We start from the raw sequence: 288,358 nt of genomic DNA on the forward strand, positions 1-288,358 counted from the left end.
CTACTTTATATTGGTGAAAACTGAGGTTTGGGGCAATCTCTTTCCCAAAGTCACAAACTAGTAAATGTCTGAAACTAAATATCATCTTAGGTCTTCCTGATTACAGACTTAGTGTGCTATCAGTACCTACTAGCTGTCTTCTAGTAGTAGTTGCATATGATGTAGAATCCATGAAAAATATGATTAGAAAGAGAGGTAGGTCAGTCATTCAGTAAGAGTCAAGGATAAAAAAAAAACAAAACACTACTTATATTTTGTATCAGTAACTGCAAAATGCTAAAACAAACAAACAAAGAAATCCTTGATTTCTGTATTTAGAAGAACTCCAGAATGGTAGATAGATCTTTGTAAAAGAGCATAGAGGAAAATGTGAACTAAAATAAATACCCACATCAATGAGATTATTAATCTGTTAAGATATCAAAGAGATGGTAATAAATACAGTCAATATAAGTATAAGACATGAGAGCTGGGCCATGTTTTTCTTTGTATACATGTCTTTTTGCTATGATTCCAATTTACCCTCTTATGTACAGGCTCCAAGTCCAAACTTCTCCACCCTTTGTCCTTGTAACACTCTGTGAAACAGCAGGCCATCTTTATTACTAGAAAAATAGCAGTTTCTTCCCCCAATGCCTTTTCTCTATGCTGCAAGGCTTTTTTTTTTAATCTTGATCCAAGTTTCTGTGAAAACTCCTAAATTATAAATACTAGCAGAAGTTTCATTTACTCATTCTTGATCATTGAATCTTTCCTCAATACAACATTAAATTAACCATCATTTGGAATATAAATCTAGAGTTCATTTGAAGAATCTCAGAACTCTGTCTGCTTTCCATCCAAAAAAGTCTAATCATATACTTTTTAAAACATAATTGCTGCCTTACTTGTATACTGCTTTTTGTTTCCTCTTTGATTTTTTTTTTTTTTTGCTTCTAAATATTCTCCTAACTAACTGAATCATGGCTGGATTTCCCCCAGCATGCCACTTTTCAGATTACCTTAGTGCCCCAGAGAATATATAAGATGTGATATTAAAACTGCAAAGTAATGCTTTCCTATTGATGTTTTGAAGTATGGCCACCACACATCATAAATGGTGAATGAATGCTCACAAGAGTCTCCTGAAATATTTATAAATTGCTGTTATTTCTGTGGTTTACCACTTGGCCCAGGCATGATTTATCCTTGCGCAACTATTCAATGGTGCAATATAAATCATGGGAATGGAAGAGAAAGCCAACACACCCATGTTCATTGAATCACCCATAATGAAATGTGAAGCCGGAACATAAATCTTTCCAATGCACTTGTCACATGCTATAAGTTACATGATGGCTTTTTCAGAAACGTGCTCCTTCAAGTGCATACCACAAACCATAATTGCTAATTAATAACTTGTTCTTTCTTCAGAGCTCTGAGATTGCTGTGTTCTGTCCACACTTGTTTTTGTGATGACTTCATGCAAGTCTATGATCACACTAGAATATTTGATGACACCTCTCCATTTAGTGATGATTATTCTCCTCACTGCCAGTTATTTAGGGCTAGAGATAAAGATTGAACTTGGTTTGTTTTTTTTTATAAGAACCTCCTAAATAAGAAATTTCTATCTAAAAGTGCAGGTTGACCTCTTCTCTACAACTAAGCATCTTAGAGAGCTGCATAAAGCACTGAGAGATTTTAAATGATTTACCCAGGATAATATAGATAATATGTATCAGCGGTAGGATAGGAACCCAGATATTCCTGACTCTTAGAACAGTTCTCTAACTATTAAGAAATAAAGTGTTTCTTCCCACTTACATTTTTAAAACGTTTATAAATCAATAAGCATTTTTAAATGTCTAATAGATGCCATACACTGCATTAAACAGTAGACTTCCAAAGGCAGAAGTGAAATTATTTTTGCATTTAGTGAAAGGGTTTTCATTCTATCAGTGGAGACAAACATCTATCTAACTAACAATCTACCTATCTACATATCTCTCATTCTGTCAGTCTGTCTCTGTCTTTCTGTCTGTCTCTCTGTCTGTCACTCTCTCTACTCTCCCTTCTGTCTTTCTTTGTATCTCTGTCTCTTTCTGTTCCTCTCTTTCTTACAATTTATTCATTTGTTTCTAGCTAATTAGTTAATTTCCTATGTAGTAAAAATATGTAGATTTTCACAATTTGATTAGTAAGATCCCTCACATATAAAGTATATACTATACTTTAATAGATAATACATAGATAGGAAAGTAAATACAGGGCAGATTGGATTAGGAAAAAGATGAGGCTGAGAGTCAGAGTGCAGTTCAATAGTTCAAGTAAAAATAGGACCTAAACTAGGGTGATAGGTACATATGCAATTTTGGGACATAACTTAGATCAAAGAAATAAGGAGACAGATATAAGAGATGTGAAATAAAAAAACAATAGGCTTTGGCAACTCTTTGAATATAAATGGTGAGTCTGAGGATAACAAGAAGATTGAAAACCTGATATAACTTCTTTAGGAGTGGAGGGAGCTGGCAGTTCTAAACCACATTCTCATCTGAAGTGGTCAAAGGAGTCAATAACATATATACATACATTCAGAAATATATTTCACAATGGGGACAGTACTGAAAGAAAAGGAAAATGGAGATAAAATGGGGTAAATTGCAACTCATGAAGAGGCAAAAATGGCCTATTACAATTGAGGGAAAGAAAAGAGGTGAATGAACATTGTGTAAACCTTACTCTCAACGGATTTAGCTAAGAGAATATCAGACATATTCTGATGAAAGAGTTTTCATTCTATCAGTGGAAATAAACACTGATAGAGAAACTAATCTCACCCTATAGGGAAGTAGGAAAGGAAAGGGGAAGGCTAATAGAAGGGAGAATAGAAGTAGAAGGGGAAAAGGATAAGAAAGGGGAAGGGGCTGTAAAATAGGAGAGCTGTTTGAGAGAGGTGGTAGTCAGAAACAAAACACTGTGGAGGAAGGAAAGGGGGAAAGGAAAGGAAAGATGGTGGAAAAATATAGAGTTAGTAATTTTATTTTTTTTAATTAAAATAGATTTATTCAAAAGTGAAAAAGAAGCTTCAATATTATTCAACAATGTTTTATACAATTTAAAATACCTAATTAGTATAAAATTCTTGAGTGTATACCTGCTAAAATAGACAAACTATATGAATATAAACATAAAACTTCTTTTAGACAAATAAATTCAGATCAAAATAATAACAGTAAGATTTATTGTTTATGGATAAAGTCAATATAACTTTCTTTTTATATATATTGATTATTCCATTTTCATTTTTTATTGAAGCTTTTTATTTTCAAAATATATGCAAGAATGATTTTTCAACACTGATTCTTCTCAAACCTTGTATTCCAATCTACCCTTTACACCCGTCCTCTCCCCCAGATGGCAAGTAAACCAATATATGTTAAACATGGTAAAAAAATATGTAAATCCAATATAGGCATACATCTTTATAAAATTACTTTGCTGCACAAGAAAAATAAGATCAAAAAGGAAAAACACTAATAAAGAAAATAAAATTCAAGCAAACAACATTTGCATTGTTTTGTTAGTTTCCGTGAAATTCTTCAGTTTTTATTTTTGCAGATAAACTTTGTTATTTTTTCTAGCTCTGCCAAGTAATTTCTGGAAAATTTGTTGGTATGGCATCAAATAAATTAATTTTAATTTAATATTTAATAATTTAAATTTAATATTGTTACCCATCAGCACTTGATATTTTTCCACTTGATTAGATCTGGCTTTATTAGTGTGGAAAGTGTTTTGTAATTCTGTTCATTCATGTGTTTCCCTTGGCATATAGATTGCCAAATATTTTATATTATTTACAATTATTTTAAATGGAATTTCTCTTGCTGCTTGACTTTTTTGGTAATGTAGAAATGCTCATGATTTCTGTGCATTTATTTTGTATCCTGCAACTTTGCTAAAGTTGTGAATTGTTTTTAGTAGTTTTTCTAGTTGATTCTCTAGTATTATCCAAGTATACCATCATATCATCTGCAAAGAGATATAATTTGTTTCCTCAAAATCGACTCTAATTCCTTTAATTTCTTTTTCTTGTCTTATTGATAAAGCTTACATTTCTCATACAATATGGAACAGTAATGATGATAGTGAGCAACCTTGTTGCACTCCTGATTTTATTGGGCATGGTTCTAGTTTATCCCAATTACATATGATGCTTGCTGATTTTAAATAGATGCTACTGATGATTTTAAGGAAAACTCATTTATTCCTATATAAATTCCTATAGGAATTTCCCCTGGCTTTATATTGCATGGAATTTTTATTGCACCCTGATCTAAAAAAATGTAATTACTATTTCTAGCTTTCTATACTTGATTTTGATCAGTGGAATAGGTTAGTTTCAAAAGCCACAAGAGTCAATGACTATAATAATCTAGTGTTTAATAAACCCAAAGATCCCAGGTTCCTAGGATAAGAATTCACTATTTGACAAATTTTTTTAAAAAATAAAAAAATAAAATTTAACAAAAAATGTTGGAAAAATTGGAAATTAGTATGGCAGAAACTAGGCATTGACCTATATCTAACACCTCTACTAAGAAAAGGTTGAAATGGCTTCATATTTTAGACATAAAGAGTGATATTATAAGTAAATCAGGAGAACAAAGAATAATCTACTTCTCATATCTGTGCAGAAGGAAGGAATTTTTGGCCAAAGAAGAACAATTGTACATTATGGAATGCAAATTTGACAATTTTGATTATATTAAGTTAAAAAGTTTTTGTACAAACAAAATCAATGCAGACAAGTTTAGAAGAGAAGCAATAAACTGGGAAAAAAATTTACATTCAAGAGTTCTAATAAAGACCTCATTTCTAAAATATACAGAGAACTGACTCAAATTTATAAGAATTCAAGCCATTTTTCAATTGATAAATTGCCAGAAGATATAAACAGTCAATTTTCAGATGAAGAAATTAAAACCATTTATACTCTTATGAAAAAGTGCTCTAAATCATTATTTCAGAGAAATGGAAATTAAAACAAGTCTGAGATACTCCTATATACTTCTCAGATCAGCTAAGATGACAAGAAAAGATAATGTGAATGTTGCAGGAAAGGTAGAAAAGGTGGGACACTAATACATTGTTGGTGGAATTGTGAACTGATCCAAACATTCTGGAGAGCAATTTGGAACTATGACCAAAAGGCTATTAAATTGTGCATTCCCTTTGATCCAGCAGTGTTTCTCCTGGGCCTGTATCCCAATGAGATCATAAAAAGAGGAAAAGGACCCACATGTACAAGAATATTTAAAGCAGCCCTTTTAATAGGGGGAAAAATGTGGAAAATGAATGGATGACCATCAGAGAATGACTGAATAAGTGATGGTATATGAATGTTATGGAATATTATTGTTTTATAAGAAATGATCAGCAGAATGATTTCAGAGAGACCTGGAGAGAATTCCATGAACTGAAGCTAAGTGAAATGAGTAGAACCTGGAGAATATCATACACAGCAATAGCAAAATTATACAATAAACAATTCTGATAGATGTGGCTCTTTTCAACTTCAAGGTCATTGAGGTTAATTCCAATGGTCTTGGGATGAAAAGAGTTATCTGAACTCAAAGAGAAGACTATGGTGATTAAGTGTGGATAACAACATAGTATTTTCTTTTTGTTGTTGTTGTTGTTGCTTTCATTTTATTTTCTTTCTCATTTTTTTCCCTTTTTGATCTGATATTTCTTGTGCACCATGTTAATTGTGGAAATATGTATAGAAGAATTGCACATTTTTGTCATATATTGCATTGCTTACCATTTAGGGGAAGAGATAGGAGGAAGGGAGGGAAAAAATTTGGAACGCAAGGTTTTTTAAGGGTGAATATTGAAAATTATATCTGTATATATTTTTTTAACAAAGCTTTTTAATTTCAAAATATATGCAACAAGAGACTGTACGATCTGCACAAATATATTGTGTCTAGGATATACTTTAACATATTTGTATGTTAAATATGTTAAGACTGCCTGCCATCTAGGGGAGGGGATGCAGGGAGGGAAGGGAAAAGTTGGAACAGAAGTGAGTGCAAGGGACAATGTTGTAAAAAAAAAAAAATTACCTATGCATATGGTCTGTCAATAAAAAGCTATAATTTAAAAAAAAGAACGTCACATCAATTTATAGTCCTATCATCAAAAAAAAAATATGCACACATAATTTGACAACATTGACTCTTTCATAGCCTTGTGTTTCAGATTTTCTCCTTCTATCCCCACCCCTTCCCCTAGATGGCAAGCAATTCAATACGTGTTAAACGTGTTTAAATATATTTTAAATCCAACATGTATAAACATACTTATACAATTCTCTTGCTGCACAAGAGAAATCAGATTTAAAAAAAGTAAATGAGTAAGAAAACAAAATGCAAGAGAACAACAACATAAAGAGTGAGAATGTTATATTGTGATCCACATTCAGTTCCTCCAGTCCTCTCTCTGGGTGTAGATATAGCTCTTCATCACAAGATCATTGGAACTGGCATCAATCATCTCATTGTTGTAAAGAGTCATGTTTGTCAGAATTGATCATATTATAATATTGATGTTGTTGTGTACAATAATCTCCTAGTTCTGCTCATTTCACTTAGCATCAGTTCATGTAAGCCTCTCCAGGTCTCTCTAAAATCATCCTCCCATAACATTCATAAACCATAACTTATTCAGTCATTCTCCATGTGATGGACTTCTACTTAGTTTCCAGTTTTTTACCACTACAAAAAGGGCTGCCATAAACATTTTTGCACATATGTGGCCCATTCTTTCCTTTAAGATTTCTTTAGGATATAGGCCCAATAGAAACACTGCTGGGTCAAAGAGTATGCACAGTTTGATAACTTTTTGAACATAGTTCCCAACTGCTCTCCAGAATGGTTGGATTCATTCACATCAACCACCAACAATTTATTAGTGTCCCAGTTTTCCCATATCTGCGCTAACATTTGTCCTTATCTTTTCCTGTCATCTTAGTTAACCTGAGAGATGTGTAGTGGTATCTCAGAGTTGTCTTAATTTGCAATTCTCTGATTAATAGTGATTTAAAGCACCTTCTCATGTGATTAGAAATTGTTTTAATTTCTCCATCTGAAAATTGTCTGTTCATATCCTTTGGCCATTTATCAATTGGAGAATGATATGAATTCTTATACATTTGAGAAAATTCTCTATACATTTTAGAAGTGAATCCTGTATCAGAACCCTTAAATATAAAAATGATTTCCCAATTTATAGCTTCTTTACTGATCTTGTATGCATTAGTTTTGTTTGTACAAAAAAATTTTAACTTCATATAATCAAAATTATCTATCTGGTGTTCAATTATGAGTTCCACTTCTTTAAACACAAATTCCTTCCCTCTCCACAGATCTGAGAGGCAAACTATCCTATGTTCTTCTAATGTGTTTATGATATTACTCTTTATGTTTAAATCATGAACCCATTTAGATTTCATCTTGGTATGTGGTATTAGGTGTGGGTCAAGTCCTAATTTCTTCCATACTAGTTTCCAATTTTCCCATCAGTTTTTGTCAAATAGTGAGTTCTTTTCCCAAAAGCTGGAGTCTTAAGATTTGTCAAACACGAGATTACTAGAGTTATTAACTATTTTGTCCTGTGATTCTAATTTGTTCCACTGATTGACTACTCTATTTCTTAGCCAGTATGAAATGGTTTTGATGACCTCTGCTTTATAATATAGTTTTAGGACTGGAATAGCTAAGCCACAATCATTAGCATTTGTTTTTCATTAATTCCATTGAAAATCTTGATCTTTTGTCAGAAGAATTCCAGATGAACTTTGTTACAATTTTTTTCTAGATTTGTAAAATACTTTCTTGGGAGTTTGATTGGTATGGCACTAAATAAATAGATTAATTTAGGCAATATTGTCATTTTTATTGTATTTTTTCAGTCTACCCATAAACACTTGATATTTTTCTAACTGATTAGATCTGACTTTATTTGCATGAAAAGTGTGTTGTAGTTGTGTTTGTATGGTTCCTGACTTTCTCGTGGCAGATAGATTCACAAATATTTTATACTATTGACAGTTAAAATAACTGGAATTTCTCTTTGTATCTCTTGCTGCTTTACTTTGCTGGTAATATATAAAAATGCTGATGATTTATGTTGATTTATTTTGTATTCTGCAATTTTGCTAAAGTTGTGAATTGTTTCTAGTAGATTTTTAGTTGATTCTCTAGGGTTCTCTTAGTATACCATCATATCATCTGCAAAAAGTGATGATTTGGTTTCCCCATGACCTACTCTAATTTCTTTAATTTTATTTTCTTCTCTTATAGCGAAAGATAATATTTCTAATACAATATTGAATAGTAATGATGAGAGTGGGCAAGCCTTGTTTCACTCCTGATCTTACTGGGAATGGTTCTAGTTTGTCCCCATTAGATATGATGCTTGCTGATGGTTTTAAATAGATGCTACTGATCATTTTAAGGAAATGTCCATTTATTCCTATACTCTCTAGTGTTTTTAACAGGAATGGGGTGTTAGGTTTTATCAAAAGCTTTTTTTGCATCTATTGAGACAATTATATGACTTTTGTTAGTTGGTTATTGATATAGTTGATTATGCTGATAGTTTTCCTAATATTGAACCAGCCCTGCATTCCTGGTATAAATCCTATTTGGTTATAGTATATTATCCTGGGGATGACTTTCTGTAATCTCGTTGCTAATATTTTATTTAAGATTTTTGCATCAATATTCATTAGGGAAATTGTTATATAATTTTCTTTCTCTGTTTTCACCCTACTTAGTTTAGGTATCAGCATCATATCTGTCATAAAAGGAATTTGTAGGAGTCCTTCTTTCCCTGTTTTTTCAAATAGTTTACATTGTATTGAAATGAATTGTTCTTTAAATGTTTGGTAAAATTCACATGTAAATCCATCTGGCATTGGAGATTTTTTTCTTAGGGAGTTGATTAATAGCTTTTTTATTTCTATTTTCTAAAATGGGACTATTTAAAAGATTTATTTCCTCTTCTGTTAACCTGGGCAATCTATATTTTTATAGATATGCCTCCATTTCATTTAGATTATCAAATTTATTGGCATAAAGTTGGACAAAATAACTCCTAATTATTGCTCTAATTTCCTCTTCATTGGTGGAAAATCTTCTTTTCTTTTTTGAGACTAACAATTTTATTTTCTTCAGTTAAAATAATTCTGTATTTCCTGTCATCTTATTTACCCTAAATTATGCTTTTTTCTTTCCTTTCCCCTTTCCCTCCTCTCCAGTATTTTGCTTTTGATGACCACCTCCCTCAAACAGTGTTTTCCCTTTAGAGCTCCTCCCCCTTTTTTACACCTTTCCCCTAACTTGTGTTTTCCCTTCTATTAGTCATTCCCTTTCTAATCCCCCCCTTCCCTCCCATTTCCCTATAAGGTGAGACAAATTTCTCTAAGAACCAAATATGTCTGATATTCTCTCTTAGAGCCAAATCTGATGAGAATAAGATTCACACAATGCTCATCCCCCTCCCTCCTTTCCCTCAATTATAATAGGGTTTTTTTGCCTCTTCATGAAATCTGATTTCCCTTATTTAGCTCTTCTTTCCTCTTTTTCCAATATCTAACTCAAAATACGCTCTAATCAGGGCCCTACGAGCAATTGCCCAAATAATCTCATATGAAGTATCACTAGCTATTATTCTCCTCTCAATCATACTAATCAATGGCTCATTTACCTTAAAAACACTTTCAATCACTCAAGAGAACTGATGACTTATAATTACAGCATGACCACTTGCCATAATATGATATATTTCCCCTTTCCACCTCTAATTTCTTTTTCATATTATCATAATAAAATCAAATTATACCTGCATTCTCTAAGTATGCATAACACAGAAATATAGTTCTCAAGAATTCTTTCCTTTTTGCCTTTTTATGCTTCTCATGAGTTCTGTGTTTGGAGATCAAATTTTTTGTTCAGTTCTGGTCTTTTCATTAGAAATAGGTGAAATTCACCTATATCATTAAATGTACATCTTCTTTCCTGAAAAATAATGCTCATTTTAACTGGATAGCTTATTCTTAGCTGTAATGCAAGTTCCTTTGTTTTTTCAGAATAACGGATTCTGGGTCCTTCTATCCTTTAAGGTGGAAGCTGCTAGTTCTTAGGTAATCCTCAATGTGGTTCCTCAGTATTTTTTTTTCTTTCTGGATGTTTGCAATATCTTTTCCTTGGTGTGATAGCTCTAAAATTTAGCCAAGATATTTCTTGGGGATTTAATTTTCGGGTCTCTTTCAAGAGGTGATCTGTGAATTCTTTTGATGGCTATTTTACCTTGTGCTTCTAAACTATAGGGCAGTTTTCTTTTATGATTTTCTGTAAGATAATGTCTAGGTTCTTTTTTTCATCATGGCTTTCAGGAAGTCCAATAAACCTTAGACTGGCTCTCCTAGATTGATTTCCTCGGTTGTTTTTCCTATGAGACATTTCATATTTTCTTCTATTTTTTTGTTTTTGTTTAATTGATTTTTGAAGTCTTATTGAGTCACTCTCTTCCATTTGTTCAATTCTAATTTTTAGTATGTTATTTTCCTTAGTTATCTTTTTTAGTTCTTTTTGTAATTGGCCAATTGAATTTTTTGTTCATTGCATTCATTTTCCATTTCACAAATTTTATTTTTCAGTGAATTGGTGTCTTTTTCATATCTCTTTTATAGGGCATTATATGCTTTTCCCATTCCTTCTTGCAATAATCTCATTTCATTTCCCCACTTTTCTTCTAACTCTCTTTTAAGATTGTTTATGCAATCTTCCAAATAAGCCCTGTGAAATGGGAACCAGTTTATGTCTCCCTTTGGGGCTTCATCTGGAGTTGCTTTGCCTTTAGCAACCTCAGAATTTGAGGTCTCTTTTTCTCTCTCTCCATGCTGGCTATGGTGAGTGTTCTTTTTAATTTTTTATTCATTTTTTTTAAAGCTTAAGATATATTCAAGGCAAAGGAGTGACAGTTGCTCTATTTTGCCCTGGGGCAGTTCTACTTCCAGTGCTGGGTAATGGCGGCTAGGTCTAAAGTTCTTCTAGGGGACTCAGTAGTTTACAATTTGCTTTATATAGCAAATCTGCTAACACCTGCTGGCAACCAGGACAGAGTAGCCTGAGAGGCTCACAGAAGATTCTTAGCTACATATGCTCTGAGTCCTACCCCAGCTCTTTGTCCTGGGCTTTCCATACTCTGGGATCCCCATCTGGGCTCAGCAGACTATCCTCATGCCTGTTTGAAACAGACCTCTTCTGAAATTCTTACAAGGTATCTTCTTCTGGGAATGTGTTGCACTCCAAATATTTATGGATTCTTTGACTCCAAAATCAATTTAGAGGTTTAATCTGCTGTTGGTTTGAGAGAAGGTCAGAGGAGATCACAGAGAGTCATGTCTGCTCTCCACAATCTTGGCTCTGCCTCTCCTCTGCGTATGTTTTGAAAATAAATAAATAAATAAACTTAAGTAAAAAATAATAAAGAAAAAAGAAATTTCAAAAAAATAAATATATTTCACTCAATAGCAAAGTTGGAAGAAAAGAGGATAATGGGAATGAGGAAATGAACGGGAGAAGAGATTAAAGGAGGGAAGCAAAACAATATTCAACTAAAAAGAATGGATCACATGGATGGTTTTAAAAGAGAAGAAAAAATATGAAATTGTGTTGGGTGTTATGTGAGAGAAAGAGGAAAGCAGAAGCAAGTTGCACCAGACCTAGAGCACTATTGCTTAAAAAAAAAAAAAAAGAACTCCTCTCTCACTACCTTCTTCTTTACAATGAAGGAATGGAAAACAAAGAGGAGGACAAGCATAAGAAAATAAGAGAGAAGGAAATACACAATATTCATAATTGTGAATATGAATAAAATGTATGAAAATAGTAAAATACAATAAAATTCAGTATAAAATATATTATTGATAAGAAATAAACATGGAAAATAAAGATTCTCACAATTAACATAAATAAAAAAAATTTCAGTTGAAGGTAAAAAGGAGACAGAAATCCAAATTAAATGAACTCAAATAAATTTAATTAAAAGAGATAAACAAGAAAACTACATTTTATCATATGTTCCCTAAACAAAGAATTAATATCCATACTTAACATGCACCAAATGTTATGGCATCTAAATACTTAGAGAAAAAGTTAAATGAGTTATAGCAAAATATATACTAAAACTATAACAGTTATAGTGGAGGATTTCACTTATTCCTCAGAGTTCAATAAATCTAACCATCTCCCAAAAAAATAACTTGAAAAAGAAGTTTAAATTGAATAGAGTTTTAGAAATATTAAGATATTATAAATCTTTGAAAATTATTGAATGAAAAATTTAAAAATCATATGTATTTCTCAGCTATGCATTGCACATTTATGAAAATTGCTCCTAATGGTCATAAAAACCTTACAAATAAATGTAGGAATAAATAGCATGTCAACAAATCGGGCATATAATAGCACTAACAAAAATAAATTCAAAAAAAATTAAACACCAGAATAAGAAACTTGAAAATCAAAAAAGAAATAAACAAAATTGAACCCCCCCCAACAAAATTTTAAAAATGAAACAAGAAGCTGTAAAAAAAAAAAAAAAAAAAAAAAAAAAAAAAAAACTAACAAAATACAATAGAAATACATTTGTGAACTTGGAAAAGAAAAAAAAAAGAACAATAAGTCTAAAAAGTTAAAACAATAACTTTGCAATCAATGAAAAAGTAAAAGAAATTTTAGAAACTATTTTACTCAATTACATTTCACTAAAACTGATAATCTAAACAAAATGAATAAATGATTTAAAAAATTTGTCAGATGAACAAAGCTAGGAATAGAAGATTTTAACAACCCAGTTTGAAAAACAAATATTAAGCAAAACATAAATAAGTACCCATTTAAAAAAAAAAGTACCAGATGGAGTTACAAAAAAATCTACCCAATACTTAAAGAACAATTAATGCCAATATTACATAAAATAATTTTTAAAATAAGAAAAAAATCCAAGTATATTTCTAATATTATAAAAATATAGTGTTATATCTAATTCAGCTGTGAATTAGCTAATTATACCTGTGGAAAGAAAACAAACAATACTAATAAAATATCAGAGCAAAACTTTTAAAATAAAATATTAGTAAAAAGATTTATTTTGGCAAAGTTAAATTTATGTCAGGAATTCATGGGCGATTCAATAACAGGAAATTATAAACATCATTAATTATATTTTTAATATTTTATTTTACATTTTTATTATATCTTTTTATATACAAAACATATACATGGGTAATTTTTCAACACTGACCTTTGTAAAAACTTATGTTTCAACTTTTCCCTTCCTTCCCTCCATTCTATACCCTGGAGGACAGGTAATCCCATATATGGTAAATAAAACATCATTAATTATATTTAAAATAACAACACAAATCATATTATTTTCATAGGTATGGAAAAGACCTCTTAACAAGATACAATATCCAGTTCTATACAAAATAAAATATAATATTTTAAATCATAGGAATAAGCAAATTTTTGCTCAATATGATAAGTAGGATCTATCTAAAACCAAGAGTCATGTTTTTAATAGAGATAAACTAGAGGACTTTCCATTAAGATTTACAGTAAAAGGATGAGGGTGGAGATGTTCATTATCATTATTTCTATCTAATATAGTACTATAAATGATAGGTAATAGCAAAAAATACACACCAAAAAAGGAAAAAAAGGAAAGAAAAAAATATGTATAAGCAAATGCATAGACAAAAAGAAGAAAAAAAGTTTTTTGTTTTTTTTTTTTTTTTTTGCTGATGACTTGATTAATTGAAATAATTCACATCAGCAAAGTTTCATAAAATTAAATAAATCCATATAACTCATCAGTATTTTGACATATTACCAATAACATCCTTTAGGTAGAGAAAAAAAGAGAACTTTAACTTTATTAAGTATAAAATAATCGAAGTCTACTTAACAAGACATGAATGGGAACTATGTGAAAACACTCTTTACATAAATAAAACATGTAAATAGTTGCAGAAATAGCAATTGTTCATGGGTAGGTTGTCAATATAACAAAAATGACAATGTAAATTAATTATCTTACTCAATGTCCTACAAATCACATTACCAACAAATTATTTTATTAAGCTGGCACAATAGTAACAAAATCAATCTGGCTAAATCTCAAGGTGAAAGATGAAAAAAAGTAGGAAAGTAAGAGACCTAGTAGTATTAGATCTCAAAATACACAACAAAGCTGTTATCACCAAAACAATATGGTACTGGTTGCAAAATAAAGAAATTGCTCAGTGAAACGGTGTAGGTATGCAATATAAAAACGAAAACAAGTAGTTTAGCTTAGTGTTTAATAATCCCAAAGAACCTACCTATTAGTAGAAACGTATAATAAGTATATATTCTACTTATAATAAGTAGAAACTTGTTGTTTTCAAAAACTGTTGGGAAAGCTTGAAAGTAATTCAGCAGAAGCTAGCTGACCAATCTCACATCGTGAACTATGATAAACTCCAAATGGGAACATGACTTAGACATAAAGGTTAACATAATATTGTTCAATAAGAAAAGATAAGCAAGATGATTTCAAAAAGTCGTGGAGAGATTTACATGAACTTATGCTAAATGAAGTGAATAGAGCCAAAAGAACATTGTATACAGCAACAAGAAAATTATGTGATGATCAACGCTAATGGATGTGACACTTCAACAATGAAGTGATTCAGGTGATTATAATACATTTGTGATAAAAAGAACCATATGCATCCAGAAATAGGACTGTGCATACTGAATGTGGATCACAATGTAGTGTTTTATATTGTTGTTATTGTTTTCTCATTTTTTTTTTGTTTTTTGATCTGATTTTTCTTGTGTAGCATGATAAATATGGCAATTTGTATAGAAGAACCACACATGTTTAACATACATTGAATTACTTGCTGTCTAGAGGACAGGGGCAGGCAAGGGGGGAAGAAAACTTTGGAATGTAAGGTTTTGCAAAGATGAATGCTGAAAACTATCTTTGCATGTATTTGAAAATAAAAATCTATTATTGTAAAAAAAAGTCAATATAATATGAAAAATAGAAGAGAAAGGAAGAAATTATGCATCACATCTATGGATAAGAGGAAAGTTTATAGTCAAATAAGAAAAGAGAATATAAGTTAAAATAGACAATTTTGATTACCTAAAACTTATATGTTTGTGCAAATGAAATTAATGCAGCTAAATTTAGATGAGAATAGGTAATGGAGGAAAAGATATTTACAATGTTTCTTTGATAAAAATAAGATTTTAAGGTATATAAGCAAAGGATACAAAGTTATAAAACTAAAGCCATTCTTCAGTTGATGGGTGGTCAATTTATATAAATAGGTACTTTTCAGAGGAAGGAGTCTAAACTATCAATAGCTATATAAAAATGTTTTCAATTGTTTTCAAGTAGAGAAATAACTTTGATGTCCACCCTGTACCCTTAAGGTTGGCAAAGTTGAAAAAAAAAAAAAAAAGGAAAATGAAAAATGCTGGAGGGTTTGAGGAAAATTGGGTATATTAATGCATTACTAGTAGGTTAGTAAACTGATCTACTCTTTCTGAAAAGCAATTTGGAATTATGCCAAAAAATCTTTTACCCTTTGAACAGCAATACCACTGTTAGACCTGTATCCCCAAAAAGAATAAAGAGGATAGGGACCTATACATACATAAATATTTATAATGGAGTTTTTTATAATAGCAAAGATTGGAAATGAGAGTCATGAGTGGGGAGTAGTCTCATCAATAAGGCAATAGTTTAACAAGTTAGAACATATGAATATGATGGAATACTATTACATCATAAGAAATGATGAAGAGGACAGTTTACTTCTCATCTGAGAAGACTTGTATGATTGATACAGAGTGAAATAAACAAAACCAGGGGGACAGTTTACTTTTATTTCAGTCACGTCCAACTCTTTGTTACCGCAATTGAGGTTTTCTTCGTAAATTCTGGATCAGTTTATCCTTTTCCCTCTCTAGTTCATTTTACAGATTGAAGAACTAAGGGAAACAAGATTAACTGATCTGTCCAAGGTTATCCAACTAAAAATTGTCTGAGGCCAAATTTGAACTCAGGAAGACCAGGAAGACTCCTCTTCCTAACTCCAGGCCCTGAATTCTTAGCTGCCTCTATTTATATGGAGATGGAGTAGACATGGATAATAAAAGAATTGTTTTGCTGTATTACATATATGTATACACATATATATGCTTATGTATATGTGTACATCAGTTTTGTTTTTCTTTATTTCTCAATGGAGGGTGTGCGATAAAAGAGAGATAAGATGTTATTTAAAAGTCTCTAATTTAATTTTTTAAATGAATAAATCCTTATTTTAAAATTGTTAGATCTTTGATCCCTAACTACATATATGTGTGTATGTGTGTATGTACTTATATGTATATATGTATGTATGTATACACTCAGTCCAATGGTGCAAATTTAGGTCTATTCACACCTTATCCTGTCTAATATTTATTCACAAATCCTCCACAGATAATATGTACAATATTCTGGAGACTTTCTGCTAGCTGTTTTGAAATTATATATGTACCACTATACCTTCTTACTCTAGTCCATCATATATACTTTACTCTCATATGAGCAGCCAACCTTCTTTTCAAACTATATATCATCTCTCCAATAATGTCCTCTACATCACTTCTCCTAAATTATTGTTTATTGATAAATGTACAAGAACCTCTTCATTCCTACCACTGGTCTCTTTGTTGTTCTATGACTGACCTGAAATTTTAGTTCTTCAAAGACCATGACATTCTACAGTATCTCAGGAATATAACATCACCAGGAGTTGTTTAAAATGTGCATCTTTGGGATCATTAAAAGGATCATGCAATTTTCTAAATTTAAATTTAATTTCCTACTCCTACTAATTCTGGGCCCAATATGCTATCTATCTTTCAGGAGAAAGAGACACAGAGAGAGATGTATGTGTGTGTGTATACACATACACAGACATACATATATGCACACATATATAGATATACATATACATATATATTTATATATGTATATGCATTTATATACATATATGTATGCATGTATTTAAGTATATAATCAGACAGACCATTCTTAGGAATTATTAATCCAACTATCTGTCATAATTTGGAGAATAGCCACTGTTCATTCATTTTTTCCCCTACATGGATAGTTAGACTAAAATTCTTGAATGATTGTGGATTGCATTTATAAGTTTCTATAATGTTCTTGGACTTGATTAAAAAAATGCAATGTCATCTGCAACTTGGATCATCTAGAATAAACAAGCTACAAGCTACAAGGAATTTCTTTTTAAATTTTGATTCAGTGCTAAATATACAAATAGCAGTTGAAAACAACATGGTGAACATATATTTCCTTGGTTTGTTTTTTTCCCCTTATATTAAAAATGAAAAAGTTTATCAAGATTATTTTTGTCATTCCTTTTCCCACAGAATCATGTGTTATGTTAATATGTGCATGAAAGATAATATGTTGGAGAACAGTCTTTAAGGGTTTGTGTTTTGTTCTTAGTTCACAAATTTGTGTTCAGTAGCCTTCTCACTTTCATATACAGTAATAATTGTCTGCGTTGGTGGTATAGTGGTGAGCATAGCTGCCTTCCATATACAGTAATAATTGATCTTTCAAGGATCTCAAACTTTTATCACACCTGCATAGTCAGACCTCCACATGTATATACTTATTCTAGTCCAGATAACATTCTCATCTTCATTTTCTTTAGTGCTGTATTTACTTTCTTATAAAGCTATGAATTAAGTGTAAAAGTTGGTGTATCATTGTCATTAACAGAGAAAGGAATTTTTTATATAAATCTTGACATATCTTTTTTACTTCTCATTTATGCATTGTCCTGTTCCTAGTTACATCCTTAAATAAACAGATGTAAAAACATAAAAACATAGTGTCTAAGTATTTTTCCCTATAACGCATAAAAGAGAGCTTTAAAAGAAGTGGGGGCACTGTGATTATAATAATATTATATATATAAAAGACATGATGGCAAAATACAGGAATTGAAGTCTGGCTGATCTGGATCCTTCCTCAAAATAAAGGAACTCACCAATGGAGAGAAAAGGGGCAAAGAGTGAAGGAAGGCAATTGAAGCAAAGTGGTAAAATATGGAGAGTAAAGGATGGCTGACCTGAGGATGATCTAACTTAATTGGATCTCTAAACAAAATTGTAGCAAACTTGATTTTTCTCCTTCTGTTCCTCATTATTATATGGGACAATAGGGTTCCTAATTTTAAAGCATCTTCCTACATAAATTTTTACAAATGAATGTATATCCTAGAAGGGCATTTCCCCTGGCTGCCATAATTCTCTGCTTAATAAGATCAATCCTGGATATTTCCTAGTTACTTTTGGTTTCTTCATTACCTACCAATTAATAAAGTTGAAAACTCCTTAGGACTTATGATAGTTAGGTGGGCCAAGATGGTGGAGAAGGCACATATGACTTTCTAAGCTCCGCTCATCCCCTCACAACCAACTATTAAATTCAGCCTCAAAAATAGTGCTTGACTGGTAAAACCCATGAAGATTAGAAGCACAACAACTCACCAGCTGAAGATAATCTGGAAGATCCCCAAGAAAGGTTTGTCCTGAGGGGCCAGGAACAGACTAGCACAGGCAGGGAGATACTAACCTCCTAAGCAGACCAGGGGTGGGGGTGATCTCTGTGGCTAGAGAAGTAATAAAGACAACTCTGCTATGGGCTAACTGCTCTGCCTTGATTACAAAGCAGTAAACCAGCAGAGAAATTAAAGCCTAAAACAGAAGGTACTCTAAAAAATGCCAGAATCTAACAAGATCTGGCTGTAGCCACTCAAAACTGAAAGTGACTCAGGCAGACCCATAACATAGCCCTGCAGCCACATGCTGCAGTACAGGGCTTTTGCAGGGGAAGTTACATATCTGCACAGCAGGAGGGCATAGCCCAAGGCAGCCTCTGATCTGCACAGTGGGGGGCTCAGCCTGGGGCAATAGAACTTTTACAGCACAATTGTGCTTCCTGGGGCAGAGACACTCCTGGTCCCTGTAGAGCTATTCACTGCTCAGCAACTAACACCCACAGCCCCAGGACAGGATTTGACTTGGGGTAGTCAAACTTTCACTGCTCAGCATCTAGCACCAGGGCAGTCATTAACCCTCACAGCAGAGTTCTTTACAAGGCACTTCCACAGCTCGGTCCTGTAGGCCTGAGTTACTTCCTGGTGGGGAACTCTTTCCCAGAGCAATCCTGTACCTCGCTGCTCTTTGTAGCTGGTTGGCAGGACAGCTACCCCTATAGACCTATCCTTGTTCTGCAGAGGAACTCTCTGGCAAACTCCTGGCCCTGAAGGCAGACCCTACAGGCTTTAACAAAATGAGTAAAAACATCAAAAGGACAATCAATAACTTCTATACAGAAAGAGAGCAGCTTTTCAACCCCAAGAAAACTAATAGCAGACAGTCTCCAGATAATTGTTGGTCCCCAATACAAAAATCTCTCCTAGAAGACACTATAAAAAACCTAAAAAGAGAACTAGAAGAAAAATGGGGAGAGGAAAGAGAAACTATGCAAGAGAGCAACAACTTCCGGAAATGTGAATTGGAAAAGGTAAAAAACTCCCAAGAAGTGCAGGGAAACAGAATTTGTGAATTAGAAAAAGAAAATAACTCACTAAAAAAAAAAAATCAGTGAAATGGAAAAAAATTCATAGAGCAAAACAATTCATTTAAAACCTCAATTGGACATATACAAAAAGAAGTTAAAAAAAAAAAAGCTATTGAAGAAAATAACTCACTAAAAATTAGAACTGAACAAATAGAAATGACTGATTCATTGAAACATCAAGAATCAGTCAAGCAAAACCAAAAAATTGATAGATTGGAAAAAAATGTTAAATATTTACTTGGAAAAACAACAGACCTGGAAAATAGATCTAGGAGAGATAACCTGAGGATCCACTGGTCTACCCAAAAATTTTGATGAAAAAAAGAGTCTAAATACTATTTTACAGGAAATCATAAAAGAGAACTGCTCAGAAGTAATAGAACCAGAAGGTAAATAGGTGTTGAAAAAATTCATTGAATAACTTCTGAAAAAGACCCTAAAACAAAAACTCCAAGGAATATTGTGGTCAAATTTCAGAATTTTCAGACTAAAGTAAAAATATTACAAGCAGCCAGGAAAAAAAACCACTTCAAATACCGAGATGCTACAATAAGGGTCACTCAAGATCTGGCTGCCTCAATATTAAAGGACCAAAAGGCTTGAAATCTGATATTCCAAAAGGCAAAAGAACTTGGATTGCAGCCAAGAATAAACTACCCAGCTAAGCTGAGCTTTTTTTTCCATGGAAGAAGATGGACATTTAATGAAACAGAGGAATTCCATTTGTTTCTAAGGAAAAAAAAAAACAGATTTAAACAAACAAACAAAAAAAAAATTGATCTCCAACCATAGGGATTAAGAGAAGTAGAAAAAGGTAAAAGGAACTCTTGAGAACTGTATTTCTGTTGTGGATATACATAAAAACCGCATATATAATTTGATTTTACTGATATAACATAAAAAAGGAAGTAGAAATGGAAAGGGGATAGTATCAGAAAAAGGGAAAAGGGGAGATAAAAAAAGGAAAATACATCCCATGATGAGGCAAAGGAAACCTATCATATCTGAAGGAACTTAGAAAGGGGGAGGAGCATTGTGTGAATCTTACTCTCATCTGAGTTGGCTCAAAGAGGAAATAATTGACATATTTGTTTTACAGAGAATCTTCTCTCACCTCTTAAAAAGTGGGAGAGGAAAAGGGGGGAAAAAAGTTATAAGGGAAGGGTACAAGAAAGGGGAATGGATTCAAAGGGAGGAGGAAGGGATCCTAAAGAGGGAGAGTTGTATGAAGCAAATGGGACCCATAAGTTTAATACTACAGAAGGGATTAAGGGGAGCAAGAAAAAGAAAAGCATAATCTGGGGATATTAGAATGGCAGAAATACAGAATTAGTCATTTTAACCATAAATGTGAATGGGATGAACTCTCCCATAAAGCGGAGGCAGATAGCAGACTGGATCAAAAGTCAGAACCCTATAATATGTTGTTTACAGGAACACATTTAAAGCAGGAAGATACATACAGAGTAAAGGTAAAAGGCTGGAGCAGTATCTATTATGCTTCAGATGATGTAAAAACAACAGGGGTAGCCATCCTTATCTCAGATCAAGCAAAAGCAAAAATTGATCTAATCAAAAGAGATAAGGAAGGAAACTATATCTTGATAAAGGGTACTATAGACAATGAAGCCATATCAATATTAAACATATATGCACCAAGTGGTATAGCATCGAACTTCCTAAAAAGTTAAAAGAGTTGCAAGAAGAAATAGATTGAAAAACTGTAACAGTAGGAGATCTCAATCTTGCACTCTCAGAATTAGATAAATCAAACCACAAAACAAATAAGAAAGAAATTAAAGAGATAAATAGAATATTAGAAAAAATAGTTATGATACGGGACTTCCGGGGATGGAGTCAAGATAGTGGAGAAAGCACACACGACTCTCTAAGCTCCTCTCATTCCCCTCATAACCAACTATTTAATCCAGCCTCAAAAATAGCTCTTCACTGCTTAAATTTATGAAGATTAGCAGCACTACAATTTACCAGCCAAAGTCAATCCAGAAGATCGCCAGGAAAGATTTGTCCTGAGGGGCCAGGAACAGACTAGCACAGGCACTGAGAGGCTAAGGTCCTGAGCAGACTGGAGGAGGGTGGGGGGAAGGGGGGAGGTGATCTCTGTGGCTAGAGAAGTTATAGAGACGATTCTGCGATACACTAACTGCTCTGCCTTGACTACAAAGCAGTAAACTGCCTGAGAAATTAAAGCCTAAAACTGAGGGTATTCTGAAAAAATGCCAGAACCTAATGAGATCTGACTGTGACCACTCAAACCCGGAAGTGACTCAGGCAGACTTTAACGCAGCTCTGAAGCCACATCCTGCAATTCGGGGCTTTTTTGGGGGCAGTTACTAATCTGCACGGCAGAGGAGCACAACCTGGGCAGCCTCTAATCGGCACAGTGGCATACTCGGCCCGGGGCAATAGAACTTCGCCAGCAGATTGTGCTTCCCAAGCAGACACTTCCAATCCCTGCAAATCCATTCACTGCTCAACTGTTAATACCCACAGCCCCAAGGAGGGAGTTGGCTTGGGAAGTGAAACTCTCACTACTCAGCATCTAGCCCCAGGGCAGTCGTTATTTCACACAGCAGGGGTTCTTTGCTCACACTTAACACCAAACACCAAGATAAGGTCAAAATGGGTTCATGACCTAGGCATAAAGAATGAGATTATAAATAAATTGGAAAAGCATAGGATAGTTTACCTCTCAGACCTGTGGAAGAGGGAGGAATTTATGACCAAAGAAGAATTAGAGATCACTATTGACCAAAAAATAGAAAATTTTGATTATATGAAATTGAAAAGTTTTTGTACAAACAAAATAAATGCAGACAAGATTAGAAGGGAAAGAATAAACTGGGAAAACATTTTTACACTTAAAGGTTCTGATAAAGGCCTCATTTCCAAAATATATAGAGAGAATTGACTCTAATTTATAAAAAATCAAACCATTCTCCAATTGATAAATAGTCAAAGGATATGAACAGATAATTCTCAGATGAAGAAATTGAAACTATTTATAGATATATGAAAATATGCTCCAAATCATTATTAATCAGAGAAATGCAAATTAAGACAACTCTGAGATATCACTACACACCTGTCAGATTGGCTAGAGTGACAGGGAAAGATAATGCGAATGTTGGAGGGGATGTGGGAAAACAGGGACACTGATACATTGTTGGTGGCATTGTGAACACATCCAGCCAGTCTGGAGAGCAATTTGGAACTATACTCAAAAAGTTATCAAACTGTGCATACCCTTTGATCCAGCAGTGTTTCTACTGGGCTTATACCCCAAAGAGATACTAAAGAAGGGAAAGGGGCCTGTATGTGCCAAAATGTTTGTGGCAGCCCTGTGTGTAGTGGCTAGAAGCTGGAAAATGAATGAATGCCCATCAATTGGAGAATGGTTGAGTAAATTGTGGTATATGAATGTTATGGAATATTATTGTTCTGTAAAGAATGACCAGCAGGATGAATATAGAGAGGACTGGCGAGACTTACATGAACTGAGGCTAAGTGAAATAAGCAGAACCAGGAGATCATTATATAGCTCAACAACGATACTGTTTGAGGATGTATTCTGATGGAAGTGAATCTCTTCAATAAAGAGAGCTAATTCAGTTTCAATTGATCAAGGATGGACAGAAGCAGCTACACCCAAAGAAAGAACACTGGGAAAAGAATATAAACTGCTTGCATTTTTGTTTTTCTTCCCAGGTTATTTATACCTTCTGAATCCAATTCTCCCTGTGCAACAAGAAAACTGTTCAGTTCTGCACACGTATAATGTATCTAGGATATACTGTAACCTATTCAACATGTAAAGGACTGCTTGCCATCTGGGGGAGGGGTTGGAGGGAGGGAGGGTAAAAATCGGAACAGAAATGAGTGCAAGGGATAATGCTGTAAAAAATTACCCTGGCATGGGTTCTGTCAATAAAAAGTTATTTAAAAAAAATGTTTTGTATTCAGATAGCAATACAAAATACATGATTATTATTATTAATAAATATGCAAATAAGTTTTAAAAAAAAGTTATGGTAGATCTTTGGAGAAAACTGAATGGTGACAGAAAGGAGTATACTTTCTTCTCAGCAGGTCATGGAACCTATACAAAAATTGACCATATATTAGAACATAAAGACCTGAAAATTAAATGCAGGAAAGAATAGTAAATGCTTTCTTTTCAGATCATGATGCAATAAAAAACTACACTCAACAAAAAGTTTGAGGTAAATACAGCAAAAAGTAATTGGAAACTAAATAATCTCATCTTAAAGAATGATTGGGTGAAACAGCAAATTATAGACACAATTAATAATTTCACTCAAGGTAATGACAAAGATGAGACATCATACCAAAATTTGTGGGATGCAGCCAAAGCAGTAATAAGGGGAAATTTTATATCTTTAGAGGCTTACTTGAATAAAATAGAGAAAGAGACGGTCAATGAACTGTGCTTGCAACTTAAAAAGCTAGAAAAAGACCAAATTAAAAATCCCCAATCAAATACTAAGCTTGAAATTCTAAAATTAAAAGGAGAAATTGATAATATTGAAAGTAAAAAAAAAACTATTGATTAATAAATAAAACTAGGAGTTGGCTTTATGAAAAAAAAAAAAAGCCCAACAAAATAGATAAACCTTTGATAAATCTGATTAGAAAAAGGAAAGTGGAAAATCAAATTCTTAGTCTTAAAAATGAAAAGGGGGAACTTTCCACCAATGAAGAGGAAATTAGAGCAATAATGAGTTACTTTGCCCAACTTTATGCCAATAAATTTGATAACCTAAGTGAAATGGATGACTACCTCCAAAAATATAAGCTTCCCAGATTAACAGAGGAGGAAGTAAATTGCTTAAATAGTCCCATTTCAGAAAAAGAAATAGAACAAGCTAGTAATCAACTCCTTAAGAAAAAATATCCAGGGCCAGATGGATTTACATGTGAATTCTACCAAACATTTAAAGAACAATTAACTCCAATGCTATATAAACTATTTGAAAAAATATGGAATGAAGGAGTCCTACGAAATTCCTTTTATGACACAGATATGGTACTGATACCTAAACTAGATGCGTTGAAAACAGAGAAAGAAAATTATAAACCAATATCCCTAATGAATATTGATGCTAAAATCTTAAATAAAATATTAGCAAAAAGATTACAAAAAATCATCCCCAGGATAATACACTATGATCAAGCAGGATTTATACCAAGAATGCAGGGCTGGTTCAATATTAGGAAAATTATTAGCATAATTGATTATATCAATAACCAACCAAACAAAAACCATATGATCATCTCAATAGATGCAGAAAAAGCATTTGATAAAATCCAACATCCATTCCTAATAAAAACACTTGAGAAGATAGGAATAAATGGACTTTTCTTTAAAATAGTCAGGAGCATATATTTAAAACTGTCAGTAAGCATCATATGCAATGGGGGAAAACTGGAACCTTTCCAAGTAAGATCAGGAGTGAAGCAAGGTTGCCCAATATTACCATTATTATTCAATATTGTATTAGAAACGCTAGCTTTGGCAATAAGAGTCGAGAAAGAGATTGAAGGAATTAGATTAGGTAATGAGAAAATCAAATTATCACTCTTTGCAGATGATATGATGATATACTTAGAAAACCCCAGAAATTGTACTAAAATGCTATTAGAAATAATTCATAACTTTAGCAAAATTGCAGGATACAAAATAAATCCCCATAAATCCTAAGCATTGTTATATATCACCAAGAAAATCCAACAGCAAGAGATACAAAGATAAATTCCATTCAAAATAACTGTCAATGGTATAAAATATTTTGGAATATATCTGCCAAAGGAAAGTCAGGAATTATATGAGCAAACTTATGAAAAAAAAAAACTTTCCACACAAATGAAGTCAGATTTAAATAATTGGAAAAATAGTAAGTACTCTTGGCCAGGCCGAGCAGATATATTAAAGATGATAATACTCCCTAAACTAATCTATTTATTTAGTGCTATACCAATCAGACTCCCAAAAAAATATTTTAATGACAGAAAAATAACAAAAAAATTCATATGGAAGAACAAAATGTCAAGAATTTCAAGAGAATTAATGAAAAAAAAATCAAATGAAGGCAGCCTGGCTGTACCTGATCTAAAATTACATTATAAAGCAGCGACCATCAAAACCATTTGATATTGGCTAAGAAATAGATAAGTTGATCAGTGGAATAGGTTAGATTCACAGGACAAAATAGTCAATAACTATAGCAATCTAGTGTTTGACAAACCCAAAGATCCCAACTTTTGTGATAAGAATTCACTATTTGATAAAAACTGCTGGGAAAACACTTGGATCCACACTTAATACCATACACCAAGATCAGATCAAAATGGGTCCGTGATTTAGGCATAAAGAACATGATTATAAATAAATTAGAGCAAAATAGGATAGTTTACTTCTGAGACTTATGGAGGAGGAAGGAATTTGTGACCCAAAACGAATTACAGATCATTATTGATCACAAAATAGAAAATTTTGATTATATCAAATTAAAAAGCCTTTGTACAAACAAAACTAATGTGAACAAGATTAGAAGGGAAGCAACAAACTGGAAAAACATTTTTACAATTAAAGGTTCTTATAAAAGCCTCATTTCCAAAATATATAAAGAATTGGCTCTAATTTATAAGAAATCAAGCCATTCTCCAATTGATAAATGGTCAAGGGATATGAACAGACAATTTTGAGATGAAGAAATTGAAACGATTTCTACTCATATGAAAGTGTGTTTCAAATCACTATTGATCAGAGAAATGCAAATTAAGACAACGCTGAGATACCACTATACACCTGTCAGATTGGCTAAGACGACAGGAAAAAATAATGATGAATGTTGGAGGGGATGTGGGAAAACTGGGACATTGGTGCATTGTTGGTGGAGTTGTGAACGAATCCAACCATTCTGGAGAACAATCTGGAATTATGCCCAAAACATCAAACTGTGCATACCCTTTGATCCAGCATTGCTACTACTGGATTTATACCCCAAAGAGATACTACAGAAGGGAAAGGAACTTATATGTGCCAAAATGTTTGTGGCAGCCCTGTTTATAGTGGCTAGAAACTGGAAAATGAATGGATGCCCATCAATTGGAGAATGGTTGGGTAAATCGTGGTATATGAATGTTATGGAATATTATTGTTCTATAAGAAATGACCAGCAGGATGAATACAGAGAGACTTGGAATGACTTACATGAACTGATGCTGAGTGAAATGAGCAGAACCAGGAGACCACTATAGACTTCAACAATATTGTATGAGGATGTATTCTGAGGAAGTGGATATCTTTTTTTTTAAATAAATTTTTATTGATAGAACCCATGCCAGGGTAGTTTTTTACAACATTATCCCTTGTACTCACTTCTGTTCCAATTTTTTCCCCGCCCTCTCTCCATTCCCTCCCCCAGATGGCAAGCAGTCCTATACATGTTAAATATGTCACAGTATATCCTACTACAGAAGGTAGAAATAACTCGGGAAGAAAAACAAAAATGCAAACAGTTTATATTCATTTCCCAGTGTTCTTTTTCGGTGTAGCTGCTTCTGTCCATCATTTATCAATTAAAACTGAGTTAGATCTCTTTGTCAAAGAAATCCACTTCTATCAGAATACATGCTCATACAGTATTGTTGTTGAAGTATATAATGATCTCCTGGTTCTGCTCATTTCACTCAGCATCAGTTCATGTAAGTCATTCCAAGCCTCTCTGTATTCATCCTGCTGGTCATTTCTTACAGAACAATAATATTCTATAACATTCATATACCACAATTTACCCAACCATTTTCCAATTGATGGGCATCCATTCATTTTCCAGTTTCTAGCCACGACAAACAGAGCTGTCACAAACATTTTGGCACATACAGGTTCCTTTCCCTTCTTTAGTATCTCTTTGGGGTATAAGCCCAGTAATAGCACTGCTGGATCAAAGGGTATGCACAGTTTGATAACGTTTTCGACATAATTCCAGATTGCTCTCCAGAATGGTTGGATTCATTCACAACTCCATCAATAATGCAGCAGTATCCCAGTTTTCCCACATATCCTCCAACATTCATCATTATTTTTCCTGTCGTCTTAGCCAATCTGACAGGTGTGTAGTGGTATCTCAGCGTTGTCTTAATTTGCATTTCTCTGATCAATAGTGATTTGAAACACACTTTCATATGAGTAGAAATAGTTTCAATTTCATCATCTAAAAAATTGTCTGTTCATATCCCTTGACCATTTATCAGTTGGAGAATGGCTTGATTTCTTATAAATTAGAGCCAATTCTCTATATATTTTGGAAATGAGGCTTTTATAAGAACCTTTAATTGTAAAAATGTTTTTCCAGTTTGTTGCTTCCCTTCTAATCTTGTTCACATTAGTTTTGTTTGTACAAAGGCTTTTTAATTTGATATAATCAAAATTTTCTATTTTGTGATCAATAATGATCTGTAATTCGTTTTGGGTCACAAATTCCTTCCTCCTCCATAAGTCTGAGAAGTAAACTATCCTACGTTGCTCTAATTTATTTATAATCTTGTTCTTTATGTCTAAATCAAGGACCCATTTTGAGCTTATCTTGTTATATGGTGTTAAGTGTGGGTCCATGCCTAATTTTTGCCATACTAATTTCCAGGTATCCCAGCAGTTTTTGTCAAATAATGAATTCTTATCCCCAAAGTTAGAATCTTTGGGTTTGTCAAACCCTAGATTGCTATAGTTGACTATTTTATCTTGTGAACCTAAAATATTCCACTAATCAACTAATCTATTTCATAGCCAATACCAAATGGTTTTGGTGACTGCTGATTTATATATAGTTTTAGATCAGGTACAGCTAGGCCACCTTCATTTGATTTTTTTTTCATTAATTCCCTTGAGATTCTCAAACTTTTGTTCTTCTATATGAATTTTATTGTTATTTTTTCTAGATCATTAAAATATTTTCTTGGAAGACTGATTGGTATAGCACTAAATAAATAGATTAGTTTAGGGAGTACTGTCGTCTTTATTATATTTGCTTGGCCTATCCAAGAGCACTTAATATTTTTCCAATTATTTAAGTCTGACTCTATTTGTGTGGAAATTTTTTTGTAATTTTGCTCATATAATTCCTGACTTTCCTTTGGCAGATAGATTCCCAAATATTTTATGCTGTCGACAGTTATTATGAATGGAATTTCTCTTTTCTCTTTTTCTGTTAGATTTTATTGATGATGTATAACAATGCTGAGGATTTATGGGGATTTATTTTATATCTTGCAATTTTGCTAAAGTTATGAATTATTTCTAATAGCTTTTTAGTAGAATCTCTGGGGTTCTCTAAGTATACCATCATATCATCTGCAAAGAGTGATAATTTGGTCTCCTCATTGCCCATTCTAACTCCATTAATCTCTTTCTCGACTCCTATTGCTGAGGCTAGCATTTCTAATACAATATTGAATAATAATGATGATAGTGGCAACCTTGCTTCACTCCAGATCTTCCTGGGAAAGGTTCCAATTTTTCCCTATTGCATCTGATGCTTACTGAAGGTTTTAAATATATTCTCCTGACTATTTTAAAGGAAAAGTCCATTTATTCCTATACTCTCAAGTGTTTTTATTAAGAATGGATGTTGGATTTTATCAAATGCTTTTTCTGCATCTATTGAGATGATTATATGGCTTTTGTTAATTTGGTTATTGATATAGTCGATTATGCTAACAGTTTTCCTAATGTTGAACCCAGCCCTGCATTCCTGGTATAAATCCTACTTGGTCACAGTGTATTATCCTGAGAATTATTTTCTGTAATCTTTTTGCTAATATTTTATTTAAGATTTTAGCATCAATATTCATTTAGGGAGATTGGTCTATAATTTTCTTTCTGTGTTTTCAACCTATCTGGTTTAGATAATACCCTGTCTGTGTCATAAAAGGAATTTGGTAGGACTCCTTCAATCCCTATTTCAAATAGTTTATATAGCACTGGAGTTAATTGTTCTTTAAATGTTTGGTAGAATTCACATGCAAATCCACCTGGTCCTAGGGATTTTTTCTTATGGAGTTGATTAATAGCTTGTTCTATTTCTTTTTCTAAAATGGGACTATTTGGGATATTTACTTCTTCCTCTGTTAATCTGGGAAAGCTATATTTTTGAAGCTATTCTTCCATTTCATTTCAGTTATTGAATTTATTGCCATAAAGCTGGGCAAAGTAATTCCTAATTATTGCTCTAATTTCTTCTTTGTTAGTGGCAAGTTCTTTCTTTTCATTTTTAAGACTAACTCTTTGATTTTCCTCTTTTTTAAAAAATCAGATTTACTAAAGATTTATCTATTTTGTTTGTTTTTCATAGAATCAACTCTTAGTTTTATTAATTAATTCAATAGTTTTTTTTGTTCCTTTCAATTTTATTAATCTCTCCTTTTATATTTAGAATTTCAAACTTAGTATTTGACTGGGGGTTTTTAATTTGTTCCTTTACTAGCATTTTTATTTACAAGCACAATTCATTGACCTTTTGTTTTTCTATTTTATGCAAGTAGGCCTGTAGAGATATAAAATTTCCAGCTTTGGCTACATCCCACACATTTTGGTATGACATCTCATTATTGTCATTTTCTTGGGTGAAGTTATTAATTATGTCTATGATTTGCTGTTTCACCCAAATATTCTTTAGTATGAGATTATTTAGTTTCCAATTATTTTTTGGTCTATTTTCTGCTGGCTTTTTGTTGAATATAATTTTCATTGCATTGATCTGAAAGTGATGTATTTACCATTTCTGCCTTACTGCATTTGAGTTTGAGGATTTTATGTCCTAATATGTGGTCAATTTTTGTATAGTTCCATGAACTGCTGAAAAGCAAGTGCATGCCTTTCTCTCTCCATTTAGTTTTCTCCAGAGATTTATCATATCTAACTTTTCTAGTATTCTATTTACCTCTTTGACGTCTTATTTATTTTGTGGTTTGATTTATCTAATTCTGAGAGTGCAAGGTTGAGATCTCCCACTATTATAGTTTTGTTCTCTATTTCTTCTTGCAGCTCTCTTAATTTCTCTTTTAAGAATTTAGATGCTACACCACTTGGTGCATATATGTTTAATATATGCTTCATATTCTTCATTATATTATTATTATATTCATTCATTATATTATTCATTCATTATATTATTAATATTAATTGTTTAATTGCAATTAATATATTGCATTTATTAATTGCATTAATATATTGCTTCATTACCTATGCTACCCTTTAGTAAGATATAGTGCCCTTCCTTCTCTCTTTTAATTAGATCAATTTTTGCTTTTGCTTGATCTGAGATTAGGATGGCTACTCCTGCTTTTTTGACTTCACCTGAAGCACAGTAGATTCTGCTCCAACCTTTTACTTTTACTCTGTATGTGTCTCCCTGCTTAGGTGTGTTTCCTGTAAACAACATATTGTAGGTTTCTAGTTTTTAATCCATTCTGCTAACTGCTTCCTCTTTATGGGGGAGTTTACCCCATTCACATTTATGGTTAAAATTACCAAGTCTTTATTACTTGCCATCTTGTTAGCCCCTGCTTATGCTTTTCTCTTTTCCTTCTCCCTTACCCCCCATTCCCAGTATTAAACTTGTGAGCACCACATGCTTCTCACAGTCCTCCCTTTTTAGTATCCTTCCCTCCACCTTTGAGTTCCTTCCCCCTATCTTACCCCTTTTCCTCACCATTTCTGTATTCCCTTCAGCTTAGCTTACTCCTTCTCTTTTCACTTTTCCCCTCCCACTTTTCAATGAGGTGGGAGAAATTTCACCATAAATCGAATATGCCTAATATTTTTCTCTTGAAACCAATTCTGATGGCAGTAAGATACACACTATGTTAATCCCCCTCCATTCTTTCTCTCAGATATAATAGGTTTCCTTTGCCTCTCCATGTGATGTAGTACTCCCACTTTACCCTTTTTCTGGTACAATGTCCTTTCTACCTCTAGTTTCTAAAACAAGGTATACATGTATTCTTATACATCTTTATAGCAGAAATATAGTTCCCAAGATTTCTTTTTACCTTTTTAGATTTCTCTTGAGTTCTATATTTGTAAATCAAACTTTTTGTTAAGTTCTGTTTTTTTTCACCAAAAATAGGAAAATTCGCTTATTTCATTAAATGTCCATCTTCTTTCCTGGAAAAAGATGCTCATTCTGGTCGGGTAAGTTATTTTTGGTTGCATACCGAGTTCCTTAGCCTTTCAGAATATCATATTCCAGACCCTTCGATCTTTTAATGTGGATGCTGCTAGATTCTGGGTAATCCTTATTGTGGCTCCTCTATATTTGAATTGGGTTTTTCTAGCTGCTTGCAGTAATTTTTCCTTTGCCTGAGGGTCTGACATTTGGCCACTATATTTCTTGGTGTTTTGATTTTAGAATCCCTTTCAGTAGGTGATCAATGAATTCTTTCAATGTCTATTTTGCCTTCTGTTTCTATGACTTCTGGGCTGTTCTCTTTGATAATTTCCTGGAAAATAGTGTCCAGGCTCTTTTTTTCATCATATTTTTCTGGGACTCCAATAATTCTCAGATTATCTCTCCTAGATCTATTTTCCAGGTCTGTTGTTTTCCCAAGAAGGTATTTCACATTTTTTTCTATTGTTTGATTTTTTTTTGGTTTTGCTTCACTGATTCTTGTTGTCTCCTAGAGTCATTCAATTCCATTTGTTCGATTCTGATTTTCAATGAAGTATTTTCTTCACTCACTTTTTAAATATCTTTTTCTAATTGTCCAATTGAATTTTTAAGTGAGTTGTTTTGTTCTATAGAATTTTTTTCCATTTTGCCAATTTTATTTTTTAAAGAGCTATTTTCTGTTTCCAACTCACTAATTCTATTCTTCAATGATTTGATTTCTTTGTCCACTCTGTCTTTAAATGTGTGGGATGACTTCTCCAGACTCTCTTGGCAAGCCTCCCTCTCCTTTTCCCACTTTTCTTCTAGCTCTCTTGTGAGAGCCTTTCTTCTATGAGATTCATTTGTGCTGAGGACCAGATGTTATCCTCCCTTGGGGATTCAGCTGGAGACAGTCTGTTTTTAGTCTCCTTTGGGTTTAGAGTCTGCTCTCTATCTGTATAGAAGTTGTCAATGATTAAGGTCCATTTCAATTTTTTGCTCATTTTGTCAGAGAAGAATCAAAGACAAACTAGCAAAGAAAAAAAGAAAAAAAACCCAAATGGAATCTGCTTTTTTGGGGGGAGGAGCTGGGTGGTGTTACCAAGCTTCCTCTACAGACTACCTGGGGGGGGAGGGGGTGGAGAGGGGAAGCAGTGAGGCACTAACAGGACAGTGATAGCTGTGCTGTGCCTGAGCTCTCCAGCTGTTTGGGGTCCTATTCTGTACCCCTGGTGTTTTTAGCTTCTCTGCTTGTCTGCTGGTTTGCTGCCAGGGCAAAGTATCCAATCCTGTAGCAAAGCTCTCCCCGCAGAGATGGCTGAGATCCCCACCCCACTCCGGTCTGCTTGACTGTGAGCTGCCTGCTGTGCTCTCGCTGCCGCTGCCTGCCCTCAACCTGTGCCAGATCAAAAACCTTCCCCACCCTCGAGCAAAAACAGACCTTTCCTGGCAAATTTCAAGGATGTCTTCTCTTTGTAACTATTTGTGGGGGGGAGGGGGTGGGGTTTCAGTCAAGCATTAATTCAGAAGCTTATAATGAAATTAATTCTGAGAGAAAACGTGGAGCTTACACAGCTGTGTGCCTCCTCTCCACCATCTTGGCCGGAAGGCCGGAAGTGGATATCTTTGACAAAGAGAGATCTAATTCAGCTCCAATTGAACAATGATAGACACAATCAGCTATGCTCAGAGAAGGAACACTGAGAAATGAATGTGGACTACTTGCAGTTTTTCCCCAGGTTATTTTTACCCTCTAAATCCAATTCTTCTTGTGCAATAAGAGAACTGTATGGTTCTGCACACATATATTGTATCTAGGATATACTATAACATATTTAACATGTATAACACTGCCTGCCATCTAAGAAAGGGAGTGGAGGGAGGGAAGGGAAAAGTTGGTACAGAAGTGAGTGCAAAGGACGATGTTGTAAACAATTACCCATGCATATGTTTTGTCAATAAAAAGTTATAATAAACAAATAAAGTTATCATTTTTCCCATTAAGGAATGTAAACACTTGAACTTTTAAATAATATATATATTTCTCCCTATTTACCTTTTTTTTTTTTTTACTTCTCTTGTGTCCTGTGTTTGTAGATTAATTTTTCTGTTTAGTTCTGTTTTTTTTTTTCCAATAGAAATGATTCAAAGTTTCTTACTTCATTGAAGATCTATCACCTCCCCTGAAAGATGATGCTCAGTCTCACTGAATTAATTCTTGGTTGTAACTCCAAGTCCTTTGCCTTCTGGAATATGGTATTCTAGGTCCTCTGATCCCATATTACCCAAATCCTGGGTAATCCTGACTGTTGTTCCTTAATATCTGAATTGTTTTTGTCTGGCAGCTTGCAGTGTTTTTCCTTGAGATTGTATTTCTGGAATTTTACCACAATACCTGTCTATTATGTTTGAAAGTTCATAAATTTTCATGTTTTGACTACTGGACAATTAGATGGATGGATATTTTCCACATTGTTTTTTTCATGGTTAAAATAATTTATTTTAGCTGTATGGGATATCTGTTATCCACAGTTAGCTTGAAGTTTTAACTTAGCAATTAAACTTCATTGGTGGTTGAAAGTAAGGACAGTGGTCAGGAACTTTACTATAAGAATTTTTAAAAGTTAAATCAGATACACAAAGCAATAATGCTATGATTTATGACTTGGATACTCAGGACATAGAGGTTTGAAATTTGGAAATTCTGTATTTTCAGATATTAAAGTCCTTATGGCATGAATTGATGATTAGAAGAATTTGTTAAAGGTCATTGCTTAGTCTCTTCATTTTTAAAGATTATAAACCAGAGCTGCAAAGACATTAAGTGACTTGCCCAGGATTATATAGGTAAGTATTTAGCAGAATCAGTATTTAAAACCCACTCTTCTCATTCCAAATTCAGAGATATTTCCATTTTTTGTTATTTCTATCTGAAGTGCCATTATTGAGGTCTAAATGTGGAACGCCTGGAGCAGCATTCCAATCTCTCACCTTAGATATGGATCTGTTTAGATATTCCTAAAGGACTAGCTAAATTTAAATTAATGAATGATTTCACTAAAATAAAAGAAAGTATTCAATTTTTGTATTTAGTGATTTTCTTGAATTTGTGTAAGAGAATGATACCAGTCAACTGTGATTGCACAAAATTTCAAATCATCAATTTTTTAAAGTCAATAGTAGGCTAAAATATTTAATTACAGTAGAGGTATGTGCAAAGTCAGGCATATTAGTTAATCTGCCTTGGCCTCAATTTTCACAAAATTGAGTTAAAAGATCTCAAAGTTATATCTTATGAATTTTATCTATCTAAGAAATTCCACACTGATATAAAATCAAGGCCAGTATGAGTCAAACATGAAACTTCAAGTTGTATCAGTTTGATATGGCTCAAGTTGTTAGAGATTATATTCATGTTTGATTTATATTTTTATAGGAAAGGGAAAAATAATCCTCCTTAATGTGACAATTAATTTTTTAAAAAATTCAAATGCATCATTTATTATCCTTTTAAAATGGCTCCCCCTCCTGATTTTGTCTGAATTCTTCTAGGCTTCTTGCAAGGAACAGGTGCTGAGGAACAGAAATGCAGCAATGATCTCCTTGAGACTTTTTCTTTTTTCTAAGGAGAGAGGAAGGGGAAAATAAAGTCTACATATAGATCTTGAAAGTAAGTAATTTCTCCTGACAGACACACCTGGTTCAGGAATGCACTGTGACAGAAGTCAGAAAAGTGCTATTATGAAGGGAAAATATTCACCTTCTAGATCTGTCTCTAAAGAGAATAGCAGTCTTCATTATCCTTGGGCAAGTTTGTGTGGGATCTCCCCCCTCCAAAAAATAGAAAAAAAGAAAAACATCCTCTTTCTGGGAGAGAAAAGGATCTAATGAGAGGAGAAGGTAGTTTGGGACATCTACAATGTAACAAAGATTTGGAAAAGAGCTTTTTTTCATAAGGTCTAAATAACAACACATTAGGAAATAATTTCTGGTTAACATTTCTGGGATTAGCAACTAACCTCAACAATTCTAGTCACCATTTATAAAATGATGCTGCAGCATTTGGCTTTAAGAATTATTTTATCAGGGATTTCCGGGGGTAGAGCCAAGATGACAGAGACAACACACATTTCTCTCTGACCTTTACAACTCTCACAACAATTATAAAATTCAGCCTCTGAAATAGCTCTGGACCAGCAGAGTATTGGAAGTGCCACAAGTTATCAGCATAAGATAATTTCAAAGATCTCCAAAAAAGGTCTGTTTCAATCTGAAATGGGAGGCAGACAGCCTAACACTAACCACTGACTACAAAGGCCAGGGCAGACAGTGCAGAGCCCTGGAACATTGGGACTCCATGGGGCAGAGAATTTCCATGTGGGGGGAGAGGGGGCAGAGGGGGGAATCTACAGGAATCTACAGCAGTGTTGGCCACTCTGCCCTGGTTACAAGTTAGTAGATCAGCAAAGAAGTTATAAAGCATCCAACACTAAAACAAAAGATCAGTGGTGAACCCCAAAACGCCAGAATCTCAGGGGACCTGGCCATAACCACCCAGCACCAGGAGTGAATTAGCACTGACCCTGCTGTAGCTGTTGTTGGTTGAAAAATCTCTCCTGCCCTAAAGGCAGACCTTAATTTAACTTTAAAAAAATGAGTAAAGAAGTAAACAATTCCAACAATTGACAGCTTTTATGGGGAAAGAGAAGAACAGATTTCAAACCCTGAGGAGACTAAAGGCAGATTGTCTCCAGAAGAAACCCCAAAAGGTGATGTAACCTGATCCCCATCACACAAGGTTCTCCTAGAAGAAATTAAAAAGGATCTTTAAAGGGAGCTAAAAGAAAAATGGGGAAAGGACTTGAAAGCTTTACAAGAGGATTTGAAAAAGGCAACACAAAATAGACTTAGTGAAATAGGAAAAGCATATAAAAGATTTGATAAAATGGAAAAAGAAAGCAACTACCAGAAAAACAGAATTTGTGAAATAGAAAAAGAAAATATCTGCTTAAAAACAGAATTTGTAAAATGGAAAAAATGCCATAGAACAAAACAACTCTCATTTAAAAATTCAATTGGACAAATACAAAAAGAAGTAAAAAATAAATAAATAAATGAAGAAAATAACATATTAAAATTCAGAATTGAACATATGGAAATGAATGACTCAATATGATGATAAGAATCAGTCAAGCAAAACCAAAAACAACTGACCTGGAAAATAGATCTAGGAGAGACAATTGAAGGAATACTGGACTCCCTGAAATACATGATGAAAAAAGAACCTATACATTATCTTCCAGGAAATCATCAAAGAGAACTGCCTAGATACCATAGAAACAAAACATAAAATGATCATTGAAAGAATTCACCTAATGCCTCCTGAAAGAGACTCCAAAATTACAATCCCAAGGAATACCGTGGCTAAAGTTGAGAACTATCAGATCAAGAAAAATATTGCAAGCAAACAGAAAGAAAAATTTCAAATACCGAGGAGCCACAAAAAGAATTACTCAGCACCTACTAGCTGATATTCTGAAAGGCGAAGGATCTTGGAATGCAGCCAAGAATAAATTACTCTGCTAAACTGAGCAGTTTCTTTCAGGGAAGAAGATGGACATTCAATAAAATAAGTGAATTCCATGTATTTTTGATGAAAAGACCAGAGCTAAACAAAAAAAAATTGACCTCCAAATATAGAAATCAAGAGAAGCATAAAAAAAGTAAAAAGAAAAAAAAAACTCTTGAGAACTGTATTTCTGTTATGGGTATATAGTTAGAATACATGTATAATCTGATTTTACTGTTATAATATAAAAAAAGAAACAAGATGGAAAGGGGATTGTAAGAGAAAAAAGGGGGGAAGTGGAGGAAATAACAGTGAAATTACATCTCAGGAAGAGGCAAAGAAAATATATTATAATTGGGAAAAGAAGAGAGAGTGATGAATACTGTGTGAATCTTACTCTCATCAGATTTGGCCCAAAGAAAGAATATTAGATATATTTGGTTTTACTGAGAAACATCTCTCATCTTATACAAAAGTGGGAGGGAAAAAGGAAAAAGGGAAGGGGTAGGCTAAATAGAAGGGAAAAGAGAAATAGCAGGGGAAAGGTATAAGAAAGGGGAAGGGTTTCTAAAGGGGGTGGACTGCTTAACGCAAGTAGTGCTCATAAGTAAAATACTGGGGAGGAGGGAAAAGGGAAAAAGAAAGAGACAAGTATAATTGGGGGTTCATAAAATGGCAGGAAATACAGAATCCATAGTTCTAACTGTAAATGTGAATGGAGTAAACTCTCTCACAAAGCAGAAGTGGATAGCAGACTAGATTAAAAGTCATAATCCTACAATATGTTGTTTACAAGAAACATTTAAAGCAGAGTGGTATATATAGAGAAAAGGTAAAAAGGCTGGAGTAGAATCTCTAATGATTCAGGTGAAGTAAAAAAAAAAAAAATCAGGGATAGGATAGCTATCCTGATCTCAGATCAAGCAAAAGCAAAAATAGATCTCATTAAGAGATAAGGAAGGAAAATATATCTTGCTAAAGGGTACCATAGATAATGAAACAATATCAATATTAAACATATATGTCCCAAGTGGTATAGCATCTAAATTCCTAAAGGAGAAATTAAGAAACTCACAAAAAGAAATAGATAGCAAAGCTATAATAGTGGGAGATCTCAACCTTGCTCTCTCAGAACTAGAAAAATCAAACCACAAAATAAATAAGAAAGAAGTTAAAGAGGTAAATAGAATACTAGAAAAACTAGATATAATAGATCTTTGGAGAAAATTGAATGGAGATAGAAAGGAGTATACTTTCTTCTTGGCAGTTCATAGAACCTATACAAAAACTGACCATATATTAGGACATAAAGACCTAAAAATCAAATGCAGAAAGGCAGAAATAGTAAATGTATTTTTTTTCAGATTGCAATGCAATAAAAATTAATTCAATAAAGGGACAGGGAAAAACAGAGCAAAAAGAAATCGGAAACTAAATAATCTCACCCTAAAGAATGAATGAGTAAAACAGCAAATCATAGACACAATTAATAATTTCATCCAAGAGAATGACAGTAATGAGACAACAAATTGTGGAATGCAGCCAAAGTGGTAACAAGGGGAAATTTTATAACTCTAGAGGCTTACTTGTATAAAATATAGAAAGAGAAGATCAATAAATTGGATTTACAATAAAAAATCTAGAAAAGAACAAATTAAAACCCCCCAATCAAATACAAAACTTAAAATTCTAAAAAGAAAAGGAGGTATCAATAAAATTGAAAGTAAAAAAAAACTATTGAATTAATAAATAAAACTAAGAGTTGGTTTTATGAAAAAAACAATAAAATAGATAAACCTTTAGTGAACTTGATTAGAAAAAGGAAAGAGAAAAATAATATTATTAGTCTCAAAAATGAAAAGGGAGAACTATCCACCAATGAAGAGAAAACTAGAGCAATTATCAGGAGTTACTTTGCCCAACTTTATGCCAATATATTTGACAACCTAAGTGAAATGGAGGAATACCTACAAAAATAAAAATTATCTAGACTAACAGAAGCAGAAATAAATTATTTATTTTTTTAAATTTTTATTTAATAATTACTTTATATTGACACTCGTTTCTGTTCCGATTTTTTTTCCCTCTCTCCCTCTACCCCCTCCCCTAGATGGCAAGCAGTCCTTTATATGTTGGATATGTTGCAGTATATCCTAGATACAATATATGCTTGCAGAACTGAACAGTTCTTTTGTTGCATAGGGAGAATTGGATTCAGAAGGTATAAATAACCCAGGAAGAAAAACAAAAATGCAGATAGTTCACATTCGTTTCCCAGTGTTCTTTCTTTGGGTGTAGCTGCTTTTGTCCATCGTTTATCAATTGAAACTCAGGTTTCTTTGTAAAGAAATCCACTTCCATCAAAATATGTCCTCATACAATATCGTTGTCGAAGTGTATAATGATCTCCTGGTTCTGCTCATTTCACTTAGCATCAGTTCATGTAAGTCTCGCCAGTCCTCTCTGTATTCATCCTGCTGGTCATTTCTTACAGAACAATAATATTCCATAACATTCATATACCACAATTTACCCAGCCATTCTCCAATTGATGGGCATCCATTCATTTTCCAGTTTCTAGCCACTACAAACAGGGCTGCTACAAACATTTTGGCACATACAGGTCCCTTTCCCTTCTTTAGTATTTCTTTGGGATATAAGCCCAATAGAAACACTGCTGGATCAAAGGGTATGCACAATTTGATAATTTTTGGGGCATAATTCCAGATTGCTCTCCAGAATGGTTGGATTCGTTCACAGCTCCACCATGCATTAGTGTCCCAGTTTTCCCGCATCCCCTCCAACATTCATCATTATTTTTTCCTGTCATCTTAGCCAATCTGACAGGTGTGTAGTGGTATCTCAGAGTTGTCTTAATTTGCATTTCTCTGATCAATAATGGTTTGGAACACTCTTTCATATGAGTGGTAATAGTTTCAATTTCATCCTCTGAAAATTGTCTGTTCATATCCTTTGACCATTCATCAATTGGAGAATGGCTTGATTTCTTATAAATTTGAGTCAGTTCTCTATATATTTTGGAAATGAGGCCTTTATCAGAACCTTTAACTGTGAAGATGTTTTCCCAGTTTGTTGCTTCCCTTCTAATCTTGTTTGCATTAGTTTTATTTGTACAAAGGCTTTTTAATTTGATGTAATCAAAATTTTCTATTTTGTGATCAGTAATGGTCTCTAGTTCATCTTTGGTCACAAATTTCTTTCTCCTCCACAAGTCTGAGAGATAAACTATTCTATGTTCCTCTAATTTATTTATAATCTCGTTCTTTATACCTAGGTCATGGACCCATTTCGATCTTATCTTGGTATATGGTGTTAAGTGTGGGTCCATGCCTAATTTCTGCCATACTAATTTCCAATTATCCCAGCAGTTTTTTATCAAATAATGAATTCTTTTCCCAGAAGTTAGGGGCTTTGGGTTTGTCAAACACTAGATTGCTATAGTTGACTATTCTGTCTTGTGAACCTAGCCTTTTCCACTGATCCACTAATCTATTTCTTAGCCAATACCAAATGGTTTTGGTGACTGCTGCTTTATAATATAATTTTAGATCAGGTACAACTAGGCCACCTTCATTTGATTTTTTTTTCATTAATTCCCTTGAGATTCTCGACTTTTTATTGTTCCATATGAATTTTGTTGTTATTTTTTCTAGATCATTAAAATATTTTCTTGGAAATCTGATTGGTATAGCACTAAATAAATAGATTAGTTTAAGGAGTATTGTCATCTTTATTATGTTCGCTCGGCCAATCCAAGAACACTTAATATTTTTCCAATTATTTAAGTCTGACTTTATTTGTGTGGAGACTTTTTTATAATTTTGCTCATATAATTCCTGACTTTCCTTTGGTAGATAGATTCCCAAATATTTTATGATATCAACAGTTATTCTGAATGGGATTTCTCTTTGTATCTCTTGCTGTTGGGTTTTGTTGGTGATGTATAAAAATGCTGAGGATTTATGGGGATTTATTTTGTAGCCAGCTACTTTGCTAAAATTATGAATTATTTCCAATAGCTTTTTAGTAGAATCTCTGGGGTTCTCTAGGTATACCATCATATCATCTGCAAAGAGTGATAGTTTGGTTTCCTCATTGCCTACTCTAATTCCTTTAATATCTTTCTCGACTCTTATTGCCGAGGCTAGTGTTTCTAATACGATATTAAATAATAATGGTGATAGTGGGCAACCTTGCTTCACTCCAGATCTTACTGGGAAAGGTTCCAGTTTTTCCCCATTGCATATGATGCTTACTGATGGTTTTAAATATATGCTCCTGACTATTTTAAGGAAAAGTCCATTTATTCCTATGCTCTCAAGTGTTTTTATTAGGAATGGATGTTGGATTTTATCAAATGCTTTTTCTGCATCTATTGAGATGATCATATGGTTTTTGTTTGTTTGGTTATTGATATAGTCAATTATGCTAATAGTTTTCCTAATATTGAACCAGCCCTGCATTCCTGGTATAAATCCTACTTGGTCATTGTGTATTATCCTGGTGACAATTTTCTGTAATCTTTTTGCTAATATTTTATTTAAGATTTTAGCATCAATATTCATTAGGGAGATTGGTCTATAATTTTCTTTCTCTGTTTTCAGCCTACCTGGTTTAGGTATCAGTACCATGTCTGTGTCATAAAAGGAGTTTGGTAGGACTCCTTCAATCCCTATTTTTTCAAATAGTTTATATAACATTGGAGTTAATTGTTCTTTAAATGTTTGGTAGAATTCACATGTAAATCCATCTGGTCCTGGGGATTTTTTCTTAGGGAGTTGATTGATAGTTTGTTCTATTTCTTTTTCTGAGATGGGACTGTTTAGGATATTTACTTCTTCCTCGGTTAGTTTGGGCAAGCTATATTTTTGGAGGTATTTTTCTATTTCTTTTAAGTTGTCGAATTTATTGGCATAAAGTTGGGCAAAGTAACTCCTAATTATTGCTCTAATTTCCTCTTCGTTAGTGGCGAGTTATCCCTTTTCATTTTTAAGACTAACAATTTGATTTTCCTCTTTCCTTTTTTTAATCAGATTTACTAAGGGTTTGTCTATTTTGTTGGTTTTTTCATAGAACCAACTCTTAGTTTTATTAATTAATTCAATAGTTTTTTTACTTTCAATTTTATTGATCTCTCCTTTTATTTTTAGAATTTCAAGTTTAGTGTTTGACTGGGGGCTTTTAATTTGTTTCTTTTCTAGCATTTTTAGTTGCAAACCCAATTCATTGACCTTCTCTTTCTCTATTTTATACAAATAGGCCTCTAGAGATATGAGATTTCCCCTTATTACCGCTTTGGCTGCATCCCATACATTTTGGTATGATGTCTCATTATTATCGTTTTCTTGGGTGAAGTTATTAATTATGTCTATGATTTGCTGTTTCACCCAATCATTTTTTAGTATGAGATTATTTAGTTTCCAATTATTTTTTGGTCTACTTCCCCCTGGTTTTTTGTTGAATGTAATTTTCATTGCATCGTGGTCTGAAAAGGATGCATTTACTATTTCTGCCTTACTGCATTTGAGTTTGAGGTTTTTATGTCCTAATATATGGTCAATTTTTGTGTAGGTTCCATGAACTGCTGAAAAGAAAGTGTATTCCTTTCTGTCTCCATTACATTTTCTCCAGAGATCTATCATATCTAACTTTTCTAATATTCTATTTACCTCTTTGACTTCTTTCTTATTTATTTTGTGGTTTGATTTATCTAATTCTGAGAGTGCAAGGTTAAGATCTCCCACTATTATAATTTTGCTGTCTATTTCTTCTTGCAGCTCTCTTAATTTCTCTTTTAAGAATTTAGATGCTACACCACTTGGTGCATATATGTTTAATATAGATAGTGCTTCATTATCCATGCTACCCTTTAGCAAGATATAGTGCCCTTCCTTATCTCTTTTAATTAGATCAATTTTTGCTTTAGCTTGATCTGAGATCAGGATGGCTACCCCTGCTTTTTTGACTTCACCTGAAGCATAGTAGATTTTGCTCCAACCTTTTACCTTTAACCTGCATGTATCTCCCCGCTTCAGGTGTGTTTCCTGTAAACAACATATTGTAGGATTCTGGCTTTTAATCCATTCTGCTAACCGCTTCCTCTTTATGGGGGAGTTTACCCCATTCACATTTATGGTTAGAATGACCAATTCTGTATTACTTGCCATCTTGTTAACCCTGGTTTACGCTTTTCTCCCTTCTTTCCCCTTTCCCCCCTTCCCAGTATTAAGCTTGTGAGCATCACTTGCTTCTCACAGCTCTCCCTTTTTAGTATCCCTCCCCCCACCTTAGAGTTCCTCCCCCTATCTTACCCCTTTCCCTCCCAGTTTCCGTATTCCCTTCCGCTTAGCTTATTCCTTCCCTTTTCACTTTTCCCTTCTCACTTTTCAATGAGGTGGGAGAAGTTTCACCATAGATTGAATATGTCTTAAGATTTTTCACTTAAAGCCAATTCTGAAGGCAGTAAGATACCCACTATATTCATCCCCCTCCATTCTTTTTCTCAGATATAATAGGTTTCCTATGCCTCTTCATGAGATGTACTACCCCCACTTTACCCTTTTTCTGGTACAGTGTCCTTTCCACATCAATTTCTAGAACAAGGTATACATGTATTCTTTATACATCTATATAGTCGAAATATAGTTCCCAAGATTAATCTTTATCTTTTTAGATTTGTCTTGAGTTCTATATTTGTAGATCAAACTTTTTGTTAAGTTCTGGCTTTTTCATCAGAAATAGATGAAATTCGCTTACTTCGTTGAATGTCCATCTTCTTCCCTGGAAAAAGATGCTCATTCTCGCTGGGTAAGTTATTTTTGGTTGCATACCAAGTTCCTTAGCCTTTCGGAATATCATATTCCAGGCCCTTCGATCTTTTAATGTGGATGCTGCCAGATCCTGGGTGATCCTTATTGTGGCTCCTTGATACTTGAATTGGGTTTTTCTAGCCGCTTGCAATATTTTTTCCTTCATCTGAAGGTTCTGGCATTTGGCCACTATATTCCTTGGTGTTTTGATTTTTAGGATCCCTTTCAGTGGGTGATCGATGAATCCTTTCAATGTTTATTTTTTCCTCTGTTCCTATGACTTCTGGGCAGTTCTCTTTGATAATTTCCTGGAAAATAGTGTCCAGGCTCTTTTTTTCATCATGTTTTTCTGGAAGTCCAATGATTCTCAGATTGTCTCTCCTGGATCTGTTTTCCAGGTCTGTTGTCTTCCCCAGAAGGTATTTCACATTCTTTTCCATTGTTTGATTTTTTTTGGATTTGCTTGACTGATTCTTCTTGTCTCCTCGAGTCATTCAATTCCATTTGTTCAATTCTGATTTTTAGTGAAGTATTTTCTTCACTCACTTTTTAAAAATCTTTTTCTAATTGTCCCATTGAGTTCTTTTGTTCTGTGGAATGTTTTTCCATTTCGCCAATTTTGTTTTCCAGTTCACCAATCCTATTTTTCAAGGATTTTACTTCTTTATCCACTCTCTCTTTAACTTTCTCCAGGCTTTTTTGCCAAGCCTCCCTCTCCTTTTCCCAAGCTTCCCTCTCCTTTTGCCAAGCCTCACTCTGCTTTCCCCATTTTTCTTCTAGCTCCCTTGTGAGAGCCTTTTTAATCACTTCTATGAGGTTCATCTGTGCTGAGGAACAGATGATCTCCTCCTTTGGGGATTCACCTGGGGACAGTCTGTTTTTAGTCTCCTCAGGATTTAGAGTCTGCTCTCTATCTGTGTAGAAGCTGTCAAGGGTTAAAGTCCTCTTCAGTTTCTTGCTCATTCTGTCTAATAATCAAAGACGAACTACCAAAGAAAAACAGAAAAAACTGGAGTCTTTCTTTGGGGGGGAGGGGGGAGAGGGGCTGGATATGTTACCGAGCTTCCTCTACAGACTGCAGGGGGCAGCAGTGAGGCACTAGCAGGACTGTGTTGCACGTGCACTCTGAGATCCCAGAGCGTGCTGAGTCACTGGGGGGGGGGGGGGGGGGGGGGGGGGAGCGGCCAGGTCCCGAGAGACTCCAGCTGTTTGGGGTTGTATTCTTCAGCCCAGGTGTTTTTAGCTTCTCTGCTGGGCTGCTGACTTGCTGCCGGAGCAAAGTATCCAAACCTGTAGCGAAGCTCTCCCCGCAGAGACGGCTGCGATCACTCCCCACCCCCTCTCCAGTCTGCTCCCGTGCTCTCACTGCCGCCGCCTGCGCCCGATCTAAAACCGTCCCAGCCCTCCAATAAAGACAGACCTTTCTTGGCGAATCTCAAGGATGGCTTCTCTTGGTAACTATTTGTGGGTTTTTTTTCAGTCAAGCATTAATTCAGAGGCTTGTAATGAAATGGATAGTGAGAGAAAGCGTGGAGCTTATGCAGCTGTGTGCCTCCTCTCCGCCATCTTAACCGGAAGTCCCAGAAATAAATTATTTAAATAGTCCTATTTTAGAAAAAGAAATAGAACAAGCTATTAATCAACTCCCTAAGAAAAAATCCCCAGGATCAGATGGATTTACATGTTCTACCAAACATTTAAAAAACAATTAACTCCAATAATATATGAACTATTTGAAAAAATAGGGAATGAAGAACTCCTACTAAATTCCTTTTATAACACAGACATGTTACTGATACCTAAACCTGGTAGGACAACAACAGAGAAAGAAAATTATAGACCAATTTCCCTAATGAATATTGATGCAAAAATCTTAAATAAAATATTAGCAAAGAGATTACAGATAATCATCCCCAGGATAATATACCATGACCAAGTAGGATTTATACCAGGAATGCAAGGCTGGTTCAATATAGGAAGACTATACTATTAGTATAATTCACTATATCAGTAACCAAATTACCAAAAACCATATGATTATCTCAGTAGATGCAGAAAAAAAAAATCTGATAAAATCCAACATCCATTTCTATTAAAAGCATTAACAAGTATAGAAATAAATGGGCTTTTCCTTAAAATAGTCAGTAGATTCTGATAGATTAAGATAAAATTCCGGGCACAAAAATTTTTAGCAAGTTATAGGAATAAATAAAAGACTGAAATGGAACATATTTAAGAAAAGGTTAGTTTTTGAAGAAATTTGCATAGAATAAGGCTTGGAAGATTCCAGATTTTAGGTGAGGTTAAATTCTAAGCTAAGAGAATTGTATTTTCCCAGAGGCAATGAGGAGTCACTGAAGGCTTTTTAAAGCTGGAAATGTAATGATATTCTTCAGAAAATATTATTTTGGTAGCTGCATGGAGCATGGATTTGGATAAATGAAGGGATAAATTAGGAAGCCAATTTAGGAAGTTATTACAATAGGATTAGTTAAAGGAAATAAGGGTTTGAACCAGGATAATGATTATGTGAGTGGAAAAATGAAACAGACATTAGAGGTGCTTTGTAGGTGGGATTCACAAATTTTGGCACTTTATTAAATGTTACAGAAGAAAATGAAAAAGAGTCAAGGATATCTCTGAATTCAAAAACCTAGGAAACTAAATGAATGGTGGTATTATCAAGAGAAACAGAAAAAGTTTGGAGAAGTGAATTTAGGGAGTAAAGATCATATTTCATTTTAGACACATTAAATTTGAGATAGAATATCCTCCCAAAATATTTACCATGTAATTGATATAGAATTGAAGTTCTGATGAGATATATATATGCAGCATACATAATTTGGGAGATATCTATATAGTGATTAAATTTGAACAAATGGGATTATTTGAGGCAAGAGACAAAGATAGACAGATAAGAAGAGATGATGAGAGAGATGGAAAGGGATGGAAGAGATAGAGATAGAGAGACAGAAAGACAAAGAGAGAGAAAAAAGAAAAAGAGAGACAGAGAGGAGAAAGAGAAGAGAAGAGAGGAAAAAAGAGAAGAGGATGGGAGATAGGAGAAGAGAGAAGAGGAGAAGAGAGGAAAGAAAAGAAGAGAAGAAGAGAGATCCAAGACAGAGTACTAGAGAAGGTGTTCTTTTTAAGAGCATTTTAAGAGGATAGAAATGGATAGTGTTCTAACAAAGAAAAGACAATAGCAAGATTAAAGGAGATTGATTTTACAGAAGACAACAGAGAAGAAAATATGCAGGATGGAATGATCAATAGGATCAAAAGCTGCAGAGAGGTCAAGGTGGCAGAGGAATGAGAAATCATCATTGGATTTAGCTGTGAAGGGATCAATAGTCACCTTGGTAACAATCATTTCAGTAGAATCATGGAATCTGAAGCTAGATTGCAAAAATTTGTTGAAAAGCGAGTGGGTGGTAAGTAAATGTTGAGGGTGTGGAGGCAGAAAGTGTAAATGATTATTTCTAAGGGGTTGGCAGTAAAGGGAGGAGAAATGTACAGGATAATGTTTTAATAATCTGACAAGGGCAAATGGGTTTTTTAAAAGGATGTGGTTAGCTTGAACATATTTATAGGCAGCAGGAAAGGAGCAGTGAACAAGGAGAGAGAATAGAAGATGTGAGATGTAGATGGATCAATGGGATAAGCTTCAAGAGGAAACAATAGATAATGAAATTGAGGACATCTGAATAAAGCCTGGTGAAACAAACCTCTTATTTTTAATTTTTTTTACTTAAATCTATTTTTCCTTCCCTCTTTCACTAGAAGAAAAAATAAAACAAAATTGTTATCCCAAATATGCATAGTTAAGCAAAAAAAAAAAAATCCACATTGGCCAAGTCCTAAAAACTTGTATCTTATCCTCAATGTTATGTCCATCTGTCAGGATGATAGATATCATTCTTTGTGATCAGTCTTTTGAAATGATAATTGGTCAATGTGTTTCTCAAAGTCCTTAAGTCTTTTGAAGTTGCTTGTATTTATAATGACACTATAAATGTCATTACTGTATGAACTGTTCTCTTGGTTGCATTCATCCATTCCTCATCCCTTTATATAAATCTTTTGAATGTCTGAAAACATCCCTCTAATCATTTCTAACTGCATAATAGAATTCCATTACTTCTTGATACCATAATTTGTCCATCTATCTATATTCACAAATTAGAAAAATGAAAGAAGATATAGATGAGTTTTCAGAAATGGGAAAGAGAGGTAAGAAAGCTTATGGTGGATGGTCCCAATTTTCTGAATAAAGTAAGAAGAAACATCATGTGATGAATAAGGTGGAGATGGGTGGCTTTGAGACTTTGAGAAGAGAAATTTGAAAAGCCACTGAGGTGATAGATAGTCAATACAAAAACAAAAGTTTTGCTGTGAGTAATGAGAACAAAAGTGAGATTAGAAAACATGAAGTTGTAATTGAAAACCTGGTAGAATAACTTTTTCCAGGATTATTCAGCTGCTTGGCAGCATTAACAAAGAAGAAAGATGTTTGTTTACTCCAGAGTTGACTAGTTCTAAGACATTAAGAGAAGAAAGATAACAGAAAATGCAATATATATATATATACACACACACACATATATATGGATATATGGATATATATTTGGAATAAATAACTATAGACTCAAAACTTTATCGGAAGGAAAAAAAAACTGGGATGAGAGCTATAGACTAGTAAAATAAGTAAAGATAGAGAATTTAGAGATTAAGGCCAGAAAATAGGTTAGAAAGAGTAAGGCAAAAGAAATAAAAGGACACAAATATATTCCTAAAATAATTTCAAAATTAAAAATAATGAAGGTTTCTGTCAATAAAAAGTTATTTAAAAAAATAATGAAGGTTAAATATTGCTTGGTGTCAATAAGAACAAATCTTGTCCCTGGAGCAAGGACCATAAATACCAGAGCTAGTTAATATGAAATCACTCCTCAAACTATTGTGAGGTAGAGGGCAGATTGAGAGGTAACCATTTGGAATATGCCCACCAAAGTAAAGAAATGCATTGTATGTTAGCTTCTTAGGTTTACTAATTACTCTTATCAAGGAGGTGCTGAATTCAGTTGTTTGTGTACTGCTGAAACATTGAAAGTGCTGTCAATGTCCTCCAAATTTCTGCACACTGAGACAAAGTTCCAATCAACTCAATTTAATTAAGGTTCCAGTGTTGACATCTAAAGTATGTTCATCTTTGTGTAAAGGTGGAATGAAGAGAATAATCAAGGAGTTTTAGGGATATGATCAACTGGGAGGTCAAAACGTTTAAAAAAAAAAAAAGACAAGTATATTATAGTCTCCAAATATTGTAGGAGGAGTTAGGTTGGAGATTAAAGTTATTTGTGAGCTACTAAATTATTTGTGAGAAAAGAGAGAAAATAACTTAAACACTGGTGGATTACAGTAACAAGGATCTTGACAGAGTGAAATAGAAGAATGGAGGTAACTTCAAAGGATATTTGCTGAGTGATGATTATAGAAGCTAGATCTATAAACAATAATGGATATGCCATTTTTCTCCTTTTGGGAGATAAGAAAATGAAGATAAGTTTATTAATGAAAGGAGATTTTCCAGAGGGCATAACAGGAAAGTAAAATGGAAGAAAAGGAGACTTGGAAAGGATGGGAATGCATTAAATGAGGACAAAAATTTTTGGAGAAGCAGCAGAAAAACATTTTAGATTTTAGATATGGAAACTCAAAGAATATAAAATGTGATTTTGCTAGTCATAGCACTAGGGAAGAGGATTAGTTAGGTGGTGGTTGTTCAGTAGTTTCAGTCATGTATGTTTTGATGATCACATTTGGGATTTTCTTGGCAAAGATAATAGAGTAATTTGCCTTTTCCTTATCAAGCTCGTTTTACAGGTGAACAAACTGAGGCAAACAGGTGCAAGTGATTTTCCCAGGATCACATAGCTAGGAAGTGTTTGAAGCCAGATTTAAATTCCTGAAGATGAGCCTTCCCAATTCCAAGCCCAGTGCTCTATCCCAGCTGCCCAGTGTCAAATAGTTCAACTGGTAAGAACTTTGCCCTATAGGATCTTGTGATAATGGGAAGTTACTCTGGTCCATTATGGAATATAGTTGCCCTATATGAAGTCCTGAACCTGAAGAAACTAGGGGTCATTATCTGAGGCCTCAGACTTTCTAGCATATGTGAAGTTTGGAACTTGGCCTTTATAATATGGACTCACTGGAGGGATCTGAGCATTGGCCCAGTGTATTTAAGTGATCTGTCTCACCCTCGGAGTTTCAATACTGCAATACTAGTTGTCTACTGAACATTTCAAATTGGATGTCCTGGATATGTCTCAAACTCAATGTGTCCAAAACGGAATGCATTATCTTTGCCAAAAAAAACTTTACCTCTGCCCATCTTCCCTGTTTCTGTCAAAGGTTAGCCTTCTCAGCTCTCAAGTTCCTGATGCCAGTATTTGCCTGGATTTTTTATTCTTATTAACCCTACACCTTCAAATAGCTGGCAGATTTTGCAATTTCTACCATATTTGTCACATCCACCCCTTTCTTTTCACTCACGTAGTTGCTATTTTAATTCATGCCCTCATCATCTCTTGCCTAACTTATGCTAGTGGACTCCTAATTGACCTCCATTCCTGAAGTCTCACACAGTTTCAATCCATTCATTGCATTGCTGCCAAAGTAATTTTCTTTAGGCTTATAGCTGTCCATGTGACTATCCTACTCAATCAACTACAATGACTTGCCATTGCTTCTGGCATGAGATATTAAGTCTTCTGTTTAGTTTTTACAGCCCTTCATAACCTGTCCCCAATCTATCTTTCTGGCTTCACTGGATATTAATACCCCTCTCACATGCTGCAGATTTTACTATCCTGGCCCTTTCTCTGTTTTTCATATATGAAATATCTGTCTTCTTTCTCACATCTGTAATGCTTTTCCTTTTTCTCACCAAGCAACTAAATTCCCCGCTCCCTTAAAATGCAGCTCAAGGATATTTACAATGATTGCGTACATATAACCTGTGTCCGATTGTTTGCTATCTTAGAAAAGGGGGACATAAGAGAGAAAAAATTCAAATTCAGTCTTAAAAAATTAAATGTTGAAAACTATCTTTACATATAATTGGAAAAATAAAATGCTATTCAGAAATAAAGTGAAATGCATGAAAGAGAATAAGGAAGTTCAGAAGGAAAGAGATGAATAAAACAATTTTGAAAATTAAAATAAATGGAGTTCAAGCACCATCTTCTATATGAAGCCTTTCCTGATTCCCTTTAACTTTGAGTGATCTCTCTAAATTACCATGTATTTAACTACTTTGTATGCATTTATATTTACTCACTTGATATTTCTGGTACATATATTTATATTTCATTTCAAATCTCCTGTATTAGAATATAAGCACCTTGTGATTTAATAGATTATTCAGCCTTGTTCTTTAGTAGCTAGCAGAGAACTTTGTATGCAATAAATACTTAATAAATGTTTACTGAGTGTTAGCTTGATCAGAGCTATATTTTAAGATTAATCTGTAAGTGATCTGCAATTCATTGAAGCAGGAAGAAACTGGAGACAAGGAGATTAGATAGATAGGTTTATCAAATCCTTTGCATATGAAGTATTGAGGTATAGGTAGGGTAGTGGCACTATGAATGAACTGAAAGGCAAGATTTAAGGGTAGCCTAAATGTCTCATTGAAATTTTAAGTTTTAGCTCAAAATTGAACAGAGACCTTGGGGACATCCTGTATATTTTTCATATAGAGTGGAGGTTGAACTGACAGGACATGTTAACTAACATGGGTGGGGCAAGGGAGAAGAGTCAATAATGACTCCAAGGTCATTTAGGTGAACAAATGGCATAGCCTTCTTTTGTTTCTCTGTACTCATCCTCAAATCCTAGGTCATATAAAATAAAAAGTTCAACAGAACATACTGAAATTTCAGGTTGCAGAAAAAGAGAAAATACAATGATGGTTATGATAAGAGCTTATATTTGCATATTGTTTAATAATTATAAAATAATTTACATATATCAATACAATGATGCTGAATTCTCACCTTTTTTAGCATAAGAAAATAAAGAATAAAGGAAAATTCATTCAAAAACAAATTTTCCAGTATAGGAAAGGGCAATAAATATATGAGAAAATGATTCAAATGTCCCCATCTTTACTTCTGTCATCTGCTTTATGTATTATTTTCCTTTCTAATGGTTTTAGCTCTCCAACATCCCAAGTCCGTTCATTTCACCTTGATACTTGCATCATCTATTGGGTAACCTGAAATCTGCCAGCCCATTAATGTTCCCCTAGGCTGATTTCTCTGAATCATATCCAATTGCTGATGATCTCCAGAAATAATTCTTTCCATCTTTTAAATCACAACTACTTGAAACATTTTAGATTAATGTTTAATATGCATCAATCTAGAGCAAGACCTAGATGGCTTATAACTATTTGTGACACCTTATATAACACTCCTGGATCATGCATAACACTTTTTTTGGGTCTAAACAGTTACCATTTAAAAGCAGCATATTTTCTTGTCTAATGAAAGAATGGTATTGTATAGTAGAAATAATAATAGCTTGAAGGTCTGGAGACTAAATAAAGTCCCAACTGTGGCCCTAAATAACTGAAGATGTATTTTTTTCTTTCACTTAATTTATTTGTTTTTAATACACATTGCTTTATGAATCATGTTGGGAGAGAAAAATCAAAACAAAAGGGAAAAACCATGGGAGAGGGAAAAAAAAGAAGAAAAAAAAGTGAACCTATGTGTTAATTTACATTCAATCTCCATAATTCTTTTTTTGGATGTTGATGGCATTTTCTGTCCAAAATCTATTGGAATTGCTTTGGATCCAAGCACTGAGCAGAACCAAGTCTTTTATAGATGATCATTGTGCGTTTTTGTTGTTATTGTGTACAATATATTCCTGGTTCTGCTTGTTTTGTTCAGCATCAGTTCATGTAAATCTTTCCAGGCCTTTCTAAAATCAGCTTGTTCATCATTTTTATAGAACAATAATATTCCATTATCTTCATATAAGATAACTCCCTAATTAATGAGCATCTACTCATTTTCCAGTTTTTTGCAACCAGAAAATGAGCTGATTGAAACATTTTTGGGCATGTGGGTCCTTTTCCCTTCTTTATGATTTCCTTAATATACAGAGTCTATAGTGACACTGCTGATTCAAAGGGTTATTTACAGTTTGATAGAACCTTTGGGAATAGTTCCAGATTATGTTCCAGAATGATTGGATCATTTCATAACTCCACCAACAATGTATTAGTGTCCCAGTTTTCTCACATTCCATCTAATATTTATCATTAATTTTCCTGTCATCTTAGACCATCAGAGAGGTGTGAAGTGGTACCTCAAAGTTGTTTTAATTTGCATTTCTCTAATCAATAGTGATTTAGAGCATTTTTTCATATAACTATAGTTGGTTTTAATTTCATCTGAAAATTTCATCTTTAAATTCATCTGTAAATCTGACACAATTCTTTACATATTTTAGAAATAAGTTCTTTTATCAGAAACACTGACTGTGAAGATTTTTCCCCAGCTTTGTACTTCCCTTTTAATCTTGTTTCTGTTGGTTTTGTCTGTGTAAAAACTTTATAATTTAATGTAATCAAAGTTGTTCATTTTGCCTTTCATAATATTCTCTAGTTCTTCTTTGGTCATAAATTCCTCCCTTCTTCAGAGGTCTGATAGGTAAAATATACCTTGTTCTCTTAATTTGTTTATGGTATGAATGTGTAAATTTATAAATACAAATAGTTCCCTCTATGAATGCATATTAATAACTGTTCCAACTTGTAATTTGTCCATACATTGTATACCCTTGTTGACTTTCCTGTTCTTTTAATTTTTTTTTAATAAATTGTGACTGGACTGCTGGCAAATAGAACAGGTGTCATTTGTCCAATGGAAACATCAGTCAATAGATATTTGTTAAATACCTACTATGCACTAGACCCTGTGCTAAGTAAGAGATGCAAAGGAAGGTAAAAGGCAGTCCCTATCTTCATGATCTAATAAGTGTATAACCTGCAAACAACGATCTACAAATAGGATCTCTACAGAATAAATTAGAAATTATCAGTAGAGGGAAGGCTCTAGCATTATGGGGGATTAGGAAAGATTCATGTAGAAGGTGAGATTTTAGCTGATAGTTGAAGGAAACCAAAAAAGAGAGGTAGTGGAAAAGGAGAGAAAAATATAGGCATGGGGATCAGCTTACAAAAATTCCTGGAGTATGAAGATACAGTGTCTTGTGTAAGAAAAAAAAAAAAACAGACTCTTCATGCACAGGTATCTTTGAAAAGGATTTTATGCTTTAAAAGTATTAGATTTTGAGAGTATTAATTTTTTAAAGTATTTAAAGCACTACAATTAAAATCAAGACAATCCCTGCTCTTAGGGATCTCACATTCTAATAGAAGAAAACAATACATATAGGAAATTCAGCTGCAGGGCAGATAGAAAGGTCCAATAGTCCACCAGAAATAGCAAAGTAGAGAGTAATATATCTTCTTTAGTGTCATTTTGGTATTTCAGTAAAACCATATCTGATTTGGTGTAGAACTATTTGACAGTGTCAAGGACTTTAAGAACTTGTATATTTGGGTTATCAGCAGCTGTGATACCACAAGGAAGATAAGATAAGAAATAAACAGTGGATCACACAATTATTGATTTAAAGCTGAAAGGGAATGTAGTTGTCATCTAATCCAAATCATTCATTTCAGAGATGAGAAAACTGAGTCCCACAAAATAAAATGACTTAATTAAGATTATAGAATAGCAGAGCTCTTTCCTACTGTAAGAGTCTGCCTCTCTGATCAAATAACAAAATGTTTAGTATCCATGATGAATCTCTAAATGAGGAAGGGCAGAAACTAATATGGTAAGAAAAGGAAACAACAGCCTCAAACAAACATGTTTTTATTTTTTCTCCTTTATATAAAGGAAATTCGTATATTTTGAAGATGAAAATGGAGGCAATGTAAAATGAAAGACTAGAGAAGCCAAAGATAGGACAAGGAATGATTAGTAGGTGATGGAATATAAGCACAAAATAGCTTTAATTCTCCTGAATACAGCATTATAAATGATTCAAGTATTGTCTGTGCCCTGAAGATCCTTCTCTGATTTCTAAAATCTTTGTTATCATTAGAATGGTATAACAGAAAGAGTATTGAACACTGAACTGGATGTTAAAGGTCCTAAGTGAATTCTGGCTCTGCTACTTAATACCTGTGTGGTGGTGACATTATGTAGGTCATTTCACCTCTATTGACCCTGAATTTCTCATCTGCAAAATCAAGGCATTGGATTAAAATATCTTAAGTCTTTTTCAAAACTAATTTCTATGAATCTACTGAGAAATGTTCAGCTCACATCCTTAAGAAAGTTTTGTGTTCTGGGCCAGAACTCTGAAACAAGAATTCTTACAAAATGTCAAGTCAGTGGAATTGATGAGACAATGGTTACCTAGTTTAGCATGGTGCTTAATAGTTCTCTAAGTTCAGTATGATTGATTTAATCGTACAACAAATAATGGTTTCCTAGTGATATAATGATTGGTTTATATTCAGTGTAGAGCATATAAAATGCTCAGTTAGATTCACTGAGAGTTAGGGAAGACAAGCGGACTGGAGGCTGAAGCACAAGCCCTTGAACTCAGATTCATTCATCCCATCTCACACCCTCTGATGGCAGGCTCTCCTCCTTTGCTTCTCCACTGAAACCAAGACTCTGGAAGGCCTCTAAAAAAGCTAGCTGAGCACTAGGAAAAGGAGACAATAAAGACTTTTGGACTTTAACACCTGGCTATTCTTGTGGTAATTGCTGAAAGGAAGGCTGCCCAGTTTCTGGGTCTCTCCAGAAAACCATCAAAAACATTACAGTTTTGTTGTCTAATTTCTTAGTATATTTAGTTTTTTTGTTTTGTTCAATTTAAATTTAAACCAGAATGTTCAGGCTTAGTTCCTGGAAATATGGGTGGGGGATAGTTGAAAGAACATTGGAATCATAGGTTAGCATCTCAAATGATCGGATCTTGAATGACAACTTTCAGCTGCTTGGTCATTGACAAATTGCCTTTCAAAACCTTTCGAAAGTCCCTGTTTTTTATCTGTTAAAAAGAACCAGAAACTGATTCAATGAGGGTCGAATACAAGAATTTTCAGCCCAATGACCATGAACATGTTTTCTTTTCAGTAGTGATAATGATTTTTCAAAATAATTGGGTTCCTATATAATCCTATATACATACACACACATATAAAATTATGCATGCAAAAACATGATTCTTTAAAGGTATCCTTGGGCTTTATCATATTGCCAAAGGAATGTATGACAAACAGGAATAAGAACCTCTTATCTATCAAATGAAACCCAATCGGCTACACTTGTTATCAGAAGTTATCTGATAACAATATCTCTCTGCTCCCAAATTCAAAGGATTGTGTTGCTGAAAAGAGATCATGACCGTGCTATCTCCATGCACTATTATGAACAGGAAAAATTTGGCCAGAGAAAGAGGAAAGTAATTAGAGAAAGTTACCCAGGAGTCTGATTAGACCACCACACATCTAATTTCTAATAATATATCCCACTTCATCCTCCATATGATAGCAACAATGAAGAAAGAAATGTCAAGTTTTGAATTTCCAAATGCCATCTTCTCACCTTTGCAAACATCTAAAAGTTCTCAATTGTGGCAGGTGAATTGGTTAAAGAATACTTCTACCAAAATAGATTTTTTTTTTCCTTACAGATCATTCTAATAGCAAAGAATGGCTATTCCAATCTCAGAAATCATTCATTAATTGCACCAATATATGGAGATTTGGAGAGGAATGGGGATTCTCCTCTCTAGAATTTGATCAGAGAGGAGGAAGGCCATGAGAGTGAGCACTGAATGCTTATGGGTAAGGAAAAAACATATGCAGGATAAGTAGAGAAAAGCATCAGAGAAATGGGAGGAGACACCAATGCCATATAATTTAGTTTTTAGTTTTTGTTTTTAGGAGAGGGAGTTTTAGTAATAAGTACAAGATAACTCTGCATCATTTCTTGCAATAATACCCTTTTGTCCCCAAAAGAAATACTTCTGATAACAAGTGTAGCCGATTGGGTTTCATTTGATAGATCAGAGGTTCTTATCCTTATTTGTCATACATTCCTTTGGCAATGTGATAAAGCCCAAGAACACCTTTGAAGAATCATGTTTTTCCATGCATAATTTTATATATACATATATGTGTGTGTGTATGTATACAGGATTATATAGGAACCCAATTATTTTGAAAAATCTTTATCACTACTGAAAAGAAAACATGTTAATGGTCATTGGGCTTAAAATTCTTGTATTCAACCCTCATTGAATCAATTTCTGGTCATGAGAATTTTCATAGTAACTTATAAATCTTGACTTGATTGCCTCAACCCTGATAAAAATATAGCTAGGAAGTTACTTCAGATCTGGATTTATTTAAGAAACTACTCATTGTTCTTGTTATGGTTTGACTGTTATTCTTCATGGTCATGTAACCGAGAAGAGACATACACCAAATTTCCATTGCTCCAGTATGAAAATGACTTTGACCTCATCAATTCTTGGAACATTTTAATAATTTGCTTTTATTAGTGTAGTTCATGCTATCTATTAAAATTCTACCTAGATTCATTATCCAATGGCTAATAAATATCCATCTGTTCTTTCACTAAAAATGACAGTGCTAATGAATGGCCAACTGCCAAAAAGCAAACTCCCCTCCCCAATGCTTGTTTTCTATTCATTTATTTCCATTCACCTCAACGATATCCCAATAATGTTCCACCCATGATCTCTCTAGTCCTTTCTCTATACACTTTGGAACACCTGCCATATAATTAATAACCTTTCCTTCATGTTAGAACTACTCTCTTTATGCTCTTTCCATTTTCTGGCTCTCACTAAGACCTGAATTTCACAAGGTGACATTGCATATTAAGACATCTATTACAGTACTAACTGATGCATTTTCCCTAATACTACTCCCTGACTCACTAATCTCCATTGATATTTCTAGACATTCACTCTACCTCTATCACAGCAATTTTTTTCTTCCTTTAAAGTTCACCCAATGTAAATATATCACCCAATCTAAATCCTAATACCCGTTATCTACTGACTTCCATTTCCCATCCTATCACAAAGACTTCAGTACCTATTTTATAGTATCCCTCTTTATACCATCTCCTTTCACACTAGCCCACTCCAACATATGTATTAATGTTGCTTAAAATACTCTATACCCAGTACCTCAGTCTTCTCATCTCTCATGACTCACTTCTCCATCCATCCCACTTCAGCTACATACATGAAAGGCCACATCTTGAATTTTGTGATAATCCCCCTGACCCTGTTTCTTATTCCTCCTTACTCTCTTCTTCTTTACTTCAGACTCCAATCTCTTTATCCCTAAACAGTTTCAAAAGGCTGTGTTCTGGGCTTAATTTCCTCCTATCCTCAATACTTTAGTAAAATTGATGATAGTAAAGGCAACTCTGCACTATACTCCATTATTGATAGGACTCTTGTCCTATCACCCAGTCCTATCTTCTCAAACTCCAAATGCTGAATTACTACCATAACATTTTGTTAAGTGAACTTGGAAGAAATCATATAAACATGTTAACTAGATCCATTACCATTTTATATTATTTAATATCAGCTGATCTCTCACTATAGCATGACAATCATTTTTATTTCTCCTATCTGATGTTATATCCGACTCAACAAAATGATTGTTGCATACTTTCTCTTCTCTCCCAATGTGTCTCATGACACCCTGTGAGCTAAGAATTTGTTCATGTTTTACCAAGAAAATCAAGTCCATTTGCCAAGAGTTCTTTCTTGTCCCTCTCTCCTTATTTCACAAGCTTTGACATTATTCTACCCCATTTCCTCCTTTAATCTCTGAAGAAGTGATTGCCCCTTTTCTTATCAACGCCAACCTCCCTACATATACTCTGGATCTGAATCTATAGATTGCTCCCATTATAATTCTCCCTCTCCTGTCTTAAATCTCTCCTTTCTACTAGTTCTTTCTATGCTTTCTATAAACGTGCCCAAAACTTCCTAATGTATTAAAAAAAAAATTCACTAGATTTCATATCCTTTCCTAACTATGGCTCTGTATCTCTTTTCTTATTCTCAGATAAATTTTGGAAGAACCCATATACCCACTTAGTCCACCCATTTAAACCTCTATGACATCTATGATAATCCCTTTTTCTCTACTCATACAGCCATTACTCTAGTTAAGGCTCTTATTATTATTTGTCTATCTAGTCGCCTTGCTTCCAATTTTAGCGCATTGCAGTCCAATCTCCCTACAGACAACAATGTTATTTTTCTAAAGCAGAAATCTAGCCTTGTTTCATCTTCCTACTCACTAAATACTAAAGGCTCTTAATTACCACTAATATGAAATATAAACTCCTCTTTGGGACATTTAAAGTTCTTCTCTACATGTCCCTTCTCTACCATTCCAGGCATTTTACATATTACATCTTGCTGCACTTTCTATAATATGTACGTGCTGCCCTACTTACTATTCCTCATGCATTATGTTTCATCTCCTCTTCTTGCCTTTCAAATGATTGTCCCCCAATGCCTGGAATGTTTTCCTTCTGTAGTGGGCATCTCTTGTTTCCTTCAAAACTCACTTCAAATGCCACCTTCTAAATGAAGTCTTCCCTAATGACCCTTAGCAGTTAGTGCCTATGGCTCAGAAATGACCTTGTATTGACTTATGGACTTTTACAAGTGAATGCTGTTATGTACATGTTATTTCTCCTCAAAAAAGGAGTTCTATGAAGTCAGGAGCCCTTCTACTTTTTTGTACCTCTAGAGCCTCACACAGCTCCTGTAGAATAATGGGTACTTAATAAATAATTGTTAGTTGATTGACCAATTTCACCAAAGCAGAGAATAACCTTTCTTCAGTGTCTGGGGGCGAGGAAGAGAGGAACAATTCTGCAACTTTTCATGCAAACAGAACAAGGTTGTTACTTCCCTTTGATGAAGGAGAAGAAAGAGGAGGAAGAAGCTGCACACAGATGAAACAGACCTAACAATCTGAGGAACTAGGATGAGGGGGAGGGGTTGCACAAATTATGGGAGTATTTTTTATCTCTAAATAGCTGACAAATATTTACTATTACCCTAAAGTGAAAAAAAAAAAAAGAGATCAGGGGATATCAACATTAGATGGGAATTTATCATTCTTCTGACCCCTTCCATTTTTCAGATGAAGAGACCAAGAGACAGAGTGATCCTATTCCTTGCATTAGTCCAAAATCATGCAGATTGTTCTTGAAGAGCTGACAATAAAACTCAGATCTCCTGACTTCTGACCCATTGTTTTTTCCCATTGTAGAATTTGTCTTCTTCTGCCTTTTTTCCTGAGATTTAGGTGAGGCGAAGGGGAGACTATCTCATTAATGTTTCAGACTAACCATAACAAAAGGCTATATATCAAAAGAGCATTTGAAAATATTTATGAATTATAAAAGACCTGCATATTTTATGAGGATGTAACTGACCTATCTGTAAGCAATTCCAATTTTCAAACCTATTGTTTTGATACTGTGAAATATTCCTTCAATACTGAACTTATCAACATCTAAAGGATATTTGGGAGGGGTTGAGGGAGTGACTATGTAGGGGAATGGTTGCAAATGCCAAATTCTAATCTCTATATATACTTTATTGAATGTTAGAGATCTATCATTTTGCAGATGAGGAAACTGACAAAAAGAGCAGAGAAGTCTTTTTTTTATAGCTTTTATTATTATTATAGCTTTTTATTTAAAAAACATATGCATGGGTAATTTTTCATAACCCTTGCAAAAACTTCTGTTCCAACTTTTCCTCTCCTTCCCTCCATCCTCTCCCCTAGATGGCAGGTAGTCCCATACAGGTTAAATATGTTAAAATATATGTTAAATACAATATATGTTTACATATTTATACAATTGTCTTGCTACACAAGAAAAATGGGATTTAGAAAAAAGGTAAAAATAACCTGGAAAGAAAAACAAAAATGCAAGCAAACAACAGAAAGAGTGTAAATGCTATATTGTGGTCCACACTCATTTCCTGTAGAGGGCTGAAACTCTTGAGTCCTTGCACTGAGGTAGATTCAAGCACTTAGGGCTAATTACTGATTGGACAATACTCTATGGACATATGCTTGGAAAATGGTCCTTCCCACTATCTCATGCTGGCTCAATGATTGGTGTATACAGGGGATTGTAGGAGGAACTAACGGGTGGAGTAAGAGGAGCCAGAGTCATTCTTTGCAGTAGACCAGGAAGAAGGTGGTCAGGGAGATGTTGCTTCCATCCTGTTCAATCCTGCATCTAAAGTCCAAGAATAAAGACTAAGGACTTCTACTTATCCTGACTCCAGCTGATTCTGGGGTGTCCTGGGTGCTAGTGCAGTCATCACAATTTCCCAGTGTTGTTTGCTGAGTGTAGTTGGTTCTGTTCATCACTGATCAGTTGGAAGTGATTTGAATACTCTATTGTTTTGAAGAGAGCCACTTCCATTAGAATTGATCCTCATATTGTCTTGTTGTTGAAGTGTATAATGATCTCCTGGTTCTGCTCATTTCACTCAGCATCAGTTCATGTAAGTCTCGCCAGGCCTCTCTGTATTCATCCTGCTGGTCATTCCTTACAGAGCAATAATATTCCATAACATCCATATACTACAAGTTATTCAGCCATTCTCTAACTGATGGGCATCCACTCAGTTTCCAGTTTCTGACCACTATAAACAGGGATGCCACAAACATTCTTGCACATACAGGTCCCTTTCCCTTCTTTAAGATCTGTTTGGGATATAAGCCCAGTAGAAACACTGCTGGGTCAAAGGGTATGCACAGTTTGACAACTTTTTGAATATAGTTCCAAATTACTCTCCAGAATGTTTGGATCTGTTCACAGTTCCAACAATCCATCAGTCCCAGTTTCCCCACATCCCCTCCAATATTCATCATTATCTTTTTCTGTCATCTAAGCCAATCTGAGAGATGTGTAGTGGTATCTCAGAGTTGTCTTAATTTGCATTTCTCTGATCAATAATGATTTGGAGCACCTTTTCATATGGGTAGAAATAGTTTCAATTTCATCATCTGAAAATCATCTGTTCATATCCTTTGACCATTTATCAACTGGAGAATGGCTTGATTTCTTATAAATTTGAGTCAATTCTCTAAATATTTTAGAAATGAGGCCTTTATCAGAAGCTAACAAGAGCAGAGAAGTCTTGTGGGAAAATAATGGAGTAAAAAGTAAAAGCTAAAAGCAGCAGCTCTCACCCCCAATACCACAAAAACAGAAAGAAAAAAAAATGTGCCATATAAAACAATTAAACAATAATCAAAAGAGGTGAAAAAGAAGAAATTTCCACAGGGTAGTCTCCACAAAAATTTTGAACACATACAAAGAAAAAGGCTTCTCTATTAACATCTCATTTCATTTGCTCCCTTGCCAACTTTGAGCTCTGTTCCCACTCTGGGACTTTGTGCAGCCATTCTAGTCCTTATTCTGAGGTTCTGATTTTAATTGATGGAGAATAGTTAGTTTCTTTTAATTATAATAATTACATATATTGCACATACCAACATATATGCGAGTATATAGTTTGTATACGTGGTGGGGGAAAAGAAAGAAACAGAGAGAGAGAGAAAGAAAAAGAGAGAGAGAGAGAAAATAAAAATGAAAAAATATAGCACTAGCAAGTAAGAGTAACCAGCCCAGACTTCCTATTTAGGCACTTACATTGTAAATGAGCTCTATAAGAAATTAAGGATTCTGGCAATTAGAAATGAAATGAAAAGGCATTCATTTGAGGCATGGGGAACAAAGGCATTTTGCTAGCCACTGGAGATGTAAAGTCAGTTGCTGACCCTCAGAGGGATATTGAGGAAAAACATTTTGGATAAATAGAGAAAAAACTCAGCACATACATTTTTTTTTTTTACAAAATAAATATAAAGCAAAATTTTATGTAGAGAAGGTACTAGAGCAAGACTTTCCACTGATTTGTCCTTCTTTCCTTTTCAAAGGTAAAATTATCACCGAGTCAAATCAAAACTGTCTGGTTTAGGCAATCAAACATTCAATCACCTGACATTTGTTAAGTTGTTGTTCATATTTTATAGTTGAAGAAGGCCAATGACTTCATAATGTTGGGGTCAAGGCACAATATGCTTGATTGTTGCCGATTAATCCATATGAGCTCAGAAATGTCCTACCATGGGTTGGACACACAAATAGCCTGTTTCTTGCTTTGCTCAAAAAAATACAGCACTTTCTTTGATGTAGACATTCCATTCTGGATGAACCTGTGGCAGCATCTCCCATATCTCACAATTAATACTTCATTCTTCAGAGACACTTTGACAGTGTCTTTGTACCTCTTCTTTTGATTTCTGTATGATCATTTGCCTTTTGTCAGTTCTCCATAAAATAGTCTTTTAGGTAAACATATGTTTACCTTTGAGCTGCATGGCCAGCATCTTCCTTTGGTGAGTATCCTGCTATCTGAAGATAGAAATTTTATAAAAAAAAAAAAAAAAAAAAAAAGAAAGAAAAGAAAGAAATTTTAAAAAATTAGCCTTTACTCTCAAAGGACTTATAATTTAGTCAGCAGATGCAATACACACACACACACACATATATAAGTGTATTTAAAATAAATACAATGTAGTGTTGAGCGGAAGGGGTCAATCTATAATAGATGGAGCATCAGGAAGGGATTCATATGTAAGGCAATGCCTGATTTGAAATTCAAAAGAACACATTCTAAGAGGCAGAGATGAGAAGGCAGTAAGTATATTAATGACATGGAGGACTAGGCAGTGAAAAGGAGCAGAGATTAAAGATGAAGTATCATTACAAGTAAGAGAAAGAAGATCTGTTTGGCTGGACCACAAAGGATGTGAAGAGGAGTGACATATAAAGCTAGAAATGTAGGTGCTGGTCGTAAAGGGCATTCAAAGAGAAGCAGAGTAGCTTATATTTTATCTTGCATGTAAGAGCTACTTAAACTTGAGTGAAAAAATCAGACCTGTGCTTTGAGAAGAACTATGTGGCAACTATGTACAGGATTGATAGAAATCATATATATTTATAATAATTCTTATGATCAAAATAAGAATAATTCTGTTGAAACTAAAATCCAAATCTTATAAAATAAGAATGTCACAAGAATCTCTAAAGTGATTAAGAAAACTCTAATAAAAGAGGTGAAGAAAGAGATGAGTAAAATATGATGTTTAGAATAGACACTGAAAACTAACAAATCAGCCTACATCTTGGGGAAAAAAAAAAGATTTAAAGAAATTCCATTGGAAACAGAGACAAAGAAACTTTGACCTGATATTGGAAGTCAGTGGAAAAAACAGATTTAAAGTATAAATAATGTATTTTTGTACATTTCATAAGATTGTCTATTATAACTGTGGTGTAGGGAAAGAATATTAGACCAGGAGTTATGACACCAGGATTTTAGTTTAATTCCTAATTAGCTGCTTGACCTTAAGCAAGGTACATAATCTTTTTTGCAGTTGGTTCATCTGTCTAATGAAGATGTTTATGCTGACCTCTATTATGTTGTGAATCAAATGAAATCATGCATATGAAAGAGAGTTGAGCCATATACAGGTAGATGAACATTATCATCAACATCATCTTTATTAATATGTACAAATACTATTTTTCCTAACAGCCTCCAGAAAGAAATATTTTTAACAAGACAATCTGAGTTCCTGTAAACATACCAGTTCTCATTTTAAGCCTAGAAATCACTTTATCAGATTAACCTGAAGCTGGAGGTGAGAAGATAGCTTCTAAAACTTTGGCAGCTCCGGGTGCATCCCCAACACTGTCTCCTTAAAGATAAGGGCCAGCTGCCACTTTCTGAGAGCCCCCGAAGGACTCCCAGCAAGAGAGAATTGGGCCCAAGAGAGTGTGACTTTATAATAGCTGAATTGCTTCTCCTTAATCTTCCTCAAGCCCTTACGAGGGAACAGCAGTTTTGTTCTAGGGACTGACATCCCTGTGCTGTTTCAGAAATAATTGCATTCCAGCAGAATTGACTTCAATCCATGCCCCCTGAAGATCCAGGAAAAGCTGGCCCTATCACTTATTCTAATCTATAGAACAGTTGGCAGTATGTTCAATAGAAAACAATCTATATTTATTCCCAATGCTGCTCAGATCTAAGCAGGCACTGTCTCTTGCTAGAACTCTCAGTTCCAGTTTAATCAGTAATCTGCTGCTGGGAAACAAGGCAGAAATGATTCAGGATCTGGTGGGCATGTGACAAGGGTGCTCTCATGGACGGGTAAAGGTACTCTGGACTGATCTACAAGCCAAGGAATCTCATCATTTGTCCTTTAATCTTATATCATTTTTTTAAACACCAGAATTCTCTTATAAATGGTACAGGTACTCTTTTGTTGCAAATAAGCATTTGTTCTGAAGTTTGGACTCTTACAATTGTCTAGTGGTTCTCAAAGTATGGTCTAGAGAATCCTGGGGATCTCTGAAATCCTTTTAGAGGGTCTACAAATTCAAAAATAGTTTTTATTTCCAATATGGCAAGTGTCTATAAATATAATCCAGATAAACAAAAACACTTTGGAGAGATCCTCGATAATTTTTAATACAATAAAGTTACTGAAAACAAAAGTTTGAGAATCACTGTCTAGTCACTTGAGCCCATCAGGTTGAATGAGGATGGAAGGTGTAATGCCTAGAAAGAACTTTCTGATGATCCCCTCTATTTGGATTGTCTCAAGTTTTAGACCTCAGCCTCTATTGTTTTCCTTCTTCAGAATGCCCTTGTTCTGTATTCCTTTCTCTATAAGATGTCTGAAAACATGATGGCCTAATTTGAACTAAAATTTTTGTGGCTAACAATGACTTAGAGTGTGAGATGGTCATGTAATGCAGGAAAAAAGTGCAGGAATGGGAGTTGGAAGAGATTCTATTCCCCATCTCTACAGCTAAATTGTTATGTGACTTTAAGCAAATCATTGCACTTCTGTGACCTTATATTTTGCTCATTTGCAAAATGAGGAAGAGAGAGGTAAAGGGTGCTTTAAAGAATCTTCTTCAGTGGTTGCTATGCAATATGCTTGAATTTTAATTTCACCTAACTAAAGGTACAAAGCATGGAGGTGGGGAGGTGGATACAGGTGTCCCAGGCTTAAAGAGCCCTCTTTGGAGCTAGACCCGAATAAAATGGACAAGATGAATCTCATCCAAGAAAAAAATGTCAGTCTAGTCCAAATTGACTGTTATAAAAGGCAGTCCATATTGCCAATCAAATATTCAAAATAGTACACATTGTACATCCATATACAGAGGTAATGGGATGTTTTGATTCTATTTTTTGGTATTCTATATAAATAATGAAAAATAATTTAAAAAGTGATACAAGCTGTAGGAAAAAACCTTTCTAAGGGTATTTTGGATGAACCAGGTTGCCTACACACACACCTTCCACCATCAACTTGATGATTAAACTGGTTTTACAACATGAACTGGAGGACATTCTTAAGCTTTACCTTTCTCTTGTCCACAGAAGTTACATGCTGCATATGTTTTCAAACTTTTTCAATTATCAATCAATTGTGCTGGTTTTTTCCCTGAATTAAAAATTATATATTTGTTATATGGAACAGTTCTCTGGGAGAGGGAGAATAAGGGATATCTGGGATAACTAAAATGATATCAAAAACAGAGGGCATCAATAAAAATTTGTATAGATAGATACACACATACACACACATGTGTGTGTATGTGTGTAATGTTTATAAATATAAAAATAATGCTCCAAACAACTCTCCAATACTATCAATTACAGAGAATGTGTGACCTGCTCTGGTAGTAGGAATTTCCTCAACTAGGATTCACATATATTAAAGAAATCACAGCATTAAACATTATCCTTTATATGATAAAAAAAACTCAAATAGGATGAGGCACCTGATGTGGGTGTGGGCGTATGTGTGTATAAGAAGCTAGGGATTCCATGGGACAAAGTGGAAGAGAAAGTGCTTTAAGCAAAGGAATATAAGTAGGAAGATGAAATGTTGTGTACAGGGAGCAATTAAAAAGCCTATCTGACTAGAACAGAGAATGCACAAAGAATACTAACATGACATAAAGCTAGAAATAAAGGTGGGAACCAGAATGGGTAAGGCTTCAAATGACAATCTTTATATTCTTCCATGAACACAGACTTCACTTAGTCAGCTATGTGATGTGGAGGGTATTAGTGAATATAACTTAGAGAAGATGAGTCAGGAGGCTCATTTCCATGTAGAGCTGCAGCTTTAAAACAAATCATAGCTCTAACATTGGAAAAGCTCTTTAAGATTATCTAGGCCAAATCTTTGATTTTAATGATAAAGAAACTGAAGCCTAATGAGATCAAATGACTTGTTCAAAATTGCATTATATGGCAGAGTTTGTATTCAAACTCAAGACCCCTGACTCAAAAATCAATATTGTTAAAAAAAAAAAAAAAGGGAAAGGACCTAAATGTACAAAAATATTTACAGCAGCTCTTTTCTCAGGGCAAAGAATTGGAAATTGAGAAGATAGCTATCAATGGGGGAATGGCTAAATAAAGTGTGATATGTGATTATGATTGAATGTTATTATTCCATAAAAATGATGAGCAGCAAAGGGCTATCAAACTGTGCATACCCTTTGATTCAGCAGTGTTTCTACTGTGCTTATATCCCAAAGAGGTCTTAAAGGAGGGAAAGGGATCCACATGTGCAAAAATATTTGTGGCAGCCCTTTTCGTAATGGCAAGAAACTGGAAACTGATTGATGCCCTTCAGTTGGAGAATGACTGAATAAATTATGGCACATGAGTATTATGGAATATTATTATTCTATAAGAAATGATCAGCAGGATGATTTCAGAGAAGCCTGGAAAGAATTACATGAACTGCTAACTGAAACGAGCAGAACCAAGAGATCATTGTACATGGCAACAGCAAGATTATACAATGATCAATTCTGGTGAACATGACTCTTCTCAACAATGAGATGATAGAGGCCACTTCCAATGATCTTGTGATGATGAGAGCCATCTACACCCATAACTGTGGGAATTGAATGTGGATCACCACATAGCATTTTCCCTTCTTTTTGTAGTTGTTTGCTTGAATTTTATATTCTTTCTCAATTTTTTTCCTTTTTGATCTGATTTTTCTTGTGTAGCAAGATAATTGTATAAATATGTGTGCCTATATTGGATTTACATATATTTTTACCATGTTTAACATATATTGGATTACTTGTCATCTAGGGAAGGGAGTGGGGGGAAGAGAGAAAAAATTGGAGCATAAGGTTTTGCAAGACTCAACGTTAAAAAATTATTCTTTCATATATTTTGAAAATTAAAAAAACTTCAAAAACTGCCCCTAAGGGCAGGGAAAGAGGGAAAAGAGGGGAAAATTACATAACAACTTTATCATATATTTAAGACAAATTATATGTTGTATATAATAAATTTGTAATTTCAAGAGCAATCATCTTTTTTTAATGTTTTTTATTTTATAAATTAAAAATAAAATATTGTTAAAAAGTGTTACTGAAACCAAAAACTGAGAATCATTGATATAAGGATCTTCTAGATGAGAAACTCCCTCTACTAATATAAATCTCACCTGCTCTACAATTTGACTTCTCAAGAAGTTAGAGCATTAAAAAGTTAATTAACTTCTCCAGGATCATTCATACAACCTGTGTTAGAGCCAGAACTTGAATCTTGGTTATTCTATCTCCAAAGGCCAGCTCTTTATCCCCCCTAATGTGCTGCCTCAACTTTTGAATAAACTTTAAGTAGGAGTTTTTAATTTTTTTATTTTAATCACATAGACCCCTTTGATATTTGATGAGCACTACACAGAAAGAAAAAAAAAACAAAACAAAAAAACAAAACAAAACAAAACAAAACAAAACAATGTTTCCCATTATTTCTTGAGAATCCATTCCTGGAGATTTAAGTATGTCCTCTCTCATGCAAATCCCCCAGTTCTAAATCTATGATTATATAGGACGATGTTATTTCTCCTTAGCAGGAAACCATGAGTGAAGAGTATATTCTTTCACCTCTTTCCTCCCAGTAATAGAGAGAAGTAAAGATTACTCAAAGCTCTCTTTACCCAATCAATCTGTCTAGCAACAAGTGATAACATACAGAAAGATCTGATTCTTCTTAACATAGTTGTGAAATTTGTCCTTTCACCTCTCTATTTTCTTTTTCAAATTCAGACACCTCTTTGAAAAAGAGCTCAACTTAGCTTGTGGTTAATAATCACATTCTAATTTTCTATCTATAATCAAGTAAATTGCATTTGTCCTATAATCACAGAGCAATTCAGTTCTTTGTAGTCCCCTAATGATTTACCTAAAAATTCTTCAAACCTGCTGTCTAGTCACTACAGTATTCTACTTTGTCACATTCAAATAAGCAAGTCAGACAACTTCAGTATCTGCTTCTCTTAGAATTCTGAGTAGTTTTGTGCCACAGATAATTAAACTATCAAACCTGACAACTAAGCAAGTGCTTTTCTCAGAGGCAAATTTATATCTCAGACAAGTGAACTGTCAAAGGTTATTCTCTTAAAAGTTCAATCCCTTATAGGCACACACACATTCACACAATTATGAAATAAATGTAAATTTATTTGACCACACATGGAAGAAAATATGGTTGACTTCCTTGATAAAATAAATGCAAACTTATTAAGTTCAAGGTCTCTCATTTTTATCTCTGTATTGCCAGGGCCTAGCACAATGACTGACACATATAAGATTCTTATTAAGTGCTTGTTGATTGACCCTTTATGTATGGTTCTGGACCTGGTTTATTGTCTGTTTTCAAGGGTTATCCAAAATTTATGTACATTAGGATGGGTTAATAGCATGGTTTTTTCCATTATCTACACAGAAAACAGTTTGCATCCATCTCTTTTTGTTTTTATTTTCTGTAGAGAATATACCTACTTTTATTTGGGTTTATGAATCTTATTGAAGAGGCCCTGAAATATTCTGGGGCCTCATCACAATGTCATCTTCCAAAAGGAATATTTGAAGGGCTTTATTATCTATTCAGTTCAGTTTCAAGAATTTTTCCCAGTTGTGTCCAAGTCTTTGTGATCCCTGCTTTTTTTGTTTTTGTTTTTTGGCAAAGATTGGTTTTCCATTTCTCTCTCCAGCTCATTTTACAGATGAGGAAACTGAGGAAAACAGTTAAGTGATTTTCCCAGCATCACTCAGCTAATAAGTATTTGAGGCTGAATTTTAACTCAGGTCTTCTTGTCTTCAGGACCAGCACTCACTCCACTATACCATTTATCTGCCTCATTATTATTAACTATATAAATTCTAAATAAATATTAAGTAATAATAGTTGCTATTTACATAAGCTCTTTTATTTTATTGTTCCATTTTACAGATGAGGAAACTAAAGTTGACAAATATCAAATAACTTGTTCAGTATCACACAACTAGGAGGTGAAGATAAGCTACCAAGGCTAGATTTGAGCTCAACCCATCAATTTACAAATATTTATCAAAACATACTTTATTTTGCATTGTGCTAAGTACTAAGGATACAAAGAAAACCTAAAGACAGTCCTGATTCTCAGAGATGTCAGTGTTTAATGGAAGAAACAACATAATGAGAACTTTATTCAAATAAGCTATATTCAAGATAGATCAAAAATAATCAATGAAGGGCAGGAACTAGCCTGACCCTTATCTAGTTCATTTTCTCTACTTTGCCACCCAGTGGTCCAATTCCTATTTAAGTTTTTTGTTTTATTTTTATGCCTTTGTTGGCGCTGATAATTAGAAGATTCTTGAATAGGTTGGGATGGTTGCATTTATGAAGGAATATTATGATTTTTGAGATTCTTGAAGATGATAAAGAACAGTTTGAAAGCACTGCAATAATATATCCCTAGAATTAGGAATGGCTGACTCCAGGCACAGCTAGATGGCACCATAATTCATAGAGTGCCAGGTCTGGAGTCAGAAAGATTCATTTTTTCTCAGTTCAAATCCATCCTCAGACACTTAGGGTGACCCTAGGCAAGACATTCAATCCTATTTGTTTCAGTTTCCTTATCTATAAAATAATCTGGAGAAGAAAATGGCAAATTGTTCTAGTTTGCCAAGAAAACTCCAAATGGGCTCATGATAGATGAAACATAACTGAAATAACTGAACAAAAACAACAGAGTCAGGGATAATTCTGCACCAGAATTGAGAAAAAGCTAAGTTTGTCTTTGGTGTTTTGCTCATCACCCCCCTCATTTCACCCCTACTTTCACCAAATAACAATATCTCCACTTTCTGGGGATGAAAATCTGAGAAAGCAATATACATACGAGCTTATAAAATCATGTATCCAGAGCAAAAAGACACCACAAAGGTCATCTAATCTTATCCCCTCAGGTTATATTCAGGGTGCAGCAAATGAAGAAACTGAGGTCCACTCAGAAAGATTGTTATTTGCCCAAGAACATATAGGTAAATGGTATAAGCAAGATTTTAATTTAAGCTTTCTGATTCCAAATCCTTCATTCTCTACCACACTATGATGCTAACAGTAGGGAGTCAATTTGTCCATAGTTATATGACACTATACACACACACACACACACACACACACACACACACACATATATATATATATAATATATATATATATATATATATATATATATATATATTTTTAAATTACAAATATAGAAAGAAAAAAGAAGCATAGAGATAATTTCTAAAGATTCTCTAGACAACCATTTAGGTATTTTGTCAAGATTTCTACTGAAAAAATTTAATTAAAGGTTAATTTCAACTATTTCTTTCTTCCCCTTGTGAACAAGTAACTAGACCTTTAAGATGAGTGGATCATATTTGAAGCTAAATATGGTTTCCAGGTGGCACATACATTTTAAATAGAGCTATTCTAAAAAGGACACTACTTAACCCATAAGAGAGATTCGCTCATGGTGAAATTTCAAGTTTGTAATGTGTATAATTTGTTTAGGAAACAAATGGACTTGAAGTCATATGACATGGTTTCCAAGCCCTGTCCTCACTATTTGCTATCTCCATGATATTGAACAAATCATTTTTTTTCTTTCTAAACCTCATTTTCTTCATCTGAAAAATTAGGAGGGGTAAAATGAATAAAGGGACAGCTAGATGATACAATCTTGGAATCAGTAAGATTCATCTTCCTGAATTCAAGTCTGGCCTCAGACACTTATTATCTGTGTGACCCTCGACAAATAATTTAACTCTGTTTGCCTCAGGTTTCTCATCTGTAAAATAGTCTGGAAATGGAGTGGCAAATCTTTGCCAACAAAACTTCAAATAGTGTTACAAATAATTGGACACAATTGAAACAACTGAAAAATAATAAAGAATGGATAAATGACCAAAGCTAATAAGAGGAAGAAAAATTGTATATTATTAGCAACCATATGGAAGGCTGCAAGGCTCCTGTAAATAAATAAATAAATAAAATTTGAGATTTGCCTCATGCCAACACTGCTAAAAGTGATAAAATATAGAAATAGGAAATAGGAAAAAAAAAGTGGGGGCTATATAGCCAGACAGGTATACTGATACAGTGTTGATGAAACTGAATTTATACAACCATCCTGGGATAAAATTTGGAATTATAATTCCTCTGCTAGGCATATATCCCAGAGAAATAAAATACACATGGAAATATGAATATGGACATACACAAAATTAATAGCAGTTCTTTGTAGTAATGAAACAAACTAGCTACCCGTTGTTTGGAAACATCATAGTCCATGGGTATAAGACAGAAAGTACTAAACTATAAGAAATAATGAATATGAAGAATTTAGGAAAACACAAGAAGATTTATAGCTAGCTCCATAGAGCTCAGACAGAAAACTAAAGAACAGAGGAAATTGTAGCAAAATGTAATCATATATGTGAAGAAAATGGGATGGACATACATCTGAGGATAATTCTGTTACCCCAGAAATTACTTGGGTCAGGTACTGAGTTTAGTGAAAAGTAAAATCTCATCATAGAATGTGGCTAAAATAGTTTTGAGGTAGTCACTGAAGGAGTCACCATCAAAGGAGAAGAGTCATAAAATAAGCAACAGGGGAAATAGAAAAGAAGAATGATGTTAAAAATCCCAAGAGGAAAAAAATTCAGTTAAAAACTTGGATCACAAGCTAATAAATGATGAATGTTAGAAAAAAGCAATGTATTTGCTTATTTTATTAAGCTGTTTTTATTCTCTCTTTTTAAGAATTTTCTTACATGCATAGTTGTCTATATGTGGAAGGGACAGAAGGATATATTTGGAAATTAATGCTATATAAAAATAACCAATATCAATTAAAATAAGATAAAATTTTAAAAACAAAAAGGCAAAAATGATTTGTACTAAATAATATCTAAAATTCATTCTAATTTTAAATCTTATAGTCCTATCAATGAATATTCTTATTCCATGTAAAACCAAACCTAATCTACATAACATGCCACATGCCTTATAGGCAGGCATAGAGTTAATGGCTAATGTGTAGTGTGATTTAATGTCCTAGTAGCAGGTTGACAGCCAGCTGTAGTAAAAAAAAAAAAAAAAAAGTTCCATTTGTTGTCTTGCTACAAACTGTCAGGGAATGAACATTTCTAATAAATAAACATGGCCTGGTACTTCACAATGTCAGGAGTAGGTTGAGGAAGCAGAAGAAGCAAGATATCATTCCATCATAAATAAGACTGAATAGATATTGGTTGTCGTTTGATATATTTTTAGGGTTTATGAGGTCCCCCTTCATATTCTGCAAATACAGCTGTGAATTCATGAAATCATTTAACATATTTTTTTTTTCCCTACAGAAATAGCTGAGCTGAATGCTAACCAGTCTTGAAGATTGCAGGTAATATTCTGGATCAAAGGTATAGCTATATGTGAAAAAAAAATCATATCAATTCTTTTTCTATGTCTTTTAAAACATACATGTATAATCACCTACACACACATATATACACACATCCATCTATTTATATGGATATGTGTTTTGGGGTGAGAGCTTGCATCAACTCTTTAAAACAAAAGTTAAAAAGGATTGAGAACTATCTCTGAGTATCTTAGATTAAATAATTCCATTTGAATTAAATTTTATAATATTTTGAGCTTTAAAGGCATGAAGAAAACAAGGAAATTTTGATTTAGTAAACTCAGATAACAAAGAAAGTTGTTTATTAGATAGAATCTCAAGGTTTTTCAGAGTGGAGGGCAAACAGTTTCTTGCTTGTGTGTACATAAGGAATGGAATAATAAGCTTGCCTGTGGAGCAGCTATATAGCAGAGAAAAGGAATTATTCCCATTGTAAAGAACCTACATAGAAGTAGAATTTAAAAGTGAGGTCCCACACTAAGTAGTTACAAGTAGAAAGTCAAGGGGTTTTAATGCTTAAACTGCTCTAAAGATACCTGCAACTCAGAAAGTTTTTCCAACTTTAAAAAGAAAAGCAGAGCGATTTTAATCTAGATGTACTTTACTTACTATTTACTTTTGTTTTGCATCTGCAACCCTGCCTGGATTCAACTCCACAGAACACAAGAACGCTGATAGGTTAAATTCCTCATATCTAATTTCATCACCATGCTACTTAGCCTTCTGAAACCACCTCCTCTAACTTTGATTTGAGGTTTGAAAAGACATCCTTTATACAGGACAGAAACTGGACTTTTTGTGTCACTTCATTATGCATCTGCTATTCTGCTTACTTTCAACTCCTTATATACGATGCTTCTGTGCCAGATATTCCTAATGATCCCCTTTTCCTGACTTCTGTTGCATGTTGGCTTCCCCCATTGCCTTGTAAGCTCTTTAAGGGCAGAATCTTTTTTATTTATTTTATCCTCAGTGATTAGCATAATGCCTGAAACATAGTAGGTGCTTAATAAATGTTGTTGATTGAATTGATAACACTCATACTCTCTTTTATAGATTAAAACATTGTAAAGTTCAGGAAAATTATTCTGAAATGCATCATTATGGGATGGAGGTAACCTTAGTTTTTTCCTAAAGTTAAGCCAATTGGGAGTATAATCTTTTGCTGGTTCTACCAAGCTGGAAAGAATTCAAGTACAGTTTCAGTATGTTTTCCAAGAACCAGCTTAGCTGAGTTCAGAAAGGTTCCTCATTAGTAATCTAACTACTGGCTACTAGGTCATGAATTATTTAGTCATGTAACCCATAAAACAGAGAAAAATATGTAATGAGACTCAGTTCTGTCCACTTCTCTGATAAGTTACTTGTATATAAAAGGAAAAGAGAAGAGAGGAGAGGAGATTGAAGATGAAAGAAAACAAGAGGAAAGGAAAAGTGGTTGGAGTGTGCTAAAATCATACAATTTTCAGACAAAACATAAATAAAAATCTTTTGGAAGGATAAAAAAGATGAAAAAATAGCATCAAGAAATCAAGAATTGCAAACTATTCACAACTATATGAAAGAAGAGAGAGAGAGACCCCTAATCCAACAAATTAACAAGATGACACAATAAGATTTTTATCAATGCTAGAAAGACTATAGAGAGATAGTCACAGAAATGCACTGCTGATGGAGCTTCCAATTGGAATGCAATTTTTTTTTTATTTTATAAAGAGAGTAATTCTTTTTGACTCCACAAAGTTCATTGCCTATCTCATATTGCAAGATGTTAATGGCAAAAGGCAAAGATTCACAGACAATAAAATGTTTATAGCAGAACTTGCTGAAGTAGCCAAGAATTGGAAACAAAATAAATACCTATTTCTTAGAAGAAATGACTAAACAAAATGTGATATAAATATATGATGGAATATTTTTCTACTGTAACAATGAATAAACATTGACAAATCCTTAAAAGCATGGAGAAACTTATATGAACTGATGCAACTGAAGTAAATGGAACCCAGAGAATAATATAGTTTAACTATAGCAATGGAAATGGAAATAACAAAATAAACATCAAACACTATGAAATTAGAACAACCAAGATTTATCTCAAAAATAGGATAATAATGAAATATCGCCCTCTCTTTTCTCTTCAGAGGGAGAGATTGGAGGTGTGAAATGTTGGATATAACATCAGACTACTTCAATATGTTGGTTAGATTTACTGAGCTTTTTTTCAAAAAAGTTTGTCTTTGTAAAGGATGATTTGATGAAAAAGGGAGCATAGAGATACTTTGGTAAATGTAGTTAACAATAAAAACAATGCGTAATAATATTTTTGTAACAGGAACAGGTCATTAGATGTTCAATACTTCGAACAAGTCAGCTCTATCTGGTGCCAATCCAAAGGGATGTTTGAGAAACCTAATTCTAGTCATATGTAATAAATGGCCTTTTATTACAGAATATGTACAGTTATTCTGTGACTATTTCCTGTGTGATGAGAAAGTCTTTTAAATGACCACCAAGATGTAACAGAATGTGCCTACAAAAGACTCCAAAGGAGAAATTGGTCTCTCTTTCCTACCAAGTTTGTGACTTTGGTACTGAATCTTGTGAAATCTTGAAAAATTAGCAAGTCATGTAATGCTAAAGAAACTGAGGCAAGACAGAGATTAGTTTTAAATCTTTTAATATGGAGAGTTTTAGGCTAGCCAACTGAATGGAACTCATGTTTAAAAATCATTAGGCTTTGAGAAACTGAGGCAGGGAACTTTTATAGGAATTAAGCTAAAGGGATGCATAACCTAAATATATAATTTTATAGGGGAACAAAGGCAGATAAGGGGGTGAAGACATTGGGTGGGTAGACAAGCCATAATTCCAGGAAAGAACCATAACTGATCCTAACAAGATAAGGGTCAAGATAAGAAGGTCAAGGGCAGGAGAGGACAATACTCAAAAGGAGAGGGAATTATCCCAGCTAGGATTGAGATAAGGCACCAGCAGTTTTATGACTCAGTGGTATGTCAAGGTTTTTCCTTACTCAATTCTCCCAGTCCTTAATAACAAGGAAATTGGGGGTTGGGGGGAGGGAGAGAGAGTGAGAGGAAAGGGGGAGGCAAAAGGAGGGGAGAGCATAATAATTTTATTCAGGGCATAACAATTCAGGGCATAACAATCACCCTATGTATTACAGTGAGCCAGAAAGAAAATAGCGCTGATGATGACCTACTTAGCCCAGATGAGCATTAAATCAACCCTGCATCTAAAATGTACTCACAAGCAAGAGAGTAAAAACTAACAGTATACTGAACATGAAAGTAAATTTGGTGGTAGAAATGTTGGTTCTTATTGCTTTAAGTGTCTTTTCTCAAAAACAGATGTAGTAAAAGGATGAATATGACTTGTTTTAGGAAAATATTTGTATCTATTTTCACTATGCCTTCTCAATAAATATTCTTTAGTAAAAATTGATGTTAATTTGTTAACTGATATCAAGGAGGGACCAACTGTTTAGATTAATAATAGATCACTAATTATTAATCTTGATGATACTGAAAAGATATTAATGAGATCTGACAAATATTAGGAGGACATAATGGGATAGAGGCTAAAATCAGTAGTATTTGAGGAACTCAATTGCCATTTAGAAGTTTCCCCTAGGACTCTAAGGAGGAAGATATAGCCAACACTGGGAATCAACTTGCTGATAAAGTAAAAGGAATGGAAATGGGATTTTTGGGGATTCTAAGTCCAATATATCATTATATATTTCAAAAAAATAAAAGAGAATAAAAGATGTAGAAAACATTAATATTTATCAACTCATATCTATTTTTTCATCTCTACAACATCTTTATGAAAATAATTGTAAATAACTATTGAAGGCATCCTTTTTAAAAGCAGGAGAAGGGAATAAACCTTTACAAATATTCTATAGCAGATTCCATCTTTATTGTCCCTCAATATTTACATGTGAGGAAACTAAGACAAAAAGAATTTAAGTGACTTGCCCAAGTTCCCATAGCTCCTCACGGTATGAAATCAAATTTGAATTCAGGTACTCCGGATTCCAGGTCCTGACTCTATTCACTATGATACCTAGCTGCTGTATATGAAAGGAAGTCATGCAAATGATCCTCTTCCAAATAACATTATGCTGACTATCAAATCCCTGTGGAACTGAGATCTATAATGACTCAAAAGAATTCAGCTTTACTATCTACATAAGAAAATTCAAGTAGATATAGCCTGCCTAATGACAGAGAGATTATAAATGGAATGCAGAATTGAGGAGAAAGAGAGAGAGAATAGACATACATTTGGAAAATGGCAAAGTGCTTTTAATGACCCCAAGTTTTTTTTCCAAAGAAAAGAATACATCTTCAACATTGCAATTCTTCCAGATTGGCTATGTGAATGTGACTCATGGAATATCAGTCACCATAGCTTTAAAGGTGAAGGTCACCCAGTAGAGAAACATGTAACAGACATAAACTAGCTGTAGTCTATAATCAACATAGAATTGCACAAAAGAAAAATATAAAAGACAAATACTATCAGAAAAATAGAGTAAGTGGTCATATTGTAAGGGTAAGAGATGATCACTAGTGTGATTCATTGGTTCCAATGTGATATCAAGAGATGTAGAGGAAAGCCCCTGGTTTCAGGAAATGATTAGTGAAAAGACCTGGATAAGTCTCTCAAAATAACAAGGCAAGGATAAGTTAATATTTTTATGTTGAAAGAAGTACCACAATTGAGGAGAGTAGAGGTTCATTGAATGATGAGTTAAAACTTGAAAAGATTCCCCCCCCCCCATAGTTCTTTGAGGTAGGTATTTAAAGTAATATTATCTTCCACCTAAAAGGTGAGGAAATTGAGATTTCAGGAAGTTACAGTTTGCATAACTACTAAGTGGTAGAAAGAGTTAAGAGTTGAAATCAAGATTTCAGACCCAATATCCAACCCTACTATGCCACCAATACCTCTCTGCCCTGTTATATGAAGCTAATTGTAGTGTTCTCTTCTTTTTTCTAAAATATATGATCATTCTCTCTGTGAGCAGGTTTCTTGGGGAGGTTTTCTGGAGGCAGCCTTAGTTTCAGTTCCAAGTAATAATCATCCCAAATGCAGCCAGCTGTTAAAATCCAAACATTTATTTTCTCCTTCCAAATCTTGTCTCTTTCCTTGGGCCCGGGTAGCTTTCTTAGAGACCTATCTCCCTTCTTGGTTCCAAGAGCTCTTGCAGCTTGTCTTTTAGCTCTTCCAGCTTCTGCCTCTAGCTCAACTCCGACTCGTAGCTTCTCAATCTCCAACTGACGCTCCCCTCTCAATCTTTTCAACTGAACTCTCCTGACTGAACTCAGCTGTTTTTATGCTCTTTTAGAGGTGAGAACTCAAAGGTTGACTCCTCCTCTGAGAGTGGGATTATGGGAGGGGGGGAGGGGAGTGAATTTGGATATCTCATACTGAACCCTGAAATCTCCCAAACGTGTGAACTAATATGTTAGCTAATGTGTGAATTCTCAAAGTTGTAAGCAGTGTTTCTAGCAATTCTAGTGACTTATCACCTTGTAAGGATTCGCTCTAATGTGTGAACCAATAAGCATTGTTTCAACTCCATTGAGTCAACACTAGAATTCTAACAGCTAATCACTCACACCCCTGCTATTTTCCAAACTTGCATTGAGTTGATCCATATAGTCATGTGTAGTGTTCTGGTTAATTTCCTGGAGGTCTTGGAACCAGTCTTCTTTTCAGGTGAGTAATCACTACAAGAATAGCCGGGGATAAAGTCCAAATTCTTTATTGTGTCCTTAAGTTTTGTCTCCTTGCCTGGGGCCCAGGCTAGCTTTCTGGAGGTTCTCTGGAATGTGTCTTGGTTTCTGTGGGGGAAGCAGGATCACCACAATGGTCTCTGTCTTGAAGTCTGTCTCAGTACAAGAGCTTGTGCTCCAGCTTCCAGTCCTCTGTCTTCCACAAGTCTGACTTAATCCCCCACAATGGTGGGAGATGGAATGAACATGAGTCTGAGGGTTTGTGCTCTCGCCTCCAGCCACCACAAAGATGGAAGATGGAATGAATGTCTCTGGCTGAGTTTTTCCCAATTTATATACTCTATTACAATTACATCATCATAAGTGTGAATCTTGTAGAACTATATTAAGTACTAAGCACATGTACTGAATTAGAGAATTATTAACCACTACGCTAAACTAGATAACTATTGTATTATCAAGTCTACTGAGTTAACACCTGGTAAGAATCCTTGTTTCAGAGTTCTGGTCCATTACAGTCATGAAAGAGGCAGTGTGTTATAAAAGGGAGTGAGCACTGTGATTTGGTTCAGAAGAGATTTGAGTTTTAATCTTATCTCATAAATTTAGTATCTGTATATCATGAGTCAATCACCCCACTTCTCTGAGACTCAATCTCCTCAACTGTAAAATGGGATTAATAATACCTTCAGTAAGATTGTTATGAGGATCAAATGAGAAGATTTGTAGAAAAGTGCTTTGTAAACCATGAGATACTCAGTAAATGATAGGTATCCAGATGTGTGAGTACAAATTCTGATGTATATGCCTAGACATACTCTAATTTCTCAAAAAAAAAAAGGGGGGGGGGAGGAGGGGATATTCCTAAAACATGATGAGAGGTGGATTGCAAGTAAATGGGAGCTTCCTACACTTTTCTACATTGTATTCAATTCTGTGGTGTTCTTTTTCTTCTTTAAAATGATATAAGATGATGGTTTTCTCTGGGAGAAGGTAGGTTTCTTGGGGGAGGTTTTCTGGAGGCAGCCTTAGTATCAGTTCAGATCAATAATTACCCAAAATACAGCCAGCTGGTAAAAATGCAAATGTTTATTTCTCCTTCCAAGTCTTGTCTCTTTCCTTGGGCCCAGATAGCTAGATTCTTAGAGGCTTATCTTTCTGCTCAGTTCTGAGAGCTCCTGTAGCTTGTCCTTTGCCTCTGCTCCCTTCAGCCTCCAGCCAGCACAAAGATGAATCTGTCTCTCTTGCCTTCCGAAGTAATTCTCTCCTGGCTCTAGCTCAACTCCGACTCGTGGCTTCTTCTGACTTGATGCTCCCTCCCCATGTAATTTGGCTGAATGAATTCTCTCCACTGGGCCTCTGCTTTCTTCTTCTATACCAGAGAGAGGGATTATGGGTTTTCTCCCATAGTGCTCTCTGGCCCTAAGAGCTTCAAGGGAGGTGTGAATTCACAAAGTTACAAAGTTTACTTTGTGAATTTCCCATACTTGTGAATTCCAATGAGTAAAAGTGTAAATACAAGCATTGTATTAATTAGTTCTACTTAGTATCTTGTTTCAGGCTCTGGCCCAAAACATATTCTTGTAGGATCAGATGAATAATCTATCAACTCTAATGAATTACCAGTTGGTAAAAATTCCAACACAATTCAGTGTTTTAAAAAAATCCAAGTTGCACTTTTCCCTAAGGGGCAGGGATGATCAGTAATAAAGCAATATTTTAGTTTTTTCAGGAGAACATTTGAATATCCACACACATATTCAGCATACCCTATCATTCACTTGTTAATATATACCCTTCCAAGAGAATAAGTTTTATGAGGGGAAGAACTGTTTCTTATTTCTTTGTATTTCTTGTTTTCTCCCTCCCATAGTACCTTTCACATAATAGGCAATAAATGTTGTTTGCATAAATGAACTCTAGGCAGGAGGAAATAAACAGCCTCTAAAATGCTAACTTTATAAGCCTCAACTTATAAAGTGAAGGCAAACAACTTACCTTGTACTGATTTGTTATGAGAATCTCTGCCCAAATGTAGTCTTCAAGTTTGTTACCTGAATTCTGGATCTTTCCATTGGGGGATTTTCCAGTTCTAGCCCAGTACATTTTGCTGAATTAGTTCAAAGCAACCTTGTTTATTCTGGTCCCTATAGGGCTCTGAATAGAATTACTGAGATTGTCAGAAGTCTTTGAAGTCCTATATGACAATTTATTTGCTTTTTTTTTTTTTTTAAGTTTATAATTGCCTGAGAAAAAATGCCAGGGATCATAAAATCGTAAAATTTGGAGTTGAGAGAGATTTTAGAGATCATCCTAATTAAAGTCCCTCAAATTTTATAAATCACAATTTTACCAAAAAAAACTACAATTTTACATTTGAATAAACTGAGGGCCAGAAATCATAAGGAGACACAAGTAGAATTAACATATCCAGAAGTCAATTCATGTCCAACAGCTTTTGTAGGATGACTTCCTTTATAATGGAGAGAATCCTGAAAGGAGTTTGACCAGTGGTGTACTGGTAAATATTTACCAGAAAATGTACCAATGGCATATTTTTAAAAGCTTAATTACTATTGTTAACATTTTATCCATCACCTTAAAACTATATACTCAATGAAACAAAACAAGAAATGATTTTTTTTTTCATTTTCAAATGCACACATTGAAAATATAACAAAAAGCCAACACAACACTGGGCTTCTCCTGTTACTACTTATTATGGGCCAGAACTTGAAACAAGGTGCTAAGTGGAATTGACAGAGACAATGGTTGTTTAGCATAGTGCTTAACAATTCTCTAGTTCAGTACATGTACTTAGTATTCCACAAGATTCACACCTGTGATAAGAGAGCATATAAGCTCAGACAAACTCAGCCAGAGGCAGAGCTAGGGAAGACAAAGACTGTGGTGGTGGTCCTCCTGCCTCTCCCACTGAAACCAATTTACATTCAGGAGGATCTCAAGAAAACTGGGCTGGGCCCCAGGCAAGGAGATAATAAAGTATTTGGACTTTAACCCCTGGCTACTTGTGTGATGATTACTGAACTGAAATGAAGGCTGCTTCCCGAGACCCCCAAGAAAACCAAAACAAGAGTACTGACATGAAAATATGCCACATTTCTATTTCACTCTCCAAATGTTATAATAAGTGACAGAAAAATATTTGTTATGCCTGAGATACCTGTGAATGGACATTCTGAACATCCTTCTATAATAGTTTTGAGTGTAAGAAACTTCTTTTCCAAAGAAGTATAGATTATTTGAGTCCCTCTGTCACTTAATTCTTACTGTATTTTCACCTTCACTCATCAGCCATTCCAATGGGAACGCAAAAGGCAGGATGGCAGCAGTGTCCTTGTACATTAGAACAATTTTTAGAGTTAGCTCTCTTAATGTTGTTGTGCTATAGTTTCCCTAAATTGTCCTGCCTCATTTTCCTTAGATTGTTCTGCCTCAGTTTCCCTAAAGTGTTATGTCTAAATTCTTGAATTGTTCTGCCTCAATCTCCCTGGTTGCAAACCCCTCCTTCCTGACTATTAGGACTGATATAACTTAGGGCTGGCTACTCTAAGATTATAAACTGTAAATGTTTACTCTCAGAGAAGGAGGAGATCTTCTATTTCAGACATCCTGGCTCCTGGCCTTCTCAACTTATCAGAATGTCCAGTGCTCACTCTACCCCCTCTCCTTCTGACTTCTTCTCCTTTTTCACTAAAGTCCTATAAAGAATCTCTGGAATCTCACATTCAATACTAGATTGAGACATGAGTCTGATCCAATCAATTAATTAAGCTCTCCAATAAACAAAATATTAAAAACTCTCTAAACTCTATCTTGCTTCAATTTCTCCAGCATTACATTTTGGAGACTCCCCAGTGAGATATGAGACTGATAGTTCATTTTGGAGGCTTCCCAGTAAGATATGAGAGCAGAATTAGAGACTGGAGACCTTCAGGTCTCTGCCCTGGGCCTTGGGGCAGCTGAGCTCTGGGCTCTTTGTTTGGAAAAGCTGGCCCTCTAGATTGCTCCAGAGTTTCCGGGAAGAGAGCAGTTTTTAGCCATGGCAAGACTCATTGTGGACACCTCCACCTAGCCAAAGGAGAGTCTGTTTTAAAATCCCTGCAGGGTAAGTGATTTTCTTTCTGTTCTGTTCTGTTGCTAGTATTTAGGCCCCAGAGAAAATAAGATGCTGGTAGGTATTAATATCTGGGAGGCATTCAATGGGACACCATTAGGATGCCATCTGTTCTGAGTATCTTTTAAGACACATCTTGTCTGAATAGTCTTCAGAAAATAAATCAGGTGTTTTTAAGCACCACCTGGTTCTGGATGCCAGTGGCACAACTCTGGGTGTTCTAGAACACAACTCTGTATATTCTGAAACACAATTTTGGGTTCTGAGTCTGGTTCTGGGTGTGGCCAGACACAATCCTGGGTTCTGGGTATTTTTTATATCTGGGCATTCTCCGAGCTGAAAACCTCCCTCAGGGGCATTCCTGAAATTTCGAGAGCATCCTTAGTTTGTATGTGCTGAATGTCTTGTTAAATGTTGTAATTGTTCAGTCTGTGTTTGTGGCTGTCTGTCTATTTTGTTTATTAAACAGCTCTGTTAAGTTTGAAAAACAATAGGAGGGCAGAGCCAAGATGGCGGAGAGGACACATGTTGCTTTCTGACCTTTTCCTACTATCCTCACATTAATTATGAAATCCAGCCTGTGAATTAGCTCTGGACTGGGAGAATCCATGAATATTGGGAATGCGGCAAATTACCAGCAGAAGATAATTTCGAAGATCACAAGAAAAGATCTGTTTCATTTTGGTCAGGCACAGGAGGAGGTAGCCAGACGCTGGATGCCAATGGTCTCTGTGGGGCATCCACACAGTGAAGAATCTACGGGGAGGAATCTATACCAGTGTTGGCTACTCTGCCCTGACTGCAAGCCAGTAGATTAGCACTAAAGGTAAATAGAGAGACCCCAAATGGCCATGCCCACCAAGCACCAGGAATAAGCCAGCACTGAACCAGTGCAGCTGCTGCCGCTCTACTACCTGTAGAGGAAGTTTGAAAAGTCTCCCTTGACCTAAAGGTAGATCCTAACTTAAAAAAAAAAAAAAAAAGTAAAAAGGCAAAGAGAATTCTAATTATAAATAGTTTCTATGGTGAAAGAGAACAGATTTCAAACCCTGAGGAGACTACAAGTACATTGTCTCCAGATGAAGCCCCAAAGGGTGATATAACCTGATCCCCATCATATAAGGCTCTCATAGAAGAAATTAAAAAGGATCTCAAAAAATAGCTAAAAGAAAAATGGGGAAAGAAAAGGAAAACTTTGTGAGAGGATTTGGAAAAGGCATATAACTCATTAAAAGATAGATTTGGCAAAATGGAAGAAGAAAACAACTCCCTGAAAAACAGAATTTGTGAAGTGGAAAAAGTAAATAACTCCCAGGAAAACAAGATTTGTGAAATAGAAAAAGAAAATAACTCCTTAAAAAACAAAATTTGTGAAATGGAAAAAAATTTCCATAGAACAACACAACTCATTTAAAAACTCAATTGAACAAATACAAAAAGAAGTAAAAAAATAAATAAATGAAGAAAATAATTCACTAAAAATCAAAACTGAACGAATGGAAATGAATGATTGAATGAGACATCAAGAATCAGTCAAGCAAAACCAAAAAAAAAATTTTTTTAAATAGAAAAAAATGTAAAATACCTAGTTGGGAAGACAACTTATCTGGAATATGGATCTAGAAGAGACAATCTAAGGATTATTGGATTCCCTAAAAACCATGATGAAAAAAAGAGCCTAGACGGTATTTTTCAGGAAATCATCACAGAACTACCCTGATGTCAATAATCAGAAGGCTAAATAGCCATTGAAAGAATTTATCAAAGACCACCTGAAAGAGACCCCCCAAATTAAAGCTCCAAGTAATATTGTGGCTAAATTTCAGAACTATCGCACCAAGGAAAAAATATTACAAGCAGCCAGAATAAAACAATTCCAATACCAAACAGCCACAATAAGGATTACTCAGGATCTAGCAGCTTCTACCTTAAAGGATTAAAGGGCCTGGAATCTGATATTCTGAAAGGCAAAGGAACTTAGTATGCAGTCAAGAATAAACTACCCTACTATAAACTGAGCATTTTCATCCAGGTAACAAGATGGCATTCAATGAAATGGGCAAATTTCATTTATTTCTGATGAAAAGACTAGAGCTAAACAAAAAAACTTGACCTCCAAATATAGGACTCAAGAGAAGCATAAAAGGTAAAAAGAACTCTTGAGAACTATATTTCTGTTATGAGTATACATAGAGAGTGCATGTACAATTTGATTTTACTATTATAATATAAAAAAAGGAACTAGAGGTGGAAAGGGGATTATACCAGAAAAAGGGAAAGTAGAAGTAAAATGAAGGAAATTATATCTCAGGAAGAGGTAGAGGAAACCTATTATATTTGAGGGAAAGAAGGGAGGGAGAGGAACATTGTGTGAATCTTATTCTCATCAGATTTGGCTCAAAGAAAAGCTATTAGACATATTTGGTATACAGAGAAACGTCTCTCACCTTATGGAAAAGTGGGAGGGAAAAGGAGAAAAGGGAAAGGAGTAGGCTAAATAGAAGGGGATACAAAAATAGTAGGGGAAAGTATTATGGGCCAGAACTCTGAATTTAAAACAAGATTCTTACAAGGTGCTAACTCAGTAGAATTGATAAAGATAATGGTTGTTTAGCATGGTGCTTAATAAGTTCTCTAGTTCAATACATGTATTTAGTACTTAATATAGTTCACAAGATTCACACCTATGATGAGAGAGCATAAAGCTCTGACAAACTCAGCTAGATTCATTCAGAAACAAATGGACAGAAGGCTAGAGGCTGAATGCTGGAGCACAAGCCCTTGGACTCAGACAGATTCATCCCATCTCAGACCAACTTGGTGGCAGGCTCTCCTCCTTCACTTCCCCAATGAAATCAAGACTCTAGAAGGCCTCCAGAAAACTAGCTGAGTCCCAAGTGAAGGAGATAGGACTTTGAAAGAGATAATAAAGAATTTGGACTTTAATGTCTGGCTACTCTTGTGATGATTACTAAACTAAAGCAAAGGCTGCTGCCAGAGACCCTAAAAAACCAAACCAAAGAGAACATTACAGGAAAGTATTAGAAAGGGGGAGGGAGTTTAAAGGGGGAGGGATTGTAAAGGGGGAGGGCTGTTTGAGGTAAGGGGTGCTCATAAGTTAAATACTGAGGAGGGGGAAAGGGGAAAAGGAAAAAGAAAACTATAAACTGGGGATAAGAGGGTAAGAAATAAAGAATTAATAGTTTTAACCGTAAATGTGAATGGAGTGAACTCTCCCATAAAGCCGAAGTGGCTAGCAGACCATATTAAAAGCCAGAATCCTACAATATGTTGTTTACAAGAAACACATTTAAAGTAGAGTGATATATACAGAATAAAGGTAAAAGGCTGGAGTAGAATCTGTTATGCTTCGGGTAAAGTATTAAAAAAAAAAAAAAAAAAAACAACAACAACAACAACAACAAAAAAAAAAAAAAACAAAAAAACAGATCATCCTGATCTCAGATCAAGCAAAAGCAAAAATTGATCTAATTAAAAGAGATAAGAAAGAAAACTAAATCTTGCTAAAGGATACCATAGATAATGAAGCAATATCAATACTAAATATATATGCACCAAGTGGTGTAGCATCTAAATTCCTAAAGGAGAAGTTGAGAGCTGCAAGAAGAAATAGAGAGCAAAACTATAATAGTGGAAGATCTCTGTATTGCTCTCTCAAAACTAGATAAATCAAACCACAAAATAAATAAGAAAAGTTAAAGAGTTAAATAGAATACTAGAAAAGTTAGTTATGATAGAGCTTTGGAGAAAACTGAATGAAGACAGAAAGGAGTACACTTTCTTCTCAGCAGTTCATGGAACCTATACAAAAATTGACCATATATTAGGACATAAAGACCTTAAAATCAAATGCAGAAAGGCAGAAATAGTAAAGGCATTTTTTTTCAAATTACAATGCAATAGAAATTACATTCAATAAAAAGTCAGGAGAAAATAGACCAAAAAGTAATTGGAAACTAAATAATCTTATCCTAAAGAATGAATGGGTGAAACATCAAATCATAGACACAGTTAATAATTTCATCCAAGAGAAAGGCAATAATGAGATAACATATTAAAATTTGTGGGATGCAGCAAAATCAGTTATAAGGGGAAATTTTATATCTCTAGAGGCTAACTTAAATAAAATAGAGAAAGACAAGATCAATAAATTGGGCTTGCAACAACAACAACAACAACAACAACAACAACAACAACAACAACAAAAAACAGAAAAATAGCAGATTAAAAACCCCCAATCAAATACCAAACTTGAAATTCTAAAACTAAAAGGAGAACCACTGACAAGTGGTAGGTGAATGACTGTTAAATCCTGAAGGAGTAACTTTTTACTGTGTATTTAAGATTTGGGATGAAAAATGTTAAAATTGGGTAACTTGCTGTGAAGGATATCTGCATTATTTACTGGTCCTAATGTTCCCTTCAAAATATGTAATTGTTTGAGGGATCTTTAGAAAACCCCTACTGTACTAGTCTGTTATGTATAGGAACTTTAATTCACTCTCAGGACTTACATATGGGATGGTTATTTGACCATTTATTTACTCCTATTTGGATTATCCCTTTGGTAAAAACAAAAAGGGAGAAAAGGAACAAGAAAAGCTGGTGGATTTTTCTCAAAATACCTGAATGAATGGGAATCCCTAGTTTCCTATTCACTTTGCCTCAAGCATTTGTGCCCCACCTCACTATCCCACCAGTTCAGATTGAATTGACAGCCCTTCCAGCAGTCCTTTTTTGTCTTTACTGCCTATTGGTGTATTATTTAAACCCCAACTGGACTGTGATTGCTGGTTATGTTCTAACTTTGAATCCCCTTACTCTATTGGAATTGCCTTGGCAGACTCAATTTCTGGAATCATTTTCTAATTGCCTGCTTTTAGGAACAACCAGAAATCATCCTTGTAAGTCTCCAAGGTATAGGCATCTGGCTTGTGGCTGGCAGTCTCTCTAATCTGTTTCTCTAGCCCTGTAACCCCAGTTCTTTAATTAGTATTTCAGCATTCTCAAAGGACATTGCGGTTTTGTTATAAGGCCTCTAAAAGTTCAGGGTTTGCCTGCCTTAATGGTTTAACTGTGCATACTCTGACACTCTTCAGAAATCTGGACCCTTCTGTAGCAGTATTTCCTAGCCTGTCTGTTCTTCTGGGCGGGGACAAGTGGAGCAATTCCAGGCTTCCCCCTTCCCTCTTGAAGCCTCTGACAGTCATGTAGTACTCCTGACAGCCATATGGTGCCCCTCCTAGGGCAGCACAACTGTCTTGAGTACCACTACTGCTACTCTATAAGCAGATGCTGAGCTTAGTGCACACTGCAGATCTAATTCACAGTGAATTGTCCATCTTAAACTGGATTCTCTGGCTGAGATGGTACTCCAACTGCAGAGGACCTGACATACTGCAACAGGGTGCCTTTGTACTGCTGTTAACTCTGGGGTTTTCAGGGAGAGACTTGTCCTTGTCATAAGTCCTTGCATTTGTCTTATTTTGGTTTATCTACTCCAGATAGGGTTGGTCAAAATTACGGTGCTAAGACCTAGCAGGTATCTGGGGGAAGGTAATTCAATGATTTGAATATTCAAAAAAAGAATGTGGAATGTTGTGCCACAGTTTTCCTAAATTGTCCTACTTCAATTCCTTGAATTGTTCTGCTTCAATCCCTCTAGTGGCAACACCCCACTATTAGGACTGATATACCTTAGGGCTGGCTACTCTAGGGTCATAAACTGTAAATGTTTAATCTCAGATAAAGGAGAGATCTTCTATTTCAAACATCCTGATTCTTGGCCTTCCCAACTTATCAGAATATCCCGTGCTCACTCTACCCCTTCTCCACTTCTGCCTTTGTTCTCCCTTTTCACTAAAATCCTATAATCTCTGGAATCTCACATTCAATGCTAGATACTTTATGATGAATCTGATCCAATGAATTAATTAAGCTCTCCAATAAATAAAATATTAAACTCTATCTTGCCTCAGTTTCTTCAGCATTACAATGTGAGTAGCTGTAGTTCTTCAACATTAACCTAAACTTGCAAATATTGATAGGAAGAAGTTGGCTTGAGCTCCTCAGGTTGCCTTACCTTTTGCCCCAGTGAAGAAGGGACTATCTTCTCTGAAAATGGGAAACAAAAACAAGAAAATATTTGAAATATGGATTGTGCATTCATTATGTTTCATCTCCCAGACTTCCTTTTGTATGGCAATATTTTCTTGTAAAGTGCCAAATGAATAAAAAAAAGCAACCCAAGCCCATTTACATTTGTCTTTCAAATGTGCATCTAGTAAGAATATGTTAACATAAAACATTAATAATATGACAGTGTTATCAACAAATACCTTAGTCATTGTAAATATAAATATTTAACAGCTGTTGTAAGGGATTGAAACAATAGCATCTATTTAGAGGATTTAAAATATAGTTTCCATTTTACATCAGATTTTCCAAAATGGAGTCAGCTAATTAAGAGGATGATTAAATCTATTGATTGACCCACAAAATAAACCCTTCCCATGGTCAATTCATGATTGTTACCAAGAGAAACACTTGATGAAGGCTGCAACAGAACTATTCTTTATACCATAAGTTGAATACTATCAACAAAGCACAAAGTATGGAGTGGGTTGGATGATAATTGGATAGTCAGTCAAAGTGATGAAAAAAGTCAACATCATGAATAAATTCAACCAAATGACACTTTAAAAAACTACACAATTTCATGTTTATTTTAATTATGATATTTTAAGTAATTTTTGGGGATCCTAAAGATTCAGAACACATTTAAGTAAGTGAATTCTGCAGGGCTAAAAGGTCAAACTCTCTTGAGGATAGAGGGAAGACTACTATGCTCCCAGCTGTTGTCTGAGTACATCATCTCAAAAAGTAATGAGTAGAACAATGATTTCCTTCCCTTCTTTTCTCCTTCCTTCCTGCCTTCTTAGCTTCCTTCCTTTTTTTCCCCTACTTTCTTTCCTTCCTTCTATCCTTTTGTTTCTCCTTTCTCTTTCCCTCAAATCCTCTCACTCATTTCTGATGTCACAGAAGAAAGGATTTTTGAAAAAAGATTTTTTAATTGGCTTTCCATGTGAAAATCAGGATCTGAGGCCCCCTATGGAGATCTCCCAATCACCATGGGGTATTGATCTTTTTGTGAGATATCTGACCCCGGTCTCCTTTGGGGGGGGGGGGTCTCTCATCATCTTAATTCAGTGTCTTTCCCCTTGATTTTCAAGGAGGGGCTTCTGATCCTGATCTACATGGGTGGTCTCTTTGATCTCTTTTTTGGGGCCTGTGCTACAATAACCCTGCCACCTTTAAATCCTTACATGTTTCTCTTCCCTTCTTCATGACCTGACCTTTCCCCACCTAATTTCCCAGTGAACTTTTTCCCCTCATCTCTACACACTCTGCTGCTCCCTTCCATCATCTCTTCTTTTTCATTCATTTTCAACTTTGTATCCATCATCTCTTAGTGAATCCCATAACATGATCTCCATGAGGGGTCTTTGTTCTTGATGTCTGTGGAGATTCTCTGGCCCCAGGGTTTATGTAATCCAGATCACTGTAGAAGGTCTCTGCTACTGATTTCCATGAGGGGTGTCTTTGAAAAAAAAAAACACATTGGCTTTCAGTAACCCTTCCCCAAACATCAATTCTATATAAAAGGGGAAAAAATTCTAGTTTACATTTAAATGCAAATAATTAAAATTAAGAGAATAATTAACTTACATTTGAAAAATCTAGCTATTTTCCAAATATCCCCCACATTTCCTTGACAAGCTCCTTATACTTTCTGAAGGTATATCTATACCATGACAGGAAAGTCAGCTATAGAAGCAAGCTTTCCAAATCACTCACCACATGATTAATGTGTTTTATGATTTATTCAGGTACTTTAATGGAGCCATGATTTCTTCAGATAACAACCCTTTCATGATTTCTCATCTAATGAGATTCTTATCCATGTTTATTCATAGATTTACCACAGGGGAGCCACACAACATGCTGGAGACTAAATCTTTTTTATGTGTGTCAGTGTTGCATTCATATATCCTATGTGTTATCATTTACTCCTACCAAATAGCTGACCCACCTCCTTTTCTGATCATGCATTCCTCTGTTAGGGTCTCTTATGTTAATTCTTATATATATATATATAGGACATCATTGGGAAAATGCTAGCATTTTCTTGTGTTTTTCATTAGAATCTATTATTCTTTGAATAATCTCTTATTTTGATTTTTTGGAGACTTTGTGTTCTATGATATCAAGCCGTATAATATCAATGTAGAAGAACATTTGTTTTAAAATATGAGTCCTCATATGCAACCACTTATATTCTTTTTTCTTCCAGTCACTGTCGGATATAATGTGTCCAGCTATATTGACTATTCCAGACATAGATGCATGTATGTATCTATACATCTATATGTATATATGTATACATGCACACATTCTTGCATTGTGTGAAACTCCAGAATATTGTAAGGCCTCTTTAATAGAAACTATGATTAATTAGAAGCACATACACACACATACACATATGCACACATATGCATGCATGCACATGCATACAAAAACACAATGTACTGACCATCTCAATACATATTATAGTTCAGATAACAAACATTTTTTTGTTTAGCTAGCTTTTCCTTTATAAATTTTCAGGCCAATACCTTATAAAGAATCAATAAACAAATCCATATAAATCAATAAACAAAACCATATAAAGTTCTAGGGTTAGCTATAATCATCATAATGTCATGCATAAACTAGAAAAATGTTTGTTGTTGTTGCTGATGATTTTTGGTAATTGATAAGCCATAATTGTAGTAAGCTCTTATGTTCTCTCAATTTTTCAGTTTATCATGTGACTATAAAGATACCTTACAGAGAATTTCTTGAGAAAGTTCACCTCTTTACTTCTTCTATGTAGACTACCCTCATAAAGTTTATATAAAAATAACAAAGCAGGAATATGGGTGGTAGGTATTGTTCTTTCAATTACTTTTGGTAATCTTCATTCTTCATTCTTCAGTATCTTCATCTCCTTGAGATATTTTGCAAAATGATGTTTTGATGGTTTCAAGAATGTATAATCTCCAACACTAATTCTCTTGATTGGAACTTGTTCTACTCTGACTGTACTTTCTGTTTTAGTCTTTTAAAATGTCATTTCAACTTTCACAGATAACACATTGGAGAATAAGGAGTTAAAGTTCAAGTATGATGCTTTCTTTTTCATTGATTATAAAAATAGATAATTATAGAAAAATTGACCAATAAGTTCTACATTCCTCCTATTTTTTATTTCCCTACAAGTTTTATGTATGGAGGCCTGTGGATTGATGAGGATCAGCTTTTTATAGACCTGCCACTTCCTGTATTTTTTTTTTTGCTGTCTCATTAGGTAATATCACTGGCAATTTATCACACTTGTCTTCAGTGTGATGAAAATGAATAATTAATTAACAAATAAATGTATTAATAAATGAATATGCATTCTTATTTTGTGTAATGCTTTTCTGCTCTAGGGAATACAAGAGAAATATGTAGGAAGAGCAGAAATTTTGTTGATGCCTGGAATACAGGAAAAGACTCCATCCCCCTTGTCTATTCTTTTTTTAATGAAGCTTTAGGGAAATTTGCATAGGTCTAGTTTAAGTGGCCAAGTGGATGATGAAAGTTGAAAAGGATTTCTTACCCTAATCCAAATAGTAGGCAAGCCATTTACCTAGAAACAAAACAATTCAAAAGGCAGATTAAATTTGAGAATATTGGAGGATAGCTAGGTGGGTTAGTGCTTTATGAATCTGTGTTGGAGTGAATAAGATTTGAGTTCAACTTATTTAATATGTATGGGATTACCTACCATGTAGGGGAGGGGGGAGAAGGGAAGAAGGGGGAAAGTTGGAAAGTTTTTGCAAGGGTCAATGCTGAAAAATTACTCATGCATATGTTTTGTATATAAAAAAGCTATAATAAAAAATAAAATTTAAAAAAGATTTGAGTTCAAATCTAGTCTTAGATATTTGACGCTTACTAGCTGTGTGACCCTGGGGAAGTCACTTAATCCTGATTGCCTCACCACCACTACCACCACTCCAAAATGTCTATTAGATGCCTTACTTCAATGAGCTACTGTTGTCTCTAGGGGGTGAGATGCTTGTCCACCCTGATGATTCTCTGATACTAATTCTCTGCTGAATCATTACCATCTGATAGTTGTTCATTGAGCTATTCACATTTGCTGGTTCTTTGCTAACATGAAGATGCTAAAAAATTATTTCCATACAGAAGTGGTTGCAGATTTATTTTGTGAAATTAATCTAAAGTTTCAGTGCTATTCCAATAATTGTGATTATCAGAGCCACAATTTTATGCACAAGGTCAACAAAAAACCTTAGTTTTTTGTTGTTGTTGTTGTTGTTGTTGTTGTTTTTAATTGCTTTGTTCCCATATCAGTGATTACTTCCTCAGGTCTTCCTATTCTTTTGGTTGGAGTGAGGAAATTCTTTTCAACTCCTATTATGCCTTTGTCCTCCAACACTGAATCTATGCAAAGCATCCAAACAATCAATTAATCAATATATCAATTTTCATTTCTTCTGTCCTTCCCTTATGATGCAAAATGAAAAATAAAAAAGAAAACCTAATGCATTTTTTAATATGAAGATGGGTTGTTTGATTTGTTAACCTTGCCTAGGGTAGTGATATGAAAAGCAGTATAACTGTCTTGAAAGAACAAACTCAGAGATAGTACATTAGAATAGGCAAGAGAAATGCATAATACTTACTTCATGTACTTAATTTGACAGAGGCTTAGAAACAAAATAATAAGAAAATAACATATGAATTCTTGTCCTACTCCTAATTCAGTTGTGAACATTCTCTATCCAGTTGCCTATAATCCACTGAAGAGTTTGAACTAGTGGGAAAGAATTAATTTTCCAGGTTATCTTAAGTGGAGGACAGAGGGAAACAACTGGTTTGATGCACCAAAAGGGAGAATTCTGTCTATGCAAGGCCATCAGAAGGAATTAAAGAATTGTGAGAAGAATAAACCACTAATGAAGGTTCTACTTAGAAAGTTGTTGTAGAAGTAGCCTGTATGTATTATTAGAGTAGATTCTAAGGATATGGTCAGATTTGAAGGATATTGAAAATCTCGGGACAAGATGGTGGAGAGGACACAAACATCTACTTAAGCTCCATCTTTTCTCTCAGAATAATTTATTTCTTGACAAGCCCTGAAATTAGTGCTAGACTAAACACACACACACACACACACACAAATAATTATCAAGAGAAGATATCCTCGAAATTTGCCAGAAAAGATCTGTTTTTACTTGTTCATGGGGATGGATAGATTGGGCACAAACTGAAGCCAGGCAGCAGCAGCATAGCAGAGTAAGGCAGGCAGCTCACAGCTGAGCAGACTGGAGCAGAGTGGAGTGTGATCTCAGCCATTTCTGTGGGGAGATCTTTAACACAATGTTGGCTACTTTGCCCTGGCAGCAAGCCAGTAGACAAGTAGAGAAGCTAAAAACACAGGGGGTAAAGACTATAACCCCAAAAAGCTAGGGTCTCTTAGGACTGGGCCACACCCACCCAGAGTGTCTCAGCACACTCTCAGAGTCTCAGAGTTTCAGAGCGCAGACACAGTGCAGTTATTGCTGTCCTGCTAGTGCCTCGCTGCTGCCCTTTGCAGTCTATAGAGGAAGCTCAGTAATACCATCCATATGATGAAAAAAAGAGCCTGGACACTATGTTCCAGGCAATTATCAAAAAGAACTTCCCAGATATTATAGAAACAGAGAGTAAAATAGACATTGAAAGAATTCATCGTTCCCCTACCGAAAGGGACCCTAAAATCAAAACTCGAAGAAATAGAGTGGCCAAATTCCAGAATGATCAGACAAAAGAAAAAATACTGCAAGCTGCTAGAAAAAAAATCAATTCAAATATAGATGAGTCATAATAATAATTACTCAGGATCTAGCAGCGTCCACATTAAAGGAGCGAAGGGCCTGGAATTTGATATTCTGAAAGGCTAAGGAACTCGGTATGCAGCCAAAAATAACTTACTCAGCCAAAATGAGCATCTTTTTCCAGGGAAGAAGATGGATATTCAACAAAATAAGTCAATTTTATCTATTTTTGATGAAAAAAACAGAACTATACAACAAGTTTGATCTATAAATATAGAACTCAAGAGAAACCTAAAAAGGCAAAAAGAAATCTTGGGAATTATATTTCTGCTAGAAAGATAGATAAAAAACACATGTATACTTTGTTCTAGAAACTAGAGGTGGAAAGGAAATTGTACCCAAAAAAGGGTAAAGTGGGAGTACTACATCTCACAAAGAGGCAAAGGAAATTTATTATATCTGAGAGAAAGAATGGAGGGGGATGAACATAGTAAGATGTCTTACTGTCATCAGAATTGGCTTAAAGAAAAAAATATTAGACATATCCGATTTATGGTGAAATTTCTCCCACCTCATTGAAAAGTGGGAGGGGAAAAGTGAAAAGAGAAGGAGTAAGCTAAGCTGAAGGGAATACAGAAATGGTGAGGAAAAGGGGTAGCAAGTGGTGCTCACAAGTTTAATACAGGGGAGTAGGGTAAGGGGAAAGGAACAGAGAAATCATAAGCAGGGGCTAACAAGATGGCAAGTAATACAGATTTGGTAATTTTAACCATAAATGTGAATGGAGTAAACTTCTCTATAAAGAGAAAGTGGGTTAGCAGACTGGATTAAAAGGCAGAATCCTACAATATGTTGTTTACAGGAAACACACTTGAAGCAGGGCAATACATACTGAGTAAAAGTAAAAAGTTGGAGCAGAATCTACTATGCTTCAGGTGAAGTCAAAAAAGCAGGGGTAGCCATCCTGATCTCAGATCAAGCAAAAGCAAAAATTGATCTAATTAAAAGAGAGAAGGAAGGGCACTATATCTTGCTAAAGGGTAGCATAGATAATGAAGCAATATCAATATTAAACATATATGCATCAAGTGGTGTAGCATCTAAATTCTTAAAAGAGAAATTAAGAGAGCTGCAAGAAGAAATAGAGACCAAAACTATAATAGTGGGAAATCTTAACCTTGCACTCTCAGAATTAGATAAATCAAACCACAAAATAAATAAGGGAGAAGTCAAAGAGGTAAATAGAATACTAGAAAAGTTAGATATGATAGATCTGTGGACAAAACTAAATGGAAACAGAAAGGAGTACACTTTCTTCTCAGCAATTCATGGAATCTATACAAAAATTGACCATATATTAGAACATAAAAATCTCAAACTCAAATGCAGTAAGGCAGAAATGGTACATACATCACTTTCAGATCAATGCAATAAAAATTACATTCAATAAAAAGCCAGGGGGAAAAAGACCAAAAAATAATTGGAAACTAAATAATTGCATACTAAAGAATGATTGGGTGAAACAGCAAATCATAGAAATAATTAAAACTTCCCCCCAAAAAAATGACAATAATGAGATGTCATACCAAAATGTGTAGGATGCAGCCAAAGTTGGAAATTTTATATCTCTACAGGCCAACTTTCATAAAATAGAAAAACAGAAGGTCAATGAATTGGGCTTGTAAATAAAAATTCTAGAAAAGGAACAAATTAAAAACCTCCAGTCAAATACTAAATTTGAAATTCTAAATATAAAAGGAAAGATCAATAAAATTGAAAGGAACAAAAAAAAAAAAACTATTGAATTAATTAATAAAACTAAGAGTTGGTTCTATGAAAAACAAACAAAATATATAAATCCTTAGTAAATCTGATTTAAAAAAAGAAAAAGGAAAATTAAAGTGTTAGTCTTAAAAATGAAAAGGAAGAACTCGCCACTAACAAAGAGGAAATTAGAGCAATAATTAGGAATTACTTTGCCCAGCTTTATGGCAATAAATTCAATAACTTAAATGAAATGGAAGAATAGCTTCAAAAATATAGCTTTCCCAGATTAACAGAGGAAGAAGTAAATAGCCTAAAAAGTCCAATCTTAGAGAAAGAAATACAACAAGCCATTAACCAACTCCCTAAGAAAAAATCCCCAGGACCAGATGGATTTACATGTGAATTCTACCAAACATTTAAAGAACAATTAACTCTAATGCTATATAAACTATTTGAAAAAATAGGGATTGAAGGAGTCCTACCAAATTCCTTTTGTAATACCTAAACCAGATAGGTTGAATACACAGAAAGAAAATTATGGACCAATCTCCCTAATGAATATTGATGCTAAAATCTTAAATAAAATATTAGCAAAAAGATTACAGAAAATAATTCCCAGGATAATACACTATGACTAAGTAGGATTTATACCAGGAATGCAAGGCTGGTTCAAAATTAGGAAAACTGTTAGCATAATCAACTATGTCAATAACCAAATTAGCAAAAACCATATGATCATCTCAATAGATGCAGAAAAAGCATTTGATAAAATTCAACATCCATTCCTAATAAAAACACTTGAGAGTATAGGAAAAAATGGACTTTTCCTTAAAATAGTCAGGAGCATATATTTAACACCATCAGTAAGCATCATGTGTAATGGGGATAAACTGGAACCATTCCCAGTAAGATCAGGACTGAAACAAGGTTGCCCACTATCACCATTATTATTCAGTATTGTAGTAGAAATGCTAGCTTTGGCAATAAGAATTGAGAAAGAGATTAAAGGAATTAGAGTAGGTAATGAGGGATAAGAATTCATTATTTGACAAAAACTGGAAATTAGTATGCCAGAAATTAGGCATGGACCCACACTTAACACCATATACCAAGATAAGATCAAAATGGGTTCATGATTTAGGCATAAAGAATGAGATTATAAATAAATTAGAGCAACATAGGATAGTTTACCTCTCAGACTTATGGAGGAGGAAGGAATGTGTGACCAAAGATGAACTAGAGACCATTATTGATCACAAAATAGAAATTTTTGATTGTATCAAATTAAAAAGCCTTTGTTCAAACAAAACTAATGCAAACAAGATTAGAAGGGAAGGAACAAACTGGGGAAACATTTTTACATTCAAAGGTTCTAATAAAAGCCTCATTTCCAAAATATATAGAGAATTGACTCTAACTTATAAGAAATCAAGCTATTCTTCAATTTATAAATGGTCAGAGAATATGAACAAACAATTTTCAGAGGATGAAATTGAAACTATTTCCACTCATATGAAAGTGTTCCAAATCACTATTGATCAGAGAAATGCAAATTAAGACAACTCTGAGATACCACTACATACCTGCTAGATAGGATAAGATGACAGGAAAAAATAATGATGAATGTTGGAGAGGATGCAGGAAAAATGGAATATTGATGCATTATTGGTGGAGTTGTGAATGAATCCAACCATTCTGGAGAGCAATCTGGAATTATGCCCAAAAAGCTATCAATCTGTGCATACCCTTTGATACAGCAGTGTTACTATTGGGCTTATATCCCAAAGAGATACTAAAGAAGGGAAAGGGACCTATATGTGCCAAAATGTTTGTTGTAGCCCTGTTTGTAGTGGCTAGAAATTGGAAAATGAATGGATGCCCATCAATTGGAGAATGGTTGGGTAAATTGTGGTATATGAATGTTATGGAATTTTATTGTTCTATAAGAAATGACCAGCAGGATGAATACAGAAAGGTTTGGAATGACTTACATGAACTGATCCTGAGTGAAATGAGCAGAACCAAGAGATCATTATACATCTCAGCAACAATACTGTATGAGGATGTATTCTGATAGAAGTGGATATCTTCGACAAAGAGAAGATTTAATTCAGTTCCAATAATCAATAATGGACAGAATCAGATACAACCAGAGAAGGAACACTGGAAAATGAGTGTGAACTGTTTGCATTTTTGTTTTTCTTCTCAGGTTATTTTTACCTTCTGAATCCAATTCTTCCTATGTAACAAGAGAACTGTCAGATTCTGCACACATATACTATATCTAGGATTTACTAAAACATATTTAACATGTATAAGACTGTCTGCCATCTAGGGGAGGGAGTGGAAGGAGGGAAGGGAAAAGTCAGAGCAGAAATGAGTTCAAGAGACAATGTTGTAAAAAAAAATTACCCATGCATAAGGTCTGTCAATAAAAAGTTATTTAAAAAAAGAAAAGAAAATCTCTGCCTGTCCTAAGCCTCTCTTCCTAGCCTGAAACAGAGCTTAGAATTCTATTATGGAAGTAATCCCAGTAGTTTACGAACTTGTCTCCAGAAAGAATTAATGAAAGTGTTAACTAAGATATAGTTTGTACATTAAAACACAATAATAGTCTGATAGACTTCAAATTCTATCACCTAACAAAGAGCAATACTCTGAAGTTCTAAAATGTACCCCCAAAACAGAGTTATGAATACCCAAAATGCCTCCAGCTCTTACTCTAACCTGAAATGTAGAAACAAGATGATATGTATTATGTACATATGAATATATGCATATGTAGGTATATACATAGTTCTATAATAGATCTATATGGAGCATGTATGTATATATATATGTAGTTTTCTTTTCTTTCTTCCTCCCTCCTTCTCAAGATCTCCCCCTTTCCCTTTCCTCCTCTTTCTTTCTTTCTTTCTCTCTCTCTCCCCCATATTTCCTCTCTTCTCTCTCTTTCCCTTTCTTCTTGCTCTCCTCTCTCTCTTTTTCTCTCCCTACCTTCTTTTTTTTCCTCCCTCCCCATTTCTCTCTCTGTCTTGCTCTCTCTCTCTGTTTCTCCCTCCTTCCCTCTCTCCTCCCCTCTGTCTGTCTGTCTTATCTCTCCCCATCTCTCTCATTATCTCTGTCTTCCTATCTCTCTGTCACTATCTATTTCCCTGTCTCTGTCTCTCTCTGTCTCAGTCTGTCTTTGTATCTCTTTGTCTTTCTCTGTGTGTCTGTCTCTCTGTTTTTGACTTTCTGTCTCTTGTCTCTATCTCTCCCTATCTCTCTATCTCTATCATGCATTCAATAAACATTCCCTATGTGCCATGCAGCTAGGTGGCTCAATGGATAGAAAACTGAAGCTGAAGTTAGGATATGAGTACAAATCCAGCCTTAGACACCTGTGTGACTGGACAAGTTTATTTAACCTTGTTTGCCTTAATCCAATGGAAAAGGAAATTGTGAACCACTCCAGTGTCCTTGCCAAGAAAAACTTATGAAAACTGTGATCCAAAGAGTCACCAAGAATCAGACACAATTGAACAACAGCTTGTGCCAGGTATTAAATGAGGAAGATCCAAAGATAGGCAAAATTATTGTCATCATTCTCTTAAGGTCATAGTCTAATGGGGACACTATAGTCAAACAACTATATGTGCAACATAAGTCCATTCTTTAATACAGAATAGAAGTAAACATGCATTGTCCAACATACATATTTTCAAAGATCTTTATAACAATAGATGTCAAAGAATTAAATGTTAATGTGTCCTGCAAAGTCAATAAACTATTTAGAAAAATTATTATCTTTATCTATCGAATTTCAGCCTTCAAGAATCCCTTTCAATTTGTGTCAACCCTTGAGTTTCTATAATTCCAAGTCTTAGAAAAACTGTATGGCAGGGAATAGGGCATATTCAGCCATGCTAAATCTTGGATGGCAAGGACTCTTCACAACTAGGGAGGGACCAGTTACTTTCCCCAGAGAGATCCTAGCTACTCAAAAGCTGTTGGCAAAGCAACTACTGAATCTAGCTCCATGTTCAACCAGCCACTTCATGATTGACATCACTTTTTGATGTTGCTGAGGGAGACAAACAAGAAAATCCAGCTGATGTTAGGATTCTTACAAGGTACTAAGTCAATGGAATTGATAGAGACAATAATTATCTAATTTAGCATGGTTCAGTATGATTGCTCTGATCCTACAAGGAGACATTATGGGCCAGAACTTGAAACAAGCTACTAAGTGGAATTGAAGAGATAATGGTTAAATCTAGTTTAGCATTGATTTAATCCTACAACAAATAATGGTTTCCTAGTGATATAATGATTGGTGTATACTCAATGTGGAATATATAAGGAGAAGGTCTTAGGGCCAGGAAGAACAAGCCCACTAAAGGACAAGCCCACTAGAAGACAAGCCCACTAGAAGCTCATTCAGAGGAAGCTAGAGGATGAAGCTGACAGAGGCAAAGGACTAACAACAGGAGCTCTTAGAACCAAGGAGAGAGATAGGCCTCTAAGAAAGCAAACTGGGACCAAGAAAGGAGACAAGACTTGGAAAGAGACAATGAAGGATTTGGACTTTAACTCCTGGATGCATTTGCGGTTATTATATTAAAATGAAATTAAGGCTGCCTTCAGAAGCCCCCCAAGAAACCTGCTCCCAGAGAACAATATATTTTAGAGAAGAACATTACAAGCTACCTTTTGAAATTTCAAGATAACATTGTTTTATAGCTAATAACTACTAAATCCAAATGAACTGAGAGTGAAATACATGTGTATTTCTGATTAACTAAATAGTTCTGATTAAATAAAATTTATTGAATGCCACCAGAAAAAAATGTATTGATCATATCATCTTGTTTTTCTGTTTCAAGACTTCTTAATCTTTTTCTGTCATGGATTCCTTTGGCAATCTGGTGAAATCTAGGAACCCCTTCTTGGAAATATTTTTTTTCTTTAATGTAATAAAACACATAGGATTACAAAGAAAGATAAAGATTAGTGAAAATAAAGAGAGAATTTCCCCGTTCAAGTTCAAAGCCTCCTGAAATCTACACAAAGGTAACTTAGGGGTCCATGAACCCCAAACTTAAAATCCTTCTCTATTCTAGGTTTTTTTTCTAATTATTAAAATTTAATTCTCTTTCCTTCTGTCTCTCTGTCTTTGTCTCTGGCTCTCTTTGTCTCTCTCTGTCACTGTGTGAGTATATCTCTCTCCTACACCTTTTTCTTTCAGTCATATTTTCCTTCTTCCTCCCTCCCTTCCTTTTTCCTGTGATATCTTTGTATCTCTTCTCATCTATACCTCTGACTCTCTGGTTCTCTCTCTCCTTACATCCTTCCAGTTATCTGATCATTATTCTACATTTTACTTTAAGATATTCCCTAAACACTTTGGCATTTCACTGAGCAAGAACTATTTTAATATCTGCATCATTTGTATGTATATGGGAGATGTGAAAAATCATAAGAATTGGGAGTTTATATTATTGGTTTGTGTGCATGCATGTGTGCATTTGTGTATATTTTTCTGTACAATAAGAAGAGCCATTTCAAGCAAAGTGAGAATATTTTTTTAATTTCTGTCAACAAAGATATAAAAATTGATTCAGTGTCCAATTAAAAAACCATATGTTCTAGGTCTTAGCAGTTATATAGAAGTTTTGTAGATGTGAAGTTAATGCATAATTCATAGAAATGTGGTATGATTTACTTAAATATATGTGAAAAAAATAGGCTAAGCAGTGCAAGTTTAAATGTATATTTTATAGCCTTCAAAAATAAAACAGCTAGATTTATATATCCATAATTGAGAGAAGAATCAATGGGAGTGAATACTATGTGGTCTGCCATATTCATCAGTATAATTTATGAAAAATATGTCAATTAGGGTTCATACAGAGCCTTACAGACAATGAATCCTTAATCTTCAGACTTTCAAAGAGAATAAGTGTACTGGGAAGAAAGATGAGAGAGGGAGGATATGTGGGGGAAGGAGGACATGGAAAGAAGAATAAATTAAAACTTTTGCTAAATAATGGACTTCTTAATGAAACTGACATTTTTGTAGAGCAATAGATTTTTTTTTTATTTCTGCTGCTGCTACTACTACTATTATTATTAACACTAATAATAATAATAATAATAATAATAACAAGTGACAATAATCAATAGCTAGCATTTATTTGATCCATTGAAGTTTGCAAAAATACTTTTCAAGAACCTCAGATGCACACTTCTGAGTATGGCTCTCATAGATTAGCTAATAAAAAGTTCCAGGCCAAGGATGAAGATAATAAGGATTGTTTTGGACCCACTGAATTTAAGATGCGTATGGAGAAACCAGGTAATGTACAATTTCTCTCTTTTCTTGGAAGTTGGAAGTTGTTTTCAAAAAAGGCCATAGAAGGGAGGGGAAAACAGAGCCAAGATGGCAGAGAGGATATACATTTCTTTCTGATCTTCTCCCACGAACTTCAGCTAACTACCAAATCCAGCCTCTAAATTAGTTCTGGACTGGCAGAATCCACAAATATTGGGAGTGCAACAAAACAGCAGAAGATAATTTCAAAGATTGCCAGAAAATGTCTGTTTCGGTCGGTCAGGCAAAAAGGGAGGTGGCTAGGCACAAGTAGGCCTAGCACAGACACCAGTGCATGCTATGCAGACCCAGGATGGGGTGTGGACTCTATTGGTGGTACAGACTCTACACAGCCAGAGAATATAGAGGGAGGATTCTACAGCAGTGTTGGCTACTCTGCCCTGGTTGCAAGCTAGTAGATTAGCAGAGAAGTTATAAAACATTCAACACAAACACAAAAGGCAAATAGTGAACCCCTAAACAGCAGAGTTTCACAGAACCTGCCTACACCCACCCAGCACCAGAAGTGAGTCAGCATGAACCCAGCACAGCTGCTGCCACTTGTAGAGGAAGATTGGAAAACCTCTCTTGCCCTAAAAGCAGATTCCAACTTAAAAACAAACAAATGGGGGGCAGCTAGGTGGTGCAGTGGATAGAGCACTAGTCCTGAAGTCAGGAGGACCAGAGCTCAAATCCAGCCTCAGACACTTAATACTTCCTAGCTGTGTGACCCTAGGCAAGTCACTTAATCCCAACTGCCTCAGCAAAAAAAAAAAAAAAAAAAAAAAAAAAATGAATGAATAAAAAGGAAAAGAAAACTCTGAGTATCAATACTTTTTATGGTGAAAGAGAACAGATTTCAAACCCTGAGGAGACTAAAAGCAGTTCATCTCCAGATGAAGCCCCAAAGATTGATATAACCTAGTTCTCATCACACAAGGCTCTCCTAGAAGAAATTAAAAAGAATCTTAAAAGAGAGCTAGAAAAAAAATGGGAAAAGGAAAGGAAAACTTTACAACAAAGTTTGGAAAAAGCAACAGAAAATAGATTTAGTAATATAGAAAAAGCATTAAAAGACAGATTTGACCAAATAAAACAACTCCATGAAAAGCAGAATTTGTGAAATGGAAAAGAAAATCCATAAAACAAAACTACTCATTTAAAAGTTCAATTGGTAAAAGAGCATAGGATAGTTTACCTCTCAGACCTGTGGAAGAGGAAGGAATTTATAACCAAAGAAGAACTAGAGATCACTATGGACTACAAAATGGAAAATTTTGATTATATCAAATTGAAAAGTTTTTGTACAAACAAAACTAATGCAGGCAAGTGTTCCCTTCTAATAAGGGAAACAATAAACTAGAAAAACATTTTTACAGTCAAAGGTTCTGATAAAGGCCTTATTTCCAAAATATATAGAGAATTGACTCTAATTTATAAGAAATCAAACCATTCTCCAATTGACAAATGGTCAAAGGATATGAACAGATAGTTCTCAGATAAAGAAATTAAAACTAGTTCTAGCCATATGAAAATATGCTCCAAATCATTGTTATTCAAAGAAATGCAAATTAAGACAACTCTGAGATACCACTACACACCTGTAAGATTGGCTAGAATGACAGGGAAAGATATGCAGAATGTTGGAGGGGATGTGAGAAAACAGGGACACTGATATATTGTTGGTGGAATTGTGAACACATCAGCCATTCTGGAGAGCAATTTGGAACTATGCTCAAAAAGTTATCAAACTGTGCATACCCTTTGATCCAGCAGTGTTTCTACTGGGCTTATCTCCCAAAGAGATACTAAAGAAGGGAAAGGGACCTGTATGTGCCAAAATGTCTGTGGCAGCCCTGTTTGTAGTGGCTAGAAGCTGGAAAATGAATGAATGCTCATCAATTGGAGAATGGTTGAGTAAATTGTGGTATATGAACATTATGGAATATTATTGTTCTGTAAGAAATGACCAGCAGGATGAATACAGAGAGGACTGGCAAGACTTACACAAACTGATGCTAAGTGAAATGAGCAGAACCAGGAAATCATTATATACCTCAACAATGATACTGTACGAGGATGTATTCTGATGGAAGTGGATCTCTTCGAGAAAGAGATCTAATTCAGTTTTAATTGATCAAGGATGGACAGAAGCAGCTACACCCAAAGAAAGAACACTGGGAAATGAATATAAACTGTTTACATTTTTGTTTTTCTTCCAGGGTTATTTATACCTTCTGAATCCAACTCTTCCTGTGCAACAAGAGAACTGTTAGGTTCTGCACACATATATTGTATCTAGGATATACTGTAACCTACTTAGCATGTATAGGACTACTTGCCATCTTGGGGATGGGGTGGAGGGAAGGAGGGGAAAAATCAGAACAGAAGTGAGTGCAAGGGATAATGTTGTAAAAAATTACCCTGGCATGGGTTTTGTCAATAAAAAGTTATTTAAAAAATAAGTAAATAAATAAATAAAATAAAAGCTCAATTGGACAAATACAAAAAGAAGTTTAAAAAAAGAAATGAAGAAAATAATTCATTAAAAATCAGAATTGAACTTAAAATGAAATATCAAGAATCAGCTAAGCAAAATTAAAAAAAAAAAAAAAAGAAAAAAAAATAGAAAACGATGTAAAATACCTACTTGGGAAAACAACTGACCTGGAAAATAGATCTAGGAGAGAAAATCTAAGGATTATTGGACTGCCTGAAAATCATGATTAAAAAAAAGAGCCTAGACACTATTTTTCAGAAACTCATCAAAGAGAACTGCCCTGATATCATAGAATCAGAATATAAAATAGCCATTGAAGGAATTCACCAAATACCTCCTGAAAGAGGCCCCAAAATTAAAACTCCAAGGAAAAACATGGCTAAATTTCAACTATTGGGGCAAGGAAAAAAATATTACAAGCAGCCAGAAAAAAAAAAAAAAAGCAATTCAAATACTGAGAAGCCACAATAAGGATTACCCAGGATCTAGCAGCTTCTATCTTAAAGGTAGAAGCCAGGAATCCGATATTCCAAAAGGCAAAGAAGCTTGGAATGGAGCCAAGAATAAACTACCTCACTAAACTGAACATTTTCTTCCAGGTCAGAAAATGAGCTAAAAAAAAAAAATTTGATCCAAATATATGACTCAAGAAAATCATAAAAAGGTAAAAAAAAAAAAAAAAAAGAAAAAGGTAAACTCTTGAGAATTGTATTTCTCTTATGGGTATACATAGAGAGTGCATGTATAATTTGATTTTACTATTATAATATTTTTAAAAAGGAACTAGACATGGAAAGGGGATTGTACCCGAATAAAGGAAAAATTGAGGTAAAATGAGGGAAATTACATTTCAGGAAGAGGCAAAGAAAACAAATTATATTTGAAGGAAAGAAAGGAATGTGATGAATAATGTGTGAATCTTACTCTCATCAGCTTTGGGCCAAAGAAAGAATATTCGATATATTTAGTTTCACTGAGAAACATCTCTCATCTTATACAAAAGTGGAAGGGGAAAAGGAAAAACGGAAGGGGTAGTCTAAATAGAAGGGAAAAAAGAAAAAGTAGGGGGAAAAATATAAGAAAGGGGGAATGACTCTGAAGGATGAAGAATTCTAAAGGGAGAGGACTGCTTGAGACAAGTGGTGCTCATAAGTAAAATACTGGGGAGGAGGGGAAGGGGAAAAGGAAAAAAAAACCGTATAATAATATAATAATATAATAATAATAATAAGGATAATAAAATGGCAGGAAATACAGAGTTAATAGTTTTAACCATAAATGTGATTAGGGTAAACTCTCCCATAAAGCGGAAGTGGATAGTATTAAAAGCCAGAATCCTACAATACATTGTTTACAAGAAACACATTTAAAGCAGAGCAATACATACAGAGTAAAGGTAAAAGCTGAAGCAGAATCTGTTATGCTTCAGGTGAAGTAAAAAGAGCAGGAGTAGCCATCCTGATCTCAGATCAAGCAAAATAAAAAATTGATGTGATTAAAAGAGATAAGGAAGGAAACTATATCTTGCTAAAGGGTACCATAGATAATGAAGCAATATCAATATTAAGCATATATGCACCAAGTGGTGTAGTATCTAAATTCCTAAAGGAGAAGTTAAGAAAGTTGCAAGAATAAATGAAAAGCAAAACCATAATAGTGGGAGATCTCAATCTTTCTCTCTTAGAATTAGATAAATCAAGCCACAAAATAAATAACAAAGAAGTTAAAAAGGCAAATAGAATCCTAGAAAAGTTAGCTATGATAGATCTTTGGAGCAAGTTGAATGACAGAAAGAATTACACTCTTTTCTTGGCAGTTCACAGAACATATACAAAAATTGACCATATATTAGGATATAAAGACCTCAAAATCAAATTCAGAAAGGTAGAAATAGTAAATGCATTTTTTCAGATCACAATGCAATAAAAATTACATTCAATCAAAAGCCAGGGGAAAATAGACCAAAAAGTAAATGGAAACTAAATAATCTCATCCTAAAGAATGAATGGATGAAACAGCAAATCAAAGACATAATTAATAATTTCATCCAAGAGAATGACAATAATGAGACAGCATACCAAAATTTGTGGGATGCAGTCAAAGAGGTAATAAAGGGAAATTTTATATCTCTAAATATCTAGCAATTGTACAGAAACTTTTCAATTTGATATAATCAAATATAATTTTGATTACATTAAGTTAAAAAGTTTTTGTACAAACAAAACTAATGCAGACAAGATTAGAAGGAAAGCAATAAACTAGGGGGAAAAAATTTACTTCCAAAGGTTCTGATAAAGGCCTCATTTCTAAAATATAAAGATAATTTATTCAAATTTATAAGAAATCAAGCCATTCTTCAACTAATAAAAGGTCAAAGGATATGAACAGAGAATTTTCAGATGAAGAAATTGAAACCATATGAAAAGGTGCTCTAAATCATAATTGATTAGAGAAATGCAAAGTAAGACAACTCTGAGATACCACTACACACCTCTCACATTCCCTAAGATGACAGGACAAAATAATGATGAATGTTGGAGGGGATGTGGGAAAACTGGGACACTGATACATTGTTGGTGGAATTGTGAACAGATCCAAGCATTCTGGAGAGCAATTTGGAACTATGCTCAAAAAATTATCAAACTGTGTATACCCTTTGACCTAACAGTGTTATTACTGGACTTATATCCCAAAGAGATCTTAAACAAGGGGAAGGGACCCACATGTGCAAAAAATGTTTGTGGTAGCCCATTTTGTAGTGGCTAGAAACTTGAAACTGAATATATCCCCATCAATGGGAAAATGGCTGAATGAATTATGATATATGAATGTTATGGAATATTATTGTTCTGTAAGGAATGACCAACAGGATGATTTCAGGAAGGCCTGGAGAGACTTATATGAATTTATGCTAAGTGAAATGAGCAGAACCAGGAAATCATTGCACATAGTAATAACAAGACTACACAACAGTGGATGTGGCTCTTTTCAACAATGAGATGATTCAAACCAATTCCAAATGTTCAGTGATGAAGAGAGCCATCTAAACCTAAAGAGAGGACCATGGGAGCTGAGTGTGGACTACAACATAGCAGTCTCACTCTTTCTGTTACTGTTTGCTTGTATTTTTGTTTTCCATCTCAGGTTTTTTTTTTCTTTCTAGATCCAATTTTTCTTGTGCAGCAAGATAACTGTATAAATATGTATGTATGTATGTATGTATGTATTGGATTTAACATATATTGGAGTACCTACCATCAAGGGAAGCATGGGGGGAAGAAGAGGAAAAATTGGAACAGTAGTTTTTGCAAGGGTCATTGTTGAAAAATTAATCATCCATATGTTTTGTAAATAAAAAAGCTATAATAAAATTAATAAATAAAAAATGAAAGAAAAGCATGGTTCAAATAAAAAAACAAAAACAAACAAACAAAAGACCATGACATCAGGTAGGTGATCTCATAACATGCAAGTGAATTGGATTTAAGTGAGGGAGAGCTGGGCAAGTTCACCTTCCTCACTTTCCCCTCTAGAGCCATCTGGTACCAGTCATGATGACTGGAAATGGCCCTGGAAGCAGTGGGAAACCTTGGCCTTTTTAAACTAAGACCTTTAATAGGTCTTAGATTGAAGCAATGCCCAATTAATGATAAAGGATAGGTAAGAAATGAGGCAGAGAATGACCATATATTTGTGTGTGCATTCATATATATACACACATACACAATATCCACAAATATGGATACATATGTGCATATGTATATATACATATGTATTTATATATCTGTATGTGTGTATATATGTACCTATACATATACTTACATATATATATATATATATATATATATATATATATATATATATATATACAAACAACCAATATGGGAGAGAAAAGACCTAATTTTTGACCTAAACAAAAACAATTGCTATTTATTTTCACTCTGAGACAACCAGAGCCTAAAACCAAGTATGGTTTTTACCTGGGTACTATTGTTGGCCAGTCAATGAGAACAGTGCTCAAAAGTCTCCATCTGAGGTTCTTGCCTTGAAGGAGAGAAGCCTTATGACTGAGGATCTGCAGCCAATGTGACTCCTGGGTGCAAGACAATTCAAAGACTAAGGGAGTGAATAATTTAGAGCTAGAAAGGAACTTAGAACTGAATCCAAATTCTTCATTTCACAAATAGGAAAGTCAAAACTTAACAGAAAGAAAACAGAAAGAAAAGAAAAGAAAACTTAGTGATTTGCCAAGAGATATAAGTTATAATAATAATAACTGTTAGCATTGATAAAATACTATAAGATTTCTAAAGCACTTTGCATGAATTATCTTACTTAATAATTTTTCAAAGACCCTGTAAGTTAGATGATATTATTACCTCCAATTACAAATGAAAAACCTGAGGCAAAGAGATGAAGTTACCAGGGTCACACTACCAATTAGTGTCTGAAGCGGGATTTACATCCAGATCTTCCTTGAATACAAATCCTGAGCTCTATTCACTTATTGGTTGTTCTGTCATTTTTTTCAGTCATGTCAACTCTTCATGACCGCATTTGGAGTTTTTTGCTTGTGTGGGGAGTGGGGAGTGGCAAAGATACTGGGAGTGACTTGCCATTTCTTCCTATACCTCATTTTTTTTAACAGAAGAGGAAATGAGGCAATTTGGTTTAAGTGATTTCCCAGGGTCACACAACAGCTAATAAGTGTGTGAGGTTAAATTTGAACTGAGGAAGATGAATCTTTCTAATTCTCAACCCAGTGTTTTATCCTCACTGCACTATCTAGCTGTCCCTTCTCTCTACTATATGCATTTAAAAAAATTATCTTACCCTTGCCAGCTCCAATTTGGTGGGTATAAAGGAGTATATCAGTGTTAATTGCTCACCCATTTCAGAAGACAGTTCCCAATTTGTGATGAACATAATAAAAGGCTTTAATATGACTGTTTTGCCTTCCTGGTATTCAGCTGCAATTTTCCCTGAAGGAGGTGGTATGGCTATCTCAGTGGAGACATATGTGGTTGAGGAATCAGAGAATGTAGATTAAAATCCTGCCTCTAGTATTCTCCACCTGTATGACTTTGGGCTCTAGTTACCTGGATTGTAAAATGACTGGGGTATGTGGTCTTGGAAGGCCCTTATGACTTTAATACAATAATATCAGTTTTCTGATTTTCTCACCAATGCTGATATCTAATGTTTAATTCTAGTGCCTTCCCTTTTTAGTCATCATCTTCACTTTATCCCATGTAAGTCTATTTGTACATAACTATTTGCATATTGCATCCCCACCATATATTCTGTATATGCATAGTATACTATTACTTCCTTGAAAGCAGGTCTTGTCTTTTACCTTCCTTTATACCCAGTGTAGGCAGTGACATTTAGTAGGTGCTTGATAAATATTTTGACTAAGTAGGGTACTGGAGATAAAAGCTGTGGCAGCTGAGAGGTTCTTGACCAACTGAGGTTCCAGATGGTGAGATACCTCCCAACTGTCCTGAGATTAATATCCAAGAATTCTTATTCTTCTTTTATAGATGAGGTAAATGAGTTCATAAAAGTTAAATAACTTACCTTGAGCCATACATCTGATCAGTGGTAGAAACTTGGGCTTGAATACACAAGTCTAATGTTCATTCCAGTACACCCTATTTTCTCTACCTATCACGAATGTTCCCTCAGAAAGAAAGATAATGGCACCCAGGTTCTTTAAGAATCTAAAAGAATTTTTGAAGGTAAATGTATGCTGGTGGAGAGTTTTAAGATAGAGTGTGAACACATCTACTACACTTTTCCTGGTTAGAAAGTAACAATGATCAGTCAATAAACTTTAATTAAGTATCTTTGTGCCAGGCATTGTGGTTAATCCTAGGGATGCAAAGAAAGATAAAAGCCACTTCCTGTTTTCAAGGAGCCTGCAATTTAATGGAGGAGACTGAATGCAAGCAACTATGTACATAAAAGATAAAGGGAAAGGAACAAGCATTTAAGTGCTTCCTATTTACCTGGCACAGTGTTAAACACTTTACAAATATTATCTCATTGATCCTGTACAAACAATCTATATACAGTAAATACTAGAAATGATCAACAGAGGGAAAGTGTAAGCATTTAAGGGGATTAGAAGGGCTTTTTGTAGAAGGTGGAACTTTAGCTGGAGATTGAAGGAAGCTAAGGAAGATAAGAGGGACAAAGGAGAAAAAAAATCATTCCAGGTACAGTCAGTGAAAATGACCATAATGGGGAGAGAAAAGAACAACATGAAAATAAGTGTTACTGGAGCACAGCACTAAGGTATAAGAAGGTGGAAATTCGGAGTGGGAGGTAGGGCCAGGTGATGAAAGGTTTTGAAGGGCAAACAGCCAATGAGGTTTGGTATCCAAATTCTTTTTTTTTAAATTTTTTTAATTTAATTTTATTTTTTGGTATCCAAATTCTTAAGCTCCAGGAGGTTTATCTGGGTAACTCCAAATTGTCTGTATCTATTTTGACTCCTATGGGTATAAACTTTTCTTCTCCATGGGAAACCATCTCATAGCATTACTTACTCTCTCTTCTAGCTTGGAAAATTTATATGTTGTTGTAAAAAGAATAACAAATTTGTAGTCAAGAGTGAATCTTATTTCCAATACTTACTAATTGTCTGATTAGATGGTGTGTGGACTAGGAAGGACTGGTCTATAATAGAAGAGCTTGCCAAGTCTTTCTCAAGGTTACTTATCCACCTTTTGTGTTTACCTATCACCCAGTTTTCATCAATGACTACAAGTCATCACACCCTAGTAAACCATCTCAGCAGGCATGGACTAAACCAGGTTGAGGGTAACTAAGAGACTGCAAACCCACTGGTGAGTTAAGGGAGACAGCTACCCTAAGCATATGAAGATTTCTCCTGGAAGAATGGATAGATGAAAACAATTTGTTCCAATGGCCATGAAGGTATCTGAAGCAGGCACTATGGAGAACTTAGAGCCTGGTCAGACGTTAAAGATGCCAAAGTCATTCACTGCACCCTGGGCTATTGCCAGTTGTCCTGACCTTTGTCTTGTCTCTGGATTTTGATGACTCTGAAAGAGAGTGAGACTATTTTGTGTGACCCTGCCTCACTTAAATTCATTTCATCCCATGATGTCATTGATCTTCTTAGAAAACAAACAACATGCTATGTGACCATGGGCAAGCTGCTTTATCTTATATGAGATATTATTTTCTTTATAAAATTGGGGCAATAGTAGCAGTAGTATACATCCTCAAAGGGTTGTTGTGAAAATATAAGAACTCATTAGTAATGTGCTAGGAAACTATAAAGTTCTATATAAAAACAAGTTTTATTAAATCAGTCATTATCCCAATTATATTACTTCTCTGAGGCCCAAATTGCCCATTTTAAAGTGAGTTTTAGACTAAATGATCTCTAAGATTGCTTTTAAGTTCTAAGTCTAAGATTTTTGGTTAAATAATGGTCACTGGTGGAAAGCAACTGGTGAACTAAGTCTGGAAATGATAAATCAAAGTCCTATGTCTTAAGTTCTGATGGAAAATGGAAAATCCTTGGAGACTGAGACAATTTCATTTTCACCTTCATCTCTCCACCTTATAGCACAGTGCTTTGCACACAGTAGGTGTTTAATAAAGGTTCATTGACTTTAACTGAATCCCAATAAACATTTGAACTTCCCATTTATAGTGCATGTATCCAATAAGTACATTTTTTTTTGCATGACATCTCCCCCACTAAAACATAAGGCTCTTGAGGACAGGAACCTTGTTTTTGCCTTTTTAAAATTTCAAGTAGATGATGATTCTGATAGCATTTATATTGCATCTTCTGGTTTACAAAATGATTAACATTTTTTTCTTTGATTTCCTTGATATTCTTGACCTTTTGCTCTTGCTTATTAAGCCATCATAAAGATGTAACCAAGTGGGATTTATGCCAGGAATACAGGGCTAGTTTAATATTAAGACAACTATCAGACACTTGATCATATCAATAAAAATAACAACAAAAATAATATCATTTTATCAGTAGATGCAGAAAGGCTTTTGACAAAATACAATGTGTTCCTATTAAAACCTTAGAGAATCAATTAAAAACTATTTGAAATAATCAAAAACTTCAACAAAGCTTCACATGAATTATAAGCATTTTTATATACTACCATCACAACTCAGCATGAAGAGATGGAAAGAAACATTTCATTTAAAAGAATTGCAAATAATTTTAAATACTTGGGAACCTATTTATCAAGACAAATCCAGAGATTATAGGAATACAATTCACACACATATAGATCTACAAAAAGTGAAGAAATATTAATTGCTTATAGATAGGATGAATCTTTGTAATGATACTTTTACAGTTAATTTACTTATTCATTGCCATACCAAACTACCACAGAATTATTTTATAGAGCTAGAAAAAGTAATTTTTAAAACAGTATTTTACTTTTTTTCCCAAATAAATGTCAAGCCAACTTTTTAGCATTTACATTATCAGATTTTGAGTTTCAAATTCTTCTTCCTCCCTCTCTTCCCTCCTCTCTTCCAAAAAATGGTAAGCAATTTGATATAGATTATATATGTGCTATCAAGTGGAACATATTTCTATATTATTCATGGTTATGAAAGAAGAAACAGATCAAAGAGGGGGGAAAGACATACCTAGTTTGTGAACTATTGTTTTTCAGTTTTCCCAATAGTTTTTTTTTTTTTTGGGGGGGGGTAGTGGGGTCAAATAGTGAGTTCTTACCCCAAAGACTGATATCTTGAGTTTATCAAACTCTAAGTTACTTTTGTCATTGACTACTGTATCTTTGTACCTAATTTGTTCCAATGATCCACCACTCTATTTCTAAGCCAGTACCAGATAGCTTTGATGATTGCTGCTTTATAATATAATTTTAGATCTGATATTGCCAGACTACTTCCTTTGTAATTTTTTTTTCATTTATTTACTTGATATTCTTGACTTCTTATTCTTCCAGATGAATTTTGTTGTTAATTTGTTTTCTAGCTCTATGAAATAATTTGTTGGTAGACTGATTGGTATGGCACTGAAGAAGTAAATTAGTTCAGGCAGAATTATTATTTTTATTATATTGATTCAGACTAACCCATGAGTAATTGATATTTTTCCAGTTGTTTAGATCTGAATTTATTTGTATAAAAATGTTTTATAATTGTGTTCATATAGTTCCTAAGATTGCCCTAACAATCTTCCAAATATTTTGTACTGTCTACAATTATTTTGAATGGAATTTCTCTCTCTATCTCTTGCTGCTGAACTTTGATGGTAATATCTAGAAATGCTGCTGATTTATGTGGGTTTATCTTATATCCTGAAACTTTATTAAAATAATTAATTATTTCAAGTAATTTTTCAGTTGATTCTCTCAGGTTCTTCTAACTATGCCATCATATCATTTGCAAGGAGTGATAATTTTGTTTCCTTATTGCCTATTCTAATTCCTTCAATTTCTTTTTTCCCCTTTTATTGCTATAACTACCATTTCTTTTCTTATGTTGAATAATAGTGGTGATAATGGGCAAACTTGTTTCTAGCTTATCTCAATTGTATGTAATACTTGAGGATTTTATATAGATGATGCTTATCATTTTAAGGAAGATTCATTTTATTCCCTTGCTCTCTAGTATTTTTAGTAGGAATGGGAACTGTATTTTGAAATAAACATATGATTTTTGTGGATTTTGTTATTGATATAGTGAATTGTGTTAATAGTTTTCCTAATAATAAATCCTGAATTCCTGGTGTAAATCTCACCTAATTATAGTGTATAATTTTTGTGCTACATTGCTGTAATCACTTTGCTTGTATTTTATTCAAATTTTTTCATCAATAAGGATTAGGGAAATTAGTCTAAAATTTTATTCTCTGTTCTAACTCAATCTGTGTTAGGTATCAGTACCATATTTACATCATAAAAGGAATTTGTTTGGACTCCACCTATTTATTCAAATAGTTTATATCATATTAAAATTAAGTTTTCTTAAAATGTTTTCTAGAATTCATTTGTGAATCCATTAGGCACTGGATTTTTTTCTTAGGGGTTCATTAATGGCTTGTTCAATTTGTTTTTCTAAGATGGGGTTATTTATGCAATCTATTTTCTATTATGTTAATCTAGGCAATTTACATTTGTACAAATATGCATCAATTTCACCCAGATTGCTGGATTTATTGGCATATAATTGGACAATATCTCCTAAGGATTGCTTTAATTTCTTGTTCTTTGGTAATGATTTCAGTTTGTCATTTTTGATACTAAATAGTTCGTTTTCTTCTTTTGTTAAATCAAATTAATCAATGGCTTATATATCTTGTTATTGTTGTTGTTTCATAAAACTAGTTCCTAGATTTATGTATAAATTCAACAATTTTTTTAATCTTATTCTCACCTTTGATTTTCAGGATTTCTAATTTGGAACAAAACTGAGAATTTTTTGTTTGTTTGTTTGTTTTAGTTGCATGCCCAGTTCATACTTTATTTCCACCCCACCCCCACCCCCCACTTTGCTTATGTACGAATTTAGAGAAATTTTTTTTTCTTAAGTACTGCTTTGGCTGCATCCCATAAATTTTGTTGTGTTGTTTCATTGTTGTCATTCTCTTTAATAAAATTATTATTTCTTTCTATGATTTGTTCTTTGATTCATTCTTTAAGATTATATTATTTGGCTTACAAATAATTTTTAATCCATCTTTCCAATGCCTTTTGCTGAATGTAATTTTTCATTATGATCTGAAAAGAAATCATTTAATATTTCTACCTTTCAACAGTTGATTTTTGAGGTTTTTATGCTGAAATACATGATCATTTTTTGGTTTAGGTTACATGTGCTCCTGAAAAAAAGGAATCTTTCTCTTCCCATTAAGTTTTTTTTCCCCAAGGTCTGTCATATCTAACTCTTCTAATATTTCATTTACCTCATTTGTTTCTTTATTATTTATTTTTGGTTGGATTTATTGAATTCTGAGATGGACAGCTGAGTTGCTCTCTATTTTTTCTTGTAATTCATTTGATTTCTTTTTAAAAAAATGGATGCTATGCTACTTGATGCATATATGTTTAATATTGTTATTGCTTCATTACCTATGGTATCTTTTAGCAAGATATAATTTCTTTCTTCATCTCTTTTAATTAGGTCTATTTTTACTCTTACTTTGAGATCAGGGTTATTACTCATGCCTTTTTTAAAAAATAAAACTGAAGCATAATAGATTTTGTCCCAGTCTCTTATATTCTCTTTCTCTCTCTCTCTTTATGTCTTTCTGTCTCTCTTTGTCACTGTCTCTGTCTCTGTCTGTCTCTCTGCCTTTCTGTCTCTGTCTCTGTCTCTGTCTCGGTTTCTGTTTCCCTCTCTCTCTGTCTGTCTCTCTCTCTCTCTCTCTCTCTCTCTCTCTCTCTCCCCTCCTTCTCTCTCTCCTTCCCTCCCTCTCTCTCTCCTTTCACTTTTTGCCTCAAAAATATTCTGCTTCTGCATGCTACTACCTCTAATCTGCCCTCCTTTCTCTGGTTTTCCCTCCCCTTTGCTTAATGTCCTTCTCTCCCACTTCCCTGTGGGGTAAAAGAGATTTGTAGATTCAACTAATTATGTAAATCATTCCCTATTCTAATCAATGCTGATAAGAATAAGATTCAAGCAATGCCCATGGTACGCACCAATGTAATAGATTTTTCATATCTCTTCATTTAAAAGAATTTACTTTATTCTACTTCCTTCCTTCTGCACCCAATGTGCTCCTCTTTCTCATCCCTTAGTTATTTTTTTGGTCATTCCCTCTAATTCACCTTATACCTAATCCTTATCTATGTATATTCCTTCTATCTGTACTACTAGTGATACATTTTTTTTTTAAATTACATTATCATCTTTCCATATAGGAATGTAAACAGTTTAACTTTATTTAATACCTTACATTTTCTTTTCCATTTTTACCTATTTATGCTTCTCTTGGATCTTAATGTTGGAGATCAAATTTTGGGCTTAATTCTGTTTTCTCCTTATGAAAGCTTGAAATCCTTTTCTATTTCATTGAATGACCATTTTCCCCCTTGATGTATTATGCTTAATTTTAGCAGGTATGTTATTCTTGGTGATAGTTCTAACTCCTTTGCTAGATCATCTATCTGATGATGATTGTAGCCCCCTAATATGTGAATTGTTTCTTTCTAACCACTTACATTTTTTCCCCTTGATCTGATAGTTCTGAAATTTAACATAAAGTTCCATGGAAGTTTTTATTTTGATATCTTTTTATTGAGGTTGATGAGGTTTTGGTTTGTGTCCCCAAATGATGAGGTTTGGTACAGGGTCTCCTCAGTTCTCCTAGGATTTGGCACAGGGAAGAAAGTTGTGGAAACCCCTTTGGTCAATGCAGAGGTCCTTCATAAAGGAATTTATGAACCTGAAAAGCTAGACGGGCAAAAAGAAATTTATTATTGACATTAGGAAGTCAGCCTTTGCTATGCATGAATAGAAAGACTGACTTTTTTGGTGGCAAGGTCCCTACAGAGGGATAAATAGTTTCTAGCAGAAAAATCCTATTTCTTTGTAGAGAAAGTAAATAAGGTCTTGTTAGAGAAAGTACAAAACAGACAATAACTTTAATAATCTAGTATTTAACAAACCCAAAGACCACAGTTTGGGGGATAAGAACTCATTGTTTGGCAAAAATTGCTGGGAAAATTGGAAATTTAACACCGTATACCTAGATACAGTCAAAATGGGTTCATGACCTAGGCATAAAGAATGAGATTATCAATAAATTGGAAGAGCATAGGATAATTTACCTCTCAGATCTGTGGAAGAGGAAGGAATTTATGACCAAAGAAGAACTAGAGATCACTATTGATCACAAAATTGAAAATTTTGATTATATCAAATTGAAAAGTTTTTGTACAAACAAAACTAATGCAGACAAGATTAGAAGGGAAGCAATAAACTGGGAAAACCTTTTTACAGTCAAAGGTTCTGATAAAGGCCTCATTTCCAAAATATATACAGAATTGACTCTAATTTATAAGAAATTAAGCCATTCTCCAGTTGATGAATGGTCAAAGGATATGAATAGACAATTCTCAGATGAAGAAATTGAAACTATTTCTAGCCATATGAAAAGATGCGCCAAGTCATTATTAATCAGAGAAATGCAAATTAACACAGCTCTGAGATATCACTACACACCTGTCAGACTGGCTAGAATGACAGGGAAAGATAATGTGGAATGTTGGAGGGGATGTGGGAAAACAGGGACACTAATACATTGTTAGTGTAATTGTGAATACATCCAGCCATTCTGGAGAGCAATTTGGAACTATGTTCAAAAAGTTATCAAACTGTGCATACCCTTTGATCCAGCAGTGTTTCCACAGGGCTTATATCCCAAAGAAATCATAAAGAAGGGAAAGGAACCTGTATGTGCAAGAATGTTTGTGGCAGGTCTCTTTGTAGTGGCCAGAAACTGGAAACTGAGTGGATGCCTATCAATTGGAGAATGGCTGAATAAGTTGTGGTATATTAATATTATGGAATATTATTGTTTGGTAAGAAATGACCAGCAGGATGATTTCAGAAGGGCCTGGAGAGACTTACATGAACTGATGCTGAGTGAAATGAGCAGGACCAGGAGATCATTATATACTTCAACAACAATACTATATGATGATCAATTCTGATGGATGTGGCCCTCTTCAATAATGAAATGAACCAAATCAATTCCAATTGAGCAGAAATGAACTGAACCAGCTAAACCCAGGGAAAGAACTCTGGGAGATGACTAAGAACCACTACATAGAATCCCCAATCCCTCTATTTTTGTCCACCTGTATTTTTGATTTCCTTCACAGGCTAATAGTACACTATTTCAAAGTCCGATTCTTTTTGTACAGCAAAATAGTGTAGTGTACCCTTGGGCAAGCAGATAAATGCCAACCTTATGGGTGCTTAAGAAAAGGATAAGCTGCCATATCTTCATGTTTCAACATAATATTAGGCAAACAGACAGTTTTCAGCAGCCAGGACACTTTCATAAATGAAGAAAACCCCCAACAGTATTGAAATATCCCGATCTCAAGTCCTGGGGCCCTGACTCAGAACAGTGCTCATTCTACCATTCCATGTTGTCATACTTTTCTCTAAAGATTTTTTTTGCAATGGCATTTTACATAATAATAAGATTTAAAGCAAAAAAAAAAAGACTCTTAGAAATCACCTTACTAATCTTTCCTTATACAGATGAGAAAATGGGCTCTCATGATCCCAATTACCATTAACACCTCCCAGGTTTAAATGACTTGTCCAAGAATACATATGGCAAATAGTAAATCTAGAAGTTTAACTTATGTCTTCTGACATAAAATCTAAACTGTTTTTTTTTTCAAAATACCATATTGTCTGAAGGACGATGAGATATGACAAAGTAGAGAGAAAAAGAAAGCATTCCGATAAAAGGTGGAACTGGGTAGGGACATTCAAGGAATATTAAGATGAGGACAATTGAAATAAGTGGTATACATTCAAAGATATCTGTAGGAAAAAATAAATATTACTTGGCCAAGAGAAAACTAGCATAAGGCTCTTTAATATTTTTTAATTAAAGTTTTTTTTCAAACCATATGCATTGATAATTTTCAACATTCACCCTTGCAAAATCAATTTTCATCCTTCCCTTCTACTAACCCCTCACCTAGATGGCAAGTAGTCTAATATATGTTAAACATGTGTAAATTTTCTATACATATTTCCACAATTATGCTGCACAAGAAAAATCAGATCAAAAAGGGAAAAATGAGAACAAAAACAAAATGCAAGCAAACAAAAACAAAACAGTAAAAATACTATGTTGTGATCCACACTCAATCCCCACAGTTTTCTTTCTGGGTGCAGAAAGCTCTCTTCATCACAAGACCATCAGAACTGGTCTGAATCACCTCACAGTTAAAAAGAGCCATGTCCATCAGAATTGATCATCATATAATCTTGCCATTGCTGTGTACAATGTTTTCCTGGTTCTATTCACTTCACTTAGCATCATTTCATCTAAGTCTCTTCAGGTCTCTCTGAAATTACCCTGATGAACATTTCTTATAGAACAATAATATTCCAGAACATTCTTATACCATAACTTATTCAGCTATTCTCCAACTGATGGGAAACCACTCAGTTTCCAGTTTTTTGCCACTACAAAAAGGGCTGCTGTAAACAATTTTGCATGTATCCTCTTTTTTATGATCTCTGGGATACAGACCCATTGGATCAAAGGGTATATGCAGTTTGATAGTCATTTGGACATAGTTCTAAATTGTTCTCCAGAATGTCTGGATCAGGTCACAACTCCACCAACAATGCCTTAGTGGCCTAGTTATTCCACATCCCTTCCAGAATGCATCATTATATTTTCCTGTCATTTTAATTAATCTGGAGATTTGTGGTGGTATCTCAGAGTTGTCTTAATTTGCATTTCTTTGATCAATAATAATTTAGAGCATTTTTTCATATGATTACAAATGGTTTTAGTTTCTTCATTGGAAAATTATTTGTTCACGTCCTTTGACCATTTATTATTTGGAGAATGGCTTGGATTCTTATAACTGAGCCAATTGTCTATATATTTTAAAAATAAGGTTATTATCAGAATCTTTGAATGTAATTTTTTTCATTTTATTGTTTTCCTTCTAATCTTGTCTGCATTGAATTTGTTTCTACAAAAACTTTGACTTAAAATAATCAAAATTATCCATTTTGCATTCCATAATGTATTCCAGGTTTATTTTGACCACAAATTCTTTCCTTCTCCACTGATCTGAGAGGTAGACTATCCTTTGTTTTTCTAATTTCCTTATAGTATCACTCTTTATATCTAAATCATGAAGCCATTTAGGCCTTATCTTGGGATAAGGTATTAGATGTGGGTCAATGCCTACTTTCTGCCATACTACAATTTTCCCAATACTTTTTGTCAAATAGTGAGTTCTTACCCCAGAAACTGGGGTCTTTGGATTTATCAAACAACTACTAGGTTACTATAGTCATTGACTATTGTGCATTGTGAATCTAACTTACTCCACTGATCAACTACTCTATTTCTTAGCCAGTACCAAGTGGTTTTGATGACTATGGATTTATAATACAATTTTAGGTCAGGTATAGCTAGGCCACCTTTCTTTGCTTTTTTTTTTTTTTCATTAATTCCCTTGAAATTCTGGACCTTTTGTTCTACCAGACAAAATTTGTTATTATTTTTCTATTTTTTCTAGATCTGTAAAATAATTTCTTGGTAGTTTGACTGGTATGGCATTGAATCATTTAGGTAGTATTGTCATTTTTATTATATTAGCTCAGCCCACCCAGGAGCAGTTGATATTTTTTCAACTGATTATATCTGATTTTATTTTATGGAACATATTTTGTAATTGTGTTCATATAATTCCTGATTTTGTCTTGGCAGGTAGATTCTTCAAAATTTTATATTACCTACACTGATTTTCAATGGATTTATCTATGTATCACTTGCTGCTGGATTTTGTTGATTACATAAAAAAATACTGATGATTTATGTGTATTTATTTTGTACCCTAGAACTTTGCTGAAGTTGTTTCTAGTAGATTTTTAATTGATTCTCTAGGATTCTCTAAGTATACTATCATATCATCTGCAAAGAGTGATATAATTTTGTTTCCTCATTACCTACTCGAATTCCTTTAATTTCTTTTTTTTTCTTACTGCTAAAGATAATATTTCTAATACAATATTGAATAGTAATGAAGACAGTGGACAACCTTGTTTCACTACTGATCTTATTGGGAATGGTTCTCGTTTTATGATGGATGTGTGATGATGGTTTTAAATAAATTCCATTTTAAGGAAAACTCCATTTATACTATACTTTCTAGTGTTTTAAATAGGAATGGGTGTTGGATTTTATCAAATGCTTTTTCTACATATAAGGAGATAATATGTGATTTCTATTAGTTTGGTTATTGGTATAGTCAATTATGGTAATAGTTTCCTTAATATTGAACCAGCCATATATTTCTGGTATAAAACCTGCTTGGTCATGATGTATTATTCTGAGGATTATTTGCTGTAATCTGTTTGATAATAATCTTATTTAAGATGTTTGCATCAATATTTAGTAGGGAAATTGGTCCATAATTTTATTTCTCTGTTTTGACCCTACCTGGTTTAGGAAACAGGACCATATCTGAATCATAAAAGGAATTTGGTAGGACTCCTTCTTTCCATATTTTACCAAATACTTTATGTAGTATTGGAATTAGTTGTTCTTTAAATGTTTGGTAGAATTAGCATGTGAATCCATCTGGCCCTGGAGATTTTTTCTTAGGGATTTTTGACTAATAGTTTGTTCAGCTTCTCTTTCTAAAATGAGCCTAAGTAACTCGTGTTCTTCTCTGTTGATCCAGGCAATCCACATTTTTGTAAGTATTAATCATTTCACTTAGATTATCAGACTAATTGACATATGGTTGGGCAAAATAGAACTTAATTATTGCTCTAATTTCCTTTTTATTGGTGGAAAGTTCTGTTTCCATTTTTGAGACTAAAGATTTTCTTCTTTCTTTTTTCTAATCAAATTAACTAAAGGTTTATCAGTTTGGGCTTTTTTTTTCATAAAATCAACTCTTATTTTTGTTTATTAGTTCAATCATTTTCTTACTTTCAGTTTTATTAATCTCCCCTTTTATTTACAGAATTTCAAATTTGGTATTTAATTGGGGGTTTTAATTTGTTCTTTTTCTAGATTTTTAGTTGCATGCCCATTTCATTGATCTTCTCTTTCTCTATGTTATGTAAGTAAGCATCTAGAGATATAAATCTTCCTCTAAGAACTGCTTTGGCTGCATCCCATAAATTTTGGTAGGTTGTCTCTTTATTTTCATTCTCTTGAATGAAATCATCTATTGAATGAAATATGATTTGCTGTTTTATCCTCTCATTCTTTAGAATTAAATTATTTAGTTTCCAATTAATTGTTGGTCTTTTTTCCCTGGCCTTTTATTTTTTTTATTGCACCCTGATCTGAAAAAAAAATGCATTTACTATTTCTGTCATTCTGCATTTCATTTTGAGGTTTATGTTTTAATACATAGTTAATTTTTGTGTAGGTTGTATGTACTGCCAAGAAAAAACAAGTATATTCCTTTCTGTCTCCATTTTCTCCAAAGGTCTATCATACCTAAGTTTTCTAAAATTCTATTTATTTCCTTAACTTCTTTCTTTGTGGTTCTATAAATCTAGTTCTGAGAGAATAAGGTTAGGATCCCCTAGTATAGTTTTGCTGTCTTTTTTTGCAGCTCTCTTGACTTCTTCTCTATGAATTTGGATGCTATGCCACTTGGTACATATGTTTCATATTGATATTACTTTGTTATTTATGGTACCCTTTAGCAAAATGTAGTTTCCTTCCTTTTCTCTTTTAGTTAAATCTATTTTTGATTTTGCTGATCTGGGATCAGGATTATTACTCATGGTTTTTATTGTTGTTGTTGTTGTTTTGTTTTTGTTGTTGCTGTTGTTGTTTTCTTCAGCTGAAGCAGAATAGATTCTGCTCCAGTCTTTTACCTTTATTATGTATGTATCACTCTGCTTTAAATGTGTTTCTTAAGGGGCTGGAGGAGAATTTATTATGGCTCTTTTCAACAATGAGATGATTCAGGATAGTCCCATTGGTCTTGTGATGAAGAGAGCCAACTGCATTCAGAGAAAGGACTGTGGGGATTGAATGGGATCACAAGTATTTTGACTCTTTTTGTTGTTGTTTGCTTGCATTTTGTTTTCTTTCTCATTTTTTTTTCTCTTTTTGATCTGATTTTTTTCTTGTGCAGCATGATAGTTGTGGAAATATATATAGAAGAATTGCACCTGTTTAATATATACTAGATTACTTGCTGTCTAGGCAAGGGGATGGGGGAAAGAGTGAGGAAAAAAATTTACAACACAAGGTTTTGCAAGGGTAAATGTTGAAAATTAGCTATAAGTATGTTTAAATATTTTTTAAAAGAAAGGGGTGTTTCTTCTAAACAACATATTGTAGGATTCTAGCTTTTAATCCAGTCTGCAATTTGCTTGAATTTTATGGAAGAATTCATCCCATTCACATTCACAGCTAAAATTACTAACTCTCTATTTCCTGCTATCTTATGTTCCCCAGGTTATATTTTTTTCTTTCCTTCCCCTCTTTCCCTTTTCCCCAGTGTTTTGCTTCTGACCACTCTCTCCCTCAAACAGCCCTCCTCTTTTACAGTCTCTCCCCCTTTCTTAGCCCTTTCCCCTTCTATTTCTGTTCTCCTTTCTATTAGCCTTTCCCTTTCCTTTCTCCATTCCTCTGCTATTTCCCCATAGAGAGACAAGTTTCTCTGTAAGCTAAATATGCTTGATATCCTCTCTTTCAGCCTAATTCAATGAGAGTAAAGTTCACACAATGTTCATTCTCCTCCCTTCTTTCTCTCAATTATAATAGGTATATTTTGTATTTTCACAACATGTAATTTCCCCTGTTTTCCTCCCCTTTCCTCTATTTCCAGTACAATCCCCTTTCCACCTGTAGCTTTTTTTTTTTAATATGATCACACCAAAATCAAATTATACCTGCATCCTCTAATTATACCTCCAACAGAGATATCATTCTCAAGAGTTAAACATATCATCTTCCCATATGGGGGTGTAATCTTTTTAACTTTTAAAAGAAACAGTTATTTTTTTCTTTCCTTTTTACCTTTTTATACTTCTCTTGAGTTCTATATTTGAAGATCAAATTTTCTGCTTAGCTCTGGTCTTTTCATCAGAAATAAATGAAATTCACATGCGTCATTGAATGTAGATCTTTTTCCCAGAAAGATAATGCTTAATTTTTATGAATGGTTGATTCTTGGCTGCAATCCAAGTTCCTTTGCCCTCCAGTATATCATATTTCAGGCTTTTCAATCCTTTAAAGTGGAAACTGCTAGGTTATGAATAATCCTGATTGTGGTTTCTTGATTTGAATTACTTCCTTCTGGCTGCTTGCAATATTTTCTCCTTAATCAAATAATTCTGAAATTTAACTATGATATTCCTTGGGGTTTTGATTTTGGGATCTCTTTCAGGAAGTGATGCCAATTCTTTCAATGTTTATTTTACTCTCTGGTTCTAGGACATTAGGGAAGTTTTGTTTGATGATTTCCTGAAAGATGTTGTCTGGGCTTTCTTTTTGCATCATAGTTTTCAGAAAGTCCAATAATTCTTAGATTTTCTCTTCTAGACCTATTTTCCCGGTCAGTTGTTTTTCCAATTAGATATTTTACATTTTGTTGCATTTTTTTCATTTATTTTTATTTTGTTTGACTGATTCTTGATATCTCATTGAGTAGTTCACTTCTATTTGTTCAATTCTAATTTTTAGTGAATTATTTTCTTCACTTACCTTTTTTATCTCCTTTTGGATTTGGCCAATTGAACTTTTAAATGAGCTGTTTTGTTCACTGCATTTTTTTTCATTTCACAAATTTTATTTTTGAGCAAGTTGATTTCTTTTTCCATTCCACAAATCTATTTTGTAAGGAGTTATAGCTTTTTTTTTTCCATTTCCCTATATCTATTTTTAAAGGAGTTTTCTTCAGAAAATTTCCATGTTTCATTTTCCACACTTTTCTGCAACGTTTTCATTTCCTTTCCCCATTTTTCTTCTAACTCTTTTTTAAGATATATATTTTTTTAATTCTTCCAAGAGAGCCTTGTGAGATGGAGACCAATTTATATCACCCTACAGGGCTTCATCTGGGGATGATTTATTTTTAGTGTCCTCAGATTTTAAGATCAATTCTTCTCTATCTCCATAAAAGCTATCTGTGGTCAGAGGTGTTTTTTGTTGTTGTTGTTGTTATTGTTGTTGTTTGTTTGTTTGTTTGTTTTTGCTTTTTTGCTCATTTTAAAGGTGGATATCTGCTCTTAAGGCAAAAGGGAAATTGTCCCAAGCTTCCTCCATAGGTGACAATGGCTTCATGAGGCACTGGGGCCAGTGCTATTGACTTCTTTTCTGTGTTGGGTTGAAAAGTACAGAAAGACTTAATCCTGGGCAGTCATTTCATTTGCTAATGCCCTAGCATTACTCTATACTTTTACTTTGCCATTCTCTCCTAATTCCCAGGATATCAGAGAATCTTCTGGTCATTGACCTTTGCAATGTCAACTTAATCCAACTCACCTCCTCTGAGGCCTTCAGAGGTCTCTGGCTGAGATTTCTTGAACCATAGTTTAATAACTGATAGAGTGCTCAAGAATAGCCATGAGCAAACTTAAAGTCTTTATTATACTTGCTCATATAATGCCCTGACCTGTTAACTCCCAAGTGAACACTAGGTCTGCAAGAGACCCACGTGCTCACTATCAAGCTCCTTACCTCTCTTGGCTATCCATCCACTTGGTTCAGCTACCCCAGAATAAAGATAGCAACTTCCTGCTGCAGTGGGCTTAAAAAGGGTTTGTAAGGTTACACACAGCCAATCAGAGAAGGAGACATCTCCCATTATGAAGAAATCTCAATATGACCAAAGTCCAACCCATGGAGCAGTCTTCTGTCCACAGAAATTACTTCTAGGAACTTCAAGCACTTCTGGCTTCTTACTTCCTGTTTGGACTGTGTTGACTCGTAAAAAGACCCTTACATTGGATAAGCCTAAATCCCATGTGATTCTGGGGTTTAGTGCTCACTATTTGCCTTCTGTAGTTGCATTGGAGATCTCACAGCTAGTCTGCTGGTCCACTGACTTCTGAACTAGAGCAGAATAGCCAATGTTGCTTTATTTTGGCTAAGAGCCTCCCAGTAAATCTCCCCTCCATGTGCACAGCACTCTGTCTGGATCCTAGCACTATTCCTGCACTTGACTGCATCCCCCTCCTTCCTTTCCTTCCCCTCCTCGCCCTGTGCCTGATTGAAACAGAACTTTTCTGAAGTTCTTTCAAAATATCTTCTGGTAGAAATTTGTTATTCTCCAAATATTTGTATGTTCTATCACTCCAAAACTAGTTCAAAGGCTTGATCTGATGTTGATCTAAGGGAAACCAGGAAGAGCTCAAATGAAGACCTGTCTACTCTCTGCCATCTTGGATCCACCCTTCCCCCACCTTGAATCTTTTTTATTATAGAAAAACATGATGATTTTTTGTTTTGTTCCAATATTTAAGCTAAATTACTAGGGGACTGATGTGAGTCAGGATCAGTATAGAACATTATGATTCCTTTCACCATCCTGATTACCATCCTTTTGACATTCTTTCCTTCTGAAAATGTAGCAGGCAAAATTAAACAGGGTATTCCAGATGTAATATGACAAAAGAAAGGTAGAACAAGGCTATTACATTCTTACTGCTAGACATTATACTCCTTCTAAGATGGTCAAAGATTGCAAAAAATTCCACATTTGCTATATCGCACTGTTGACTCATATTGAGCTTGTTGTCCATGAAAACTCCAAGATCTTTTTCAGATAAATGGGTGTATTTTTATACCTCCCCTTTCTTATTGTTGTAAAAATGATTTTGTAATCCAACTATAAGACATAAACATTTGCCTATATTGTGTTTCATATTATTCTGTTGATCTGAGGTTTTTCAAGATTAGTTTTTTCTTTTGATATCTACAAATTTGATTCTCATGTCATCTGGTTATTTATCAAAGTCATTGACAAAAATGTCAAAATATGGAGCCAAACAGATCTTGAGTCACTACATCAGAGATGTCCCTCCAAATTGACACTGATGATTCTTCAGTTCTTGCCATTCAATCAATCCTGAATTCATTTAAAGTTATTATATTTTTCTTATGTTCTATTTTTCCTCTGGGAATAGGATGAATTTTTTTTTATCAAATGCTTCGGTAAGGTTTCAATAAACTATATTTACATTGTTGCTTTTTAATCTGTAAAAAAAAAGGCAGTAAGCTTAGTTCATCATGATCAATTATTGATGAAGAAAGGCTGCCTTTCTATAATGCCACACTATTTTCTAACTAACAATCTTTTTTATTCCTTTTCACTAATTATTCATTTAATTATGTTTTAGAAGTTTAATCATTCCTCAGGAATTTTTTTTTAAAAACATAATTTATGTAATAAAAAAGCATTTCCATAACATAGTACAATAAAAAAGATGATTTCATATAAAAATATTATAATACCATGTAAAACTTACTATATCTTTCAAATATAAAATAAAATTATTCTGTAATTTTTTTTTTTCTTTTCCTCTTTCCCCACATTGTCCTGGAAATGGCTATCATTAGACACAAATAGATTTAGATAAATAGATATGTGAAGTTATTCAATACATACTTCTATTTATTAGTTCATTCTCTAGATGCAAGTAATATCCTTTATAGTTAATTTGGCTATTTATTATTGTCAAAATAATCTTTACATTCAAAGTCACTCTTAAAGCAATATTACTGTTATATCATACAATGTTTTCTTGGTCTAAAGTTTGCAGAATCAATTTTCTTTTGAAAATTGGGATATTTTTCCCTTCTTATTACCTTTGTCACCTTTTTTTATAGAGAAGCCCTTTTTAGTCTCTCACTAGTCCCAAGTTATGTGATATTTCATTCCTGTAGGGAAGAGGTGAAAAAATATGAGAAGTCTATGAAGGTCTTTTTACCTTATATAGAAAAAGCTTTATATGTGTCTTATTTTCTTTTTACATATACAATCCAAGATATGCAATAAAAAAAATTCCATTTCAGTCAAGATTTGTGGAAAATTTCCAACATGTCCTATGACTATAACACATAAAGATATTTTTTAAACCTCTAAAAGAAAAAAATTATTGAGATTTCTTCAGCTTTCCCTCCCCAAACATCAGAGAGAGAGAAAATAATCCTTAGCCACACTTACTTATTTGTGCTTCCAAAGTTATTCAATCATTGAGCATTTTAAAAATTAAAATATATTGGAAGAACTCAGAAATTGTCTGGAGTACTAGAGGATATGCAATTAACCAAAAAACAAAGTAAAATAATGAAAAATATTAAAATAATATAATATAAAACATTAAATTTCTTTTTTATAGAAAATTTACCATTTTCAATATGTTTTAATAGATACATAACTTCATGTTTGATGATTTAGAGTAAGAAATATTACTAACATCAACATTGTTATAGAACCCCAATTCATGAGCCATAGAATACCAGGGATCTGTGGAAGTCTGGAAAATCTTGTTCTGGGAAATCTCGGTGTTTGATGTACCCATTCCTGAAATTGTTATATTTACTTCTCAGCATCAGTGACTGACAATGTCATATCTACCATTTAAATAATGGAAGAGGAAGAAGAAAATGAGAAGAAAGAAAAAAGATAGAGTCATGAACAGTTGGTACAGCTTTAATCAATCAAAATCTTCTAAAAACAATTTGAAATTACAATTATTCAATATTATGTACCTTTTGCATTTGGTATTATATACCATTTGTATCCCAAGAAGATCAAAGCAGAAATATGAAAATATTTATAGCAAGAATTGTAGTAGCAAAAAACTGGAAACAGAATGGAAAAAAAAAAACTGGGAGCGACTGAGTAAGTCTGAGATATATGAATATAGTGGAAGTTGATTTAGGATGTGATCTTTTCTTTGATTTCTTAGCCTAGAAATATAATGGTCTTCAGTTCCAAGTAGTTTCTTTCTCTGCTGTTTTATTAAGTTGAAAAGTCAGAGCTCCAAGTTAGGAAATTCCTAACATTCAGACAGAAGTTTATTCTATTCCCTAATTTATATTTAAATATTTTCAGCTAGCCCATGGCTTCCTCCATTCTCCTTCTTCAATAAAAATTAGGTATACAATAAAATGCAATACAATTTGGGAGGAAGGGAAGGAAGGAGGTAGTGAAAAAGGAAGAAAGGGAGGGAGGGAGGAAGAAAGGAAGGAAGGAAGGAAAGAAGGAAGGAAAATTGGGATAAGAATAGGTTTTGGGGAAGTTCCCTTAGTCTCTGTAAAGGAAATCATAATTATAATCTTCTTCCTGAATTCTTTGTTCCAAGAAGCTAGAGAGATCTAATTGCCCATTTTGATCTCTCCCTTCTTTGCTGTATTTCATCTCAAGCCATTATCACATCTCCTTCTCTACCCCTTTCTCTTTCTTTCTCTCTCCCTCGCTCTCTGTTTCTCTCTCTTCTCTCATTCTTTCCTTCTCTCCTCTCCCTCCACTTTCCCCTCACCCATTGTCCCTATACTACCTACTTGTTCCTATACCATTATTCCCTGGGAACAATCTTTATCAGAACTATAGTGTTGTCTTTTTAAACCAGAAATCATAGAGTCTAGGCTGGCTAGACGATTTATTACAATTTATGTGGCATATCTATATGTTACAAATCTATGGCTGAAATACTAGGGGGACAAAAGATATTATCTTTTTGTATGGATTTCTAATTATTTGAACTGAGGTAAAGTGAACAAATTCTTCCTCTGCCTTAGTGAATTTTGTTTCTGACCCACTGCCTGGACCTTTTATATAATTAGCAAGCAATATATCTTTTCCATCATCTCAACTTACTCATCAGGAAATCTAATCCATTCAAAGACTGATAATAAATGATTGCTATGAATTGTTTTTAGTTGAATTCCATGTACCTTTACTGGGGGAGTATTTTATAGTCCAACCTACTTTAAACATATTTTAAATGATCACAGTATTTCTTCTAACCTCCATGATCTGCTTATAGAGAGTATTTATATAATATGATCTCCCACTCCTTCTCAATAAAACCCTTTCCTCTTTCTAGCCTGATATCTTTAGTGCTTACTCTTACTTTCATACATTTGTTTATATGATTTTCCCTTCCTGGAATATCCTCCTTGAGGGCAACATGGTAAAGCAGAAAGGGAACTGGCTTTGGAACCAGAGAACAGCTCTGTTATTTACTACTCTTATGACTTTAGATAAGGTACTTACCCTTTCTAAGTTTCTGTTTACTTCTCTATAAAATGAAAAGATTAGAATATATGACTTCTAAGGTCCATTATAGTTCAAAATCTATAAACCCATGATCCCTTATTCTATCTGCTAATCCAATTCCTTCCCATTTTTCTAAATTCATTCAAATTCAATCAACCATTTAGCACCAAAAATGCCTCCTCTGATTAGTGGCCTGGTCTGAATAATGTTTCATTTCACTATTCTACTATCTTCTTTGGAGGAAATCATAAATCAGACCTTAGAGGATTTAAGCTTTTTACAAATGAAATGTTTTACAATTTGCCTTTCCCTTCTCGATTTGGAGTTGTCTCAGTTATCCACTTATATCTTGGCTGAGTCCCAGTCATTTTCACTATAACTGCCTAGGAGTATACCCTCTTTGATTTTGCATCTCTTTTCTAATTTTTAATCATAATTACATCAACTCATTATGTCTTTATGCCCCTAGAAAAAACATCCCTCATATAGGATGTGCCAAAAGTCTTAGTGCACTTTTAAGCCATTACAATTTAAAATTTCTCTAAGGAAAGTCTCAAAGCATTTCACAGAGAAGCTTAATGTTTAAACTTCAATGACTTAAAACTGCACTAATAAATTTGGGACACTCACTATGTATTTGTTTCCCCAATTAGAATGTAGGTTCCTTAGGACAATCATGTCTCTGGTGTTCATATCCCTAGTGTTTAGTAATACTTTTACTTCATAAATACTTTTCATTGATTGATTCATTGATTAATTCATTCATTTCCTTCCTGAGTTAGACTGTAGCTAGCTTTCTGAGCATGGGTGGGATGTTGTCTTCTACTTTCACTCTGATTCTGGCAACTTTCAATATTTTTTTTCCTTGAACTCATAGCTCTGGAGTTTTGTAACAATGGTCCTTGGGATTTTCCTTGTGAGATCTCTTTCTGAAAATCCCATCTGATTGATGGATTCTTTCAATAACTATTTGCCCCTCTAGTTCTAGTATGTCAGGGCAGTTTTCCTTGATGATCTCTTGAAGAACACTATCCAGACTCAGTTTTTTGGTCATTGCATTTAGGTAAGCCAATATTTTTTTTTAATATGAATGACATCATTTTTATATTTTTAAGTTCAAGAAAACTTTTTTTTATTTTTGTTTTTTTATTAAAGCTTTTTATTTTTAATACATTTTTTTTTTACCATTCACCCTTGCAAAACGTGATGTTCCAATTTCCCCCCTTTCTCCACCCTCTCTCCCACATAAGCCGAAAATTTTTAAATTATCTCTCCTGGATCTATCTTCCAGTCAGCTGTTTTGCCAATGAGATAGTTTACATTTTCATCCATTTTTTCATTCTTTTTAGTTTGACTGATTCTTGATGTTTAATAGAGTCATTAGCTTCCATTTGCCTGGTTCTAGTTTTTAATATGTAATATTCTTAGTTAGTTTTTGTCTCTTTTTTTTCCATTTGATTAATTCTATTTTTCAAGGTATTATGGTTTTTTCCCCCAATGGATTTTTTTTTCATTTGGTGATTGGGTTTTTTTATGGAATTGTTTTCTTCAGTCAATTTTTGTCCTTCCTTTTCCAAGCTATTTTTTTTACATACTTCTCACTACTTTTCCCAATTTTTCTTTTACCTCTTTTATTTGCCTTTTAAAATCCTTTACAAGTGCTTCCCGAGAAGCCTCTTTGGACTTGAGAGCAATTCATATTCATATCACTCTTTGAGATTTCCTCTGTGGACAGTTTATCCTCATTTGAGTTGGTGTTTTGGTCTTCCCAGTCACCATAGTAGTTTTCTATAATTAAGGTTCTTTTCTGTCTCTTGCTCATTTTCTTTCTTTCTATTTTCCAAAAAGATTTATGATTTTTATGGTCAAACTCTGTTCTTGAGGTACAGGGGACATTGTTCCAAGCTTTTTGTGCAGCTCTGTGCCTCAGCTTTGATCTCAGGAGCCCCTTGTATTTGGCGTTTTGCTCACATCAATGAATAGCCCCACTTGCTCTCTCTAGCCCTGGTTTCCAGGGCAGGCAATTTCCCTTCTGTGCTGGAACTAGAAGCTGTCCCACTGGTCTGCTCAGCTACGAAGTCAGGACTGAAGGTCTCAGTTGCTGATGTATTGTAAATAAGACTGTCTCATAGGTTTTCCCAGACACCATCTGAGCTGGGCTGAATACTCCTTTCATCCCAGTGAGACTGATCTTTGTTAAAGTCCTTCCAATCTATCATGAGCTAGAGAATCATTTTATTCCATTAGACTCTGGTCAAAGACTTGGTTTCCAGCTTCCTGGATTCACTATTCCATATTCACTCCACCCCTGGAATTTTGATTGTTTTCACTTTGATTCCACATTGCACCTGATACTATTCTGATTACATAATCAGTGCTCAATAAATATATGAACTGTTTCTTCATTTGTCTCTGGACTCCTGTTGGATTTGCAGATGAATCCAGATGTCCCAGGTGGAGCTTTTCCAAGTAGCTTTCCTATGTATGATGTCAATTCAGCAGCCTGTTTTGCTGATTTGGCAATCTTCCCTGAAAAGCTTCAGAGAGCTCTTTGTCCTATTGCCTCTTTCCCCACTAATTGGATGTAGAATCTCAAAGACAGACTCACTAACTTAAATAGGTGCTTTTCTGATTATTTTTCATTTACTATCAATAGCATTATTCCCCATTTTGAGGGTTAGCATTGAAAATAATTAGTTGAATTGCTGAATACTTTAAGACTGAAAATGATGTAGAATAAAATTGAGAGGAATAAAAAAAAAAATCATAAGCCAGTTAGTTTCAAGAGTTTGCAGGACTGAGAAAATATAGAGCCAAGGTAGTTTAAATGCAAGATGGATTTATTTAAAACACAGCTCTTTCTCCAACAACTATTTCTTCAAAGAAAGTACTGTTCCTTTTGTTATAATACTTTACAGACATTTTGTGGATCTTAATTTTTTTTTTTAGCTATTCTTCTTTAGAACCTGGCAAAACCCTATGTATTTACTGAATATTATTATCTACCTCTGGATTTTCTGAGATTTTAGTGCTGCTTAGAATTCATCTGTGTAGTGTCTATTTCCAAGAGACTTTCAAAGTATTGGGATTTTTTTTTTACTTCCAATTGGTTTGAACAAATCTATTTAGAAGAGATTTGGGGGAGCTGCATATACAATCCTAAATAACTATACCTCTGTGGTTGAGTGGCACAGTATTAATCAAGCCAAGGCCACAAGATATTTGATAGAGGTCAGTTCACTTGCTCTGTTATTTGACTGCTGACTTGCAAATAGTCCCTTTTTACCAAGTACCCAAATCTACCCTCATTCAAAGCATGGTGTTAATGATGAACCAAAAGGATAATTTTCACATTGAAAGGACAATGCATTATTCATTAAATTCCTTTCACTTATGATCCAATTCTGTTTGGTTAGTTTAGAAGGGAAGAATCATGCTGGAGGTTTGGGAGTGGTCTGCCCTAAAATAGAATACATCTATCTAAGGTCATCTGTATGTTGTATTGATAAAAGCTTTGTTATCCTGGTGAGAGGAATATACTGTAACAGAAAAAATGATGCAATGGTCCAGAGACAAATACTGAATGTTCTTTAAACATGTTAAAATTCTTTGTACACACTAAAATTAGATTAAAAACTTTGTTCTTTTGGAGCAACAGTAGGTTCCATGAAGGATGTTTTATTTAATAAGCCTTAAAGAGTTCCCAGAGATTTTGATCATAAACAGACCTTGGGGGAGAATTAAAAGCAAATAAAAAGAGGGGTGTTGAATAGATAGTCAAGTGAGAAACACTAGCCCAAAATTTGAAAAAAAAAAAAAAGTGGAAGGATAGTCCCAGGCAAAATGGTTAACTGATAAACTTTCAGTTCCCCTTCCATCTACAACTCTGACCACCCTTCCCTACATCCCTGCTAGGCACTTGTCCTATTTTCATTTTAAAGCCTGCTAATCCTAACTATGCTAAGAAGTTATCCCTCTGAGACAGTATTTTTGTATTATTGAAGAAATTAGTGTTATCCAGGACTAAAGGAATGAAACTAATGGTAGAATTTCAGGAACATTGACTACTGAAAGTTGTTGTTGATCATGGTGAGGTTATGAATGAATCAGGAGACCTAGAGTGTACTTCCTCTGTCACTTTCTCACTATACAACCTTAACTTCTCAGGGGCTTAGTTTACTTATCTATACAATCATGCAATCATCTCCTAATTCCTCTCCCATCTCCATTTATTTCCCTCTCTAATCCATTCTCCAAACAGTTGCCAAATTTCCCTAAAGCATACCTAAAGCACTGTCGTATCCTTATTTTTCCCCATAAGATCTCTTATCCCCTCAGTGGTTTTTTTTAAAAAGGCTGGTTTTGGCATGTAAAATCAACAATTTTAGATGATGCACATTGTTTCCTTTCATGAATTTTAGATTCCAATCAATTATTCCATCCCCCATTTCCATATCTTTGAGAGTTGTCTCCTACTCCTAGAATGAACTTCCTACTAATCTTTTATTCTTGAAATCCTCAGCTTCCTTCAAGACTAATTCAATGCTATATTCTTCATGAAGGCACTTTGTATTCTCCCCAGATGCTAAAATTCCTTCAGTTCCAAAATGCTTTGTTTTAACACGTCTGTGTCCATATTCTCCATCACTGCCTTCCTCCCAGTAGGCATGCTCCTTGAGGACAGGGGCTGCTTTGTATCCCTAGCACAATGTCTGACATATAGTGTTGCTTAGTAAATTTTTATGGATTTATTTATTGTATAAGGAGGATGAAATATAAAAGAGCTACATTTCTCAAAATGTATTCAGCAATCCCTTGGAGTTTTACAAAGTAGTGCAAAAGGTGATAGAAGTGGAGGGGAGGAGAAGTTGGATGAGAATTTGTCACAATATACAAGCAAATATCAAACTCATCTATTTGACTGTTTTTGTTCTTTACATACTAAGTTTTGCTACAGCTGGAGGACATAGTATCTGGAAGCACAAATGCAAATTTTTGTCAAAGCTATAGCTAGGCACAGGTCCTGATCTTGGTGAAGCTACGTCAGGCCAAGCTTTTAGGGCTTTCAGGATTATAACCTCAACAAGGAATGCTAATCACATTTATTTCCCCTGAATCTCTGCTTTTGCTTGAAAGTTTTGCCTGTATAATGCTGGAGTTGGAAGAGGAGCTGCTGTTACTATAATTACAAATGAAAGTTTGATGTGAGTTGTGAATTGATCTAACTATTCTGAAAAGCAATTTGGAACTATGCCCAAAGATCTATTAAACTGTGCATACCCTTTGATCCAGCAGTGTTTCTGTTGGATCTGTATCTCAAAGAGATCATAAAAGAGGTAAAAGGATCCACATGTACAAAAATGTTTGCAGGAGTTATTTTTGTAGTGACAAAGAATCAGTTGGGGAATGGCTGGATAAAGTTATGGGTATATGAATGTGATTTTTCTATAAGAAATGATGAATTGGCTGATTTCAGAAAAACTTGGAGAAACCTGATGAACTGATGCTAAGCAACATGTGTAGAACCAAGAACATTGTTCATAGCAACAACAAGATTGTGTGATGATCAACTGTAATAGATTTGGCTCTTTTCAACAAGGAGGTTATCCAAGCCAATTCCAATTGACTTGTGATCGAAAGAGTGAACTGCATCCAGAGAGAGAACTATGGAGACTGAATGTGAATCAAAACATAGTATTTTCACTTTAGTTTATTTGATTATTTGCTTGACTTTTTCTCACTTTTTTTTTCTTTTACCTTTTGATCTGATTTTTCTTATGCAACATGATGAATAAGGAAATATGTTAACAAGAATTATCTATGTTTAACCTATATTGGATTGCTTTCTATTTATTCTATCTATCCTAATATGCCCATTTTCTCTGGATTATGCATGTACTTATGCAAGAGTACTTTTCAGGTCTTTCAGAGGATGCTTTCTACCAGATTTTCTCACCAAACTACCTTTCTTTATAAATACCTTTTCTAAAAGCTACTTAAAATGATACTCAACTGATACTCTTGGAGAAAGGCATACTGGTGGAGGGGCTTAAATGGTAGAGTTAGAGAATCAGCCCTCAGAAATACCACTTGTATATTGAGAGTATGTTGTATCTATACTCAGAGAACTCACACGTTATCAGTGGGAGTAGTAGTGGGAAATATGATAAAGATCTTCAGAGATTACACAAGCTCCATGTTGAGACCTCATCTGGGATTAACATTGGACTTTTCATATTGGAAAAGGTTCATTGCAGGGATTCTACTTTTTTGAGATGATGCTTGTAGTATTACACATTTATGAAATGATACAAGGTGAAGTACTAGAACCAAGAAAAAAGCATACACTATGACTACAAAATGATAAATGGAAACAATAAAATGATTAAAATTGAATGTTGCAAAATTATAACTATATATCACTCCAGAAGAGATACAAGAAGACAACCTTTTCCTTTGCTTCTTTGCAGAGATGTAGTACTGTCTATATCATATTAGCCAGTATGCTATATTAGTTTTGTGTAACTCCCCCTTCCTTTTTTGTGTTATAAGGGATTCTGTGGGCCAGTTAGATGGTCCAGTAAATAAAGCAAAAGCCCAGGAATCAGGAGGACCTGAGTTCAAATCCAACTTCAGATAGTTGACACTTCCTAGCTGTGTGACCCTGGGCAAGTCACTTAATCCCAATTTTATTCATTCATTTATTTGTTTGTTTAAAAAAATAAATAAACAAATGAATGAATGACTGAATAAAATTGTAAAATAAAATAAAGAAGGAATATCTTTTAGAGCAGAAGTGTGAGGAAAATATGTTGCGGGAAGAAGGTAATAGAAAAACCAAAGTTATCAATATATTTTATAAAATTTTATGAAATCTCAATTCCCTAAAATGTCTTAACTACATTGAACAAGAAATTAACAATGTTGACTTTAAAAATCTGGGGCAGCAATTCTTTGCTACTTCTAGTGAGTCCCAAGAACTCAATTTGGCTCAGAAGATTTGGGTTTATATAAATTATAATCTTTACTTTTCCCATTAAACTCCTGCAGGAAATTCAACTCCAGTTATTCTGATTTTTTTTTTCTAAAGCTTAGAGATGGCAATAAATGTTTCAAAGGAAAGGTCCAGGTAGGCATCAGTTATATGCATAAGAATTATAAACATGAACAAGTTTTTCCTATTTATTTATTTTACTGAGAGACAGAGACAGACAGAGACAGAGTCAGAGTCAGAGAGACAGAAAGGAGAGAGACAGACAGACAGAAACAGCAAGAGAAAGAGCAATAACCTATGGCAATTAAGTACATGATACAGGAGCTCAATATTCATGATTTTGAAATAGTATAATAGTGTCAAGAGATTTAACATGCTTATTTTATTTTACCAAATTTATTTTATAAAGCATTATATTATTCAGTCAATTTTAGTACTTTTTTAAGCTATTGATTTTTTTCATAATTCTTCTACATAGCTCTCAGTTTTTTTTCCAGGTTTCCTTGGTCCTCTCTTACTTGATTTTTAAAATCCTTTTTGAGTTCTTCCAAGAGAACTTTTTAAAACTTGAGACCAATTCTTATTCTCCTTTGAAGCTTCATATGTAAGCATTTTGCCAATGTTATCCTCTTCTGAGTTTGTGTGTTGTGATCTTCTCTGTCACCAGAGAAGTTTTTTAATAGTCAGGGCTGTTTTTCTTTTTTTAATTTCATTTGAGTCTGCTCTTAGGACACAAAAAAGGCTGTCCCAAGGTTTTGTTTTGTTTTGTTTTGTTTTGTTTTGTTTTCAGAGAGGCAATGGCTTCCTAACTGAGTTATGTACAGGGGCTGGAGATGCTATCAGCTTTCTTTCTCTGCTGGGTTGGCCTATTCTACTCCCTCCTGTTGTGGTAAAGTTTGGGGATTCATATTTGCCATCTGCACTTGGGCTGGAGGTCTCACAGTCAGCCTGCAAAGTCAGTGACCTGCTTAACCAGAACTAAGGGGCTTTATTGCTGGTCTGTGTTGTGGCTAAAAGACTTCTACTAAATTGCGCTCACCACACCTGCCTTGGGCCATGTTCCCCTTTTACCCAAATGAGATAGACTTTTCCTGAATCCTTTCAAGATATCTTAACTTGGAAAATTGCTTCACTCCAATTTTTACTGGGTTCTGCCATACCAGGATCTATTTAGAGGCTTGATTCAGCATTATTTCTGATGGAGATTAGGGAGAGCTCAGGCAGCTTCCTGGCTTCTCTCCACTGTCTTAATTATAACAAGTTTATTTTAAGAGACTGTATCACAAGAGGTTTCCCAAAGTTGAGTTTAAAGTGAAATACTATTAGTTCAAAAAGTTGGGAACCAGTCGGTGAAATGAAAATGGAATCTGGGCCTTCCAGCTCCAAGTATCTGTTCTATCCATTAAACTATACAGAGGCACCAAATATGAGGTATCAAACAAGACTGCAAAATTCAAGAAAATGGCCCAAAACAAATTAAAAGATAATTGGAAATTTTTAACAAAATAAGATTGAAATGCAATTCAATATAGATCATATTAATTTTTAGTTTTTAAAAGTCAATAAGTGCCCTTCAGGGATCTGATTTGAGTTGAGTTTGATATTAATGCTCTACAGCAGTGACTCTATAAAATCATATATATCAGGGCAATGAAGTTTGGAGGCAATTGATTGTTTGGTTGTTCTTCTTTCTTGAAAAGAACAAAAATTACATCACTATGTTAGAGATCAGTTACAGTGTATCTTAATATGACTGATCAGACCAATATGAACTTGGAATGCTCTGCCACAGGTTGGACACAAATAGTCCCTATGAACATTTGTGGTGGATCTCTAACTTAGTGCATTTCATGTTTCTTCTGAGCTAATTCATTCCTGCTTTGGTCATAGAGCGCAGCACCTTCTCTGATGAGGGCATGCCATGTTAAGCAGCCCTGTATCAGTGTTTCCCATGTCATATAATCAATTCTAAAGATTTTAAAAGATATATTGAGAGTATTCATGTATCAATTTGTCTGATCCCTTGTGAGCACTTGCCCTGTGCGAGTTCTTTATAAAATAAAATATGCATATCTAAAAATGCATCATCCACTAGGTAAGGCAATGAAGTCATGAGGCAAATATCGCAGGTTGGTGAAGTTAATAAAGAGATGACCCTGGGTATCAGGTAGAGAGATCTAGATAATGCCTATGGAAAGGCATATGGGAATAAAGTCCTGAAATCAGCTTCTGATTAAAAGAACAGAGGACTATTAAAGGTAGAGGTCAAGTCTTTTTACGAGATAATAGGCACAGGTATGGTTTCCCAGTGGCTACTTTCAAAAATAGTAGTGCTAGGTTTTTCATAAAAGGGGTGGGGAGGGGGCAAATACCCTTCTATAGATATTTTCCTGATTGTTGAGTAGACAGTAGTCCTTCATTTTTCTAGTCTTGGGAGACTTCTCACAATCTTCTAGAAGGGTATAATGAAGAATAGTATGTGTCCTCCTGAATACTGAAACAAACAGGCAATGGACTGGATAAAAGGGAAAGTATAAGAGGACCTAGAAGTTACTCATATCCTTGGGGGTGCACACCATTCATGAAACACTTGTATACACTACAAGTTACTTTGCTCAACTTTCTGCCTGAATCCTTGAGGTTAGAAGCTTTTTCCCCACCTTGTTAAAATATGCAATATTTGTAGACTCCTCCAGCCAACAACCTTGATTGTGGATGTTCCTCCCCTTCTGTTAAAATGGGCAATGCAATCTTTGTAAATTCCACTTAATCCCTATGTGTATCTTTCCCCATGCTAACACCAGAGTTCAAGTGACCCATTTCCATTTTACACTGACCTACATCCACAATGTGGAAGGTAACACATAGCATCATGTCAGTCAGAATATTACATAGAGAAATCAGAATCACCAGACCTTGGGGCTCAGCAGGGCCCATTCAGGCATTATTTGCATATTCTGAATACACTCTGGAAGTCTGGTTTTGCTCTGCAATTCCAGCAGACACCTTTTGTTACCCCAGTAAACTGAAATTCACCCTTGCTAATAACTACAAACAGCCTGCAATGAACAATGACAGTGACAATATTGCATCTGACTTGATGATCTACTTTGAATGGAGGTCACAGCCAGAGAAAGCTTGTGGGAAAGAGGATGGGAGGACAAAACAGAAAAAAAGTACTGTACTAATCATAACAATCAACAAAGCAGGAATACCACTGAGCATGGAGACACTGTGACATATAAGGTTTTCTAAGACTAACCTAGAGAGGCAATCTGGTATAGCTGAATGAATTGGTTTGGAGCCAAGCAATTTTTGAATCCCAAAGCTTGTCCTCAAGGTTTCCTCCATACTACCTCCTAAAGGTTAGATAACAGACAAAAGTATTATTTTTCAAACCCAGGGGTAAGTTAACCTGCTAAACAGAGAGAGAAGAGTCAAGAATTTCACGTCCAAAGTATTTGTTAATACAGGATAATCACAAAGTTCGAGGAAAAAATGAAAAGATAGAATCTAGAGTCAGCCAAAAAAGTTGAAATACTAGAAGGTGTGAAATGGTTTGACTTTCACAAAGGATTCAAAATAATTTTAAATACTTGGAATCTTGAAATAAGTATACTTTTGCTCCAAGTGCCAGAGGCTGGTATCACCTCCCCCCTCAAAGTTAATTATTTTTTCTAGACAGCTATCTGCTTTTAGCAGTACTACCCTGAAATTAAAGAATGCCATAATGGATAGAATGGTTGTTGTTGCTCATCATTCATTTGACTTACACATGAATTGGATTTAAGTGGAGCAGAGTTGCTTAGCCATTTAAAATGGTTGAGATCAGAAGCACTTGGATTATTATGATAGGCTAAGTACTTAAGCTCACTGAATTTTGATTATCTCAGCTGAACAATATAATGAAGCATTTAGGTGGTGCATTGGATAGAGTCCCAGGCTAAGAATGAGAAAGACTCATCTTAGTGACTTCAAATCTGATTTTTTACTTTTATTAGCTATATGACCCTGGACAAGTCACATAACTTTGACTCAGTTTCCTCATCTACAAAATGAATTAGAGAAGGAAATATCAAATAACTCCAATATTTCTGCCAAGAAAACCCTGAATGAGGTCAAGAAGAGTCAGTCATAACTGAAAATGACTAAATAACAACAATAACAATATAATTAGTATAATAATACAGTAAAACCAAATTCACCTTTGGTCTTTATTTTGGCTGTTATTTACTTAAAATAGAGAGCACTTGAGCATATTTGAGGGCTAATGTGATCTCATGGATTAGCACTGCCAAATTCACCATCTTGTGGTCAGTCTACAGGTGACAAATCATTCTCTTCTCTGGTTCTCAGAAAAAAAAAAAAAAAAAAACCATGGTCCATTGCCAGTACTATATTTAAAACTTTTCCCATATGGTAGAACCAGACAGAGTTTGAGTTGTCCTAATTTGCCTGTAAGAACACAGGGTCATCTTTGTGTCATGCTGAGTTATCAGAGTAGGACTTTGGAGAATAGTGAGAAAAACATTTGGGCAGATCGTGTGTCTATTGATTTCTACTCAATGTAAACAATCTAGAGGAGAAAACTGCTAGAAGGTTTGGGTGGACCAAGAGGACAGACAAGAGTTTGGACAAGACTATATACAGACAAGAGTCACAGATAATGAGGAGGCAAGCCTGGGCTGTTATCACAATGAAGACAACTCAATGATACAATAGATAAAACTGGTCAACATGAAGTAAGAAAGACCCATTTGGATTCTGCCTCAGATACTTACTATTCAACTCTAAACAAATCATATAACTTTTATCAGCTTCAATGTATTTATCTATAAAATGGAGAAAATAATAGCACCTGGCAAAGAAGATTGTTGTGAAGATCAAAAGAAATAATTTTAAAACACTATGAAAACTCAATATAGATAGATGCACATTAGTTATTATTGTTACTGTCATTGCTAGAAGAAATGTTTACCTTATTGAGATCACAAATCCATCAAAGTATTACAATGAGGAAGGAGTAATTTATTTAATGATACCAAACCTTATCAAAATTCCATGAAGTATTTTATAATGCATATTTGAAATTTTATCAGATTCTAGAAATGGGCAACAGGATCTTAAAATAATTTTGATTATTTGGGGCTGGAAGGAGTTTTTAATTTCATTTGAAATCACAGTATGTCTAGGAAGAAGTCTTAAGGAAAATATGACCTTTTAGGTCCATGAGAGTACTAATTCACAACCATAAAAGGATAGGGAACTTTGATGAGATATTGACAGCTAAATTTCTTTTCTATGATGTATTTAATCTAAAATGTGGATGGAAAAATATTGCTGATAAATATCAGGGATTCTTCCTTTTATTGATACAAAACAGATACTGTATAATTATACCATTTACCTGGAGATTTCATATGCTAGATGACAAATGTTTCTGTGCAATTATTTCATTTTGCATTGTATAATTTAGGTGTTTGAGTCATCAAGAAAGAGCACTTATCTATAAATATAAAATTATGTCTGTGTATCATCAGGTTAGAAGACAATCAGTAAACAGGGTATTTGGAAAATTGTAGAGTAATCACCAAAGCATGCAATTCAGGGCATATTATAGAATGGTGTAATGAAATAGTTGAACACTAGTTTTACTTTAATGTCATGCAACCATAGACACTGAAATGATTAATACAGATTTTCAGCCAAACTACATGGTATTTCTGCTCTGTGTTACATACATTTACGTTAAGAGAAATGTGATGCAGCATAGAGTTGACTTCAGAAGGACAAGTTACTTAACCTCTCAGTGTATTGGGCAGCTCTTTTAGACAATAGATTATAGAGTGGTTGCTTGTATGCTCTAAAAGATGGAATAACTTCTACCACTGAAATCATAGGTATATTGTAAACACACACACATATACACACCATTGGGCATATTTATCAATTTCCTTGCTTATTGATCCATTTATTCACCCATCCAATTTGTTTCTTTGTTTATTCTTATTATAAGACCTGATAGAAGAGTTTGGGAAATTCCCTTCCCTAGAGATATTTAAAAACTAGGTTAATGCTTCCTAGCTGTGTGATCCTGTGCAAGTCACATAACCCCAATTGCCTCAGCAAAAAAGCAAACAAACAAAAACTAGGTTAATGAGGAGACAAAGCCAAGATGGAGAGAAGACAGGACACTGCCTGAATTCTACCAAGCTTCCCTCAAAATCAAGACTAGATAAAACCTTTGAATAGATTTTGCAGTGACTGAACCCACAAACATTTGGAGTGTAATAATTTTCCAGCTGAGAATATTTTGGAAGGACTTGAGGAAAAGTCTGTCTTACTGGGCAGGGGGGAACATGGCCCAGTGCAGGTGCAGCCCAGAGATGCCCAGGATGGGCAAGCCCTGTGCAGGGACACCTGACAAGAGAAATCTAGCAGAAGACTCTTAGCCAAAATACAGCAGCCATTGATTACTCTGTTTTATTATAGAAGGCCAGTGAATCAGCAGATCAGCTTTGAGAACTCAAATGTAACTACAAAAAATAAATTTTGAAACTGAGCACCAGCAAGACTTGGCCAGATCTACCCAATCCAGTGGAAAAGCCTACAATCCCAGCAACCCCAGCTCCAGCTCCAATCAGTGTAAACAGTGAAAAGCCCCATCCTCCTTCAAAAAGCTTGGGTAAATTTCACCTGTGCACTGGAAGCAGAGCTCAACTTTAAAAAATGAGGAAAAAAATGCAAAAAGAACCCTAACCATAGAAAGTATGGAAGACCAGAATACAACACAGAAGAGAATAGTGAAATCTCAAAGGAAGATATGGTGTTCAACTCAAAACATTCTCTTGGAAGAATTCAAAGAATCTTAAAAGAAAAACGGGGAAAGAAAATGAGAGCTTTGCAGGAGAGTTTGGAAGAGAACATGAAAATTGTCTGAAGAAAATAACTCCTTAAAAATACAATTGGTAAAATTGAAAATATATATATATATATATATACTGAAGAAAAACACTTTTTAAAAAATTGATTTGGTGAAATGGAAAAAGAAAACAATCCCTCGAAAAATAAAATGAGTGAAATGGAAAAAGAGAATAACTCCTTAAAAAATAGAATTGGTGAAATAGGAAAAAAATCCAATAAACAAAACAGCTCCTTTAAAAGTTCAATTGACCAAATGAAAAAGGACATAAACAGCTAACTGAAGAAAATAATTCACTAAAAATCCCCCCCAAAAAAATAAAAAAATAGAAGAAAACAAAAAATACCTCACTGTAAAGATAATTTAGCTGGAAAATGGATCCAAGAGATACAATATAAAAACTAGTGCACTACCTAAAAGCCATGAAGAAAAAAAAACTTGGACAATGTCTTTCAATAAATCATCAAAGAAAACTCCCTGTTATTATAGGAAGTAAAACAGACATTGAAAGAATCTCCCATTCACTTCCTGAAAGAATCTGCAATACGAAAACCCCAAGAGATATTGTAGCTAAAGTCCAGAATTATCAAGGAGAAAATATTTCAAGTAGCTAGAAAGAAACAATTCAATTATCGAGGAGCCACAATTAGAATTACGGAGGACCTAGCAACTTCTACTTTAAAGGACTGAAGGAACTGGAATATGATATTCTGGAAGATAAAGGAACTTGGACTACATCCAACAATGAACTACCCAGCAAAACTAAGCATTATCTTTCAGGAGAAAACATTGAATGTAAATAGGGGATTTCCAATCATTTTTCATCGAAAGACCAGAGCTGAACAATAAATTTGATCTTCAAATATATAAAAAGATAAAAGGGGAAAGAAAAAAAAACTATCTTTTTAAAAAGTTAATATGTTTACATCTCTACATGGGAAGATGATACATGTAACTCTTGAGAACTCTTTGTCAAGGCAGTTAGAAGAGATATACTTACAGGGTGTAGGTATAAGTTGACTTAAATATGATAACATAAAAAGGAAATTAGGGGTAGAAAAGAGATTGTGTTGGGAGAAAAAGAAAGGGGAGGTAAATTGAGATAAATTATGGCACATGAAGAAGCACAAAAGGTTTATTACAGTAGAGTGAAAATAAAGAGTGGAATGAACATTGTTTGAACTTTAATTTCATCATATTTGGCTCAAAAAGAAATAACATATATATTTAATTTGGTACAGAAATTTGTCTCATCCTATAGGAAGATAGAAAGGAAAAGAGAAAAGGAGAGGGGGAGACTAATAGTAGGGAGAAGAGAAATGAGAAAAGATAAGAAAGGGGGGAGAAGCTTAAAAAAAAAGAAGAATGGATTAAGGGAGGTGATGATAAGAGCACTGGTCAGGATGGAAAGGAGAGAGAGAAGTAGAACTTGGGGAAAATAGGATGGCAGGAAATATGAAGTTAGTAATTTCAATTGTCAATATAAATGGGATAAAGTCTCCCATAAAAGCAAAACAGATAGCAAAATGAATTAAAAGCCAGAAACCTACAATATACTGTTTACAAGAAACCCATTTGGAGCAGAAAGATACCTACAAAGACTTGAGCAGAATCTATTACATTTCAGCTGAAAGTTAAAAAAAAAAAAAAGAAAGAAAGAAAGAAAGAAAAACTGGGGTTATAATGCTGTTCTCAGATCAAGCAAAAACAATGATATAAAATTAAAAAGAGAAAAGGAAGAAAAATGCATCTTGCTAAAGAGTACCATAGATAATAAAGTAATGTCAATTCTAAATATATATCCACCAAATGGTATGGCATCCAAATTCTTAGAGGAGAAGTCAAGTGAATTGAAAAAAAAAAATTGATAGCAAAACTATTCTAGTGGAGGTTTTCAACCTTTCTCTATCAGAACTAGAAAATCTAACCACAGAATAACACAAAAAGGAAGTTAAGTACTTGAATAGAATTTTAGAATAATTATGTTTGATGGACCTTTGGAGAAAATTAAATGGTGATCGAAAGGAATATACTTTTCCTCAGAGGGACATGGTGCCTACACAAAAACTGACCATGTATTATGGCATCAAAACCTCAGAATCAAATGCAGAAAGAGAGAAATAATTAAGTGCATCCTTTTCAGATCATAATGAAATTTAAAAAAATACATTCAATAAAGGATCAAGAGTGATAGACTAAAAGCCCATTGGAAAATAATCTAATCCTAAAAAATGAGTGGGTGAAACAACAAATCATAGAAATAATCAATAATTGCATTCAAGAGAATGGTATTGATGAGACAACATATGAAAACTTATGGGATGCAGCTAAAGCAGTTCTTAGGAGAAATTTTACATTTCTAGATGTTTACATAAATAAAATAGAAAAAGAGAAGATCGATGAATTGGACATGCAATTAAAAAGCTAGAAAAAAATTACAAACTTCCAATTAAATAACAAATTAAAAATTGTGAAAATCAAAGAAGATATTTATAAAATTGAAATTAAGAAAGTATAGAATTAATAAACAAAATTAAGGTGTGGCTATGAAAAAATCAACAAAATAGATAAATCTTTGTTTAATTTGATTAGAAAAGAAAAGAAAAAACCAAATTGTCAGTATCAGAAAAGAAAAGGATGAACTTACCATCAACAAATTACAGCAATAATTAGGAGCTATTTTGCTTAATTCTATGTCAATAAATCTGATGATCTAAATAAAATGAATGAATACTTACAAAAATACAGATTGCCCAAATTAACAAATGAGGAATTAAATGATTTAAATAGTCTCATAAAGAAAAAGAATTTGAAGAAGCCATCAATGAACTCCCTAAATAAAAATCTCTAGGGTCAAATGTATTTACAAGTGAATTCTACAAACATTTAAAGAATAATTAATTCCTATATAAACTTTTTTTTTAAATAGGGGAAGAAGGAATGCTGCCAAATTCCTTTTATGGCACAGATATGGTTCTGATACTTAAACCAGGAAGGTCAGAAACAGATAAAAAAATTTGTTGACTAATTCCCTTGGGAATATTGATACAAAAATCTTAAGTAAAACATTAGCAAAGAAATTACATCAACTAATCACCAGAAAAAGTATACTATGACTAAGCAAGATTTATACCATGAATGCAAGACTGGTTCAATTTCCAGAAAACTTTCAGCATAATTAACCTTATCAAAAACCATATAACCATATAAACCATAAAATCATATAAAATCAATAACCATATAAAAACTAGCAGAAATCATGTGATTATCTCAATAGTTGCAGGTGTTTTTTTTTTTTTACAAAATACCTTACTAGAGAGCATAATAATAATAAATGATATAATGATATAAATAAATAAATTCCTCAAAATGATAAGTAGCATCTACCTAACACCATAAGCAAGCATTGTATGTAATGGGTTAAATTTATTCCCAATAAGATCAAGGATGAAACATGGTTGCCCGTTATCACCACTATTATTCAATATTGTGCTAGAAATGTTGGCTTTAGCAATAAGAGAAGAAAAAGAAATTGAAGAAAGTAATGTAGTTAATAAGAAAACAAAATTATCACTCTTTGCAGATGATATGATGATACACTTAGAAAATCCTAAAGAATTAACTAAAAACTGCTAGAAGCAATTAACAACTTTAACAAAGTTGCAGGATATAAAATAAACCCACATAAATCATCAACATTTCTATATGTTACCAACAAAAGTCCAGCAGCAAGAAATAGAAATAGAAATCCCATTTAAAATTACTGTAGATAATGTAAAATATTTGGGAGTCTTAACTGCCAAGACAAAGTCAGGGAATTCTATCAGTACAATTACACAACACTTTTCACACAAATAAAGTTAGATCATTGGAAAATTGGAAAAATATCAAGTGCTCATGGGTAGGCCAAAGATAGTATAATAAAAATGACAAGTCTACTTAAATTTATCTACTTTTTCAAAAAAACTATGGAGACTGAATGTGTTATTCACATGCTTTTATTAAGCATATTATTTTCACCTTTTTTTGGTGGTGGTGTTTGGGGGTTTTTTCATTTGTTTTTTTTTTATTTCTTTCTTGTGTTTTTCCCCTCTTTGGTCTGATTTTTCTTGCATAGCATAATGAATATGGAACCATGTTTAGAACAATTGCATATCTTTAACCTATAGTGGATTATTTGCTATTTTAATGATAAGAGAGAGAAAAAAATTAAGCAAAGGTGAATGTTGAAAAATATCTTTGCATGTATTTGGAAAAATTATAAAACCAAGAATATACAAATCTGTACTAAATTAGTGATATATAGTGTAAAGGTAAAAAGAAACAAAAAAATCTAAAGTGCAAATAAATACTTTATTTTTGCTTGGCTGGTAGACAAATTATTTCTCTAAACACTTGTTTTGTCATTATTCATTTCTTTGTTTCTTTCTTTACTTGTCTATTTTTTTCCATAGTTATGCCTGCCCATGCTTTCCCACAATTCCTGGTTCCATTAGTTTCAGTTAAAATTAATTGTTTAGTTATTAATAACTCCATTTTTCTTTTATCTTCTCTTAGTAGGTAAGATATGTCTCATTTAGTTCTTAGTTTCATTTGACTTAAGAAAGTTTTCCTGCTGTCTGGTAGGTTAGTCCTGTAGGGTTTCTTCCCCCACCTCCAAATGTTTTGATATTGTTCCTAGTGAATGATTCCTCTATTTTATTGTCTGACTTTTTAAATGTCCAAATCTTCATTTTTTAAAACAATATTTTGATAAAAAAAGAAAATAGTGAAGCAAAGCTAAAGAAATTTCTTCACAGCTCCTTTGCTTGAAGGAGAGAGATGTTGCTTTTTTATTTATTTTGTCCTCCATTATCCACATCCCTGTATTATTATATAAGTAAATACAACTAGAAAAAATATTTCTTACTAACTATTCATTCCATAATGAGCTAAAAATAGTAAGAAACAGCCTTAAAGGAACAAATAGGTAGAGGGGGTTGTTTAAACACTAGTAATATTTACCTTAGGATGAGGTAAGATATGTCAAGTTTCCCTTCATGGGGAGTGACACATACATATACCAAGAATAGAGAGGATAGAAGAATAGAGAAGGATAAGACCCCTTGAATTTTCTGTGCATTACCTAAAATTCAAATAACAATTATTTCTCAGGAATTATTCTTCAGCATCCCCAATGTTTCTAAGCAGTTCACTTCAATGAGATCCTATAAATGCTCTGAAAAGGGCTCAACACGTTAGGAGATCCTTATTGGATTAACATGTCAAAACTTACCCTGAAGAAACAGTTTCTATATGTCCCTTCAAAAGGACCCTTTTATGGGCTAGGGGTGAAGGAAATTAATAAGAATCTGAGGCTTCCACTGGAGGGAGGGAAGTAACCACTGCCTCCCTAAAAGCTTTCTGCATGGTGATTTTTCTTTTACATTAATGAGCAATTGTTTGCTGGTAGCATCTATTAGTTATCTCTCATTGCCACCACTTTCACTTAATTTTCTTTGGTTTCTTTTAATACCTAGAATCCCTCAGAGAAGAGATTATAGTTTTTCATCCTTTCCCTGCTTTAGCAGAATATCATACTTTCCTTTTTCATGACCTCTCATTTACAGGATTTGCCTATGGTCAATCAGTATTTATAGAAGGCAGGCCTTTTGTCCCATATACAAAGTAACCACTTATCTTTCATCACTGTTTTAGAAATTTTTAAAACTATATTTATTCATGACCTAAACATAAAGAATGAGATTATAAATAAATTTGAAGAACACAGGATAGTTTACTTCTCAGACCTGGGTAAGAGGAAGGAATTTATGACTAGAGAAGATCTAGAGATCATTACTGATCACAAAATAGAAAATTTTGATTATATCAAACTGAAAAGTTTTTGTACAAACAAAATTAATGCAGACAAGATTAGAAGGGAAGCAATAAACTGGGAAAATATTTTTACAGTCAAAGGTTCTGATAAAGGCCTCATTTCCAAAATATATAGAGAATTGACTCTAATTTATAAGAAATCGATCCATTCTTCAATTGATAAATGGTCAAAGGATATGAACAGACAATTCTCAGATGAAGAAATTGAAACTATTTCTAGCCATATGAAAAGATGCTCCAAATCATCAGAGTAATGCAAATTAAGACAACTCTGAGATACCATTACACACCTGTCAGACTGGCTACAATGACAGGGAAAGATAATGCGGAATGTTGGAGGGGATGTGAGAAAACAGGGACACTAATACATTGTTGATGGAATTGTGAATATATCCAACCATTCTGGAGAGCAATTTGGAACTATGTTCAAAAAGTTATCAAACTGTGCATACCCTTTGATCCAGCAGTGTTTATATCCCAAAAAGATCATAAAGAAGGGAACGGGATCTGTATGTGCATGAATGTTTGTGGCAGCCCTTTCTGTAGTGGCCAGAAACTGGAAACTGAGTAGATGCCCATCACTTGGAGAATGGCTGAATAAATTGTGATATATGAATATTATGGAATATTATTGTTCAGTAAGAAATGACCAACAGGATGATTTTAGAAAGGCCTGGAGAGACCTACACGAAACAAGCAGGGCCAGGAGATCATTATCTACTTCAACAACAATACTATATGATGACCAATTCTGATGGACCTGGCCACCCTCAGCAATGAGATGAATTAAACCAGTTCCAATGGAGCAATAATGAACAAATCAGCTACACCCAGCAAAAGAACTCTGGGAGATGACTAAGAACCATTACATTGAATTCCTAATCCCTATATTTTTGCCTGCCAGCATTTTGGATTTTCTTCACAGGCTAATTGTACAATATTTCAGATCCAATTCTTTTTGTACAGCAAAATAACAGTTTGATCATGTATATTTATTGTGTATCTAATTTATACTTTAGTATATTCAACATCTACTGGTCATCCTGTCATCTAGGGGAGGGAGTGGGGGGAAGGAGGGGAAAAATTGGAACAAAAGGTTTGGCAGCTGTCAATGCTGTAAAATTACCCATACATATAACTTGTAAATAAAAGGCTATTTAAAAAAATACTTTAAACACATCAGGAAAAAAATTATATTTATTACAAAGACCAATGAGGAGAATGAAGTTGGAGAAAAACACAATAATGGATAAAAAGTTAAAAGTTGATACTACATTCATTCATTTGTTTGTTCATTTACTCATGTATGTATTTGTTTTATTTTTTTAGCATAAAACTTAATGTCATAACCTGGAATATTCCCTTCCTTGATTATTTTTTAATTCCCCAAAATGTATCTTTTATAAAAATAAGGGAACAAAATACTACATATTTTATTAGTATACCTTAATTATAGGGATCTAGATACAGGGGTATGCTGGTAAAAGTTTAACTAGCCCATCTAGGAAAAAAATGCATGTAATACTTTTAAGGTAAAGGTGTTGGAATCTTTACAAACTGCTAACTAATTAGAGTTGATAGATTATTGATCTGATCTTGCAAGAAGATGTTTTGGGCCAGAACCTGAAACAAGGTACTAAGTAGAACTAATTGATATAATGCTGTGTTTATACCTTTACTCATTGGAGTTCACACATTTGGGAAATTTCAGGGTTTAGTATGAGATATCTGAATTCACACCTCCCTTGAAGCTCTTAGGGCCAGAGAGCACTATGGGAGAAAACCCATAATCCCATTCTCTCAGAAGAGTCATATATAAGCCAGTGAAGAGTGATTCATTCCAGAATATTTTCCACTTGGTTGGCTGGTGGCGGAAGAAGAGTTTTCAGAGGAAGAAGCTACGAGTTGAGAGTTCAGTGAAGATTGAGAAGGCTCTCTTAGAGGCACAATAAGATTCATCTTCATCTCACACCACTGTGGTGGCTGGGCTCCTGCACCTCCCCCACTGAGACCAAGCTCGTCTGAAAGACTCTCCAGAAAGCTAGCCGAGCCTCAAGTGAAGGAGACAAGAGATTCATTCCATCTTTGTGCTGGCTCTGGAGGCTGAAGAAAGCAGAGGCAGAGGCTGAAGGATAAAACCTTTGGATATGGAGATATTCGGAGGGAGCTCTTGGAACCAAGCAGAGAGAGAGGACTCAACTAACCAGGCTACTTTGGAAGGAGAAAATAAACGTTTGTATTTTTACCAGCTGGCTGCATTTGAGGTAACTATTGATCTGAACTGATACTAAGGCTGCCTCCAAGAAAACCTCCCCTGAGAAACTTGCACCTCTCCCAGAGAGAACTCACATATATATTTTAAAGAAGAAAAAGAACACCACATAAAGGTACATTATTAATATTTTATTCACTTTCTTAAGTCAACAATCAACAAAACAGTAGAAGTTAAAAAAAAAAAAAGATTTCCAATGTCTAAATACTTACAATGAAAATTTTAAATTGGATCTTCCAGTTCAAGTTGATTTGAGCACCCACCAGACATTGTACTAAGCACTTTACAAATATCATCTGATTTGAACCTAACAATTCTGTGAGTAAAGCGCTATTTATATCCCAATTTAAAGATGAGGAAACTGAAAAAGACGGTTCTTAATTGAATTGACCAGGGTTACCAAATAGTAAGTAATATACTTAAAGAGGCATATTTCCTTCTTTCATCCTACTGAACTCTTTCTACCAAGTTCTGTCTTTATATTAGCTCTCTTGCTGTAGCACTAATTGACAAAGCTGTTGTATTTCACTGGACTCAGCTTCTCAGCTATGACAGTAGGGACATGGGGTCTAGGATAGGTACTTTTTACAAACAACAATTGGTATTCAAACATAAAATGATTTACTTTAAGCTCATTGTCCTTGTTTCTCTCCCTATAGACTTCTAAGTGATAAAAATGCTTCCCTAACTTCCCTACCTGGTCTTCCATCCATCTTGCTTTTCAAGTCTAGTGTTTATGGATGGTTATTAATTGTATATCTCCATTTTTATGCTTCAGGTCTTAGAAGTTTATTCTTTCTTCCAATTCATTATAGCATCTTGAATTTAGAACTAGAAGAAAACAGAAAGTTAATTTAAATCAAATATTTCACTTTACAGTTGAGAAAACTGTAATTCATTTGGTGAAGAGACTTGCCCAGAGTCATAAAGTAGGAGAGTTTAGGACTTAAACATTAGCCCTCTGACTTCAATTCCAGTGCTCTCAACACTATCTCCTTTGTCCATCCTCTATTTCTGCTTTATCTGCCTATGCAAACCTTCCCTAACTCAATTATATAACTGACTTCCCTTCATGGTAAAATTGCCTGTCACCTAGTAGTCCAGATTGCTAACAAATCTCATAGCCTAAGAAGGACCACAATGTCTAGGCTTCCACATTCACATTTTCTTAGCATCATTTCTATCATATCACTCTTACCATAGATTCCTTTGCCAGCTAGCCATCTCTTTCTGACCCTGTTCCTTGTTCCACTGTCACTGGAATAACTTAGCTGACAGACACAAACTAGCACCAATGAAAATGAAATAACTGTCTTTGCCTTTAATATTAGTTTAAGCTATTTCTTTTTCTATGCCCAGCCCATGTATGGTGTTTGTGTCATAGAAAGATTTCTGAATTTGAAGAGAGAAGTTTGGGGTTGAAATTCCAGATATGAAACTGTGTTAGGTGTCACTTAAATTCTTTGTGCTTCAGTTTCTTCATCTTTAAAATAAGGGATTACATTTAATGAACTCTAAGTTCCCTTTCAGATTTAAATCTATGATCCTATGATTCTATGGAGGGTAAATCTGGTAGGCACATGTTTTTAATTTAACAAATAAAAATATTGAATGTCAACCATTTAAACAGATCCTTGTCTCTTCCATTCCACAGTCAAATTTTGAATCAAAGATTGTTTTCAGCTCTTTTCTACCTTTCCTTTCTAGACTCTTTCTCTTTTATCACAATTTAATCCCTAATCATACCTCCATCGTCTTCATACAGTGAGTGGTTCTTCTCAGGTCTATGTCCTTAAGTGGAGAGTATGGGGTGTTCAGGGAGGACTAGCACCTCTGTTATGAGGGACTGTCAAGCTATTTTCAAGGCTGCTCATCCACTTTTGGTGTCTACTTCTCACATAACTTTTACCTGTGCCTCTAAGAAGCTGTACCATACATAATAACCATACTCCAATAAAATCTTCTCAGAAGATAGACTAAACCAGATTGAGTATAACCAACAAGCTTCAAACTGGTTGACAAATTGGGAAGATATCTACTCCAAGCATATGAAAACTTCTTCTAGTAGATGGGCAGATGAGAATGTTTCGCTCCAACTACCACAAACATGGTTGAAGCAAATGTTATCAAGCACTTAGAGCTTGATCAGTCATCAGAGATTTCAAGGTCATCCGATGCAGCCCACATCATTGTCATTCATCTTAATTTTTGTCTTGCTTCTGCTCTTGGATAGCTGTGGGAGAGAGAATTAGGCCAATAACTTTGTGCAACTGCCATATTAAATCCAGTTCATCCATGAGTCAAGACATCACCGTGTCATGTCATTTGTCCACTTTGAAAATAAAGGATTAACAACACTTTCCTAGGCAATTTATTTATTATCCCTATTCCTAATTTATAATATTTCCCTGCCTTGCTGCTCAGCTATTAATTTACTAGAAGTGAAAGGGATCTTAGAGACTGATCTTCTAGCTTATCCCACTTCCATTTTGCATGTGAGACAATTGAGTTCTAAAAGAAGTCATATAGGTAGTAAAAATTTGGGTTATAATGAAACCCATGTTCTCTAACTTTAAGTTATTTTTTTTCACTTTGCCATCTGGAACGATACTTTCTATTTTTACCTAAAATGCAGTAGTGTTTTATTGCCAGTCTCTTGCCTAAGATAACTAAGTTGATCTGTGGCAGAGTCAGAATTAAAATTCCAGGTCTTCTGAGTAGAAGTTCAGGATGCTTTCTTCTCCCCCACCCCCACCCCCATCACTCTCTTTTTATTTTCTTATGTAAAATTAGCTGCCATTTTATCAGCCGTATCATAGGATTCCTTTAGACACAATGTCTTAACCAAAGGGAATTAATCTCTAATAAAAGCCTTCTCCAACAAACTTTTCCCTACAAAATATATCCTGGAGAGCCATCTCACTGTGGCTACTGGTGCTAACATAAGGAATACTGCCCAATGCATTAATGATCTTCATTTTCTCTTAACATCCCAAGGATAACTACTAAATATTAATTGGTTCTTCCTGCCTCTTGCCATATGGTCAGCCTATCATTTCTCTGGATTATCCATTATTTTGTTCCCATCCTTTCATTGCTTCTCTTCTGCAATAATTCCTCATCTGAAATTTGTTGCAGCCTACTCAAATCACCATATACCTCTCCATTACCCTTTCACTGAGCCTCAATTTTAATTCTTCAAAGATTATAGCTTTCCATGACTCACTATCATAGAACATATAAGATCAATGATAATAATTCCTTATATTTCTATATGACTCTGTACTTTTTAAAAGGGAAAAGTACTTTTACATATATTATTTTATTTAATCTTGAACACATCCATGTGAGGTAGATGTGAATCAAATGGAAAAACATATAATCAAATGGAACAACTTTGAAAAAGGAAAGCCATTTTTACTGGAGGATTTTTTCCTATTTTTTTTTTAATTTTTTGTTAAAGAAATGATTTTCTGAGAGGGATTGGGAGGGTTGTCTTAGGAAACAAAGGTGATAAAAAATAAAAACACATTAATAAATAAGTTTTTTAAGTGTAAAGTTTTAAACAAATGCAAAGTATCATCATTTTAATGATTACAGCTGCCCTCATGAATGGCGCCCAGGTTAAAAAAATAAATACAAGGTTCCATTTAAAAATATTCTAGGATGTTGTTACTTCAGGTTTATGTGCCATGGGAATATCTTATGACAAGTTCATTTGGCATCTGAATAACTAGCTTATTCTATGAAATATGATTTCAAGGTAATGAGGCAAAACTATTTGCACATATGCCCCCTGTAATAAATCCTAAAACCTTATCTACAGGAGAACCAATTATATTCAGTTCACATAAAGAAAAAAACTCCAAGCAATGTGGGCATCTAAAATTTGAGGATTGGGGTAAAAAGAAATAATGATAGAAATTTGACAAGTATAAAGTATCAAGCTGAAATCTGACAATCTATGTGATTCTACATGAAGTAGTGGTCATGTTGTGTGGTTCAGTTTTTAATCTATAGAATAAAGTTACTTGAGATGACCTCTAAGGCTCCCTGTGACTTTAATATCCTAGATTTCTATAATTTGATAAGTTGGAAAATCAAATCTACTTTTTAATGAACTTGACTGTGACAGTAATAGTGCTTCAAAGAGTTTCCAATGTGGCAAAAGTGGTGTTTGTGTAACACTTTAATTTATTGTCCTGCCACTGTTCATTCATTTTGTATTCACTGTGATAACATCATTTCTAATGAATTTATTTGGTAATAATGTGGATGTCATATATACTTATGCTTCAAACTGCTATAGTGGGTGCTTCTGCCAGGAAAGCTATGTTTGTAACATGCTCACACAGGAATTTTGCCAATTTTAAAAGAATTTTTTTCCACCTTTTCAAATGACTCAGACATTTCTAGAGCACAAGCTGTTTCTTCAGCATTTTTGACCCACAACCATTTTTTTCCAATTTGGACCAACCACATGGCCTCCATATGCCTGTTGGCTCTACACAAAATGATACTTGCTATCAGGGTACCTATCCAAAAGGAAAATATAGCTTCATATAAGTCCTAGGACCATTCCTAAAAAGACTTATCTTGGAGGAGCTAAGGAGATAAAAGGAAAATTATACCTAAAATTATCATGTAGTACTCATTCTTATCTATGGACTTCCCAAAATCTATTCTAATTCAAGGCATTTTGTAGGCAAAATTCTTCCCAATGATATATTTCCTTTACTAGATCAACTATCAGATACAGTAGCTGAGAGAGAGAGAGAGAGAGAGAGAGAGAGAGAGAGAGAGAGAGAGAGAAAGAGAGAGAGAGAAGCATAGTGGTACATTCTCCCACAGTTTTCTGTAGAAGTGGGGTGATGGGACACACAAAAGAAGCATACCAAACCACAAAACATGAATATCTTGGAACACATGTTGAATACTTATGAATGATGGAGAGACAGAGAGACAGAGAGAGAGAGAGAGAGAGACAGAGAGAGAGAAAGAGAGAGAGAAAGAGAAAGAGAGAAAGAAGTGACCAAGGTGAATGTGTAACAAAGCCAATCACATTTCCAATGCTTCAATGAAGTAAAGGATTTTCAATGACGTCATGTAAACTGCTTCCTCTACTGAGCTGATTTCTTCTGTTGTGTACTTCTTTCTACTGTGCTGCTCTCTGAAGAGAATGAACTGCTCTCTGCTTCCATCTACTGGAGTTTAGCAGTTATGCAGCTTCATTTTGTTCTCTGTTGCTCTCTCTAAACAGTCTCCAGCCTCTGTGCTCTGAAAATAATTCACTTTTTTCTTTACAGATAATAACCTCAAAGACATTAGAGCCTCTTTTAGACAGGCATCCAGAAAAATCCAGAAAAAGCCCACATGTTTAGTTTGTCTGTCTTTTGAACTTTTGCTTTTGCTTCCATTTGAGGGTGTTCAATCGAAATTTTTCTCTGAGTTATGATCTGAAATTATTATTCACATGTGTAATCTGTATTCGTTGCTAGTCTGGATATCCTTCAAATAATCAGGGGGACTATCTTTAGAAAAACTGCAAAGAAGGTAGATAGAGATTATATAAAAAATTTTTCTATACCCATATTGTTATATAAATATTTTAAGAGAAAGACTAAAAAGAATCATATGGAATTTGTAGAGAGAAACTTTTGCCTAATAACCCCTAACAGAAATGAAAGGGAAGTGATGTGGATTCAGTATCAAAATGATGTAGATACCAGATGATGGTAGGCACCAAAAGTTGGGGTTTGGTCATGTGAAGAATTCACAATGGCCATTTTTTGGCAAAAGAAAGATTTATTTAGGGAAGAGGTTACAGAAAAAAATGAAGGGATACAATAGACATCAGGAATGGTAAATATGAAATAGAGTGAGAGAGCATATGAATGACAAGTTCCTCATTGGAACTCACAATTACCCAGTGGAAAGAGCTCCCTATGAGGTTGGGGCATGCCCTTAGCTGGCAGGATAAATCCTGAAAGGGATTTAGCACCCTAATAGAGTTAGCTATAAAAAGGAGAAGGGATGTTGAAAAGCACAGTGGAGTTTGGAAAGATACCACTTGGCATGGGAGAGGGATAAGGAGAAAGACACCATGAATCAGAGTGCTGTGGCAGACTGACCTAAAGGAAGGCAGTAGCCATGGGTGGCCCCTAAGTAGATTTTATAGGGAAAATTTAAACTCAGGGACATAACTGGGATTTCTGTCAGAGCATAACAGTGTGAAACTGCTTGAAACCTCTACAGAGGGTGAGTCTCAGGGGTTTGATGTAACTTGGATTTCTGACTGTATGACTTTCCCAAAGGGTGGGACCATAGAGCTAAATTGATCTTTATCAGTGTCTTCTCCCTGCCTCAGGCATTTATTTTTATTAATTCCACCCTAATTGCACCCAACATTGAAGACCTCATCATTAAGTACCTTGGCATTGTGTTAAGTCTTTAATAAATATCTCATTTGATGTTCACAACAATCCTGTGAAGTAAATGTTATTAGCTCCATTTTATATTTGAGGAAACTGAGGCAACCAGAAGTTGTAACTTAACTAGGGTAATACAACTAATAAGTGTTTAAGGCTAGTAAACTAAAGTCTATTTGACTCTATGTCCACTGACCATCTAGCTGAATCAAAATTGTTGTAAATTCTATAATGTATGACCAAACTAGTCAACAAAAGTATTAACAAAATAATACTTTATTATATAATGTTACACATTAGAGCTATTTGTATGGGAATCTGATGTATAGATTACAAACTCTTCAAGGTCAAAAACTGTGTTTTAACTAAAGTAGCATAATAAAGCACTTAATAAAGGGCTGCTGAATAAATGAATTTATGCCTAGTATTATGCCTAATGAATATATGTGTTAGTAGATACACTGCCACTTTCTGGACTTGGTGTCAAGAGGTACCTTCAAACCTAGCCCATGGAGCTTACTAAGCTGTGAAGATCAAATGAATAAAATACATAAAATAAATGTTTTATGCAAAAATTTAAAAGCAAAGCTTAAAACCTTGTATAAATATCTTTTGTAATTGTTAACTCCCTTCTAGATCATGCCTCCTCCCATTGAAATAACTATAGCAACTTGAGGACAGGAATATCTTATTATTTAAAGATACAGTTCTCATTTGTGAATAACAGGTTGTTGACAATCTAGAAAGGTTATGATGAATCTCATTCAAATGCTTATGGTAAGGAAAATGAGGTGCTCTTTTGGTCTTTGAAAAAGTAGTGAGTATGCTGTTGGACGGAAGAAACAAAACTGTGGTATCAGAGAGGGAAAAAAAGATTGAGATTTGGGGACATCTTATGAGGTCCTGGAGTTCTCTCCACAAGGACTCTCAAGTTCTATGGAAGGATTGCATCTTAACGAAGCAACTTTTTGTATGTGTAGAGACAAGCAGAAGCTGAAGAGCCTAAATAAGAGTTTATTTCAGTGTGGTTTCACTAGATCCTTAAAGCACTGCAAGGGGAACAGAAATTCTGAGAACGAGACTATCCCAAAAGATAGTTGTGTTATACAATAGAAAGTAATACTGTAATGTCAGAGAAACTGAGCAAGATAGAAATTAGAGAACAATTTAATAATTTATTTAATGGAGAGATTTACTGGGACCAATGGATGCATGTTTGGTCCCAGGGCTGAATGAGACTATCATCTCAAAGAATGCAGCAATGAATATCAGATACAAGATTCTTTTATAGGGTAACAAGAACAATGACATAAAGAGGGAGGTACCTGGTTGGGGAAGACCTAATGGAGGGAGGAACCTAGGATGACATAGTGGGAGGTACAGGAGAGGCTCCTGATATTCTAATGATGTCTAAAATGGACAAAGACCTTTATCCCATCAAACATTAAGAGGGAATGATTATAGCCTGAGGCAGAGTAACTGAATAGGACAATTAGGGAAACTGGGTCAGGACATTAAAAGAGAACTATGGCACAACACCACGGGATCATCAGTTGGGAGCAACAGAGATCTGAAAAGAGACACTGTGGTGCCAGTAGCAGGTAGCACTAGAAATAAAACAAGGCTCATAAATAAACAAGCTATCACATTTGATATAGTACATACATCCAGGGAATTGCATTCTGGGATCCTTAGGCTACAAAATTACTCATTCAAGGAATCTTGTTTTTATCTCAGTATTTTTCTGGAATATTGTAAATAGTGTAATAATAAAGAATTGTCTCTATAATACATTAAGAAATCCAGGTTTCTGAATAATGTTTCAAGTTAAGAGAAATTTGAAAATCCCTTAAAATATACCCAGGCTAGGAAGTCACATGACCAATAAGATGAAGGAAGGTAAGTTCTCTGATGGTAAATCTCTTCAATCTCAAACATTAAAAGAAAGGAATCATTTGCTGGAAATTGAATCACAGCATAATAAGAAGGCAGAATACTGCTATGCAAGATTTTTTAATTCTCATGAATTGGCAGTGAAGAACTTTAATATTTAGAATTCTCACTTACTACATTTTCACAGCTCAACTCCATGAGCAACAAAGAAATGCAAACTTTCAGGCTTATAGTCCTAATCATGGAGTGAACATCCCTTGCAGTTGTGACATAGACTTATCCTCTTCCTTTGTCAGGAAGAATACCTTGCGGTATTAATAGGTATATGTTATTCCCAGACTATTGTGTTTGAATAGAGTGATTATGAGGATGGAACTCTTTATAAATCTCCATTGTCTACCCCACAACCTCTGGATATCTTTAAACAACTTTTGAATTATTGATTAGCATATCTTTAGACAGTTTTGGGACCTGGTCTGCCAGGTATTCTATCTGCTCTTCCCTAACTGGAAAGGTCATGAGGAAGATCTTTGCTAAATCCCTTTTGGGACTAATCTCACTATAATTACTCCCTCATATTGCTTTTCCTTTAATGGCATCTTTCTCCTTACTATAGTTAACTTTGGTTAGTCTGCTAAACTCCTCTATGGATTTAACCTGCCAATGATATACATGGCATATTCCTTTAAAGGATTCTTCCAAATTTCTTTCCTTGCTAACCCTATTACTCTCCCAGGTCTATTTTATATTTGTCATTCGTAGTACCTATTTTATCTCTTATTTTGTCTGTAACCTCTTTCCTTAAATAAACCTATCTTTTGATAAAGAGAATAGCCATTATGAATTTGTCACATGTTTATTTTTTTTTATCATGTTTATTTTGTACTAGGAATTGCTACCCTAATCTCATCAGCTGTACTCTACTTAAATTTCACAGCCCATATGTACACCCTGAAAGAAGGTATATTTCCTGATCCTTCTCAGTCTTCAAAAGGAGGAAAAAAGAATCAGAAATGTGTGTATGGTAGGTATCCAGAGACACAGGCTAGAGAGCAATAGTAAGCTGGACATGACAAAAAAAAGCACTAAACAAACAACTGAGTTCAATTTTTTTTCTCTCAAAGATTACTCAATGCAGAGGTTTGTAGACATGGTGACTCTCATCATCTCTTCTCATGAGAAGGCTGAAGCTATTTAATAGCACCATCTTAAGAATCATCAGTGAAAGGAGAGGAAACAACAAAAGGGGTAATGGTAGAGTGCAAGCAGGCTGAAATGCCAACAATATCAAGAGACACAGCTTCAATAAAAGTTTGATGCTTAAGCAAAGAAATCAATAGAAGGTGCCTAAAAATAGAAGAAAGAATGAGTAAAACCTAAAAAGGAAGTCAAGGTGTTTTTTTTAAGTATTATAATATGAAGGTAAGTGGAAGAATATTGCCTAACAAAAGGCAGAATCTTATGGACTTTCAAAAGACCATGGAACCATTGCAAAAAATTACAAAATGATTCAAAAGAGGAACAAAACTTTATTTAAAAATAATAACAATGAACTTAGGTGCCAAGAAGAAAATGGAATAGTGCAGAGATTTGGCATAAGAAGAGCTGCATTCAAGCCATCTCCCTCTTCCCCACCCCTCATACTTACTGATTGTGAGACCCATTTAGTGTTCCAGGAAAATCTTTAGATCATAAGTCATAGGTAAACTATCTACCTTCATTGGTAGAAGAAATTTCTTTATCCAGGAGTTCCCTATAATGATGAAATCATTAGTACAGTCTTTTCCTATCTTTTTTAGTCAAAAATTGGAGCTTTTGATATAGAATTAAAAACATAATTAATAGAGAAGAAAATAATTAACTCCTGTTGGAGAATCTTGCCAGGGACTAGATGAGAAAAAGCAACAAATGTGAAACACAAAAATAATTAGAAAGAAGAAAATTTGGCAATTGTGAAGCAAAGGCCAGCAAGGTTAAAAATACGTGTGTGTGTGTGTGTGTGTGTGTGTGTGTGTGTGTGTGTGTGTGTGAATTCTAGATATAGCAAAGCAAATGACTTTCAGTACAGAATGCTCAGAGATAATCTGGGCATCAGAAATCTCTCAGAAAAAAACAAAAATTCAATAAAATATGGATATAGTAATTTAATAACTATTAGAAAACTGTTTAAAACTTGTAAATATAGTCAACAAAGCAAAGGCCTAGAGAATCCCCACAGACCAACAGAAAAACAAAATTGACAAAGAAACAAAGAAAAATAAATTTCAATCCTTAAAGTATGGAGTAATTGAATTGGCAAGTAACAAAAATAGCAAGTGGCCAGGATAAAGACCTTCAAATATAGATCAAAGGCTATTTGAATAATAAATGATTATTCTTCAATTAGGAAAAATAGAAAAGAGAATGAAACAGTATATTCCACAAAAATAAATTTGATAAAGCTGTAATCCAAAATTATATATCCTTAAAATGAGTATAACTATTAATGGAAAAAAGGCTGAATAAGCAACAGAGAGAGGCATCTTGGTCATTCAGACCCAGAGTAGTAGGGGTAAAAAAGTAAAGCAAATTAGTAAAACTGGGACCAATCAAAAATAACTGAATGACATGATCAATAAATAAGTATGGTTATCAAGAGAAGAGAAAATAATTTAATCAAATGTCTCATGTTTATATATTCTTTAAAAAGATATAAAAATTGAAAAGGAGATGAAAGAGAACAGAGAAGGATACTTTCAAGGCATAAAAGAAACAAAAAAGGTGACTATTTCATGAGAATTGAAAAACTTAGGAGTATTAGAAGTGGAAAGTTTGAACTCTTGAAACATGGACTACATGTCCTCTCTTAGATGTGAATCAGTGTCTTCTCTAAAGATCTGACAGGTAAACTTTCATTTGCTCTCCTAATTTGTTTATAGCATTACCCTTTATGTCTAAATCATGAACCTATTTCAAACTTATCTTGGTAAAGAGGGCGAAATATAGTTTATATCATACTATTTTTCAAGATTTTCCAGTAATTTTTGTCAAACATTTAGTTCTTATCCCAGAAACTTGAATCTTTTGATTTATCAAACACTAAATTACAATGGTCATTGAATATTGTGTCTTATGCACCTGACCTATTCCACTGCTATACCACTCTATTTTTTAGCTGGTGCAAAATGGTTTCAATGACTGCTCCTTTATAATATAATTTTAGATCTAGTACAACAATGCCACTTATCTTTGCATTTTTTTTCATTAATTCTCTTGATATTCTTGACCTTTTGTTTTTTTCAGGTGAATTTTGTTATTTTTTCTAGCTCTATAAAATAATTTATTGATAGTTTGATTGGTATTGCACTGAATAAGTAAATTGATTTAGGTAGGATTGTCATTTTTATTATAGCAGCTCAACATACTCATGAACAATTGAGTTTTTTTAGGCCCAACTTTATTCATATGAAAAGTATTTCATAATTGTTCCTGAGTTTGTCTTAGTGGATGGAGTCAAATATTTTATATTGTTTATTTATTTATTTATTTTTTTGCTAAGGCATTTGGGGTTAAGTCACATAGCTAGGAAGTATTACATGTATGAGTTTGGTCCTCCTGACTTCAGGGCTGATTCTCTATCCACTGTGCCACCTAGCTGCCCCTACAATTCTTTAAACTAGAATTTCTCTTTTTAGTTCTTTTGGATTTATTGGTAATATATAAAAATGCTAATGATTTAAGTAGGTTTATTTTATATCTTGCAACTTTGCTAAACTTAGCAATTATTTCACGTTTATTTTAGTTATTTTCTTATTGTTGTTGTTATTGTTGTTGTTTGTCCTTCATAGTCATATAGGACCATGACATCAAGAAGGTTATGTTATGACATGCAAGTGAATTGGATTTAAGTGAGGGAGGGCTGTGCAAGATCACCTGCCCCAATTTTCCCTCCAGAGCCATCTGGGTCTAGTGGTCAAATACAGATCAGGATGATTGGAAATTGCATTGGATGAAATGGGACATCTTGGTCTTTTTAAACTAAAGTCTTCAACCCGTTTCAGTTTGACTAAGACCACACCCATGTAGATTAAGGCTAGGTAGCAATTGAGAGCAAATCCTCTTTCACCCAGTCAAAAAAATCTAAGTCTATTCTCTAGGTTCCTCTAATGGCATACCATCATACCATATGCAAGAAAGTGATAGTTTTATTTCCATGTTATCTATTCTAATTCCTTCAATTTCTTTTTCTTCTCTTAGTGATAGAGCTAAAATTTCTAGTTCAATATTTAATAATAGTGGTGATGATGAGCCTCCTTGTTTCACCCCTCAATTTACTGGGAAAGTTTATAGCTTATTCCCATTTTCTCTAATGCTTGCTCAGTGTTTTAGAAAGATACTGCTTATAATTTTAAGGAAAATTTCATTTATATTTATGCTGTTTAGTGTTTTTAGTAGGAATGGAATTGTGTATTTTGTCAAAAACATTTTCTGCATCTATTGAGATAATCATATGATTTCTATTAGTTTTGCTTTTGATATTGTCACTTATACTGATAGTTTTCCAAACATTGAACCATCTGTATATTCCTGGTATAAACCCTACTGGATCATAGTAAATTATCTTCATAATAAAACACTTTAATCTCTTTGCTTATATTTTATTTTAAAATTTTGCATCAATATTTTTTTCTCTCTTTTTGCTCTACCTGACCTCAGTATCAGCCTCATATTTGTGTCATAAGAGGAATTTGGTAGAACTTCTTTGCTTCTTTTTCCAAATAGTTTATACAGTATTGAAATTAATTGTTCTTTTAATTTTTGGTAGAATTCAGCCCTGAAGATTTTTTTTTCATCCTTAAGCAGCTCATTGATGGTTTGTTCAAATTCTTTTCCTAAAATGGAGTTAAAAATTTTTTTCCCATTTTCTGTTAATCTAGGCAGTTTATATTTTTTGTAAATATTCATCCATTTCTCTTAGATCATCAAATTAGATGCCATTCAGTTGGACAAAATAGCTCCTAATTATTACTTTAATTTCCTCTTCATTGGTGGTGAATTCACTATTTTCCTTTTTTATGCTGGTAATTTGGTTTTTTCTTTCTTTTTAAAATCAAATTAACCAAAAGTTTATCTTATTTTATTTTTTCATAAAGCCAGCTCTTGGTTTTATTTGTTAATTTAATAGTCTTTTCACTTTCACTTTTATTACTTTTCAGTTTTTTTAATTTGGTGTTTAAGTGTGGATTTTTAATTTGTTTTTTTTTCAGGTGAATTTTGTTATTTTTTCTAGCTCTATAAAATAATTTATTGATAGTTTGATTGGTATTGCACTGAATAAGTAAATTGATTTAGGTAGGATTGTCATTTTTATTATAGCAGCTCAACATACTCATGAACAATTGAGTTTTTTTAGGCCCAACTTTATTCATATGAAAAGTATTTCATAATTGTTCCTGAGTTTGTCTTAGTGGATGGAGTCAAATATTTTATATTGTTTATTTATTTATTTATTTATTTATTTGCTAAGGCATTTGGGGTTAAGTCACATAGCTAGGAAGTATTACATGTATGAGTTTGGTCCTCCTGACTTCAGGGCTGATTCTCTATCCACTGTGCCACCTAGCTGCCCCTACAATTCTTTAAACTAGAATTTCTCTTTTTAGTTCTTTTGGATTTATTGGTAATATATAAAAATGCTAATGATTTAAGTAGGTTTATTTTATATCTTGCTGTTGGAATCCTTACTAACTGCTAACTAATTAGAGTTGATCTAATCTTACAAGAAGATGTTTTGGGCAGAACCTGAAACAAGGTACTAAGTAGAACTAAGTTCAATGAGTTCACACCTCCCTTGAAGCTCGTTGGGCCAGAGAGCACTATGGGAGAAAACCCATAATCCCTCTCTCTCGTATCCCACAATTCCTCCCTCTTGGATAAAAGAAACAGACAGAAGCTCTCGGTCAGATTTCAGTAGAGTTACGCCAGAAGCCCTCTCTCCGAGGCAAGGCAGAATATTTTCCACTTGGCTGGCTGGTGGCAGAAGTGTTCTTGAGAGGAAGACGCTACAAGTCGAGATTTCAGCGGAATGACATGAAGAGTTGGAGCTGGCTGGAGGCTGAAGAAAACTGAGGCAGAGGCTGAAGGACCAGACCTTTGGATTTGGTGACATTTGGAGAGAGCTCTTGGAACCAAGCAGAGAGATAGGCCTCTAAGCTAACCGGGCTATATTGGGACAATAAAAGATCTGAACTTTTATCACCTGGCTGCGTTTTTGAGAAGAAAAAGATCACAACATTTTGGCGCCCAACGTGGGGCTGTTCTTCATACCCTGTGGCAAAACCGTCCATTCATATCTTTTATAAGGCTCAGCTAAATTGACACTGGGCACCGAAAAGGCAAATCTCTTCATATCCTCCTTATCCAGAGGAATGGAATAGAAACAATCCTTGATGTCTATAACCCAAAGAGGCCATTCTCTAGGAAGCTGAGTAGGAGATGGAAGTCCAGGCTGAAGAGTTCCCATAGTTTCCATCTGTTCGTTCACTTTTCTTAAATCAGTGCTCTAGAGAGGAAGACGCTACAAGTCGAGATTTCACCGGAATGACATGAAGACTGGAGCTGGCTGGAGGCTGAAGAAAGTAGAGGCAGAGGCAAAAGGACCAGACCTTTGGATTTAAAGACATTTGGAGAGAGCTCTTGGAACCAAGCAGAGAGATAGGCCTCTAAGCTAACCGGGCTATATTGGGACAATAAAAGATCTGAACTTTTATCACCTGGCTGCGCTTTGAGAAGAAAAAACTCACCACATTTTGGCGCCCAACGTGGGGCAAACAGACCCCTCAGTGGATTTCAGTGGAAAAGCTCCGATCCTGATTCAAGTGGAAAAGCCCCGATCCTGATTCAAGTGGAAAAGCCTCTGATCCTGATCCAGTGGAAAAGACTTCAACCCAGAAATTAGGGTGAGTGCAACAAAGAAATTTTGTTAGAAGAGTTAAAGTAGAATTTCAGCTAAGATGGGACAGGTATTTAGAAAACAACCTGTTTCTGTTCAAGGAAAATGTTTAGAGAGTATTGTCAAAGTTATGGAAAGCCAAGGTTTAATTATAAGTTTACAGCAAATCACTGAACTTTTACAAACTATAAAGGACATATGCCCTTGTTTCTCTCTTGATAAGGAATTAGATCTAAATGAATGGAAATTGGTTGGAGAGGATCTTTGTCAATTCTATGATAAAAATGGGCCTAACTCAATAATTAATACATATAATGTAATACAATTGGCTATAAGAAGTTATTTAAGTGATAGAATGATGAAAAGGAAAGTACAGGAGGAAGTGCCAACTTTACTAGGTGAAAAGGAGGACAAATCAGATGAGAATGGAGTTAATTACAATTCTGAGTATGATACTTCACAGAAGGAGGAATTAGGTGATTCCACATCTCATGACCCTCCCCCCGCAATTAACCCTTCATGGGTAGAACAAGGGGGAGGGAGAGAGACAGAAACACAGTCAGCTTCTCCTGTAAAGCAGAATTTGACAAGATTAGAAAAAGCATTAATTAAAGCAAAAAATGAAGGAGAAGATATATCTGATTTTATAAATGCATATCCTGTGATTGAAGAGCTCAACTCCTCAGGTCAAAAAGAGAGAAAATACATTCCTTTTAATTTGGAAAAAATTAAAGATTTGAAAAAGGGTTGCACTCTTTATGGGGCTACATCATCTTATGTGAAGATGTTACTGGATAATTTGTCTTATGAAATCCTAACCCCAAATGACTGGAAATCCATAACGAAAACTTGTCTAGAACCGGGACAAAATTTATTGTGGCTTTCGGAGTTTCATGAATTATGTAGGATTCAAGCCCAACGCAATAGGCAAACAGGAGCTATTGTACAAGTTGCTTTTGACCAACTAGCTGGTGAAAGTCAGTATGCAGAGAGCTCAGAACAGATTTATTATCCCATAACAGTATATGAGCAAATTTCTAAGGCTGCAATAAAAGCTTGGAATTCTCTCCCTGGACAGAAAGATGGAAATAATGCTTTCACAAAAATAGAGCAAGGTCCCAATGAACCTTTTGCAGATTTTGTGGGACGTTTACAAACAGCTGTAATAAGAACCATTGGAGACAATGCAGCAACAGAAATAATGACTAGACATTTGGCTAAGGAAAATGCCAATGAGATTTGCAAGAGAATTATATGGGGGCTAGACAAAAATGCTCCTTTAGAAGAAATCATTAGACGCTGTGCCACAGTGGACATAAATGCTTATTATGCCCAAACTATGATGAACATGGAAAGACAAGGTCCTTCTTGGCAGAGGAATTCTAGAGAAACTTGTCGATGTTTTCAGTGCGGAAAAATTGGACATTTGAGAGCTCATTGTAGATATGGAGATAGAGTGAGAAGACAGGGTGAGAGAAAACCCAAAACCCCATGTCCAAAATGTAACGGAGGCTTTCATTGGGCCTCTAAATGTATATTGACCCAGAGGAATGAGAGGCAGGGCCCAGATCTAAAGTATCAATCAAAGGACAGGTGGGGCATGATAGCAGCTGAGGTTACACCCAGAGAGACTTTAGAAATTCAGAACTCTGATGTCATCAACCAACAGAAAAGCAATCAGGATTACAGTTGGGAAGAATACAGGCCTTTTAAGACAACAAGACAATATCCAATGCAAACGACTCCAATGTAATTACTAGATGATGAGGAGAAATCCCAAATTTGGTAAATAGAAGGGAATTAGATTAACTGCTTGGGGAAGAGGATCTGCTTATATTTCCACTGATGAAGAAAGAATCAGATGGCTGACAATGAGACTGTCAAAAGGACTCTTAAAATCTTCAGAAATCTTTGAATTTCCTAACACAAGATGAAACTATTTCAGTTCCTGAAAAACCAGCAAGAATCATTGGGTTCCTTAAGATGAAAAATTGTTGATGAGACTTTTTGCAGTACTTCAGAGCTTACAGGAACTACTAGATTCCTGGCACATGAACTAATGGACAATGGAATCCTATTGGACTGTTTCTAGGACTTATGGACATGTGTAAATTTTCAGATTGATTCTTGTTATTTGTTACATTACTACTAGCCTGTGTTATATTGCTATGTGCTCATGTAAATTATGTATAATGCCTCCCATATTGATGGATTTATGTATACCATGTATATCTGTTACAAAGTTCTGGCCCATATTGATGGATTTATGTGTACCCCCTCAGAAACCCCCTATGTTTTAAAACAAAAGAAAGGGGGAGATGTTGGAATCCTTACTAACTGCTAACTAATTAGAGTTGATCTAATCTTACAAGAAGATGTTTTGGGCAGAACCTGAAACAAAGTACTAAGTAGAACTAATCAATACAAGGCTTGTGTTCACACCTTTACTCATTGGAGTTCAATGAGTTCACACCTCCCTTGAAGTCATTGGGCCAGAGAGCACTATGGGAGAAAACCCATAATCCCTCTCTCTGGAAGGAGCATAAATAGGCCAATGGGCCAGTCGAAGTTCTTCTGAGTGAAGACGCTACAAGTCGAGATTTCAGCGGAATGACATGAAGAGTTGGAGCTGGCTGGAGGCTGAAGAAAGCAGAGGCAGAGGCTGAAGGACAAAACCTTTGGATTTGGCAACATTCGGAGAGAGCTCTTGGAACCAAGCAGAAAGATAGGCCTCTAAGCTAACCGGGCTATATTGGAGAAAATAAAGATCTGAACTTTTATCGCCTGGCTGCGTTTTTGAGAAGAAAAAGATCACAACATTTTGGCGCCACCCAGAGAGTGCCTAGAAGTCCAGTACCCAGACATGACCAATCAACCAGAAAGCCATATGATGGGAGAAGGGGATTACACAGTCAACCAGCCAGGAAGCAACCTGATGGCAGAAGTGAATTACAATTGGGGAGAATAGAGCTGTATGCAGCTGGGACAACTGAGATACCCCCTGGAGAGGTGAAATCTGTTCCTCTCCAGCCTATGGATCCCTTACCTCCAGGCACAGTAGGCTTGATTAGAGGTGCCAGTTGGCCCAGTCACTGGCCAAAGATTAAAGCAGATACCTATATGTCTGGAGTAGGAGGATCAATAGCAGCTGAAGTTAGTGCTGCCCCTATGAGATGGACTTTTGAAGGCAAAACAGGAGTTTTTACTCCTTTTACAACAATTGGGGTTACTTCGGTTTTTTAAGCAGGGCTGCTGTTGAAGGCCTGCCAACACTTTCACCTATTCCTATCCAATGGAAAACTGATACACCAGTGTGGATAGAACAGTGGCCCTTAAGTAGCGATAAAATTCAGGCCTTATTAGATATAGTACAGGAGCAGCTTGAACAAGGGCATATGTCCTTTCCTTGAAACAAAGGAGAAGACCCAAGAAATATCGGGTGGTTCTGTTGCTGATTGTGCTCATAAGAATTATTAGATTCCTGGCACATGAACTAATGGACAATGGAATCCTATTGGACTGTTTCTAGGACTTATGGACATTTGTAAATTTTCAGGTCGATTTATGTTGTTACATTACTACTAGCCTGTGTTATATTACTATGTGCTTATGTATTTTAAGCAATTGCAAGAATCATTGGATTTCTTGAGATGAAAGATTGTTGATGAGACTTTTGCAGTAGTTAAATTTTCATGTTGATTCATGTTATTTGTTACATTACCACTAGCCTGTGTTATATTGCTGTGTGCTTTTGTAAATTATGTATAATGCCTCCCATATTGATGGATTTATGTATACCATGTATATCTGTTACAAAGTTCTGGCCCATATTGATGGATTTATGTGTACCCCCTCAGAAACCCCCTATGCTTTAAAACAAAAGAAAGGGGGAGATGTTGGAATCCTTACTAACTGCTAACTAATTAGAGTTGATCTAATCTTACAAGAAGATGTTTTGGGCAGAACCTGAAACAAGGTACTAAGTAGAACTAAGTTCAATGAGTTCACACCTCCCTTGAAGCTCGTTGGGCCAGAGAGCACTATGGGAGAAAACCCATAATCCCTCTCTCTCGTATCCCACAATTCCTCCCTCTTGGATAAAAGAAACAGACAGAAGCTCTCGGTCAGATTTCAGTAGAGTTACGCCAGAAGCCCTCTCTCCGAGGCAAGGCAGAATATTTTCCACTTGGCTGGCTGGTGGCAGAAGTGTTCTTGAGAGGAAGACGCTACAAGTCGAGATTTCAGCGGAATGACATGAAGAGTTGGAGCTGGCTGGAGGCTGAAGAAAACTGAGGCAGAGGCTGAAGGACCAGACCTTTGGATTTGGTGACATTTGGAGAGAGCTCTTGGAACCAAGCAGAGAGATAGGCCTCTAAGCTAACCGGGCTATATTGGGACAATAAAAGATCTGAACTTTTATCACCTGGCTGCGTTTTTGAGAAGAAAAAGATCACAACATCTTGCAACTTTGCTAAACTTAGCAATTATTTCACGTTTATTTTAGTTATTTTCTTATTGTTGTTGTTATTGTTTGTCCTTCATAGTCATATAGGACCATGACATCAAGAAGGTTATGTTATGACATGCAAGTGAATTGGATTTAAGTGAGGGAGGGCTGTGCAAGATCACCTGCCCCAATTTTCCCTCCAGAGCCATCTGGGTCTAGTGGTCAAATACAGATCAGGATGATTGGAAATTGCATTGGATGAAATGGGACATCTTGGTCTTTTTAAACTAAAGTCTTCAACCCGTTTCAGTTTGACTAAGACCACACCCATGTAGATTAAGGCTAGGTAGCAATTGAGAGCAAATCCTCTTTCACCTAGTCAAAAAAATCTAAGTCTATTCTCTAGGTTCCTCTAATGGCATACCATCATACCATATGCAAAAAAATGATAGTTTTATTTCCATGTTATCTATTCTAATTCCTTCAATTTCTTTTTCTTCTCTTAGGGATAGAGCTAAAATTTCTAGTTCAATATTTAATAATAGTGGTGATGATGAGCCTCCTTGTTTCACCCCTCAATTTACTGGGAAAGTTTATAGCTTATTCCCATTATCTCTAATGCTTGCTCAGTGTTTTAGAAAGATACTGCTTATAATTTTAAGGAAAATTTCATTTATATTTATGCTGTTTAGTGTTTTTAGTAGGAATGGAATTGTGTATTTTGTCAAAAACATTTTCTGCATCTATTGAGATAATCATATGATTTCTATTAGTTTTGCTTTTGATATTGTCACTTATACTGATAGTTTTCCAAACATTGAACCATCTGTATATTCCTGGTATAAACCCTACTGGATCATAGTAAATTATCTTCATAATAAAACACTTTAATCTCTTTGCTTATATTTTATTTTAAAATTTTGCATCAATATTTTTTCTCTCTTTTTGCTCTACCTGACCTCAGTATCAGCCTCATATTTGTGTCATAAGAGGAATTTGGTAGAACTTCTTTGCTTCTTTTTCCAAATAGTTTATACAGTATTGGAATTAATTGTTCTTTTAATTTTTGGTAGAATTCAGCCCTGAAGATTTTTTTTTCATCCTTAAGCAGCTTGGTTTGTTCAAATTCTTTTCCTAAAATGGAGTTAAAATTTTTTTTCCCATTTTCTGTTAATCTAGGCAGTTTATATTTTTTGTAAATATTCATCCATTTCTCTTAGATCATCAAATTAGATGCCATTCAGTTGGACAAAATAGCTCCTAATTATTACTTTAATTTCCTCTTCATTGGTGGTGAATTCATTATTTTCCTTTTTTATGCTGGTAATTTGGTTTTTTCTTTCTTTTTAAAATCAAATTAACCAAAAGTTTATTTTATTTTATCTTTTCATAAAGCCAGCTCTTGGTTTTATTTGTTAATTTAATAGTCTTTTCACTTTCACTTTTATTACTTTTCAGTTTTTTTAATTTGGTGTTTAAGTGTGGATTTTTAATTTTTTTTTTTTGGTAGCTTTTTTAGTTGAATGCCAAAATCATTGCTTTGTTATTTTTCTATTTTATTCATGTAAGTATTTCCCTCTTTGAGTCAAATTCAATGAGAATAAATTTTAAACAGTGCTCACCCCATCTCTTCCTTCTCTCTACTGTAATAAATCTTTAGAATTTCTTCTGATGTAATTTACCCTATTTTGACTCCCCCCTTACTCTTCTCCAAGTACAATTCTTTTTTTAATCCCTTATATTTTAAATATCACATTAAAGTCAATTTATATCCTTACTCTCTATGTATAGTACTTCTAATAAAGATATACAACTTAAGAGTTACAAGTATCATCTTCCCATAAAGAAATGTAAGCAGATTAACCTTATTGAATGGCGTTTTTTTTTTTCTTTCCTGTTTTCCTTTTTATACTTCTCTTGAATTGTGCATTTGAAGATTGAATTTTCTGTTGAGCTCTGGTCTTTTCATCAGGAAAGTTTGAAAGTCCCTTATTTCATTTCCCTGAGAGAGTATGTTCAGTTCTGCTGAGTAGTTGATTCTTAGTTGTACTCCAAAATTCTTTGCTTTCCAAATTTATATATTTTAAAGCCTTTAATGTAGAAGCTGCTAAATCCTGTGTAATCCTGACTGTGGGTCCCTGATATTTGAATTATTTCTTTCTGACTGCTTGCAGTATTTTCTTCTTGACCTGATAATTTTGGAATTTGGCTACAATATTCCTTGTAATTTTCATTTTTTAAAATCTTTTCCAGGAGGTAATCAATGTATTCTTTCAATTACTATTTTACCCTCTGGTTCTAGGATATCAGGTCAATTTTCCTTGATAATTTCTTGAAAGATGTCTCCAGTCTATTCTTTTTCTTACTTTTCATGTAGGCCAATAAATCTTAAATTTTCTTTCCTGGATCTATTATCCAAGTCAGTTTTTCCATTTTCTTCTATTTTTCCATTATTTTGATTTTGTTTAACTGATACTTGATGTCTCATAGAGTCATTAGTTTCCACTTGCCCAATTCTAATTTTTAAGGAATTATTTTTTTCAGTTAGCTTTTACACCACTTTTCCATTTGGCCAGCTTACTTTTTAAGAATTTGTTTTCTCCAGGGAATCTTTTTTTTTTCATTTGGTCAATTGCATTTTTTAAGAATCATTTTCTTCAGAAAATTTTTAGTGTTCTTTTCCCAAATTATTGACTCTCTCTTACCTAATTCACATTTCTTTCCTAAATTTTCTTCCTATTTCTCTTATTTGATTTTTGAAATCCTTTTTGAGCTCTTCTTAAAAGGCTTTTTTTGAGTTTTAGATAAATGCATATTCTCCTTTGAGGCTTTGCTTGTAGGCATTTTGACATTGTTATTCTTTTCTCATTTGTATTTTGGTCTTTCCTGTCACCATAGTTTTCTATGATCAGGGTTTTTCTGGCATTTTTTCCCTGAATTTTAGCATATATTTTTTTATTTTTAAAGTTAAGCTCTGGTTTTGGTATGAGAGATATTGTTCCAAGCCTCTTATGCTGGGGACCAGGAGCCTGGTTACTGGCTTTCTGCTCTGTAGCCTCAGGTGCTAATGGCTTGCTTACTGCACTGGGCTAGTCTGACCTTATTCTGCCTGTTTTTCTGTAGTCTTCCAGATCTGGAAATTTGCCTTCTGCCTTAGAACTTTCCATTGATCTGCAGATGCAGGAATAAGGAGCTTCAGCTGCTGATCTATGCTGTGGCTAACAGACTCCCTCTGGTTTGTACAAACACTGTGCTGGGTTGCATTCCCCTTTACCCAAGTGAAGCAGAGCTTTTTTGAAGCCCTTCTAACTTATCTCAAGCTGGTAAATTGTTTCATTTCATCTTTTTGTGGGTTCCTTTACTCCAAAATTCATTTAGAAGCTTGATTTATTACTGTTTCTGAGGAAAACTGGGGAACAGCTCAGGCAACTTCTTAACTTTTCTTCACCATCTTGACTCCTGACACCCAATTGCTACTTGAATATAGATTTCATAAAATGTATCATGGTGAGGAAAGAGAATTTAGAAGTTGTTTATTCTGACCCCTGATTTTCAGAGGAAAAAGCCAAAACATGGAAAAGTAAATTGTCAATGCCCCACAGCCATTATACATTGGTATCATCATTTGTCAAATAAAACAATGCCTTTTCTTCTTTGTGGTTGTGAGAATAAGTAAAATAATAGAGTGACAATCTTCATGGGCATTACTTTCTTCATCTGTCAGTGAGGCTTCTTTTAGCTCCAAATCAATGATCCAGTAATGCTGAAAGACTGCAGAAAATTACAAGCACCATACAAAAATAAGTAAAATGTAAGGGCAGAGTCTGTTTTGCTTCTGTCTTTGTCTCTTCAACATCTAAGATAATGTCTAGCACATAGTATACTAAACTAATGTTGAATTGATTTGTTGAAATAGGAAAGCACCATCTTATTTGCTTAAAAAATAAACCTTTATAAAGTAAGCACATGTGTCATTTTCCTCTTCCAAGAAGGAAAGTTAAGGAGAAAATCCTCTAATATTTACAAAAAGCATATTAAAATTCAAGATGCCAGTTTTCCTAACCCAAGGAAGTTAACTGCCATCTGGGGGAATAAAAAGGAAACATACAGTCTTCTTGCTCTATTAAAGAAGTAGAATTTGGGGACAAAAATTAAGCTCATCATGAATGACCTCAATTTCAAACATACTAGGTAAAGTAAGAGATCCTGAAGTCAGCTGTCTAAGAGAGCACATTCCATCATTCTTTCCACATGGCTTGTGTTTTATAAAAAGAAATTTATCTGCAACTTTATAATCCAGTTGTTCTAAAGACCTTTGACAAAACCCTAACTAGACATATAAGCTAAAGCAGTATTAAGTTTTTTGGAACTAAGGATGAAAGAGCTCTGTATCTCTAACCTGAGTCTATATCTGCTCTTTGAGCTTCTGAGCCAGAACTCTCTTTCTGCCCATAGTTGCTGATAGAGCATATCTGAAGCCTGAGTAGCATGCCCTGCAGCTATGTCATTCCTAAGTGGGTGTTTTATGAACAAGCCCATCCTTATCCATTTTACATGTTTTTTTTTTTTTTTTTTTTTAATAAAAGGCAGGTCAGACAGTGGGGAACAAATATATCTTCAAAGACCCAGCAGGATCCCTGATTTCACAACTTATTTTGGTGTTTTATGCCCTGCCAAACATAATCATTTGAGGGGGATTGGAATTGCCTTCAGGGCTTCTAATAAATGGTGGATTTGCAAACACAGATACTTTCAGTACCAGTTTTAAGGTTAGTTATTTATTCTCAGTGGTTCTTACATCTGTAATGAGTTTTCACAAGCTTATATGTCAGTTTTGTCTTTCTGGAGCATAAAAGTATCTGCTTATCAAGTAGTGCCCTCACAGATCTCTCCTATTATCTTAGGGGAAAAACATCTTAGGCTATCATCCTCACGCTATTTTCCTTTAAGTTTTATCTAGAAACAGAGTTGCCTTGAATTAGACTAGGATTATTTTCTAGTTTAAACTGCTTGAATTTTATTAGGTATCTTCATCATCTGTAGGTCAACTAGCATTTATTAAGTGCCTTTTATATGTTAAAGGTTAAGAGCTGGAAATACAAAGAAAAACACAATTCTTGGTTTCAGGAAGATCACAGTCTAATAAGATCAACTTAAAGGTAGAAGGAATTAAATGGCCAAAGTAATACAACTTCCTTATTTCTACATGAGAAAATTGTGGACTGAAGGGATAAAATGGTTTGTCTAAGGTCATATTAGGTTACAAAGCTGTGATTCAAACACAAGTCCCTAGCCTATGAAGCCTATGTTTTTGTTTTTGTTTTTGTTTGCTACTACAATACATCCGAATGACTAACGTTATATGGAGAAATCATCCTTTCTGGGTACCTGGGGTAGAATATGCATTGATTACTATTATTGTTGTTTAGTCATGTCCATTTATTGTGTCTTCAATGTATTTAATTCTTTCCTTGAGTTACCAAAAATGCTCAGTTCTCTTACAATTTTAAAAGAAACATATTTTTTAAAAAACTTTTCCCTTGATCCTATCATCACATCAAATGATAGTCCATATAACTCTCCTCCCTCTCATAACCACATTCCTAAAAGATGCTGTCTATTCTCATTGCTTCCACTTTCTCACCTCCCACTCTCTTATCAGCCCCTTTCAATCTGGTTTGGAATCTCATCACTCAAACTAAACTATCCTTTCTAAGGTAGTTTCTCAATTACTAAATTCAATAATATTTTTTGAATTTTCATCTTTTGAAATAGAGAGACATAATTTGACTACCCGATTCCTAAACAAGTAGTATTGATGTGCTGTGAGAAGAGGGGGAGATTCCCCTCTGCTCGGAGATGTAGGTCTAAATGCAAAAGAATTCGTGAACACTGAAATCAGTGGCAAAAAAGGAAGGTTTATTTTTTTTACTAAGAAGCTCTCTCTTAGTGGATAAATCTATTAATGAAGAGATTTGCAAAGAATGAGTTAGCAGAAACCTATTTTATGAGCAGATCTTGGTGGGCTGAGAGCAGTTTGAGCTGATTATCAGACCAAGATTTCCCAATTGAATGAAAATCACTTTGAAGGCTTTTTCCCAGAATTTGGAACTTTCTGAATGAGGATCTGGGTAGCCAAAAGATCAGTGAGGGAAAGTGGGAGGTAGGGGGAGTTGATTTGCTTTAGAAAAGGCTCATCTGGAAAGTGTGCCTCCCCCCAGACTTTTATTGATCAAGGGAGATACAATTTCAGTGTGATTATTTTACAGATTAAAAGGACACAGTTTCCTGTCAGTATGAAATGGATTTTAATAATTTCATATAAAATTCACATTTTATGTACTGCTATGGATATGGAAAGTTTCTCTGTCTCTGTCTCTATGTCTCTGTCTCTTTCTGTTTCTCTGATTCTGGCCTTTTTACACAGACTTTTATTCTTTCTCTCATTTTAATGCCAAAAGTAGGTAGATAAAATGATAGATAGATATCTTCAAATAGAATATTTAATCCTTTTCAAAAAACTTTTCCATTGATCCTACCATCACATCAAATAATAGTCCATATAGCTCTCTTCCCTCTCATAGCCACATTCCTAAAAAATACTGTCTATTCTCATTGCTTCCACTTTCTCACCTCCCACTCTCTTATCAACCCCTTTCAATCTGTCTTCCAATCTCATCACTCAAACTAAACTGTCCTCTCTAAGGTAGTCTCTCAATTACTAAATTCTATGGTCTTATTTTTTAGTTTTCATCCTTTTTAACCTTTTTTCAGCATTTAACAAAGTTTGCTGGCTCCTTTCCTGAACATAGTTTCCTTCTTGGGTTTTGATGCAGCTGCTCTCTCTTGGAGCAACTTAGTGATGCAGTGAATAGAGCACTATACTTGGAGTCAGAAGTAAATACCCAGTTCAAATGTTACCTCAGACATTTAGTCGCCATATAATCCTTGGGAAGTCACTTAACCATGTTTGCCTCAGTTCCTTTTCTGAAAAATGAGGTGGAGAAGGAAATGGCAAATCATTTCAGTAATTTTGTCAAGAAAATCTCAAATGAGATCATGAAGAGTTAGACATCATTAACTAATTAAAACAATAAATACATTAAATATCAAATTAACTGGAGAAAAAATTTTAATATGTTGAATCAAGCCTCTATAAATCTTTTTTTTTTTAAGATAGGAACAAAAACTACACAAAATGAGAAAGCATGGATGAGCTGTGATCTGCCTGCATATAGGAAATGACTATATCAAATTATCCATGAATCCATCAAAATGAAGAGTTAATATACACAAAAATCTTTCATAAGCCAAAAAATTGGCATACAAATATATCACAATTGTTTTTGTTGTTCTTATATTACTCTAGTACTCAAAATAAGCTATTTAATTTGTGGAATCTAGAATCATTTTAGGAATCAGCATATACATAATTTTGTTTTATCTCATTAAAATTTGCTATCAAACAGGATGAAGTTAAGGGAGCATACGAGATGCCACTTTTTCAAAAATGTCTCTGGTGGTAACCAGTAAAAGTTTTGAGAGAATATCTGTATTTTTTTTTTACCTCCCTTAAAATGTCTCATTCTGAATTTTTATGATATTACTTCTTGAAGAAGAAGAAAGTCTTTTGGAATCTTTCTTCAGGCTAAATAATACTCACTAGGTTTTCAAGTCCACTGTTGCAAATTCTATTTCTTTCATTTTTTTTTTACTAGCTCCTTATCCATTTTTTCTTTTTAGTCAACCAACTTTCCCTACTCTTCCTTTCATTATCCACTTTTTTTTTTCCTTTCACATTGCACATATGAAACAGCTTGGAATAGGTGGGAAAGTCTAATCAGAAAAGTCAGATGGAAGGTCTATGTTCTACCCATATACTAATCTGTGTGTCCCTAGAAAGACAAATGTATGCTTCTCTCAATATTTGATCTGTAAAATCAACCAATCAACAAGCATTTATCAAGCTCCCACTGCATGTAAATAACTTTACTATGTTCTTGGAATACAAGGACAAAAATGAAATAGAACCTCACTTTAAGGGATTATATTCTAAGGAAGATAAAGATATCTGTCCTATTTTCTTAGTAGAGCTACTATGATAGCAAAATGAGACTATATAGATACTATGATCTTGGATAAATCACTTCCTTCTTTGAATATATTTCTTTTTTTTTTTTTTTGTCAAATCAGAGAGTCATCTCTAAGACATGATTCAATTTACTACATGCCTAAAGCAACTTTCCTGATCTCTTTGTACCATCTTTTCATTTTGGATAGAACTGGATAAAGCATCTACACTCTCTTTGCCTTTGGACATTTACACAAGGACTTTGGCTGGATGTAAGTGGGTGGGTGGAAGAGCTCTCAGAAGTTCCCAACAAGTTCACTCTTTTCTCTGTTAATTTTCCTTTGTTAACAAAAAAAAAAAAAATTCTCTTATTAGGAAATCAGAAAATTTTTAAAAGAGCATTAATTGTTTCAGAACATTATCTTTGGACCTCTGGGTTTGCTATTCAATATTGAAAACTCTTGGTGTCCCATATCCTACAATCTGTGTGAGGGAGAAAGCACAAGCCATGCTTGTAATCTGGACAGTGTAATTAATGTGGAATAGTCTAATATTTCTTATTTTGATGGTAGATTTCTGAATAGTATTCTCTCTCCTTTGCCCTCCCTCATCCCTTTCCCATTTATCAAAAACTGTCTATTCTAATTTTAGAGAATTTTTTTTTTTCCTGATTGGAAGCTGTGATAGCCTGTCAAGACCTCTCTGGAAAGCTCCTGTTGATGAATAATAAATCCATCTTGTGGACAACAAGGAGAAAACCCAGTAGTGGGGCACCTCTCCCTGTTGGCCTCCCAGGATATGCCAGCATTTAGTAAATTAGCTTTCAGGCAGTTCATGACCTTAATTCATCACACTGTTCTTTAAGGTCTGCTATCAAGTTCCACAGACTTCCCATTCCAGCTGCCTGACATTCTACCAGCTGAAAGTGCTACTAGTATCTCTAGGCTTTTCCTTTCCCAAACAAAATACAAAGTATTAATACTGATGATATTAGGATTTCTGGTAGTCAGGGAATTATGATGACAGTGGCAGGTTTAGGGTTCAGGGACCCAAAGGAACTAAATCCCCTTAGTATTTGGCACATGGAAGGGAGTTGTGGGAACCCCCTTCTGGTGACATCAGAGGTCCTTCGTAAAGGAATTTACAAACCCGAAATGATAAACTGATAAAAAAAAGTTTATTATTGGCATTGGGAAGTCAGCCTTTGCTATGCATGAATAGAATGACTGAATTCCTTAGTGGCAAGGTCCTGGCAGAGAAGTAAAGTTTCTGGTAGAGAAATCTTGACAGAGAGGCATAAAGCTTTGTTAAGGAAATAGGTGAGAATAAAGAGAGGGTAACACTGAAAGAGAATATTATTCCAGCAGGCAGAGGTTGCTGCTATGCCAGGGATGGCATATTAGGTCCTCTGCAAAGACAGGTTTTAAAACTGACTCTTTTTATAATAGAAGCCTTGGCTAAAAGCTGAGGCCTTCTCCCAATGGGGCTGGTGGGTAGAAGCTGGAATCAGAATAGACAATCTTGGAATTGAATGGGTGTTTCTTCAGTTCAATAGGGTTGGAATTCTCCAACTCCAGACTCAACCAGCCCCATCTAAATAACAGAATGAAGTTGTCCTGAGGGCAAGGCCAGAATTCAAGGCGACATTCTCCTTGAAGGAGTTTTAGAGTTTTAGGGTTTCTTTATTAATATCACTCCCCACTCTTATTCAGAACAACAGGCAAAGAGATTCATTTGTCCTCTGCATATAAAGTCTTTATCATCTGTTTCAAAGAAACAAAAGCAACATCATTTACTCAACACTGAAGCTATGATACAAAACCTAACAATCAAAAAAAAAAAAAATCTGATCTATCATTAGAAATAATATGATTCTGCCCCATGCCTTGTAAAACTGGAGGTGCAGAAGTGTGAAGTATGCATATAAGTTCAGATTTCTTTGATATATTGATTGGGTTTGCTGATTTTTTTCCTTTCCTTTCTCTTTTAATTTAAAAAAAAATCTACTTAGTTATAGAGAATGGCTCTTTGGGGTAGAAAAGGGAGGAATGTGGGAAGAAATTTAGGGGATGTAAAAGTCAGAAATAAAAAAAAGCTATTTTAAAATAGAAAGGAAGGAAGGAAGAAGAAAGAACAATTAAGTCAATGCATGTCCCGAGACCAGGGAAATAAAATTCAAAACATCACAGTTTCTGTCATCTATTCTGTCCTTATTGTCTTATTGAAAGAAATCCAACAATCAATGAACAATATTTATTGAGTAGCTATTATATGCCAAATTCCATGCTAGATGCTGGGAATATGAGCAAGAAACTTACATTCTAATTAAGGAAGCTAAATATGCACATATATGTATATGTCTATTTACATATATGTGTGTGTGTGTGTGTGTGTGTGTGTGTACCCATACATACTTTTTATTGTGGGTCTTGTATCATAGCTTCAGTGCTGGATAAATGATGTTGCTTTTATTTTTTTTTAAACAAATAATATTTAACAGGAAGATATGGAGCATATTCATATATGTATCTATGTATTTGTGTGTACATATATATACATATACATATACATTTATTTATTCTATGTAAAAATCTTTATTCTACATATAAGCATTTACTATATATAAAATATGAATTCATTAAATATATAATAATTCTTCATTTGAGAGGGAGAGCTATAATAGTTGAGTACATTTAAGGAAAAAAAAACACTCCCCATGATATTTGGAATAAAAGTCTGAAAATAGAGTCTTTGATATAAGATTAAAAAATATGAGAGGCCTAGAAACAAGATCTGTTGTTTAGTGGTTTCAGTAATGTCTGATTCTTCATAACCCCATTTACCTCATGAAAATGAGTCTTTCTGACTTCAGACCCAGCACTTTATCCATTGCACCAACTAACTGCCCTATATTTTAAGATTAAGTGTAAAATAATCTGAAATTACAAAGCTGGGGAAGGAAGGACTAAGGGCAGCTCTGAGGCTGTTCAGAGTTCAGAGGCAAAAAGAACCTTAGAGATCAAGCTCAGTTACAGGTTTTTAAGTTACACTGACCATGAACAAGTTACTTGACTTCCTAAATGCTCAGTTTTCTTTTCTGTAAAATGAGGATAAAGTACCTCTTATGATTGTTAAGAGGCTCAAATAAGCTATTGCTTACATATATACATATACAGTATATATTGCTTTGCAAATTTTAAATCATTATGTACACTAAAGTGTTTACTTTTATTACAGAGGATATTAGGGAGCTCATCTCCTACATAATGGATTTAAGCATCAGTGACTTTCAAATAAATATCTAGGCACTCAACAGTGATGTCCTCATCCCACAAATCCATGGTATTGTTTTGGGCTGTTGCTGTTGTTGTTTTGGGGGGTGAGGAAAGTTATATCATAATTTGGTGGTATTTGGTATATCTACTACTTTAGAATTTTTAAAGTTTTATCTTCAATTAATATCATACTTTTTATATGTTTATTCCTTGTCCTCCATCCCCAATCTCATTAAATTGTAAGCTCATTGTTCTATAGATAGTATTTAGGGAGACCTTAAATATTAGCTATATTCTTGACCCTAGACCAGGTATCTCATTGAAAGCAAATACTTCATCTTTTAACTGTGAGTTTTTGCCACAATATCAAACACAATTTCATAGACTCTGGGGGAATTGTGCATGAAGGGAAGAATGAAAGTTTCAAAAGATGATCAGAGTTAAAAATACTAGTTATGCAAATAAATGGACTGTTTCATGGTAGAGATGAATCCAGTCATTATATATAATAATTTGGAATTATATAAGAAAATTCACTGAGCTATGCATTCTTTTTGACCCAATATGGTGATATTTATCTATATCTATATCTGTACCAATATCAATATCTATATTCATATTTATAGATATCAATATCATTATAGAATGAAAATGGTTAATCCCACTTGCATTCTATAATGATGTCTAAAAGAAAGGTCCTTTTTGTACAAAAAATATGCATAACAGTACTTTATGCCCATTAATTATGGAATGATTGTACTTTTTTTTAATGTAAAGAAATGTCATTATGCCATAAGGAATGATAAAAAGGATTTTTAAATGGGAAAACATAGAGAATAATATACAAAATTACTACAAACCATGTAAATGAAAGAATATTAACTCAAAGTTGAACTTTGAGTGATTATGACAATCAATTTGGCCTTAGAAATGATGCATTATAACTTTCTCCTTTCAGTAGAGAGGTGAGAACTGAGAGTTTAAAATGTTGAATGCATCATCATGTACAGTTGCTGAATAAAAGGCTTGACTCAATAATTATTCTTTTTTATGTGGTGAGGTATCTATTGGGTATGTGGAAAGTATATATGAAAATGAATAATGTTTTTAAAAGGACATCAATAATTTTTTTTTTTAAAAAACCACTCAATCAAGTATTTATTAAGAACTTACAATGTTCTCAGCATTGTATGAGATGCTAGGAATAAAAAAGACAAGAATAAAATAGTACCTAAGGGAGTTTCCATTTTATTTGAAAAGAAAAAATGTGGGAGGTTTTAAGAGAAATAAGAATGTTTAAAAGTTTCCATGGGGAATATGATGAAGAATTTATTAATGAAATATAGGCAAAAATAAATTCAGGGTGCTATGGGATTACTATCACGTTGGATCATGATTTTGTAACACTGAAAGTCAAAGCTAAAAGGGGTGATATCTGTCCTTTCCTTCTATTTATATCATTTTATGTCCCTGGGAGAAGTGTGGATCTGTATATAACACAGCTATGTATCCAAACCATTATATATCTGTCTGAGTACTTCCAAATGAGAGTAATCTCAGGGAAAATATTAACACTGCCAGGAAATCACCTTTAATCTGAGTATTAATGTCCTCAATTAGATTCTCTCCAGGAATAGAAAAGCAGATTGATCACTGGGTTATAATCATTTCCTAATTCTCATCCCAGTTACTCATCCAATCCCAAGAATAAATGCAGGATTCTGAAATAAGAAGAGCTCTTCAAACAGTAAAAGAACTCCAAAAACTATTAATCACCTACTGTGTTCAGTGCATTATGCCAGGGGCTGGAAATAAAAAGTAAAAATTAAAATAGTCCCTCCTTTCCCTCTAGGAGTTTTAATTACTCTTGGGAGGAAGCAACATTTACATAGATTATTAATGGAAAGATAATTTGAGGAAAGGGAAAGCATAGTTAACTGGGGAATCACTGAGGACTTCATGGAAGAGGTACTTTCTGAGCTAAGCCTTGAAGGAAGATAAGGAATCTAAAAGGTGGAGATGAAGAGGAAGTATATTCCAAGAATAAAGTAAAAGTTGTGCAGCTACACAGAAGTAAGAGCTGGAATCTCTGAGACAAGGTTCACTTTCGCTAGAATGTCTTTGTGGATACAATTTGGATTATTGGTTAGGTGTTGTCCTTCATTCTCAAAGGGGACCTAAATTACATTACTATGCTGAGTTAAGTTACTATGTATCTGACTGTGACTGATCAGACCAATAAAAGATCGGAATACTCTGCCACAAGTTGGTTACAAGTAGTCTATAGGAACATTTAGGATGGATTCTCTAACTGCATATCATACTTCTGAGCTAATTCAATTCTACTTTGCTCATAGAGTATTCTACCTTCTCTGCGCAGTCCTGTGACAGTATCTCCCATGTCATAAAATCAATTCTAAAGTTCTTAAGAGAATCTTTGAGAGTGTCCTTTTATCATTTTTTTCTGACCACCTTGTGAGTGCTTGCCTTATGTAAGTTCTTCATAAAATATTTTTGGCAAGTATATATCTGGCATTCAAACAACATCGCTAGCCCAGTGGAATTGTGCTCTCTGCAGTAGAGTTGCAATGCTTGGCCATTTAGAAAGAATCCCTGTCAGATGATCTTCAGAATATTCCTAAGACAGTTGAAATGGAAGCGATTCAGTTTCCAGGCATGATGCTAGTAGACTGTTCCAATTTCACAGGCACACAACAATGGGGTCAAAACCATGGCTAAGTAGACCTTTAATTTGGTAGGCAGTCTAATACCTCTCTTCTCCCACACTTTCTTCTACTGGGCACTAGAAATGATGAAATGAGACATCCTTTACATGTTTAAAAGCACTGATAAATAAAAGTACGTATAGAATTTTACATATATGTCTGTGTTGCATATATATCTATATATAGATATATATATAGACACATATACGCATTTGCATCTAATGGTATCTGTCTCTAGAGTAGGAAAAATAAAGGAAAAAAGAAATTTACATGATAACTTGATTATGCTTAAAAGGAACAACAAATTGCATATTAAACTACAAATCCGTTATATACAATGATCTTTTTTTATTATGGTGTCTTATGGAAGTCCTTGATTTGTTCCATAAATAAAATATTTTAAAGAAGGAAAAAGAAGACATTTCCCCCTTGTTCATGAAACTTAAGACCAGGATGGGTATATGTAGAAGACAGTGTGCTGGGGAGTGTTTAACAAAAAAAACTTTTAAATTTAATCAGTTTTAGCAACATTTGCTCCATCACTTTATTAAATCTAGCTAGTCAGCCAAATAATAAATCAAGCCCCAATTTGTAACATTTACCAATTTCCCAGGTATAAACGCTCACACTGAAATTTTTTAATAGCTTTTTATTTACAAGATATATGCATAGGTAATTTTTCAGCATTGACAGTTGTAAATCCTTTTGTTCCCATTTTTCCCTCCTTCTCCCGACCCCTTTCCCCAGATGGCAAGTTGACCAATACATGTTAAATATGTTAAAGTATAAGTTAAATACAATATATGTATACATGTCCAAACAGTTAATTTGCTGTATTAAAAAGAGTCGGACCTTGAAATAGTGTACAGTTAGCCTGTGAAGGAAATCAAAAATGCAGGTGGACAAAAATAGAGGGATTGGGAATTCTATGTAGTGGTTCATAGTCATCTCCCATAGTTCTTTCCCTGGGTGTAGCTGGTTCAGTTCATTACTGCTCTATTGGAACTGGTTTAGTTCATCTCATTGCTGAAGAGGGCCACATCCATCAGAATTGATCATCATATAGTATTGTTGTTGAAGTATATAATGATCTTCTGGGTCCTGCTCATTTCACTCAGCATCAGTTCATGTAAGTCTCTCCAGGCCTTTCTGAAATCACCCTGCTGGTCATTTCTTACAGAACAATAATATTCCATAATATTCATATACCACAACTTATTCAGCCATTCTCCAATTGATGAGCATCCACTCAGTTTCCAGTTTCTGGCCACTACAAAGAGGGCTGCCACAAACATTCTTGCACATACAGGCCCTTTTCCCTTCTTTAAAATCTCTTTGAGATATAAGTCTAGTAGTAGCACTGCTGAGCAAAGGGTATATTCAGTTTGATAGCTTCATGAGCATAGTTCCAAATTGCTCTCCAGAATGGCTGGATGTGTTCACAATTCCACCAATAATGTTTCAGTGTCCCAGTTTTCCCACATCCCTTCCAGCATACCACATTATCTTTCCCTGTCATTCTAGCCAATCTGACAGATGTCACACTGAAAATTTAACAATTGGCTCTTGTGAGTTGATGGACAATTGGTTATGTGATACATACACAAGTAGCTGTGGTATTATAGAGTATATAATAAAGGCTTAATAATGATACAAATCATAGATTATTCAAGATCCAAGGATGGGGGAAAAAATCACTGCTTCTTGGTGGGAAGAGGAATCAGAGAAAGTTTCCTGAAGGCAGTAACAGTTGAGCTATATTGTGATTGTTATTTATCAAATACAGACATTTACCCAAGACAACTTTGTATTTAGTGACTTCCCACCAATAAAAAAGCTATTATTTTCCTTCATTTCAAAAGTGACAGATTTTTTTTTCCCTTCTAAGTACCTATGATGTCTGTGCTTCATTCATGAGGAGCTTATATTCAGAGACCATGTCTATGTTCTTTTAGTGATTTGATTCTTTCATTTCACTTCCTTTCCCATTTCCTTCCTTTCTTGCTTTCTTTCTCCCCTTTTCCTTCCTTTTCCATTCCTTCCTTTCTTGTTTTTTTCCTCCCTTTTTTCCCTTCTTCCTTCCTTTTTTCTTTCCTTCCTGTCTTCCTTCCTTTTACTTTCCTCCTTTCTTTGTTTTTTCTTTCTTCCTATTTTCCTTCCTTCTTTCCATTTTACTGTATCATATAACTCTATACTATCACACTTCAATGTGAACCATTAAAAAGAACTCTATTCTGAGTGAATGGTTATTTCCTTACTTATATTAAGGTTTCTTGCCCCTCCTTCCCTCTCCCATTCTTCCTCCTTTGGTATCTCACTTTTAACCACTCTTTGTTAAGAAATTTAAATTTGAGATGCCTCTTCCAATTTCTTGGGGCTAGAGGCATTTAAGACTCTGGTATTGTGATTCTACAGAGGCTTATTTAATTCTGTGGAATACCATTTATTCATACTTATTTTAGGAATGTACTTATTATCAGTGAACCTAAGAAACTACAGTTCTGCAGGCCTCACAATCTTTGCAATTATTTTGCAGTGTTTCTTTAATCAGCAAGAGGCCCAGAAGTGCTAATAAATGACAATCTGTCTTTGTAATTCCAATTTTAGTAAGTTTTCAGAATTATGCTCATTCTGAACACTATCGTCATATGAGGGGCAAAGATTACCTTCTGTTCCATTAGAAAATAAAGATAAATAATCTAAAAGGTATCATAAAATAAGAGAAAGCTCATATTAAGAAAGTAGAAAGTGCAAATCTACATTATCCTCTCAAAAAGGTTTTATTTTTCTTTTAAGAATTTATAAAATTTTGAAACATAAGAACCCCTAAGAAAACCTAAAATAATGGAAGCATCTTCTAAAACATCTCAGATATCTCATTTCTGATATTATTCCTAAACAATTTGGAAACAAAGCAGATATGTTTTAGAAAGTCTAAAACTGGAAAATTTGTCTTCCGGTCCTGGCACTTCTATATACTTCCTGTGGGACCATTGGCAAATTACATAGCCTCTCCTAGTCTGAGTTTCCTCTACTTTAAAATGAAGTGATTGAGCATTAAATAGTCCCTGAGATTCCTTTCAGCTCTAAACACACACTCCTCTGATCCAACTTACTGTGCAAATTACTAAACCTCTCAGGGAATCTATTTCCTCAACTATAAAAAGAGAAAGTTGAACCAGATGACTTTTTTAGTCCCTCTACTTTTTATAATGAATCTCAACAATTAAATTTTTGAGATGACACTTTTTGAAAGATCAAATAGAGTGGAACTAGGAACAAAATGGGGCAATTGGCCTGGTGTGGATGCATACATATATATATATATATATATGTATATGTATATGTATATTCCTTTACTACTGAAGGAGAATAATATTGGTAGATTTTTTTTTTGAATTTGGGAGTTCTGAGCTATTATTTGGGCAAAAATAATTAAGTCTCCTCACCAAATCTAGCATCAAGGTGGTGAACCTCTAGGAATGAGAGTGAAGGCTGAGTAAAGAGACACTGAGCTGTCTTAAGGGCAAACTAGGCCTGGTCAGAAACCAAGCAAGTCACAACTTCCCTGCCAATCTGCAATCTTCCAGTTTGGATGAAAAAGTTAGACCCAATTTAAAAAAGAAAACAAAACAATGCAAGATGGTGTTTTGTAAGTGCTTATTTCCCAAGGGTATTTCCCTTTAAAAATTGACTCCAACTGGAAGTATAGGTATACCAGGTGGCATTCTGCCCCATTTTTTCTGAGTGATTTCAATAGAAGTTGACATTTTATACCTGGGAGCATAGTTGAGCCCAGAATATAACCAATTAGTCACTCAGCTAATACACCTTTCCAAAAACTGTACACATTTCCTCTTAAATAGTTCATTTGAACTGTTTAAGCTTGAAGAAAACTGAAACCTTGACAGTTCCTCTGAAAAGCTATATCATTCATAATAGCATTCAGGTAATTAGAGGAAGAAGTTCAAAGAGGCCCCCTCAGTCCACTGTTCACATACCTTGTTAAATGCCAGAAATGTAATAATTATCTCAGAATTAACACTAATTCTTCACATACCACACATGCACACACATACATTCAGGATTCATCAGATATTAAAATACAATTAATATTCTATGAAACTTCCTAAAAGTTTCAGCATGAACTTCTTTTTTAAGTAGTTCAGAGTACAAACTAAAGAAGGGGAATTTCAAATCTATCACAGAGAAACAACATCATTAGTCCACATTAAGAGTATTTTATTAAATTCTGAACATCATAGTTGCTTAGAACAGATGTTGATAGGCTGAAGATATAAATGGTAAATGGTTACAAAACCATGATATATGATGATGGTTTAAATAACCTGTGGATGTTTAACTTAATAAAATATACATCTACAGCTTAAAAGGATCTCAGAGGCCACCTAGTCCAATCTTCTCACTTTAAAGTAGAGGCAACTGAGGCCTACAAAGGTTAGTAATCTGCTTAAGGTTACATAGACAGCAAATAGAAAAGCTTAGTCTGGAAAAAGTCAAATTTTCTGACTCCAAATCCAGAGCTCTTTCTAAATCATATTTGCTTTGTTCCTAACTTCATTTAATAATAATCTTAGAACTAAGCTATCTGAGATGCAGTTGGGAGATGTTTCCATTATTGTAGGTTTTCTTAGTGGTTCTTGTGTTTCAAGTCTTTACTTTTTCTTAACATTTTTATCTCTGTCTTATCAGTGTCTAACATAGCACCCAGTACATTAATAGATACTCAATAAGTGCTTATTAATTGACTAAAAATGGTAGAGACCATGATGGCTCTTTTCAAAAATTTGCAGGGTTGTTAAGTATAAGAGAGATTTAAACTTGCCCTGATTGACCCCACAGGGTAGAAATAGGAACAATGAGTGGAAAATGAAAGGGACAAACAGAGATCTGATCTCTGGGGACAACTTTTTGACAATTCCTATAGAACAAACTACCTCAATTTTTTTTCTAGAATGGAGGTCTTTAAGCAAAAGCTGTATCACTTGTTAATTATATTATAGTGGGGATTAATTTTTTTTGCAACAGGAATGTATTAGAGAGCCACTGGGGTCCCTACAAACTCCAAAAAATCCATGTTTTATTTCATTTGGTCCCAAGTCATGACTATGGGTTTCCTTCCTATGATAAGTGGGTTTGGGACTTTCTTAGAGGGCACTACCAAGATCCCTATAGCTTTCAATTAGAAAATAGACTGATCTTCCCTGACTCTTATTCTTGAGGCATCTGATAAGGGAGTGTATAATATGCTGGGCCTGTTGTCAGAAAGGTCTGAGTTGAGATTTGATCTCAGCTACTTATTAGCTGATTAAGTCAATTAATGTTTATTTGCCTCAGTTTCCTCACATATAAAATGGGAATGATAATAATAATATTTACTTTAATTGGTTGTCCTAAAGATTAAATTTGATCATTTTTGTAGTAAGCACTTAACATGGTGCTTGACACATAATAGGTACCATATAAATTGCTTATTCCCTTCTCATCCCCTCTTCACTTCCCGTGGTAGAAATCCAAGTTTGTCATGATAGGTCTTGGAAATGTTGAGCATATTATAATAACCATTCATTCTCCATTCTATTACTAGGTTGTTTTAAGTTTCTTTGTCTGGTTGGTTTCTTTTTCTCAGTTTTTACGACTAAGATTCCAGACAAACCAGTCAGGTGTGCTTTTACTTTATTTTTATCTCCTCTCCCAACCTGCAAACCACTAAGACCCAAATGGAGCAAAAGGACAAGAAGAACCATGGTTTCTGGGATAGCCTGAGAGTCACAAACTTTAATAGTTTTGATAAAATGAGATACCAAAGGCATTATTGTCTGCCACTGTATCCTGAATTCTCCAAGACTTACTATCCACATGACTCTGCCTGCTGGTTCCTGCAAATCATCAGTTAATCTGCTGATAAACCCTAGAAGAGCCTGAAACTTATAATTCTTCATGGAACTGAATTTTCTTTTATGCATTTATATTTCCACCATCCCACAGTACAGTGTGAGCTCCTTGAAAGCACAATAAGTACCTAGATTTTTTTGTTTGAAACGCTAGAATTAAGCACAGTGCTTGGAATATAGTGAGAATATAATAAAGTAAAAATATGTAAATTCAAATATAGCCTCAGACACTGAGTAGCTATTCACATAGCTACTGGGCTAGTCAATTAATCTCTGCCTTACAAAGTTTTCTTATCTGAAAAAATAGTGATAAGAAGAACACCTACTTTCCAGTATTTTTATAAGCATCAAATGGAATATTTTAAATGCACTTTGAAAATATGAGAGAGAAGAGAGAGACAGAGAGAGAGAGAGAGAGAGAGAGAGAGAGAGAGAGAGACAGAGAGACAGAGAGACAGAAAGAGAAAGAGACAGAGACAGAGAGAGACAGAGACAGAGAGAAAAGGAAGAAGGGAAGGAAAAAGGGAGGAAAGAAGGGAGGGAGAGAGATGTAAATGCTAGTTATTATAAAAAAATCACCATGAAAGACAGATTCATACCAGGTTATAAAGAGTTTAAAATACTAAATAAGGGTTTATGTTTGATCTTAGAACTACTGAAGTTCACTGAGTGGAAGTGAAGATATGGAGAATATGGGTAAAACTTCCCTTTAGGAAAATCACTTTTGCAAGTATGTGAAGGACAAGTTGGAGTGGAGAGAGACGTGGGTCAAGGAAAGCGATTTTTAAAAGAGAAAGCTATAATATTTATTTAAGGGGAAGAAAGTGGTAATCTGAACTAGATTAGTGACAATATGAGCAAAGAGAAGGGGACAGATTTGAAAGATACCATGGAGATAGAAATGACAAAATCTAGTAGCTTCTTGGATATTTGTGATGAGTAAGGTGAGCATGAAACCAGATTTGTGAGCCTGGGTGACTAGGATAATAGTGTCTTTAACAGAAATGGAATATTTTTAAAAAGAGTAAATTTAAAGGAAAAGATAATGTGATGGTATATGTGATATAAATCCCATCTCATCCATGGCTTCTCATTAACTTTCTCTGTACTACCATCAAAAAGTGCACACTGGTCATTTGTACAGAGCAAGAGCTGACTCTTCAAGACTAATTGCCACAACCATATCATGATCTGAATGTCAATAGATAGATATAGTGAGAATTGAGGAAGTTTTCTCAATAACATCTGGGCAGCTGCTGCTGTCAGTATCTTTGTTGCAACTTCTGTGATGGGAATGAGAAAGAGAAATATCATTCCAATGTTTTTTGTTTTATCTGGTTATCAAGATCTCTCTTATCCCTAAGGATAGGAAGTGGGGATCCAAAAATGACAATGGCAAGAAGGCATGCTAATTAGGCCTTCTTCCATCTCTCATGTGAATGCTACCAAATTTCTGAATAATTTTGCATATCCTTATAATAAATTGTTTATTGTGAATGGTCTATATGCCCTCCTGCTTTAAAACCCTCATTCACTAATACTTCCACAAATAGTCTGACCACTAAAATGATGAAATGAAATTGTATCCTAGGATCATAAATCTGAAGTTGCAAGAGACCTAGAGACTACTGAATCCAAGACTTTTACTTTACCAAGGAAGGCAGATAGGAAGAAATTTAAAAGAAGAAGAAGAAGAAGAAGAAGAAGAAGAAGAAGAAGAAGAAGAAGAAGAAGAAGAAGAAGAAGAAGAAGAAGAAGAAGAAGAAGAAGAAGAAGAAGAAGAAGAAGAAGAAGAAGAAGAAGCAGCAGCAGCTTAGTCCTGAATTAAGTATTTTTTTTTAAATAGGTCAATACAAAGGGATGATTATTTCAGTTAGAATCCATTTTTCCTGATGAAAGGTGTAATCAATTTTTCTAAGGAGCAGTCCCACATCTGAAACCCCATACCCTAGGAAAAAACCAATAGATGACTTCAAACTGAGCAATTAGTTAAAGTAGTTCCAGTTGCTGACTTAATCAAGAATTTTCATTTGGCCTCCTTAGAAGAAGCCCATGTTGTACTTGTTGGACTGTTATACATACATATATACATATATATGTATATGTATATATATATGTGTACATATACATATTAGTTGTTGTTTTCAGTTGTGACTGACATTTTCTGACTTCATTTGGGGTTTTCTTGGCAGAGATACTGAAGTGGTTTGCCATTTTCTTTTCCAGTTCATTTTACAGATGAGGAAACTGAGGCAGTGACTTGCCCAGGGTCACATAGTAAGTGTCTAAGGCAAGATTTGAATTCAGGAAGATGAGTCTTCCTGACTCCAGGCTCTATACTCTGACCACTGTGCTACCTATACAAGTATTATTTAGATAGGGATCTTACAGGAACTGAGAAGGAGCTAAAAGTAATGAATGGTGATTATCACTGGATAACAAGATAAAAAGAATTGCAATTTTACGTTCCATGTTTATAATACAAACTGCAGAAATCAAGTTCTTCCATTATAGAAACTATTACATGGACAATGATGTAACAAATTATTCTTTATGTGCACATTGTTGAAAATGGATCATCAATGCATTACTTCTATTTTTGATTAAGTCAGCAACTGGAGCCACCTTAACGAATTGTTATGTCTGTGTTTTATCGACCCCTTTCCTTGTGTTAGTGGATGTTGTCGAGATGTACATAATTTTAGGAACACAGGATCATAGATTTTAAGCTAAGTAAAAAATCTCAGACACCATTTATTTTAACCCTCCCCTTTTACAGGTGAGCAAAGTAAAGGTCACAGAGTGACTTGAACAAGGTCACAATAATATTAATCCATTTTGTCTATTAATCTATTAATCCATTAATAACATTAATCCAGTAAGATTTGAATCTGAATCCTTAAACACTAGTACCAATACATTTTCCACTGGAAGTGAGAAATGCCAGTTGCTTGATAAAGTATAGCTACAAAGTTAGTGTTCCTGAAGTGAGAGCATGTAAAACATAAGATGAGAGAGATAGACAGACAGAGAGACAGAGACAGAGACAGAAAGAAAGAGAGAGAATATTGTGTGAATTAAATAAGTAAATTATTTACTATGTTTTCTCAATCAGTAGAGTTGAGAGAATTAGCTGGACAGCCAAGTCTCTGAGGGTAGACGAACCATAGGACTTGAAATAATGCTAGCATAGTATTAGTGATGATATCTTGATTCAAGACTTCACTCTAGTTTTATGTCTTCTGTGAAACTTTCCCCCACTATCTCTACCTCTTATAGATTTTTTTTCCTATCTCTAAACTTATTATCTAACTCTATGGTGATCGTGCTTTTCATAACCAAAAGAAAAAAATCAGGCTATGTGATGTGCAAAAAACATTCTTTTTACCCAAAGCAAAAGGCACATATATTTTTTTTTCCTTTATGTATCAATGAGTCTCTGAAAGATCTGAGCTTGGACTTTGCATGGAGTCCCATGACATTGTTCCCACTTCCCAGTTCCCAAATTGGAATCAGTCATTCAACTCACGAAAACAATACCTCTATTAACAGAAATTCTGAGAGCCAACAATCCAACAAGAAAAAAACATTTCATTAAAACATAAAAATATTGAAAATATCAAGATGGAAGAAAATAGTAAAGTCATTCTTATGGTCATATTCAAATGAATGAAGTCTCCTATATTCCTTATGGTAAGGAATTTGCTAAAACTTCAAAGGGACAACTTATAGGAGATGTGGAAACTATTCCAAGTGGATAAATGGAGTGAGAAAAATTGTCATTTGTGACATCTTCTCTTAGCATGCTTTCTATGACCAGCTTGAATATCCACATGGGGTTAGTTTTGCTTTAGAAGTGATATACTAGAGGGGCTGCCAGCACCCAAACAGTTCCTGGGTTCCTATCCTCCAAACACATCTTTAGTTATTCTTTCCTGCTCAATTGATTATGACCTACAACATCAAACAACACCGTTTCAGATAACTGATCGTGGATATCAATAACACTCCAGAACTTCTCTATCCATGGGTCCAACCTCCCAGGGCTGTATTGAAACTCTTTGCTGAAAAATTTCCCCTTTCTTTCATTCTTTTCCCTAACTTTAAACTTCCTGATGTAGTAACATTCTAAGATTATTCATATGCCCAGTCTCCCAGAGCCTTACTTGAAATTCATTTTAAAGTTTCCCTTCTTTTCCTTTCTTTGCCCCAAGTTTAAACTTCCTGATACACCTAAGGTCTCATGGGGTTCTGATCTTAGGAAACTTTGTTCAGTGAATAAGATCTCCTTTCCTTCACCATCATGGATATCTGAGTCAAGTGAATCCCCTTTTGTGGGCAGTGTCAGCTATGCATTGAAAAATCCATGGCATATAGTCAAAATATCTATTCCATTCATTTGAATTTTATCACACTCAGAGATAAAAAGCTTAGAGATGATCTCTTCCAAGCTCCTTATTTTATAAAGGAGAAAAGTAAAATACAGAGAACTGAAGAGACAGGCATAAAGTCAAATAGTAATTCAATCTGACCAAACAAGGACTTTTTTTCTTTAGTAAGGAGGGACCTTAGAAAGAAACAGCTAAAATAATTATTGAATGCACATGTGAAGTTCCTCATACAAAAAGGAATTCAAATAATACCTATGTATATCTTCTATATACTCATAATCAAGCAGGTACTTAGGGATTGCAAAGTTCCAGCTCTCTTTGCTCTTTTCAGTCTAAGACCTTGCTACCACTAACTACTATTGTTTTTCATTCTTTACATGTAATTCTTAATAAAGTTGATTGCCCCTGAAATGACCACCTGCACTAGCTTGCCTCTCAGGCACAAGAACCAATAGCGAAGAAACTGAGTGGTATGTTCCCAATTATTTCACCTTATTACCATTACTTAACTGCCTCAAATAAGAAATAGAAATTTTTTTATTCGATCCCAGAACTTGTCTCTAAGTTCAATAAAATTTCCACTATGACATGCTTTCATGTATATATCAGTGACTCTACTTGTATCTTTATTTCTATAGATATGCTAAGGACTCCTCAGGACATGATAAAAAAGAAAGTCAGACAGATTGATTAATGAAGTAATTTCTGATGGTTCTGGCAATAGCAAATGATTATTCTCTGCTCCCTCATCTAGTATTGGGATGATCTACTCTGTTGTGATGGGAGCTGAAGCCAACTTATTTGAATAAAAAAAGAGATCAGTGCCTTTTTTTCCTTCTTTCCCCTCCTTTTCATCTGATCTTGTTGCCTAAATTCAATTCCTATCTACTCCAATTTAAAAAGATGAGCACATAAAAAAGTGCAAAACTGGAAGCACTAGCATGAGTATGGAGATCCTGGAGCAAAGAGAGCAACCAGTACCTGGAATGAAAAAAGAAATCCAGAGTTGTTCAGTATGGTCAACTATTATGTCTCATTTGGCTGAAAACTTTCTCTTCTTATGTCCATTAGCATTAGATGGGGAATGAATGTTCTTTTCTTCATCTCTTTTCTACATACCACAAGTGACTGGTCCTAATGTAGTTTCCTCTGTCTTTACCCTAAAACCTGGGAGAGGACCAGGAGAAGGACTGGAATAGGGAAATGGTTAATGATAACTATCTCTGCAAAAGAACAGTTGGTCTATTTTTCTTTTCTTTTTATGTATAATTAATTTCATTAAAAATATAAAAACTATGTTAATCTATGACTAGAGTAGTAGGTGATCTAAAAGTGTGGAAGACTCCAATGAGGTGGAAGCACTAAATCAATTGGATGGTAGATTATGCATTTTAATATTTGAGAAATCTCAATTCTATACTAAATTTAAATTGTCCAGTAAAGAGGCAACATAAAAGCAGTTTCTGAACCCAATCCCTGAAAAGGGATTGTTTTAGGGAAAGCTCATTGTTTTAGGGAAAGCAGCCTAACATTAGCAGTGGTCACAAGGAATATCATAACCTATTAGAAAGTTCATAGATAGTGACTGATTAAAAAATCTTGGACTGTTAGTCCAACTAGATCCTACTTTGTGTTTAATTCAGACACTGTGTTTGGCTGCTTAAAACCTTTGGATTGAATGAACACAGTATATGGAAATTACTTTCCATATGTAATGTATGGAAATTAATTCCATACACAGTATCTCTCAACCTACAGATATAGAATCAAGAATTAACTTTTTCTTCACCAATTCAGCTGCTGGTATGCTTAAAGAATAAAGCAAAGAATGACAAAGATGTCACAGTTGTGTTCTTAATAATCTCTCTACATTTAAATCCTGCCTTCAGTAGAATTCAAGTTTTGTAGGGGTAGTGACTGATTTATGCTTGTATATGATGGGTACTCAATAAATACTTCTTTTTATTGATGCTATTGCTGATGACAATGATGATCTCTACAGACTGATTTGTTTGCTTTCTGTTTTTATTAGAAAGGAAATTGATTATCACATATTTTGGTACAGATGCATGAATATTTTACATTACTTTTCATAGGATCATGCAATATCAGAGCTCAAAGGGACAGTAGCGATTATGTCCTCTAATTCCTTCAATTACAGATGAGTAAAGTCAGTGCCTCAGAGATTAAATGAATTGTTCAATGTCATTCAAATAATAAATAACAGAGCTTAGATTTACATCCATATAGAAATATGATTCCATACCTGATGTTTTCTCTACTATACTACATAATCTCTCTCCTCTTAAGAAAAAGAAATATCTGATAAAAAATTTGTAATTATTATTTTTATTATCAACAGTAAATAGTCAATATCTCTCTGGCAGCTCCATTATGTCTATTGAATAATTTCTAACTACTCTTATCCCTTCATCTTCTATTTCAAAAGACCTCTAAGTGTGATTAGGTTTCTTTACCCTTTACCATAATTCTTTTAGTCTCTAAAAGCCAGGAACTGGTAAAAGCCATTAATAGTGTTTTCACCTCTCATTTTATTTTATTTTCTTTCTGCAGCAGATCACCTTCTTAAGCAGATTTTTCTAAAAGTCCAGGAAGTAATTTGAAGTGGAATATGAATAAGATGAAGGTGATATATATATATATATATATATATATATATGAAAGTGTGCATATGTTTATGCGCATTTGTGTTTGCATGAAAGTAAGAGACATAGAGGCTATGTTCATGTGTACCTGAATGTATCTACCCTTATAGTGAATTGTAATCACTTTAGTTTTCATGGAAATTTTTTTCTTACTTTGTCAATGTTGTTATTTGAGAGTCAAATCCACAAGCATTTATAGTGGTTTTTATATGCCAGATATTGTGCTAAGAGTAGGAGATACAAAAAAAGGTAAAAAGAAAACCCCTGCCTTCAATAATTTTACATTCTAATGGTGACAGACAACATATAAAAGGAAACTGAAAACAAGAGTAGGGTAAGATGATGGAGATATCTAGAAATTCAAGATCAGAGAACAGAGAGAACTGAAGTGAATATATTTAACCTGGATAGTTCCTCAAAACTGAAGCAAAGTAGCATGGTGTAATATAGAAAACTCAATTTGGAGGTGGGGAATAATGGGTTCAAATCCTACTTTTAGCATTACCTATGCCACTTGACTATTCTGGGCCTCAATTTTCTCATCTGCAAAATGGGAGTAATAATTTCTGTAGCACCTACTTCACAGTGCTGTGAAGGTTGAATGAAATAATGTATGTTGATTACTTTACAAACTTTCAAACTATACAAGTGTCAGCTGTTATTGTTTATGGAATATCTTTGCTAAATGAGCATGTTTCAGGATCTTCTTTGTATACAAAACCAAATCTAATTTTTTAAAAATAATTTAATATTAACTAGTAGCCAGACAAACATGAAATATCTTATTAAGATCATTAAGAAATTACTTGAAAATGTGCACATTTTGTTTTTTTATTAAGAATTTGTCATCTTGAACAATACTATTATAACTAATAAACTTTAAAAGAACTCTTTGGTTGATTCTTTTTTTTAATAACTTTTTTAAACATAGTAAGCACTTGCCATGTTCAAAGCACTATCCTGGTAGTGAAGATACAAAAACAAAAAAGGTCCATCTAGAATAAGATTGGTTCTTTATCCACTACATCATATGGCTTCTTGCACCTAAATATTTCTTTAATTGAAGTTTTTTTTCATTATTCTTTATATCTGAAATACCATCTGCTACTTATTCTTCAAGGGACAGGTGAAAAGCAGTTCTTCCATAAAACTTTTCTTGGTGCCCTCAGAAAGAAGTGATCCATTCTTTTCCTAAACAAGCTCAACATTTGTATACTTTTCCTTAAACTTTCACATTCTGTCTTGTATTTTAGTTCTCTGTGGCATACATTATCTCCCCTCCACAATGTATATTCCTTAAAAAATAGGACTGACTTATTTATTTGTTTGTTTTTATTTACGTTTTTGAACTCTCTATATTTTCTGGGTATATAGTAGATAGTAAATATTTATCAAAGAAATATTCAGTGAAGAATATTCTCTACCAATCAGGTTTTTGGAAAAGGAAAATTTCAATTGAATTGCTATAACTGTCCCTGTTTTCCTTTTAGAAACCATCAACAACTATCACTATTTTGATATATAAATTATGTGCATTTTGATGAGGGAGAAGCACTAGGCATCATTCTAGGGGATAGGACATAATTGGTCTTATGACCTAATGAATTCTTGATGTGGCATGGTACTTCATAATGGAGTCATATTTTATTTAACAAAATGCCCCAGATCTCACCTTCCTCCCATCCCCAAGATTTCTTTAGCATAAATGGTAGACATCTTAAGTAGCTCTTAGTGGCTCTTCAGGCCACCTTTTGTGTTAATTTTTACAATTGAGAAGATACTGTCTCTGGAGGGCTTGGAACTAAAAAGGTTAAAGCAAATTAAACCTCTATATATCCTCATTGTCCATTAAAATGATGTTTCCCTAGTGGTTGCTGTCTGAAATTAACCATGAATCAAATCAACACTGTCATATATTAAGCTCACTTAAAGTGCCAGAGGAGATGGCTTTTTTTCTTTGCTTTGAACATAGATCAAGTTGACCCTGATCTCCAAAGAAATCTTTGGTTTTGTCATTTATTTTGGCAATAGAAATGCATCCAAGTGGATAACAATTTTCCCCCTTAGCCTTCATCCATAACTTTGTGGGGAATATCTCTAATGCAATCACCAAGTAACATTGTACATTACAGATATATATATAGAAAGAGAGAGAGAGAGAGAGAGAGAGAGAGAGAGAGAGAGAGAGAGAGAGAGCTATATATAACTGTTTTTGTCTTATCCTTCCACTGACATTACATGTTATATGAGTGCAGGGGACATGTCTTATTGGATCTTTATCTCTTCTCATACTTAGCTCAGAGTTCTCTGTTTGAATCCCATGGATAAGAAAACAAAGCTCTGGGTTAAGATTAATCCTGGGGTGTTTTGCACAAATCACTCTAGCTTATCTCCGTTCCAATAAAGCTTTTTATATAAGACTAAGCAAGAAGACCCATAAATTCAGAGCAAAAAATATTTGATGAATCAAAATAGCAAGGTAATCATAACGACTCATTCTACAAGCACTTACTGTTTACTATCTGTCATTTACTGTGCTATGCATTGGGAATTCTGATGCCCTACCCTCAAGGAGTGTACATTTACTGGATGACAGGATTTTGAAATAGGATATTAATTATGCCTGATATAAGTACCCAGATGGCTGTATCTTCTATGCCTTCAAGGGAAAATGAGTTATAGGATCACAGACTGAGGAATGTTAGGGATCTTAGAGTTGAATTTGTTGTTAAATTTAGAATTTAGTCTTAACTCTTTTCCTTTCATAACCCTTCCTCAGGGTTATATAAATTAAAGCTTTTTAAATTGTGGGTCATGACTCTACATAAAGTCACATAACTGAGTGTGGGGGTTGTGAAATTATGATTTATTATCAACTAATTATGATTTATAATCAAATAAATGTTTGACTTACATATCTACTTTATATACTAGTTCTGTAAAAAAAAATTCTGAGGAGAAAAGAAGTCCCAAGAAGAAAAAGTTTAAGAATTCTTGATATAAATGACAAGGTAGAAATTCAAACTTGAGTCTTTTAATGTAAATCTAGTACTCCTTCCACTGAACCATACTGACATTTTTTAAAATTCATTTTATTGAGTTCTTATCATAGTATGATAAGGCACAGGCTGTTTAAACTCATGAAAGGATCTCTTTAATCACTTCCTTCTCTATTTTTAACATAGCAGCTACTGAGTTTTGTGGTCTGCCAAAGTGGAATTTGAGGATTTTATCCTATATGTCATTAGCCTTGTGTCCCATGCCAGTTTAGATCTCACATTGCCTAATCATGTGTGTGATTTGTGCATCTTTCTTTGTCAATCACCAACCCACTATCAATCCAGCCTTTGAAATCTTACTTTCCATTTCATCATGTGATAGAGCCATTTATATTCTTTGAGGTCTAAATATGTAATATGAAGAAAAATTGCCAGAAATGAATTTCCAAATGAATAGGAATTTTCCATTAACTCATTAATGGAGAGAGAGAGAGAGAGAGAGAGAGAGAGAGAGAGAGAGAGAGAAATAGGAGGAGGAGGGAGGGAACTGTAAATATAGATATAAATATATCTGAGGGGAGGAGGTGTATTTTGCTAGAAGCAGCTCTATACTATATTGAAGGATATATCCACATAATAAACCACATGCATAGCTTTCTGTATGAATATGTTTATAGAGAAAGGAAACACATCTTTACATAGGAGTTTAATAGCTTTTAAAATAAGAAGAGTTTGGGGCTATTGTTGAGAATTTAGAAGTCAGTGTTCATGAAAGCAATATGGCACTATGCCCAAAGAATGACTACAGTGATATTGATTCAGTAATATCATTACCAGGTATAATCCTTAAAAAGATCAAAGAATGAATTAAGGGAACAATGGGTAAGAAAAATATTTATAGCAGCTCTTTTCATACTACCAAAGAACTGGAAAATAAAGAAGTATCCACCAATTGGAGAATATCTAAATAAATTGTGATATAATAATGTAATAGAATCATATTTTGCCAGAATAAGTGATAAATGGTTGTTTTAGTGGAACTTGGAAAGATTTTCAGTGAAACCTGTGAGCTGAAATTAGCAGAACAAGAATAATTCATACAAAAACTAAATTATAGCAATAAGAAACTTTGAAAACCTCAAGATCTCTGACCGACAAGACCAAAGTATAAGTGATTAAGTAAGCTAATCTTCTCTTGACAGAGAGGTAATAGATTCAGGGCACAAAATGTTACATGCTTTGGTAGCATGGTCAATATGGGAATTCATTTTGCTTGACTGCGTATTTGTTACAAGTGTTTGTTCTTTGTTTTTTCCCAATGGTGGAGAAGGAGAGAGAAAAATCAATTTTTGTTATTGGAAAAAAAATCTGTTTTAATTCATAAAGAAATAGATGAATCCATGGAAAATCCCTAACAATCTAAAAATTCATTTCTGGAAATTTTTTTCATATTACATTCATACATATACACATACTACAGTTAGAAAGTGGAGAAAAGATCAGGTTTACTTATGAAATGAGAATGAGAGATCTAATTTTTAAAACTTCTATTTTTCTATATTTTCAAATTGAGAGAGAACATAGTGTAGAAAAGAGTGTTGATCTTGGAATTGAAAGACAGGGGTTCACATCTTGCCTCCAACACTTACTATGTGAATATGGTCAAACAATTTAAACAGTCAGATCCTCACTTCATCATTTATCAACCAAATATTTATTAAGGATCTATTATGTACCAATCATAGTTCTAGACATGAGGAACATAAGGAAAAAGAGGAAAAAATGCCTGCCCTTAAGGAGTTTACATTCTCTATAGAAGGAAAATGTGTACATATAAGGATTTACAAAATTAAAATTAAAAAATTTAAGGTGGTGAGGAGCTACACTTGTTATTGAGGAAGACTCCATGGAGGAGATAGCATTTAGTTGAAATTATCTATTTTAAAAAGTGATAGTAAGGAGAGAAGAGTATTACCAATTATCCAAAACGGCCTATGTAAAGACATGGAAATGAAATAGAGAAAGTCATCCTTAAAATGAATATGACAAGAACATTTCACCTTCCAAACTTGTTAGGGAGAAAGTGCTTTATGAGTTTTCAATTGCAAATATGAGTTACTATTATTTAATAATAACTGTACAATTATTTTTCAAAAGATAGAGTGTTACATATCCCTTTAATGAAAAATAGACTTGGAATCAGAAAATATAAAATCTGAACCTTAGCGCCATCACTTACAATGTGTGACTTTGATTGAAATTTATCCTGCATATATCTTGTTTACATTTTGTAACCTGAATCAGACTGACACTTAGCAATTGTTTAATAAATGTTTGTTGACTGACTGACAATTCACTTTGTTTTTTTCTTTTTTTAATTAATAACTTTTTATTGATAGAACCCATGCCAGGGTGACAATTCACTTTGATGACCTCAGTTTCCTTATTTGTAAAATGGAGTTATCCACCTTTGCTACTGCATAGGAAGGTGGTAAGGATCCAAAGAGATAGAGTACATAGTTTTCTGTCACGGTAACAGACAATATAAATATGAGTCATTATTATAAGTTTTCCTAAGGTCTCTTCTAACCTTATACATAGAGGCAGAAGGGGATAGTGGCAAGAATTTAATACAGGAAATGGAAGAATCCAGGTTCAAATATCACTTCTATTGTTTAAAACCCATGTAACCTTCAATAGGTCACTTACTAATTATTTTTCTGCACTTTAGTTACCTCACCTTAAAACAAAAAGGTTGTCATGATTTTAAAGGAGTGGTGATGAATCAGGGTACCCACCTCTTACAAAATTGGACTTCATATACAGAATGAAATCTATGTTTTGGGGCATAACACAAATTTGGGAATTTGCTTGGTTTGACTGCATAGTGAAAGTCATATTTGTTTGCAGAGGTTTTGATTTTTCTTTCCCTTTATTTTTTCTGTAGTAAGGAAAGAAAATAAATGCTTATTGATTGAAAAAATGAAATTTTAAAAAACAAAATAAAATGAAGGATTGGACTAGATGGCATGTAAGGTAATGATGACCCTAGAATCTTATTATCTCTTCTTCCTCCTCAACTCAGCTCAAGTTCCGACAAATACAATTGTCAGAAAGCAGCCTGACACTGAATCATGGATCAGGCTTTGATTGGTCTGAAAAGAATGATGTCTTGTCTGAAATAAGGACACATTATTTCTTGGCTATTCTGATGAACTCTTTTTTTTTTTTTAATAGCCATGGCTCAGCTTCAGGCCACACAGACTTGATAATGATCTATTAAAATGGACAGTGGAAATTGCAAGTTCTCTCAGAGTTTGATTTACTGTCAAGCTTAACTTCATCCAGGAGAACTAAGATCCAATACATGCCTAGCCTTGAAAATATCTTTCTAAACTCTAAATAGATGCAGTCCTTGGTCTCTAGGTGCATACTATCTCTGACACTATGCAGATGGTATATGAATACTCCATTTTTGAACATAAGCTTCTATTTTATAAATAGCATGTCCAGCCATGCATTTCCATCTCTACAATTCTCGCCTAAGTCACGATCACCTAGAAGATTTTTTATACTTATTCAGATTTAATCCATTCTTCAAGACCTAGGTCAACTCCTGCTTCCCACATAAAAGATTCTGATCCTGCCAACTGCACATCTCTCCTTTCTCTGAAAATTTGGTTCTCTCTATCTGTATTGATCATTTAGCTCATGACTGTTTTTCACTTGATTGTTGTATTTCTTGGATTTGCCAAGAATAAAACCTTATATACATACAGCAAGTGGTTAATAAATGCTCATTGGATTAGATTAGAATGGATCAGAACTTTTCATTTACTCATGAATCATAGATGCTATTTGTAAAAGACTCTTCTGTTCGTGTCTCCTCTGCTTACCGAACTCCAGCACTTAAGCAGGGGAACACAAGAATCACATAAATGGTATAAGGCAATGGAAATTGCAATGAATCTGTAATCAGAGGAGCTAAGTAGGAGTCTTGTCTTTGTGGTTTATAAACTATGTGACTTCAGACAGATTGCCTTTTTTCCCTGAGCCTCAGGTTCCTCACTCGTAAAATAGGGAGTATAATACTGCTATTATTTTCTCAAATTGATTATTGTGAGACTAATAAGAAAATGGATGTAAAGCATTTGATGAATCACTGTCTTGCAAATATGAATTTGGGTTTTAGCTTTAGTTTTTACTAGAACTACGATTTCTCAGGAATAGGGAACTATTCTATGATGAAAAGCTACAGCTACTCTTTAACTTATATACTTAAAGTATGGTCTGGGCAGGAAAGGGGTTGAGTGACTTGCCCAGAGACATAGAGTTAGTAAGCTTCAGAGATGGGATTCAAACAGGTCATCCTTTCTCCAAAGCCTGCCCTCTGTCCTCTCTGTATTACTTCATCTCATTAAGTATTATTTAAAGTAGTCATGGAGATTCTATACTTAAGTTTCTGTTTTAGTTGTGGATACAGGATAAATCCACAGAATAGAGAATGATTCTGAAGCAATATATAAACAAGAAAATTTTAGTTTTGGCTTGATATCTTTATGCAAAATTTTGGAGTGTTGCTATAATATCAAAGAGGTTATGTCAAAGGTTAATACAACCTTGCTTAAAGACTATGTTGTCAAGTTATTGAGGAAAGCCTAGGGGTGGAGAAGAAAATTTCTGTTTCTCCAACTACATTGAATGTATCTGTGAATACATATATGTGTGTATACATATGTATCTGTGTGTATATACATGTACCTATACATATATAATATTTATAAATATATACTATGATGAGGATCTCTCTCATCATATTTTCGGAACAAAATTGAGTCTCTTTACTTTAAGTTTCCTTCCTTTTGTTTGCTTCTCTTCATTTCAAAATCTCTTTTCATCATTCATAATTTTTACACACTTTCCCCCAGGGTCTGACAATGAAATGTTCTTTCTTCTTACCCAGGCCAACGCATCTATATAATGTCCTTGATCTCCTCCCGACCCATATTCTCCATCAGATTGCAATCTCAATCACTCTCCATTTTACACTAACTTTCAGCCTCTTTTACCTATTGCATCCTTCCCTGCTGCTTTTAAACATGCTCAAGTCTTCCCCATTCTTGGGGGAAAAATAACTCCACACTTTCTGTGAGGTAAGATACTATATAAGCTCTCAGAAAAAAAAAAAAGCTATTAATACCAATTTTTTCTGCTTTTTTCCCTATCATTCTTCCACCCTTGATCTGGTTTCCTTTCTCATTTCTCAACTAAAACAATTCTTTCCAAATGTCAACAACCTCTTAATTGCCAAATATGATTTTTTTGTCAGCATCCATTCTTTTTAACCTGTCTGCTGCATTTAACAGTGTCAACCATGTTTTCTTCTTCCATATTCTATTCTCTCTGCATTAAGGGTTTTTTCTTACCTGTTTAAACACTTCCCAATTTTAACATGTGCTTTTGCTATGTGTATTCCCTAAAACTCTACCTCAGAACTTTTTTTTAATCACTTATGTCAATAACACACACACACACACACACACACACACACACACATACACACACGCCACTTTTCTGCAACATTGATGACAAGTTTTCATATAACTTCTACTTGAAGACTTCCTATGGCAGTCCATTCTACTTTTGCACAATTACTGTCCAGATGTTCTTCCCAAATATTGAGTATTGAGCCAAATCTTTCTCTTTCTCTAATGTCTGCTCATTGATTCCCCACAAGCTTCAGTTCCATATCATCAGCAGTCTTTTGGACATTTCAAATAGGAAGTCCTAGAAACATTTCATCCCAACCTATTTATAACATTTTTACAAACCCACCTTCTTTTTCAAACTTTTCTATTTCTATTTTTTTCCCTGAGGCAATTGAGGTCAAGTGACTTGTCCAGGGTCACACAGCTAGGAAGTATTAAGTGTCTGAGAGCAAATTTGAACTCAGGTCCTCCTGACTTCAAGGCTGGTGCTCTATCCACTGCATCACCTAGATGCCCCTTTCCTATTTCTATTAAAGATATTTACCAGTCTTCTGGTCTTCCACATTAATAAGCTAAAGATTATCCTGTCTTTCTTTTTTCTGTTTTTTTTAAATTATAACTTTTTATTTTCTTTTAAAAGCTTTTTATTTTCAAAATATATGGATAGTTTTCAACTTCCACCTTTTCAAAATTTTTTGTTCCAAATTTTTTCTATCTTCTTCCTTCTACTTCCCCTAGAGAACTAAACATGTGCAATTCCATATGTATTTACACACTTATCATGCTGCACAAGAAAAATCAGATAAAAAATGAGAACGAAAACAAAATGCAAACAAACAAAAACAAACAAAATGAAAATACTATGTTGTGATCCACACTCAGTCCCCACAGTCCTCTCTCTGGGTGCAGGTGGGTCTCTCCATCACAAATCCTGAATTACCTCACTGTTGAAAAGGGTCACATCATTTAGAACTGATCATCATATAATCTTGCTATTGCTGTGCACAATCTTTTCCTGGTTCTACTCATTTTGTTTTGCATTAGTTCTTTTAAGTCAGTAGTTTTTTTATTTTCAAAATATATGCAAAGATAGTTTTCAACATTCATCCTTGCAAAACTTTGTGTTCCAAATTTTTCTCCCTTCATTCTCTCTACCCCACCCTTAGAAGCAAGTAATCCAATATATATTAAATATGTGCAATTCCTCTATATATATTTCCACATTTATCATGCCATACAGGAAATATCAGATTGGGGGAAAAATGGAAAAAAAGGTGAAAATACTATGTTGTGATTCACATTCAGTCTCCACAATTCTCTCTCTGGATGGAGATGGGACTCTTCATCAAAAGTCCATTGGAATTGTTCTGAATCACCTCACTGTTGAAATTAGTTATATTCATCAGAGATGATCATCAGATCATAATCTCATTGTTGCTTTATACAGTGTTCTCTTAGTTCTATTCACTTCACTTAGCATAAGTTCATTTAAGTTTCTCCATGTCTTTCTGAAATTATCTTGCTGATTTTTTTCTTATAAAACAATAATATTTCATAACATTCTTATACCATAACTTATTCAGGCATTTCCCAACTGATGGGCACCCCCCAATTTCTAGTTCCTTGCTGTTACAAACATTTTTGCAGGTCCCCCCACCTTTTTTTTTTTTTTGGCTGAGGCAGTAAGGGGTTAAGTGACTTGCCCAGGGTCCACAACTAGAATGTGTTTAGTTTCTCAGGTCAGATTTGAACTCAGGTCCTCCTGACTTCAGGGCTGGTGCTCTATCCACTGCACCACTCAGCTGCCCCCACCTTTTCCCTTTTTTATGATCTCTTTGTGATACATATCCAGTAGAGATACTTCTAGATCAAAGGGTATGCACAGTTTGATAGCTCTTTGGGCATAACTCTAAATTACTTTCCAAAATGGTTGGCTTAGTCTTTGCTTTTCATTCTCTGTCACTCCACAAATACAATTATTTGCTAAATTTCACTATTTCATCCTCCACTATACTTCTCATATATGACTTCTCTCTACTCATATAACTACTAATTGCAACTGCCTCCTAATTGTTCTCCCTGGCTAAAATATTGCATCACTCTAGTCTACCCTTTCGTCCATTTGCAAAATGCTTTTCTTTTAGCAAAAACCTTCACATACTTCTTCACATACTCAATATGCTCTACTGACTTCCCCTTCCTTCTATGATTAAATATAAATTTTTTAAAGCTTTTGGTAACCTTTGCCCAAATAATCTTTCAGTCTCTTTTTACCTTATTCCTCCTATCCTATTCCACAATTTAGTCAAATTGTTTTTTTTTTCTATTCCTCACATGTAAGAATAGTATTTCCCATCTCCAGGCCTTTTCATAGCTGTCTTCAGTGGCTGGAGTGCACTTCTTTCTCATCTCTGTCTCATCATCCCACTCTTCACTCATGAAAAAATTCAGATACTATCTTCTACATGTGGCTTTTCCTAATCCTCCAATTTATTGTACTCTCCCAACTCACCTTTCACTTAAACATTCTGAATTTATTATCTTTATTTTTCATTTGTACACTTATATCTTGGACCATCCTTTCAAGAAGGACTCACCATGCTCACTTCACTCTTGGCTTTTTTTCTATTTTTGCTTTATGTATTATCTTCCATTATTAGTTGGTATATTCCTTAAAATTAGGGGTTATCATGTTTGTGTTTTTATCTCTGGAATTTAGCAAAATACCTGGCATATATTAAATACTTAATGAATTATCTAATTATGGTCTATATATGTGAGATATATATATATATATATATATATCCATCTTTATCTACCTAATCTTTAATTCTATTTTCTTTCTAATTTATTTTTATTTCTATCTCTATTTCAATCATCTGTCTCATCTATCTCTATTTCTGAATCGCTGCTTCTTTGCCTCTGTCGCTGTCTCTCTCTCTCTTTCTCTATCTCCACTGATCTATTACTCTTTCTTTTAGGATCCAAGTGTGCTGAGAATGTCTTGTTTCATTCTTTGGAATTACCACCTCATCATCTAGCAACATCCTCCATATATAGGTTCTGAATGGATATTTATTTATTAAGCTCCTATTGTGCTGTGTGCCAGGAATGTACTGTCCAGTTTTAATTGTCAAAATAACAGAATATCTGAGTAGAAAAGGACTCTTAATGTTATCTAATGTAACCAAATTGCACATCCTGCACACTGTACATCCTGTTCTACTATTGAACAGGAATCTATTCAACACCATAACAAGGCTGTTTTGATTTGGGGTTTACCCTCCTGAGCCTCCTCCATGGGTAAACCCCAAACCAAAACAACCCATTTGACAATAAGTTTCCTAAAATATGGTGGTCAGAATTGAGAAAAATACTCCAGTTTGAAGAATGCAAAATGCCAAAGCTCTACCAATGTCCTTATTCTGGACACCATGCTACCCAAAGTGGTATTAACTTATAGAAAAGTTGTAGGGAAGCCATGAAGATTGTTTTTTAATTTTTAGTCAACTAATCCTCCAATGTCCATTCATACAAATCATTGTCTAGTTGTGCCTCTATCCTGTTCTCTCTGGTAGTTTTTTTTTAAACTAAAGGGTAGGACTCTATATTTATCTTTAAAGAATCTCACCATGTCAGATTCAGCCTATAATTCTGCCCAGCAGTTCTCAAACTCTGTCATCTCAGGACCTCTTTATAATCCTTAAAAATTATTGAAGACCCCCAAAAGAATTTGTGCCCGTATGTGTTAACTCTATTGATATTTTTAAGTTTAAAAAAAAAAGGCCTTGTATTATTATGAAAATAGTCTTGACATTGCAGACCTCCTGATATTTATGGCACAATACTTTGAGAACCATTGTTCTAGTCAATCAATGATTTTTTAAAATAACTTTTTATTAACAGAACCCATGCCAGGGTAATTTTTTACAGCATTATCCCTTGCATTCATTTCTGTTCCGATTTTTCCCCTCCCTCCCTTAACCCTCTCCCCCAGATGGCAAGCAGTCCTTTACATGTTGAATAGGTTACAGTATATCCTAGATACAATATATGTGTGCAGAACCGAACAGTTTTCTTGTTGCACAGGGAGAATTGAATTCAGAAGGTAGAAATAACCCAGGAAGAAAAACCAAAATGCAAGCAGTTTATATTCATTTCCCAGTGTTCTTTCTTTGGGTGTAGCTGCTTCTGTCCATCTTTGATCAATTAAAGGTCTTTTTGTCGAAGAGACCCACTTCCATCAGAATACATCCTCAAACAGTATCGTTGTTGAGGTATATAATGATCTCCTGGTTCTGCTCGTTTCACTTAGCATCAGTTCATGTAAGTCTTGCCAGTCCTCTCTGTATTCATCCTGCTCAATCAATGATTTTTGATATGATGACTCAGTTATTCAGGATGTTAGCTTTCCCTTTCCTTTCTGTGTCACCTACAAACCTGATTAGCACATCATCCATTAGCACAACTTAATCATTGATAAAAATGTTGAATAATAAAAAAGATCCGGGCCCACCACACTACAGGTCTCCTTTCTATTAATCACTGCCTTTGCATTAGTCATTTAAAACTCTCCTCAATATTTGTAAATATATTGTTATTTAGCCTGAAGGAAATGTGGCACACAATCAAAAAAGTGCTGGATAGGGAGTCAAGAGACCTCAATTCATATGCACAACTTGTTAGCTCTCCTACAAGCAAGTCACTTCTCATTTATAAAGTAATATCCCAGAATTGTGGGGAAAGTTATCTTCTGTCTTGTCCATAAGAATATCATGGACCATTCTTTCAAATGGGATGATAAAATCCAGAAGTATAATGGCATTCCCTAGAGCTCCAGGTAGCTTGTGTTGGAATGGGAAAAGGAGTTAGATTATAATCAGGAAGAGTTGAATATAAATCCTGCCCTAGTCACACGCTAGCTGGATAACTCTGGGCAAATCACTAAATGTTTCTTAACTTCAATTTTCTCATTTATAAAACTGAGATAACAATAGCAACTACCTTCCAGGATTGTTGTGAGGATTAAATGAAATACCATTTACTATATAAAACACTTTGTAAAACTTAAAATGCTTTATAAATTATGTCACTGTAGTCATTATCACTGTTACCAATATATTTACACTAAAAAAATTAAATTAAGATAATTTGATAGTCAAACTACTGTTTTAATTTCTGAGTTCCGTATATTATGAAGAACAATAATAAGCTATGTTGTGTCTAAGAAAGGGCAACCAGGACAGTAAATGCTATAATGAGCACTAGCTGAAAGAAAAATAGATGTATAATCTAGAAAAGAGAAAATATAAGTGGGGGGGTTGGGGTGGAGCGGGGAGGATGTGTCAGCTACCTTCAAATATTTGAAAAGCTAATAAATGTAAGACTTATCTAAAGGGCATAACCCAAAGAATTAGTTGAAGGGTCAGTTCATTCCTATCCAATAATTTTGCAAACCAAAATGCACCTGCCCAATCATCATTCATCTACATTGTCTCCCCTTATTTGAATGTATGTTCACTGAAGACAGAAACTATCTTAAATTTTGTGTTTGTATACCAATACTTGGGCACCTAGGTGTTGCAATGGGTAGAGCACAATGCTAAAGTCAAAAATCTGAAATCTGGCCTCCAGCATTTATTAGGTATGTAATCCTGAATCAGCCATTTACTCTTATTTGCCTTATTTTTCTCATCTGTAAAATGAGTGGGAAAAGGAAATGCCAAATCACTTCAGTATCTTTATCTAAGAAAACCCCAAATGGGGTTATAATTATGACTGAAACTATTTAACAGTAACAAGAAAATACTAACACTTAGCAAAATATTTAATATAGAAAGTAAACTCTGGATACAAATAAGTAAACCCTTCATAAATGCTTTCATTCATTCATCCATTTGTTCATTCAAGAGGTAAATTTAGTATTAATTTCAGGGGAAATTACAGCAACAGCATGCAAAGCAAAAAAAAAAAAAAAAAGAGTTGCCTAGGGAGGCAATGGCTTCATTCTTTCTGGACATCTCCAAGCCAAGGCCACATGTCCACTGTCAAGCTTGCTGTAAAGACAATGTTTTTTAAGCTACATGTTGGTTTATAATAAGTGATCTCTACAAATGCCACTAAATCTAAAATTTGATAACTCTATGAAAACCTGTCATGATATGATAGAAAAATCATTGGATTGGAAACTTGATTCTGGGGCTGTCATTAACTATGTAACTTTTAACAAGTCATTTTTAGGGCCTCAGTTTCTTCTAAAGAGGGACTAGGGCTAGATGACTTTGCAGGTTCCATATAGGATCAAAAAAGTAATAGAAAAAACAAAGCAATCAGAATCAAGCTCAAATACCACCACCACCCCCCACTTATATTTTCTCTTCTCTAGATTATACATCTATTTTTCTTTCAGCTAGTGCTCATTATAGCATTTACTGTCCTGGTTGCCCTTTCTTTAGACACCACACAGCTTATCATTGTTCTTCATAATATATGAAACTCAGAAATTAACACAGTACTTTGACTATCAAATTATCTTAATTTGATTTTTTTAGTGTAAATATGTTGGTAACAGTGATACATGTGGCATTTATAAAATGACCTCTATCAAATCACTTGACTTCTCTGTGCCTCAGCTTTCTTTATAAAAATCAAGATATTGGCCTAGATATCCCCTCTTGTCCCTTTCCCCCCAATATTCTATGTCTCTGGCACAGGCCCTTTTCTACCTGCAAAGAATTTGTTTTTTATAGATTCAGCAGTAGAGTAATCTATAAAGACATTCCTCTGAACCCCCCCCCAAAGCAAAATCACTTTATTTAATAGGGTCTCATTTGCAAGCAACTTAATGAAGCTTAAGTAATAGCCAAGTGCTACTGTTCCCAGCCTCTTTCCTCTGCCAAATTGTCATCTATTGATGAATGCATCTCTTTCTAAAACAACTTCCCTCTGGATATGTCATGTCCCTCACTGTCCCTATGGGCTTGCTGTGAACACACCCACTTTCCAAGCTGCAAAATTTGTCCCCAACCCAATGATTTATTCCACATAGTTCAGCAGAGCAATTCAACCTGCATGGTCTGCAAACTAGTGTCTATAAATCTGAGTCCTTTGGCAAGGTTATAAATAGAATTTAAAATATATGAGGGTGGTAGAGAGAGCTCTTTCAGGAAAACTGCAGATCAACTCTTCTTCCTCTAGAAGAAGACAGACTTGGCTATAGTTACCATGTACATGTATTGCACAGATTTACAGCCTGATCTACTTATCACCAATATGAATTATATAAATATTGGCAATACAACACAGCCTGGATAGTCTGCCTCTATTGTCTACATGTAGTTTCCAAGCAAGGATCTACTAGGGTGAAAAAATCCAGTCTTTGGAGTCAGAGAATATAGGTTCAAATGCAAGTTCTGCCATCAGTTACTATTCATGTGAGTCTGGGTACATCACTTCATTATCCTGACTTCTTTTTCCTCATCTGTAAAATAAAATAATTGATCTGCATGATCTCTGAGATCCCATCTAATTCTACAATCCTATAATCATACAGTATTGATGATAGAGCTGATGAGTTAATAGTCATACAGTCTTACATAATTTTCAAAGTATTTTTTTAATCCATGACCTCATTTGATAAACAAGGGATAAAGACTACCTCTTTGCCAGCCTTGGGAGCCTTGAAGAGAATTAGGAGGGAATTGTAGTATGTCATAGGATAAAGTACATGGCTTAGAGCCCAAGAGTCCTTACTCTTCAATGATTACTTGTATCTTGCTATTTTGACACAATGAGATCATTGGTGCTGCTGTAAAGGAATACATTAAATCTTCCAGGATGTCAACTATGAATACCATAAAAAGCAATCCATATCTAGTCCTGCCTTACCCAATTATACTTCCTCTAATCATGCCGGTAAAGAAAATGTAACTGATTCTATTATCATACATTTTCAAAGTAAGGCCCTCTTCCCAACCATTTCCCTTACTCCCCTCCAAAGACAGTTGGGATTCTTATGGGTAGTTTTAATATTTAAATAAACTTCACCTTTCTCTATCTCTCTCGATCTCAATCTTTCACTACTTCTGCCTCTTTCTGTCTCTATCTACCTCTCTCTCTCTCTCTCTCCCTCTCGCTCTTTTTCTTGTCACTTTCTATGTCTCTCTGTTCTCCTCCCTCTCTCTGTCTATTTCTATTTTGGTCACTGTCTATGGGAAATTGACTATCTCTCCTCAGTCTCTGTCTCTCTCTGTCTCTATATTTCTGGTTCTGTCTGTCTCTTTCTCCATATATGTGTCTCTGTCTATCTGTCTGTCTCTCTCTTTCCCTCCCTCCCTCGGTCTCCTATCCCTTATATCCCTAATGTGATTTGGGAAGTCTGTCAGCCTGAGCCTGGTCCTACGACATATAATACATTGCAATCTCCCTTTCAGATTCTCATATCTTCAAGGATTATTGATAAAGTTTTTTAAAATATTCTGGTTGGGTTTAGACCTGCAATTTAATGGATGTAAAGAGTTTTCAGTTAAGAAGTTCTACCCGTGCATCTGGGTGCTTTCTGGGCAACTTAGTCTAGATTGTTTCCTGTAGGAAAGGGGCTCACATTGCCAGTACAAGAGAAAGGTAGAACTTGAATACATGTCTTCCTAATTCCATGACTAATTCTTTATACACAATATTGTATTGCTACAGGGTTATTATTAAGAGAATAGAAGTCATTTTGTAGAATAGAAGTCATTTTGATATAGCAACATATTTATATTGAATTGTGCATTTCCCCCAGTAGTCTGATGTGTTTCCCCCATGTGTTTGATGTTCCTTTTAGATACCTATCTCTTTACAAAACAGGCAGGGGGTGGAGAATAAAATATGTTCAATTAGTAGGATTCAATTAATGGAAAAAATACTCTTAGCAAATTTAGGTGGTATTGTTTTCTCAATAGTTTTAAGTAGAAAAATATAGACAAAAGGATTATTAAATATTCCCTTGTCTTCTAACCTCTGCCATAAACTCCAGGTAGAAGTACACAGTCAATGTTTCTCTCATATCCATAAACTCTAGAGCTTATAAAAGGTAGAAGAATGCAAGTAACCCCTCTCATGAAAGACTTTTCAAGGGAGAAGAAATCAGACTTTCTTTCAGAATTGGACCCAACCCACAAATGAAGAATATTCCAGGAGACATCAATTTGAAAACCTCTAGTGAAGTGGAGATCACAGTGGATCATTTGTCTTGGATGTTGTAAGAAAGGATTTCTAGTTAGGTTGAAATAGGATTGGATGGTCCCTGACAATTCTGAAATTTTTTTTATCTTCCAAATTCTCTTCACTCATCCTGATTGTATGTACATTTCTTACGCTAATCTTCTGGATCTTACCATCTGCCTCTTTTTACCCTGGGCACTGTCAACTAGTCTACTGATGCAAGAACTTTCAGGCCTTGCCCTCAGCTCTACCACTGCACACTTAAGACTTGCAGCCCTATAGCTAAACATACCTTTCTATATTTTTCTACCAATGGAGCCTTGAGAGCAAAAAGTATTTTTCTTTCTCTAGCATATTTGACACATTTCACTCATGTCTAACTTTTCATGATCCCATTTTGTGGTTTTCTTGTCAAAGATACCAGAGTAGCTTGCCATTTCATTCTCCACCTCATTTTACAGATGGAAAAAAACTGAGGCAAACAGGGTTAAGTGACTGCCTAGGGTCATACAGCTGAGCTCAGGAAGATGAGTTTTCCTGATTCCCAGCCTAGTGCTCCATCCACTCTGCCACCTAGTCACTAGGTTCAACATATGGCAAGTATTTAAAATATGTTTTTATTCATTCAATTCATCCTTAGTGTCAACTTTCTGAAAATTAGTAAAAATAGGTGTGATTTGTTTTTATAGATCATTTCTCTACCCAAGGCCTTTCTTTTGCTTTTAACCAGAGCAGCAGCTTGAAGTCTTCATAAAATCCAGTTTCATCAAATCCCCCAACTATGATGTCCCATTCAAAGACACTTTCCTGAAAGAACAAGTCTATAATATTTTACATTATACCAGAATGGGGCATATTCTGACTTTCTTTGGCAGAAAGACCAGTAGGCATCATACAGGACTTTTAAGTTAGAACATATATTTGGACACTGGAACCTCAAAGAACAAACAGTCAAAATACAGTGGTTTAATACCATCCAGTCACCTGGCCTTCTGTATGACTAAAATAATCCTGATACTTTTAAGAGTGATGATTATGGAGAAGGATTCCAAATATCAGTTAGGATTGCCTATACCTCATGAGACTAATGTCCTCCACAAATTGTTCCTCCATGTCTTCCTTGTCCTCATCTTTAAAAGCACTGACACCATTGCCCAAGTCTACCAATCTCTTATTAGCATGTAGCTATAGAGAATTTCAAATAAAAAGGCAAATAAACTGAATTCAGGTCAAATTGAATTCCATCCAGTGTATGAATTCATTTCATTAGATTAGTAATACTTTCTTAGAAATGTGATCAGGAGTTTCTGTGCAATTTGAAATGAGAACAACAAAAAACCCTTGAAATCCAAATACATATTCTCCTATACTTCCACCCCTAAATATGGCCAGAATGTGGGTGAGGGAAAATATTAAGATTTATAAGGTTGTTTGTAAAGCAAATGCACCTATATAGAATGCAATATAATGAGCAAAACACTGAATTAGAAGTTAGGAGACCTTAATTTTAATCCTTTCTCTGTCATTAACTCACTTTCCTTTCTGTACATCAATTGCCTCATCTGCACTTCTTTAGTCCAGCTCCAGAATCCCAGGATGTTATTTTCAGGAGAATTCTGGCCAATTACCAAACATTTATTTAGTGTCTAATATGGAACATGTCTAAGATGTGCTGGGCAGCTAGGTGGCACAGTGAATAGAGTTCTCATCTAGAGGACTCATCTTTCTGAGTCCAAATCTGATCTCAATTATTATCTGTGTGACCAAGAACCTGTTTGCCTCAGTTTCTCCTCTGTACAATGAGCTGGAGGAGGAAATGGCAAACACACCAGTATCTTTTCCAAGAAAAACCCAAATGGGGTCAGGAAAAATCAGATATGACCAAAAGGACTCTGTTAGGCACTGGGAATTTAAGAACTAAAATCAAACAATACTTGCCTTCAACTAGCTTATATTCTAATGGTGAAATAGCACATACAAAAATAAGTAGAGACCTGCTATGCACAAAATAAATGAGACAATTTTTTTTAAATTTTATTTTATTTAATAATAACTTTGTATTGACAGAATCCATGCCAGGATAATTTTTACACGACATTATCTCTTGCAATCACTTATGTTTTGTTTTTTCCCCTCCCTCCCTCCTCCCCCCCCCCAGGATGGCAAGCAGTCCTATATATGTTAAATATGTTGCAGTATATCCTAGATACAATACATATTTGCAGAACCGAACAGTTCTCTTGTTGCACAGGGAGAATTGGATTCAGAAGGTAAAAATAACTCGGGAAGAAAATCAAAAATGCAAATAGTTCACATTCCTTTCCCAGTATTCCTTCTTTGGGTGTAGCTGTTTCTGTCCATCATTTCTCCAATGAAACTCAGTTAAGTCTCTTTGTCAGAGAAATCCACTTCCATGAGACAATTTTTTTTTAGAGGAGAGAGAACCAGCAGCTGAGGAAATAAAATCAAATAGGATACTTAAGTGTAGCACTTCTGCTCTATTCTGTGTTCTATCAGCTTCCTGCCACAGAAGCAGCAGCATTATCAGCAAAGGGAAAAGGATCAGCCAAAGGATCCATTGGCTGGAGATGGAATGGAAAGAGAACTAATTTATAAATCAGCTGGATTTAAACTTTCTGGTTAGTTTGATACATAAAAGTCTGAAGAACCAATGAAGTTAGACTCAGCCAGCAGCAAATAATCCAGGTTCTCACCAGTGTATCAGTTTTTCAAGAAGATAGAAGAGAATATGAAATGGCCATTGAAAAACTGTCATCAACTTCTTCCCTCTAGAGGTTTTTCTCATGGGACTTTAATGGTCAGTTGGGTTCTCTGGGCAGGGATATGTATCTTGGAGCGAAAAGTTGGAAACTTCAGCCAGAACTAAGTCATGGGATTCAGCTAAGACAGGATGACCCAGAAGAAGAGTTAACCTCTAATCCAAAGAAGGGGTAGAGAGTACTAAGTTGCCCTCAAGAAGGTTTCAATCTGAGCCCCTGAACTATGTTCCTTGAACTCCTGAGATCCTTGGTTGCCCTGGCATACAAGGAGCTATGGACAGGAAGAAAGTACTTGCAGTGGTTGTTTAATATGCCCTCAATTTCTTTCCTTATTGTTATGAATAAATAATTGTATTAGAATTAAAGATAATAATTACAATAAATATAAAATTAATTAAAATAAATATAATATAGTTAAAGAATTGATCATGCTTATATGAATGAATTCTAGTTGTCTAAACGATGGAGAACAGCTCTACCACATAAAAGGAGCTGAGCTCCTGAAAAGAAGTAGCCCATTCTCTTAAAGTCATATCCAACTATGTTACTTTTGAGTGCTCTCCAGTGTCAAGTAACATGTATTTCCATTGTAGTGAGTATAGGAATGACTAAGTTTGGGTTCTGTTGCTGATTGTGCTCACCATTGAAAGAGCATGGCAGTAATGGCATTTGACTCATGGACATAGAAAATTGTTGGACTTCAAAACCCTCAGGAATTATTGGATTCTCTGAGACATGATAAAATTGTTGTAGGACTTGAAAACCCTCAGGAATCATTGGATCCTTTAAGACATAAGACTTGAAAGCCCTCAGGAATCATTGGATTTTCTGAGAAATGATAAGACTCTTACAGGACTTCAAAATCTGCTGGAATCATTGGATTCCCTGATACATAAAAATACTTTTGCAGGACTTCAAAAACTTGGGAGGATCATTGGATTCCCTGATATGTGAAGCAATGAACAATAGATTGGTTTTGAACTATCTCTTGGCTGCTGAAGAAGGTGTATGTGTGACTGCTGTTTATATACTCTCCTTCTAGGACTTCTGGCAATCTTTTACAATACCATGTTTATTTATATTGTTTGTTATACCATTACTTGGGTGTACAATTCATGTTTGTTACACCACATCAAGCCTGCACTGACTGTGGGGAAAGTCATCACTAATAGCCTCTGAGTTATTACTATGTGCTTGTGTGATACCTCCCCTGTGGATGGGTTTGTGCATAATAAGACTCTTCAGCCCAGAAACCCGCTAGCAACCCCACTTCCCTTTGGTGCTTTTCATCTCCCTTCCTGAGATGTCAGGGAGGGCGTGATTATCTCCTTTTTAGTGCTTTCACCTCCCTTCCTGAGAAGTCAGGGAGGTTGTGATCACCCATTTTTGGTGTTTTCACCTCCTTTCCTGAGAAGTCAGGGAGGGTGTGATCACCTCCCCTTGGGGGCTCTGACCTCCCTGAGGAGTCAAGGATGGCATGATCACCTGTGTTCTAAAACAAAAGAAAGCGGGAGATGTAATGGGCTGAGGCTCGAGTTGATGCATTGAGGTCCCAAGCACATGAGGCTAAATAGTAATTGGACCATACTCTATTAATAAATAAGCTTGGAGAAAGAATGGCCCCTGCCCACTCTTTGTGCAAGTCCTGATGTGTTGTATAGGAAATGACGATTTTGGTGGGTGGAGGCAGGGGAGTGGAAAAGGAAGGGGAAGGAAAGACTGCTCGCATTGTCATTGCCATGGCCTTTCAGCTCAGGTCTCTCTCTGCTAGTTGGCTTCCTGTCGCAGCTGCCCATATTGCTATTGCAATCCTTCTTGCCCATATTGCTATCGCAATCTTTTTTCACCTCTTCAATAAAGATTGAAGATTTTTCCCTTAACCTGAATTCCTGACTCCAGCTGATTTTAAATACGCAGTCATTACATTTTATCACTAAACAAAGTCAGGCACTTGATTAGCAGTGCCCTTGGTGGTTAAATAAATCAAATAGTGTAAACTGAATTTATTTTTTGAAGATAAAATATGTAAACATTTTAGCCCTTAGACAAAGTAACAAATACTGCGTAAGGTGTAGAGTAATCCAAAATCAATCATAGTCCAAACTTATATCAAGAAAACCAGCAGGCACTTTGATTAAAAACAAGTGAGTTATATGCATACATATGACTTCTAATACATAAGATAGGTCTGGATAAGGAATGAGTTCCATCAAGTGGGTAGAGAATAGCTGCAAATTTGTTATTCCTGTTTCTAATCTGCCTACCAACCAGCTTCAACATCTCCTGGAAGATAAGTGGGGAGAAGGGGGGAGGGAGCGAGGGGGAGAGAAAGAGAAATAAAATTATAGCACTCTTAAGCCTGAGAAAAAGTGCTATATACAATATAGAGAATCACTACTTCCTTCTTGGTGTTTGATGTATCCAGAGAGGCTCACCTTGACTCACACTGTCATATCATCCCAAGTAGCCAAGATAAAAATATGAACATTTCCTGACCTATTGAATTTCTTCTAACAAAAAAAAAAAGCCAAGTGTGCCCCAAAGTGGGGGGCAAAAGCTGTCAAATACCCCCCCCAGCTGTGGTTCATATATTACCAAGAGACTCTAGCTTCCTGAAACTCTTGAAAAATATGCAATTATCCACATACATATACACATACATGCCATCACCAACAATAACAGCATCAAATCTTTCAATAATTTTCAAACATCACAATCTCTGCTGAAATATTTTGAAATAAAATAATCCTAAACCTTCTATTAAAACATGATTGTTTCCCCACATCCATGTGTTCTAAAGATGTTCTTTATCTATCTAAAACTATCTAAAAATAGTTCTAATGCAGTGGAAAGGACTCTATATTTAAAGTCAGAGGATATGAGTTCAAGTCCCATCTTTGCTTCGGCCTGTTTATCTGACCTTGAGCAATCCCTCAATCTCTCTGAACTTTCATTTTTTTCTGAGAGAGTTGTACTAAATGATCACAGAGTTTCCTTTAAGGTTGGGTACTATGAGCTTTAGACCTTACTTAATGTAAACATATAACTCAATTGCATTTAGAAAGTCATATTTAATTATGGAATTTGTATTAAAAATGCAAAAGGTTTGCCAGTTTGAGAATGTTTATAAGCTCTCATTTTATTTTGATAGGCATTTCCATACAGTTACCAAAGTGATTTTTCTTAAGCAGAGATATGATCATATCACTTGTTACTCAATAAACTCCAAGAGATCCATCCTATTGCCTCTAAAGTCCATTATAAACTCCTATGTTTAGCTTGTAAAGCCCTCCATAACTTGGCCCCAACTTTTCCTGTCTCATTATCATCTATGATTTGTGACTCCATGATCCAGTAAAAGTGTCCTTCTTTCTGTTCCTAATACATGGTCCTCCATCTTCAAACTCTGTCCCTTTTTATTAACCATATCCTACATTCTCTCCTTCCTTCTGTCTCACAGAATCTTTTTCTTCTTGAAGATGCTTTACCTTCTACATGAAACCTTTTTGGAATCTCCTAAAAGCTAGTACCAGGACCCTCACTCAGTAGTTTATAATATATATATATATATATATATATATATATATATATATATATATATATATATATACATATATATGTATATATACATACGTATATATGTTACTTATATATATACACTTTTACATATAATTTATATATATATATATTATGTATATCTATATATGCTTTTACATATATTTTTCTGTATACTCATATGTATTTTGTTTCCTCTATTGAAATGTAAGCTCTTTGAATGCAGGGAATGTTTCATTCATTGTTTTTATTTGCATCCCTAAGGCCTGAATCTAGTATAATATTTGGCTCAGTAAACACTTTGTTGCTTGATTGATTGTTTTTGCTCACTCAACTTTGTTTTCTCAAATTGGATTGATCTCCCCAAGATTTCTTTCTTTCAAAATCCTAACCATTCTTCATTGCTTTGCTCAAATGTCAGGTATTCCATTAAATTCTCCCCTGTTCTCACCAGCTACAAATGATAACACTCTCCTATGTATTTTGTTTCTCAATTAAATAGTTTGTCACATTCTTCTCTGTACTCTTTCTGTGAAAGACTCATCTTCCTTTCCACATGTAAGCTTCCTGAGTAAAAGACTATCTACTTTTTTCCTATGCCCTTTAATCCCTCCCAGGTGCCTTGCAAACAGTAGGTACTCAGTCATCATTCACTGCATGAACAAATTTTAAAAAGAGTTTTTGGAGCAGCTAGATGGCACAGTAGATAGAGCACTGGCCCTGAAGTCAGGAGGACCAAAGCTCAAATCTGGCCTCAGATGCAATACTTCCTAGCTCTGGGCAAGTCACTTAACCTCAATTGCCTCAGAAAAAAAAAGGGGGATTTTCATATTCTTTGGCAGTATTCTGTATCTTGTCAAATCACTTATGCAGTTGTATATCCAAAAGAAAAAAAATAGGTTATGTGTGGTAAATTTGCAGTTTCTTGCACAATCATCTTTTTTTATACTGTTACAGAAATGCTTGTTTTATTCCATAAATTAAAAATAAAATAAAATTAAAATTAAATAATTTAGGCAGCATTGTATGATGAAAAGAGCACTAGATTTCAAATTTGTGAATGTGGATTCCAATCCATTTCCAATTTTTTATATTTGACTGCATCTGATTGGATGCAAGTGATTTCTCTTTTCTAATCCTCAGTTTCCTTATATGTAAAATAAAGTGATTGGAATACATGTAATCTGAGGTCACTCACTGGAAATAGATGCTATCTGAAGTAAATAAGAGTCAAAACCATTCAGGTCTAAACTCCATGAGAGCATTCAATCTCATTTTTACCTTGAATATTCTCCATTCTGCTACTATTTCTCCAACATCAACCAACAATGACCATGGCTACAAGGACCTAAGCCACTTGTCTCTCTATATTTGTTATCTCTTCCATTACAATTTGATGTGTACAAGGGTAAGTACTGTCTCACTATTGAATTTATATTCCCTAAGTTGTAGTATGTGAATGTAATGGAAGACTTGTGCCATAATATTCTATAATAATACTAATGTTCAATAATCTAAATGATGAGCAGATTGGCTAAGATAACAGGAAAAGACAAGGACGAGTGTTGGAGGGGATGTGGGAAAATTGGGACACTAATACATTGTTGGTAGAGTTGTGAATGGATCCAGCCATTTTAGAGAGTTCAAAAAGTTATCAGACTGTGCATATCCTTTGACACAGTGTTTCTATTGGGCCTGTATCCCAAAGAGATCTTAAAGGAAGGAAAGGGACCCACATGTGCAAAAATGTTTGTAGTAGCCCTTTTCGTAGTGGTAAGAAACTAGAAACTGAGTGGATGTCCAGCAGTTGGAAAATGACTGAATAAGTTATGATATATGAATATTTTGGAATATTATTGTTCTATAAGAAATTATCAGGAGGATGATTTTAGAAAGGCCTGGAGAGACTTACATGAACTGATGCTAAGTGAAATGAGCAGAATCAGGAAATCTATTTACTCTTCAATATCAATATTATACAATGATCAATTCTGATAAATATGACTCTTTCCAACAATGAGATGATTGATGCTAGTTCCAATGATCTTGTGATGAAGAGAGCGATCTACACCCAGAGAGAGGACTGTAGGAACTGAATGTGGATCACAACATAACATTCTCACTCTTTTTGTTGTTGTTCACTTGTATTTTGTTTTCTTACTCATTTACTTTCTTTTTTTGATCTGATTTCTCTTGTGCAGCAAGAGAATTCTATAGATATGTTTATACATATTGGATTTAACATATATTTTAATATGTTTAACATATATTAGATTGCTTGCCATCTAGGGGAGAGGGTGGAGGAAGGAAGAGAAAATCTGAAACACCAGGGTCAATGTTGTTAAATTATCCATGCATATGTTTTGAAAATAAAAAAAGCTTTATTTAAAAAAAAGAAAGAAATAATGAGCAGGCTGATTTCAGAAAAGTTGGAAAACTTATATGAATTGAAGCTAAGTGAAGTAAGCAGCACCAGGAAAATACTATACACAATAACAGCAAGACTATCATACTATGATAGACTTAGCTCTTCTCAGAAATATGGTGATTCAAAACTATTCCAATAGATTTTGGATAGAAAATATCATCCACATCTAAAGAAAGAATTATGGAGAATGAATGCAGCTGGAAGCGTACTATTTTCACTTTTTAATTTTTTCTTTCTCATGTTTTTCTTTTTTGTTCTGATTTTTCTTTCACAACATGACTAATATGGAAATATGTTTTAAATGATTTATATGTATAACTATACCAGATTGCTTGTTATCTTGGTGGGGAAGATATAAGAAAAGGAGAGAAATTCTTTAGAACTGAAAATATTGCAAAATTTATCTTTACATATAATTGGAGAAAATATAATACTATTAAGTGGGAAAATTTTTAATTTTAAAAGTTTCTATTTCCAGCATTTAGTACAGTGATTGGCATATAAAAAGTACTTTAAAATGATTTTCATTTATTCATTTCAATTCTAAATACCACAATATTATGACCACCTTTAAAAGTGATTGTGGTGTATGGTTTATGTCAAATTCATTGTCTTAGAGAGGAGAGAGAGAATAAAGGAAGAGGAGAAAGAAGAGTGAGAGAGAAAATTTGGAGCTCAAAATGTTATTTCAAAAGAATATTTAAAATTATCTTTACATGTAATTGGGATAAAAGCAAAATATTATTTCAAAGAAAAAATAATTGTGGAATTAATTGTTTATGGGTAGGCCAAGCCAATATAATAAAAATGACAATTCTATCTAAATTAATTTGCTTATTTAGCACCATACCAATAAAGTAACCAAAAAAGTATTTTATAGAGTTAGAAAAATTAATACCAAAATTCACCTGGAAGAACAAGTCAAGAATATAATAGAAATTAATGGGGGGGAAAATATGAAGGAAGGCAGCTTAGCAGTATCAGATCTCAAACTGTATTATAAATCAATAATCATTAAAACCATTTGGTACTGCCTAAGAAATAGAGTGGTGGATCAGTGGGATAGATTAGGCATACTATATGCAGTAGTAAATGATGATAGGAATCTACTGTTTGATAAATATAGTGTTGAAGACCCCAGCTTTGCAGACAAGAAATCACTATTTGACAAAAAGTTGCTGGGAAAACTGAAAAGCAGTTTGACCAAAACTAAATATAGACTAACATCTCACATTGTATAACAAGATAAGGTCAAAAAGGGGAGCATAGGATATTTTATTTGTCAGATTTATGGACAAAGAAATAATTTATGACTATACAAGAGACAAAAACTATACAGGATGTAAAATGGATCATTTTAAGTACATCAAATTTAAAAGGTTTTGTGTAAACAAAACCAAATGCTTCAAGTTAAAAGGAAATGGAAATTTTTTTATAGGAAGTTTTCTCTATATTTCTCAAACATATAGAGAAGCGATTGAAATTTATCAGAATACAACTATTTCCCAATTGATAAATGATCAAAGAATGTGAATACACAATTTTCAAAAGAAGAAATCAAAGTTATGTATAGTCACATGAAAAAATGTTCTAATTGACTATTGATTAGAGAAATGCAAATTAAAACAACTCTGAGATACTATTTCACACCTATGAGATTGTCGAACAGAAATGATAAGAAATGAAAAATGCTGAGCTAGCAGATTGAAATGGAAACCTAGCTTTATTCAGAAAAATTACACACACATACACATATAAACACACACACATATGTGTGTGTGTGTGTGAATATGTGAGGAGGATGAAGTACTAAAGATGATTTATTATCTGGAGGGCAGGATAATTGATCTATGGATCAGAAAGAAATGTCAGTTGCCAATATCTGACAAAGGCACTACTTTTCTCTTCTGAGGTAGCCTAAAGCCATCCAAGTTAATTTAAGCTCCCAAGTATTTCTAAACTACCTATGATGCTTCATAGTTTATTCTCATTTCTAGGATGATAAGGAGTCAAATGAGATTTTTTTTCATGCCATAACAGTATAGCTCTGGGGAATTAGGTTATTTGGCTGATTTCATTTGTTTCCCTATGTTAGATGCCTCTAGGTAGTGTGTGATATATTGGAATCTAATGAAAGTTAGGAAGTTTATAAGGCTCAACCTATGAAAAAAAGACTTAAGATATAATGATGCTATGTTACAAAGTCAGAGATGATTAATCTTGATAACATTTTTTGAGTCTTTCCCTATTCTCTCCAGTATTTCCATTCCAGATATCATAAGAAGCCTGCCAGTGGGATGTCCCTTCATAGGACCTTTGTACTATATGTTTGGGAAACCATGATCAACTAAGAAGTCTTAAATCTAGGCTCCTATGTGGTTCTAGAACTAGATTGATTGAGAGCACAGATTTTCTTCTTAGCCTTAACTTTTCTTTCCAATAGTCATCCCAAATTGAGAAGACTTCATCTTCTAGCAGTCTACACAGATTCTCATATAAGTTATCTGTGTTTTTTATTTGTTTGTGCCAATATAGACTAAGAATGAAGAAAGAAACTCCTCTTTTCACCACTTGGCCAAACCATATTATAAGATGCTATAGTTAAATGTATCAAGATAACAAAATGTCTATCAGGTGAGATAGAGAGAGAGTGCTTCTCTGCCAACAATTACCTGTTTTGCTTAGAGACATATTTCAAATTGATGGAGATTGTAAGACCCAGGATTTTCAAAAAACGCTTGAGAAGCTATGATATTATGTTTCAAAGGCAGAGATGACTAACCTAAATAATTATGTTTGTCTTTATATTTGATATTGCTCTGAAGATTAACCTAAAAGCTTAAATGATTCCAAATTGTGCTTCAATTATTTTTTTAGCTATTTATTCTAAAAAGTGATTTTATGGTATTCTTCTCCTAGATATATTCTTGTGCTCAGTAAGTAGGAAGAGCTAAGGAATTAAGAAATTCATCCTTTTGGAAGAGAATTATATGCATCCCACCATAGTCATGTTCAACTGAACATCAGATCTTTTATGTAGATCGGCATCCTGCCCCAACCCAAAACAAAACTTTACCAAGGGCCTCCTTATAACCTGTGGTCTCAAAATCATAGTCCCCTTCCTCAGATACTCTAACCAAGAACCAATGGCATCTGAGTAGTTGTTTTGCCAACAAAAATTAAACAGTTGGATTGGGTAACCTATGAGATCCCTTTCAGCTCTTAACCCATGATCTTGGCATAATTCATAACCTGGGAACTAAATATGCATATCTTTGCTTTACTTAATTTACATGGGTTGAAATATGTGTGTGTGTGTGAGTGTGTGTGTGTGTGAGAGAGAGTGAGTGTGTGTGTGTGTGTGTGTGTGTGAGAGAGAGAGAGAGAGAGAGAGAGAGAGAGAGAGAGAGAGAGATTTAATAGACTTAAGTAACTCTGACAGGGCCCAGTGGCTCTCTAACTGGGTACAAATAGTTGGATCTCTTGTTCCTCTTATACTTCCCCCACAGACCTTGAAACTTAATTCCTGACACCAAGGTTAATTTTTCCTTTTAACCCGCCTGAAGTTATTTTTATTCCAATCTCCAATCCAAAGCTTTGTTCAACTTGGATTAAATAAGGTTGCTGAGCTATCCAGAAAATATACATAGAACCACATAATTAGTCTTCCTGTTTCTACTTGAAAGTAACATTGAACTGGAAGGCTGGGGGGGAGGGGGAGAAAGGGGAGGAATGTCCACAGCAGCAAGGGCTCAAACAAGTGCTTGATTTTCTACTCTCTTGCTGTTGACTACTCTTAGACTGTTAACATTCATGAGAAAAAGTGAGCCTTTAACCATTTATGTGAAGAACTCTATTGAACTTTCCTTTTTTGTTGTTTTTTGGTTTTTTAATTTTTCTTTTTTTAATTTTATTTATTTATTTTTTATTATTATAGGTTTTTTTTATTTACAAGATATATGCATAGGTAATTTTTCAGCATTGACAGTTGCAAATCCTTTGTTCCAACTTTTTCACTCCTTCCCCTCACCCCATCCCCCGGATGGTTGGTTGACCAATACATGTTGAATATGTTTAAGTGTGAGTTAAATACAATATACATATACATGTCCAAACAGTTATTTTGCTGTATAAAAAGAGTCAAACTTTGAAATAGTATATAATTAGCCTGTGCAGGAAATCAAAAATTCAGGCAGACAAAAATAGAGGGATTAGAAATCCTATGTAGTGGTTCATAGTCATCTCCCAGAGTTCTTTCCCTGGGTGTAGCTGGTTCAGTTCATTACTGCTCCATTGGAACTGATTTGGTTCATCTCATTGCTGAAGATGTCCAAGTCAATCAGAATTGATCATCATATAGTATTGTTGTTTAAGTATATCATGATCTTCTGGTCCTGCTCATTTCACTCAACATCAGTTCATGTAAGTCTCTCCAGGCCTTTCTGAAATCATCCTTCTGGTCATTTCTTACAGAATAATAATATTCCATAACATTCATATACCACAATTTATTCAGCCATTCTCCAATTGATGGGCATCCATTCATTTTCCAGCTTCTAGTCACTACAAACAGGGCTGCCACAAACACTTTTGCACATACAGGTTCCTTTCCCTTCTTTAAAATCTCTTTGGGATATAAGCCCAGTAGTAACACTGCTGGGTCAAAGGGTATCTATTGAACTTTCTTAATCAAATCTTTCAATGGGAATACATGTAATGAAATTTGGAGATTTACTTCAATATTTCAGTCACACTGTTATACAGAAGTTGGCTCAACAGAATCCAATTCAGTATTTATTGGGTGTCTACTTCATGTCAGGCACTGTGCCACAAAGGTAAAATAATACTTATGTTCAAGTAACCTGTATTCTTATAGAAGGAAACAATATGCACACAGATAAGCAAATAAAACGTATTAAAAATAAATATCAAAAAATAAGGAAGGGACAGAGTTCTAATAAGTGGGGAAGGGAAATCTCTTGAGGCACCGTTATGACTTAGTTGCTTCCTCATTCTACTACTATAGGCCCCACCTTCCACTGATGAGTTCTTTGCAGAACCTCCATTTTAAGGAAGACCCCAAATAGTCCATTCATCGTTCTCCAGACATAACCACTAAGTTCCTCTCAACCAGCTCCTTTTTACATGTTACTTCCTCCATTAGAGTATAAACTCTTTGAAGGCAGGAAATATCTTTCTTTTTACCTGTTTTTGTATCCCCAGTGCCCATAATAAATGCTTAATAAATGCTTATTGTTAGTGTTATTATTGAAGAAAATTAGTTTCTATAAGGTGACAATGAAAAAGACCATTTTAAACATGGGAAAGCCTGTGCAAAGAATTTGATATATATATAGATAGAAATAGAATTGATTATACAAGTAGCAAAAGGTAGATTAATTTGGCTGGAATGTGATATGACTCACTGACTTCAGCTCCATTTAACTTGGAGTTAAGACTTATTCAAGTGGAAATCTGAGAAGTCACAATGGGTGAAATACAATAAAAACTTCAGCAAATGTGCCACTTTTTTTCCCCAAGTTGGCATTTGAATTGTCTATTCCTAAAAAGAACTAGTTTGCTCATGCACTATCCAACTTAACTATTTCATTCAACTAATTGATTCTTTGGGCTTACTGTGTGGTAAAGTGTGGTAAAGGAAACTTAGTTCACCAACTGGTTGAATAAATTAAGATTCTGAGCCCTTAAGAAAAACTTTGAGAATGACCCAAGATGCTATTAATAATATTCCTATTCATAGATGGACTTTGAATAATAGAAAATATTTCATGAGGCAGAATTCAAGGAGGGTAGTCTAGGTAGAAAAAAATGCATTGAGCAAAGAAATAGAAACAGGTTCTTACCTTTTCAATGGGTGATGAGGAGGAAGAGAACATGAAACAAAAATTAAAATTAAACTAAATGGAATTTAAAATAAGTGGAAAAAGGAAAACAAGTCACATTCAAGGAAAAGAGCATAGTTCACTTTTCTGGCAAACCATATATTACAATGGAAAAAGTTCTATCTCTGGAGTCAGACCTCTTCTGTTTAATCCTTTTGTGCTTATGCGACTTAAGTCATTTATTTATTCTCCTTGTATCTTGGTTTCCTTAATGGTAAAATTGGGTTTGGATTAGTCTTTGAAGTCCCTTTGAGTTCTAAATCTATGACCTAATATATTTGAAGTGGAGTAGTACAAGATTAGATGAGAAAGGTAAAATGTACACCAATTGCAGAACTTTGATGTTTTATTAATGAATTTGGATTTTTTTTAGTCAGAGAAGTTATTGAAAGTATCAGATGAACATGAGCAGAACAGCATATTATAAAATGAAATCAGTGTATGTAAGATGGATTGCAGAGGTAGAAAGACAAAGGAAAGCAGACAGTGATAAAGTTGCAAGGTGAGGAGGGTAATGTTGGCCCAAATTATTAAATAAATAAATGTGAAAGAAATTGCGAAGATAAAATGAGAAAATGGTGATATCATGAACTGGAATAGGGAGCTATCTTTAGAAGGAAAGATAATTAGTTCATGGAGTTTGAAGTGCCAACAAAATAGCTAAATAGTACTAGATCACATTTGTGTTAACCTTTAAGCTATATACATATTTTTCCTTACTACAAGTCTGCCAGATGGATAAACATAGATATTATTATTTTCATTTTATAAAATGAGGATACTGAACCTTTAACAGGTGAAATAATTTGAACCACAAGTAGTACATATCAAATTCAAGACTTTAGTACACATGCTCCTAACAGCATGGAGCACATTGATTCATTCAAACAGATATATGATAAGCACCTACTGTGCATGCAGTACTGTCCTAGAGAAAAAGTTTAGATAAAGCAACCCTTCCACCCCCCCTGTCTTCAAGGCACTTATAGTCTAGTAAGGGGATGCTATATGACATATGACATAAATATTACACAGTTGATGCATCAGAGTTGAAATGCAAAAGTGTTATATGAAGTTCAAAGGAAAGTTCAAAGGAAGCAGGTAAGGTTTCATGTGAAAGAGAGCATTTGAGATGAATTTCAAAGGATGAGTGTGAAGAGAGGAAGAATTTATATTCCAAGCAAGGGAATATCACAAGAAACAAAAGCATAAAGGTGAGATAAGGCAGAAAATATTCAAGAAGAAAAGTATGGTCTGGTTTGACTGATTTAGAATCATGAGTAATATGAAATAAGGTGGGAATGATCATTTGCCAACAAAATTACTAAAGACCTTGAATTCATGGCAAAAATTATTTGAACTTTACTTGGTAGGCAGTAAGGGACTATTGAAGATTTTTGATTACCTGAACAAAATTAGCCAATTTACCTACATTAAATATTGTTCTGGTACTGGTATGGATAATGAAGAATGAATGGAAATGAAAACATCATTTAAAATAATGGCTAAGAAGAAAAGTTGTAAACCTTAGGAAAGTAAACAATGTGCTTAAAAACTTGTAGATAAAAATGGCATTGAATTCCTATTCCAGAGTAGTGGTACTAGAAATACTGAAGAAAAAATGGATGATAAAGGTAAATTTAGTAACACTAGACAGTTCATTCATCAAAGAGCTGAGAAAGAGGGAAGAATCTAATGTAACACAAATTCTCATTCTTTTAATAAAAGAAGAGAATTGAAGGCTAGAAATACGTATTTTTAGAAAAGAAAATAGTAAAGTCAAATATATCTATATTGAAAGAAAAGTAACAATCAGAACAAGTCACCAGGAAAAGAAAGTTTGAAAAAAGACTCTAAGAATCCCTGCCCTCACATAAAAATATGACAACATGAAGAGCTTCTATGCCATATGTGAGATCATAAAAGAAAATTGTCTAGAAGTGCTGAACTGACCAAAAATGTAATCATGAAATTTTAGAGCTGCAGTTAAATATAAAACACTTTAAGAGATAGCATACACTATAACATATTCAACATGTATAAAACTGCCTGCCATTTAGGGGAGGGGATGGAGGGAGAGGGGGAAAAGTCAAAAAAGAAGTGAGTACAAGGGATAATGTTTCATTATTATTATTATTATAGCTTTTTATTTACAAGATATATGCATAGGTAATTTTTCAGCATTGACAATTGCAAAACCTTTTGTTCCAACTTTTCCCCTTCTTTCTCCCACCCCTTCCCCCAGATGGCAGATTGACCAATATATGTTAAATATGTTAAAGTATAATTTAAATATAATATATGTATACATGTCCAAACAGTTATTTTGCTGTACAAAAAGAATCAGACTTTGAAATAGTGTACAATTAGCCTGTGAAGGAAATAAAAAATGCAGGTGTACAAAAATAGAGGGATTGGGAATTCTATGTAGTGGTTCATAGTCATCTCCTAGAGTTCTTTCCCTGGGTGTAGCTGGTTCAATTCATTACTTCTCTATTGGAACTGATTGGGTTCTTCTCATTGTTGAAGAGGGCCACGTCCATCAGAATTGATCATCATATAGTATTGTTGTTGTTGAAGTATATAATGATCTCCTGGTCCTGTTCATTTCACTCATCATCAGTTCATGTAAGACTCTCCAGGCCTTTCTGAAATCACCAAGGGATAATGTTGTAAAAAATTATACATGCATATGTCTATCATTAAAAAGTTATAATAAAAAAAATAATAAAAAAGAGATACTATACAGTGATAATGTCCAAAGTCAGAAAAAAATCAAGTTGGATAAAGACTAAGGAAAAGAAAGTGAATCTAGTAATTAGAAGATATAAGATGGGTTTTGAAAATTGCTATCTCAGAAGAATGGAAACATAAAAATTGAGACAGAGGTTAATCTTTCCAGAAATTTGGCAATAACATAGAGAAGTGATATGGGACAAAATCCATAGAAAGTTTTTTTTTGTTTGTTTACTTGCTTGCTTCACTTATTTTTCCTTTTTGTTTTCTTAGACCTGAGAATGTTTTTAATCATACATGACTCAGTGAAAAGAGAGATTGTATAAAAAAAATTGATTGATGGAGGAATGACTGGTATTGACCTTTGTTAAGTTCAGATAAGAAGAAAAAAAAAAGAAAGGGAAGTATCACAATTTTTTAAAAAAGAGGTGAGGAGAGAATATTCAGGAGGAGAGAGATGTCAATAGTGCCAAATGCTACAGAAGGACCAAAAAGCACACCTTATGGCATTTGTTTTGCATTCACTACCTATGCTGGATGTGTTTATACATACACACACATTCATACACATACATATTACTACATATTACCTTCCTTATTAGGATGTAAGTTTTCAGAACATGGGTTTTTAATTTTTGTCTTTGTATTTCCATTGCTTATAATTTCCTTGGTAATAACAGACTCTTAATAAATCTTTGTTGGACTAATTAATTAATCTATAGCTTGAGCTGGCAATTAAGAGATTATTGGTAAATTTGGAGAGAAAAGTTTCAGTTTCTGAAATAGTAATACTGCAAAGTCTTTGAGAATTAAGAGAAAAAAGTGGAAGAAACAAGTATAGGAAGCCTTTTTATGGAAGCTTGGCTATGAAAGGGAAAAAATATAGGAAAACTTGAGAGGAAAGTGGAGTCAAATGAGAATTAGGGTTGTTTGTTTTATTTTTTCAAGATCAAAGAGAACTAGTCATATTTAGAGGCTGCAAGGAAGCAGCCAGTATTTAAAGGTAGACTAAAAATTAGAACAGAATGCAATCTGCCAGAATAGAACAGATGGAGCAAGTAATGATCCCATTCCCAAGAGGTGTTCATCAATCTTTGCTTGGACCTTGGTTTTCCCTCTATTTCTATCTGTAGACTAAATATGATTATAGGATCTTAGATTAAAAGTTGAAAAGAAATCGAGAGGTTGAAAGAAACATCATTATTTTTCAGGAAAAAAAAAAAAAACTAAAGCATTGAAAGTGATGATCCAGGATCACAAAGTTGCTAAATGTCTGAGGTGGGATTTGAATCTACCTTTCTGATTCCAAGTTCAGTGCTCTATCCATAACAGCACACATTCCTGTCGGAGTGAATTATTCCAGATGGCTCATGGACAAGGCATGTGCTATATGGATCTTTTATAAAATAAAAGATACACAATCTGCCAAGGGAAAGCCAGGAACTATATGAGCAAAACTACAAAAAACTTTCCACACAAATTAAGTCATATCTCACCAACTGGAAAAATATTAAGTGCTCTTGGACGGGTCAAGCAAATATAATGAAGATGACAATACTACCTAAACTAATCTATTCATTTAGTGCTATACCAAACAGACTCCCAAAAAAGTATTTTAATGACCTAGAAAATATAATGACAAAATTCATCTGGAAGAATAAAAGGTCAAGATTTTCAATGAAATTAATGAAAAAAAAAATCAAATGAAGGTGGCCTAGCGGTACCAGATCTAAAACTATATTATAAAGCAGCGATCACCATTTGGTATTGGCTTAGAAATAGACTAGTTGATCAGTGGAACAGATTAGGTTCAAAGGCCAAAATAGTCAATAACCTTAATAATATAGTGTTTGACAAACCCCAAAGCCTCAGCTTTTGAGATAAGAATTCACTGCTTGACAAAAACTGCTGAGAAAATTGGAAATTAGTATGGCAGAAACTAGGCATTGACCCACACTTAACACTGTACACCAAGATAAGTTCAAAACGGGTTCATGATCTAGGCAGAAAGAATAAGATTATAAATAAATTAGAAGAACATAGGATAGTTTACCTCTTGGACCTGTGGAAGAGGAAGGAATTTATGACCAAAGAAGAACTAGAGATCATTATTGATCACAAAAGAGAAAATTTTGATTATATCAAATTGAAAAACTTTTGTACAAATAAAACTAATGCAGACAAGATTAGAAGGGAAACAATAAACTGGTAAAAGATTTTTACAGTCAAAGTTTCTGATAAAGGCCTCATTTCCAAAATACATAGAGAATTGAATCTAATTTATAAAAAATTAAGTCATTCTGCAATTGATAAATGGTCAAAGCATATGAACAGATAATTCTCAGATGAAGAAATTGAAACTATTTCTATCGATATGAAAAGATGCTCCAAATCATTATTAATCAGAGAAATGCAAATTAAGACAATTCTGAGATACCACTACACACCTGCCAGATTGGTTAGGATGACAGGAAAAGATAATGCTGAATGTTGGAGGGGATATGGGAAAACTGGGACATTGCTGGTGGAATTGTGAATACATCCAGCCATTCTGGAGAGCTATTTGGAATTATGCTCAAAAAGTTATCAAACCGTGCATATCCTTTGATCCAGCAGTATTACTTCTGGGCTTATATCCCAAAGAAATACTAAAGAAGGGAAAGGGACCTGTATGTACAAAAATGTTTGTGGCAGCCCTCTTTGTAGTGGCCAGAAACTGGAAACTGAGTGGACACCCATCAATTGGAGAATGGCTGAATAAATTGTGGTATGTGAATATTATGGAATATTATTGTTCTGTAAGAAATGACCATCAGGAGGATTTCAGAAAGGCCTAGGAAGATGAGTGAAATGAGCAGGACCAGGAGATCATTATATACTTCAACAACAAAATTATATGATTATCAATTCTGATGGACGTGGCTCTCTTCACAATAAGATGAACTAAATCAGTTCCATTTGTTCAATAATGAATAGAACCAGCTATATCCAGTGAAAAAACTTGGGAGATGACTATGAACCACTAGTAGAATTCCCAATCCCTCTATTTTTGTCCACCTGCATTTTTGATTTCCTTCATAGGTTAATTGTACACTATTTCAAAGTCCAATTCTTTTTCTATAGCAAAATAACTGTTTGGACATGTATACATATATTGTATTTAACATATGCTTTAACATATTTAACATGTATTGGTCTGCCTGCCATCTGGGAGAGGGAGTGGGGGGAAGGAGGGGGAAAATTGGAACAAAAGGTTTGGCAATTGTCAATGCTGAAAAAAATTACCCATACATATATCTTGTAAACAAAAAGCTATATAAATAAAAAAATAAAATATATGAGACAGTGAAAAAAAAAAGATACATAAACCTAAAACATGGATTATCAGCATATGGTTAGCTTTGTTTTGATGATTAGCCTTAGCTTCATGTTTAGCTTATTTTGTTTTTTTTTTTCCTGGAGAATTGTCAAGAATGGAAAATTATTCTCTGTCTTGAGATATGATGACTTCATCCAGTCAAAGTTGCTCAGGATAAAGAATACTTTGCTTTGAGAACCTCTTGTGGGGGAAAAAATCTGCCAAAATATATAAAAGAGATGTCAGGCAGATTATTGAAAGTCTTCTTCACATTGTACCCACTTAAAGTGATGTTTGGGCATAAGATTTAAGCAATTAAAGTCTTAGTTTATAATATATTTAAAATAATGTTCAACTATGAATGTCCAATAGATTAATTAAAATCATGTGGACTGGGAACATTTTACCTCTTACTCTGATATCAGAGTAACCAATTATGAGCTTGTATGTTCTGATTGTGATAAAAATAGCTGATTGAATGTTGTTTGTTATTTTCCTTGATGGTGCTTTGTCCAGACCTCTCATTTCATCATTATAGTAACTACTCAGTGTAGACATTCCCTCAGCCATATAAATAAGGGACAGAGTTGCCTGAGACACTGAGACATTCAGTAATTAACCAGTCACATAGTTAGTATGTGTCAGAAGCTAAATAAGATATCCTGACACCTCTTCTCTACCATCATACTGCCTTTTAAGAGAGAAATAGCCATATGATTTTGAGACTATTGTACATGTTTTGTGGAATTAGCACAATAATCAGAGTCTGAGAATAACCTATACATCCAGAGGCCAAAATTTTATAATCAGAGAACTTTTCAAATCAGAACTATCAAGTTATTTTCTGTCTAATCCTACATCAACTCACAATTTATTTTTATAATTATGTCTGCTTTCATTAACTTTCCTTTAGAAATTGTACAGGAATAAAGATCTTAGAATTAAAATGCCCCATTCTAAAAGAAAAGTAGTCCAAAGAAAGAAAGATTAAGGGAAAGTATATAAAACATTCTAGCTCTTCTACTTAAAGACTTCAGACAATAATTTTATTTTTCTGGGCCTTTTTTCCTTTATCTATTCCTAGTACTTAGGCTAAACACAACTGGTTGGTTGAGACCACAGGGCTGTCAGACTGCATTGTGATTTAGCAGGATGCATTGCTTGGAAGAACTTTAGCTTTTCAATAGGTTAAATAGGTCCTCAAAAAGTAGGTCCTCTCTTCATTAGTTCATCATCCTTACTTTGTCATCCTGAGTAAAATTACTAATTGTGATAATATTCACAGATGTAAAGTATAAAAAAGTTCCCATACTACAATATGAATCAGATATAGAAAAGAATGTAGTATCAATCACAGAATGATTAGAACAGAATTTAGTAGCTTAACTTATACTACTATTATAGTCAGCTAGAAGCCAATTAAAGCTTCATTGGAACATTTTAAAAGTTTTTTTTTCCCCTAGGAATGCTCATTACCCATTTTATATTGACATTGTCTGTTCAATCAGTTGAGCTTGATCTTTCCCGTGACCTCCTATCAATACAGGAGGTCTCTCTTCCCTTAGTGCCAGCCTGTGGCTGCCTAAGCATTCTTTGCACCTTTCTGTATAGATATCAAAAGATACAGTAGTTATAATCTCTGAAGATTTTTGATGTTCACAAGGTCACTCCTAAAAAAAGAAACATATAGCAGAAGTAAAGATATCCAGGAGCCCCCTTACAATCCATTGAATTGAATTCCCACTCCATGTGGGGAATGATGGCCCTATTGCCATTATGTGGAAACAAAAGGGCATAATTCTCCACCCCTCACTAATATCACATATTGAAACTTGGAATTATTTCCCATAGAGCACCAAGAACAAACCACCTCTTCTTCTAAGTGGTAGTACACCTAGTCTTATAAGATCCTAAGGCTCAGTAGTTTATTGCCAGACTCTCAGTAGATGAATGTTATCATGGCTGGAAACTGGGCCTAGAGCTCCCACATGGTTCACCAGAAGCAAGCAGAGAATGTCTGTACATGCTATGAGTAGGAGACAGGAAGAAAGAAAATTACAATAGAAATATAGAGAATAATAGATGATGGGAACTTGTTAGCCATAGGTGCAATAATGTGTGGAAGATAAATTATAATGTTAATATTTGTGGAGAACTGATGATCTCAGGCAAGGTTTAGGATTATAGGGTTTTAGTACCTCTAATCTGCTCTTCTACTGTGACTGAGTAGGGCCTGGTGCTAAGGCGGGTGGGTGATACTTCAACTATTACTCTCACCTTCAGATAATAAATGATGACAAAGAGACATCAGAGAAGCTGGATTCTCAAGTTCTTCCTGTTTTCTCTGCCAATAAGAATGATCTTTGGCCTTGCTGGAAAGATCAGAAACAAAATGATTAACAAAGAATCTGTACCTAAAATAAAAAGGAAGATAGTACAAGATCTAGCTTCCCTTCATTTGTTCAAGCCAATAGATACAGATGAAAAAAATTAGTAAATAGGATTGTTGTACAATATTCATTCTGATCTTTGAAAATAAGGATAAGGAGAAATACTTCAGATTGAAATTTTTCTTTGATTTTCAAAATAAAGAAGAAAATGAAACCTACAAACTTACAGATCAGCAGATTGACTTTGATCTCTGACAAGTTCTGAGAAAAAGTTAAAGGAAAAATTAGTGAGGATCTGGAGAAGGAAAGAATGAAGATAAAATTTTAGAATTATTTTACCAAGCACAGTAAAACACAAGAAAAAAGAAAGAGAAACATTAATAAAACATTAAAAAATGCATGACATAAACATAGGAAAAATTTGTTACCACTACATTAAACTGAGTAAAATAGAGCACAACTTCACCATTTCATTTTTATTTTTCATATATTGATTTTTTTTATGTTGGCTAAACTCATGATAAAAACACTAAAGAAAAACAAAACAATGTATATATTTTCTTCCTTTTGGTAGAGAGGGATCATAAATGCAGAATGACATATATGGACAGATTCAGTTACTATATTAGTCAGTTCTGTTGTAAGAGGTTGCTGTTTGTGGCTCTTGTTACTAGAGAGAACTGTAGGAAAGGAGACAGAGGCAGGACATATTTGGAGATGCTTATAATATAAAAAACAATTAGAAACATTTAAAAAAACCCAAATCATTTCAGACTAATTGCACATCAGATTTTCTCAGGTTTATCAGATTGATTGTTTGGTAAATATTTTATCTACAGTTCACCTAGATTTTAGTAAAGCATTTAACAAAATCTCTCATGTTGTTATTAAAAAAAAGATGGAGTTTTAAAGAAAGGTATAGTTTGTAAATTCAAAACTAGTTGGATGACAAGCCCCAAAGGATACACATGAATGATTCAATATCATAGATCTGAAGATAAGGAAATCTTAGAGGTAATGTAGTCTTCCTTATTTTATAAAGGAGATAGCTGAGGCCCAAAAAAGCTAAATGACTTGCACAAAGACACTGATAATAAGGAGCCAAAGCAGAATTAAAATTCAGGTCCTGTGATACTAAATTCAGAACCTTTTTTTCACCACAACATATTACTTACCTATAACTTGGAAGGAAATTTATTGTAGAGTGCCTTGAGTGATCTGTCTTTGGTCCTGTTTAGCTTCACTTTTCTATCAACTTGAATACAGGTATTGATGACAAATTTATTGTATTTTCAGATAACACTGTTGGAAGAGATAATTAACATATTGGATGGGAAAAATGGAATTTTGGAATTCAAAATGTTCTTGAATGTCTAGAACATTATAAAGAATCTAAGAAGATGAATTTTTTATGAATAAGCATTTTAAAGTTCAGAAAAATCAGTTTCACAAGTACAACATGGGAAGATTAGGTAGAAGTTCATCTGAAAAATGCCTGAAGGCAATATGAATCAATAGCATAATATAATAGCCAAGTAAACTATTGTAATTTTAAATTGTATGAGAGAAACCTGGTCTCTAGGAGTAGAGAGGTGTGCCTTCGTCAAATTGCATATGTAGTACTGTGTTTAGTTTTGGTTGTTATGTTTTAGAAATAATATTGATAATCTGGAGAATGTCCAGAGGAAGGCAACTAACCAATATAGAAAAGGCCTTAGAGTTCATGGCATATCAGAAGCCATGGAAGGGAAAGGGATTATCCTGGAGAAGAAAAATATTTATGTGGGATTTGATAGTTGTATTCAAATAATTAAAGAATGTCACCTAGAAGGATTATTAGATATGTTTTGTTTAATCCCAAAATCAAAGCTAAGAGTAATAGGTGGAAGTAAAAAATTATATAAATTTAAGCTTAATCATATGAAAAACTTTTTTTTAATAAATACACATTCAAAACTAAGAAATTTTCATGAGAAGTAGTAGGTTCTCCCTCCCTGGAATTCTTTAAGCAAAAGCTAATGATCATTTCTTAAATATATGGTAGAGAGAATCCTCATTTATGTACATTAGATATATTTTGAATTGAACAGCCTCAAAGATCATTTGTGTTTTGAGATTTTGTGGCTCTGTTAGATTGCCCAAAATTACATGATTAAATAAGAGCTCTGAATTCTGAATAAGATCTATTTTTGAAACTTGTCTCTGCCTTTTACTAGATATGTAACCTCAAGTAATCCATTCCCATAGACCTGAAGATGAAAGAGACTCTCAAGAGTATCAAGTCCATTTTATAATGAAAAAACTAAGTCCTAAAAGTGTGAAGTGTATGCCCATAGTCTCATAAATATCATGTAGTACAGTCAAAATTAAAATCTAGATCATTTTACTCCACATCTATCATTCTTTCTACCATATTATGCTACTATTTTCTATTCCCAGAATCATTTTGGATATGTAATTGTTATTGAAAAAAAGGCAATGTGGCATAGAAGCAAAAGTTCTCTCTTGGGGATTAGAAAGCCTAGGTTCAAATCCTGCCTCTGACATATACTATCCATATGATCTGAAATAGCCATCCTGGACCTCAATTTCCTCATTTCTAAATTAAAGGATTTAGACAAGATCGTGTCTAAGATGCCTTTCAGCTCTAAATGTATGGACTATATGGCCTTTTCTCTTTTCTTCTGTGGCCATGAAATCAAATCTCTAATTTCTAAAAGGAGAATAAAATTCCCAGCAGTACATATTTTCTCCTCTCTAATTCTCATATTCCATATTTATAAAAATGAAGAAGTTGGTACAGATAACAGATCTTTTATTTCTATGTCTCCTCCTTATTAAAATATCAGGACATATCAATGATATTTCTGTGTTGTTTAGGGATTTAAAGATACTTTTATCATTACAGTCCTTTGATATAAGTAGATGATCTTTAAGTAACCTTTAATCTCTAAATCTACTCCATGATCTTGAAATCCATATTTTCTTTTTCTTTTCTGATATCCTCTATATTATATTTCCTGTGTTGACGTAGTACTACTACTCATATGTAATCAGGACTGGTAGAGAAGCCAGGAAAATGTCTTATTATAGCAAATAGTATTCTTGTGGCCAATTCCAATCCTGGATTACATTAATAGGTATGAAAAAATAATGGCTTGTTTTTGCAAGACAATCTTGGCAGCTATTCATTATCTGCTAAGAGTGTTGATGAGAATTATTCCTCAATTGGTTTTAACTAATGGAACCTTTTTGCATAGTGATTTTGCATATTCGTGGGGGAGACACTGCATTTCACTGCATCTACCAAGGTTATTGGTTCATTTCTACTTGAAAATCTGAAAGATCTCAGCATATAAAGCATAGCTTTAGAGGTGGAAAGAATCTTAGTGATCATCAAACACATTTTTAACACATAAAGATATAGTATTCAAGAGAAGTAAAAAGATTTGGCCAGGATAATGCAGCTAATTAGTGATAGGGCCAGCTCTTGAACAGAGGCTCTTGAATTTGTTCCTTCCCAGGACATCACAAAATCAGATGTGCCATTTAGGATGCAAGTCTCTAATATTCTACTAGACTACTATTATGACTGGCATAAAGGTGACCTTGGGTTCTTGAGGGTAGAAGACTGTGTTTGGCAAGAGCTTAACCAATTGGAAGTATTTTGAATACAATCCTAGTGCTAGACTGTATTTATGCAAGGAACAACTTGATTAATTTCAGAGGTTTGTCTCCAAAGGTTGAATGCCAGTTGAGGGCCAAAGAAACTCATGAATTATTTTCTAAGGCTTGGATGGGTTATAGCCTCTGCTACTCAAGTCCATGAAGTCATAGCATACTGAACTTGGAGTGAAGAAGGCTTACATTCAAACTCTGATTGTAACATGTATTTGCTATTATGACCATGAGCAAGACACTTCACCTCTCTGAAGAAGCCTTCACTTATAAATGAAGATACTGCCTATGGTTCAGTCAAACTGATCTTTCAATTTCTCATGCATAGCAGTCCATCATTAGTCTCCATGCTTTTGTACAGCCTCTCTCCAAGATGCAAAATGTACTACCTTCCTACCTTAGCTCATAAAATTTCTAGTCTTCTTTAAGACTCAATCCCAGGCAAACAACTCCTTTTCTGATCTCTCATATTCTAGTACTTTCCCCTTTATCTATTGTTTTTGTATGTATTTTGCATATAGATCTACACATATTTGTTGTTTCTCCCAAAAGAATGCAAAGTTCCCCAGGGAAAAGGGCAATTTCATTTATGCGATTTTATCCCTAGTGTCAAGCATGGGGTGCTTAATAAATATTTGTTGATTAGTGTTCATGAAGGTTCTTTTTAATACTTGAAAATCCTATGAAATGTTGAGCTATACACCATCTAATATTGAAAATACTTGACCAGTCTGGCTAATATCTAACCTCTCTGAATACCCTACATTTCCCTTTCTGCAACAGAACTTCTAGTTGATGGGCAAAAGATTACATGGTTACTTACCTAGCATATGTAAATAGCATCCCAGAAGAAGGTAAGTATCCCTTCAGTAACTCACACAATTTAATTTCAAAGTCGGGATACCTACATAGCACTTATTTCTTTACATTTATGGCAGTGATGTTCTTAGCATTTTAGGAAATTTCTGAGAAAAATAAGTCACAAGAAAAGAGTGGTTTGAATAGGAATAATTTTCATCCTTTTGTCAAATGATCACAAAGACTTAGAGGATACCAAATTCACAGGAGGTAGCTTCACCTACCTTCATTGCTATAATCTCGAAGAACTGATAGAAGCAAATTGATGATTTTATAAAGTAGGATAATTTGGTGGTTAAAATTATATCTGATTTCACATTTGGTAAGTCTTCTTACCAAATATGGCAGGTAGACAAGAGGTATTTACTAAGCCGTTACTATGGGCCACACTGGGCTAAGTGCAAGGGATGCAAATATAAGCAAAATGAAAGACTCATTTTTTACAGTCTAAGAGGGAAAGACAACACATTTAAAGACAGCTGTAAAGCAGAGATGAGAAGGATGAAAGAAGTGTCATAAAGTGTTATGACTAAATAAGATTGAGGGATGGAGCTCTATAAAATTGAGTCTAAAAACTCATCAATGGGAGAAGATATTCACAGGAGCAGAGTCAGGAGACAATTGACACATGATGGCTACATCTGGAGAATGGTAGATGCCTGGGTTTGGGGAAGAACTCCCCACTGAGAGAAACAACCCAAATCTGAAAGGTAAAAATGATCTATCTCCTTAAAGCCCAGAACTTAAATCTCAAAGTAGTTGCTGGAATGTTTCTTTGGAATATCCTACAATAATATAGATAAGCCCAAGGAGTATATCTAAAATGTGTTCTTATTTGGACTAGGTAAAACTGTTCTGAATGTGAAAGCAGGCATGACCCCTTCTAATTTATACAGCTTAGAGAAAGCAATATTCAACAAAAGCCAAAGCCAACTGCCCACTAGAAAGCATAACACTCAGAGACTTCATTGATGAAGGTATTTAGGCCTTCTTCTAGACATCAAAGGTTTATTTTAGACACTTTTAGCAGAACTCCATAAGCTGTCATGTGACTACATCAAGTTGGTGTGTTATTGTGGAAAAGTCTGACAAGTACCCCTACATGGTTGATTTACCTTGGCATATGCAGTTATTTTTAGCAGTATCCGAGAAAGCAATCAAACTCCAGATGTTTCTATCCTGTTCTCACCACAAAGACTCACTGAAGTTTGCTTTTTTCTCTATATTGTTTCTGTTTGGGTGTTTTCTGAAAACACAGAAGTCAATAGGTGCAACTTTTGACATTGTTAAAAGTCTTTGGATATTGAATTAGAATTTCTTAGGTCAGTTAAGAGTCAGCATAAACTTTTTTTTGCATCCCAGGATTTACAGAAAGGAAAATATGTAAGACACATTGTATATTTTAAAATACTACATAAATGTTAGCTCCTATTATTATTAAATAATTGCTTTCCAATCAAAAAGGACCTCATTCATTTATTGACATCTATTATATAATTATTTTATAATGAAAATTCATAGGACTTAATGAATAAGAAGCTATTTGGAGTTAAGAATACTATGTTCCAATCTTACCCCTGACACATGCTAATTTTGTAATGATAGATAAAATAAATTCTTAATGCACCCAGAAATATTCTAAAACTTACAAGCAAGAAGTATGTAAATCCTCAAAGGTCCTCCATACTCTCAAAGCAGATTCTAGAATTTTCCTGATAGAATTTCTCCTTTCAGTATAGTAGACCCAGTGTTGTGTTCTATTCTTCAAGCAATCTGAATTCATTTTATCATATAATTTTATCCATTCTTTATTCTTTCTCAATAATGAACTAAGTTTTTTGCACTTAGATTATGTCTTTGATTGATTCTATAATTCAATCAAAGATACAATCATATTGATAAAAGTATTGGAGCATAGATCATGTTATTAATTAGATTAATTGGAAGTGGATATATGTGACATCCCTCTTAGAAATACTTTTTTATTCATTTATTTATTCAACAACTTACACTTAGCACTTTGATGTTTGCAAAATACTTGATAAACATTGTATAAATATATATACACATACATATGTATATATAAAATTACCTCCAATTTATACTATATGTATCATATATTTACATAATTTGCATATTTTCTCCATACATTAGATAGTGAATGTCTTGAAGTCAGGTATGATGCTCTTGCTTTTTTTTTTTTAATTCCTAGTGTTTAGCATAGTGCCTAACACTTATTTTTAAATATTCTTTGTTATTTTGAGTTCTTATTTCTCTTCCCTACCCACCAACTGAGAAGGCAAGAACTATATCAATTTTACATGTGAAAACATGCCAACATATTTCTATATAAGTTGTATGGCAAAAAAAAAGAGAATAAATTTTTTTGCCACACACACACACAAAAAAAAAAAAGAGAATAAAAAACATATACTTCAATCTGCATTCACAGTACATCAATTCTCTCTCTGGAAGTGAATAGTAGCCTTCTATTTTGTGTCCCTCAACTAATCCATCATCTACATAGTTATCAGGGTAATTTTGCTGTAACATACAAAAAGTGATCTTGTTATTCTCCCTACATGAATAAACTTCTGTGGCTCCCTAGTACCTCAGGGATGAGATACAAAATTTGCTATGTCATTTAAATATCTTCACAAACTGGATCCTCTCTACCTTTCCAAAAGTATTATGTATTTCAAATTGGAAGAGCATAGGATAGTTTACCTCTCAGACCTGTGGAAGAGGGAGGAATTTATGACCAAAGAAGAACTAGAGATCACTATTGACCACAACATAGAAAATTTTGATTATATCAAATTGAAAAGTTTTTGTACAAACAAAACAAATGCAGACAAGATTAGAAGGGAAACAATAAACTGGGAAAACATTTTTATAATCAAAGGTTCTGATAAAGGCCTCATTTCCAAAATATATAGAGAACTGACTCTAATTTATAAGAAATCAAACCATTCTCCAATTGATAAATGGTCAAAGGATATGAACAGACAATTCTCAGATGAAGAAATTGAAACTATTTATAGACATATGAAAATATGCTCCAAATCATTATTAATCAGAGAAATGCAAATTAAGACAACTATGAGATACCACTACACACCTGTCAGATTGGCTAGAGTGATGGAAAGATAATGTGGAATGTTGGAGGGGATGTGGGAAAACAGGGACACTGATACATCGTTGGTGGAATTGTGAACACATCCAGTCATTCTGGAGAGCAATTTGGAACTATGCTCAAAAAGTTATCAAACTGTGCATACCCTTTGATCCAGCAGTGTTTCTACTGGGCTTATACCCCAAAAAGATACTAAAGAAGGGAAAGGGACCTGTATGTGCCAAAATACTTGTGGCAGCCCTGTTTGTAGTGGCTAGAAGCTGGAAAATGAATGGATGCCCATCAATTGGAGAATGGTTGAGTAAATTGTGGTATATGAACATTACGGAATATTATTGTTCTGTAAGGAATGACCAGCAGGATGAATACAGAGAGGACTGGCAAGACTTACATGAACTGATGCTAAGTAAAATGAGCAGAACCAGGAGATCATTATATACCTCAACAATGATACTGTTTGAGGATGTATTCTGATGGAAGTGGATCTCTTCGATAAAGAGAACTAATTCAGTTTCAATTGATCAAAGATAGGTAGAAGCAGCTACACCCAAAGAAAGAACACTGGGAGAGGAATATAAACTGCTTACATTTTTGTTTTTCTTCCCGGATTATTTATACCTTCTGAATTCAATTCTCCCTGTGCAACAAGAAAACTGTTCGGTTCTGCACACGTATATTGTATCCAGGATATACTGTAACCTATTCAACATGTAAAGGATTGCTTGCCCTCTGGGGGAGGGGGTGGAGGGAAGGAGGGGAAAAATCGGAACAGAAGTGAATGCAAGGGATAATGTTGTAAAAAATTACTGTGGCATGAGTTCTATCAATAAAAGTTATTTTTAAAAAAGTATTATGTATTTCCCTTCCACATTCATGTGACCAAACTCTGCCAAATATGCACATGACATTACATTTCCCATCTTCCATCTCCTTTCTATTGCACTAGCTGGCATCCATATTTGCAATACTCTCCCTTCTCACCTAACCTTCTCAGAATACTTATTCCCTTTTAAGAAACAGTTCAGTTACCATGGCTTCTCCCATGGAAGCCTTTCCTGATTCCCTGTAGACTCACACTGCTTCCTTTTGTTTCCATTGCCAATATGTTGTCCAACATGCCAAGGAATCACCAGACTTCACATCTGTAATTGCTGAAATTCATCTGCTCTTCTTATTATTGTATACAAGAGCCACTTTGTAGAGCAATATCACCTGGTTTGAAAAGTCATTTTTGTAAAATATTAGTCCAATACTTCATTAGTCCTACAAGTTCACAATCTTATGAAGCAAATTGACATTGCTAGTAATTCTTGTACTGGAAAGTTTCAGTAGGAACTTATATGGAAGCTTAAACAGGCCCAGTACCACCAAATATCCTTAGAGATTTGCAATAGTCTATGGCAAAGGAGAACTATGAAGCCACAAAAAAGGCTAAATATACCATTAGATGTCTTTTGGATGGACCCCCTGAGCTCAAGGGACGTAGATGGCTTCTCACAGTTCTATGACTCTGCAAGTCAGCCAAAAAAAGAAGTTTATCCACAGCAGGACCCAAAAAAAGTCTAGAAAGGATTAGAATGAATCCATGGATAATAGCCCCATAGAGTGTTGTTAAGAGAAAAGTTAGAGACAGTCAGTTTATGAGTCTAAATGCAAGAACAAATATACAGTAGCAGAGTAACTGGCTGCTTATATTATGGTTTGAGGAGTTCTACAAAGAACCCTGTGTTCAGGACTGTCTTCTTTACCCAGATATTATAGTGCCACTGATTCTGCTATGAGTAAATCATTTCTTTGGGTTAAACATTGGCCCCTCTAGGCTCCTTTTTTTTTTTAACAGAAAATATCCTCAATAAGAGATTACCATCAATACTTTGATGATTTCATCAGCTCCAGCGGATTTAATTATTAATTATATGTTGGTGATTTTAAAATCTACCTGTCTTGCCCCAACCTCTCTGTTGATACGCAGTTTCACATTTCCAACTATCTTTCAGATATATCAAACTAGATGTCTACTAGATAACTTAAACTCAACATATGTAAACAAATTTCAATATCTTTCCTTCTAATCCCTACTCTTACCCTTGAACTTTCCTTAATAGAGAATAACACCATCCTCCCAGTCTCTCGGGCATGAAATGAAATTCCTCACAATCTCTCATTCTCCTCTACCCCATATTCAATCTGTTGCCAAGTCCTGTCAATTTTATCTTTGCAAAATCTCTCAAATATACCTCCTTTTCTTCTCTGACATTGCCATCTCTCTGGTACAAGTCCTTATCACTTCACACATGTTCTATAAGAGCAAAAATTTGCTGGTGGGTCTGCCTGACTCAAGTTCCTTTTTATTCCATTCTGCTTTCCATTTAGTTAATAAAGTGATTTTTCAGTCCAACTATGTCACACATACCACAAAATAATAAACAAATTACAGTGATTCAATATGACCTCCAGAACCAAATAGAAAGATTTCTATTTGGTATTCAAAGCCCTTCATAACCTAGTCCCTCTTAATTTTTCCAGTCTTCTTAAATCTTATTCCCTGATATGTACTCTTTGATCCAATGTCATCCACATCCTAACTGTTCTATAAAAAAGATATATCTTTGAGTCTAGACATTTTGTCTGGCTATCCCCCTTAGCTGGAATTCTGTCTCCTTATTTTAACCTACTAGCCTCTTTATTTACTTTTAAGTTGCATTTTTTTTTACAGGAAGTCTTTCCCAATCCCTCTATTTTTCCTCTTAATAGTATTTTTTTTCCAATTACATAAAAAGATAGTTTTCAACATTTATTTTTATAAAATTTTGAATTCCAAATTTTTCTCCTTCCATCCCCAAGACAACAAGCAATCTAATGGAGGTTGTTCATGTACAGTCATGCTAAACTTATTTCCACATTAGTCATGTTGTGAAAGAAGAATCAGAACCAAAGGAAAAAACCACAAGAATGAAAAGGAAGGGAAAATAGTATGCTTCAATCTGCACTCCAACTCCATCATTCTTTGTCAGGATGTGGATGGCATTTTGCATCATGAGTTTTTTAGAACTCTATTGCTGAGAAGAGCTAGGTCTGTCATAGTTGATCAATACACAGTGTTTTGTTACTATGTACAATATTTTCCTGTTTCTGCTCACTTTATTCAGTCTCATTTCATGTAACTTTTTCAAGGTTTTTCTGAAATCTATCTGCTCGTTATTTCTTATAAAGCAATAGTATTCCATTATATTCACATACCACAATTTGTTCAGCCATTCTCCAGTGGATGGGCAACCCCTCGAGTTCCAATTTTCTGATACCATAAAAAACTGCTATAAATATTTTTGTACATGTGAACCCATTCTCCCCTTTTGTGCTCTTGGTGGTATGCATATCTAATAGTAGTATTGTTATAACAAAGGATATGTACAGTTTTATAGCCTTTTGGGCATAGTTCCCATAGATTGTTCTCTACAGTGGTTGGATCACTTCCCAACTCCACCAAAAATGCAATAGTGCCTCAAATATTTTACATATTCACCAATATTTATCATTTTCCCTTTCTGTTATATTAACTAATCTGAAAGATGTGAAGTGATACCTTAAAGTTGGTTTAATTTGCATTTCTTTAATCAATAGTTATTTAGAACATTTATATGACTATTGATATTTTAATTTCTTCATCTGAAAATTTACAGTTCATATCCATTGCCCACTTATCAATTTGAAAATAACTTTTGATCTTATAAATTTGAGTTAATTCTTTATATATTTTAGAAATGAAGGCTTTATCAAAAATGCTGATTGTAAAAATTGTTTCCCATCTTTCTGCTTGTATTGGTTTTGTTTATGAAAAAACTCTTGTTAATTTAATGTAATCAAAATTGTTTATTTTGCATTTCATAATTTTCTTTATCTCCTGTTTTGTGTATATCATTCCCTTCTTCAAAGATCTTACAAGTAAACTATTCTTTGTTCTCCTAATTTGCTTGGCTTGTAGTGTCACCCTTTATATCTAAATCATGTAACATTTTGACCTCATTTGGTACATGAGATGTTGGTCTAATTGTAGTTTTAAAGGAGTTGTTTTATTCAATGGATTTTTTTTCCATTTCACCAATTCTATTTTAAGAAGATTTTTTTAGGGAATTTCCAGCCAAGATGGTGGAGAGCACACATACATCTACTTAATCTCCATCTTTGATCTCAGAATCTATTTCATGACAAGTGCTTGACTGAAAAAAAAAAAAAAAACCTCACAAATAATTACCAACAGAAGACATCCTTAAAATTCACCAGAAAAGGTCTGTTTTTGCTTGCAGGTGGAGATGGTTAGATCGGCTGCAGACTGAAGGCAGGCAGCCACAGCACAGCAGGCAGTGAGAGTATGGAACTGATTGAGGGGGTGGAGTGTGATCTCAGCCATTTCTGTGGGAAGATCTTTAATACAGTGTGGATAATTTGCCCTAGCAGTAAGCCAGTAAATCAGCAGAGGAGTTGTAAACACAGGAGGTAAAGACTATAACCCCGAAAAGCTAGGGTCTCTTGGGACCTGGCCACACCCACCCAGAGTGTCTTAGCACACTCTCAGAGTCTCAGAGCACAGAAGCAATGCAGCCATTGCTGTCCTGCTGGTGCCTCACTGCTGCACCCCCCTCCCCCCAGTCTGTAGAGGAAACTCGGTAATAACATCCAGCTCCCCCCTCCCCCAAAAAAAGCAGTGTGCATTTGTTTTTTTTGCTAGTTTCATTCTTCTCTGACAAAATGAGCAAAAAAGTAAAATGGACTCTAACTATTGATAGCTTCTATATAGATAGAGAGCAGACTTTAAACCCTGAGGAGACTAAAAAGAAGAGTGTCTCCAGATAAATCCCCAAAGGGGGATATGATCTGATCCTCAACAAATAAGACCCTCATAGAAGAAATTAAAAAGGCTTTCATAAGAGAGCTAGAAGAAAAATGGGAAAAGGAAAGGGAAGCTTGGCAAGAAAGTCTGGATAAATTATCCTACTCATTAAAGACAGAGTGGATAAAGAAATCAAATGCTTGAAAAACAGAATTAGTGAACTGGAAAAAAAATAGCTCTCTAAAAAATAAAATTGGTGAAATGGAAAAATTCCATAGAACAAAACAACTCACTTAAAAACACTATTGGACAATTAGAAAAAGATATAAAAAAGTGAGTGAAGAAAATAATTCATTGAAAATCAGAATCGAACAAATGGAATTGAATGACTTGAGGAGACACCAAGAATCAGTGAAGCAAAAAAAAAAAAAAAAAAAAAAAAGAAACAATGGGAGAAAATGTCAAATACCTTCTTGGGAAAACAACAGACCTGAAAAATAGATCTAGGAGAGATAATCTGAGAATCATTGGACTTCCTGAAAAATCTGATGAAAAAAGGGTCTGGACAGTGTTCCAGGAAATTATCAAAGAGAACTGCCCAGATGTTATAGAAACAGAAGGCAAAATAGACATTGAAAGAATTCATCGATCCCCTACTGAAAGGAACGCTAAAATCAAAACTCCAAGAAATATACTGGCCAAATTCCAGAACGATCAGATGAAGGAAAAAATACTTCAAGCTGCTAGAAAAAATCAATTCAGATATAGAGGAGCAATAAGAATTACTCAGGATCTAGCAGCATCAACATTAAAGGAGTGAAGGGCCTGGAATATGATATTCCAAAAGGCTAAGGAACTGAGTAGGCAGCCAAAAATAACTTACCCAGCCAAAATTAGCATCTTTTTCCAGAGAAGAAGATGGACATTCAGTGAAATAAGTGAATTTCATCTATTTCTGATGAAAAAAAATGGAACTAAAGAAAAAGTTTGATCTCCAAATATAGAACTCAAGAGAAACTTAAAAAGGTAAAAAGAAATCTTGGGTACTATATTTCTGCTATAAAGATATATAAAGGACATATGTATAATTTGTTGTAGAGGAAGAAAGGAAATTATACCAGAAAAAGGGTAAAGTGAGGGTACTGCATCTCGCTAAGAGGCAAAGGAACCCTATTATATCTGAGAGAAAAAATGGAGGGGGATGAACATAGTGTGTATTATACTTTCATCAGAATTGGCTTAAAGAGAAAAATATTAAACATACTTGATATATGGTGAAACTTCTTCCACCTCATTGAAAAGTGGGAAGGGAAAAGTGAAAAAGGAAGAAGTAAGCTAAGCAGAAGGGAACACAGAAATTATGAGAAAAAGGGGCAAAATAGGGGGAGGAACTCTAAGATGGGGGAGGGATACAAAAAAGGGAGGACTGTGAGAATCAAGTGGTGCTCAAGTTTAATACTGGGGAGGGGGGTTAGGGGGAAAGAAAGGAGAAAAGCATAAGTAGGGGTTAACAAGATGGCAAGTAATACAGAATTGGTCATTTTAACCATAAATGTGAATAGGGTAAACTCCCCCATAAAGAGGAAATGGTTAGCAGACTGGATTAAAAGCCAGAATCCTACAATATATTGTTTATAAGAAACACACCTAAAGCAGGGTGATACATACAGAGAATCTACTATGCTTCAGGTGAAGGCAAAAAGTCAGGGATGACCATCCTGATCTCAGATCAAGCAAAAGCAAAAATTAATCTAATTAAAAGAGATAAGGAAGGGCACTCTCTTGCTAAAGGGTAGTATTAATAATGAAGCTATATCAATATTAAACATATATGCATAAGTGGTGTGGCATCTAAATTCTTAAAAGAGAAATTAAGAGAGCTGCAAGAAGAAATAGACAGCAAAACTATAATAGTGGGAGATCTCAACCTTGCACTCTCAAAATTAGATAAATCAAACCATAAAATAAATAAGGAAGAAGTCAAAGAGGTAAATCAAATACTAAAAAAGTTAGATATAATAGATCTTTGGAGAAAATTAAATGGAGACAGAAAGGAGCACACTTTCTTCTCAGCAGTTCATGGAACCTATACAAAAATTGACCATATATTAGGACATAAAAACCTCAAACTCAAATGCAGTAAGGCAGAAATATAAATGTATCCTTTTCAGACCACAATGTAATGAAAATTACATTCAACAAAAAGCCAGGGGAAAGTAGACCAAAAAATAATTGGAAACTAAATAATCTCATACTAAAGAATGATTGGGTGAAACAGCAAATCATAGACATAATTAAAAACTTCACCCAAGAAAATGATAATAATAAAATTTCATACCAAAATATGTGGGATGCAGCCAAAATGGTAATAAGGGGAAATTTTATATCTCTAGAGGCCTACTTGCATAAAATAGAGAAAGAGAAGGTCAATGAATTGGGCTTGCAACTAAAAATGCTAGAAAAGGAACAAATTAAAAACCCCCAGTCAAACATTAAACTTGAAATTCTAAAAATAAAAGGTGAGATCAATAAAATTGAAAGCAAAAAAAATAATGAATTAAATAATAAAACTAAGAGTTGGTTTTATTAAAAAACCAACAAAACAGACAAACCCTTAATAAATCTGATTTTAAAAAAGGAAAGAGGGAAATAAAATTGTTAGTCTTAAAAATGAAAAGGGAAAACTCGCTACTAATAAAGAGGAAATTAGAGCAATAATTAGGAGTACTTTGCCCAAATTTATGCCAGTAAGTTTGATAAATTAAATGAAATAGAAGAATACCTTCAAAAATATAGCTCAAAAGTTCAAAAATATGAAAAAATCCCCAGGACCAGATGGATTTACATGTGAATTCTACCAAACATTTAAAGAACAATGAACTCCAATGCTATATGAACTATTTGAAAAAACAGAGATTGAAGGAGTCCTAAAAAATTCCTTTTATGACACAGACATGGTTCTGATACCTAAACCAAGTAGATTGAAAACAGAGAAAAAAAAAAATATAGACCTATCTCCCTAATGAATATTGATGCTAAAATCTTAAATAAAATATTAGCAAAAGATTACAGAAAAATCATCCCCAGGATAATACACTATGACCAAAGTAGCATTTATATCAAGAATGTAGGGCTGGTTCAACATTAGGAAAACTATTAGCATAATTGACTATATCAATAACCAAATTAACAAAAACCATATGATCATTTCAATAGATGCAGAAAAAGCATTTGATAAAATCCAACATCCATTCCTAATAAAAACACTTGAGAGTATAAGAATAAATAGACTTTTCCTTAAGATATACAGCAGCATATATTTAAAACTGTCACTAAGCATCATATGTAATGAGGATAAACTGGAACCTTTCCCAGTAAGATCAGGAGTGAAACAAGATTGCCCACTATCACCATTATTATTCAATATTGTATTAGAAATGTTAGCCTTGGCAATAAAGGAAGAAAAAGAGATTAAAGGAATTAGAGTAGGTAATAAGGAAACCAAATTATCACTCTTTGCAGATGATATGATGGTATACTTAGAGAACCCCAGAGATTCTACTAAAAAGTTATTAGAAATAGTTCACAACTTTAGCGAAGTTGCAGGTTGCAAAATAAATCCACATAAATCCTCAGCATTTTTATGCATCACCAACAAAATCCAACAGCAAGATATACAAAGAGAAATTCCATTCAAAATAACTGTCGATAGCATAAAATATTTGGGAATCTATCTACCAAAGGAAAGTCAGCAATTATATGAGCAAAATTACAAAACACTTTTGACACAAATAAAGTCAGATTTAAACAATTGGAAAAATATTAAGTGCTCTTTGATAGACTGAGAGAATATAATAAAGGTGACGATACTTCCTAAACCAATCTATTTATTTAGTGCTATACCAATCAGACTCCCAAGAAAGTATTTTGATGACCTAGAAAAAAATAACAACAAAATTCATATGGAAAAACAAAAGGTTGAGAATTTCAAGGGAATTAATGAAAAAAAAACAAAAAAAACAAATGAAGATGGCCTAACTGTATCTGATCTAAAACTATATTATAAAGCAGCAGTCACCAAAACTATTAGGTATTGGCTAAGAAACAGATTAGTTGATCAGTGAAATAGGTTAGGTTCACAGAACAAAATAGTCAATAACTATAGCAATCTAATGTTTGAGAAACCCAAAGATCCCAATTTTGGGGATAAGAATTCATTATTTGAAAAAAACTGCTGGGAAAACTAGAAATTAGTATAGCAGAAATTAGGCATGGACCCACACTTAACACCATATATCAAGATAAGATCAAAATGAGTCCATGATTTAAGCATAAAGAATGAGATCATAAATAAATTAGAGGAACATAGGATAGTTTACTTCTCAGATTTGTGGAGGAGGAAGGAATTTGTGACCAAAGAAGAACTAGAGATCATTCTTGATCACAAAATAGAAAATTTTAATTATATCAAATTAAAAAGCCTTTGTACAAACAAAACAAATGCAAACAAGATTAGAAGAGAAGCAACAAACTAAGAAAACATTTTTACAGTCAAAGGTTCTGATAAAGGCCTCATTTCCAAAATATATAGAGAATTAACTCTAATTTATAAGAAATCAAGCCATTCTCCAATTGCTATTTGGTTAAAGTACACGAACAGACAATTTTCAGATGATGAAATTGAAACTATTCCCACTCATATGAAAGAGTATTCCAAATCACTATTGATCAGAGAAATGCAAATTAAGACAACACTGAGATACCACTACACATCTGTCAGATTGGCTAAGATGACAGAAAAAAATAATGATGAATATTGGAGGGGATGTGGGACAACTGGGACATTGAGGCATTGTTGGTGGAGTTGTGAACAAATCCAACCATTCTGGAGAGCAATTTGGAATTATGCCTAAAAAGTTATCAAATTGTGCATACCCTTTAATCCACCAGTGTCACTACTGAGCTTATATCTCAAAGAGATACTAAAGAAGGGAAAAGGACCTGCATGTGCCAAAATGATTGTGGCAGCCCTTTTTGTAGTAACTAGAAACTGGAAAATGAATGGATACCCATCAATTGGAGAATGATTCAGTAAATTGTGGTATATGAATGTTATGGAATATTATTGTTCTGTAAGAAATGACCAGCAGGATGAAACAGAGAGGCTTGTAAAGACTTATATGAACGGTGCTGAATGAAATGAGCATAACCAGGAGATTATTATATATTTCAACAATACTATATGAGGACATATTCTGATGGAAATGGATATCTCCAACAAAGAGAAGATCTAATTCAGTTCCAATTGATCAATGTGGACAGAATCAGCTACACTCAGATACGGAACATTGAGAAATGAGTGTAAACTGTTTGCATTTTTGTTTTTCTTCTCAGGTTATTTTTACCTTCTGAATCCAATTCTTCCTGTGAAACAAAAGAACTGTTTAGTTCTGCACATACATATTGTATCTAGGATATATTATAACATATGTAACATGTATAAGACTGCCTGCCATGTAGGGGAAGGGGTTAAGAGAGGAAAGGGAAAAATCAGAACAGAAGTGAGTGCAAGGGATAATGTAAAAAAAAAAAAAAAAGCTACCCATGCATATGTACTGTCAACAAAAAGTTATAATTTTAAAAGAGAGAGAAATAAGAAAAAAAGTTTTTTTTTATTTTCTATTTTAACATTTTTAAGGAGTTATTTTCTTTGGTATAAATACACACATATACATATACATATATTGATTCTATTTAACTAAAATTATTTTTAAGGAGTTGCTTTCTTTAATCCATTTCTGTGCTTCTTTTTCCAGGCTGTTGGTGAGATCTCCTACATAGCTCTCATTTCTTTCCTCCATTTTTCTTCTATCTCTCATTTAATATTTTTTCTGAGCTCTTCCAAAAGAGCCTTTTGAATCTGAGACCAATTTATATCACCTTTTGAGGCTTCACCTAAAGACATTTTGTCATTGCTATTCTCTTCTGGGTTTGTGTTCTGATCTTTTCTATCATCACAGTAGTTTTCTATGGTCAGTGCTCTTTTTGTTCTTTTGCCCATTTTAAAAAGTTGAACTCTATTCCTAGAGCATAGGTGAGAGTGTCTCAAGTTTCTTTTGCAGGGAAATGGAGGCCTCTCACTGACTGCATGGGGTCATTGGTGCTGCATGCTTTCCCACTACACTTGGATTAGTCTATTTTCCTTCTGTGGTTCCATTAGAAGTTTCATAGTTGACTGATTATCCACTGACCATCTGAACCAGGACAGAATAACCAATGCTAATGTATTTTGGCTAAGAGCTTTCCACTAGACTCACGGTGCTGGGCCTCCATGCTCTGCAGATCTGCCGAGCCATGTTCCTCCCTACCCAGGTAAAGCTTTTTTCTGAAACTCTTCCAAAATATTTTAAATTGGAAAATTATTAAACTCCAAATGTTTGTGGATTCTATCACTTCAAAATATGTTCAGATGCTTGGTTTAGCATTGATTCCGAGGAAAGCTGGGGAAAGCTCAAACCAATATCTTGGCTTTTCTCTTACATCTTCTTTAGTTAGCTTTTGTAACTCCTTTTCCATGTGGCCAATTCTGCTTTTTAAAAAGTTATTTTCTTCAGTGAATCTTTTTTTTTCCATTTGGCCAGTTGTATTTTTTTAAGAAATTGTTTTCTTCAGTCAATTTTTGTTTTTCTTTTTTCAAACAGCTAAGTCTCTTTTGCTTCTCTCTCATTTCTTTCCCCAATTTTTCTTCTACCTTTTATTTGATTTTTTAAAATGTTTTGAGTTCTTCCAAGAAGGCTTTTGGGACTTGACATGAATTAATATTCTCTTTTGAAACTTCACATGTAGATATTTTGACATTTTTGTCCTCTTCTGAGTTTGTGTTTTAACTTTCCTTGACATCATAGTATCATTTTGTAGTCACGATTCTTCTGGTTTTTGTTCATTTTTAGCTTATTTTGTACTTTTAAAGTTGAGCTCTGTTTCTGGGTACAAGAGACACTGTACAAAAATTCTTATGCTAGAAGCTTTCTGCTCTGTGGCCTCTGGTACTGAAAACTTGCTCACTGTGCTGGGGTAATCAAGAGTAATTGTGACTGTTGTGCCATGGCTGGCAGTTTGTCTTTTGCATTTAGGCTGAAGACCTCACAATTGGACTGTTTTGCCACTGGCCTGCTGAACCAGGAGTCCTCAGCTGCTGATCTATGCAGTCGCTAAGAGCCTCCTACTGGCTTGCCCAGACACCATCTGTACTAGGTGGCATTCCTCTTTTATCTAAGTAAAATAGATTTTTCCTGAAGCCTTTTGAAGTTGTATTAAGATGGAAAATTGTTTCATTCCAGAATCATTTTTAGGTTTGACTTAACATTGTTTCTAGGGGAATCGAGGAAGAACTTAGGCAAGTTCTTGACTTTTCTCTACCATCTTGGGCTTTGTCAAGAAATGTCCCCAATCCCATTTAATTCTAATATCTTCCCATCTTAATCTTAATCATATGTCTACTATTTCTATACCATTTTTCACATATTTGTTTGTTTGTTGTCTCCCCAACTGGATTGTGAACTCTTTTGCCCCTTTTGTATTCCCAGAACATAACACAGTATCTGACTCATAGTAACCAACGAATAAATATTGACTGACACCTCCATGCATCATATGAAAAGTAATTATTAATTATGTTAAATTTGGAATGCTAGAGTCAATGAAAGAGTCAAAGTGAGACATTTTTCCAGCCTAAAACAATATAAAAGGCCTGCAGGAGAGATCCATGACACCATCATGGGAGACATCCCAGAATGCAAGTGGCTATAGTACTATCAGTGGTGGACCTTGGAGGAAACAGTGACATCAGCAACAATATATAGAAGTAGCAGCTTCAAGAGCTCTCAGTTCACAGATAGTAAGGGGTCAAACAACTGGTGAGAAAGAGATTATAGGAACTCTTAGCTGGTCCTGAGTCACAGTTCAAGGGTGAAGAGGAGCATGTTGGTCAGTCATAACAAATTCTGGATGGGGCAGTCACAGTTCTAGGGTCAAAAGGTAGAACTGTACTTATGGATGCAGGAAAGTAGGGAACATGGTCATATTTCTAGAGATCAGAAAAGTTCTAGTATTTGTTGTTAGTCACAATAAGGGAGAGCATTTGGTCACAATTTCAAGTCAGAGCAGTATTAGTGTTTATGACAGAAGGAGAGCAGGGGACCTGATCACAATTTCAGGGCCAACAGCAGTACTATCTCTTACAAATTTTGGGAAATAAGAGTCCTCTCTGAGTAAAAATCAGAACATGGACCAGGAAAACAGTGAACATACCTCTCCCTGGATCACACCACTTTAGAAGCACCAAAAACTCTCCTAAAATACCTCTGAAAATAGAAGCACAAAAAAGTCTGAAGCTTGAGACAATATCTGTCCAATTGCATGTGAGAAGAACCCAATTTTCACATAAAGTTCAAAGTCTAGAAATAAGCTAGGAAAATAAATAAGTAAAACCTTGATCATAAAAATGTTATTACATTGGCAAGGAAGACCAAGACAACTTAATTGCTGTGAAAAAGACAACAATGTGAAAATAGCTAAAGCAAAGCCTCAAAGAAAAGTACTCATTGGTTCCAAGCCCAATAAAAATTCCTACAAGAGTTAAACAAAAAGATAAAAGTGATAGAAGAAAAATTTAGAAAAGAAATGAGAGTGATGCAAGAAAACTATGAAAAGAAATTTAAGAGCTTAGTAAAATAGGTACAAAAATACTAAAGAAAATAATACCTTGAAAAATAGAATTGGATTAATGTTAAAAAGAGACATGTCTGCATAAGCACACATACACACACACACACACACACACACACACACACACAACACTGAAAAAAGAGCTTTTTATAAAGCAGAATTGATCAAATGAAAAAGATGTACTAAAGAAAATAATTCCTTAAAAATTAAAATTGGGCGAGTGGAAGCTCATAACTTGATGATAAATCAAGAAACAACAAAATAAGGTCAAAAGAATGAAAAAATAGAAGAAAATATGAAATACCTCACTGGACAAACAACTGACTTGGAAAATAGATAAAGGAGAGATAACTGTAAAATTATCAAACTACTGAAATCCACAATCAAAAAAAGAGTCCAGACTTCATTATCAAGAAATAAAATATCACTCTGATAGCTTAGATCCAGAGAGTAAATGAAAATTCCCAGGGTTTTCATAGAAAAATTCCTGAGGCAGAGCTAAGATGGTGAAGAATATTCAGATCTTTATATGAACTCTTCCTGCTATTCCTCAGAGCAACACCAAATCAAGCTTCTGAACTGGTTGTGGAGTGACAGAATCCACAAATATTTGGAGTATTAACAAATTTTCAGTAGAATATGTTTTGGAAGAACTTCAGAAAAGATTTGTTTCAATCAGGCACAGGGGTAGGCAGCCGAGATGTCTGTGCACCAGGAAATCTACCAGAAGTCCCTTAGCCAAAAAGCAGCAATATTGGGTACTTTCCTGGCTCAGAAGCCTGTGAATCAATAGATTAATTGCAAGACACCAAAGACAAAAACAAAAGGCAAATAGTGAACCCTAGAATAATATAGGACTTGACCACACACCCCCTATACAGGAAGGAAGTCAGCAACACTGACCCATGGCAGAGAAAAGCCACTGTCATCTTTAGAGGAAGGTTGGGACAATCTTCCCTTTACCCTAAGAGCAGACATCAACCTTTTAAAAATAAGCAAAAAAGCAAAAAGCACTCTGACATAGATAGCTTTTATGGAGCTCAAACACTAAAGCCAAATCATCTCCAGATGAAGCCCCAGAGAGTAATATGAGTTGGTACCCATCTCACAAGACTCTCTTGAAAGAATTCAAAAAGAATCTTAAAAGATAGTTAGAAAAATGGGAAAAGGAAATGAGAACATTGAAGGAGAGTTTGGAAAAGGAAACAGAAATTATCTGAAGAAAATTTCTTACAAAAATAGATTTAGCAAAATGGAAAAACCATAGAACTTCTTACAAAATAGATCTGATGAAACTGGAAAAGAAAACAATTCCTTGAAAAACTGAACTTGTGAAATGGGGGAAGGGGATTGGAAATCCATTGAACAAAACAAATCATTTAAAAAGCCAATCAGTCAAATGCAAAAGGAAATAAAAAAGCTAACTGAAGAAAATAATTTACTAAAAATTAGAATTGGAAGAATGTATCTGAATGACTAAATTAGAGACATTGAGACATTGAAAATCAATAAAACAAAACCAAAAAAATGAAAAAAAAAATAGAAAAAAAATGTAAAATAACTCATGGGAAAAATAACTGACCTGGAAAATAGATCAAGGAGACACAATTTAAGAATTACTGGATTTCCTGAAAACCATGGTGAAAAAAAAGAGCCAAGATATCATCTTTCAGGAAATCATCAAGGAAAATTGCCCTAATGTCCTAGAATCAAAAAATGAAATAACTATTAAAGGAATTCATTGATCATGTCCTGAAAGAGATTCCAAAATGAAAACTCAAAGGAATATCATAGCTAAATTTCAAAATATCAGATCAAGGGGAAAATATTTCAAGCAGCCAGAAAGAAACAATTCAAATCCAGAAGCCACAATTAGGATTATCCAGAACCTAGCACCTTCCAGAATTGAAGGACCTGGAATCTGATATTGCAAAAGTCAAAGAAGCTTGGATTGGAGCCAAAAATCAACTATCCAACAAAATTAAGCACCATCTTTCTGGAGGAAAATGGACATTCAATGAAACAGGTGACTTTCATTTATTTCTGATGCAAAGATAAGAGATGAACAGAAAATTTGATCTTCAAATACAGAATTCAAGAGAAGCATAACAAGATAAAAAGGAAAGAAAAAATAACTTTCTTTTAAAAGTTAAAATGCTTTCTTCCCTATATGGGAAGATGATATGTTTAACTCTTGAAAACTCAATTTCTTTTGTGGGTATACTTAAAGGGTGCAAGTATATTTTGATTTTATTGTGATAATATAAAAATATAAAAAAGAAACTAGAGGTGAAAAGGGAATTGTATTGGAAGAGTTAAATGGAAATAAAATGACATAATTACATCTCATGAACAGGCAAAAAAAAAAAAAAAAAACTAATTGAGGGAAAAATCAAAGGGGGATGACCATAGTGTAATCTTATTTTCATTTGACTCAAAGAGAAAATATCAGAAATATTTAGCTTCACAGAGAAATTTGTTTCATTCTATAGGAAAGTAGGAGGGGAAAGGGGAAAGGAAAGGGAAGGCTAATAGGAGGGAGAACAGAAGTAGAAGGAGAAAGGTATAAGAAAGTGGGAAGGGCTGTAAAAGAGGAGAGCTGTTTGAGAGAGGTGGTGGTCAGAAGCAAAATAGTGGAGAGGAGGAAAAGGGGAAATGAATGAGAAGAGTATAATTTGGAGAAAATAAGATGGCAGGAAATGCAGAATTAGTAATATAATTGTGAATGTGAATGGGATGAACTCTCTCATAAAATGGAAGCAGATAGCAGATGATTAAAAGCCAGAATCCTACAATATGTTATTTACAAGAAACACATTTAAAGAAAAGTGATATATGCAGAGTAAAAGTAAAAAGCCAGAGCAGAATCCATCATGCTTCAGCTGAAGTAAAAAAAAAAAAAAAAAAAAGCAGGAATAACAATCCTCATCTCAGATCAAGCAAAAACAAAAATAGATCCAATTAAAAGAGATAAAAGAAAACTACATCTTGATAAAGAATACCATAGATAGTGAAGTAATATTAATGCTAAATATATATGCACCAAATGGTATAGCATCCAAGTTCCTAGAAAAGAAATTAAGAGAGCTGCAAGAAGAAAATAGACACCAAAACTATACTAGTGGGGGAATCTCAACCTTTCTGACTCAAAACTAGATAAATCAAATCACAAAAATAAATAAGAAAGAAGTTAAGGAAGTAAATAGAATTTTAGAAAAGTTAGATAAGATAGATTTTTGGAAAAAATTGAATAGAGACAAAAAGGAGTATACATTTTTCTCAGTGGTACATGGAACCTATACAAAAATTGACCATGTATTAGGGCATAAAACCCTCAAAATCAAATGCAAAAAGGCAGAAATAGTACATGCATTTTTTTTCAGATCATGATGCAATAAAAGTTACATGTAATAAAGGGCCAGGGGCAAATAGACCATAAATTAATGGAAATTAAATAATCTAATTCTAAAGAATAAGTAGGGGGCAGAGCCAAGATGGCAGAGAAGGCACACACAACTTTCTAAGCTCCTCTTATACCATCACAACAAATTATTAAATTCAGCCTCAAAAATAGCACTTGACTGGTAAAATTCACGAAGATCAGAAGTACAACAACTTACCAGCCAAAGATAATCTGGAAGATTGCCAGAAAAGGTTTGTCCTGAGTGGAGGGAAGAGATCTGTGCAGGCAGAGAGGGAACTAGAGGCTAGCATATCGAGCAGACCCGGCAGGGGTGGCCTCTATGGTTAGAAAATTTACAAAGATGACTCTGCCATAGGCTGACTGCTCTGCCTTGTTTGCAAAGGAGTAGGGCAGCAGAGACATTAAAGCTAAAGGTAGAGGATACTCGAAAAAACACCAGAACCTAACAAAATATGGCTATATCCACCCAAAACTGGAAGTGACTCATCATGGACCATAGCAGAGTTGTGCAGCTGCATTCGGCAGCACGGGCCAGGGCAGTCATAAATCTGCATGGCAGAGGGGGCGCAGCCTGGGCAGCCTCTAATCTGCACAGTGGGGGGCTCGGCCTGGGGCAATAGAAATAGTCAACCCCCAGGAGACTAATAGTAAACAGTCTCCTACCCCAAAGGGGAATGTAACCTGGCCCCTATAAAAAACAATCTCTCCTAGAAGAGACTATTAAAAATCTTAAAAGAGAGCTAAAAGAAAAATGGGAAAACAAAAGAGAAACTATACAAGAGAGTAACAACTTCCTGAAATGTAAATTGGAAAAGGTAAAGAATTCCCATCAAAGTAGGATTTGTGAATTGGAAAAAAATAAAGAACTCCCAAGAAAGAAGGATTTGTGAATTGGAAAAAGAAAATAACTCACTAAAAAAGAAAAAAAAATCCATAGAGCAAAACAACTCACTTAAAAACTCAATTGGACATATACAAAAAGAAGTAGGAAAAAACTAATGAAGAAAATGACTCATTAAAAATCAGAACTGAACAAATAGAAGTGAATCATTCATTAAGACATCAAGAATCAGTCAAGCAAAACCAAAAAAAAAAAAAATGAAAAATTAAGGAAAAAATATTAAATATCTACTTGAAACAACAACAGACCTGGAAAATAGATCTAGAAGAGATAATCTAAGGATTATTGGACTTCCCAAAAATTATGATTAAAAAAAGAGCCTAGATACTATTTTACAGGAAATCATCAAAGAGAAGTGTCCAGATATAACAGAATCAGAAGGTAAAATAGGCATTGAAAGAATTCATCAAACACCTTCTGAAAAGGATCCTAAAATAAAAACTCCAAAGAATATTGTGGCCAAATTTCAGAACTATCAGACTAAAGAAAAAATATTACAAGCAGCCAGAAAAAAACAATTCAAATTCCGAGGTGCCACAATAAGGATCACTCAAGATCTGTCTGCCTCCACATTAAAGGATTGAAGGGCCTGGAATCTGATATTCTGAAAGGCAAAAGAACTTGGAATGCAGCTAAGAATAAACTACCCAGCTAAACCAAGCATTTTCTTCCATGGAAGAAGATGAACATTTAATGAAACAGATGAATTCCATTTGTTTCTAAGGAAAAAACCAGATCTAAACAAAAAATTTGATCTCCAATCATAGAACTCAAGAGCAGCAGAAAAAGGTAAGAGGAACTCTTGAAAACTGTATTTCTGTTGTGGATATACATAAAGACTACATGTATAATTTGAAATAGGATACAGGGAAACACAAACCTAGTAATCATAACTCTGAGTGTGAATGGAATAAGCTCATCCATGAAATGAAAATGTATAGCAGAATGGAGGAAAACCAGAATTCAACAATATGTTGTTTACAAGAGACACACAAATAATTATAATAAATTAAAATAAAAAGACACACACGGGGAATTGTTTATTCCTTCAGTTTATCTCTTTTTGAGGCTCTAAAACTGAGTCAAAAGCTTGAGCTTGAAAAGTCTGCATGCCAAGAACCTCTTCTTTTCCACCAAAGCACAACTTGGACTTTCATCTTTACTGTGACATCATTAATTAGTTTCTTCCCCTGATCTAATTTTACTCAGGGTTTCTTCTGTGATAGCAGGGCTTTAGAGAAGGCTGAGAATTCTTCTGTGTGGGCCAAGTAAAAGGGAAGTACATTGATTTCAAGTCCACTCAACACAAGATCTGATTCCTGAATCAGTGTAACCCAAATACCATTCCTACTGAGATCATATAGATGAAATAAATAGATCTGAACTAGCTCCCACAATCAACCCACCCTCTATCAAAGTTTTTCAAATCAGTGATGCAATTCCCTTGTACACCAACCCATCTTACATCAAATCTCTCTTCGGCCAAGGTGATAGATTCAAAAATGTTCTTTTCATGATATTCCCTTTGGTTAATATAATTCCTTGCCAGAATTTATCAGGTCTTGTGCCTATCTGGTATGCAGTGACCCTTGTCTCCAGATATACTTCCTTAAAAATGATCAACAGAATTAATTTCTCCATATCCCTGGGATTCCTTTCCCTGACAGGATAGTCTTTTTCTTCCAAGGTGGTTGTTACCTGCAACAACCAAGAGATCAAAGGTCCCTAGGTGGAAAAAAAAAAACTACTTCTGTAAAGCTTGGTATGATGACATTTTGGTGGACTGAGGTCTCATTGTAGTCTCTTTTTATCTGACCTCAGGGCCCCTTTATTTTCCTGAGAATCACTTGAAGGCTTCCTTATGGATTCCAATCTGAGAGCCATTGGCATGGATGGGTATAGTGGCAACATATCAGAGGTACAGGACATGATGAATTTAGCACTGTCCACCCTGAGAGCCCTGATGTTTTTAGGTGACCACTCAGTTACCTGGAATAATCCGTTGACACTGTAATTTTCTTGGCTCTAAATTCTTCTCACCCATTCATATCCTATAAGCAGTCTTCCAATAGTATTATATCAATCATCACATGATTTTTCAATTATTTAATTAAATTATTATATTCACATTATATTTAACTATATCAATTAAGGCCATCAAAATTTCAGGCACTGAATATCCTGCTAGGCAGATCTTTTAAAAAATATTTCCATCATCACTGCATGCTCACAGCCCCAAATGGCTCTCAGTTGGATAAATCTATTTATATGAACCATCAAAGAGCATCTTCCCTGTCTGGGTTCCATCACAGAAAAATGGAATTGGGTTTATAATGGAGGACAAAAAAATCCAAATGGTCAGGAACCCCACCTTGAGCTATTAGTAACTTCCCAGCATACCCCTCTACTCACTTTTAGAAGAAGTCTTCAGACTACCTAGTCTAAACTCTTCATTTAATTTTAAATAGATTTTAATTTTTAATCTGAACTTATTCTATATCAAATAGAATGGGTATTTGCAAAACAAAATGGAACAGAAAAATAAGACTCTACAAGAAACTACAGATATCTAATATGTATGCAGCTTGCTTTTCTTTAAGTATATAATAATATCAAGATAATAAGATCAAGCTTTCAAATTGTCCTGCTTGTCTAGAATTATTTTAAGCTAATTTCTGTTACTTTTCTTTTCATTTAAAAAAAGTTATTTCAATGAATCTCCTTAATTTTTTTTAATTGTTGTTGTTGTTATCCTGTCTCTAGTGCTCTTTTTTCTATAACCCCAATTCTCATAGGAGAAAAACAATAACAAAGATTCTGTAAGAATTGTCAAGTAAAAAAATTCCCACATGATCTGTGTCCAAAAATATCTGTTTTATTCTGCATCTTGAATCCATCCCCTCTCTGCCCAGCATGCTTAATCTCAATCCTCTAGAATCATAATGATTATACATTGCCTTAATCAGAACTCTTAAATATTTCAGCACTGCTTTTATTCTTCTGGTTCTGTTCCTTTCATTCTGCATCAGTTCATAAAGTTCTTCCCAAAATTTTCTGAAACTATTTTGTAATTTCTTTTAATGGAATAATGTTCTGTTGCATTTATATATCATGATTTCTCTATTCACTTACCCAATAGAACACTCATTTGTTTTCCACTTCTGTGCTGTTAAAAAAAAAATAAATGTTTTATTTTGGTACATATAGATCCTTTTCCTTTTCTTGGATTTCCTTGAGGTTCAATCCCATTGAGGTATAGCTGGAATGTAGAGTATGAACACTTTGTTGTCATTGAGGACATAATTTCAAATTGGATTCTAGAATGGCAAGACTAATTCACAGCTATGCAAATAATGCCTGTTTTCCTGCAGCCTTTCCACATTGTAACCCTTATTTTACAACTGAGGAAAGAGAAGCTCAGTGAGATAAGTGACATGTTCTGAACACACAGCTCAGAAATAAAAGAGTGAGATTTGAATTCATGCACTCTGACTCCTGATCAAGTACTGTTTAAGCACTGCTTCTCATTATCCAGTTCCAAAGAATAAAAACCACTTAAAACAACTCTTATTTTTTTAAGTCAGTAACTAAATCTTCAATACTAGCTCAAATGGGGGCATCTAGGTGGCGCAGTGGATAGAGCACCAGCCCTAAAGTCAGGAAGACCTGAGTTCAAATCATATCTCAGACACTTAACACTTCCTAGCTATATGACCCTAGGCAAGTCACTTAACCCCAATTGCGTCAGCCAAAAAAAAAAAAAAAAAAAAAAAAAAGACTAGCTCATATGAAACCAGAGAGGCCAGAATTGCCTTTTGCCAACTTTGGAATATGGGCAACAAAGCAATGGCAGACATAGGAGGCGCCAACTTTGGAATATGGGCAACAAAGCAATGGCAGACATAGGAGGCAATATTACCAAAGCCAGTAGAACTGTGGGGGTGGTATATTTGTTCAAGTAGATAATTCTCCCATGTAATTAAGAATGAAAATCCTTATAATTTTTCCTACCTTCCATAGTCAGCCAGAAAATTACCAGAAAGGATAACACAAAAGACCAAAAAATAACTTTCTAGGCTTATTTATATACTACTCTATTTCCTACATTCAACATACCATACAAACTAGATCATTTGGTATTCCTTCTCTATTAATTAATCTCACATCTTTGTGTCTTGTCACAATCTCTTCCTATGATTCCTAGAAGTCCTAGCTTCTTTCAAAGTTCATCTAAAGTGTCTTCCTCTATAAGAAGTCTTTCTTAATATTAGCTAATGTTTAAAAAGTTCTTATTATGTGCCAGGCACTGTTTTACAATTATTATCTTATCTGATTCTCACAACAATCTGAAAAATTATATATCATTATTAGCCACAGGGCTTGTTTTGTTTTAGTTTACTTTTGTTTTGCAAAGGAAACTGAGACAAATAGAAATTAATTAATTTGCTTAGTCATATAGCTAGCAAGTATCTGTAACCAAATTTAAACTCAGGTCTTCTTGATTCCAGACTCGGAGCTCTAATCACTGTACCACCTGATTGTTTGATTGCTTCTTGATCCCCCCATATGATAACATCCCCCAATTGCTTTTATAACAGGGGTTTGAGACCTAGTTGATATTTTAGTGTTTAAATCTTGCACATACTATCTATATATATATTTTGTACTCAATTATAGGTACTCATTGCCTCTCCTGATAGAATATGAGTTTCCTTTTTTTTTTTTGATGGTTAGTAGAATTTCATTGTAATCAATACATTATCAAAAATCACATGTCTATTCAACAGTATAAAAATCAAAACCACAGGTTTTGATAAGAGGAGGTTTTTTCCCTAGTAAATTTATTTATTTTTAATACACATTGCTTTATGAATCATGTTAGGAGAAAAAAATCAGAGCAAACAGGAAAAAACATGGGAGAAATTTTTAAAAAAACAGAAAAAAGAAGTGAACATAGCATGTGTTGATTTACATTCAGTCTCCTTAGTTCTTTTTCTGGATGCAGATGGCATTTTTTGTCCAAAATCTAGTAGGATTGCTTTGGAAGAATGTACATTTCTTGATAAGAGAAAATATTTTAACATTTTCTCTTTGTGTCTTTAGCACCTAACAAAATATGTAGTACATAATCACTTGATAAATTATTGCTGATCAACAAACTTATAACAATCATGGATACTGGGACCCTAGTCCTATCATTCTCTACCTCCACCCTTTACAGAGACCTTTGGTGCCTCTTGTATGTTATATATCTATGAAAGAAAGCTGAAAATATTTAATCAGTCTATAATTTTTGATGACTGAAGCAAAAATGAATAAAGCCAAGAAAATCCTATAACACCCACCCAAGGCTTTTGGAAGAAAGGCACTATAGAAGTAAAGACACTAGCTGCAACTTTCATATAAATGCTGCAATACTGATAAGTTTCCATAAGAGGCAGGATGGATCCTTTTAATTTGTGTTTTCCACTTTTCTATTCAGTCATCTAAATATGAATACCCTATGCTGAGTACAGTGGGAAAATAGAAAGGGAGACAGACTGTGGGGAAACAAGTTTACTAGTAAATTGTTGGTGGATCTGTGAATTGTTCTAGCTATTCTAGAGAGCACTTTGGAATCATACTCAGAAACTTATTTTATATAACCTTTGACCAGCTATACTACTACCAGATTTATACTCACAAAGAAATTAAAGAAAAATGATATATAAGTACAAATATACTTATAGCAGATCTCTTCTTAAAAGGCAAAAATTGGAAATTTAGAAAACGCCCTTCTATTTTTGTTGTTGTTCAGTAATTTCAGTTATGTCTGACTCTTCATGACCTCTTTTGAGGTTTTCTTGGCAATGATACCGGAATGGTTTGCCATTTCCTTCTCCAATCTTTATATTAGAGAATGGTTAAACAAATTGTGGCTTTTAAATGTAATATAATATTATTATTCCATAAGAATTGATGAAATAAAAAATTTTCAGATGAAACTAAGAAGACCTATATAAACTTATGCAGAGCAAAATGAACCAAACTAGCATGATTTATACAATGATAGCAACATTATAGGGAAAATTAATTTTGCAGAACTTTAGAACTCTGATTAATGTATTGAAAAAGGAGTAAAAGAAAAGAGAGAGGGGAAGGCAAAGTAAAGGAAAAGAGAAAATTGGGGATAAAGGCAAGTAAAGATAGTGAAATATGTGAAAAATAGTGAAGAGAAGAGCAAAATTATTGAAAAAGAAAGAAAACTTTGCTTTGTATGGATTGTAAATGTAAGATACAATGCAAGACTTCACACCCTTTTCTTTTCCTGAGTGTGTTAGACAAGGCTGCTGTATGAAAATGACACATTTTCATAGGTAGAAGGGGACAAAAAGAGGCTAAGGGGAACCCTCCAGGATCCAGTCCATCAATGCATAAGTGATTTGAAAGGGAATGAGCAAGTGGAAACTATTAAGCTGTGAACTTTATTTAAAGAAGTTTCAGCAAACCTCGAGGCAAGAGTTTGTTGCCAAATGTATCTATACCAGATTATTAACACATTTCAGATCCCAAAATACATGTTTAGACTTCCTGCCTATTTAATCAGTGGGAGAGATTACTGTTTATGATTGCCCTGATACAAGTTAGCAAGTTAGCCAATGTGGAAGACATTTAAATAACATAGCTCAAATCTTTAATGAAGACAAGAACCAGGTCTTTTTTTTTTATATATTTCTCATAGTCCCAGAACAATATTAAATACATAGTAGGTGTCCAATTAAAGATATTTAATTAAATTGAATTTACCTAGTTGCATAGTTTCAGTGAAGGTGGGTAGGAAAATGGGATTTAATTCATTTTAAAATGACATAAGTCAACAGTTCTTCCAGGTAGCTCAAATAGAGAATGTGAAGCCCTCTTCTATAGAGTGTCAACAATGGAGGATTTTTCAGTTGGCTTTAGCTCACAGACCAGTCCTCAAAACCAGAAATCAGTTTAATAATGACAGGGCAAAATGTAAGGGAAAGGTAGTTAAGTAATGGGGGAGGGGAGAGGAGAGACATTCACTACAAATTGCAAAACTCATGTAATTGAGTCATCATTCTACATGTTTGTAATTCTTTGGAACCAGAAAAAGAATTAAGATTATATTATAATAACAATATTAAACAAGAGAACCAGTCTGGGAGAGAAAATATAAGGTTAAGTCATATTTGGTTGTTTTTCTTTTTCAAAAATTCTGTTGTAAACCAAAGACAGCTAGTCATAAAATTAAAAACAAAAGACCTTGATTCAAATGATTCTAGGTCTTGATATATACAAACATAAAAACATACATACAAAGAGAGAGAAAAGGAAAGAGAAAGGAAAGCAAAGAAAAGAGATGAGAATTATGTGTTTACAGATACCAGATGATGATAGGCATCAATTATTAGAGTCCAGACATGTGAAGAATTCACAATGGCCATTCTTTTTGGCAGAATGTAGGTTCATTTAAGAGAAGATGTCACAGGCAAAATGATGAGATAAATAGACATAAGAAATAATAAAAATGAAATAGAGTTGGGAGAGTATATAAAAGACAAACTTCTTAGTGGAACTCATAATTACCCACTAGAAAGAGAGTACCGCATGAGGCTAGGATATATCCTTAGTTGGCAGGCTAAATTCTAAAAGGGACTTAGCACCCTGAAAGAGTTAGTTAGCTTTATGAAGAAGTGATGTTTGTTAAGAAGCATAGTGGAATTAGGAGAGATACCCATGACAGAGTGCCAGTGGCAAACTATCCCAAAGGAAGGCAGTAGTGAAGTCATGGGCCATAAGTTGTTATATAAAGAAAATTTAACCTCAGGGACTTGACATAACATAATTTGACATAACAATTAAACTATGTCTTCTCTATGTCACAAGTTAAACTGTGGCCACATTTTTAGCAACACTTTTGAAGGTCAGTTCTATTCTTTTAGACATGCTTTAGTCAGTGGTTGCAAGATCCTAAAAGATAGGCAATCCTTTCTATTACCACATCAATTTAAATATCTTAGACATATAACCCTAGGTCTATAAGTGTGTAAAATAAGTATTCAAATCAAATATTTACTGATAATAAATGATAACTTCATTATCCACACATTCAGTTACATCACCCCATATGGATTTGTAACCCACAGTTTAAGAAACTTTATCATACAGCTACAAATCTGAATGGCAAAAAACTCTTGCCTCCTCCTTTATCTTAATTGCCTATGATTTCTACTGAAATAAGCCTTGTTTTTTCTTTGATTCTCTGACAATCTTTGGCCCAATCCCTTTTTTTCTCTAATTCCTCTAACTTGTAGTTTTTATTGGATTCCTAACTTGGATAGATTGGGTCTGTCCTTAAATCTTTAGCCCATAAATAAATGTCCCCCAAACTTTGCCTTTTTAAAAATTCTTCAAAGAGGTTGCATTATTACCAGCAGTATCTTCTCTCCAACTCAAGGGGAATGGTTAATTTAGTACTACAGGACATCCACTGCTGTGCAAACACAGCTGTTTTCCACACAAGAAATGCTAGCAGCCATGGGGAAGCTGTCCACAGCTGAAACTCATTCAGTAGATCAAGGAGGGGAGATGTCAGATGATGCAGTACAGTCAAGCCCAATTCAGATCAACAAATATTTATTGACAATGTGAGATATGTGCTAAGCCTGAGGGCGATACACAGATAAATAAAAAATGGTCCCTGCCCTCAAGAATTGTAAGCCTTAGGCAGAAAGGTTTCTTTTAAGTTGTTATAATGACTTTGGCTCTTGTAGGAAACATAGAATGTCTGTGTATAACCGATATGTAGAATTTTGTTTGTCTTCATTCAATCTAAACTTCCTATCTCCAACTCTGTGAGCAGCAGTCACCTCCCTTAAGGCCTCATTTCTTGGTCCTATTTTTTGTGATGGCAACTTCTAGGCAGAACTGTTTAGGTCTTGAGGAAATTGAAAGCATTTATGTCTGGGATACAGAAGACCTGGCCCCTTTCTGGGTGAATTATGGCTTTAAAAACTATTATATGATCCGTATGGTAAATTGTCTGACGAAATCAGATGGATCTCAAGTACTAGGAAAATAAAGGGCTTTATGAATTTTAATAGTTCCTGGGAAATGCCAGCAGAGGCTTGACTATAAAAACAAGTATAAAATAACATCATATATTTATGTTAGAAGAAGTAGAGAAAAAAAAAAAATAAACTTGAACCGTCATACTAAAAGAAAACTGACACTATCTAAGATTTTGTGTAGTATTTAAGATACAATAATAAAGGAGAGGAGGGGAATCCATAAAGTCTTCCCACCACCAGCAGCAAACAGGATTTAAAATGTGGTTATATTCTGGTTTGCCTCTGAAGTCTTTACCAATGACATACATATGTTACAGAGGAAAATTGTTAAATGTGAACATTACATTGGTGTCATTATGTGCATCTACATGACATTAAACATTACACATTTTCACACATTTTTAGCCATTGGTTTGGACCTGTGATTTTATCTGTAAAGGAACTGCAGGGGTTGAAGTTTCCCTCTTATATAACCTGCAAAGCAGCCTGGAGACCCCAAGGTTAAATAACCTTTCCATGATTCTATAGATAGGACAATTCAGAAATGGAACTTGAATCTAGGATGCCTTCAAGAATGGCCTATGTACTATAGATACATTAATGTATAGTCATATATACTACATGTGCTATAGATATGTGAAAACACCATTCTGAACAAAAGAGCATATAGTTGTATATACTATACATACAACTATACACTCTGCTATGCTACTTCGTATGTGTATGTGCTTGTCCAAAACTATGTTTTTACTGGCAAACTCTGATGACAAGATAAGAAAACTCTTTACTAGATTGGCAAATGTTCTGCAATTTATGGGGAAGTAAGTGCAACCTATATTTACATGGCTTTCGTACTTGAAGGTACTATAAGTGTTAATGATTTGTCCAAGATCACAGGTTCATCATGTGCCAGAGACACAACTTGAGCCTAGACCATCCTAATACTAAACCTTACTCTCTCTCTCCTTCCACTGTGCCACATGGTCTATTTTGTGTGTATCTGTATATTTTTCCTGACTTTGCCACTTATTAGTCATGTGACAGTAAAAAGTCATTTTACCTCTCAGGATCTCAATTTCATTTGCAAAATGAAGGAGTTGTACTAGATGACCTCTAGGGTCCTTTCTAGTTGGAAAAATATGTGAACTAATTATTATGAGTTGATTCTTTTTCAAAAAAAGTAACAACCCAAGTCATTTTTCTCTACTGTGAAGTGGTATTTAATACCATAATATTCACAACAATTTGGTAGCCCTGAGATACCAAAACAATAAAAAATACTTATAGTATAGATCTTTTATGGTAGCAGTTCTTAAACCTTTTAGCCTTAAGAACCTCTTAACATTCTTAAAAATCATTGAGGACCTCAAAGGGCTCTTGTTTATGTTATAGATATAGATATAAATATATGTGTGTGTGTACTGTATTAGAAATTAAAATGTCTTTAAATTAGTATAAAAATGATTTTGACCTCATGAATTCTTAAAAAAAAAAAAAACTTTTGGGACCCTTATGGGTCCCAAGTCCACACTTTAAAGTATATTTCTGGGGGAAAACAAAATTTTCATGAACCAGAATTTAAATGGTTGAGAAGGCATAAAGTTATTAGTAGTTATGTGTATGACTGAGGGGATGGCACATTCACAAATTCAACCAAGCTACTGAAGGAAACACTAAAATTCATTTTTACAGCTAATTTTGCATTTTATATCCAGACAACCTCTGGCTTCATGTTGAAATTATAAATGTTACATCCCATTCTTTGTCCTTGTCTTTGGCTCAGCTACTATTTTAAAAGGGTTAGATATTGTTCTAGGAATCCACCCCAAAATGGCCTGGTATGCTTTTTTTTAGAAGCAAATTTCCATCTGCTCTGATTTGTATTCACCAGAGAGCTTACATTGACTTTTATCATACAGCCAGATATGAGATGACAAAGTGAATTAGTACAGATTCATAAACCTCATTGATTTAATCACTGGCACATCCATTGAACCAAACCCATAAATGCAGTCTATATTTACATGGCTTTTAAAGCAATTGTTTGCATCTTAAATGAACTATATAGTGCCTACCGTGTTGACACCCAGATATTTCTGATTCATATCATAACCTGGGGTGTTATTTTTTTCATTAAATTCCCAAGGGAAATCCCACCACTGCTCCCTGCTGGATGAAAATTAAACATAGAATTAAGGGGGCATCAGCAACCTATAATCTATAGCCTTCATTATTACAGATGAGTAAATTGAAGTACATGGAGTTTTAAAGTGATTCACTCAAGGTCACACAGATAGTAAGTTTCAAAGGCAGAATTTGAATTCAGTAGTTCAATTGTAACCCCAGAACTAGTATCCAATCCTCTAGATTATGTTGCTTTAAACAACAAGCATTATTGACATATCCAGGACTATACTGGTTGATGAAATACAAATTGATTAATATTTTTAATGTCAATACATTTGTAATGAGGAGAATTAGTAGACATAAAACCATTTGAGTTCTTCATCTTCCAGAGCAATATAAGAGAAATTTAGGGAGAAAAAAGAAAGGAGTAAGGATTAGAGTCACTAGGAAGTCTCATGGAAGAAGAAGAAGATGTTGGGAATGCAATTGATTTGGTTATTTAGACATTGGTAAGATCCATGAAAGATATTATTACTAACCTAATCCTGCTGAGCCAGGATTGGAAATTGGAATAAGGGATTACTTAAGAATGTTTATCTCTCTAAATCAACATAAGGATAGACTTACCTGGTAGATGGTGGGAAAATGGATATGTTGTTCTGTGGGAGGCTACTTTGGGCTGAAAGATTTAGGAGTGGGCTGTACCAGATGTTTTGATGAAAAATGAAAAATTTGGCTATCACAACTGGGAACTTTATGCAACAGGAGCTCTAGCAGCTTCCAAACACAGCCCATAAGTGATCTTGTAAAGCAGTAGCAAAACATGACTTCTATGAGAGCTGTCCAAATGCTAGATGATTCATCTAGAGTATATTTCTTAGGTTGGACCCCTTGGGGAAAGGGCTTGAGAAAACAAATGTAAATCAAAAAAAATCCCATTTCTTCACACTGAGAGAAGAGTAATGTCAGTACCCATCAAGGGAGCAACCTATCTAAGTCAGAAAGAGATAATATGTGAGGCCAAACTGAGAGAAGAATTGGAAAAAAGGCCTTATTTAAGAGCCCTGAATGTCTTGCTGCTCAGATGGACCTTTGGCATTTTATCCCCATTCTCCTACTTCCCCAATTGTTAATTCCTTGTTGTCTTGATCTTTGCTTCATTAGCTTGACCTTGTTTCCTACTGCACTAGTTCTATTCATAAGCATGCATAGAGAATTATTATAAAGCTACATATGAGATGACAAGATGAATTAGTCTAGATTCATAAACCTCATTGAGTTAGTCAATGTCATATGCCATTTTATGCTAGGTATGTCACTTCTTTGTATCTACATTTCTGTTAGTATTTCAGATCTTTATTTCATAGGTCTGGTGCTTAATTGTTATGCGGACCCAAATTAATCCTGCTTTAATAGTTGAGAAGGAGGGGCCAGACCCCCTTTCCCCTAGCAAATAGCCTCAGGGAAAAATACTGCAAATGCCACATATACCAGCTTTTTGGAGATTTCCTCAAGGACTAGACATAAAAAATTGGCCCAGCTCTAATAAGTACCCTTTAGTCTAGCTAAAACCATTTTATGAAGAACTGAAGATAATTTGGCATTTTCTGGTCTTCTGATACACTTTCAATAGGGATAAAAGCAACTTTGATTTCCCCTTGGGCCTATAAATAATTCAGCTCCATTTGTGTGCCATCGAATCTCTTTTAACAGAAACCTTACAAAGGTCAGGACCAAGTAAATGTCTCTTTCAGTGTTTGTGCATAATGTCAAAGAGTATTTTTAGGGCAAAATGGTATTCAACTAAAAAACAGAACAGAGACTAGTGAGGTCATTGTGTGGTAAGGAAGAAATTCTTATATCAGTTGTTATTGGTTCTGAAGAGAATCCCCAGAACTAGGACAGTCTTTTCCAGCAAACACACAGCATCTCTTCTTATGAAAAGTAGATTTTTCAAAATAGAGTTTGGGTTCATTTCTGCTTTCCCTGAATCCAGAAGCAATCTGCAACCAGCTCTTTTCCAAGTATTCTAATCTCACTGTTTCTGATTTAAAGGAAATCAACCATTCAATTCAAAAAACACAAATTATTATTGGGAAATTACTCATTGTGAAATACTGTACTATACATATTGAGGACACTGGGGACATAAATTAATCAGTCCCTGCCTTCAAGGAGCTTATGTTTGACTTTTTAAATCCTGCTTTCATCATATCACAGAATGTTAGAACTAGAAGCAATCTTAATGATAATAGTCCAACCTCATTGTGCAGATGACCTAAACTTAGACATTGTGCAGCAGACCTAGAGAGATGAAATGATTTGGGCAAAGTCATTGAATGGCTGAGTTGGGACTGGAAGCCTGAACTACTGATTCCCAAATCAGTGCTCCTGATGTCTACCTGAACTCACCCCTTAGGCTTAAAGTTCCTCCTGCATATCAGACTAATCACAAACTCCTTAGACAAGAGTCCAGAATTCTTCAAAATCTGGTCCCTTTTAACCTTTCCAAATGTATTTACTTACTACTATGCTCCAACACAGAATTTTCATCTTAGAGATCTCATTGTTACCTCTGTGCTTTCATCATTCATCTCTGCTTATTTTCCCAATCTTCATCATACATCAAGGCTTCACTCATAGAATCACAGAGCTACATGGAATCAATCACAACTTAGAGTTTGAAGGGGCCTATGAGCTCATCTAGCTCAACCCCCTTATTTTATAGATGAGGAAACCAAAGCCCAGAAAGAGGCTTGTGTTGCTATATTGTTGTTTCACATATTTAATTGAACTGCCTCTGTAATGAGATTATAGTTCCTGAAGAACAGGAAATGTATTTTCTGCTTCCTCTGGATCCCCTAAAGTACCTGGCATAGTTCAAATAATATGTACAGACTAAATAAATACATGTTGACTAAATTTGAAATGCAGATAACAATAAAAAGAAAATTGAAGTTTGACTTTGCTTGGCAAAATCAAAGAATAGAAAGCAGCTTCTTTTTAAGAAGCTGATTTACCCAAACACACTCTTTATAAACTCTGATCCCTGAACTAATGAATGGACTTTTCTGGGCTAATTCATTCTCCCCTCTGAATTACAAATGTCATCTTAGAAGCAAATGCCCCTGCTGCAAGATAGATTAGCAAAGAAGGCTCAGGTGCTGTGTTGCCCAAATGATTTCCTTCTTTCTCCTTGATTAATGTGAATGAGGCAAGCCTGGGTTTTTATCTTCAATAGACAGGTCATGTTGGAAAAATGTTAATGATGGTGCCAGGTGATATATATATTTTTCCCCTTACCTTCACTCACTGGAACTTGAGTGATAAATCAAAACCAATGGTAGATTCAGAAAAAAAAAAAAAAACATGAATTGAATTGTTCTAACCATATGATTATCTTCAACTTGTCATCCAAGACCACAAAGAGAGATTTAGGATACTTGCCTGGACTGGAAGAAAAGGTCTACATTCACCTGTCATAGAGAAAGTAAGTTGCAAGTTCATATGTTAAGGGAGATTGTATTTCTCTATTTAGACCATAGATTTAGAGGTAGAAGGAACCATAAAAGCCATGTAATCTGACCCTTTCATTTCACAGAGGAGAAAACTAAGATGTTAAGAAATTTGCTTAAGGATACAAAACTAGCCAATAAAGAGTTGGGAAACCTAACTTTGGGCCTATTCCCAATTCCTCATTTCAGAAGTTATTATATCCAGAAAAATGAGCATATTATAGCAATCCAGAATCTGACTTACCATAACAAATACTTCCATGTGCTTAGTTTCTGGGAATTTGAATGACTGATTTCTTATTAGCTGCAATGATTGATCACTTTCCCTACAATTAACATGGGCCTTAGTATGGTGTAATAGATAAAAGTCTGGAAGTCAGAAATACCTGGGTTTGAATCCTGGCTAAAATACATTCCAACTGTGGGATCCCAGACAAGGCTCAACCTTTCTGGACCTCAAGTTGTATATTGGTGCAATGTGGATGATAATGGCACCTGCCTCATCAGCTAACTGTGGGGAGCTAGTGAGATTATATAGGTAGAGCACTTGGCAAACATTGAAGGAAAAAATAAACATCAACTATTAGATACTGCTGGGTGACTCAGGACTGGGGCTGGAGTGGAAAAAACCTACGTTCAAAACCAGCCTCAGACATTTAAAGTTGTGTGACCTTAGACAAGATTCTTAACCTCTATCTGCCTGACTTTCTTCAGTGAAATAATATTTGTAAAGTGTTTTGCAAAATTTAAAGTCTTAGAGAAATACTAGTTATTATTAAGGTAAAAGTATATTGATACTCTTTGTAGCAAACAGTATATTTTTACTTGTCTAAAACCATTAGAAGCAGTGCTGTCTTGGAGTTTCTTTATAAGAAACATGCCGTCAGTTAAGAAAGCCCTCAGTCTTTAAAGAAAAGGACTAAGTTTTACTTCTCTAGAGCACTTTTGATTAGCGCTACCTGGGACAGATTGTAAGTCACTGGGAACTGAGAAGAGATTGCAATTATTCCTATGAATAGCTTGTCACTGGCTTACATGAATTCAAAACTGCTTGCAGAGATACTATAAATAGGGGCTGTTAAAAAATAGGATTTTAGCTTCTTTCTGATTATCTAAATGTTCACCATCCTTCAAGTCCTAGCCCAAGTCCCATGCCCTATTAAAGCTATAAGGGACCTTAGAAAACATCTCATCTGAATTCCTCTATTTTGCAAATGAGAAAAGTGAAGTCCTGACTCGAACACTTTTAACAATAATTTAGATCAGTTGTTCTCATTTTGTGGTTCTCTGGATAATTGTCTAAGGCCAAGTCAAACTAAACTCTGATGCAGCTGGAACCCATTAGAAGGTAACCAGAAAGTGTTTTTAAAATACAACAAAACATAGATAATGTTAATTTGTGGTTCTCTGAGTCAATGTGCGAGTTGCAGGAATGGATTATGGGATTGATGATAAAAATTAGTTAATAGTGCTGTAAGTGGTAAATAATTGATATATGTATATATTCTAAATAATTAGATTACTCTGAAGGTTTGCAACATATTTTTGTTGTTGAAAAGAGCTTGTGGAACAAAAAAAAGCATTGGGAAAAAGCAACTGATGTAAAATAAAAAAATGAAAAAAGACACAAGTAACATGTCCCCTCAGGATTGCACAGTCAGAATCTAAGAAGATCTCAACAACCTAAAACATTAGGGTGAGTCTACTAAGATGAAATCTAATGAGGAACTATCATAAAGTCTTATATTTGATTTCGAAAAAAGCAACCTCTCTAGTACAAGAAGAGTGGCTCAGCTCAATGGAAATTCATCTGAACAGAATCTGGAAATTGAGCATATCACAAAGTACTAATTCCAAGCTAAATATTAAAATCTTCTCCCCATTCAGCAGAATCCCTTCATTTATTTCAATTGAATTCTTTAGCCCAGACACAACATTGCAAGGGAATTTGAGAACACTGAAAGATGACTAGGTAAATGCTATCAGTAATTGGAAGAATTATTATAAGACTTTGATAACCAGCTTTTTGCTGTTTCCATATAGTACAGAAGGAGAGGAAATATTAAGGTTGTGCTATTTTGGAAGGAGAAATGTAGAAAAGAAATAAAAAGTCCCACCACTGAAATAGATTCCTGAGTAAAATTAATCTCTATACATAGAGATTTCTGAATAAGGTGGGCAATAAACGGTTCTCATCTTTGAATCTTCTGCAGCGTGAGGACATTGCTGACGACCCCTTCCTCTACAAAACTTTATCTTCTGTGGGTTTTTGTGAGACTGTCCCCTCATGCTTCTACTATTACCTGTCTAACTATCCACTTTACTTTCAGCCTTCTTTGCTGATTCTTAATTGCCTATTTCATTCCCCAACAGTGGGTGTACCGCCTAAGGCTTTGTCCTAAGTCCTATACTCATTTGTATCTCTGCTCACTTTCCCAAGTGATCTCATCAGCTCCCAGGAGTTCTATAATTGCCTTGCTGATGATTCCTAATTCTACATATCTATTTGCAAATTTCTCTTGAACTCCAGTCCCAAGTCAGCAACTGTCACCTGGATATCTTCATCTTCAAGTAAAAGTTGTTATAAGTTACAAGTAAAAGTTGGAGAGTCAGGATTTGAAGCCAGCTTCTTTGACTCCAGTTAGCATTTTTTTTTCCTATGGTTCCACACCACATTTCAAATTCAGGAATATGGAACAAGTTTTTTAAAAGATTATGAGTTTAGCTTTAGACATTTTGACTTTGAAGTGTTCATAGAATATCTGGAAGGAAAACTGTCCATCAGTGACATCTCAGAGTTAATAAATCAAAAACAAAACATGTTATTCTTTACTTCAGTATTTTTTACTTTCTATTTTTTTCTATTTCTAACCAGGAGAACATAATCTTTCCAGCCCCTCCCCAACCAAGTTGAAAGTCTAAGGTCATCCTCAATTCTACACTCTCTTATTGACCATATGTGGTCTCTTCTCAGGGTTTGTGTATTCTATCCCTTACAGATCTCAAATCAATCCCAAACTCTCTACTCTGACAGCCACTCCCCAGGTTCAAGCTTTCATCATTTCTCACCTAGACTACTCTCCCCTAATTGATCATCCCGCCTCAGTTTATAACTTCTTCAGTACACCCTCTAAAAAGCCGCCAAATGTTACTTTCCTATTGATGTTATCATATATATATATATATATATATATATATACCCCCTTTGGCATTTGGAGACTTTCACAATTTGAGTCCACCCTATCTCTAACATCCATCTCTTTTACTCTGCTCAAGCTATCTCCCAATCCTCAAATGCTTCACAACTTTTCATGTCTGCTCCTTTAAACTTCCCACCTCTCTTCAAGGGTGAGTTCTAGTGCCATTTCCTATGTGAGGCCCCATCTCTTTAGCCCCCTCTCACTTATTAGCATTGTCCCTATCTCCATTCCCAAACCCAAATCCTACCTTTCTAATTGCTTTGGATTCATAGATATTTATATCTACCTACCTATCTTGTTGCCTCCTACCCAGTGTATGTAAGTCCTGTGAAGACAGGAATGGTCACATTTTTGTTTCTCTAATGCTTAGCAAATAATGGATATTTATAAATTCTTGATGAATAGGATATTTGGAGACAGGATGATAGAATCAATGATTTTATTTGTCTGTTATGATTCTTTGATTCCTGTTTTGAAGTTAGGTTTTTCCTTTCTTCCATCCTTTCTTTTCCTCTCTCCCTCCCTCCCTTCATGCCTCTCTCCTTTCTTCTTTCTTTCCTCCCTCCCTTCTTTCCTCCCTCCCTTCTTTGCTCCCTCCCTTCTTTCCTCTCTCCCTTCTTTCCTCTCTCCCTTCCTTTCTTTCTTTCTTCCTTCCTTCCTTTTTCTTTCTTTCTTTCTTCCTTCCTTTTTCTTTCTTTCTTTCTTTCTTTTTTCTTTCTTTCTTTCTTTCTTTCTTTCTTTCTTTCTTTCTTTCTTTCTTTCTTTCTTTCTTTCTTTCTTCTTCCTTCCTTCCTTCCTTCCTTCCTTCCTTCCTTCCTTTCTTTCTTTCTTCCTTCCTTTCTTTCTTTTTCTGAATATTAAGGTTAAGTATTGAATTGTTTGCTGTTTTGTTGAGTTCTGTCTAGGATGGTGGTATATAAGCAATGCTATCTTCAGCCTTATCCTAATTTTCTTGTAATACAAGTTACATTAGTTTTACATTATCTCTGGTCCTTTATTAGACTTTGGGAGACAAAAAATGAATGCAGAAAAATGTGCACCTGAGGCTTACTAAATAAAGTGATCCTTACTCATTCTTGATAGCAAGGGGTTCATTGACTATCTCAACAAAAACTATAAGTAAATTACCATCATTGTATCATTGAAGGACAGACCACATAGATAGTATAGGATCCATAACTGTGGGACAAGGTGTGTATCAAATAAAAATATATCTTTTTAAATGAGGGTAAATTAAGCCTCAATATACTCAATCCTGGGTAAATCTGAAGTATTAAGCATACTTTTAAATACCATATCCTACGATTATAAAGGGATTAAATATAAAGAAGAATTAAGCAACTAAAGATATTTATACTGGGGGGGGGGGGCAAAGAAGTCTCGACTTTAGGGACTTAAAAGGCTGTGTGAGGAAATAGTCTTGCTTTGGTAACTCTACAAAGGTTGGAATTAGTACCAGTAGGGGGGAAATTACAGAGACTTATTTTAACTTAGTATTTGGAAAATTTTTCTTACAATGAGAGGTATTCAAATAATGGAATAGGCAGTCCTAAAGTAATAAGTTCTCCATCACAGGAGTTGTTTAAGTAGGACTTGAGGAGTCATTTATTAGGATATTGTGTTGTTGTTGGAACTATCTGGGTCAAGTAGCAAGATATATATCAGGATGATTGGAGATGACCTTGGATGCAACTGGGAGATATTATAGAATGAATTGATACATGGCTAGTGATGTTAGATTATATGACCTCTAAAATAATTTCCAAACATAGCCTCTCTGAGTGAGTCTCAATCTCTTCATCTATAAAATGAAGTTATTCCCTTTAACCCTGTCAAACTGGCCTTCTTACTATTCTTCATATAAAACAGTACATTGCTCACTTCTGCTCCTTTTTACTGGCTATCTTCTATGTCTAGATTGTATTGCTATTTCCCTTTTTCCTATTCAAAACTTACTCAATTTACTTCAATACTTACCTCACTTATCACCTTGTACCTGAAACCTTTTCCAATTCCTCCACTTACTAATGCCAACAATTATAAGATCATCTTGTACCTAATCTGCAGGTATACTCATATATAATGATATTAACTAGTACATTCTTACATAATTATGATATAATTGCATAATGATTTTAAGGTAAGCAAAGTATTTAAATTGTTATCTCATTTGATCTTCACAACAACCTTGGGAGGTAGACGCTAGTACTATCCTAATTTTAAAGATGGAGAAACTGAGAAACAGGGCTGTAAAGTGACACAGTAAGATGGTGTAGTAAACAAGCCAATATTTGATCTTGATACTCAGAG

This window comes from Antechinus flavipes, chromosome 1 (assembly GCF_016432865.1).
Source record: "Antechinus flavipes isolate AdamAnt ecotype Samford, QLD, Australia chromosome 1, AdamAnt_v2, whole genome shotgun sequence".
Classification (NCBI taxonomy): Eukaryota; Metazoa; Chordata; class Mammalia; order Dasyuromorphia; family Dasyuridae; genus Antechinus; species Antechinus flavipes.